Raw genomic sequence first — 288,358 nt, forward strand, 5'->3', positions numbered from 1 at the left:
ACGACTTATCTTAGAAGAAAGATTAAGAAAAGGCAAACCTACGTTTCTAGCATTTGTAGACTTAGAGAAAGCTTTTGACAATGTTGACTGGAATACTCTCTTTCAAATTCTAAAGGTGGCAGGGGTAAAATACAGGGAGCGAAAGGCTATTTACAATTTGCACAGAAACCAGATGGCAGTTATAAGAGTCGAGGGACATGAAAGGGAAGCAGTGGTTGGGAAGGGAGTAAGACAGGGTTGTAGCCACTCCCCGATGTTATTCAATCTGTATATTGAGCAAGCAGTAAAGGAAACAAAAGAAAAATTCGGAGTAGGTATTAAAATCCATGGAGAAGAAATAAAAACTTTGAGGTTCGCCGATGACATTGTAATTCTGTCAGAGACAGCAAAGGACTTGGAAGAGCAGTTGAACGGAATGGATGGTGTCTTGAAGGGAGGATATAAGATGAACATCAACAAAAGCAAAACGAGGATAATGGAATGTAGTCGAATTAAGTCGGGTGATGTTGAGGGTATTAGATTAGGAAATGAGACACTTAAAGTAGAAAAGGAGTTTTGCTATTTGGGGAGCAAAATAACTGATGATGGTCGAAGTAGAGAGGATATAAAATGTAGACTGGCAATAGCAAGGAAAGCGTTTCCGAAGAAGAGAAATTTGTTAACATCGAGTATAGATTTAAGTGTCAGGAAGTCTTTTCTGAAAGTATTTGTATGGAGTGTAGCCATGTATGGAAGTGAAACATGGACGATAAATAGTTTGGACAAGAAGAGAATAGAAGCTTTCGAAATGTGGTGGTACAGAAGAATGCTGAAGATTAGATGGGTAGATCACATAACTAATGAGGAGGTACTGAACAGGATTTGGGAGAAGAGGAGTTTGTGGCACAACTTAACCAGAAGAAGGGATCGGTTGGTAGGACATGTTCTGAGGCATCAAGGGATCACCAATTTAGTATTGGAGGGCAGCGTGGAGGGTAAAAATCGTAGGGGGAGACCAAGAGATGCATACACTAAGCAGATTCAGAAGGATGTAGGTTGCAGTAGGTACTGGGAGATGAAGAAGCTTGCACAGGATAGAGTAGCATGGAGAGCTGCATCAAACCAGTCTCAGGACTGAAGACCACAACAACAACAACAGATGTGACTAATGTAAGACGGTTGTTCTTTGGATCGGACCTACTTCATTTCTGTAAATGTGTGTAACCTGTGATACTGTCCGCCCAAGGAGAACAGTCACAGCTTAAGGGATCTGCAATAAATTATGAACATGCGTGTGTTGATAAGTCGCTGGAAAGCGTAAAAAAATGGATATTCCGATGCATGTTATTTCGTATGTCAGTGCATTTACTTTTTTGCATGACACACAGCATCTTCATACGAACAGATTGTGCACATTATTCTTGGGTCTCCTTTATGTTCCCTCGTTTACGATAAGCCAATCATCAATGTGTTCTAGAAAAATGTTTCCGCACAAGGCTTTTAAATAATAGCTCTATTAATATACGTAATACAAATGGATCACAAATCGATCCGCTAAGGCAATGTTTCGAAAAACAAGCACGAATGGATGACCGGAATAGCTGTCTGCCGAAAGTAAGTCACAAGATTAACATATTAACCCTTGGGACCCTTAATTATATTAACACTAGTAATACACGTCATCAATCAAATTCCCGAGACGTAAAATCAAACTAGTCCAGTTTTTGGTTCAGAGTAATTAATATTGTTGTCGAAATCCTTTTAGCCGCGCAGCATTAGCCGAGCGATCTAATGCGCTGCAGTCATGGACTGTGCGGCTGGTCCCGGCGGAGGTTCGAGACCTCCCTCGGGCATGGGTGTGTGTGTTTGTCCTTAGGATAATTTAGGTTAAGTAGTGTGTAAGCTTAGGGACTGATGACCTTAGCAGTTAAGTCCCATTAGATTTCACACATTTGAACATTTTTTGAAATCCTTTTACCATCTTAGTTGCTATTGTCAAGGCTGGATACAAGTGATCCTTCGTAACTTTTATACTAAGTATTGAAAATCCTCTAAGTCAACATTGCAAATAGATATTATTTTATTTTAATTACAGTTTCAACTACACATGAGTCATTTTAAGATCTAAGATTTAAAACTCCGCATAAAAATATAGGAACGTACAACAGCTTTTAGAACTCAAATCACAGATCCAAAATATAAAACCTGCACATAAAATTATAGCAAAGTTATGAAGTATATAAAAAGTAATTACAGATTATATACCATAAAACCAGTCTTGATTAACGTAATTGCCATGACGGGTCGATACGTCTTTACTTTTTGTTTTTTTTAAATTGACAACATCCATACAGAACGCATAAGTAAAATAACTTTACATCTTTCATAGCCAATCGAATAGACTTTAACAATTACACTTCCACAACCCCAGTGTGTGTGTGTGTGTGTGTGTGTGTGTGTGTGTGTGTGGTGTACTGCCAGCGGTCCTCTCCATTCGTAAATAATGGAATTTGTCGATCGTTTTCACAATTAGTTCTTCATGAGATACAGCTCTAACCGCCCCACTGTCAAAACTTTCAGCAGAAGCCTGCAATGTTACGGCTATTTGCAGAGTATTTTGCCATTAATGCTAAAAGCATCTGCAGCAGAGATGGAGAGAGAGAGATAATACCTGACAAAACCAAACAGTACTTCATAAACAAATTTCCTTTCTGGAATATCTCACAAAGTATTAAGTATGCTGACTTTAAAGATATTTCTGAACGCTGTACGCAATGCTTTCTGAAAACAGACGGATGCCAGCCTCGTGACCAACAATGAAATACATGTCCGCTAACCATCCTTGCCTAAATGTATATCTAGCCCCGTATTAGTAATGACTGAGGAAACTGGAGCAAACACATGTTTTCACGTCGTTAAAGTATCATGAAATTCCTATACATCAGTGTGTCATACATTTCCTGTAAGCATTGTCTCACCCAGTAAAAGAAATCTGTTCTTATCTGTTATGTCCTGCAATGAAAAACGCCTGATTACTGCTCCAACTCGCAAATAATATCCGTGGCTGCTGCCATCCTCCGTCACAGCGTATAGCCGTCTCCCACAATGCTAGCACCACCAGGCAGCAGACCTGTCTTATTCCCCTAAGTTAAAGTTTAAAGCATACACTGTATTATAGGAACACCTGCATACTTATTTCAACTAATACCTTGCAGGGGGAGAGCTCCCTATTCTGTGGTCACAAAGTTCATAATCACCAGACAGGCCGAGAAGTCCACCATCACCCTGTCCATGGAACCTCCACTCCACTAAGAGCAAAGTTAGGATAGGAACAACTGCACCTCAAGGATCACTCCAGGGAGGGCCTCTTCCTGTAAGTTCACAATCTGCAGACTGTCCACAAACCCTCATGGAACTGCTACTGCTGTGCACTGCCAAAAACAGCAAACAGGACCAGGCACATTGCTGCCATAACCACATCCCCAGTGTTGTAACAGGCTCCTTGTCATCAGGAGACAAAAAAAAAAGAACTATGAGTGGTCTCTGCTGCCGGACCTTACCTCGAACCCACCGTCGATGTATCCATCTTCAGACACTGTCCCAAAAGTATCGTGGTTGTATTCACATTTGAATTCTATCCCAACCATAACGTGTGATGGATGTGTGTCCAAACTCTATCCCAGATGTAACACGTGGTGGATCCACCTACGAGCTATATCCCGTTCCTGTGCCAGACCTACTCTGTACTGTGGAGGTCCCCCGTGAGAACTGATACACACACATACAGAAAAATAGTGCAGTTGTGCTAAATGCTTACAATGGCTCTACATGTACAAGAAAATGTAGAATATGTGGCCTGAAGTGACGTCATGATAACATGAGCATAAGTGTTGGCATCGTGGACAATTAGAATAGGCTATATATAAAGGGAGCTTTGAAAGTAGGTTGCTCTGTGCCATAGTGGATGTCTGAGGGTATTGGGCATGTATACTGGTGGGTCGAACTGTTTGTTTTGTACTATACTTGTTACCTGTAGAGAATAGAGGTACTTCCACATTCCTCTCCTTAATCATCATTGTTATGCAGTTCAAGCTGTGATGTACAGCAGATTAGATTAGCTCGCCCTAAATGTAGAACATGTGATGCAATCCTGGCATCTTTCAAAGATCGATCTGTAGCTGTTAACGAGCGTCTTGACATACTAAATGAAGCTGGATTCTTTCATGCCGGTGACAGAGATGAAACCATTGTTTCCAGTGTGGTGGAAGGTTGAAACATTGGGGTAAGTGAATAACTCATGGGCTGAACATGCTGTGTGGTTTTCCAGGAGCCTGTTTGTGCTTCTTGCGGGGGGTAAGCATTTTGTCGACAACATTTGTCAGAAGAGAGACGCAAAAGTTACTGCAAAGGTTGCAGCTAATATTAAAACTCCACCAAATCTTCTACCAGAACATTGTGTGACTGTGTCGCATATTCTTCCCTCCACCATTGCAGGAATATGATAGGAAGATACCTGGTAATGGTCATATGTTGAAAGATACTGCGAGGAGCTGCAGCTGAAAATCTAACTCTTAGACTTTTCATGTCATGACAATTAATACACCGTGGCGGTTTCGGGTATTATTTATCGAAATACTTAAAGATTTGTCCTACCACATTACAAAACGCACATGCGAGTACTACTGATCTAACTTACAAAATAAAGTGCTCTTGTCGAGGACTGACTTGTGCTGTCATTGCTGTGGGAAGTGCCTAAGACACTTCGATGAAGCAGGTCCGCTGCAGGTTAGTACCTGTAGGGCAATGTCACAGTAATACCATTACCTTTCTACGTGGATTACTGTTTTACATTCCAGGTGAGCGAAAAACGTGTTTGTAAACTTGAAATAGTGTTGGTGTGGGAGCAAGACAGCCACAAATAGCACATGGAATGCGACTCTTGTTAGACGTACACATGCAGGTCTCTAACTGTAATGTAACAATGTAGTTGAGTGCGGACTAGAAAGCAAAATCTGGAAACAGTTCTGCTTGTTCTGTTCCCGTGCATCACAGAGTTTGTCAGGACTCGGTTCTGCGTCCTGCTGACGCTGCATCTGTTTTGTTGATTTAAGATTTGTAGTTATTCTTCTTAAGTTATGAGCTCCAGGAACTATGCGTGTTGCCATAACATTAGATAACGATACCTCTATACCCTTCTAGCAGATTTGTGACGTTTGGCTCCTGTCTTGCCTCCTTCAAGTACAGACGAACTGACAGTTGCATGATAAAGTGTGTGCGAAATTGTTGATGTGAAATTACATTTCATCCAACCGGTTGGCTATATTCAGCTGTAATAACGCACTGAATTTTATTAGTTAAATGTTACTCGAATAAAGACTCAGAGAGTTTCGAATAAGATGGGCAGATCACAACCGAAGATTTGTTTCAACCTCGTGTAAGGTTTAGCCGCTTAAGGTTTAGTTCTACTGGTGTGCATGACAGCCTTTCTCAGGTCTGTAATGTGAGTACGTCCTAAAGAGACAGAAGTCTCGTTCCTCATAAGCGACTATTAATCAAATTGCGTGCATTTGGAGTATCGTCTCAGTTGTGTGACTGGATTCGTGATATGCTCTCAGAGAGGTCACGGTTCGTAGTGATGGACGGTAAATCATCGAGTAGAACAGAAGTGATATCTGGAGTTCCGCAAGGTAGTGTCATAGACCCTCTGTTGTTCCTCATTTACATAAATGATCAAGGTGATAATCTGAGCAGCCCCCTTAGATTGTTTGCAGATGACTCTGTAATTTATCATCTAGTAAATTCATCAGACGATCAATTCCAATTACAAAATGATCTAGAGAGAATTTCTGTATGGTGCGAAAAGTGGTAATTGGCACTGAACAAATAAAAGTACGAGGTTATCCACATGGATACTAAAAGAAATCTGATAAATTATGGGTATACCATAAATTGCACAAATCTAAGGGCTCTCAATTCGACCAAATACCTAGGAATTACAATTACGAGAAACTTAAATTGGAAAGACCACATAGATAATATCGTGGGGAAGGCGAAACAAAGACTGCGCTTTGTTGGCAGAACACTTTGAAGATGCGGCAAACCCACTAAAGTGACAGCCTACATAACACTTGTCCGTCCTCTGCTGGAATATTGCTGCTTGGTGTAGGATCCTTACCAGGTAGGACATCGAACAAGTGAAAAGAAGGGCAGCTCGTTTCGTGTTATCGCGCAATAGGGATGAGAGTGTCACTGATATGATACGCGAGTTGGGGTGGCAGTCACTGTAACAAAGGCGGTTTTCTTTGCGGCGAGATCTATTTACGAAATTTCAATCACTAACTTTCTCTTCCGAATGCGAAAATATTTTGTTGACGCCCACCTTCGAAGGGAGAAATGATCATCATAATAAAATAATAGAAATCAGATCTCGAACGGAAAGATTTAGGTGTTCCTTTTTCCCACGTGCCATTCGAGAGTGGAATGGTAGAGAAGTAGTATGAAAATAATTTGATGAACCCTCTGCCAGGCACTTAAGTGTGAACTGCAGAGTAACCATGTAGATATAGATGTAGATCCAGCCGCTTTCACTAACATGTGATCACTTTGCCTTTTGCTATCATACATCGCTGCTCGCTCTGACGTTTCCATGAAACATACACATTTCGATGTATATGTGTGCCTCCGATGTCGTCTCCGATCACAAAGCCACGGCACTTAGTTCATCTGGCAGGCAGCAAGGCGAGGCTTTCACAAAAAAAAAAAAGATTGTTCTGTCACGACTAGAGGTATTTGAGGCACCTCAGTATGAGACATCTGTGGTGTCACCGCCAGACACCACACTTGCTAGGTGGTAGCTTTAAATCGGCCGCGGTCCATTAGTACATGTCGGACTCGCGTGTCGCCACTGGCAGTGATCGCAGACCGAGCGCCACCACACGGCAGGTCTCGAGAGACTTACTAGCACTCGCCCCAGTTGTATGGACGACATTGCTAGCGACTACACGTACGAAGCCTTTCTCTCAATTGCCGAGAGACAGTTAGAATAGCCTTCAGCTAAGTCCATGGCTACGACCTAGCAAGGCCATTAACCATATCTGGAGAGAGTCTCACTTGTATTATCAAGAGCGATGTACCACAATGAATTAAAGTTAAGTATACGAGAAGCTCCGTTCTTTTATTTATAGCTTTCATCACGTATTCTGTTTCACACTTAACGCCAGTCGGCGTGTGTGTACGCGTGCCCTTCGGTTACCCGACACTGTGGACTGGCTGCCTTGTCAGTCCACTACCACATCCACGCTTCTTCTGCTAAGCTACAACCTATGGTCTCATAAAAGCGGGTATATTGACTGTGATCGTATCTCACCAAAAGCAAAAAACTGGAAAACTTTATTTCAGCTCAAATTCCATGATTTTCTACACAAAATTGAAAAATCAAATTTCATTCCCTATTGAAGTTAGAGTCTGCCAAACGAAGACACAAATGAGGGTGTGTGAACTATATCGTTTCTCTGTCATATCTGGCATTCTTGCATAGTACTGAGTAGTTTCTCCAAGTCCACATGTGTGATCGTTTTACATTACATTGGGAACTGGAATGAATATTCTGGCATGCATTCATCTCCCCAAGTAAGCATATCACGAATCCAGTCACACAACTCTTACGTCACTGAAGGCGTCATGAATTCTACACATAGAACCATGCAGGTTAGTACCTTCATGATGATGTCATGGAAATAACATTACCCTGCTCGGCGGCGTACTGTTTTGAAATGTCAGGTGCGGCTAACATGTTAGAAATTTGTAGCGGAGACTTCATTCTTGATGGGTAGTGCTCCTGGACGCTACAGATGTGTAGTGGATAGAAATCTGTTGGAAATCTTCATGTTCAGTGTAAAACGTAAAACACCTAAAATTTGTGTGAGGGACCACTTACAAACACAGTGTCAGCCCTGACACTGGATCACGTTCTGTTTATAGGAAGCATGCTTGGAGTTTAACATTTCGACTGCATCGATAGCAAATTCTCATCAGACCAAGGCAAGTATACAGCGAGAAGCGGAATTAGTTAAAAAGTTATTCTGCTATCCATGAAAAGAGTATGTGGATCGCTATGGTACAGCAGGATGAGAATTCTACGGTTAGTTGGGAACCTATTGCAATCTTAATTAACCACGAGACTTGCTGTTTGAATCTACTACTACAGCTACTGCTACTACAAATGCTAGTATGGCACCATATCCACTGAGGCGAAGGGACCACAAGTCTGTATGAACTACTATCACACATTTTCCTGTATCAGCATCTTTGCAAACCATCAGAAACGAGGTGTTAAAGGCTTTGATGCTGCTTCTGCTAAGTCTCTAACCTTACAAATAGGACTGAAATGCGTACTCGGCGCGTCCGCATACAACACATTGTGGAGCATACCTTATGTCACTGCTAGTAAATCCGTTTTGTTATTCCTCATGCATATGGATCAGTGGATGGATGAATATATGTATGTCAAGTAACTTTAGGCGTTCAGCTGGGATGAGCCCTTGTCACTTGTACTCTGCTACATGGATCGCTATGGAGAATCTCAATCTGTGGTGGGCATATTTTAAAACTACTATTAGATTATGTTGTAAAGTACTTGTTGGAACACAAAGCGTTCCTGGCTTATGGTTGGTGTTAGGTGCTTAGTGTGCTGTGGCTTGTCCATAGTTTTTCCTGTTGAAATGTCATGGATAGGAAGGGAACAGACTATTACTCTCGTAAGACGTCGCTGTTTGATCACATGCGTTTACCATCGTTGACGATGTGAACGTACCATAATTTCCGAACGGTGATCAGAGGTGAATTTCGTAAATAATTGTCCTTATACACCTCTTGAATGCATACAAGCAAAGGTCTATATTGCCAGTGCTAGTCGGCTTGGTACAATATCCATTTCAAAAGCATCTGGATAGGGTGGTTTACACATCTGTATATGCACTCAAGGCGGTCGCAATCGCGAAGCGAAATTGGATTTCGTGCAGTTCTTAGGTGGGAAATGTTGCATGCAAACTATTTTGCCTGCATCGGCAATATGAGACTGCTAAGAATCAATCTGTATTCATAACACAATGACACGACGTCGCGCACAGGAGAATGTGGCGCTCCACAACTTTTGGTTGACGGAGTTTTTGTAAGTGGGCGGATGGCACGTGGTATTGATTCACGCACAGTGTTGCCTGACTCAGATATCGACTGATCAGAAGTACAGCACCAGTTTCAGTCGCGTTTGTTTAAATAAAGGTGTAAATGTTCCTATCCTATTTTAATGTTCGCCCTAGGGTTGTAAGAAATGTTACGTGACAGATACAAGTCCCACGAGCGGTAAAAAACTGACCCATAGAGTGACACTTTCTATCCCAGCTGTATAGAAAGGATGACATATGTGCGGGTTCCATGATGTTTCTCATCATTTTCACTCGAATCATGTGGTATGGCGCCATCACTATTGCTCCATCTATGTGATGTCAGAACAGTTAGGTTGCCTTCCTTTTCTGCAATTTAGTTACCGCAGCCTTCTGGCGATCAGGAACTGTACCACCACGGAAACGTGGCTACCTCAGTGTCACTTCAGTCCTGTCGGTGCCCAAGTCATTCATTTTCTTGGGCACAGACATCATCACTGCACGTGTCCCTTCTACCAGAGTGGGTGCATTCAGTTTAAGCTGACAGCCAGTGTTGGACGAAGATATTCCCATTTTTGAAGAACTGTCATCGAATTGATACGCACAACTACAGGTTGCTAGCGCTAATAGGTGTCCAGTTTTGGAATACACCTTCTATTCTTTCTGTGGGTCAGAATATAGATTTCATGCGGACATTCTCTGAGTTATGTGGAAAATTAATTATTCGTTGATTTCAAAGTGTTAAATATAGTTCCGACACGAAGAGAAACGTGTAAGATTACATCTGTTTTACGTGGAAATTTCATGTTATTCGTTGATTTTACTACGAGAAGTCAATGACTTTCTGTATGTATGTCACCTGATGTCATTTAGAAATTCCATGGAGGAGTCTGATGTTAAGTTTAAATCATAAAACACTGGTGGATTCCACGTTTTGCTTGATAACTTCGAAATGTATCAGTGCTGTCAGCAAGTTGTTTTCTTGTGTAACACAGAATCGACGCTGTATTGTATACCGATATGCTGTTCAATAGCCGTTCCCACTTTTCAAGAACTGACTTCTGTAGAAACGATACCGTTTTGCTCTAATATTTAGGCGTTAGAAATCCAGTGGAAATATCTGATGTCGTATACTGCGCATGTCTTTATGCAGCACATGTGGAGTATGTCATACACTGCTGTTGCCATTACAGCTGAGAGGGCCACGTTCCAGATAGAACCACGTCACGGAGCATGATTCACGTAACAGTATTGTGTATTTATAGCACCGTAAGGCTTTTTTGCATACTGAAAGAGTGAACAGGAGAGCAGCCATCTCGAGCGTGCCGTTTGTGGTGGGGCGCACAGCTTCTATCAGGCGAAGGTGATCACAATCATTCTAATAGGTGAAACTGACCAGCGCTGAGACTCGCGGCACCCGGCCGGTGTGGTGTGTCGCCCCCGGGCTGGCACTGGTGGATGACGCTGTGCGCAGCGCTAGCCAGTTAATACAGGCAGGGGACTAAAGATGGGGCATGTCCAGAAGATTCTTACCCTCCCGGTGTTTGAAATTGTGGTTTGGGCTTTAACTTAGGGTGTGGTGTAACGGAAGTGTGTATGGTTCTAGTAGTTGGTTATGTTACAGTCATCCATTCCACTCATAACTTTGTAGATGAAAGCAGAATACAGTAGCAGTGACAAGGAGCATGCTACAACACTGGAGTGGTGTTTATGGCAGCAGTGTGCCTGGCCCTGCTTGTTGTTTAGAGTGACCTGCAGCCATGGCAGTCCCGTGAGTGTTTGCAGATGGTCAAAAATGGCTCTGAGCACTATGGGACTCAACTGCTGAGGTCATTAGTCCCCTAGAACTTAGAACTAGTTAAACCTAACTAACCTAAGGACATCACACACATCCATGCCCGAGGCAGGATTCGAACCTGCGACCGTAGCGTTTGCAGATGGTCCACCGGTTGTGAACTTACCAGAAGATGCCCTACTCAGAGTGGTGTTTGAGACCCAGTTGTTCCTATCCTAACTTTGCTCTTGGCGGGTGTACCATGGACAGGGTGGTGGTGGACTTCTCGACCTCTGTGTTGAATATGAACTTTGCTATTAAAGGACAGGGAGATCTACTCCTGCAAGGCATTTGTTGAAATAAAGATGCGAGTGTTTCTACTACACACAGTACACTTTGGACTTTAACTTAGAGGAATAAGACAGGGCTGCTGCGTGCTGGTGCCAGCATATCCTGGGAGGGGCTATAAGCTGTGACAGAAGATGGCAGCGGTCAGGGATATGACTTGCGAGTTGGAGTGGTAATCAGGCTGCGGGACATAACAGATAAGAAGAGGTTTTACCAATTGAGACAATAGTGAGACCAAAAATCGCCTCTGACATACTGATGTATAGGATTTTCACTATATTTAAGTGATCTGAAGAAATGTGTTTGCTCCAGTATCCTCAATCGCTATGTATATGGGGCCAGATATACATTTAGGAAAGGGTGGTCAGCAGATAGGTATTTTGCTGTTGTTGACAAGGTCGGCATGTGTCGGTTTGCAGGAGAACTGTCAGAACTGTCTTTGAAGCCAGAATGCTTAATGGTTCATGAGATATTATAGACAGGAATTATTTTTACGAAAAACTGTTTGGTTTTGACAGGTATTACCTCTTTCTCTCTCAGCTGCAGGTGCTTTTAGCATTAATGGGAGATTGCTCTGAAAATAGCCGCAACATTGCAGGCTGCTGTTGAAACTTTTGACAATGGAGAGGTTAGAGGTACATCGCAGGAAAGGACTTTGTCTATGAAAATGATCGACAGAGTCCATTATTTATGAACAGAGAGTACCGCTGGCCACACACACACACACAAACACACACACACACACACACACACACACACACACACATACACACACACACACACACACACTTCCCCCTGACCCAGCAGTGCAGGACCTCTCGCCGCACCACACTGTTCGTTAAATATGTGATTACTAGCGTCAAGTGTAGTAGATTTAACCTCTGCTGCACTAGCACCTTGTAATTTACAAATTTTTTGTGTGGTTTTTATATCCTGCAGCATACAGCTGTAAATTTACGGATGAAGTGGTATTATTCTCTGTGCAGTCTTCTTTAGCATGGTGTTATTATTTAAATGGTTCAAATGGCTTTAAGCACTATGGGACTTAACATCTGAGGTCATCAGTCCCCTAGACTTAGAACTACTTAAACCTAACTAACCTAAGGACATCACACACATCCATGCCTGAGGCAGGATTCAAACCTGCGACCATAGCAGCAGCGCGGTTCCGGACTGAAGCGCCTAGAACCACTCGGTCACATCGGCCGGCGGTGTTATTATTAGTAGCAGGTATCAGTAGTCCAGTTTTATAATATGACTGCAGTTCTCATTTTTTAACACTCCACACTTTCAGTGCAATTTTGCCACATCTTGGATAAATTTGGCAACAATACAAGCTGTGCCAGATATGACCGAGCCCCACTACTCATTTGTTCTAGAGGTTTTGTTGTTGAAAATTAATGGGTAGGCAGTAGGCAGCACACGTGATAAGTAGATCCTATTAGTTCAGTGAAATATCGTTGTCCCAGGGGTGGTGAATTCAATAGAAAGACATCTAGCACTGCTGAGAAGCGTCATCAAACTTTTTTTTTTCGAGTCATGAGCATTCCGACTGGTTTGACGCAGCCTACCATAGATTCCTCTCCTGTGTCAACCTCTTCATCTCAGAGAATAGCACTTGCAACCTACATCCCTCATTATCTATTGGATGTATTCCTGTCTCTGACTTCCTCTACAGTTTTCACCCCCTACAGTTCCCTTTAGTACCATCGAAGCTATACCCCAATTCCTCAGTAGATGTCCTACCAAGTTCCCCTACCCTCCCCCCACCCCCCACCCCCGATTCTGCATACAACCTCCTCATTCCTTACCTTATCAGTCCACCTAATTTTCAACATTCTGTAACACTACATCTCAACGTTTCGATTCTCTCCTGTTCCTGTTTTCCTACAGCCACTGTCTTACTACCATACAATGCTGTGCTCCAAACGTACAGTCTCAGAAATTTCCTCCTCAAATTACGATGTTTGTTTGATACTAGCATACTTCTCTTCGCCAGTGCTAGTTTGCTCCATCCATCATGAATTCTTTCGATGCTTAGGTGGCGCGTAACTTCGTCTACTTCATAATACCCAATTGTGATGTCAAGTTTCTCGCTATTCTCATTTCTGCCACTTTCGTCTTTCTTCGATTTACTTTCAATACATATTCTTTAACCGTTGGACAGTTCATTCCATTCAACAGGTCCTGTAATTCTTCTTCACTTTCGCTGAGAATAGAAATGTCATTAGCGAGTCTTATCATTGACATCTTTTCACCTTGAATTTTAATCGCATTCTTGAACCTTTCTTTTATTCGTCTCATTGCTTCTTCGATATATAGATTGGACAGTAGGGATGAAAGACACATCCCTGCCTTGCACCCTTCTTAAGGTGAGCATTTTGTTCTTGGTCTTCCAGCATTACTGTTTCCTCTTTGTTCTTGTACATACTGGGTATCACCCGTTTTCCCTATAGCTTGCCCCTACATTTAGTCTGAAATAAAAATTGTTCTCCATGGCGTGAGGTAGCAGCCCTAGACGTTTGATACAAAGAGCTTGAAACAGACTGCTTATCGTGAGTAGTAATGGTAATATAACACCCCACTGTGATGTACCAAAAGTTTTTTGTACGCCTGAATATATATATTCTTTTCAATTCTGTTACCTCTAATTAATCAGATGTATTAGGTTGAAGTTTCAGTGTCCGTGTACTGGTAATTTATCACTGGTAATGATCATTTTATACAACAATTATGAGAGGAGCTGATTTTCGCAAAATAATGTTTACACGAGCCATTTTGGACCTCGTGTCTCTAATCGGCCTTAGTCGGGTCACTGACATCTTGCGTCTCGCTAAGCACACCTTGCGCGTAGCTAGTTAAATACGCAAACTGCTACGGCACCCTACATGGAGCAACATAATTTATGTCGGGACGCGTTGATACTGACCAGCTATCTCGAAGCATCAGGATCGGTGAATGCAGTATCTGGAAACACGGTGCTGGCGCCAGTAACTGCAGCATTGCTGGCCAACACAGCGACTGGTGCGATGCATCGCTCCCGCTGGACACGTGAAATCGCATGTGATGTGATGGCGCGCAATAGGGGCCAGTTTATGGCGTACCGGACGGGCGGCGTTCATCAACACGCAGCCAGTGATAGGGGTGGAGGGATGGGGTGGGGGGATGAGACTGAAGTGCTGCGCTACACATCGATTGTCCTCCAGGGGTCCGTAGTACATTGCAGCAACAGCGTGGAACTGGGACACTCTAAAGTGTACGAGCGCTAACGTTCGACAACAATCACAAGAGGGCACCGTTTGCGATCTAACCCTGTGTTCCTGTGTACCGTGAAACAGTATTTGACGTGTCGGGACACACGCGATTGCAACCAGCAGGTAAGTGCTTGTTCCATTGGCGTTGTCCGCATTTTTGAGTGCAATATGGGACGAATGGGATATTGATGTTCTTAATTACGTTAAAGAAACAGGCGGCACTTGCAATGTGGTGCCATCTAAGAATTTTGAAAATATGTTGGACAGGTAAAGCACGAAATGATGATGTACTAAAAACAATACGTGAGGAAAGTCTTCAATACGAAGATGGAGTGTAGTACGACATTAATCGCCGTATCCAGCACGAGTTAACTTTGTTGTTGGAGGAGCGGTAGATGGGGGAAACAGTAGTGGTAGAAAGGAGCTAGAATAAGCATAACAGATTAAAGAGGATGTGTAGTGTAGTAGTTAAGCAGGAATGGAAAAAGTAGTGCGAAATGGAAAAAGGTAGGGCACAGCATCAAACACAAGAATGGATGATAACTTGAAAAAAGAACATCGTAAATAAAAATCTTTTGTACACACAGAGATAATATTAATGCAAACAAACTGTAAATTTAATTATTGAGTCATTTCATAAGACTATGTAAAATATAATAGGAGAAATTAAGTATAATTGGAGAACACCGAAAATGAAAGGACTTCAGCGTTACGTAGCATGATACAGAAATAGACATAAGTGCTCTATATTTTGAAATACACTAAGATATGTGGATACCCCAATTATAGCAATTGATCTGATCCATTACAAATTATTAGTGAAAGTATGTGACTCTAGAAACAATAGATTTGTTTCGGAAATAAATTTTTGTGCTATCAGTCACAATTTTATTTTGGCTTATATTTTACACGACGTGATTCGGGAAACGCTTCCTATTTTCAAGTGAGTTTTGTCTGTGCTATGCCATTTACTAGTGATGATTTCGATGCTTGAGGTAATTCATGGTTCTGTTGTCTTTAGTGTAACATACAGAGTACCACAGGAGAAATGGTTATTATCCAGGGGTATGACAATAACTATCAGTCGAAGCAAATGTCCAGTAGACATGGGCTCTGAATGCCTACCGTAACAGTTACGAACACTTCTTCATTCTCGATACTGTGAAAATAATCTGTTCTACTCCAAGCTCTTTGCTTTCCATACTTTGGGAGAGGTAGTATTGATCAAAAGAAGAAAAAAATGTCGAATTAAACGGGCTCTAAAATGTATCCGTTATAAGCTATGAGCACTTTTACAGTGAATAGATGTGTTTCACACTAGCGAAAATGAACAAGAGCTCATAGATCTTAAGGTATGCACTTTATAGACCGTGTTTACGTTGCATTTTCTCTTGTTTTGGTCCATACCATCACCTATCAAAATATGGAAAGCAAAGAGCTTGCAGTAGAAGAGATTAGTTTCACAGCATCGGAAATGAAGAACAGCTCATAACTCTCAGGTCATCCATTTTAGATCCCATGTTCACTAGAATTTTTTTCTTCGAATGATCGTTTCTGTCATATCCAGGGATATTGACCATTCCTTCTGGGACTCCCCGCATAAAAACAGGCGCAAGTTTTAATTAATGGTCGATGTTTATATAGAGTTAATGGTGGCTTGGGAAAGAACTTGTGTTTATTGTATTTACTGTTTTCTTGTGACCCATTTGTGCAGAAATTACCACTTATTAAATATCAGCCACAATTTTCCAAGAACAGTAAAACAAAAAGTATTTTTATATATACCTAACGGAGATAACGCGGCAGGTCGTCCACAGAGTGTTATATACTATACTCTCTTTAGCCTTGATCATTATTTGGTAACGCATATTTACAAATGTCTTTATTTCTGTGTATCACCACTTTTATTTAAGACTACTATCGGAGCAAGCAAGTGCTGACAGATGTGAAAATTACCGAACTATCAGTTTAATGAACCACGGCTGCAAAATACTAACACGAATTCTTTAAAGACGAATGGAAAAACTGGTAGAAGCCGACCTCGGGGAAGATCAGTTTGGATTCCGTAGAAATGTTGGAACACGTGAAGCAATATTGGCCCCACGACTTATCTTAGAAGATAGGTTAAGGAAAGGCAAACCTACGTTTCTAGCATTTGTAGACTTAGAGGAAGCTTTTGACAATGTTGATTGGAATACTCTCTTTCGAATTCTGAAGGTGGCAGGGGTAAAATATAGGGAGCGAAAGGCTATTTGCAATTTGTACAGAAACCAGATGGCAGTTATAAGAGTCGAGGTGCAGGAAAGGGAAGCAGTGGTTGGGAAGGGAATGGGATAGTGTTGTAGCCTATCCCCGATGTTATTCAATCTGTATAGTGAGCAAGCAGTAAAGGAAACAAAAGAAAAATCCATGGAGAAGAAATACAAAACTTTGAGGTTCGCCGATGGCATTATAATTTTGTCAGAGACAGCAAAGGACCTGGAAGAGCAGTTGAACGGAATGGACAGTGTCTTGAAAGGAGGATATAAGATGAACATCAACAAAAGCAAAACGAGGATAATGGAATGTAGTCGAATTAAGTCGGGTGATGCTGGGGGAATTAGATTAGGAAATGAGACAAAGTAGTAAAGGAGTTTTGCTATTTGGGGAGCAAAATAACTGATGATGGTCGAAGTAGAAAGGATATAAAATGTAGACCGGCAATGGCAAGGAAAGCGTTTCTGAAGAAGAGAAATTTGTTAACATCGAGTATAGTTTTAAGTGTCAGGAAGTCGTTTCTGTAAGTATTTGTATGGAGTGTAGCCATGTATGGAAGTGAAACGTGGACGATAAATAGTTTAGACAAGAGGAGAATAGAAGCTTTCAAAATGTGATGCTACAGAATAATGCTGAAGATTAGATGGGTAGATCACATTACTAATGAGGAGGTATTGAATAGAATTGGAGAGAAGAGAAGTTTGTGGCACAACTTGACCAGAAGAAGGGATTGTTTGGTAGGACATATTCTGAGGCATGAAGGGATCACCAATTTAGTATTAGAGGGCAGCGTGGAGGGTAAAAATCATAAAGGCAGACCAAGAGATGAACACACTAAACAGATTCAGAAGGATGTAGCTTGCAGTAGGTACTGGGAGATGAAGAAGCTTGCTCAGGATAGATTAGCATTGAGAGCTGCATCAAACCACTCTCTGGACTGAAGACCACAACAACAACAACAACAACAACATCGGAGCCTGAAGAAAATCACTGATCCTCTTTCCAGTTTTTCATTTAATACCTTTTGTTCAAATTTTCTGTGATAAGAATATATCTCCAATTCTTCCAACTGGTCCAGTGAAGTATTTTTAAATTTTGATCTGATTTGCTAAGTGGGTAGCTTGCACTGCGTATTTGTGTGGCTACTGCTGATGTTACGTCTCTATAATGTGTATAGGTTTCAGTGTGCTGTGCGTACCAGCCTGTTTGTTCTATGTAGAACATAGAACATTTCTGGCATATTGCTTTCTTCAATACAGGTTAAGATTACACTCCATGATATGCATTAGTACCTGTTGGAGTGTATTAGATATACAGAATCCTGTTTCTATCCTGTGGTTCTTGAAGATGTTTGCGATCTTTTACGTCACATTGTCAATTTATGGGGTGCTAAGTATACATCTGTTTTTATCTTTATCTTCCGTCGTGTCGGTTTGTGTCTGGGATTTTCTTTACTTTGTCTTGTACTGAGTGAACCACGGAAGCAGTGTAGTCATTGGCTCCAGCAATCTGTTTCCTACGGGACTGCTCCGGTCGCAGGTTCGAATCCTGCCTCGGGCATGGGTGTGTGTGATGTCCTTAGGTTAGTTAGGCTTAAGTAGTTCTAAGTTCTAGGGGACTTATGACCTAAGATGTTGAGTCCCATAGTGCTCAGAGCCATTTTTGAATCTGTTTCCTATGTTTACTTGCTGTTGCATGTTTTCTTGTTTCAAAGGTGTTTTGATTGCCCCGTGCTGCGCTGACATACACGCTGCTTGTTTGAGTGACATCACGAATAAATAGAATAGCACACGAAGAACACACATGGAATCTGGATCATTTCCCTAAACGTATTGTGCGAAATACAAATAAAAAGAAAATTAAGAATGATTGCTGAAAACGTTATCTTATAAATCCTTGTAGTAACTACGAGTAACGTATTTGTTTCAGTGCGAGTGCCATAAAATATTTAAGAAACGTTTCGAAATTATATCTCACCGTTAACAAATATTAGACGAAGAAGCCGGCCGGAGTGGCTGAGCGGTTCTAGGCGCATCAGTCTGGAACCGCGCGACCGCTACAGTCGCAAGTTCGAACCCTGCCTCGGGCATGGATGTGTGTGATGTCCTTAGGTTAGTTAGGTTTAAGTAGTAATAAGTTCTAGGGGACTGATGACCTCCGCTGTTAAGTCCCATAGTGCTCAGAGCCATTTGAACCATTTAGACGAAGATTAGGATAATGCCCACATCCAAGGCCCGAGAAAATGCGCGTGACCTAGGTGTATGTCAACGAGAGTTGGTTACTTCACTTATATATACATCCAAACAACTAGTGTAACAATATGATCAACACGATTCGGTGTATCAGGGAAGGAGTTCATGTAGTAAACACTGATAGCTTTGCAACGCAGCAAGGCGATACGGTTCGATGTCTGGTCAGTGCTAGTGATTTCATGTGCCACCTAGGTCAAAATTTGTCATTGTTAAACTGTAAGTCGTCGTCGTATCCACCCCTCACCCCCCCCCCCCCATCTCCGCCCTCCCCTTACAACTGACTGTCTTGGTAAGTCAGTTCAGAGACTGGAATCGCACATGCAATCGGACAATGCCATGTAATGCCCTTTGCTGTTCAACTTTCATGTTGATGAAAACTTTGCTTTTTCCTTTACAGGGTGTTAAAAAGAAGGCGCCCCAAATTCTTACAGTAAATAGCAACAGGAAAAGCTGCCTTAATCGTATGTCCGGGAGCGAACCCTTGCTGAGATGTGGGCTTTTTACTCGTGTCGAGAACGACCAGCGATCACTGATGTGGGCTGCCTCAGTTCTGAAGTTCACTGCTAATTTCTAATTGGTTGTGTTCTTCTCTTAGTCCTTTCCCTGTGATGCTGTTGTCAGACATAGTACTTACATGACATCAAGATGGCTTTAGCATCAACCAGTAACCGTACCCCCAACCACCGATTCCTAACAATCGCAATCCCATGTATAAAACAGCTTTAAACGTCTAATTACTTTAATTTGAAAGCCACCAGGTACTCTCATTATAAAACAATGGAACAGTGTAGTCCGGGAGATTTGCGCTCCTTCTTAAGAAAAGCTAGTTTTCCACGTATGACGTTTATTATGCATTATTTCCTGAACTACGAGGATTGGAACTTAAATAGTGGCAACTATTTATTCACAACCTATACAAAAGAGTTACTCGTTTGTACCTATGACTGTCATTCAGAGTAGTCACCAGCGTTGTGTAGAACCCATTGGCAGCGATGTGGAAGGCGTAGTATACCATTAGCAGAGCTTGTTCTGCTGATGGTGCGAGTGGAGCGGTCTACTGCCTGTCAAATGGTTCAATGGCTCTGAGCGCTATGGGACTTAACATCTGAGGTCATCAGTCCCTCGAACTTGGATCTACTTAAGCCTACCTAACCTAAGGACATCACACACATCCATGCCCGAGGCGGGATTCGAACCTGCGACCGTAGCAGCAGCGCGGTTCCGGACTGAAGCGCCTAGAACCTCTCGGTCACAACGGCCGGCCATACTGCCTGTCGAATCCCTGGAACAGTTCTAAAGCGAATGCCACGAAGTGGTTCCTTCATCTTCGGAATCAAATCAAATTCCGGGGAGTATGGTGGATGGTACAGTACTTCCCAGTCCCATCGACCGAACAGACCAGCCACAGATTGCGCTGTATGCGCCCTCGCATTGTCGTGCAAAATGATGGGTGGGTTGCGCAGAAAGTGTCACCGCTTCTTTCGCAAAGCTGGTTGCAGGTGATGCTCCATCTACATCTACATCTAAATGATTACTCTGCAATTCACATTTAAGTGCTTGGCAGAGGGTTCATCGAACCACAATCACACTATCTCTCTACCATTCCACCCCCGAACAGCGCGCGGGAAAAACGAACAACTAAACCTCTCTTCGAGCTCTGATTTCTCTTATTTTATTTTGATGATCATTCCTACCTATGTAGGTTGCGCTTAACAAAATATTTTCGCATTCGGAAGAGAAAGTTGGTGACTGAAATTTCGTAAATAGATCTCGCCGCGACGAAAAACGTCTTTGCTTTAATGACTTCCATCCCAACTCGCGTATCATATCTGCCACACTCTCTTCCCTATTACGCGATAATACAAAACGAGCTGCCCTTTTTTGCACCCTTTCGATGTCCTCCATCAATCCCACCTGGTACGGATCCCACATCGCGCAGCAATATTCTAACAGAGGACGAACGAGTGTAGTGTAAGCTGTCTCTTTAGTGGACTTGTTGCATCTTCTAAGTGTCCTGCCAATGAAACACAACCTTTGGCTCGCCTTCCCCACAATATTATCTATGTGGTCTTTCCAACTGAAGTTGTTCGTAATTTTAACACCCAGGTACTTAGTTGAATTGACAGCCTTTAGAATTGTACTATTTATCGAGTAATCGAATTCCAACGGATTTCTTTTGGAACTCATGTGGATCACCTCACACTTTTCGTTATTTAGCGTCAACTTCCACCTGCCACACCATACAGCAATCTTTTCTAAATCGCTTTGCTACTGACACTGGTCTTCGGATGACCTTACTAGACGGTAAATTACAGCATCATCTGCGAAAATATACACCCCAACGCTTCAAGGGCCTGACGGACCTGCATACTCAGCGGAAGAGAAAGCAGAACTAATGGCCCGAACACTCGCAGCGTCATTCACACCGAACCTGGTACCATCAGATCCAGTGTTCACACTTGCTACTGACCAGGAGGTTACACGCATTCTAGCCCAACCATCGCGCGACGACATTCGACATGCTAGCACAGCCGAAGTCTCCTGGGCTATAATGCATTCCGCTGCTAGGAAAGCCCCTGGTCATGATGGCATTCAAAACCGTGTCCTCCAGGAGTTCCCGGATAAAGCAACTGAGTATCTAACACACATAACGAATGCCATACTAAAACACCAACACTTCCCCACCTTTTGGAAGACGGCGAAGGTCCTGATGTTCAGGAATGCGGGGAAAGACCACAGCCTCCCACAAAATTACCTACCCATCAGCCTTCTGAGCTCGCTAAGTAAGATTGTTGACAAGGTGATTCTCAAACGCATCAGTAGGCACTGCATAACAAATGACATCCTGAGACCGGAGCAATTCGGCTTCAGGAATCACCACTCCACAACACAACAACTCCTACGGGTCGTTGAACATATAACACATGGCTTCAACATAAACAAAGCTACAGGGGCAGTGTTCCTGGACATCGAAAAGGCTTTCGACCGTCTATGGCACAACGGCCTCATCCGCAAACACAGCGAGGTAATCCACAAACTCACCACAAGACTATACAGAAACTCCAGACATTCGCAGAACCCGTTTATTCTGAATCTGGGGAACTACGACCACAACCATAGATGGAAACATAAAAGACCAAAAGACATACTTGTAAGGACATAACATCTATGGCCAAGCATACGCAAACATAACGGCACAGGCGAGCCCCTGTTAATCAGACGCCATTACTGGATATCCAGCTGAGATACACTGCCGAATAACTGGCACCACACAGGGAAGCCGTACCGTACACTGCATGCAGACAAGCTCCACACATCCCCCACACAGTGAGATGATCTATGGCCGATCTCCCGCTACTGTATAACGATCTTCATTGTTCCAGGAATGTAGCAGCTGCAGCAACTGGGACACGTCGCCATCGCTTGTCACGGTAATGATGCAAGATACCTATACTAACAAATCCAACCTTGCATGAGCTATCGCAGCTAGTAAGCCACTACTGCTCTTACTACCCATCCCACTGTCGCAGAGGTTTTTTTCCCACGGCACGAGCCATGGCACTTTTTTCCCTCTGCTCTTCAAATCGCTACCCTCACTCGCGTTTCGTCCACTATCTATCACCTGATGGACCGTGTTAATGCGTAGTCCTACCCAGACGCACGGACAACATCACAGCCCAGCATCCTGTGATCCACTTACTAGATAACTAACATGTTTTACGGAGGTGACAGTAGAACTTTTGGTTTGGTCACCACGTTGGTGCGGGCGTGGAGGGGCCCCATCTCTATACAGCATCATCTGCGAACAACCTAAGAGAACTGCTCAGATTGTCACCCAGGTCATTTATATAGATCAGGAACAGCAGAGGTCCCAGGACGCTTCCCTGGGGAACACCTGATATCACTTCAGTTTTACTCGATGATTTGCCGTCTGTTACTACGAACTGCGACCTTCCTGACAGGAAATCACGAATCCAGTCGCACAACTGAGACGATACCCCATAGGCCCGCAGCTTGATTAGAAGTCGCTTGTGAGGAACGTTGTCAAAAGCTTTCCGGAAATCTAGAAATACGGAATCAACTTGAGATCCCCTGTCGATAGCGGCCATTACTTCGTGTGAATAAAGAGCTTGCACAAGAACGATGTTTTCTTAAACCATGCTGATTACGTATCAATAGATCGTTCCCTTCGACGCGATTCATAATGTTTGAATACAGTATATGCTCCAAGACCCTACTGCAAACCGACGTCAATGATATAGGTCTGTAGTTCGATGGATTACTCCTACTACCCTTCTTAAACACTGGTGCGACCTGCGCAATTTTCCAATCTGTAGGTACAGATCTATCGGTGAGCGAGCGGTTGTATATTATTGCTAAGTAGGGAGCTATTGTATCAGCGTAATCTGAAAGGAACCTAATCGGTATACAATCTGGACCTGAAGACTTGCCCGTATCAAGCAATTTGAGTTGCTTCGCAACCCCTAAGGTATCTACTTCTAAGAAACTCATGCTAGCAGCGGTTCGTGTTTCAAATTCTGGAATATTCCATACGTCTTTCCTGGTGAAGGAATTTCGGAAAACTGCGTTCAATAACTCTGCTTTAGCGGCAAAGTCGTCGTTTTTTGAACTTTTTCGACATCCTCCGTCAGTCCTGTCTGTTATGGATCCCGGTGTGTTTAGCAGATCTGTTGCATCTTCTAAGTGTTCTGTCAGTAAAACGCAGTCTTTGGTTCGCTTTCCCCAAATCATTTTCTGTGCGATGCTTCCAGTTAAAGTTGTTCTTAATTGCAATCCACAGGTATTCGACTGTATCGACAATCTTTAAACTTGCGTGATTTTCCGTGCAGCTGATCCTTAACGGATGCTCTTTATCACTGATATTGAGGATCTCACAATTTTTACTGTCCGGGGTCAGTTATCACTTTTTTCGCAATACAGATGCTAAATGATTTTGTTAACTTGCATTGATGTTCTCTTGACTTTACTAAACGGTAAACGACTACATTAAAAAAAACAATCTAAGACGGCTGTTCATATTGTCTCCTAAATCTTTCCTATAGATCATAATCAGCAGAGGGTCTGCAATACACGCTTGGCCAACGACAGATATCACTTTTGTTTCACTCGTGAACTTCCTGTCAATTTCTACGAACTGTGTGCTTTCTAATAACGAAGATCCTAACAGGATAAATCCTGTGAAGATTGCTGCTGAAATGAATATTTTGTTCGTGCTGAGTTAACTGGCAGAGAAAGTATCGTTTTCACAGCTATTGAAATATCGCGTTTCATAGTCTGCACTGAATCTATACCCCGGCGAATGTCACCACGCAATTAGAGCAGAACAGAAGCAAAGTGAGGTGATCACGCAGTGAAATACGAGGATGCATAACGTCACTGATACGCGGAGAGATAGTCCACATCATGGCAACGTGACGTTAGTATGATTTCACTCTGATCTAATGACGGCGTCTGTTCTACAGGATTGTTCACGCTGTTCTCGACAAAAGGAAGGGCTAGTAGTGATTTGCTTCATGCATACGTGATCGGAAATTTTTGTTTTATCGTATTTCTGTTCTATCGTATGTAAAATCACTCTGCTTATTTCCACTCATTGCTGTAGGATGAAACTGGAAGCCGTGTGTTAGCTTATGTCCTTATCGTACTTTCGATTAACATGGAGGAGTTTTGTGATCATTTACACTTCTGTACCCTAGTTGTAGTGTGTTCTTTGTTTTCATGGATTTGGTTCCTTAACACTAGCGGTATCATTTCCTTATCTAAGGCGTTGTTTGACATTCCCATGCCTTTTCTGCGGCTATCTATTGGTTTTGTGGGTGTTTTATTCTTAGATTTTTATGTCACTCTGTTTAAATCGACAGTTTTTGTACTTGAATTTTTATAATTTAGTGAATTACCATTCAAATAACTTACCCATATGGGTTCTTGTGCATTCATGTTTATTAACCTCTCGACTACACTAATTTTTTATCGTTTTCTTTATTGGTAACTGATTAACTGAAAAACTTTTTTTTACAGGTTTCTAAAATTGTCACTAGTGAGTTTCTTTTGTTATCCATTTATAAAAGTAGTTAATTATCATGTTTCGTAAGTGACTTACCTGATTTTCTAATTCATTATTGTTTTAGTCTTAAATAGTTACTTGATTGTTTGCTTTAAATGATAGACATACGATGACAACAACGCAATGTAGTGAATAAATTAATTCACAGTGAACTTTCCTCTGATCTCTAGTTGTTTTGGAAGATAATCCATTAGTTTTGGTGTGAGACTGGAGAAGTCTGTAACTTAGTTGATATTGTGGCTCAGGTTATTTAGTAGTAGAGTATCTGAAAGTCAAGACTTCGTATGAAAACTTCTTACATGAGAGCAATTTAGAATTTAAGGGCCTTTTGCGTTTATGAAAGTTGTTGGTGCAGGAATGTTGTATTGACGAATTGAGATTTGACCTCTTGATTATGAAAGACTCGATAAGACGCACATGGTGTGCTGAAATGACCCCTTCGGAGTTTTCTCTCTAGAAAACAGACATTTAAAAATTATCAATGGTTGCAATCTAGATCATCAATGTTGAAATATCGATTCTTAATTCGAGGAAACTTCGCAAAATCTGTGTTAGAATAGCGACTTTCGGTTATGTCAGTTGTTCCAGACTATTTGATACGATTGTCAACAGTTTATATCATTTAAAGAAATCTTTCTCTGCACTTAATTTATAACGGCTACACAAACGATTCCATGAGCTAGGGCGGTAAATGCAGAGAAACATCCGACATGCAGCAAAAACAGCCGGATGGGCCAAATATGAGCAATATCATAACTCATATTGAGAGGCACTTACTGCCAGTTGGAACAAGTTAACATTTTGGCCATATCAACTTTGGCCGATAGAAGATTCATGAACACACACCTTCAAGATACTGTTGCATGGCGGCATATTCGAAGGCTACGACGTGCTTGAGGATACGACTTGGCAAATTGTTATTGCGGACAGTAGGGAAACAGTGAAAGTAAGTATGATTTGTTGAACGACCATTACAAAATACTACAAGAGAAATAGTTTACTAGCTGTAACAGAAACAGACGTGCCATCGTGGTGAAGTATTACCAGGAAGACCGTCTTTTAGGACTTTCACAATATCTATCACAAAAGTGGAATTTCGTCGTTGATATAACCTATGCGAAGTTAACAAGAGACACTTAAATAGTGAGCTGTATAGGCACATCGTCCGTTACCGAAAGACGAATTTTAAAAAGCAAGAAATGGTCTGAAGGCGAAACGTCTCCCAAAAATATTATCACACTCAGTATACAAGGGATTGTGCGATGCATAATGCCTATCAGTTTGAAATTTTAATAAATACGATATTTACGGTGCATTTGTATGTCCCTTGTTTACTCCATTTTACAGTTCATAATTTGATTTCAATCTTAAGCAACACGCTTGATTTCACGTGCTACGCCTATCTGAATTCGTTTCTTAGTATTGCCTCTAAATATGTAAATGATATGACACGCTGCAGACCCTCCCCAATAATCCTCCAAACTGATACTATGAGGTTACTTTTCTTATAGACGTCATTTTACACCTATCCATGATGAATGAGGGATGTTATTCATTAAACCAAGTAGAAATATTGAGCAGTTCTTTCTGCATCTCCGTAATGTTCTGGCTTGCCAGTGTATTACCGGACTGGATGCCTTCTGCGGACTATATTGATCGTATAACGAAACAATGGTAGCAATCGTAAATGGACGTAATACCCTTAAGCCGGTCGTAATAATGGGGAAACCATTGTTTGGTACTTGTTACGTTAAGAGTCTTCAACTGAACAGCAGTCATGGACTACAACAAGATCTAGCCCGGATTATATACCGCTGCAACACGATTACCGGAAACGGTCGTTTTTTTCCCATAAATTTACGCGCAAACTGAGAGATAGCCGCATAACGTCACAGCGTGAGAGCGGAGCGCCAGAAGTGAGCAGCCGCCACAGTGCGGTGAAGCGCCGGCAGTTGAGGCAGACGTGCGGCGCAGCGGTGTGCGCCGGGTTGCGGCTGCGGCCGGGGCGGCGCCTCTCGTGGCAGCAGCCGGCGCCAGCGGCTGCCATGTCGGCCCACCTGGCGCCGCCCCCGCCACCCCCACTGCCCCCGCCGCTGTAGTGGCAGCTGCCACCACCTCCACCGCACCACTCCACGCTCTGTCTGGCTCGGCACACTCTCTCAACACCCCATCATGTCGCCCCACCCTACAGTGAAATCTCTGCAGGGCACACCGCTCTTCGACGTACTCGGGCACTGCTGCAATATCGATTTTGTACATGCCCGTGACCCCACTTGCTTAGAGATGGTTTTTCTCCTTAGCAATGATACTTTCAGAAACATACAAGCACTGGTACCAACAACAAAAGCACTTTGCAAACAATAGTTTTGGAGTGAAAAAACAGTTATGGAAGATATTTTTTATTTCTTATTATATAATATCTTGTCACAGTCTATTTTGCGTCAAACGTATTAAGTCTCTACGAAATCGCGACCTGTTGCACACTGTACACTCTCTACCAAATTCGTTCTCATTGGCTACCATGGATATGTGCATGATGGCTGAAAAACTTGCCTGTGCTTCAAATGGAACGCAAATTATCCAGACTATACTCGCCCACGGAATTTCGATTCTTTGAACATTCGGGGTGTGTGTGTGAGAGAGTGTTATCGGTACGTACTGAAGAAGTATCTCTCTTAGTCTGTTAGAGACTCTTCTTAGTTTCATCTGTGCCACGGTATGTTCCACTTTCCAACCTAATGGCGCTGATGGAGCGTCATCATTTTTATTCTGGGCATCGCTGGTCCTCGTTTAGTTGCTGCAGTCCAACTTTACAGGCCGTACAGAGCCACATGGTGGGTGATGGTCGTGAGGAGACTGGCGGATACGTAACTGCCGCGCAGCACTGCAGTGTCTTGGCGCCATTTCTGCCAAGCGGGTCTGACTCGTGCTCGAGCATCTGGGAACGCCTCGACATCCAGAGTCACAAGGAAAGCAGCGTAGGGTTTAATGTAACATCGATAAGAAGGTCATTAGCGATGCTTTGGGGAAAGACGAGGGACGGAAATCGGCCACGTTCTTTGCAAAGCCACAATCCCAAGATTAGTCTTGAGGTATTTGTAGGTACCGTGGGAAACCTAAACGTGGATGGCAGTACGGGATCTGAACAGGAATCATCCCGAATACGAGTCTAGTGTCATAGCAGTGTCTCAGCCACGTCGAACTGTAAGTTATAAGAAAGATGAGGTGTTGAAAGTGCGTCGTTTTAGTGAGTGGTTCGTTCTCTAAGACGATGGTGCCGCGTGTTTGAGATTCACATTGCATGTACTTCATTTTCTGTATATTTAACCCGTATTTGTTACTACATGAAAGAATTTAAGTGTACGGTTTTTCATATGTGTAGGGTGTTTCCGTAAGAGGGTGCAAAAATGTAACAGAACATAGAGAATTCTTCACTGAACAATTTGAGGTAGGAAACCTGGGGTCGAAAAGGCCAGCTTAAGGAGATATGGAAGTAAACTTGTCTACCGCTTTATCTAGCATTACTATTTCCAGCCTATTTATAACTAACATGGGTACAAGTTTACACGTACTGTGCTGTTTATTTACATGTACATTCTTTATTTCCTGCAAGGAGACAAGGAATTGCCAGAACTGTAGCTGCCTGTGATGTGGCCCGAAACATTGGCGATATTTGTCAGGGTGCGTCAGAATCTTGTTCGTCGATGTCAGGCTTGAATTGATGTTGATGGCCGTCAGTTTCAGCACATTTTGTAAGACACGGTGCAAATGGTAGGTTCATACTGTCGTTGGTGGTATTTGCAGTTAACTGTAACTAATGTAAATAAAAGAGTACACAGTGATGTGATTTTGTTCCTATTATGTCCTTAAGCTGGCTTCTTTGACCCCAGGTTCTCCTCCTCAAATTGTTCAGTGGACATCCTCCATTTCCTGTTAAATTTTTACACGCTCTTACAGGTAACACCCTGTATATATCAGCAGCACAAAACATTGTCCACGGTTAGCGTGTATCAATATATGCTGTCACAGAGACCACACACATACACGAAAGGAGCATGTTCAGAAACTGGTACAACTATGTTTAAGCAGTGAACCTAGACAGGAGAAATATTCTTTTCCTGGTTTGTTTATTCATCTAGGGATTATCTCACAGTGATATAGGATGTCAATGCAATGAAATGAAAATAAAAACTCGAAAACATACGTACCCATTTTGTACGTATAAGTAGACCCCTATGAAGGTAGGACAGGCCATCGGTAGGGGTCTTGATGAAGGAACCATCCAACATTGCGCTTGAAGAGACTTAGGACAACCACGGAAAATCTAAAACAGGATGGCGGAAGAGAGCAAGCTCCATCCCCCCAAATAAGACTTCAATGTCTTAGCAACTGCACCGTCCACTTCGGTTGGTCCCTACTGCACACTAGTCTTTGATTTTCACACAATTTGTTCCAACCATAATATGAAACATTGTTTTTTTCTACATCGCAGCGCTCTAGGAACACCCGCCGGTGACTGCTGGACTCCTAGACCACGAACATGCTCTTTGCTCTAACTCATGCCGGCTCGGAAAGTTGACTCCAGGCCTGTAGACATGTGACTGTGCCCCATACACGTCTTCACGTCCTACACGGCTGAACAATACAACGTGTCCACTACTTGCGTGGGGGCTAGTTGTTCGGAAATCAAATAACGTAGCTGGAACGGTATAGAAATACAGAAGATCGAGCGGAAACACCTCCGCGTGAAGTCACGACTGCTGTTGGGAATTTGTGAAGCTTCACAACGCCAGTAAAATATTATTAGAATTGAGTTATTTATTCACAATGTTTACAAGTCTCCCGTCCTCTGTATCTGCCTCGGCTGTTCGCAATTCAGCTACCTGTTGGATTCTAGCTGACGTCCGTCCAGTCGGCCGAGGAGGTGATGTCAGCAAACGTAGCGCCGCGCCGCGGCGGCTGCCCAAAGGCGAAGTGGTTCTCGCACCGTCTGCAGGAGTGTACTCGGTCCCACACCGAATGTTACGACAACCCTTGATGACCCTTCCGCGATATACCTGCTGTCGGTAGTGATGTGGTCGGTTGATCTCATCCCTACCCCTGGTAGGTTTCATCACCCGAAGGCGCTTGAGTGTTGAACAGGAACGTGGACCCAAAGAGATCCTGTTGCTGGATTCCGCATTGAAGCCCGGTTCCGGCAGCACTCTGCGATGTGGTGTTTCGGAAGACGGTAAGTTTCTTCATCAGTACATGGTAGGCGCCGAGCAGATGAAGTTCACCAGGTGACGATCATAATCTTGAGTACGTCTTCGGCTATTTCATAGACAGTGTTGGAGCATCTAGGATATAGATTCACTACAGCATCTCAGTCATGGATGCCATCGATCCGAATGACCAATTCATGACAAGTTACTAGCTAACGAATATGCTTGCCTCCCCTCCTTCAGTTTTCTGACACCTTTCCTGCTGAATACTTAATCCTTAGCTGGCAGACAGTATCTTCAGTTGACCCACTTACGACATAATGGCTCGTTTCCTGGTGGCTGCTTCCGCCTCTGGCTGAGGCAATGTGAATGAGTTTTAAGATTTTTTTTCTAATTTCTGTGCCGTAACAGAAACAAGTGTCAATGTTGGTCACAGAAGCGGCCTAGCGTCCGGCGTATTCCTTCCTCTCTATTACTACAGATTACGCACGGCTTCGAAATTTGTTTTTTTAAATCCAGAGCGTGCGAGGGGCCATAACTGTACTCTGTCGTATCGAAGCAGGACACAGAAGTTGTTATTTCGCCAACCGACTGCTTTCTATGGATGCCTCTGTTCACAAGCGGCTCATAGGTTACGGAGTTCGTCTTTCTTGAATTTTAGGCTGAAAGGAAGTTAGTAGCGAGTGGGCTGGGGCTCTCAACGCTACTAATTGAAGAGTCAAATTTAGTTCTGAGATGGCAACGGCTTTAATTAAACGGAACTAAGAAGCGGACAAAGCCGACATAATAAAAGTTCGACTACGATGTCACACGTAATACAGTTTAAAAAGTAACACTGCTAATACTTGTTCACTTGTTACATTAACCGCTTAGCAAAAATTACTTCCTATACACACCTTCCGCTCTGCATTGTCACTGTACATTAATAATTTATATAATCGGCGAGAAAATAAGGTGTTAGAAGTGCAGCATTGCCTATACGGAACGGTGCAGCCGCCGCTATGGCAACCCCGCGTTCACTCGCCTCCAAGCACCTCTGGACCCTTATGGCGACTCCGAAGCGCTTCACTCGGTTCGGATGACTGGACCCACCGAAGGAGCACGAAATGCTTCGTCTGCGTTACATCATACTAACATTATCACACAGTCTACATAATGAAAATAGCCTGAATATATTGTACGATAGCTTACTGTTGAGGATCACCTCTACAACCATACATCTGAATTAGATGTGAAGTGATGTTAATAAATAAAAAAATCTCTGCACCTGACTCCACTCCTTACGCCATACAAGAGCTAACATTATGCTTCCCAACTAATATGTGTTCTCTGGGAGTAAATTCAGTAGCTCGCCACAGCCCGAAGTGCTACGCCTAGCCTTCATCCTCATAAAAACTCAGTCACTATCGCCCTCCCCCAGATGATTGAGATACAGAAATCAGAAGAATGATATTTTCTAGTTATTGTTATCATGCACTACAGATCTCAGCGCGCCATTTTCTCGTAAAAGCATTGCATTGTGATCAAGTACTGTAATGTGACAGTTTTAGTTTCCCCCTTTCATTATTATCCACTATTCTCAGTCCTCTACGTATACTTATGTATTATACATCACTGTTTTTTTAAATAGTTGCATTTTGCTAACTTTTTCATCTCCTTAGACACATTATTATACAACTTTATTTCCTGAGGGGAAATGCTGTTTTGAATTTTTTGTTTATTTTTTCTTTGTAAATGCCCAAACTAACTCTTCTTTCACAGTTCTTCTACAGAACTGTTAGTGAATTACATCGTAACGTTTTCCCTGATATGAACAACAAGCTGGTGTGTATACTGACTTGGTGCAATAATGATACTCAGTTTTTTTAAACTGTTATTTATAAACGGTTCGACTGCTGCTCCTAGTTATTATTCTCAAAGTCCTTTCCTGCATTTTAAAATTATGTCCATGTTAGTACCTTCGGTTTCCGGAAAACAATCCCATAGCTGTGAAGTGAGTGTACATAGGAACAGAATGTTACCACAAGGCATTGGCTGTCATAAACTGACGATAGAGCCCTAAGAGCAAAACCCGCTAGTGACATTCTTTTTGCTAGGATCTTTACGCATTCATTCCTCGTTAAATGACAATTAATATTTGCAAGTGTTATACACTATCGTGATAAACGTCCACCACCTAGACTGCAAACAGGTCAGTACGGTTTCGTAATAATGACCCGTCTAGCTTCATGAGTTACGGACGCTGTTCGTACGCCGTTAGACGTCAAAGCGAGTTAATGTCACTCTGAACTTGTTCCAACTGTATCGTAGTATGGTCTGGCTACGTTGGAGAGCCAACAGGTAATACGCGGCGGTGCTGCCTGTCCTTAATTAAGGAGAGACGAGAAATGTGCGACTAGAGTCACACTTCCCTTGCTAACCCGGAGTCTCCATTTGTCTTTCTTAATGAGGACCAACAGAGGACACACGATTAAAATAGTTCCCAACTGTCCTTCTGTCTCCGACGATGCTCTGTCGCAATGTCGAGTGTGACGTCATTAAGCACACAGCTGCTCACGGTTTGCAGTGTAAAGCGGATGTAATAACGTTAGGAGCTCGGGTCGGTTTTCTTTGCACTACTGAACTTCGCAGGCAAACAATTAGTAACTCGGTGTGGCGAAATTTTTATTTTCTGCACGCTCTAGTAAATCGCGTCGAACGTGTTGGACGGCGAGAGCTCTACGAAGCTAAACTATTGATCAACTGGTTATTTACTTATTTAATCATCCTCATCGGGAGATGGTTTAATAAATAAGTAAAGAATACTTTGCAGCTGCTGTTCAGTTGCTCTTTGCGGTTTTTTTTTTTTTTTGTGCATTGTGGCGCCAATTTCGATTGTCTGCAGCGACTCTGTGTGGCGAAAGACGAGTGTGGTAACACATTTTTTTAAAAAAATTTGTTTTGCGTATGACAACTTGCGATATTAGGCGAGACTGAAGTGAAAAAATGTGTGTAAGTGCATATGTATACAATCCACAAAACAGTCCTAGGATACGTGTTATAACGAAAAACATAAGCATACAACATGCCTTATGCGGCTTTACGGTCCCTGGTTCCGAGGAATAAGTGTAGCAGAAGTTCATTTTCAGTTAACCAGCCTTGCAGTCAATTAAATATTCCATTTAATCGTTCTTGACGGTGTTCGGATTTCGGTTATCAGTCTCCATTAAATGCATGAAGTTTTCTGATAAACAATTAGCGGAGCAAAAGTACTTTCAGCACTCGTGATACATTGCTGTACTCTTCCTAACGATATGAATCAAACGGAAACAAACATTTACGTACAAAAATTATCGAAACAACATATTTAACAAATTCGGAATCCAATGAGTTAATAGCTATCATACAATTATCTTGTCTTGTTAAACATGGGGGTAAGAAACCTGGTGTAACTACCACTGATTTCAGTTGCACTACAAGTATCGTTATTCTCGAGAAAAGCATGCAGGAAAAGAGTGATATTTATAGCGAAAAATATTTTTCCCACCTAGTTTGTAGATGACGGGAGGTCAAACCATAAAATTCATAAATGCAGGCCTCAATACACTCTAAACTAAAAAAAACTTCCCGATCAGGTCCACAAAACTGGTCTATGCCCACCGGTCGCCGTGTCATCCTATGTCAGATGGTGATACTCGCGCGCGGTATGGATGGGCGTGTTATCAGCAAACAGCTCTCACGGACGTTCTCGGCTCTCCACAGCTCAGAGGCGCTACTTAGCTCATCGATTTGCATCACGAGTTTGATTGGATCCTGCTCCAGTCCTCCCAACAACCGGGAACTGAACCCACGTCCTTCATATAGCAACTACTTCATATAGCTGCTACAAAAACGGTCACTTTGTGCAATCCAGCTTATAAAATTAATGCAGTTTAAGATACGCGATGCACTAAAATAAAATCCACGTTACAGCTTTTAGTTCGAAAATACAAGGGCAGTTCAATAAGTAATGCAACACATTTTTTTCTGAAACAGGGGTTGTTTTATTCAGCATTGAAATACACCAGGTTATTCCCCAATCTTTTAGCTACACAACACTATTTTTCAACGTAATCTCCATTCAATGCTACGGCCTTACGCCACCTTGAAATGAGGGCCTGTATGCCTGCACGGTACCATTCCACTGGTCGATGTCGGAGCCAACGTCGTACTGCATCAATAACTTCTTCATCATCCGCGTAGTGCCTCCCACGGATTGCGTCCTTCATTGGGCCAAACATATGGAAATCCGACGGTGCGAGATCGGGGCTGTAGGGTGCATGAGGAAGAACAGTCCACTGAAGTTTTGTGAGCTCCTCTCGGGTGCGAAGACTTGTGTGAGGTCTTGCGTTGTCATGAAGAAGGAGAAGTTCGTTCTGATTTTTGTGCCCACGAACACGCTGAAGTCGTTTCTTCAATTTCTGAAGAGTAGCACAATACACTTCAGAGTTGATCGTTTGACCATGGGGAAGGACATCGAACAGAATAACCCCTTCAGCGTCCCAGAAGACTGTAACCATGACTTTACCGGCTGAGGGTATGGCTTTAAACTTTTTCTTGGTAGGGGAGTGGGTGTGGCGCCACTCCATTGATTGCCGTTTTGTTTCAGGTTCGAATTGATGAACCCATGTTTCATCGCCTGTAACAATCTTTGACAAGAAATTGTCACCCTCAGCCACATGACGAGCAAGCAATTCCGCACAAATGGTTCTCCTTTGCTCTTTATGGTGTTCGGTTAGACAACGAGGGACCCAGCGGGAACAAACCTTTGAATATCCCAACTGGTGAACAATTGTGACAGCACTACCAACAGAGATGTCAAGTTGAGCACTGAGTTGTTTGATGGTGATCCGTCGATCATCTCGAACGAGTGTGTTCGCACGCTCCGCCATTGCAGGAGTCACAGCTGTGCACGGCCGGCCCGCACGCGGGAGATCAGACAGTCTTGCTTGACCTTGCGGCGATGATGACACACGCTTTGCCCAACGACTCACCGTGCTTTTGTCCACTGCCAGATCACCGTAGACATTCTGCAAGCGCCTATGAATATCTGAGATGCCCTGGTTTTCCGCCAAAAGAAACTCGATCACTGCCCGTTGTTTGCAACGCACATCCGTTACAGACGCCATTTTAACAGCTCCGTGCAGCGCTGCCACCTGTCGGAAGTCAGTGAAACTATACGAGACGAAGTGGTAATGTTTGAAAATATTCCACAAGAAATTTCCGGTTTTTTCAACCAAAATTGGCCGAGAAAAAAAAATGTGTTGCATTACTTATTGAACTGCCCTCGTATACAAGCTACCACATGTTTGCTTAGTGTACCACAGATATAAAATGAGACATGCTGAAGATGTTACACAGGTGTCGAAACATGTATGCTCTATCTGATCAAAAGTATCCGAACACTGAAATATGATGCGCAGTGGACCACCAGATATCACAGGATGTCACGGACTCGCCAGTATAAGAGGAAGCGTCCAGTAGCGTCGTCTTGTCAGTGACGAAGCGGTAACAACAGAATGTGTGTTTTGGTCGGGAGACTTCAGTGACTTTGAATGTGGTTCACCTGAAGATGGCTGGCAGGTGGCCAGTCGAAATATTGTGCTATGAATTAAACGACGACCGGCTGCAAACCCGACATTTGAGTAGTCATTGGATGTCAGCTGAGTAACCAATCCATCAGAAACATTTCAACTCTTGTGACTGTGAAATGGGAACGCGAAGGAACAGCAACAGCAACTAAACCAACACTACGCACACCGCACCGGCTGATCTCATGCACTGATGGACAGCGATCGTCAAGCACTACGGAGAGTGGTGCAAACAATCGTATCAGATCAGTGGAGAGAGGCACTCGCCACTCGCGAGTTGCAAACTCTAACAGGCACAAGAACTGCACGTTACGAATTTTTTTTTAAAAAAAAGCGTAGAATGGTCGAGCAGCTTCTCATGAGCCACAAGTGTCTCCAGTCAGTGTTAAACGACGCTTGAGGTTTGTCTAAATACACTGCTGGCCACCGTAAATGCAACACCCTGAAGGAAGCATCCGAATCGAGTGAAATTTACACCATGAGTTTGCAGCGATGAGATATGCAACTGATTAGAATTTCAGCGCAGACGCACATCACGCGCGCCTGTGGCGCCACCTCGTAGCTCCATTTAAGGCTTGGCGATTTCGACGAGTGTACGTTCGGCACGTGTGTTTACCTTGTGGTTGTTTCACAAGACGATCAGTTATGCCTCGTAGACAACAGCGAACATCTTTTGATCAAGTATCCGAGTTCGACAGAGGAAGGATAGTGGCTTACCGAGATTGTGGATTATCATACAGAGAAATCGCTAGTCGTGTTGGACGCAACCAAACAACTGTAATGCGGATATGTGACCGTTGGATGCAGGAGGGTACGACGGACCGACGTGGTCGATCGCATTCACCTCGGTGCACCACTGCACGTGCTGATAGGCAAATTGTGCGCATGGCAGTGACGGATCGCTCAGTGACATCCCGAACCATAGCACAGCACATTGCGTCTGTAACGCATCATCCAGTGTCTGCGCGTACCATTCGACGCCGTTTACAGCAGAGTGGTCTGTCCGCAAGACGTCCATTGCTTCGTCTACCATTGACGCAGAACCACAGACGTCTCCGTCGCCAATGGTGTGATGACAGACGGATGTGGACGGCAGAATGGAATGACGTTGTCTTTACTGACGAGGCACGCTTCTGTCTGCAGCACCACGATGGTCGGATTCGAGTGTGGAGACACCGTGGAGAGAGGATGCTGGACAGCTGCATTATGCACCGCCACACTGGTCTTGCACCGGGTATTATGGTATGGGGCGGTATTGGATATTACTCTCGCACGCCTCTAGTACGCATTGCCGGTACTTTAAATAGCCGGCGCTACATATCCGAGGTGCTGGAGCCAGTTGCCCTTCCTTACCTTCAGGGCTCGGCCACAGCCATATTTCAACAGGATAATGCGCGACCACACGTGGCACGCATTGTCCAAAGGTTCTTCGTCAATAACCAGATTGAATTGCTTCCCTCGCCGGCTCGCTCTCCGGATCTTTCGCCGATAGAAAACATGTGGTCCATGGTTGCTCAACGAGTGACCCAGATTACATCCCCAGCTGCCACACCAGATGATCTTTGGCAACGTGTGGAAGCTGCTTGGGCTGCTGTATCCCAGGAACACATCCAACGTCTCTTTGACTCAATGCCGAGACGTGTGGCAGCGGTGATCTCCAACAATGGCGGCTACTCTGGCTACTGATTCTGGCAGGAACCACATGTCACAGACGTCTGTAAACGTAATCATTTGATACTTGGTCAACATGTTATCTACAAAATAAATTTTGTTGTGCTACCTCTTGTCTTTCTTGGTGTTGCATTTACGGTGGCCAGTAGTGTAGTTACGACATTGTATTGTGGATGGCTGGAAACAAGTGATTTGGATTGATGGATCCCGTTACACGCTGACGCAATCCGATGGCAGGGTTTGGGTTTGTCGAATGAATGGAGAACGTTACCTGCCACCACGTGTAGTGCCACAACACTGAAGTACAGAGGAGTTGGTGTTACGAGAGTGTATTTCGCGGTCATGCTAGGTTCCCGTTATTGCGCTTAATAAAACGCTGGATGCGGAAGGAAGTGACACATTCACAGCATTGTGTACCCTGTGCAGTAGACGATCAGTTCGGAGACGGTGACTGGCAAAGCGGCCTGTTACAAAGTAGCATCTGTGGCGCAATGATCTGTAGACAAAAACATTCCTACACTGGATGGCCTGTCAAGAGATAATCCAATTGAATACCCATGTGATGAGTTACAACGTCGACTTCTTTTCAGACGCTAGCGTCCAACATCACTACCTTCTTTGATTTCGAGTCCTGAGGAAGAATGGGCTTCCATTGCTCCACAGATATTCAGACACCTGAGTGAAACTGCCCCCAACAAATTCAAGGCGTCATAAAGGCGAAGGGTGTACCCATCGTCTGTTAAAGCCCAGTGCTAACGTCCAGTTTCCAATGTACACACACTTCTGACCATATAGTGGGTGCCGCACGGTCACCGGACTGCATCAACTTTGTTCTGGCGACTTGTGGCCCTGTTTAGGCCCCCGTTTAACTCTGTGAGCTGTCGACAAGCGGGCACGAACCATACCGTGTGAATGGAAGGAATCGAGGATACGAAATGGGTGTGGGGAAGAAAACATGCGAGTAACGAAGCGTTTCACGCAGTAATGAAATAACTCTGCCTGTAGTCTCGTGAAATACACGTTACTCAGTAACGAATGCATATGATTTTAACAGCCCAAACTTTGATATATGCACAGTTTGTTAATCCTTGAAATAACTAAATAGCGTCTGGTCTATCTAATAAGTCTCACACCACTTACTGTCTAGCCACAACGAAGAGATTCACCTTGTAAATAACATGTAGGTAGATTTAACTGTCTCTGTAGGTCATTCAATAAACAATATAGCTTCTGACACACTGAAGTGCCAAAGAAACTGGTACAGGGCTGCGTATTCAAGCACAGAGATATGTAAACAGGAGGAATACGGCGCTGCGGTTGGCAACGCCTATATAAGTCAACAAGTGTCTGGCACCGTTGTTAGAGCAGTTACTGTTGCTACAATGGCAGGTTATCAAGATTTAAGTGAGTTTGAACGTGGTGTTATAGTCTTCACACGAGTGATAGGACCCAGCATCTCAGAGGTAGCCATAAACTGGGGACTTTCACGTACGACCATTTCACGAGTGTACCGTGAATATCAGGAATCCGATAAAGCATCAACAAGTGTCAGCGTAAGAACCATTCAACGAAATGTCATCGATGCGAGCTTTCGGAGCCAAAGACCCACTCGTGTACCCTTGATGACTCCACAACACAAAGCTCTACGCCTCGCCTGGGCCCATCAACAACGACATTGGACTGTTGATGACCGGAAATATGTTGCCTGATCAGATGAGTCTCGTTTCAGATTGTATCGAGCGGATGGATGTGTACGGGTATGGAGACATCCTCATGAATCCGTGGACCCTGCATGTAAACAGAGGACTGTTTAAGCTGGTGGAGGCTCTGTAATGGTGTGGGATGTGTGCAGTTGGAGTGATATGGGACCCCTGATACGTCTAGATACAACGCTGACGTCTGACACGTGCGTAAGAATCCTGCCTGATCACCTGCATCCATTCATGTCTATTGTGCGTTGCGACGGACTTGGGCAATTCCAGCAGGACAATGCAACACCCCACACGTGCAGAATTGCTACACACTGGCTCCAGGAACACTCTTCTGAGTTTAAGCACTTCCGCTGGCCACCATCATACTCCACAGACATGAACATCATTAAGCATATCTGGGATGCCTAGCAGCGTACTGCTCAGAAGAGATCTCCATCCCCTCGTGCTCTTACGGATTTATGGACAGCCGTGCAGGATTCATGGTGTTAGTTCCTTCCAGCACTAAGTCAGACATTAGTCGTATTGCGGAACTTCTGCGTGCTCGCGGGGCCCTACACGATATTAGGCAGGTGTACCAGTTATGTCGATGGTCACAATAAATTGCCGCAATCCTCATCTCCACTTATAACTTTCGATACTTCACTTATAAGTTCAGTCGGCCGGTGTGGCCGTGCGGTTCTAGAGGCTTCAGTCTGGAGCCGCGTGACCGCTACGGTCGCAGGTTCGAATCATGCCTCGGGCATGGATGTGTGTGATGTCCTTAGGTTAGTTAGGTTTAAGTACTTCTAGGGGACTGATGACCTCAGATGTTAAGTCCCATAGTGCTCAGAGCCATTTGAACCATTTGAACTTATAAGTTCATAAAACGTCTTCCACGTTTACAGATACACTTCCTCTATTCATTGTACGTCCCATAATCATAATCAAATAAATATTTTTTTCCAATATGTAAACTTTCTCCAACACTGGCGCCGTATCCCGGACTGTCAACTTCGGCCGCTTCCCCATCCAAAACACGCGCGAAACCATTCCTTCTGGAACCACTTGAACGCCAACGATATAGCAGTCACCGGAATTAGGTGGCTGTGGTCGATTATTAGTAAAGGTATCGATAATGGTGCCCTTAAAAAGTGCGTTTAGATGTAACACCGATTGAGGCGCTGCTGGTGATACTAGCCTTACTATCACTGGACCTAGCCGAGGCGCACAATATTGGCTTAAAAAAAGGGAACATGAGAAGGTAAGAGCCACATCGAAAAGATAACAAAGGCTGAATGTCAGGAAATGTGGGACAGCACAGTAACAGGGAAGAGAACCTACCACTTCCTTCCTAACATAATGGAAAGATCAAATGGCTCAAATGGCTCTGAGCACTATGCGACTCAACTGCTGAGGTCATCAGTCGCCTCGAACTTAGAACTAATTAAACCTAACTAACCTAAGGACATCACAGACCTCCATGCCCGAGGCAGGATTCGAACCTGCGACCGTAGCGGTCACGCGGTTCCAGACTGAAGCGCCTTTAACCGCACGGCCACACCGGCCGGCAAAAGATCAAAAACATCATACTTCTCCCCGGCCTAGGAGGCAAATCACTGCATCTCGCGATGTGTACCATACACCAGTTACTTACTGAAAATACGCCAACGCACCATATATACTTGTGAATGTGCAGCAGCCGGCACCCCTAACTACACCGTCGGGGAGTGTGCCATCAGACCATGTGCTACGGACCGGGACAGGAACATGTTTGTTAATACACCAGTCTATAGCCTTATAAGGAATGACGTGCCGTGGAACAAGCTAAACCTGTTGACAGCCAAAATATTGGTTTGCGAGCTGTAAGCTTACATGGCCGAAACACAGTCAAAAAGACAACGCAACGTTCCATGTCTGAACATTCAGCCATAACGACCATCCGTAAACAACGAGGAGATGAGCACTGCGAATGATTTTCTGCCACCCTCAAATCAGCCTCTACAGCAGCACAGCTCCTCTGACTACTGATATCTGCCTCAAAGCACCAGGGGATAACAATCCAGACAAAATGAGTAAATGATGTTTCCCTGCTGACACCAAGTACGGGAGTGTAGTACTTTATCGTTAAGTGTTACACAGTATAGTCTACTCTAGAATTATACATTACAATATCTCCGTTGTAGGAATGAGGTAGAGTAGAATGGAGCCTGTGCCTTCTATAGCCCGGATGAGCATACACAGTCACTCCAAAAGAAGTTTCGAGACTGGATTAATAATAGTAGATAAAAGTCTACGGTGATCGTTTTAAGGCTTCACGTGTTTTACATAATCTCCCCCCACTAGAGTTCAAAGCAGAGAGCGTTCATACATCCATGATAAGAAGTCCTTCTGTGGGACGTTGTCCATCTCGTGCTTCACATTTTCTTGGATGTCGGTTACGTCGTAAAAGTGTTCACTCTTCACGTGAATTTCTGCTCTTCGTCGTTTTCTCGCAGGTTCGTAATTAACAACACCAAGTCTCGTCACCCGTGGTAATTTTTTCCAGAAAGAAACTGTCCTAGTTTTGCATTTCAGTCAAGTTTCAGCAGACGTCCATGGCGTGCCGGGCCAACTTTATACACAAAATGGTTCAAATGGCTCTGAGCACTATGGGACTTAACATCTGAGGTCACGAGTCCCCTAGAACTTAGAACTACCTAAACCTAACTAACCTAATGACATCACACACATCCATGCCCGAGGCAGGATTCGAACCTGCGACCGTAGCAGTGGCGCGGTTCCGGACTGAAGCGCCTAGAACCGCTCGGCTACTGCGGCCGGCATGATAATGACACATTGCAGTTGAACACCATTTTTGCGCAACCTTTCTTGCAGTCTGGTAGATCAGTGGGTAGTACGAGGTAACATTTCCACAGGAGTTTCGGCAATTTCTTCTCGGATCTTAGCTCTCAAGTTTTCTACTGTAGCAGGTGGACTACGGTACACTTTACTTTTATGGTGGTTCCACAGGAAAAATCGCTCGCTGACTGTTCAGGGGATCTGGGAGACCATCAAATATGACAGTCTCGAGGAGCTACACGGTTGCCATACAACTGGCTTACAAGAACAATCGATATTCGCGCTGTGTGTGATTTTGACCTGTCTTGCCGAAGCCTGCTGTTGTGCAATGACCTGTATAAACGTCAGTAATTATTTACGACAAAAGTTTCGAGCATGGCGACGTACCGATCGGATTTGACTGTAGTCGAATTCCATTTTCGCTCTCATAAAATAACGGTCTGTTATGCCACATGCTGGGAGAGCACACAACACGCTAAGTTTTTTGCTGTGCAATGGACGTTGGTGAAACTGAGTAGGAGTTTATTGTACCCAGTAATGAAAACTAAGATGAAAATAGGCTTCGTCCGACAGCCACGAGTTGTTATAAAACTCATTGTCGCCGTGTATCTTTTCAAGCATTATTTCACGGAAATGTCGTCGCATTAGGTGGTCATTGGGGTTGAGATTGTAAGGCAGCTGGTTTTGCCTCACTTCGTTGATAAGTAACCTTCTGCTTGTGGATAATGTTTTGTTCCATCAGTTGTATTATTTTATGATCTGTTGGATGAAGTTCATTAAGCAAAGTGAACTGAGATATCACTATTTGCTCATTAAATCCCGTATGGAAAGGTATTATTAACTTATAGCAAAGAAATCATGCCATGGGATTCGAGTAAAGGCAAAAATTTCATAGTCACGTCTTGGTTGACATGCCCTACTTGCAAACTACTGTCGAATCCACCTCCGACATGCGACCGTGAAATTCATTGCATTACTTAACTTTCTCCGGCTACTAATTCGCGGCCGACGACGTGCGAAGTCTCCACATAAAACGGATGTCGATCTGGGGGCGAGCTAAAAATCCCAGCGCACTAACACTGACTGTTCAGCGTAGAGATGGTTAACCTCGGATTATCTCATATCGCAGAGCTTGTATTTGTACCTGTGTCGGTCGAGACGCAGCAACGATGACATCCCAAGTTGCTGGTATGCAACTTGCAACTTGCAGGTATGCAGCTTGTATGGATGCTACTGTAAGTCTTCCAGCAGTTTTCTTCGACCATTGAAGTAAAGTACTGTAAAAGCGATCCATGGCGACAGATTGAATGTTACGGGCTTCTTATGACAGTAGTTCGAACAACTTTGATATTGTCCAGTTTACGAACGTTTCGCTCACGGCCTAAAGGTTTCTTTTTCATTGCCGAACCTGTTTCCTCAAAATTACGTATCCATAGGTTCGCTGCATGCGCTGACGTGACGTGAACGTGTTATTTTAAACTGAAGTGTTGGCGAAATTTTCTACGCGCAACCTCCAAATTGCCAGTGTTTCTGTAAAAAGATTTTACGCCAGGAAAACGTCGTGGATCACCACTGGTATCCACGTCAAGTACAGGCGTAGGTTGGTCTCTGTACTGGACTCATCGTTAACAATCGCCCAGGACTACCAACACAAATTACAACATTTCCTGTTTCTCTGAATCACCCTGTACTAACACATTTGAAACAAATTCTATGTTAAATACTATCTGTTACCCGCGAGTGATGTTGAGTAAGCTAGATAACTAATGGATGATTAACTCAGTCAGTTAATATATCATAATCAGATGCAGTCTCACTAAAAGCCTCTCACGTCCTACAAGGTGTCCATAATTAAGTTCCAGTTTGAAAACACTGTATAATGAGAACCACTGCTCACAACGACTTCAAATTTGGGCAGCATATTATTGACGTAAGGGAAACGTCATGGAGAAAATGCAACTTAACGAAAGTTGTGCCAATGGATGGTGATATAAGCGTCTTAATGTAAATGGGGTTGGCTACAGATCACACAACTTCGGCATTCAACAGTTGTGGCGTTGTCAGTGAGCTGAAATGAAATGTCGTGTGATTAGGGCCTACCGGCCGAAGTGGCCGAGCGGTTCTAGGCGCTACAGTCTGGAACCGCGCGACCGCTACGGTCGCAGGTTCGAATCCTGCCTCGGGCATGGATGTGTGTGATGTCCTTAGGTTAGTTAGGTTTAAGTAGTTCTAAGTTCTAGGGGACTTATAACCTCAGCAGTTGAGTCCCATAGTGCTCAGAGCCATTTGAACCATTTTTGACTAGGGCCTCCCGTCGGGTAGACCGTTCGCCGGGTGCAAGTCTTCCGATTTGACGCCACTTCGGCGACTTGCGCGTCGATGGGGATGAAATGATGATGATTAGGACAACACAACACCCAGTCCCTGAGCGAAGAAAATTTCCGATCCACCCGGGAATCGAACCCGGGCCCTTAGGATTGACAGTCTGTCACGCTGACCACTCAGCTACCTCAGTGAGGTAAGCCCATTCACCACGGCAAGGTCATACCATACCGGGTCGGAAAAATCGGTTATTGACTGTCCTGAAGCCAAAAACCGCAAACAAAGCAAACTGACATTGGCTTCTAATCGTCGTGAGACAGCCGCAAAAAATTTTCAAAATGCTGTGCACCGTTTCGTGTTACAATTGAAATCGAAGAATAGCGTGTTCCACAAGAGACCGGAATGCCTCGCGATTCACGTTCAGAAAGCGTTACGTGATGCGTGCCTTCAATTCAGCTACGTTCCTAATTTACGCAGTGAATACAACATCTTCCAGATAACTCCACAGCCAGAAGTCACACGGATTAAATGAGGTGATCTGGACGGCCAGGCTGTAGGGAAATGGCGGCTGAAAGTTCTAGAAATGCCTCTGCAGCAGCCGCTTAACTGACTGTGCAATGTGCGGAGGAGCGCCATCTTGCATAAAAATGACCCTACCCACACATCCACCTTGCTTACGGGTTGGAATGACATTAGTTCACAAAAGGCTCTCATAGAGTTTTGCAGTGACAGAAAAGGTAACAGGGCGCGCAGGACTCGTCTCCTCGAAAAAATACGGCCCTACAATAAACGATGCCGTCAACCTGCACAACACAGTCACCTTTGCAGAATGAAGTGGTGCCGACTGACGTGCGTGCTTGCCCATATTCTACAATTCTGCGTATTGACATGTCCTTGCAGATGAAAATGGGCTTCGTCTCTCCACAGCACGTTTCATGGTCATTTATTGTCCACTTCCATCTGAGCTAGAAACAGAAGAGCAAATATTTCTCTTGCTGGCAGGTCAGCAGGATGCAACTCTGAACATGGGTGATTTTGTATGGATAGCAATGCAGGCTGTTACGAACGATTTTATGCACCGTTCTCGCAAGCATGTCCAATATTCAGGCAATTCCCCATGCACTGCGTGTTTGCACACCACCACTCGAACGCTCGTGCAATGCTGTGGCCACATTTTCGACAGATGTCGGATCAGCTGCTTTCCTCTCTGTGTCACACTGCATTTCAAAAGAACCTGTCTTTTCGAATTTTGTAATCATATTGTCTGGACCCTTATCGGACATCGGGCCAATACATTTTTTCATATCCTTAAGTGCCCAGAACTTCTGTAGGGCTACTGGCGCACAGTCAGGGTTCTTGTAAAAGAGCTTTAGCAGCAGCGCGCGATCCTTCATTGAGACAGTAACGCTGGGCGTCTCGAACGCAAACTGAGGAACAGCTGTGTGCCGCGTGTCTATTGATATGCATATTCTGCCTCTTACAGCACCATCTATTGGTTAAATTTTCGTTGATTTTTTTTTTCCATAACGATCCTCCCTGCGTCAATAATAAGCTGTTCAATTTTAACGTCATTCTGAGCTGTGGTTCTCTTTCTACAGCGTTTTGAGACTGGAATCTTAGTTACAGACCCTCTGTACATGTAAAGGCACGACTTCTCTCTGTTTGTCGTACAGCATGAAACATTAACTGCTCGGTTCCTTCGTGCGTGACCTTGACGTGCTGGCACTCAGCAGTGGAGTGTGCAAACGGCCTACCACACTTACGTACTCAAGACAGAAACGTTACACAAGAGACTGCACACCTTGTGTAACATTAAACCGACAAACTGCTAATTACAGTAACTGAAATTCTCTGTGATCTCAGTACTGTAGTAAATACGAGGGTAAGTCAATTATTATCCGCAAAGTAGTTATAAAATTTTATTGTAATCAACTAGGAAACTTACAAGAACATTATTTTCCGACATAGCCTCATTGCATTTCAACACTCTTGGTCCATCGTTGTACTAGCTTCCTGAAGCCCTCATAAAAGAAGGTTCGCGGTTGAGCTGCGGGCCAGGAATGCACCGCTTCTTTCACTGCTTCGTCCAAGGCAAATCGACGGCCCCTAATGCCTCTCTGAGTGGACCAAACAAGTGATAGTCAGAAGAGGCAAGATCGGGACTATATGGAGAATGATCCAGTACTTTAAATTTGAGTTTTTGGAGCGTTTCAGCAGTGTGGGCAACACTATGCGGACGGGCATTGTCGTGCAACAACACAGCACCTTTTTACAGCAATCCTCGGCGTTTGCTTCGAATTGCAGGCTTTACCATGGCAGTAAGCATCTCACTGTAACGTACACTGTCTATTGTTGTGCCCCTGTCCCCATAGTGTTCCATTACTGGACAATATGCGTCACAAAAACCCGGAAGCATCAGTTTTCCTGCATTCGGTTGGGTCTTGAACTTCTTCTTGTGCGACGAATTTGGATGTTTCCATTCCATACTCAGCCGTTTACTCTCCGGCTCGTAATGATGGATCCATGTTTCGTCACTAGTAATGATCCTAAGAAGTTGTCCCCTTCGCTACCAAAGCTATCCAAATGGGTTTTGCAGATGTCCAAGTGCGTTTGTTTATGCAAGTGTTCAAATGGTTCAAATGGCTCTGAGCACTATGGGACTTAACATCTATGGTCATCAGTCCCATAGAACTTAGAACTACTTAAACCTAACTAACCTAAGGACAGCACACAACACCCAGCCATCACGAGGCAGAGAAAATCCCTGACCCCGCCGGGAATCGAACCCGGGAACCCGGGCGTGGGAAGCGAGAACGCTACCGCACGATCACGAGATGCGGGCTTTATGCAAGTGTGTGAGTTGTTTTGGGACCCATCTTGCACAAACTTTATGAAACCCAAGTCTGCTGTGGATGATTTCGTAGGCAGAACCGTGACTAATTTTCAGACGATGTGCCACTTTGTTAATAGTTAATCGTCTGTCTAACAGAATCATTTCACGTGAATGCTCAATAGTTTCTTCATTTGTGGCCGTAAACGGTCGTCCGGCTCCTTCATCGTGTGCAACACTTGTGCGACTACTTCGGAATTTTTCAATCCATTCGTAGACACTCCGTTGTGACAAAACACTGTACCGAAAGTCTTAGATGAATTTTGGCCGCTGATACGCCTTCCAACCACAAAAAACGTATCACTGAACGTTGCTCTTCTTTGGTGCAAGCAGACAGCGGAGCAGTCATGATTCACAGCATGGCAGCGATAACGAAACTTACCTAGCAGCTTGAAAATTGCAGAGATATAACAACAAATAAACAAAGCATGCGTCATCCACGTAAAACGACAGTACTACCAAAATAAACAAAAATATAACTAAATTGCAGATAATAACTGACTTACCCTGGTACAAATGAGAGAAACTCTCACTAATCACTAATAAAGCAAATGAAGTACATTTCCTGCCGCACTTCCAATTATGGTGCCACAGTGACATCACTTCGATTACGCAAAAGGAATGGATCGTATTTATATGTTTATTGGGGGCGCCTGATCTGAACCGTTGTAGGAAAAGAAGGACTTTAATCTTAGTTCAGTCCTTACTTAATTTTCTCAAATTAGTGTCACAAATGGATGATGTGCAGTTAAATATTTGTACCAAAATTGAACGTTAATGCACATGTTTATATCGCAAATGACTGTTTATTTGGAGCACAAAGGAAATTGTATGCTTTGATAAAATGTGTTTGAGAATTTAAAGTCCACTACAAAATGTACGTTGATGTGCGTAAAAGTGCAATAAATTATTATTTGAGTCAAGTTCATGGAGAATGTGCTGTTAATAACTGGTCAATGCCTCAAGCGATATGAAAGATCGCTAAGGAACAACGATTGTCTTTCCAAATCTGTGCAGTTCACAAATGCAAGATAACAACGAATCGAAGACCCAAATAAAGAAAATAACTGAAGAAGCAACACAGGTTTCGGGTAGAGATCTCGCAAATAGTGAGTTGGTCAGAGCGAAGGCAGTGCTAACTCTAAAAAGCGATCTTTACTCAAAGTACTCATAAAAATCGCGCCAGGATGCAGCCAGGTGCCCTCGCCTCCCCTTTATGACCCCACGGTCACACGTTGCCACCACGTGTCTTCTCTACATTCATGTCCGCTCCCAGATGCCGTCGGCTTGTAGGGGACGATTCACAACTGTCGCCGCAATGACGAACAAGAATTTCTCTGAATAAGCCAAAATGCAGGGGAAACATGCCAAAATTTCTCCATCATCGCTTAGTGTATGTCAATAAACTGAGCAGAGGATGGTAGCACTGTATTTGCTGTTTCGCCACTCGCTGGTTCAGACATTCACGGCACAGCGCCTACCTATCTGATTGTCCGGCTACATCCGGTATGAAAGAGTGTGGTGGTATTGCGTGTTTGCATCAACTCACAATATGTGTTGATTAGTCACGCCAGAAATACTAACGCGGACATACGGTCGCTGTGCTGTAACTTCTAAGACTAGTGTTAACTTTCGCGGAACGGAACCTGGCTGGTATGTGGCCGAGTAGTGGTGTGAACCAGCAGCTGAACGAGGGATTCTAAGCTGGCCAGTATTCAAAGGGCCAATCGCACCCAGGCTTTTGCCAACACATCAGCTCGCCTGCCTCAGGGAAAGAAAATTAAAGACTCTTACGTATTTCCACTCCAGCAAAGTTAAAAAAAAATACAGATGCGAAATGTGCTTACTATTGCAAAGCGGTATGTGACTGTAGTGTCCAAGGATTTTAAATGCCGTCGTCGTTCTGCGTCTTCGAGCGTATCAGAAGCTACACTACTGGCCATCACAATTGCTACACCAAGAAGAAATGCAGATGACAAACGGGTATTCATTGGACAAATATATTATACTAGAACTGACATGTGATTACATTTTCACGCAATTTGGGTGCATAGATCCTGAGAAATCAGTACACAGAACAACCACCTCTGGCCGAAATAACGGCCTTGATACGCCTGGGCATTGAGTCAAACAGAGCTTGGATGGAGTGTACAGGTACAGCTGGCCATGCAGCTTCGACACGATACCACAGTTCATCAAGAGTAATGACTGGCGTATTGTGACGAGCCAGTTGCTCGGTCACTATTGACCAGACGTTTTCAGTTGGTGAGACATCTGGAGAATGTGCTGTCCAGGGCAGCAGTCGAACATTTTCTGTATCCAGAAGAGCCCGTACAGGACCTGCAACATGCGGTCGTGCATTATCCAGCTGACATGTAGGGTTTCACAGGGATCGAATGAAGGGTAGAGTCACGGGTCGTAACACATCTGAAATGTAACGTCCACTGTTCAAAGGCCGTCAATGCGAACAAGAGGCGACCGAGACGTGTAACCAACGGCACCCCATACCATCACGCCGGGTGACACGCCAGTATGGCGATGACGAATACACGCTTCCAATGTACGTTCACCGCGATGTCGCCAAACACCGATGCGACCATCATGATGCTGTAAACAGAACCTGGATTCATCCGAAAAATTACGTTTTGCCATTCGTGCACCCAGGTTCGTCGTTGAGTACACCATCGCAGGCGCTCCTGTCTCTGATGCAGCGTCAAGGGTAACCACAGCCATGGTCTCCGAGCTGATAGTCCATGCTGCTGTAAACGTCATCGAACTGTTCGTGCAGATGGTTGTTGTCTTGCAAACGTCGCCATCTGTTGACTCAGGGATCGAGACGTGGCTGCACAATCCGTTACTGCCATGCGGATAAGATGCCTGTCATCTCGACTGCTAGTGATACGAGCCCGGTGGGATCCAGCACGGCGTTCCGTATTAGCCTCCTGAACCCACCGATTCCATATTCTGCTAACAGTCATTGGATCTCGACCAACGCGGGCAGCAATGTCGCGATACGATAAACCGCAACAATAAACCGCTACAATCCGACCTTTATCAAAGTCGGAGACGTGATGGTACGCATTTCTCCTCCTTACAAGAGGCATCACAACAACGTTTCACCAGGCAACGCCGGTCAACTGCTGTTTGTGTATGAGAAATCGGTTGGAAACTTTCGTCATGTCAGCACGTTGAAGGTTTCCCCACCGCTGCCAACCTTGTGTGAATGCTCTCAAAAGCCAATCATTTGCACATCACAGCATCTTCTTCCTGTCGGTTAAATTTCGCGTCTGTAGCACGTCATCTGCGTGGTGTAGCAATTTTAATGGCCAGTAGTGTATAAGAAACGCGTGGCGCACAGCATCTAAAATGCGACGGGCTTGTACCTGTTCCAGTTTCTCTGTAGCTCAGGCCACGTGACGTTCTGCTTCTAACTCCCTCCGGATCTGAAATTGCTCCAGGGTTTGTTGGGTTCGAGCTCTGTCAGAGCTATGCGCTGAATCAGACTTACATTTACGAGACATATTGTAAAATAGCAATACCCCGACTTGCGCTCCCCCGTTTTATGCTAATCCGGAGTTATGCGAGTTTTCTGTTTGAGCGCTGCGCACCTCTCTATTCCCCAAGCCACCCACGCTGTGTTCGGCTTTCGACAGGTTCTGACGAGTTTCGTGCGGAATGGTTTCATCGATGGAGCAGGCTGATTGATAGATTCTGTGCCATCCGAACGAAGCAGAACTGATTGAACTGATTCGTCAAATAGGAAAATAAATCATTATCATAGGAATGTAAACTTAATACTATCAAAAACTTCGACAAAAAGAATGTTTGAATTCGCGAAGAAGTTTCATCTACCGTAATCAACAGTCCCCAGCTCGTGGTCGTGCGGTAGCGTTCTCGCTTCCCACGCCCGGGTTCCCGTGTTCGATTCCCGGCGGGGTCGGGGATTTTCTCTGCCTCGTGATGACTGGGTGTTGTGTGATATCCTTAGGTTAGTTAGGTTTAAGTAGTTCTAAGTTCTGGGGGACTGATGACCATAGATGTTAAGTCCCATAGTGCTCAGAGCCATTTGAACCATTTTTTGAACCGTAATCAACAGTCAGAGTAATTATAACAGATAAATAAAAAATTCTCGAAGCTATGAAAAGTGCTCGATATTTGAATTCGAGTATCATTCGTAAACGTCACACTATTATGATTCAGATGGAATCAATATTAAAATTATGGTGTGGTAATTAAGTAAGAGTGAAAAATTACGCTCGAACAACTTACGGGTTTGCTGCCGGTTGACGTCGTGGTAGTGAGAATTTAAATCGGTTTTTGGAACACCTGAATTCAATCCACACTAATATTCAGTTCACTATTGGAGGTGGAAAAGAATGGATGCCTGCCCTTCCTTGATGTGTTGGTCAAAAGAAAGACTGATGGTACGTTGGGACATTCTGTTTATAGGAAGCCTACTCACACTGACTTGTATCTGCGAGCTGACAGTTGTCACCATCCAGTTCAGCGTGAAGGAGTACTTCGTGCCTTGGTTCACAGGGTCCACGTTATCTCAGACCCTGAAACCAGAATGAGATTTTCACTCTGCAGCGGAGTGTGCGCTGATATGAAACTTCCTGGCAGATTAAAACTGTGTGCCCGACCGAGACTCGAACTCGGGACCATTGCCTTTCGCGGGCAAGCGCTCTACCAACTGAGCTACCGAAGCACGACTCACGCCCGGTACTCACAGCTTTACTTCTGCCAGTACCTCGTCTCCTACCTTCCAAACTTTACAGAAGCTCTCCTGCGCAGGAGAGCTTCTGTAAAGTTTGGAAGGTAGGAGACGAGGTACTGGCAGAAGTAAAGCTGTGAGTACCGGGCGTGAGTCGTGCTTCGGTAGCTCAGTTGGTAGAGCGCTTGCCCGCGAAAGGCAAAGGTCCCGACTTCGAGTCTCGGTCGGGCACACAGTTTTAATCTGCCAGGAAGTTTCAGACCCTGAAAGTTTGGCAGCTGAGCTATCGCATTTCGAAGTCACCTTTCGTGAGAATGGTTATAGTGAGAGGCAGTTCAAACGTGCGTTTCGCTATCAGCCTTCTGTGCAACGGGTGAGTGACGATAGCAAAGAAGTGGCACCTAAGTCTACGGCCTTTTTGCCTTACGCAGGGTGCATTTCCAACAGGAGTGGCCGTATTTTGTGGAAATATGATTTGAAATGTGTTTTTCGACCGCCTTCTAAGATTAAGGCCCTGTTGGCGTCCGTAAAAGATGATCTTGGTTTGCGTAAGGCTGGGGTCTATCGTATTTCTTGCAGTTGTGGCATGTCATATATTGGTCAGACAATCAGGACTGTGGAAGACTGGTGTAATGAACATAAGCGTCACACACGCTTACAACAGGCGAGCAAATCCGCTATTGCAGAACACTGCCTTGACACCAGTCATCGTATGGAATACAACAACACGGAGATTCTGGCTTGCACGTCCAGCTATTGGGACAGTGTTATTAAGGAAGCTGTTGAAATTAAACTATCAAGCAACCTTATTAACAGAGATGGTAAATTTTGTTTAAATGCTGCTTGGAATCCGGCTCTGTCTCTCATCAAAAAACAGAGGGACAGAATTAGTGCCACCTCACCTGTTGATTAGTCACTATCGATATTTCTGGTGTTGGTCATCTTTGTTTGTGTTGACACTTGTTTTGTGTGTGGTATCTTCCTTGTTTCTCCTCTGTGAACCGAGGTATTAAATTTCCTTGCACATTTCTTCCTCCTTGCATTTGTGTCTTGAGAATGGTAGGGTGTGGTCCTGTCGAAATATCGGCGGTGGCCGACGACGTCACCCGGCAGCAAACCCGTGAGTTGTTCGAACATTCAATTCGCCGGGAAAAGTTAAGGTCTCACAAAAATTACGCTGTTCATCAGAATGTACTGTGGTCACAACTTGAGCTGATTTTTAAGAGACTGAACAATGAAATTGGGGAGGCGGTCAAAGACGAACTGTTCAAAAGTAGCAATGGTTGGTTTAACGGATTGAAAAGTCGTTGAAATTGGCTAATCATGCCAGAACGTGGAGGGGCAGCAAGTGCTGGCGAATAGACTGCGTTGCTCCATGCAGAGAAATTCAAAGCAATGATAGAAGAAGGTGGCTATACCAGTCAAACTACATTCAACGTAGATGAAACTGGTTTGTTCTAAAAGAACTGCCTAAAAGAAGTTTTATCGCGCGTGAAGTGAAAACATTTACAGGCGCCAAAGATCGATTGGCAGTGATACTGGCGCGAATGCAGCTGGTGATTGTAAATTAAAATCTCTCTTAGTTTATCGCTCAGGAAATCCAAGAGCATTAAAAAATTCAACTAAAGCTGTGTTGCCGTGCTTTGGAATTCGAATGCTGAAGCTTGGGTGAGAGCTTCCATTTTTGAGGACTGGTTTGGGCATCTTTTCACACCTGAAGTCGAACGTTATTGCAAATTGAAAGAAATCCCACTTAAAGTGACGCTATTAATCGAGAACGCACCATATCATCCTCCTGTTCTAATTAATCTCGACCGACATGTAAATGTTGTATTTTTGGCACCGAACACAACCAGCTTGCTTCAACCGATGGGGCAGGAAGACTTTTAAACATTTAAAGCTTACTACAAGAGACGATTGTTTGCACATCTACATCAAGCTATGAGACAAAACAACGAGCTCTCCGTTAAAGACATTTGGAAGCAATTCATTGTTTTAGATGCCATGAAGACATTGGATAATCTTGAAATGAAGTTTCACAAAAACCTTTAAATGGCGTTTGGAAAAAGCTTTGTCCATTTTTTCACAAACGAATTAGTACCAGGCGAATTAGTACCACATCTTTGTCAAATTGATAATGTGAGTGGTGAAGTGGTCGATCATGCCACACAACAAAATGTAGAAGTGGATGGGGATGACGTTGAAGAAGCGCTTGATTCATACATTCAGGATGAGCTTATAGAAATGCGTGAGCAAGAGCAATCTCATTGTCTAGACCGAGTTCAGTCAGATGAGTTGGCAGTCATAAACTTGACAGAAGGTCTCAGTGCAATTGAAAAGCAGTTACAGATCTTAGAAAAAGTAGACTCAATAGAAATGTGCATTCCTCCAACGAAACAGGGAATAAAAAAATTACCAGCCTCCTACGACGAATTTATGCGTGACAAGACAAAAATTGATTCGTCAGAGAACATTGTTAGATTTAATGTAGCCTTATACATTACCGTAACTTTGGCAGTGCATAGTACTGTACTGTAATATAATTTTTTTCGTTGCTGAACATTTTATTTTCTTCTAAATTTCATTGTTTTCTTTAGACTCTGTTCCCAAATGAATATAATTTGTATGTATGTACATCCAATATTGGACCTCGAAGTACGTGAATTCAGCGTACTCGGTTACCACTCGGTCCCACCTAGCATGTAATCCGGCATATACTGTAATAGTTATAAATGTGGTTCACTGGTTTAATGTCGGATTTTATTATTATTGTATCTCAACGATGTTTTGGTGTAACACCTGTTCAGTTTCGCCAGGTGGTGTACCAATTCTTTTTAAAATTTCAGAAACTGCGCGAACGAACAAGTTATTATTGGATTCGCACTGTCACGGAATAATGTATAACCAATCCCAGTCGCTGACCTCTGCGCAAGCGTCACGTGCATCCCAGCTTCATCGTCTTAGGAGCCGACATTTTTGCTTTACGTTCTAAAGTAGCCCATGTTCTCCCCCTGGTTTCAAGCTACCCAGGGTCCACGCTACATCCATACCAAGTTTCATAAAAATCGGCTCAATGGTTTACTCGTGAAACGTAAGAGATGAAGTTACTTTCGCATTTGTAATGTTGCTAAGGAGTATGTGTCCACTGATAAACAGGGTAGCTCTGGAAGAATGGTCAGTATTCAGGGGAATGACAGAAATTCGAGGTAAAAAAGTCTAGTAAACGCGCCCTCTAAAACGCATAACTTAAGAGCTATGAGCACTTGCTCATGTTCGGCATTGTGAAACAAATCTCTTCTAGTGGAAGCTCTCTGCTTTCCGTACTATGGGAGGAGGTAGCATGGTCCAAAAAAAGCAAAGAAATCCAGTAAACACGAGCTTTAAACTGAATATTTTCAGAGATACGAGCACCTGTTCTGCAGAAGAGATGTATTGGACAATAGCGAGGATGAAGTGCTCCTAACTGTCCAGGTATGCAATTTAGAGTCCATGTTTAATGGACAATTTTGCTTCGAAGCATCGTTCCTGTCGTATCCCTGAATATTGATCATTAATCCTAGGACAACTGCACAATTATTTCTCTACAATATTCGGTCTGCTGTCGTGCCTACACTGAGGAAAAAAATCCTAACACCAGGAAGGAGCTGTGCGAGATACACGGAAGTCGGTAGGCGTTTTTCTACACCTGAAAGATAATGTCTATTCAAATTTCGCGCCATTCTCATAAAAGTAGCGCTAGTAGAGCCATTATGAGGTTGTAAATCAGGTTTGCCTTACATACGAGCTGTAATGGTCGTTCTTGTTAGTTACCTTTGACACTGGACGTAGTGAGTTGATGTTAGTCAAAACTGCCTTTAAGGAGACAAAGGTTGCTTTATCAACAGCTCACCGAGTTTGAAGGAGGTCATGCAATGGGGTTACGAGAAGCTGGGTGTTCCCCCTGCGCTATTGCAGGAAGACTTGGCAGGAATATAGCCACTGTACATGACTGCTGGTCGCGGTGGTCTCGAGATTGTACGGTAGCAAGAAGACCAGACTCCTGATGGGCATGTGACACACTGGAGAAGGAAGAACATCGTGTTCGGAGTATGGCTCTGTCGTATCGTACTGTATATCTACAGCAGCAATGTGAGCAGCAGCTGGCACCACTTTGCCACAACATACTATTACACATCGATTACTTCAAAGACACCGAGCGAGGTGGCCCAGTGGTTAGACACTGGACTCGCATTCGGGAGGACAACGGTTCAATCCCGCGTCGGGCCATCCTGATTTAGGTTTTCCGTGATTTCCCTAAATCGATCCAGGCAAATGCCGGGATGGTTCCCTTGAAAAGGCACGGCCGACTTCCTTCCCCATCCTCCTCTAATCCGATGAGACCGATGACCTCGCTGTCAGGTCTCCTTCCCCAAAAACAACCCAACAACAACCGCAACTTCAAAGACAGCTCCTAACCACAGGCTCTGTAGCGCGCATTCCACTGACCCCTATTGCTACCGTTTACGACTTCAGTGGTGTCAAGCGATGGCGCATTGGTGGGCAGGCTGGAGGTGTATTGTGTTTTCCGGTGAAACCTCTTTCTGCGTCAGTCTTGATTAGCTGTTGGTTAGGAGGTGGCCAGTTGAGGGCCTGCAACCAACCTGTCTGCAACCAACCAACCAGACACACGGGCCCAGGAGTTCTGGTCTGGTATGTGACTTTAACGACAGGAGGAACACTCTCGTGGCTAATCCAAGCACCATAACTGCAAATTTGTACGTCAATCTGGTGATTCGACCTGTTGTGCTGCCATTCAGGAACGGCATTCCAGGGGCTGTTTTCCAGCTGGATGACGCTCGCCCACATACAGATGTTGTATCCCAACATGCTGTACAGAGTGTCGACATGTTGCTTTGGCATGTGCAACTACCAGATCTTTCTGCAGTCGGCCACATATTGGAGGTCCTCGGGCAACAATTCCAGCGTCATCTAAAACCAGCATTAACTGTCACTATACTGACTGGCTAAATGCAACAGGCTTGGAACTTCATCCCGCAAACTGGCATCTGGTACCTGTAAAACACAATGCATACACATCTGCATCGTTGCATCCAGAATTCTGGGGATTGCACTGGTTATTAATGTACCAGAACTTCACATTTGTAATGGCTTATCTCGCGCTTACATTAACCGGTGCACTCGCAATGTTAATCACTCAAATAAACTACCTAGTCAAATGTATTTCCGAAATTTCATTACTCTACATTATATTTTGTATTGAAATATTTTTCTGTCAGTGCACTTCTGGCATATATATGACGTAGTTGTCCGCGGGCGAAACCTCAGTTAAAAAACTACTAGTAAGTACACTGAAGAGCCAAAGAAAGTGGTACACCTGCCTAATATTGTTTAGGGCCCCCTCGAGCACGCAGAAGTGCCGCAACACGACTTCGAATGGACTCGACTAATGTCTGAAATAGTGCTGGAGGGAACTGACACCATGAAGCCTGCAGGGCTGTCCATAAATCCGTAAGAGTACGAGAGGGTGGAGATCTCTCCTGAACAACACGTTGCAAGGCATCCCAGAGACAATATGCTCAATAATGTTCATGTCTGTGGAGCTTGGTGGCCAGCGAAAGTGTTTAAACTCAGAAGAGTGTTCCTAGAGCCACTCCGTAGCAATTTTGGACGTGTGGGGTGTCGCATTGTCGTGCTGGAATTGCCCAAGTCCGTCGGAATGCACAATGGATATGAATGGATGCAGTTGATCAGACAGGATGCTTACGTATGTGTGACGTAGACGTATTAGTGGTCCCATATTACTGTAACTGCACACGCCCCACACCATTAGAGAGCCTCTACCACCTTGAACAGTCCCCTGCTGACATGCAGGGCCCACGGATTCGTGAGGCTGTCTCCATACCCGTACACGTTCATCCGCTCGATACGATTACAAACGTGACTCAGCCGACCAGACGACGTGTTTCCAGCCATCAACAGTCCGATGTTGATGTTGATGGACCCAGGGGAGGCATAAAGCTTTCTGTTGTGAAGTCATCAAGGGTACACGAGTGGACATTCAGCTCCGAAAGCTCATGTTGATGATGTTTCGTTGAATGGTCCACACGCTGAGACTTATTGGTGGTGCAGCATTGAAATCTGCAGCAATTTGCGGAAGGGTTGCACTTGTGTCACGTTGTACGATCCTTTTCATGTTTTAGTGGATTCCTGATAATAATGGTGTTGTTGATGTTGTTGTTGTTGTTGTGGTCTTCAGTCCTGAGACTGATTTGATGCAGCTCTCCATGCTACTCTATCTTGTGCAAGCTTCTTCATCTCCCAGTACCTACTCCAATCTACATCCTTCTGAATCTGTTTAGTGTATTCATCTCTACGATTTTTAGCCTCCACGCTGCCCTCCAATACTAAATTGGTGATTCCTTGATGCCTCAGAACATGTCCTACCAACCGATCCCTTCTTCTAGTCAAGTTGTGCCACAAGCTCCTCTTCTCCCCAATTCTATTCAATAACTTCTCATTAGTTATGTGATCTACCCATCTAATCTTCAGCATTCTTCTGTAGCATCACATTTCGAAAGCTTCTATTCTCTTCTTGTCCAAACTATTTATCGTCCATGTTTCACTTCCATACATGGCTACACTCCATACAAATACTTTCAGAAACGACTTGCTGACATTTAAATCCATACTCGATGTCAACAAATTTCTCTTCTTAGAAAAGCTTTCCTTGCCATTGCCAGTCTGCATTTTGTATCCTCTCTACTTCGACCATCATCAGTTATTTTGCTCCCCAAATAGCAAAACTCCTTTACTACTTTAAGTGTCTCATTTCCTAATCTAATTCCCTCAGCATCACCCGAGTTAACTCGAATATATTCCATTATCCTCGTTTTGCTTTTGTTGATGTTCATCTTATATCGTCCTTCCAAGACACTTTCCACTGCGTTCAACTGCTCTTCCAAGTCCTTTGCTGTCTCTGACAGAATTAAAATGTCAGCAGCGAACCTTAAAGTATTTATTTCTTCTCCATGGATTTTAATACCTACTCCGAATTTTTCTTTTGTTTGCTTTACTGCTTGCTCAATATACAGATTGAATAAGATTGGGGATAGGCTAAAACCCTGTCTCACACCCTTCCCAACTACTACTTCCTTTTCATGCCTCTCGACTCCTATAACTGCCTTCTGGTTTCTGCATAAATTGTAGATAGCCACTCGTTCCCTCTGTTTTACCCCTGCCACCTTTTGAATTTGAAAGAGAGTATTCTAGTCAATATTGTCGTAAGCTTTCTCTAAGTCTACAAATGCTAGAAACGTAGGTTTGCCTTTTCTTAATCTGGCTTTTAAGATATGTCGTAGGGTCAGTATCGCCTCACGTGTTCCAATATTTCTACGGAACCCAAACTGATCTGCCCCGAGGTCGGCTTCTACCAGTTTTTCCATTCGTCTGTAAAGAATTCGCGTTAGTATTTTGCAGCTGTGACTTATTAAACTGATAGTTCAGTAATTTTCACATCTGTCAACACTTGCTTTCTTCGGGATTGGAATTATTATTTTCTTCTTGAATTCTGAGGGTATTTCGCCTGTCTTATACATTTTGCCCACCAGATGGTAGAGCATATATAGATATTCATGGTACCCTCTTGAAATGGTCGTACGAGAAAATCCCCTCTTCATTGCTATCTCTGAGATGCTGTGTCCCATCGCATGTGAGCCGACTATAACACCACGTTCATACTCACATAAATCTTGATAATCTGCCATTGTAACAGCATTAAGCGATTTAACAACTGTGTAATTTTTTTCCTTTATCGTTATTTTGCACCTCATACAAGGTGGGCTGGCAGCGGAAAATGTTACTCCGCTCTTCAGCCACAAGCAGTACAATAAAAGAGAAAATCAATTAAGATAGAAAAGTAACACAATGTCGGTTAAGAAAAAGTAGATTCAATAATTAAAAAACATGAAGCCGCTCACACTCGACGAAAAGCATGAAAAACTGTCGGCACTGTGCACATATACTGATGATTTAGTCGATACACGTGAAGGCAGGAGTGTGGGCGGCGAAAAACACTGAATCACAAACACGACGGCACACACACGAAAAACTGACGGTGATGATCTCCGGCGCAACAGTTGACGCAGCTGTTATCGGAATATACCATGGTATTTACCGACCGACCAGGAATAGTCAAAGGGTACCACTATCACATAGAGGTGATGCCCCACAAAACATACTGTCTCGCAACTTACTCCATCCCTTGGTCGAGGAGGGAAGTAGTGGCTAGAGAGATTTGAAAGATGTTAGAATGGAATAGTAAAACTATTTATTCAGTGACATGTCAGATGTAAATAGTAGTTATAAGAAGATTTCAGTTGTGTTTTAGAGTATAAGTATGTTAGTTTTAAGAAAGAATTTGTGTGTAGTTAAAATTTTGATGAAGCAAGACATAAATAAGTAAGCATAGCATGAAAGTAGAATCAGTAAACTGAGCAATAGCATGCAAATGGAAGACTTTGTTTACAGACAATTAGTGTCATTAAAATACTATATGCTCATCAAGCAATGAATAATCTTTTTGTTGATAAAATAATGATTAGTTTCTTGAATCATTTTTCATTTGTAGTAAGTAAGTACAATTAATGATGCAATCTCATATAGTAATGTAACAGAGGTAATTGTGTTAGAATTAAGGAACCCTGAGAGAGAGTCTTTACTGGCCAAAAATTGACTTTGTAGTACGAAACGATTATGTGATGTAACGCTTACTGCCAATTGTGATCTGAGAACGACACTGGAGTAGAATTCAATCAAAAACAAACCCGTTCCATGTAACCTACGCCTTGTATGTATCGATGCTTCAATTGAAGACCGTGTACTTGGTACATGTCCTTGAGTATTAATTACGCGATACGCGAGTCAAGTCAATCAACGCGGAAACTACACTGTAGTCATGTAGGACAGATCATTAAAAATAATACTAATACTAAATGAAGTATTTATTGAGCAATATGCCCAAGTCCAGCTGTCATGCACATGGTAAAATCTGTTGGCTAGATGGGTGATAACCGGGCAAGCTACACTGAAAATGGAAAAGAAAGCGATGTACCAAAAATCATTACAAAATTAATGATCTAAAGAAAGGCATAGCACAGCATCACTAAAAGGTATTTCGGGTCTCTTTTCGTAGTAACATATTTCATTTAATATATGAGTTGTTACGCGAATAATAATAATAATAATAAAATAAAACAAAATAAAAAAGAAAAAAGAGACGCAAAGTGAATCTGGCGCCCAACGTGGGGCTCGAACCCACGACCCTAGTTTCACTTCTCGTCTCTTTTATGCCTTTCTTTAGATCATTAATTTTCAACAAAACAAAATGTATTATGTTCCAATTGTTCTGTATCTGGCTTTCTATTAAGCAGTTATAGTACGCAATGATTGTTCAACATCATAATTCTGCAGTGGATTTTTGTTAATAGTAAAACAACAATAAGTACCACGGTTAACACGAGAACATGAGACTATTATCGAAGAAAAATGATGTTTTTACTATAAGGTTGCCAGACCAGAACTACGCACAGCAAGATTTCTTTTATATGATGAAAATTAAATTATCTTTTTGCACTATTATTAATATATTATCAGCAGCCCGCGTCAACCTGTAAAACACATCATAAAATCTGCTGCTCTGCTCTGCAACTTCGAAAGCTGAAAGAAATAATTTTTTACTTCACTATTACCTGACCGCTTCTTTGCGGTATGATAGATTTCATTTACTGCAATTTAAATGAACCGCGGCAGCGGCTGCCTCCTTCGTAGCGCCGCTCTGCACCACGAATAATATTTAAACAACTGAAAATGTCTTAAAGGGATGGGATAAAACACCAGGCAAGCTTGACAGAAATTATAATGCAAGGTTTCACTAAATAACTCTATTCAAAACATTTAAATATCTTAATTATTACACACCTTTTTAACATCTCGCTTAATGGCGTCCCTGTTACAAACTTGACAAAAGAATGCTACGCTAGCATACAATATCACGTCACAGGCTATCCTTCTCACGTAACTCCAAGAAGAAGACAGAGAAATTAATGTTCGTTCTGTATTATTTATACTAGTCACAAATTCTCATCTTTGTTTGATATTTATCGTCTGTGGCGGTTTCAGTACTCGCCGACACAGATATTATCTCAAATAAATAATTAAAAAAATTACATAATTTTATACAATAACAAAACATGATACACAATGTTTTCTCTTTATTACATAATATGTCTTTTGCTAAGAGACGTTACAATGCCCCCTGGCAGCATTTGACTAACATTAAGACTGTTCAGCAATATGCTGCCACTAACGTTCGTTTTGTCATTGTCTGTCAGCTTATTTGGAATGTTCACTATTCACTTGTTTGCTATTTTGCATTATAGTTTTAATCACACTCTTTATGGTTTTCTCACACTTTGCGAGGTGACCGTAAACCTAGTCCCAGGGTCATTACAGTTTTTTGGCTCCCCCATTCGGGCTACGTGCGGTCAGAAAACCTGGGAAAACTGCGCCGGAGCCATGGTCATCTCGCCTGGTTTGTCTTAAAACACAGTTAACAAAAGTTATTTATAACAAAATGTTAAACTTTTAGTCTCCTTGTAAAAAATGTACCTACTACACTCTTTCACGTTTGTGTTCTGTGTCACACTGAAAGTCATTCGTTAAATAGTTTTACAGTAGTGTAATGGATTGTCTCTGCACTTACTCACGACAAATGTTCTACCATGGTATGGCATTCGTGTCATTTTGCTTCACTAATATGACGAAAACATATAACATATAACATATATCATCGAACAAGTGAATGTTTTGAGTTTATACACAGTAAACTAAAGAAAAAAATGTTTTTCACGAAATTTCGTGTCCTATAAATCATTTTCATATTAGTACATTCACAGCGTAGTTGGTAAAGTTCGGTTGAATGTCAACAATGTTATGCGGAGCGGGCGGCGCGAAGCAATTGTTGCGTAGCGTCGTCTGGAACGCGGCGTGCCAACGACCGCTGGGGTCGACGGCCTGCTCGCCGTAACAGCGACGGCGTGCTGGGGTGACGCCCGCGCAGTCGCGAACCGCGCCGAACCATTCACCAATGTCGGCGTGTTGCAGTGGTTTCCCGCGACCGGCTGGCTGGCGGCACGGCACTCGTCTCTGCTTCTCCGCATGGCTCCCCGTCACAATGCATGAAACAAATATTCCACAACGGTGTACTGTCTTTAGGGATACAGATTATTAGCTGTGGAGGAAAATGCAACTTGGTTAAAAGCGTTTATTGTTCAGTAAGCCGTCGTTTCACTGGTATGCACAGGATGTTTTGGCGAGATAACAGGTTTCTTGTGGCTTCACAAGTCAATCGCATTGTGACACTGGTATTCAGGGTTCGTCACACATACGTTGTACTACACACTTTTATTTGTTCTCACGGTCGATACGCTGCCAGAGCGTCTCTCAACACGCGAAAATGTTTCGGTTCACACACTGTAAACGTTTCCGTCGAGCGACGTTTGTCTGAATCGACTCCGAACGGATCACTCACTACCATTTTTACTCACAGTAAATTTATTGTTCGTTGAGCACAGCACTATGACAGTTAGTCACTCAACACTTGACTTATACCGACGTATATATTGGTGCAGGTACAACAGTCATTTTCTGTCCCTGCTACACACAATATTCCGTCCTTTCCTAGATTGTTTATGCATACAGTTTATTTTTAATGCATATCAACTGTTCTTAGCATAATCACTCTCATCTACATTGAGTCCATTGTGTTTACCTTGTCATTACACACTTTTAATACCATTACTAGGCATATATAGCTTTTTTGTAATTATTTAAAGGTGTGTGATTTTTGGTACATAGCTTTCTTTTCCTTTTTCAGTGTAGCTTGCCAGGTTATCACCCATCTAGCAAACAGATTTTACCATGTGCATGACAGCTGGACTTGGGCATATTGCTCAATAAATACTTCATTTAGTACTAGTATTATTTTTAATGATCTGTCCTACAGGACTACAGTGTAGTTTCCGCGTTGATCGACTTGATTCGCATACCGCGTAATTAATATTCAAGGACGTGTATTAAGTACACGGTCTTCAATTGAAGCATCTATACATACAAGGCGTAGGTTACATGGAACGGGTTTGTTTTTAATTGAATTCTACTCCAGTGTCGTTCTCAGATCACTATTGGCAGTAAACGTTACATCACATAATTGTTTCGTACTATAAAGTCAATTTTTGGCCAGTAAAGACTCTCTCTCAGGGTTCCTTAATTCTAACACAATTACATCTGTTACATTACTATATGAAATTTCATTATTAATTGTACTTACTTACTACAAATGAAAAATGATTCAAGAAATTAATCATTATTTTATCAACAAAAGGATTATTCATTGCTTGATGAGCATATAGTATTTTAATGACACTAATTGTCTGTAAACAAAGTCTTCCATTTGCCTGCTATTGCTCAGTTTACTGATTCTACTTTCATGCTATGCTTACTTATTTATGTCTTGCTTCATCAAAATTTTAACTACACACAAATTCTTTCTTAAAACTAACATACTTATACTCTGAAACACAATTGAAATCTTCTTATAACTACTATTTACATCTGACATGTCACTGAATAAATAGTTTTATTATTCCATTCTAACATCTTTCAAATCTCTCTAGCCACTACTTCCCTCCTCGACCAAGGGATGGAGTAAGTTGCGCGACAGTATGTTTTGTGGGGCATCACCTCTACGTGATAGTGGTACCCCTTGACTATTCCTGGTCGGTCGGTAAATACCATGGTATATTCCGATAGCAGCTGCGTCAACTGTTGCTTTTGTATGTTGTTTAAACTTTCAGATTCCTGTACTTTGGTCTGAAATGCATGAACATTTGTTTCAAAATTTTGTATCTTCTATACTCGGATAATAGAGATTCGTCACAGGTGAATAATCATCGAGGTGTAGTACCCAGGGGTTCCTACATTTGATATTAATTCGGTTGCAACATGGCACAAGTACCTCCTTCGATTTCATCATAGACAACTCAATCCTCCTACCTTTATTAACTATGCTTAGTTTTCCCGAGGAGAGGTCGATCACTGCGTCCCTCTCACGGAGAAAATCTACTCCCAGAATGCAGGCCACCTTTAACCCTTTAACAACGAGGAACGGGCTCACTATGGCTTCGCCCTCCTTATAAATCTCCACCTGCACCTGGTACTTAACTGATTGGCTCTGTGCACTTATAGCTCCAGACACCTTGCAATTATTAACCGGGAAAGTCGGTATGCTACGTCCCTTCCCCAGCGCTTTAAACAATTCTGTACTAATTACACTGACTGAGGCACCTGTGTCGATGATTATATTCACGGCAACATCATTGATTTTCGCTTCTATTATGGCTTGCACATTCTCGTTGCTATCTTTCTTACATTCGTGCGGTTCGGTCAGTAGATCTTTATCCATACTGATACCGTCGTTGTATCGCAGCATATGTATTCCAGGGATATTATTGTCATTCGTGTTGCTCTCACTCCACCCCTCGGCCAGCGATGGAGAGCATATCGAGGCCGATTCTAGTTTGTTGGATGGCTTGCTTGCGAGGTACTTGGACGGCTATTGTCCGCGACCTCTACTATGTTAACGTTTTGATTTGTAGGCCGCCACGGCAGCGCAATAGGCGCGTTTTGCAGTGGTGGTCTGTTGTTTTCGTATCGGTCATTGCCCATCCGTTCTGGGCTTGGTCGCTGATTCTGATTCCAATTGCGATTACTGTCACTGTAATTGCTATGCCACTGACCTCGCGCATTTTTCCAGCGGTTGGTCCCTGGCAGTCTGGAATCGTACCGGTCGTCAAATCGACGCTTTTTATTATGGGACGGCTGCCCATACCCGTTCTGACTTCTCCCATTATTACAATTTTGCGAGTGCTCTTGCCGCTTGTTACCACCCCCACCATTTCCATGGTTGTGGTTTTGTGCACTATTATTTCTGTCATGTTTACACCCTGATCCATTATTCCGCGAGTGATCACAAGCTGCTTTTGCGTCTTCCTGGATTAAATCTATTTAATCTAGAACAGACAGGAAATGTTCCATGTCGCTCTCTGGTACGTGTATTAATTTCTCTTTGATATGAATGGGTAAATGTGATTTTAGGAGTCTTATTATGTCTCTTGGTGAGATAGGCTCATCCCAGTAGCGCGTTTTGTTTATATACTTCTCGAAATACCGTCTCAGATTCCCAAGACGGGGTGAGTACGGTTCGGGATTGTATACTTCTTTTCTTAGCCGCTCTTGTATACAAGGCGACCAGTATTTCGACAAAAACGTGCCGGCCGAAGTGGCCGCGCGGTTCTGGCGCTGCAGTCTGGAACCGCGAGACCGCTACGGTCGCAGGTTCGAATCCTGCCTCGGGCATGGATGTGTGTGATGTCCTTAGGTTAGTTAGGTTTAACTAGTTCTAAGTTCTAGGGGACTAATGACCTCAGCAGTTGAGTCCCATAGTGCTCAGAGCCATTTGAACCATTTGAACAAAAACGCCCTCTCGAGCTGTTCGTATGTCATGCAGCTGTCTGCTACTTCCGTAGCCCACAACGCTGCATCACCCTGAATGTATGACATTACTTATTGAATTTTCTGTGCTTCGTTCCACAACCTAGGCAAGATATTTTTAAAGCTTTTTATGAATACTACTGGGTGTACTGACTTCCGTTCAGTAGTAAACGTTTGAAACTGCCTATTTTTTATCAAACTTTCTTCAACCAATATTTTTGGACTATACTGGTTTGCTCCTGGGACATAGGCTGTGTGCTCCGAACAGAAGCTACAGCTCTTCGCATTATCGCCTAAAGATTCACCATTGTTGCGTCGCGTATAAGTTTGTGCGTTGCCAAAAACATTGGCTGTTGGCGACATAGTTTCATGTTCAAGATGTTTGCTGCTCTGGGCTAAACCCTTTTCCAAGTCGGATATCCGTTTGTTAATATTCACTTGCCACTGCGGAATATCCTCACTGAGTATTTGTTTGATAGCTTGCACGTCGTTCTGTACCTGACTATTTACTGCGGTACTGAACGATTCGGAATCTCTATCTGCCATGGCTGCTTGTACCTTAGAATTAATATTTTTGTCGATCTCACTCTCCTTCGCTTCTAGCCATGAGTTGAATTCGGTTTCAATTTTAGTCGCTTGTTCGTTCCACTTCTGCTCTACAAGCTGTGTGGAATCTATTTCTAGCTTTTCTAATCGGTTGGCTAAGACACCTATCTCGTCTACAATGTTAGTGTTTGCTACTTGCAGGTTGTTGACCTGTACAGTCAACTCCTGCACGGCCTTAGGTATCGACTCATAATTCTGTTTCAGACAGGCAATTTCTTTTTTCATAATTTCTAACGATTGCACAAGTTGCTGGTCCCGCTCAGCTTGCTGGCGATCCCGCTCAGCCTGCTGGGCAAGGAAATTTTCTGTTAACTGTCGATCTCGCTCAGCTTGCTGGCGATCTCGCTCAGCTTGCTGTGCGAGAAAGATCTCAATTTTTTCGTCCTTTTCAGCTTGTTGTTGCGCAAATTTTGACTGGTAATCCAGCACGCGCTCTAATATCGCCTGAAGTGAATACCCACCAGGCAGATTACCACTCTCTGGTTCCTGCTTTTCTGGGGTTGGTGCAATTTCTTTAACTACATCTCCTTGAGCACTGGTGGGCGGTGGCATCACTTCCTGTGCCCCTGCGCCCATATTTTCGCATGGTATATCCTCAAAGAGAGTACTTGTACTGCTTAATGCACCCGTTTCTACATTTCCTGCACTAACTAATGGCTGTTCCTCAGTATCCATATTGCTCGGACGTTGACTACGCAATTTAACCATATTCATAAATTACCTACTCGAACACAAGATCTGACAGTTTTGCCACTTGCACACAAAATATGTTAATTTATTTACAATACACTGCACCCTAAAAATTACTATCTACACTCAACTTTGCCCTGTTATAAACACTAACATCAAACTGCGCACACCACTAGCGATATGAGATCACTTCACTGGAGTTAAGCTTCTACAAACAGGACAACTACACTGTAGTCTTACCTTTAGTTTATCTGATTTCGGGGTTCGGCTGCCCCCGGATTATGTAGTCGTTACAGTTTCTCAGTACTATCAGGATCGTTTCCTCTGACTCGCTTGCAGTGGTGCGTTTTTCATGAAAGAATTTTTGTACATTCATTAATACATGGCATTAATCATGATACACATACATACATTTATCACTAAATACATACATATATATAACAATAGACACTGAAAGAAAATACATAAAACATTCTTATTTCCGTGGCCACTGCAAATTCGGGCCCCGCGTTTTTGGGCGACAGTTTCACTTCTCGTCTCTTTTATTATTTGTTTGATTTTATTCGCGTAACAACTCATATATTAAATGAAATATGTTACTACGAAAAGAGACCCGAAATACCTTTTAGTGATGCTGTGCTATGCCTTTCTTTAGATCATTAATTTTCAACAAAACAAAATGTATTATGTTCCAATTGTTCTGTATCTGGCTTTCTATTAAGCAGTTATAGTACGCAATGATTGTTCAACATCATAATTCTGCAGTGGATTTTTGTTAATAGTAAAACAACAATAAGTACCACGGTTAACACGAGAACATGAGACTATTATCGAAGAAAAATGATGTTTTTACTATAAGGTTGCCAGACCAGAACTACGCACAGCAAGATTTCTTTTATATGATGAAAATTAAATTATCTTTTTGCACTATTATTAATATATTATCAGCAGCCCGCGTCAACCTGTAAAACACATCATAAAATCTGCTGCTCTGCTCTGCAACTTCGAAAGCTGAAAGAAATAATTTTTTACTTCACTATTACCTGACCGCTTCTTTGCGGTATGATAGATTTCATTTACTGCAATTTAAATGAACCGCGGCAGCGGCTGCCTCCTTCGTAGCGCCGCTCTGCACCACGAATAATATTTAAACAACTGAAAATGTCTTAAAGGGATGGGATAAAACACCAGGCAAGCTTGACAGAAATTATAATGCAAGGTTTCACTAAATAACTCTATTCAAAACATTTAAATATCTTAATTATTACACACCTTTTTAACATCTCGCTTAATGGCGTCCCTGTTACAAACTTGACAAAAGAATGCTACGCTAGCATACAATATCACGTCACAGGCTATCCTTCTCACGTAACTCCAAGAAGAAGACAGAGAAATTAATGTTCGTTCTGTATTATTTATACTAGTCACAAATTCTCATCTTTGTTTGATATTTATCGTCTGTGGCGGTTTCAGTACTCGCCGACACAGATATTATCTCAAATAAATAATAAAAAAAATTACATAATTTTATACAATAACAAAATATGATACACAATGTTTTCTCTTTATCACATAATATGTCTTTTGCTAAGAGACGTTACACTGTCTTATACATTTTGCCCACCAGATGGTAGAGCATATATAGATATTCATGGTACCCTCTTGAAATGGTCGTACGAGAAAATCCCCTCTTCATTGCTACCCCTGAGATGCTGTGTCCCATCGCATGTGAGCCGACTATAACACCACGTTCATACTCACATAAATCTTGATAATCTGCCATTGTAACAGCATTAAGCGATTTAACAACTGTGTAATTTTTTTCCTTTATCGTTATTTTGCACCTCATACAAGGTGGGCTGGCAGCGGAAAATGTTACTCCGCTCTTCAGCCACAAGCAGTACAATATTAGAGAAAATCATTTAGGATAGAAAAGTAACACAATGGCGGTTAAGAAAAAGTAGATTCAATAATTAAAAAACATGAAGCCGTTCACACTCGACGAAAAGCATGAAAAACTGTCGGCACTGTGCACATATACTGATGATTTAGTCGATACACGTGAAGGAAGGAGTGTGGGCGGCGAAAAACACTGAATCACAAACACGACGGCACACACACGAAAAACTGAAGGCGATGATCTCCGGCGCGCGAATGTCCACAACGTGTGCGTGTCCGGGGACCTGCCAAGAAGGGAAGAAGGTGGTGGGGGAGGGATAGAGGAGAGCAGAGATGCCAATGGCAGAGGAGATGGTGGGAGGAATGTAGGTATGGGGGTAGGGGAAGCCTGGGGGAGGAGGGGGCAGGAAGGGAGGAGGGAGGCAAGGAAGAGACTGCCCATAGGAAAGAACACAGGAAGTGGGAGGGTAGTATCAAAGTTGATAGGATGGGTAAATGGAGAGGAGGAGGACATCATCAGGGGGGGGGGGGGGAGCTGGCGGAAGCCACCTTGAGAGAGGGTAAGGAGAGTGGAGAGATGGAGAGCAGGTGGGACGTGGAAATACAGGCGCGGCAGTGGACGGGGTTGGGATAGGATGTGAGGGACGAGCGGGTGAGGGGGATCTAGTTTACGGGAGGTGTAGAGGATCCGTATCCGTTCGAGGAAAAGGAGGAGGTTGGGGAACAGGATAACGTTGTACAGGATCTGCATGGGGAAGGGGAGACAGATATGGTAGGCGAGGCGAAGAGCATGGCGTTCGAGGATTTGAAGGGATTTGTAAAAGGTAGGAGGGACGGAGATCCAGGCAGGGTGGGAGTAGCAGAACATAGGGCAGATGAGGGATTTGTAGGTGTGGAGGATGGTGGAGGGGTCCAGACCTCACGTACGTCCAGAAAGGAGCTCGAGGAGACGGAGTCGGGAGTGAGCCTCGGCTCGGATTGTCCAGAGATGGGGGGTCCACGAGAGGCGACGGTTAGGGTGACGCCAAGGTACTTAAGGGTGGGGGTGAGGCGATAGGACGGCCATAGATGTTGACATAGAAGTCGAGGAGGCGGAAGGAAGGGGTCGTTTTGCCTACAATGATCGCCTGGGTTTTGGAAGGATTGACCTTAAGCAACCACTGGTTGCATTAAGTGGTGAACCAGTCAGGATGGGATTGCAACTGCGTCAAAAACTTGTTGTCTTATACAGGGTGTTACAAAAAGGTACGGCCAAACTTTCAGGAAACATTCCTCACACACAAATAAAGAAAAGATGTTACGTGGACATGTGTCCGGAAACGCTTAATTTCGATGTTAGAGCTCATTTTAGTTTCGTCAGTATGTACCGCCAGTTGGCCCAATTGAAGGAAGGTAATGTTGACTTCGGTGCTTGTGTTGACATGCGACTCATTGCTCTACAGTACTAGCATCAAGCACATCATTACGTAGCATCAACAGGTTAGTGGTCATCACAAACGTGGTTTTGCAGACAGTCCAATGTTTACAAATGCGGAGTTGGCAGATGCCCATTTGATGTATGGATTAGCACGTGGCGCGGTACGTTTGTATCGAGACAGATTTCCAGAACGCAGGTGTCCCGACAGGAAGACGTTCGAAGCAATTGATCGGCGTCTTAGGGAGCACGGAACATTCCAGCCTATGACTCGCGACTGGGGAAGACCTAGAATGACGAGGACACCTGCAATGGACAAGGCAATTCTTCGTGCAGTTGACGATAACCATAATGTCATCGTCAGAGAAGTTGCTGCTGTACAAGGTAACGTTGACCACGTCACTGTATGGAGAGTGCTACGGGAGAACCAGTTGTTGCCGTACCATGTACAGCGTGTGCAGGCACTATCAGCAGCTAATTGGCCTCCACGGGTACACTTCTGTGAATGGTTCATCCAACAATGTATCAGTCCTCATTGCAGTGCAAATGTTCTCTTTACGGATGAGGCTTCATTCCAACGTGATCAAATTGTAAATTTTCACAATCAACATGTGTGGGCTGACGAGAATCCGCACGCAATTGTGCAATCACGTCATCAACATAGATTTTCTGTGAACGTTTGGGTAGGCATTGTTGGTGATGTCGCGATTGGGCCCCATGTTCTTCCACCTACGCTCAATGGAGCACGTTATCATGATTCCATACGGGATACTCTACCTGTGCTGCTAGAACATGTGCCTTTACAAGTACGACACAACATGTGGTTTATGCACGATGGAGCTCCTGCACATTTCAGTCGAAGTGTTCGTACGCTTCTCAACAACAGATTCGGTGACCGATGGATTGGTAGAGGCGGACCAATTCCATGGCCTCCACGCTCTCCTGACCTCAACCCTCTTGACTTTCATTTATGGGGACATTTGAAAGCTCTTGTCTACACAACCTCGGTACCAAATGTAGAGACGCTTCGTGCTCGTATTGTGGACGGCTGTGATACAATACGCCATTCTCCAGGGCTATATCAGCGCATCAGGGATTCCATGCGACGGAGGGTGGATGCATGTATCCTCGCTGACGGAAGACATTTTGAACATTTCCTGTAACAAAGTGTTTGAAGTCACGCTGGTACGTTCTGTTACTGTGTGTTTCCATTCCATGATTAATGTGATTTGAAGAGAAGTAATAAAATGAGCTCTAACATGGAAAGTAAGCGTTTCCGGACACATATCCACATAACATATGTCCACATAATATATTTTCTTTCTTTGTGTGTGAGGAATGTTTCCTGAAAGTTTGGCCTACCTTTTTGTAACACCCTGTATAGGCGTTGCCAACCACAGGGCTGTATCCCGCCTGTTTGCATATCTCTGTGTTTGAATACGCATGTCTATACGAGTTTCCTCGGCGCTTCAGTGTGAATGAGACGCGGTGCTGGTGTGGTGTCGGCAGTGGTGCGGCCGGCGGGCGCTGGCCTCGCTGGCGGCTGTCTCCGTGTGCCTGTGCTGCCTGGTGGCGGCGCGGCTCGCCGTGGCCGGCAGCGCGGGCCGCGCAGCCTTCTCCAGGGCGGACAACCCGGCGCGCGGCGCGCCGCGGCTGCTCACGCGCTGCCTCACGCTGGGCTACGCGCCCGCCTTCTGCTGGCTGCGGCTGCTGCTGGCGCCGCACGCGCTCTGCTTCGACTGGGGCATGTCGGCGCTGCCGCTGCTCCACTCGCCGCTGGAGCCGCGGGCCGCCGCAGCAGCCGCCTTCTACGCGGCGCTCGCCTGCGCTCTGCGCGCCGCCCTCTGCCGGCCGCCCGCACAGCAGGTGAGTCACTGCATCATTGAAACTTCCTGGCAGATTAAAACTGTGTGCCGGACCGAGACTCGAACTCGGGACCTTTGCCTTTCGCGGGCAAGTGCCCTACCAACTGAGCTACCCGAGCAGAACTAGTTATGCGAGGTTCGCAGGAGAGCTTCTGTAAAGTTTGGAAGGTAGGAGATGAGGTACTGGCAGATGTAAACCTGTGAGGACGGGGCGTGAGTCGTGCTTGGGTAGCTCAGTTGACCCCGTTAGCGCATGTGCGCACGTTCATCGTGGAACACAGTTACGTTCGAGAGCGTTTACCGACAACCCGACAGTCGACATCGAAGGACGTGTATCGTCTGCTTCTTCGACAGATCGCCCGGAATAGGGTGGAATGGAAACATCCAGCCTTTAATTGACACGTGGTGTGGCGCACAGTACACCACCCCCACCTCCCTACAACAGCCAGATCAACATGGTACATTGTAGTGAACCGAAAATATCCTACAAATGATAAAAAGTACGCAATACATTTGGCGGATCGTCCATGTGTCAGCAATGCGGTGTGCTGGATATGGATGACCATCGGCTGGTCTGCGGCGAGGAATTGGCTGTCTGGACTCTCACAAGGAAGATAATAACGTTCATGTGGCGCACTATCTATACAGCAGTCTCTTCTCACATAGTATTTTTTCCAGAGGAATCGTATTTTCCGTGTCATAAGACGAACGCAGTGGCGTGGATTGTATTGGAACAAGGCCGATACCATTCCATTGCCGGTACCGTTCCAAAGTACTGTTATCCATGATGGCGGCCATGACGTCAGAGACACCCCCCGCCTACATATACGCACTAGGCACAGCCTTTCATAAATGTTTTCATAACACCGCCACCATTCCAAAGCACCGTTATTCAACAACAACAAGGTCGCACCCAGTGTATCCACCTCGTGGTGCGTGTCTAGTCCGTACTGCAGCCACCAGAGTGCTCTGTCATCACGTCAGCTGATGACGTTTTGGGGTGGTGGAAATGGCTGCAACCATTACGCTTCCTTAATTGAGTCACATGTTCGACTTCTACCAAAAGGATTCAACTATCCTATGACGTCATTGTAGGAGATATATAGGTTAAGTTCCGGGACCTCAGCATTGGTCACTCAGTCAGCAGGAGACTAAGAAGAACAATCATGAAGCGCCAGTCGACCTCCAGCACAGTCACTCAGAACAGGATCAAACGGAAAAGTAAGTATCATATTTCACATTATTCTATCTCGTTCATTATCCTTATTATTCTTCAATGTTTTCACTTATTCGCTAATATCTAATCCTTCCTCGTCTTTTTTCAACAGAGTCAAGCGCCACCATGCTTAGCTCCGAAGACGTGTACCGACCTGCATCATCATTAGCTTCATCAACCATCTCATCCGGACCTACACCAGCGGCAGCCGGCTCACCTGATCCAGTAGCGACCACGTGGGATCCTGTAGACCACCTAGTTCACATGTTGGAGCAGGACAAGGAGTTGCTGCTCTCCGTCCCACTCAGCAACTTGTGTGATGAAGACGCTCGATCTGCTCACCACACAACGACTTCAACCACTGGTGGTGTTAAAGGTCAACTAAATGGAGGTCAGTACTGGATGTCGACATATAACTCATCCAAGTCGAACACTCCCGAGATAGTTCAACCACCGAGTTTAGATACTGTAGATAAAAAGAATACGTATAGTGCGGCTATGCTATTCACCACGACATATAATTTAATCCCCAGTGGCTCCAAACGTGTGAACATTGCTATAGACGTCCATTATGTCTGGGGGATCCAAGCTATAATGGAGACTGAAAATATTTCCAAAAGTGTTAAAGTTTCCGAGTTCGACTGGGCCGGGATGTGCCATGCAGAGCGCTACATCAATCAACAAATGACCACTGAATATGATCCAACTCATTCCCCACCAGACATTCGTCTTGCAGATGTTACACTTTCTATTACTACTGTATATGATGACTGCGCCTTATGCGTTAAATCAGGTGTCGACAGCATCTATCTAAGACATCCGTCAGTTATCAAGTTATTCAACCTAGACTCCTCCATACGGTTTGCTCTCGAGAGTCTGAATCGTTGGGTCCCTAGCATAGAGGCAGCATATAGTGATGTTCGAAACTCTCTACGTGTTAATATTGACGATTTTGAGCAGCATCTTCGTTCGCATATGGCCATTAAAACTACAGACTTCCAATTGAAATGCGTGTGTCAAAAACCAGAGTACTCAGAGTCACCTATTGGACTGCGTGAGATACGTGCAGAATTTATTGCCAACCAAAAAGAATTATTTGGTATATATTGTACAGGTTCTAAGAAGAAAAGTACAGATTATGATGATACTCCAGAAATAGTACATCCAATGTACGATTTTTAAATAAATAATTTATATCTAATCTTAATTCCTGTTTGTCTTTTATTTCATACCACCACTCCCATTATAATCAAATTATTCCAATAATTTCTTTTTAATTCTACTCAAATTATGATCATCTTACTCTTCATACTTGTTTTCTTCGTGTAGACAGCATAGCTCAATCTGCTAAGTGATCGAACTATACTGGCTACACTCAAATATTATTATTATTATCCTCCCAGTTACATTTTCTATATATGTGAAGTACTTGTTTGTACATGGCTCATTTACTATCATGGCTGGCTGGGTGAAGCACCCTCGCCACAAGGACTTTGTTGTCGGTGATTGGTCATGTGAAGTTTCAAGTGAAGAGCAGAAGAAGAAGAAGAACAAGAAAAACGGAATTCTCCTTCCCGATAATATAAGAGTAATTATTGTAGGCCCATCCAACTGCGGCAAGACTAATGTCCTCATGACGCTGCTAACGCATGTACACGGTGTCCGATTTGAACATGTCTGTCTATTCTCAAAAACACTCTTTCAACCCAAGTATCAGCTATTGCATGAGATGTTTCGAAGTGTAGATGGTGTTACATACACGACATTCAGTGAAAGCTGTGATATCCCCCCACCTGAAGAAGCAAAACCAAACAAAGTATTCATATTTGACGATGTTGCAGTAGAAAACCAAGACCAAATTCGAAAATATTTCTCTTTCGGTCGCCATATGGGTGCTGACGTATTTTATGTAAGTCAAACATATTCCTGAATCCCCAAACAACTTGTTAGGGATAACGCAAACCTCATTATAGCCTTCAAGCAAGACAATCTTAATTTAAGACACATTTACCAAGCACATGTGGGAACGGATATGTCGTTCAATGATTTCTTAAAGATATGTGCAGACTGCTGGAACCATTCACAGTATGGGTTTCTCGTTATTGATAAAACAAGAAAACTGAATGAAGGTAGGTACAGACGAAACTTTCAAGAATTTTTGCATATATAACAAGGTAATAGACGTTAGCACATCAGTCTACGCCATACCATGGACAAATTCGCGCGTATGACCACCTCTCAACCTGAGATGATCGGTGTACACAGACAGAACATTTGCTTGTACTTGGATGCGAAAAATTCAGGCTATGGCTCATAAAGTTGCAAGTATGCGCAGGGAACTAGAGACCTATTACCAAACCCTTCTGAGAATGGTGAATGCGTTAAATGAGCTAGTTAATCAAGTCAGTAAGAAAGTAACCAACTTAACTGAAAAGGTCGATGGTATTCAGGGAAAAATAGATGTAGACCTGCTTGTTGTTGATAAGAACGATCACGATCATACTAAGAAGCGGGAGAAAATGAATGCATATATAAAGCCCCACGTCGCAGAGATGTCTGATTAGTATACGCTGAGATGTCGACGACCAAGCAGAAAGTCATTCAAGCGCGTAAAGCAGTCCGAGAGAAATTACGGCTGCTGAGGTTAGGGCACATTGATCGTCAGCAAACACTAAGAGAGACCTTTAAGCCTGTTACTGAGTCTCTCCGACAGCTCTCACCAAAAACAAAAACGCGCCAAAACGACAGTCTTGCCATTGATGAATTCATTATTAGTCACGCTCCAGGTCAGTTAGACAGAACATTCGGCGTTAGCCTGGGAAGACCGTACATGTTGGGTGCGCATCCCATAACTGTAACAGAAAACAAAATACAAATAGGTGATAGACAGTTTGACCGAACACCAGGCTTAATGAACCTTATTTTCCTAAGACCAACCAAAAAACTTATAAATTATTCAGTTAATGATAAGGACACGTACCTTCAAATACTACACATGACTGGTGTATACAAGATCACCAAAAGCCTAACCAACAGGAAGCATAAAACCATTATAAAACCAATACTTGAAGACCAAAACAGCAACAACGGTGTCAACAGCAGAGATGGTATTGACATTGGTCTTAAAGCAGTGAACAACCGAATCCCTCAGTATATATATTATGACGACCCAACGAACTAATAGATCGACTACGTCTGCTCATGGCATCAGCTGCTGCAGGTAATACAGCTCATTCGAATGAAGTTGTCTCCATAATCTCTGAGCTTCGAGAGAGAGGTATCATCGAATAAGTATGGAGACCGTAGTTCGTGAACTACACAAACCAGCACGCAAAACATACCCGCGCAGGCATGTCATGATTAAAGGGTTGGATGACTTGTGGTAAGCTGATCTTGTAGATATGCGACAATATTCACATGAGAATAATGGCTTCAAATACATTTTAATTGTTATTGATACATACTCCAAATTTGCATGGGCATTACCAATCAAGACAAAAACCGGTCCAAATGTTGCTGATGCTTTTGAACGCTTGCTACAGACAGGAACCAATCGCTGCCCGGACAATCTCCAAACCGATCATGGTGGTGAGTTCTACAATAGGTACTTCAAGACAGTGATGCAGCGGTATGGAATACATCACTACTCGACATTCACTCACCTGAAGGCGAGTATCGTAGAGCGCTTGAACAGAACAATAAAAGGCCGAATGTGGATGCGGTTTAACCTTCGCGGCTCATACAAATGGACAGATATCCTCCCAGAAATAATTGCTCAATGTAATAGAACCGAACATAGCACAATAAAAATGCGGCCAATTGATGTACGTGATAACACACTCATGGATACGGTATACTTTCACATTAAGATACTGGATCCACGCAAACAGAAATTTAATGTAGGTGATTTGGTGCGTATCTCAAAACACAAGATCGCATTTGAGAAATCATACCTACCGAACTGGTCAACTGAGATATAAACAGTTTCAAATGTGCAGCGAACGAATCCTAGAACTTATTTATAGAAAGACAGTAAAGGTGAAGAAATTGCATGCTCCTTCTACACTGAGGAGATGCAGAAGAGCTCACAACCAGATCTTTTTCTCATGGAGAGAGTCATAAGACGACTTGGAAATAAGGCCCTAGTCCAATGGCTTGGTTTTCCTGCTACACAAAACAGTGGGATTGATGCCAGGGATTTGCTATATAATGAGCATTCATCGCCCACAACCACCACAGTAGCCTGACATGCGCGATCGAAGGCACATTAGAGGAGGCGGTGGTGTTCTGGACAAACTACCTGTGGAATTACACATCCCGGGATATAACTACTGCGGACCTGGTACAAAGCTTCAGAAACGCTTGGCGCGAGGAGATTAGGGAGTGAATCTGCTTGACGAAGCGTGCATGGAACACGACATTGCATACGAAGCAAATAAAGATCTATCAGGTCGTCACATTGCAAATAGGATTTTAGCTGATAAGGCTAAGGCGATACGGAAAAGAAAAGATATTGGTATAGGTCAACGCATCGCGGCATTCGCAGTTGATAAAACCATGCACGGAAAAATCAAGTTAGGATTAGGAGTGATGAATTTCAAGCGAGTTATGAACGCTGCACGTCGCGCACTAAACATGAAGAACAAGATGTTTGAAGAACTGTATCCTGACAGCGATGTATGCAGCTAAAAACGCAATGAAGGACAAAGAATCACCAACGAGAAGAACAAGAAGATCGGTTGAAGCACCTCGCGTTCTACCAGTACCCAAGACATCCGGCGGTTTTATTCCTTTTCTCATCCCGGCCCTCTCCGCGCTCTCAGCGGTAGGTTCTCTCGCCGGTGGGGCTGCAGCTATCGCTCGAACAGTCGAGAATGCGCAAAACTCGCAAGCCCAGTTAGAAGAGGCGAGAAGACGTAACCGCATGATGGAAGCAGCAGCCATTGGCCTATACTTGAAGCCGTACAGGAAGGGTCTTGGTCTATTCATAAATAAAAAAAGCCCATTAGCGGTCCTACCAGATCGACCACTCACAAATACAGACCTTCGTAAGTTTGTTAGGCATAAATTATGAGGGATACATTACCTAAGGCTATGTGGAAAACTGGTGAATGCGGTATTGTGAATTTAGATGTTGCCGGAGATCCTGGCACCCACTGGGTGGCGTACGTTATGAAAGACGCTGGGGCAGTCTACTATTTCGACTCCTTTGGTGACCTGCAGCCACCCGAAGAATTACAGCAATACTTCACTCACAGAAGACATGTACTATACAATTATCAACGGTATCAGGACTTTAATACATACCTCTGCGGACATCTTTGCATCATCTTTCTCTTGACGTTCACAAAGACGAATAAGAACAAGAACTAACGTATATTAGCAGGATGTTTAAACATTCATTCATCAGTTGACGTTCAGATGCAATGTCGTACACTTTGACGTTGAAAGGACGGTCATCTATATTGCGTGCAAATTACTTCCCACCAATTGATTTGAGTGCAGGTCAATGGAGTGTTGCATTGATTGGACTGGAGACGTACAACAGCATCCCGAATATCACCAACACTAACAATAAACTGCATCTCGATATTAATGGTGAAAAAGATATTCTTGAAATAGAAGCTGGTGCATACGATATTGACGATTTAAACGAACTCTTAAAACAGTCTGGAAAAGGTATTGAACTACGTGCAAACATCAGTACACTTACATCTGAAATAAGAACTCTAAATGCAACGATTGACTTTAATCAGAAACATTCAATAGGACCCCTGCTTGGATTCACAAAAGGGCAGATTTTGAAGAAAGATCCAAATAAATTTTACAAGTCGAATCAGTCAGTGGATATACTCCCAGTCAGCTCAATACGTGTCGAGTGTAACATTGCTACGAACTCCTATCTCAACGATACTCTCATTCACACTATTTACGGATTCTTCCCCTCAGTTGCAACGGGGTATAAGATTGTTGAGACACCTGCCAATGCAATATACCTTCCAGTGACTGCTCAGACATTGGGCTATTTGGAGCTGCGTATTGTGGATCAGAATAATAAACTTGTCGACTTTCGCGGTGAGGAAATCATTGTACGATTACATCTAAGACAGGATGGGCGTGCAGTATAAAACAAGTGCACGCAATCCACAGCGCGCCACTTCGCTACTGAACAGCAAACTGATAACACCTGCGAACTACGAATTTCTTAAATCAGTTGGTCTCAAACCCCGCAATGACGTCATCACTCAATATAATCAATCCAGTAGAGTATGATGACAGAATTATACGTCAGGAATACTTCTCTCATAAATCTTACGCTTCAACCACGTTTAACAAGAATGATGAAATCAGGATTGTCATACAGCACCAGGACGCACTCACTCTTCCGTGCAAGAGTTTCATATATCTCGAGGAGTCATTCAAGAAAACTGATGGCACCGATACAGTGGGTCCAAGCTGACACGCAACGCATTGGCATTCCTCTTCCAAGAGATTCGCTATGAACTGGTTCTGAGATTGATCGTACACGCAATGTTGGCCTAACATCGACTCTTAAAACATACGTCTCGGCATCACCAGCAGATCTGCACAGTTTAGAAAATGCTGGATGGTTCATAGACGAGGCGGAGGATAGAACACCCCAGGAGTACAAGCGATTTACTGCATGCATACCTCTAAAAATACTTATGGGATATTTTGAGGATATGAGACAGATTATTATGAACGCTAAACAGGAATTCATTCTCGTGCGGAGTGCGACAGACAATAACTCGCACATTCAAGGAGCTCAAGAAGAGAATAGGATCACAAACAACAAATTAATATGGAAAATGCCTCACATCTGTGTATCCGACGAGGAACGTTTGAAGCTTTTAAAAGTGCTGAATTCAGGTACATTTCTGTCACTGACATTCCGCTCAAAAATGGTTCAAATGGTTCTGAGCACTATGGGACTTAACATCTGTGGTCATCAGTCCCCTAGAACTTAGAACTACTTAAACCTAACTAACCTAAGGACATCACACACATCCATGCCCGAGGCAGGATTCGAACCTGCGACCGTAGCAGTCGCGCGGTTCCGGACTGCGCGTCTAGAACCGCTAGACCACCGCGGCCGGCGACTTTCCGCTCATGAGAGATCTTCGAGTATCCAGTGTTACCGACCGCGAGCAGACAAACATGGACTATTAAGACCTCCAGTCATATCGAGACACCCAGATTCATTATACTTGCGTTTCAGACTGATAGAAGAGCAAATACAGCAAATGATTCCACCGTGTTCGATAACTGCAAGTTAACTAACGCCAAAGTCTACCTCAATTCAGAATTCTACCCATATGGCAATCTACATCTGCAATGGAATGAAAATGAATACAGCCTCGCGTATGACATGTATGCAAGGTTTCGTCCTTCTTACTATGAAATTGCTGAAGGAGAGGGAGGGGGGTGTCTACTGAGTCCTCGTAAGTTCAAAGAGCTTTCACCGTTCATTGTAATAGACTGCTCTAAACGGAATGAGATAATTAAGTCTGGACCTATAGACGTTCTAATTGAATTTGAATCATCGACAAATTTCCCAGTACACACTGCTGCATATGCCTTAGTCCTACACGACAGAATAATCAATTACTGTCCGATCACAGGTGTTGTGCAACGAGCTGTATAAATGAATATGTGCTGTCCTGTGCATTGATCATTTGACGATGGCATCTCAGCCGGTGAAGATCATTGCAGATGTTCAAGGATTCCATGATGGAGAGCGAAGACAGTTCGTATTTAAAGGAGTTGCTTTTGTAGCCTACACACAAGACGCAGGAATAATTGAATAATTGAAACCTTCTCTGCAAATATTCGATCACCAAGACCGTTCACGCAAGTGAAATCTTGTAAAACACGGACCAGTGCACTGTGGTTAACTAATTTTTATCATGGAATTCACTGGGATGATCCCGGCATACCCTATAAAGATGTGGTGACCGCACTTAAATTATTCGATCACAACGACACCATCGTTTACGTGAAGGGAAAGGACAAAACCTCCTGGATGCGTCGAATATTTAAATTTGCATCTATTCAAGACCTTGAATGGTACGGATGTCCATCCATCCATCGACTGAAGAAAATTTACCAAAAAAGTGCTTTTGTATCTGCATATGAGAATGTAAAATTACTTTTCACTTTTATTAGAAATAAATAATAATTTATAAGATTGAGTGGTTTTTTTTTTTCTGACACCCAGCGTCCGTAGCATTGTAAGTTTATTCTTTTATATTGTATATGAAGGGAACTCCACTGGAACTGTCCGAGAAACACCTACTGTCTTAGGCGCGGATGCGTTAGATGCCGATCTCGCGGCCGCCGGCGAAAGCGACAGACACGAGCAGTCGCTGACGTTTGGTAGGGGGTTACGCCAGTTGCCGGCCTCGGGGCCGCTGTGGAAAGCGGCGCGCTGCACTTACCTGCTGTCACAGTTAGTTGCCGCTGCGTCAGATTACGGTCTCGAAAGTAGCTGCTGACGTAGGGCTGTAAGAGATAGCGCTGCAGAGTGCTGTGTGTGTTCGTGACAACTAGCCCAAGTCCGGCACTTGTCATTAAAAGCAGGAAGCCTTATAACTTCATGCAGTACGATGTGGCTGTATCTACGAATTCTACATACACACATAAATAAATTTATAATATTTTAATAAAAAGAATAATCATTATTAGGGCATAAAATAATAATAACATTTTTTTAGAATGAAATAACTGAGTTTATTATTGAATTCAGAATTTAACATTTTTCACATTATATATATATATATATATATATATATATATATATATATATATATATATAATGTGATATGAGTTTACAGATACAAGATTGGTTTTTGACGAAAAATATGAACGTCCGCATCTTTCTAGATAATTTTTTACAACAATTTTACATAATTAAGAAATATATATAAGCATTCCCTTCAGATAAATTACATATATAATTTTAAAGCTAATGAAGAGGTACCACTCTATCTTACAAAGTAAATAATATCGCTAGTGAAGTTCCACCAGAAAAAAGAAAACACTTTTAATTAAAGGCAAGCCTATTTGTTTCAAGTCAATGGCTCCAAACATTTTTCCAAAAGAACAACAAATTGAATATATATATTTTTTCCAAGTAAGTCGATATAAAGATTTTCAACTACAAGAACAAGGTGAACATATATATATATATATATATATATATATATATATATATATATATATATATATATATATATATATATATATATATATGCCTGGAAACATTTCCCACTAGAACAAGCAAGTGAACATATAGAAAGAATTTAATTAGTGGAACTCATACACTTAAAGACTAGTTCTGACTGGATGGCTAGCGGTAGGTGAAACTTACAAACTAAAATCTAAGCTCTATAATGACTAGAAGTGATGCACATATTACGTGAGAAAATTTTATTATTATTTTTTTTTGTTCATACAGAAGTTAATTAGCAAAATTTATAGCCTTTTCATATATGTATTAATAATGGCCAACAATATGTAGATGTTGTTGTTGTTGTGGTCTTCAGTCCTGAGACTGGTTTGATGCAGGTCTCCATGCTACCCTATCCTGTGCAAGCTTCTTCATCTCCCAGTACCTACTGCAACCTACATCCTTCTGAATCTGATTAGTGTATTCGTCTCTTGGTCTCCCTCTACGATTTTTACCCTCCACGCTGCCCTCCAGTACTAAATTGGTGATCCCTCGATGTCTCAGAACATGTCCTACCAACAGATCCCTTCTTCTAGTCAACTTGTTCCACAAACTTCTCTTCTCCCCAATTCTATTCAATACCTCCTCATTAGTTATGTGATCTACCCATCTAATCTTCAGCATTCTCCTGTAGCACCACATTTCGAAAGCTTCTATTCTCTTCTTGTCCAAACTAGTTATCGTCCATGTTTCACTTCCATTCATGGCTACACTCCATACAAATACTTTCAGAAACGACTTCCTGACACTTACATCTATAGTCGATGTTAACAAATTTCTCTTCTTCAGAAACGCTTTCCTTGTCATTGCCAGTCTACATTTTATATCCTCTCTACTTCGACCATCATCAGTTATTTTCCTCCCCAAATAGCAAAACTCCTTTACTACTTCAAGTGTCATTTCCTGATCTAATTCCCTCAGCATCACCCGACTTAATTCGACTACATTCCATTATCCTCGTTTTGCTTTTGTTGATGTTCATCTTATATCCTCCTTTCAAGACACTGTCCACTCCGTTCAACTGCTCTTCCAAGTCCTTTGCTGTCTCTGACAGAATTACAATGTCATAGCGAACCTCAAAGTTTTTATTTCTTCTCCATGGATTCTAATACCTACTCCGAATTTTTCTTTTGTTTCCTTTACTGCTTGCTCAATATACAGATTGAATAACATCGGGGAGAGGCTACAACCCTGTCTCACACCCTTCCCAACCACTGCTTGCCTTTCATACCCCTCGACTCTCATAACTGCCATCTGGTTTCTGTACAAATTGTAAATAGCCTTTCGCTCCCTGTATTTTACCCCTGCCACCTTTAGAATTTGAAAGAGAGTATTCCAGTTAACATTGTCAAAAGCTTTCTCTAAGTCTACGAATGCTAGAAACGTAGGTTTGCCTTTCCTTAATCTTTCTTCTAAGATAAGTCGTAAGGTCAGTATTGCCCCACGTATTCCAATATTTCTACGGAATCCAAACTGATTTTCCCCGAGGTCAGCTTCTACCAGTTCTTCCATTCGCCTGTAAAGAATTCGCGTTAGTATTTTGCAGCTGTGACTTATTAAACTGATATTTCGGTAATTTTCACATCTGTCAACACCTGCTTTCTTTGGGATTGGGATTATTATATTCTTCTTGAAGTCTGTGGGTATTTCGCCTGTCTCATACGTCTTGCTCACCAGTTGGTAGAGTTTTGTCAGGACTGGCTCTCCCAAGGCCATCAGTAGTTCTAATGGAATGTTGTCTACTCCCGGGGCCTTGTTTCGACTCAAAGACTTTTTAAATAAGTTTTTTAATTTTATTTATTATCATTTTCTTTGAAAAAATAATGATTATATTTACATACACACACACTTAACACAAGTTCGCGCTCATTCGCACACTCAGACATACATGGAAGCACGCAAACTGATACACACAACAAAACACTCTCATCCAGTATGATAAAAGAGCCATACTATTTCCACGCATAACCCACATTCATAACATTCACACGCTCATTCCCCCTCTATCACTCAACCAGAGTCCCCCGCCCCTACTTTCGTTTCAAGTAAATAGTGTGAGTATGGGAGGGTTCCCACCCCATCCTCACAAATGACTCTTTTATCGTCATGAGGAGACAGTCCGACTTTAGACTGTAGCATAGTGCACATCTCGTAAGCTCGTGATCGAATACTAGTTTGTTTAACCATGTGTGGTCGAGCGCCTTCAACGCTACGACCGTACAGGCACTGCAAATAGTCGTCGACCGTAAGCGCACGAGACGCGATCCGTGTAACGCCCTTTGCCCGTCTCAGAGTGCTCCCGTCTACTGTGCGATATGCATACATTTTCGACCTCAGTCCCACAAACTCTACAATTGGTAAGCCATTCGACTCGTCTTTCATGAGACCGATAATCTTCTTGTTCTGTGGAACAATACCATGAGGATTATTGACCTCATAAGAAGAGGTGTCGAATTCTTTACCATTGCACCTAATTACTTCGTATGGATCACAGTTCTTGATACAGTAGATTAAGCTGTCTGTATCCATATAAAGTAATTTTGGATCTACGAAATGAGGTTTCGCAAACTCATAGTGGAATCGGTACGTGTAGAATTTGGAGATATCGAGTATACACATCCCCAAATAGATGGGCTTCATAAACTCTACTGCAGTCTCCACAGCAACAAAGTTTTCATTCAAGATGGTGGCACGCTTATAATTTGGCCTGGCTATACATTTTCTCACGCCATAACGCCCTTCCTATGCGGTTCTAATAACAATATCGCGTTCATTTCGTACATTCTGCATAGTTTTCCCGAAAATGGAATTATTCATTAATTTATAAAAGTCTTTTTCAAAATCATTACTCGCGATCGCCCTCTTTTCGGTATTTAGTTCAATATAGTCCTTCAACCAGGGGGATTGCTTGAAGCAGATTGCCCGGTTCACTCTAACAAGCTCCATTCCTAATCTGAGGCACTGCTGGGGGTTACTATAATGAATAATGTACCTCTGCTCATCCCCAACAGTGGCCAGCAGTATAGGGATGGTGCTTCCTCGTGGAATTTGTTGCTCTGGACATAACGGCAAGTCGCTTGTCTCTCCAAGCAAATTATTAGGGTACGCGATGTCTGCCTCAAGCACGTACCCTACATCAGAATCAGCCGCAAGACCCATTATCTGTCCACCTAATCCCTTCAATTCGTCTTCGGGCACCCATTGGAAACCGGCAACCGGCAGCGGTTGCTTCATAGCATGCCCGTATAAATTGTTAACATCTATGTACAAAATGTAACTACAATCAAGGGATGCGTTTTACTCGACACCCATCCGCGGGTTATTTGCCTTGGCATGCCTGTGAACACATTGACAAAGTCCGCCGCGGATCCCTCGCTCAAAAAATAGAAGCATCGAAGCATCAGTCAAAAGTTCAATGCTGCAGTCCGTTTTTTTAAGCATAGCGTCCCAGGACAACCCAGGTGCCGTGTAATATAGGGCGGGGTCCAGAGAGTACGTGGTCATACATACACTCCGGAACTTTTCGAAAACATCTGCAAGCAAACGAACGTCCGTGTCCATGTATAACCTTGCATATTCTCTCAAATTGGGGATGTTGAATTCCCGCCAGACAGTAACGGCATGCTCATAATCTGTGATAGTTATGGTATCGCCTGTGAGAGTACTGGTAAAAGAAGTTATGTCGGGAAGCCTGGTTTCATTGAGTTTTGCCATACTATCAAGATACTCGTACGGGAAAACTCCTTTCCTAATCGCAAGTTGAAACTTTTCCTCATCGGGAAATGCAGATCGAGTGACATGCAAATCATTCCGAGGCAAAGTCTCAACCAGTTTCTGGAGTGAAGTCTGCATAAATCAAGGAAGCGGAGCGTAATTTTCGGCGTCATTCGTTTTGAAAAAGAAATGTACTTTTCAACACTTTCAGGCAGGACACTGACCTGATCATTCTTCATACCGAACTTAGCCAAGTGCTCAACGAGAAAATGAGCGTCATACCAGCTCATATTATGAAAAAAGACGGGTATGTGTGTAGGTAACTGATACTTCAAGTTGCATGCTTTGTGGGCTGCACCGTGGAACTTACCCGTAAGATAACAATGGTCTCTACGAGGAGTCTCCGCTTTTCTGTCTATAGCCAGCCCGCAAATATGACAATTAACAGCCTTTTCATACAATTCATCATTTTCCTTTGATTTGGTCATGGGAATATTGATGCTGTAGAGCTTGTCAACTTGCCATGAAAGTTTTTCAAGCTCAGTGAGAAGCCAAACCGCCGGATCGTTCCCTACATAAGACTGATAGCGGTTAAGTTGAGAATCATATGCACATACAACTTGGAACGCCGCCGCATAAGGTACGTGTTTTTGTGTGAAGGTTGTGTGTGAGGCTAAGGGGTTCCCTTCACAACGAGTAATAGGAGCCAGCAAGCATTCAAAATCGGCGTACACAACAAAAGGACAACGCTGCTGGTGGTGAGCATTTTTAAATTTAATGAAGTTATTTTCCTCAGTGGACATAACAACACGTACCGGGTCCTTGGAAGCACAATCTAATAGATGTGTCGCTAATAACTCTTGAGATGAAAAATAATTCAAACACTTTACACAAATATGTTGTTTATGATCATTTTTACTTAACTGGGAGGAAATGAGTCGGGACATGTCTTTGATCCAGACGTAGTGATAATTGTCACGTTCGGAGAAGAGCAGCATGTTGACATGCAACTCTCGCTCACCTGCAAATTTTGAGAAATGGAGGGGGCCTACTACTGTATGCTTGTTCTGCTCATCTGACTTGCTTTTATTCTCCAGGCCATGAACGTGGACCGATATTCCGGTATTCTGAGACTCAAACTTAGGTATGTCCTGGATTCTTACAGGGAACTCTATTCCGTCAAAGTTATACTGTCTCTTAATATCTTTGACTTTGTAACTACCGGGACGCTCGGGATGATGTTTGTAATTGTAATTTCTCTCGCAAGCCAGGACTGACCATGCATAACACGCATTATCATAGTTATTTTGAACATTATTGCACGCCTGCTTTTTCTCAATATCTATAGGGAGTTTAATATAACTGGACCCTCCATTCACTGGATCATAGACATGTATATGGATGTCGAGGTGTGGTATACTGCTGAGCGCTTTAGCGGACCCACGTACTTCCATCTCGGAAAATCGGGCCATAATAATGCTCAAGGTGGATTTTCGGTACCACTCAGCAATCGATGTGCTCCGAGAAATAACGCCATTGTCACCCCATATATAGTGAAGAGTAGTCGTCTCCGCGTCACCTTGATGTTTAGGGGGGTGACTCAATTCACAGCATAATACCGCACTGCATTTAATGGCGTTAAATTTCGTATCTTCTAAGACTTTGAGGAGCTCAGTCTCCAAGACGGGGAGGCACGCCTCCAAAAACCTTACAGGATCGCGATACCTCCCGCCCGGATTCTCAGTTCTGGTGAAAGAGACTCGCCCCTCAAACGCCCTAGCAACTGCTGAGTATTCTAAGGGGGTCATTACGCCGTTATTCTGAGTCAATTCATTATCGATAGGACGGGGGAGAGAACTACCGCTAGTCATAGTAAAATTACTATTATTACTATTACTACAACTAGGAGTCCACCCGGTAGATGAAGGGGCTGGTGATGGGGCATCGTGATCATCATCTGCGGGGAGAGGTATACGTCTCCGAACGCATACCTTGCGTGGGCGGCGGCGGCGAGCTGCTGCTTGCGGATGAGGAGGAGAGGGGGGGGGGGGTGACAGCCGGCTTGAAGGGCCTGGCTGTGGCGACGGCGGACGGGCTGCGCTGCTGCTGCTGCTGCTGCTGCTGCCGCTGCCTCTACCTGCCGGTGGCGCGGGGGCCCGGTGTTGTTGTTGTTCGCGGCCAAACGGTTGAGTTGCGCCAGGAAGCCAGAGCGGTTGCGGCAGCGCGGAGGGAGGAGCTTGCGCGTGTTCTGCATCCGCCTCCCGCGAAGCCTTTACAGGGGCTACGCAAGGCGCTGCGTGTCTTTGCGGTTCGGTGCGCCCGAGTCCCGCCCTCGCAACCACCGCTCTAGGAACACGGCCTACGCCGTGTGATATACCTGTAAGATAAATAAGAAAAAAAATTAATTTAATGATTTATATTTAAAAGAGCGACAAATAATAACAATAAGAGTAAATAATGGTAGTTATTTCAAGGAATGTTAATGTTCAAAATTATTCACCTTCTCCGCTCTGATTCCATGGTTTGAGCAACTCATTTCCAAAATCAAGTAGATCCTCAAACCAGTCAGGCAGGTTGACCTCCTCCTCCTCCTCCTCCTCTAAAGACTGAGTGTCCTGCGTGGCGGGCGCCGTTTGAACGCCACCGCCGCCTCCTTGAACGCTTTGGGTGGTAGAACCCTCCCTATCTGCTGAATTAGGAGCATCTACAAAGAAAAGACAAGATTATGAAGACTAAATGTATACAATCAGAACACGAGAATATACACTCCTGGAAATTGAAATAAGAACACCGTGAATTCATTGTCCCAGGAAGGGGAAACTTTATTGACACATTCCTGGGGTCAGATACATCACATGATCACACTGACAGAACCACAGGCACATAGACACAGGCAACAGAGCATGCACAATGTCGGCACTAGTACAGTGTATATCCACCTTTCGCAGCAATTCAGGCTGCTATTCTCCCATGGAGACGATCGTAGAGATGCTGGATGTAGTCCTGTGGAACGGCTTGCCATGCCATTTCCACCTGGCGCCTCAGTTGCACCTGCGTTCGTGCTGGACGTGCAGACCGCGTGAGACGACGCTTCATCCAGTCCCAAACATGCTCAATGGGGGACAGATCCGGAGATCTTGCTGGCCAGGGTAGTTGACTTACACCTTCTAGAGCACGTTGGGTGGCACGGGATACATGCGGACGTGCATTGTCCTGTTGGAACAGCAAGTTCCCTTGCTGGTCTAGGAATGGTAGAACGATGGGTTCGATGACGGTTTGGATGTACCGTGCACTATTCAGTGTCCCCTCGACGATCACCAGTGGTGTACGGCCAGTGTAGGAGATCGCTCCCCACACCATGATGCCGGGTGTTGGCCCTGTGTGCCTCGGTCGTATGCAGTCCTGATTGTGGCGCTCACCTGCACGGCGCCAAACACGCATACGACCATCATTGGCACCAAGGCAGAAGCGACTCTCATCGCTGAAGACGACACGTCTCCATTCGTCCCTCCATTCACGCCTGTCGTGACACCACTGGAGGCGGGCTGCACGATGTTGGGGCGTGAGCGGAAGACGGCCTAACGGTGTGCGGGACCGTAGCCCAGCTTCATGGAGACGGTTGCGAATGGTCCTCGCCGATACCCCAGGAGCAACAGTGTCCCTAATTTGCTGGGAAGTGGCGGTGCGGTCCCCTACGGCACTGCGTAGGATCCTACGGTCTTGGCGTGCATCCGTGCGTCGCTGCGGTCCGGTCCCAGGTCGACGGGCACGTGCACCTTCCGCCGACCACTGGCGACAACATCGATGTACTGTGGAGACCTCACGCCCCACGTGTTGAGCAATTCGGCGGTACGTCCACCCGGCCTCCCGCATGCCCACTATACGCCCTCGCTCAAAGTCCGTCAACTGCACATACGGTTCACGTCCACGCTGTCGCGGCATGCTACCAGTGTTAAAGACTGCGATGGAGCTCCGTATGCCACGGCAAACTGGCTGACACTGACGGCGGCGGTGCACAAATGCTGCGCAGCTAGCGCCATTCGACGGCCAACACCGCGGTTCCTGGTGTGTCCGCTGTGCCGTGCGTGTGATCATTGCTTGTACAGCCCTCTCGCAGTGTCCGGAGCAAGTATGGTGGGTCTGACACACCGGTGTCAATGTGTTCTTTTTTCCATTTCCAGGAGTGTATTACATGAAATTATTTAAGTTTAAGAAGTATGTTTGTATTAGAAATGTACTTACATTCGAGCTGCGTTTGAGCCTTCACCATCTCGAGCTGCTTGTCTAGATCAGACAAGATTTGATGGAAGAAATCTAGAAAGATGGAGAAGACTGAACATAATATCGCGCATGGAAAGGAAAGTGTGCATTCACTTAAATGATAGAGAAATAAGCAGACCAGCAAATATAGACAAAAAGGAAAGAAATGAAATATTTACAAAGAGCACTGTACAACAAATATAACAGACACACAACACGTGGAAGCTCTATCTTTATAGCGGGCACTATAAATTAATTATAACACATACAACACGTGGGAAGTCATTCATTACAGAGAGATGTCCAAAACGGATATAAGACGTAACACACAGAACACTCAACATTGAGAGAAATAACACTGAGACATACACACAAACATAGAATCCGTTAAAATACCTAGTAAACTTTACAGAGAGAGATCGAAAACGGATATAACACGTAACACACAACACGTGGACGAACAATATTTATAGAGAGCAGTACAAAACAAATATAACACGTAAAATAAAAGATTCAGACACCCAAGATAGAGGTAAAAAGGGCGTGGATAAGCATTTTTTATAGAGAGAGAGGTCCAAAAGGGGTAAAAGACGTAAGCCGGAACACACACAGAACACGTGGAGGAGCGATCTTTATAGAGAGCATTATAAAAGATATGTAGCACTCATACACAGAGCTAAAGGGTACAGATATCAGAATACTGAAAATGTACTTACCAGGGAATGGAACTTCGTCCACATGAGCACGTCTGCTGCTGCTGCTGCCACTGGCGGATCGTGAACGCTTCATTTTTGCACGTTTAATTACGAAGACGTGACAAGTACTGGACGAACGAAGTATACGAGCAGTGTGAGAGTGAGGTGGACCGTGCACTGATTTATATAGGTCCTGCCCAGCGCGTGTATGTAGGCGCGGGGGTTTGACAGAGAGATGACGCTATCTCTCTCTTTCACACCGCGCCACGGCAATAAGGACTAGACATGCACCACGTGGTGGATACACTGGGTGCGACCTTCTTGTTGAATAACGGTGCTTTGGAATAGTGGCGGTGTTATGAAAACATTTACGAAAGGCTATGCCTAGCGCGTATATGTAGGCGTCATGGCCGCCATCATGGATAACGGTACTTTGGAATGGTACCGGCAATGGAATGGTACCGGCCTTGTTCCAGTACTGTGGATCACAGGTATGACGGTCCATTACATCTATAGAGACACACGTCTGAACGTACTGGATTACTGGCAATACTTGCAAGATGGACACACAAAACTGTTACGGCTACAAAAGTACAAGGATTGGTATGCCGATTTCCTAGTAACGGTTTTTGCGGACCCGCCATATACTTGGAGTGTGCCGGGTGCGCAAAGATGGGCGGCGGTGCTGTCGTTGTGAAACCGACCAAGTAAAGTGATCAGCTAAGAACCACTATGCGAGAATGCGACCTAGGAAAAACTAACGCTTGCGCAGTTAGCAATGGTATGTGCATCAAATTTTTGTTTTCTTGTCTATAAATACTTTTCTTTCGGGTGCCGGAGGTGGCCCCACTCTGACTTTGTTGTGATTTCACGCTGCAGGGTAGGACGGCAGTGAGGTTCCTTCCAGGACAGTTATAATGTATAAGGAGGTACTATGATTATTTTGTGAGTAATAAAGGTTTCTGTTTCTCCCACCTTCCTTAAAAAAATAAAAAAAAGTTGGTAGAACACTTGCCTGCGAAAGGCAAAGGTCCCGAGTTCGAGTCTCGGTCCGGCACATAGTTTTAATCTGCCAGGAAGTTTCACATCAGCGCACACTCCGCTGCAAAGTGAAAATCACGTTCTCGCTGCGTCATTGACCGACTGTGGAAGGCCGTTTCTAACACGTTTCTATTGGGCCACTTTCTTGTCAAAAATGGTTCAAATGGCTCTGAGCACTATGGGACTTAACAGGTGAGGTCATCAGTCCCCTAGAACTTAGAACTACTTAAACCTAACTAACCGAAGGACATCACACACATCCTTGCCCGAGGCAGGATTCGAACCTGCGACCGTAGCGGCCGCGCGGTTCCAAGCTGTAGCGCCTTTAACCGCTTGGCCACCACGGCTGGCACTTTCTTGTCTGTCTGTCTCTTCAGCAGAAATTTTGCAAATCATTTTAGACTTCCCTATGAGCTCAACACCGGAAATTTTAAATGTACCTCAGGACTACAGAGAAACACAATATTAACTCGCTTTCTTCTCGGCTTGTTCGTTAGCGGTGAGGTAGAGAGTGAAAAAGTTTGGTAATGCCCTGCAGGACACATGTGCTGTGCAGGTGGTATCAGAATATATTGCAGGTGGTAAGCAACCGAATGGACAGGACTGAACAAAGAAGGGGCGGAAGAGGAGATGGTATTGATTCCTTGTCTGTCTCTTTGTTCTGACTGGACAGCACAGCTGAACAAAGCAAGTGCAGAAGAGGTGACGGATATTGCTTCCCTGTCTGCCTCTTTGTTCAGACTGGATGGGACAGCTGAACAGAGAAAGGAGCCGGCCGGTGTGGCCGTGCGGTTCTAAGCTCTTCAGTTTGGAACCGCGTGACCGCTACGGTCGCAGGTTCGAATCCTGCCTCGGGCATGGATGTGTGTGATGTCCTTCGGTTAGTTAGGTTTAAGTAGTTCTAAGTTGTAGGGGACTGATGACCTCAGAAGTTACGTCCCATAGTGCTCAGAGCCATTTGAACCATTTTTGAACAGAGAGAGGAGGAAGAGGAGATGGGTATTGCCTCACTGTCTGCCTCTTTGTTCGAACCGCATGGAACGGCGGAACGAAGAAAGAGAGAATAGGACATGGATATTACTTCCCTGTCTGCCTCTTTGTTCTAAACACACAGCACACCTGAACAAAGAAAGGGGAACAGGGGATGCATATTGCTTTCCTCTTCATTCAGACCAGATGGCACATCTGAACAAAAAACGAGAGGAAGAGGCGATGGATATTGCTTCCCTGTCTGCCTCTTTGTTTAGTACAACATGTACCATTGATTTTAAACTAACATTTCCAAGAGCTGGAAACTTGAAATTTCAAACGTAGCTATAAACTGGATGACAATGCAAAATTAACTCGCTTTCTTGTCTGATGTGTGGCTGAGGGTACTATGTGCACCACTGCCCTTTCCCCCTTTTGCTGATTCAGTCGCAGTACAGTAAGTGACAGTCATCTGGATCCCTACCCCGCACTAGTGGAGATTCCAACTTTCGCGGTGGGTGGCAGGTCGTTTGGGGTTGTTGATTTGTTCATTAGGTTTTCATAAAATATAGACATAAAGTAACTGATAAGTAATTATTATCACATGCTTCAACTTGCTGCAACTCTGCTTTACAAATTTTATAATGTAAACTTACTTCTCTACTTTTTAAATTACCATTACTGTGGAACTAGTACATGGTTGTAAAATTTTACTACTAACAGAGATACAGAAGTGGGTTGTAGGTAAAAAAAAAGTTGACTACTCTTGCTTTAGCGGATACTCATACTAGCGATTGCAACCTAAAATGTTACCTCTTTACCGGAATTTTAAACAATTGCAGTGGTGTACACTAATGGAAGGTACTCGGACATTATTCTATGTTGTTGTTGTTGTGGTCTTCAGTCCTGAGACTGGTTTGATGCAGCTCTCCATGCTACTCTATCCTGTGCAAGCTTCTTCATCTCCCAGTACCTACTGCAACCTACATCCTTCTGAATCTGCTTAGTGTATGCATCTCTTGGTCTCCCCCTACGATTTTTACCCTCCACGCTGCCCTCCAATACTAAATTGGTGATCCCTTGATGCCTCAGAACATGTCCTACCAACCGATCCCTTCTTCTGGTCAAGTTGTGCCACAAACTCCTCTTCTCCCCAATCCTATTCAGTACCTCCTCATTAGTTATGTGATCTACCCATCTAATCTTCAGCATTCTTCTGTAGCACCACATTTCGAAAGCTTCTATTCTCTTCTTGTCCAAACTAGTTATCGTCCATGTTTCACTTCCATACATGGCTACACTCCATACAAATACTTTCAGAAAAGACTTCCTGACACTTAAATCTATACTCGATGTTAACAAATTTCTCTTCTTCAGAAACGCTTTCCTTGCCATTGCCAGTCTACATTTTATATCCTCTCTACTTCGACCATCATCAGTTATTTTGCTCCCCAAATAGCAAAACTCCTTTACTACTTTAAGTGTCTCATTTCCTAATCTAATACCCTCAACATCACCCGACTTAATTCGACTACATTCCATTATCCTTGTTTTGCTTTTGTTGATGTTCATCTTATATCCTCCCTTCAAGACACCATCCATTCCGTCCAACTGCTCTTCCAAGTCCTTTGCTGTCTCTGACAGAATTACAATGTCATCGGCGAACCTCAAAGTTTTTATTTCTTCTCCATGGATTTTAATACCTACTCCGAATTTTTCTTTTGTTTCCTTTACTGCTTGCTCAATATACAGATTGAATAACATCGGGGAGAGGCTACAACCCTGTCTTACTCCCTTCCCAACCACTGCTTCCCTTTCATGTCCCTCGACTCTTATAACTGCCATCTGGTTTCTGTACAAATTGTAAATAGCCTTTCGCTCCCTGTATTTTACCCCTGCCACCTTTAGAATTTGAAAGAGAGTATTCCAGTCAACATTGTCAAAAGCTTTCTCTAAGTCTACAAATGCTAGAAACGTAGGTTTGCCTTTCCTTAATCTTTCTTCCAAGATAAGTCGTAAGGTCAGTATTGCCTCACGTGTTCCAGTATTTCTACGGAATCCAAACTGATCTTCCCCGAGGTCGGCTTCTACTAGTTTTTCCATTCGTCTGTAAAGAATTCGTGTTAGTATTTTGCAGCTGTGGCTTATTAAACTGATTGTTCGGTAATTCTCACATCTGTCAACACCTGCTTTCTTTGGGATTGGAATTATTATATTCTTCTTGAAGTCTAAGGGTATTTCGCCTGTTTCATACATCTTGCTCACCAGATGGTAGAGTTTTGTCAGGACTGGCTCTCCCAAGGCCGTCAGTAATTCCAATGGAATGTTGTCTACTCCAGGGGCCTTGTTTCGACTCAGGTCTTTCAGTGCTCTGTCAAACTCTTCACGCAGTATCGTATCTCCCATTTCATCTTCATCTACATCCTCTTCCATTTCCATAATATTGTCCTCAAGTACATCGCCCTTGTATAGACCCTCTATATACTCCTTCCACCTTTCTGCTTTCCCTTCTTTGCTTAGAACTGGGTTTCCATCTGAGCTCTTGATGTTCATACAAGTGGTTCTCTTATCTCCAAAGGTCTCTTTAATTTTCCTGTAGGCAGTATCTATCTTACCCCTAGTGAGATAAGCCTCTACATCCTTACATTTGTCCTCTAGCCATCCCTGCTTAGCCATTTTGCACTTCCTGTCGATCTCATTTTTGAGACGTTTGTATTCCTTTTTGCCTGCTTCATTTACTGCATTTTTATATTTTCTCCTTTCATCAATTAAATTCAATATTTCTTCTGTTACCCAAGGATTTCTACTAGCCCTCGTCTTTTTACCTACTTGATCCTCTGCTGCCTTCACTAGTTCATCCCTCAAAGCTACCCATTCTTCTTCTACTGTATTTCTTTCCCCCATTCCTGTCAATTGTTCCCTTATGCTCTCCCTGAAACTCTGTACAACCTCTGGTTCTTTCAGTTTATCCAGGTCCCATCTCCTTAAATTCCCACCTTTTTGCAGTTTCTTCAGTTTTAATCTACAGGTCATAACCAATAGATTGTGGTCAGAGTCCACATCTGCCCCTGGAAATGTCTTACAATTTAAAACCTGGTTCCTAAATCTCTGTCTTACCATTATATAATCTATCTGATACCTTTTAGTATCTCCAGGGTTCTTCCATGTATACAACCTTCTATCTTGATTCTTAAACCAAGTGTTAGCTATGATTAGGTTGTGCTCTGTGCAAAATTCTACCAGGCGGCTTCCTCTTTCATTTCTTAGCCCCAATCCATATTCACCTACTACGTTTCCTTCTCTCCCTTTTCCTACACTCGAATTCCAGTCACCCATGACTATTAAATTTTCGTCTCCCTTCACTATCTGAATAATTTCTTTTATTTCATCATACATTTCTTCAATTTCTTCGTCATCAGCAGAGCTAGTTGGCATATAAACTTGTACTACTGTAGTAGGTGTGGGCTTCGTATCTATCTTGGCCACAATAATGCGTTCACTAAGCTGTTTGTAGTAGCTTACCCGCGTTCCTATTTTCCTATTCATTATTAAACCTACTCCTGCATTACCCCTATTTGACTTTGTGTTTATAACCCTGTAGTCACCTGACCAGAAGTCTTGTTCCTCCTGCCACCGAACTTCACTAATTCCCACTATATCTAACTTTAACCTATCCATTTCCCTTTTCAAATTTTCTAACACACCTGCCCGATTAAGGGACCTGACATTCCACGCTCCGATCCGTAGAACGCCAGTTTTCTTTCTCCTGATAACGACATCCTCTTGGGTAGTCCCCGCCCGGAGATCCGAATGGGGGACTATTTTACCTCCGGAATATTTTACCCAAGAGGACGCCATCATCATTTAATCATACAGTAAAGCTGCATGCCCTCGGGAAAAATTACGGCCGTAGTTTCCCCTTGCTTTCAGCCGTTCGCAGTACCAGCACAGCAAGGCCGTTTTGGTTAATGTTACAAGGCCAGATCAGTCAATCATCGAGACTGTTGCCCCTGCAACTACTGAAAAGGCTGCTGCCCCTCTTCAGGAACCACACGTTTGTCTGGCCTCTCAACAGATACCCCTCCGTTGTGGTTGTACCTACGGTACGGCTATCTGTATCGCTGAGGCACGCAAGCCTCCCCACCAACGGCAAGGTCCATGGTTCATGGGGGGGACATTATTCTAGTGGGAACCAAACTGACAGTCTGTTATCACGGATTTCAAGTGTGTGGTAATGCAAAGTAAATATGGTTGTCAGCCTAAATGTGGCAAAAGTAATCTCAGCCAAATGAACAGCAAAAGTAAAACAACAACTGAATCAAGCCTTACCTCAGTACGAAATCTGTTTAGCAGTGTGATCCAGAAAACATTAGCATGCACCAGTAAATTGCCTGGACACGAATTAAGTTGCTTTCTACTTAAGCATTTGTGGCAGCAAACATCACATCAACGAATACTAAGAGTTTTAATGTACAGGGCGATTATAATTAAACTTTCAAACCGGTGTAGAAATAACCCCACTGGGCAGAATGATGTCAAATTGCAATGGAATATTATCGGAGAAGGGAGGAAAACGTATGGCAGAAGAAAAGTAAATAGTTACAAAATGTAGCAATAAATGGCGCTGTAAGCATCATAATTTAATAGTGGTTGACTACAAATGACAAATTAATCCTACAACAATGCCTAAGGTGTACGTCTGACTTTAAACTATTGTACTAGACAGCATGCGTGGGTGTACAAGTGTGATGCTGTTAGTTACGTAAGCCCATCACAACGGATGGGAAAAATCGGTTTTTAATTGTCTGAGGCCGAAAACCGCATAAAAAGCATCAATCACATCGGTTTTTAATTGTCCTGATGCCAAAAACCGTATAAAAGGCATCAATCACATCGGTTTTTAGCTGCCCTGACGCCAAAAAGGCATAAAAAGCATCAATAAAAATCAAATCGGATTATTAATTTCCGCGTGACTGGCTCAAAACATGTTCAATATGCTGTCCATCGTTTGCTGCAACAAGCTGAAATCAAGAAACAGCACGTTCGAGTACTGATAGAAGTGTTTTCGGGATCACGTTCAGAATGTGTTGCACAATGCGAGCCTTCAATGCAGCTAAGTTTACAATCAGAACACTGAACACAACATCTTTCAGATAGCCCCACAGCCAGAAGCCACACGGATGGCCAGGCTGTAGGGAAATGGCCGCTGATAATTCTAGCATTTTCGAAATGGAGCTTCAGCAGCTGCTTAACTGGATTTTCAATGTGCGGAGGTGTGCCATCTTGCATAAAAATGATCCCATCCACACACCCACGCTGTTGGATAGCTGGAATGACGTGGTTGTGCAGAAGACATTTTTAGTGCTTAGCACTGACGGTACAGGTAACAGGACCAGAATCACCTTTCTCTTCGAAAAAATATAGCTCTATGATAAATGATGCCATAAACCCGCACCAGACAGTGACCTTTTCAGGATGTAGTGTATTTTCCGTTGCCCATAATCAACACATCTTTGTATTGACATACCATGTCAGACGGAAGTGGACTTCGTCTGCTCACAAAATCTTCTATGGCCAATCACTGTCCACTTTCATGCTAGAAAGAAATTCTAAAGCAAGGGTCTCTCTTGCCAGCAGGTCAACAGGAAGCTACTCGTTCACATGGGTCATTCTGAATGGACGACAAAGAAGGATGCTTCGTAGGATTTTACGCGCCGTGCTCAAGGTATGTCCAATGTTCGGGCAATTCTCCGTGCACAACACGTTTGCACACCACCACTCGTCTCCTCCTGCATTGCTGTGGCCACTGCTTCCACTGACATTGAATCGATTCGTTTCCTCCCTCAACCAGGTTGCACACCAAAAGAACCTTTCTTTTGGAATTTCCGAATCATTTTCTTCAGGCCCACGGCATTCATCGGACCAACGCCTTTTTTCAAACCTTTCAGTGTCTGGAACTTCTGCAGAGCGACGTGTGCACAGTCGTCTTTCTTGTAATACAGCTTTACAAGCAGAGCGCGATACTGCATTGAGAGAGTCATGGCGAACATCGCAGATGCGAAAGAAGCAAAAGCCGTGTACGCGGAGTGTTTATACCAACTTCAATGGTTCGTGCTCATAACAGGTGTTTTCATTTACGTTTTCTGACACAAACAGCGCCACCTATTGATTAATTTTCACACTATTTTTTTCTCCTTCCATGCGTTTTCCCCCTTCTGCGATAATACCTCGTTGCAATTTGACGTCATTCTGACCAGTGGTGTTATTTCTACAGTGTTTTGAAATTTTAACTTTAATTGTAATCACCCTGTATAACAAGAGTATGATGCTTGCACTATGGCACTTAACAAGCAAACTGCACTATTGAATCTGATATAGGGTGGCCCTGAAACTTCACTACTGATAAACAGTAATTCTAGACCAACCTGTCATTCTAACATGAACACTAGTTATTTCATTCGCTGTTTGAAAGCTTTTGTTTTACAGAGATCACGAATTATATAGGAGGTCCCTGAATCGGTTATAGCTTAAATCAGAAACTGCAACTCATTTTTTACGAGCACAAATATTTTAAGAACAATTGCCTGAGCTTTACACAATCTTTCAATGTAACGTTTCTAACAGATTGACTACAGAATGGCGGTGAAGAGAAGGGGGGGCCCCTAAAACTGTTCCTTCTTACAGGAAGCGCTCAGACTAACATCTTCAACACAAAATAATAGCAACAAACCCCCAAACCAATAAATACACATATTGACTATTACAAATCTGTTATACAACTATACATACTGTAGGCCTTTAATATGTTATGGTCTAGGATAAATTTCATAATCACCACTTTTACAAGTAAATTTTATATTTTGTGAAATGATTCTAGAAATTCCCAAATGTTACTTCTCTAAATGGGAATTTCAAATAAATAACCCGTTATTACGATTTCAACTTACGGCCTGTAAGTACCACGTGGAGAACTTTATACAAAAGACTGTTTCTCCAGGAATCCAACATTTCTTACAGTTGAAACTTCCTGGCAGATTAAAACTGTGTGCCAGGCCGAGACTCAAACTCCGCACCTTTGCCCTTCGCAGGCAAGTGCTCTACCATCTGAGCTACCCAAGCATGACTCACAACCCGTCCCCCCAGCTTTACTTCCGCCAGTACCCGTCTTCTTCTTCCACTTATCTCATTTACAAAGTTTGATGCTTTTTGTACTTGAAATATTCTTCGAAGTTGAGTAAGATCCTGACAAGGTGACTGAGTTAGGATGAATCAAGGTCTGCGACACACAGTTAAGATCAAGCACACATAATGTGAAAACTTCAACCACACACTACTCCATGCGAAGAATGTTGTTGTTGTTGTGGTCTTCTGTCCTGAGACTGGTTTGATGCAGCTCTCCATGCTACTCTATCCTGTGCAAGCTTCTTCATCTCCCAGTACCTACTGCAGCCCACATCCTTCTGAATCTGCTTAGTGTATTGATCTCTTGGTCTCCCTCTACGATTTTTACCCTCCACGCTGCCCTCCAATGCTAAATTTGTGATCCCTTGATGCCTCAGAACATGTCCTACCAACCGATCCCTTCTTCTAGTCAAGTTGTGCCACAAACTTCTCTTCTCCCCAATACTATTCAATACCTCCTCATTAGTTACGTGATCTACCCACCTTATCTTCAGCATTCTTCTGTAGCACCACATTTCGAAAGCTTCTATTCTCTTCTTGTCCAAAATTGTTTAATGTCCATGTTTCACTTCCATACATGGCTACACTCCATACAAATACTTTCAGAAACGACTTGCTGACACTTAAATCCATACTCGATGTCAACAAATTTCTCTTCTTAGAAAAGCTTTCCTTGCCATTGCCAGTCTGCATTTTGTATCCTCTCTACTTCGACCATCATCAGTTATTTTGCTCCCCAAATAGCAAAACTCCTTTACTACTTTAAGTGTCTCATTTGCTAATGTAATTCCCTCAGCATCACCCGAGTTAACTGGAATATATTCCATTATCCTCGTTTTCCTTTTGTTGATGTTCATCTTATATCGTCCTTCCAAGACACTTTCCACTGCGTTCAACTGCTCTTCCAAGTCCTTTGCTGTCTCTGACAGAATTAAAATGTCATCAGCGAACCTTAAAGTATTTATTTCTTCTCCATGGATTTTAATACCTACTCCGAATTTTTCTTTTGTTTCCTTTACTGCTTGCTCAATATACAGATTGAATAACATCGGGGAGAGGCTACAACCCTGTCTCACTCCTTTTCCTTTCCCAACCACTGCTTCCCTTTCATGTCCCTCGACTCTTATAACTGCCATCTGGTTTCTGTACAAATTGTAATTAGCCTTTCGCTCCTTGTATTTTACCCCTGCCACCTTCGGAATTTGAAAGAGAGTATTTCAGTTAACGTTGTCAAAAGCTTTCTCTAAGTCTACAAATGCTAGAAACGTAGGTTTGCCTTTTCTTAATCTTTCTTCCAAGATAAGTCGTAAGGTTAGTATTGCCTCACGTGTTCCAACATTTCTACGGAATCCAAACTGATCTTCCCCGAGGTCCGCTTCTACCAGTTTTTCCATTCGTCTGCAAAGAATTCGCGTCAGTATTTTGCAGCTGTGACTTATTAAACTGATAGTTCGGTAATTTTCACCTCCTTTCTTTGGGATTGGAATTATTATATTCTTCTTGAAGTCTGAGGGTATTTCGCCTGTCTCATACATCTTGCTCACCAGATGGTACAGTTTTGTCATGACTGGCTCTCCCAAGGTCATCACTAGTTCTAATGGAATGTTGTCTACTCCCGGGGCCTTGTTTCGACTCAGGTCTTTCAGTGCTCTGTCAAACTCTTCACGCAGTATCGTATCTCCCATTTCATCTTCATCTACATCCTCTTCCATTTCCATAATATTGTCCTCAAGTACATCGCCCTTGTATAAACCATCTATATACTCCTTCCACCTTTCTGCCTTCCCTTCTTTGCTTAGAACTGGGTTGCCATCTGAGCTCTTGATATTCATACAAGTGGTTCTCTTCTCTCCAAAGGTCTCTTTAATTTTCCTGTAGGCAGTATCTATCTTACCCCTAGTGAGACAAGCCTCTACATCCTTAAATTTGTCCTCTAGCCATCCCTGCTTGGCCATTTTGCACTTCCTGTCGATCTCATTTTTGAGACGTTTGTATTCCTTTTTGCCTGCTTCATTTACTGCGTTTTTATATTTTCTCCTTTCATCAATTAAATTCAATATTTCTTCTGTTGCCCAAGGATTTCTATTATCCCTCGTCTTTTTACCTACTTGATCCTCTGCTGCCTTCACTACTTCATCCCTCAAAGCTACCCATTCTTCTTCTACTGTATTTCTTTCCCCCATTCCTGTCAATTGTTCCCTTATGCTCTACCTGGATCTCTGTACAACCTCTGGTTCTTTCAGTTTATCCAGGTCCCATCACCTTAAATTCCCACCTTTTTGCAGTTTCTTCAGTTTCAATCTGCAGTTCATAACCAATAGATTGTGGTCAGAATCCACATCTGCCCCTGGAAATGTCTTACAATTTAAAACCTGGTTCCTAAATCTCTGTCTTACCATTATATAATCTATCTGATACCTTTTAGTATCTCCAAGATTCTTCCAGGTATACAACCTTCTTTTATGATTCTTGAACCAAGTGTTAGCTATGATTAAGTTATGCTCTGTGCAAAATTCTACAAGGCGGCTTCCTCTTTCATTTCTTCCCCCCAATCCATATTCACCTACTATGTTTCCTTCTCTCCCTTTTCCTACTGACTAATTCCAGTCACCCATGACTATTAAATTTTCGTCTCCCTTCACTACCTGAATAATTTCTTTTATCTCGTCATACATTTCATCAATTTCTTCATCATCTGCAGAGCTAGTTGGCATATAAACTTGTACTACTGTAGTAGGCATGGGCTTTGTGTCTATCGTGGCCACAATAATGCGTTCACTATGCTGTTTGTAGTAGCTAACCCGCACTCCTATTTTTTTATTCATTATTAAACCTACTCCTGCATTACCCCTATTTGATTTTGTATTTATAACCCTGTAATCACCTGACCAAAAGTCTTGTTCCTCCTGCCACCGAACTTCACTAATTCCCACTATATCTAACTTTAACCCATCCATTTCCCTTTTTAAATTTTCTAACCTACCTGCCCGATTAAGGGGTCTGACATTCCACGCTCCGATCCGTAGAATGCCAGTTTTCTTTCTCCTGATAACGACGTCCTCTTGAGTAGTCCCCGCCCGGAGATCCGAATGGGGGACTATTTTACCTCCGGAATATTTTACCCAAGAGGACGCCATCATCATTTAATCATACAGTAAAGCTGCATGTCCTCGGGAAAAATTACGGCTGTAGTTTCCCCTTGCTTTCAGCCGTTCGCAGTACCAGCACAGCAAGACCGTTTTGGTTAATGTTACAAGGCCTGATCAGTCAATCATCCAGACTGTTGCCCTTGCAACTACTGAAAAGGCTGCTGCCCCTCTTCAGGAACCACATGTTTGTCTGGCCTCTCAACAGATACCCCTCCGTTGTGGTTGCACCTACGGTACGGCCATCTGTATCGCTGAGGCACGCAAGCCTCCCCACCAACGGCAAGGTCCATGGTTTATGGGGGAAGATGCGAAGAATATACAAAACTAAATATTAGTTTGTCCGAACGTGTATGTGGAGGTGATTTGCTGTGGCGATAAAACAATACTGTGTGGAGCAGTCATGGCTCTTAAAGTAATGTGTCCTGAATATTTCTGCTTGGCGTAGGAAATCAAAATGTCAGATCAGTCCAATAAATTCCATTACGCAACGGCCAATAGCAGTTCACATTTAGGCATATTTAATCCAATTTTCCAGATATCCTTGCCTCACAGAGCTCTCCACATGTGTGCTCTTCGAAGGCCAACCGCTGACTCCTTGCCACACAAAGACTAGGCATGCAAATTCACACGTATCCAACATTTAAATTACCGCCCAAACCTTTTTGTTATGGGAAGACTTGCCTCCACGTTTTGTACCCTATACAATAATACAGTCCCTAAGCATGGACCAGTTACACACTCGTACATTACAACTTAGTACAAATGTAACATAACATGTCACAACTTTGAAAAGATATTTATGAATAACTGAAATTATATAACGTCACAGAATTAGAAAAAAACATATTTTATATGTCTCGACTCAAAGAAGAAACAATACAGCCGCGCGGGATTAGCCGAGCGGTCTGGAGCGCTGCAGTCATGGACTGTGCGGCTGGTCCCGGCGGAGGTTCGAGTCCTCCCTCGGGCATGGGTGTGTGTGTTTGTCCTTAGGATAATTTAGGTTAAGTAGTGTGTAAGCTTAGGGACTGACGACCTTAGCAATTAAGTCCCATAAGATTTCACACACACACCCAAACAATACAGATAGCACACAATCGATAACAGACGCAAGTATTACAGCAGGAGAAACTATTGCTGGTAAGCCTTCGTGTGAATTCAGATATCTCTAATTTTTACCTTCACGTTCTTTTAGGAAATACAGAGAAGGCAGCAATATACTGGTTGCGTCATGTGAAGAGAAACTGAAATAAACCGAAAATTTACATATGACTGTTGTAATATCATCAAAATGTTGGAATCAGTTGAAAAAATACACACGCACAAGACTAAAAAGCTCAAAATAATTACTTATATAAAAATGAATTTTTAATATACAATGTTTTTAATAAGACTAAAAATTATACAATTATTTCCCCTAGAGTTCACATTGGTTCCTAAGCCCACACATGCAGTCCTGAAAATTTGTGACTGTTTTTGATAGCTATGCTTTAAAACGAAAAACGTAGGGTGCATGCAATGCATAACTTACACGTGAACAGTTCACCTCCTATAATTGCTATACATGTTGTCTTCTTTTTGGCCTCTTTTTTCCTCAGTTGCAGATATAAAAGTTGTATAGGTTAAACACCATCTTTTGCAACCGTCTTTTAGAACTGTAGTGAGTCTTATTAAGACCAAATGCGTCTTCAGTAGTCACTGTAACTACATCGTTTCTTCTCTTACAATTTTGTTTGCTAGTATCATGAACAGTTATCATGTTTTAATTCACTGCCCTAAACAGCATTAATTTTTGTTGGTATTTATGGCTTATTGTTGTTTACACAATTTCTCCTGTTCTTCCACATACATGTGATAGATTTTAGCATACACCACTATCACTAACACTAAACATACTCACACTTTTGTCTTGTGAAGCTCTGTCAATTCGTGTGTTTTGTTTCGCTATTGCGGGATGTGTTCTTCGTTTGTTTGTTATGGTAGTGGTGCGAGTGTCTGCCATTGCTCTGGATGTATGAGTGCTTATATTTTCGGATTATTGCTGAATTCGGCCGTGTCATCATTTTTCTGGATGGTCGCATCGAACACCGCAGGTGGAGGGGCTCTTGGAATGAGGGAATGGACTGGCCCGCCCGTTCCCCCGACTTAAATGTCGCCGGGCACCAGTGACATGAGTTGGGTAGACGTATTTCATCACGTCCACATGTACCAACGACCATCCAGCGGTTGAAGAGCGCCCTCGTCGAGGAATGGAGCGTCCTACCACAAGAATGCCTTACCAGCCTTGTGGCCAGCATGGTAGCGCATTGTAGGGTAGGCATTGCCGTTCCTGATGAACTAAATGAACCAAATCATAAACTATGTCGCGCGTTTTTAGATGTCCAGGGGACCATTATTAAGCGCGGTGAATTCAGTGTGAGTATTGTCTTTGAATAAAAGTGCGATCTCTCCTTCTCTCACTGCGTACTCGTATTTCTTTTAATTACCTTCTGTACTATGCTGTAGTAGTTGTTTCTATGTATAGCATAATTTTCACCGATCTATGTTGCTTGGAGGTGAGACATGATGTACTTTCGTCCTTTGGTTGCTTACCAGAGTACTTATACCATGTGACGTACTCCATACGTTCGACCATCATCTTGTCGGGTACCATCGGCTTCCTTGTCTTTGTAACATGCATTATTTCGCGTTTATTCACATTTAAAGACAGGCGCTGTACAAGTGGAATTATTTTTGAAGTCCTTCCACATTTCCTTACTACCGTCCAAGGACGAGATGTTGTTGCGGAGCCGGCCGGGGTGGCCGAGCGGTTCTAGGCGCTACATTCTGCAACCGGGCAACAGCTACGGTCGCAGGTTCGAATCCTGCCTCGGGCATGGATGTGTGTGATGTCCTTAGGTTAGTTAGGTTTAAGTAGTTCTAAGTTCTAGAGGACTGATGACCTAAAAAGTTAAGTCCCATAGTGCTCAGAGCCATTTGAACCATTTTTTGTTGTTGTTGATGCGGACAACAGAATCGTCAGTGAACAACCTGACGGTGCTTCTGACTCTGTCTGGTAAGTGGCTGATGTATTCTGAGAGCATTAGAGGCCCTGTTGCGCTTACTTGGAGAGCATCCGATTTATTTTTTTTTTTTTTAATTTCTTTCGAAGGTTCGACGTCCAGTATGATGTAACGTGTTCTGTTAGACAGTCAGCGATCCATTTGGATGTACGCAGGGAGACTCCACATGAACTTACCTCTTTTCCCGTGCCTTTCCGTCTACCATCTTCATTTCAACACAACTACTGCGTACTACATCATCAACTTGTATACACGCCTCTCCCTCTAGTTCTTTCCTTCCATCAACCTTTCAGCTATGGTTTCCAGCAACGCCTCTTGTAATGTGTGATCAACTATTCTCTCTCTTCCTTTGATTATGTTCTTTATTACCCATTTTCACGGGTTGACTCCTTGCGGACGATTTAAATTCCATGCCGCAATAAACCACTTGAAGTTAATCGGTCTCTCGTAACGCCACATATCGAAGGCTTCTGATGGCTCCATTTCAGTGTTCCCTACTGGCCGCGTTTCACACCCATATACTACTGGAGTCCAAACAAAGTTTGTCAAGAATCTTCTTCTCGTGAAAGAACTTATATTTTTCGATCTTAGCAGGTGTTTTGTTTTTACAGAAAGTATTTTTATCTTGTGCAATACTGGCTACTGCGTTTTCATTGTGTCTATTTACTCTACTTCCTAGTAAAGAGAATTTCTTCACCTCTTCAGGAATCTCTTCATCATGTTTAACATTCATTCACCGTGCTTGTCCATCTGCTGCACATACTACTAACACTGTTTTCTTATTCTTTTTGCAAGACAAAACATTGCGACCACCTGGTCAATAGCGTGTTGGCTCTCCGTTGAAGACCAATACAGTAGCAGTTCAACGTGACATGGCTTCATCAACTCTTTGGTAGGTTCCAGAGGTATGTGGCACCAAATGTCTACACACAGGTTAGGCAATAAACGCAAATTGGGCCCACAGTGTGTGTGCGCGGAGCTAGCACACGATAGCTTCCGAGGTGTGTCCTCTCTGGATCAGAAGGAACCACTGTAGCACTATACTGGCCTCATGGCACGGACATCAGTGTTGCTGGAAAATGCCGTCACCGACAAGGAAGACATCAAGTATGAAGGGACGTACGTGGTCAGTAGTAATGTTCACGTAGTCCACAGGTGTCATGGTGTCGTTGGTTGGTGCCACTTGTCACGTGAAACCATCGGTGACTCTCGCCCATAGCATACTACCGCCCCCACCGGCCAGTGAGCGCGGCGAGGTGAATGTTTCGAGCAGCCGGTCACTCCATGACGGCATATGCTGATACGATCCTCAACCTAGTGTAACAATAAAAATATTTCATCAGACCAGTTGTCATGTTTTCACTAACGGACGCTCAAGCCTCGGTACTTCCATGTCCATTGCTATCGTAAATGGCAACGTTATTTGGCCAACCTGAGAACACTTAGGAGTTGTCTGCCGCGAAGACTCATGTCCAGCGACGTGCGCTGAGCGGTGTGTATTGAAACCCTCCTGTCTGCACCAGCACTGTACTCTCTCGTCAGATTTGCCACTGATCGTCGCCTTGATATATGGAGAGGGCAAGCCTCCGACTTCCACAACAACTCTCGCCTACTACTGGCCCAGCCACTTTCCACGGATGCTCACGACAGTGGCATGCGAGCAGCTGAACAGCTTCGCGATTTCCGAGCTGCGTTCCATGAAGCCGGGTCGTGACAATCTGCCCTTTGTCACATTTGCTTATGTCGGTGGATTTCGCTTTTGCAGCCCGTTCTGTCACTACAACGATTCGCTGTTCGTCTCTTCAGCGCTCATAAACAGTGCCATCCATATGATCCTGAACTACTTTGATGGATCGTAACATTTGAACCAATAGTGGGACACATTTGCAATTTTGGGGAATGATAGTACACAATTGGGAGATCACATACGTACACACAAAGTCATCATAGAAAATTTGGAAGTGCTCTCCACCAAATACCGTAGCCCGACTGTACTCGTTTCACCATATTCCGCAACGTTGGGTGAGGTGTGTCCTCGCCAGTGTTGCTACTGGTAATTTTGTGTTTAATGACCTCAGGAGCTCTGTAGCTGTCCACGGTCTATTCTTGTACACTCAGCTTTTAAGATGCCATCACAAGGCAAAATCCGTGTTCGGTTAGGTCAAGTGACAAGGGAGCGGGGGTGGGGAAGGGGGGGGGGCACACAATTCTATTTACATTATTCGATCACCGAAGAAACTGGCTGGAAATTCCATGGAAGCGTTAAGCGAATGACACGTTGCTCCATCTTGTTGAAAATATTCTTCGGTAAGTCAAACGTCATCCAACTGTTCCACAAATTTGTTGAATATGTCCGTAGAAACAGCAATGCGTACCGTCCTGAACAAAGAAAATGCGACCAACAATCCTGGAAGCTCGCACCGCGCACTACAATCCAACCTTTTCATCATGGGGTGGTGTTTCAGGCATGAGATGGGGGTTTAGACCAGCCCAGTATCTGCTATTTCGTGTGTTGACGTGACCTGACAGACGGAACAACGCCTCATGTGTAAACCAAGTTATGGGGAGAATGTAGAATGTCTGGACGGTGAATAAGAAACACCTGAAACAATCGACAGTAACACAGTTTCTCTCATTATCCGTTTCTTGCAATGCTTGCATCTTGTGCACTCTGTACGGTCGTTATATCGATTTCTTCGCAGCACTCTGACAAGTCCCGTATGAAATGCCAGTCTCCTGACTCAATCGAAGCAACAATTCTCTTCGAGAGTTCTCCAGGCGTCTTCGGATATCATCAACAACTGCTGCACTCAGTGATGCTCTGTTCTTACCATTGTCACTGTTTAGTACTCTAGTTGACTCTTGTTGTCTCTAGCTTCCTTGCAATCGATAAAATTGCTTCATTTGTTGGAACATCGAGCACACTGAATTCTCTCCAGAATGTCCATTGTGTTGTGACCAATGAGTCTGTCTCTCAGTATGTTTTCACAATAAAAACCTGCTCTCGCAGTGTGTACCTGCTGCGTGTTTCTGCCAACAAAAGACTGCGAACGAATCACTAATTTCTTGTTATTGTCACGCGGCCCGAAGTACGCACTCAGAGGCTTAAACCACGACAGACGAGGCTACGAAGGAACTAACAAGAGCCGAGCGATGGCGGTATTTTACCGGAGAAAGGACCTCATGCGCAGAAACAACAATCAACTTGCCAACAACAGGCAGTACTTCTGATTCTCCCAGAGCTACTGAGGTCGTTAAAACAACTTTCTCGTTTGTACGAGCTTTCGGAGGTAAGTTATGATCATTGAAGCAGTTCAGGTTTATGTGGATCGCCCCGTATTTTCCTTACTGTGTCAAGTGCCATCAACGCCAGCAGGAGGTATTTAATCTCGTGGCAGTCAGCGGCCATAAAGTTCGTCTCATCGGTGTACAGCCCGCGTAATGACCACACGACGCAATGATTAGAGAAATATGGACTCATACTGAATGTTATTGATAGTCTCTTTTCTCGCGTGCTCGCTGTGAATGTAGGTAAGGGGAGGAAAATAATACTGGCCACTGGTATCCTGGCTTGCGAAGTACGGGTGCTAACGTGTAGGAAGAGCCCAAAAGGATAGTGTACAATACCACACGTCTATCGACTCCGTACAGAATAATCACGAAGTAACTGCCGTCCAACACTGACCATACTGTACCAGAAAAAGAGTAACTACACCGTAAAGGAGACTATTTCCACAGAAAAATCTCTCTGAGTATATCTCAAAGAGTATTTGTGTTGGTCAGTTAAGGGTTTTACGTCTCAGTTTACACCACTCTTTAATCTGAAATAAACGTGAAAACTTCGAGTAATGCTGACTGGAGTTTCTAAAATGAATTTTTTAAACGGTTCCTCCGTACTCCTTTTCATTCCCTTTCTTGCAAAATCAAATATTGTTTCGGAGCTTTAGCGGCAAACAATATTTGGCGGCGCTTTATTGGAAATTCCTGCGTTCGCGTGGTGTGCCTGGTATGCAGAATTATCGCTGTTTGAAGCTAACGCCTTTTTCCTAGTAGTAAAAACACAAAATTTTCCCCGCAAACTGTTTAACTAATTTTAACCGTTAACGGAATTAATTCACCTTTCCAGGTATTGCGTTAACGGGAAAATGCCATTTTTGGAATGCGTGGACATACTGCGGTATACAAAGCCACGCCTAAATTGTTTCTAGAAACCGTTATTTGAGGATGTGAAACATCCCTGGCTTGTTCGTTGAGAACCATCAGACTTAAATTCTATAACAGTGACAGTGCTAGTTTCCACTGTGGTATTGTTAATACTAGTCCTCAAATTCGACAGCAAAAGTGATCATCTCTTCCTTCCCTAGCACAAATATGACTAGTTTTTAAACGGAATATGTGAAGTGAAGATGATCAGCGCTGTCAGCTGCAGGATAATATTGCGTGGAAATAGCGGAAACGAGCGAAAAAAAAGAAACAAACAAAAAACCAAAAATTAATTATTGCAAGGAGGCAATGATTTAGACCTTCTAAATGTTTAAAAAAGTCTTTTATTGGGACAAACAGTAGCTATTGTGCTTTTATTTATTGAACAGGAGGACGTCTCACAAAGAAACTTTAGATTCAATATTTTCTTTCGACCTGTCATTGTTGGGAAAAAGAATAAAAGATACTTCATTCTGCACTGAACATCTTCCTCACCCACTAGCAGCAGTGTGGCCAGAAATGAAGGTAAACATCAGGATTACGTCAGGGGATTATGTGACCCAGACCTCACACGGGTCAACACTGGTCCTCGCACTAAATGTAGGCAACACAAATCGTGTGACTAGCAGTTACTTGGAGAGCCATGAGATTTCTTTGTACGCAGAATTACTTACATTTAGAAAACTTCAGGAACAACTAGAAGGCATCAACAACGAATTATATATATATATATATATATATATATATATATATATATATATATATATATATATATTATTTGGCTGTGGGTGGTGCGAGAGAATGGGTGCGGGAAATCTTCTGACTGGTTTGATGCAGTCTGACACTATTTCGTCTCTTTTAAAATCTCTTCATCTCAACGCACCATTTACATCTACATATACACTCTACAAACCACGGTGAGGTACAAGGTAGAAGGCACGTCCCACTGCCCCAGTTATTAGGGATTCTTCCTGTTCCATTCACGTATGGAGCGCGGGAAGAATTGTTGTTTGAATGCCTCTGTGTGTGCAGTAATTATTCTACTCTTATCTTCACGATCCGTATGCAAGCGATACTTAGGGGGTTGTAGTATATCCCTAGACTAATCATTTAAAGCCGGTTCTTGTAACTTTATTAATAGGCTTTCTGGTGATGGCTCACGTTTGTCTTCATAAGTCTGCCAGTTGAATTCCTTCAGTATCTCTGAGACACTCTCCTACGGATTAAACAAACCTGCGACCATTCGTGCTGCCATTGTCTGCATACGTTCAGTGTCACCCGTTAAACCTATCTGGTATGGGCCCCACACACTTGAGTAATATTCTAGAAACGGTCGCACTAGTGATTTCTAAGCAATCTCTTTTGTAGACTAATTGCGCTTCTCTTCTCCGTGTCTCTTAAATACTAGAAAGTTATTCCCCGATGTCTTAACACTCATTCCACCGTCTCGCCCTTACTTCTATTCGGTGTTTTTGCATCTATCTCTTCCCTCGCCGATTCGGCTTCCCTCTGTAACGCCACATCTCCAGCGCTTCCATTCCCTACTTTTTCATTTTTTCCCAGAGCCCAGATTCCGTTTAACATAGTTCTGTGCTATTTACGTGCATTCTTAGGAATGTCTTTCTCAAAGTAAGCCCCTCGTCTGATGCTAGTAGACGTACTTTGGCAAAGATTTCTTGATTTGTCCATCACTTGTTACATTGCTGGAAAAAGCTGGAAAAATTCTTGCACTTCGTCTGCTACCAGATCATCAATTTTGTTTTGTTTGTCGCTGTTCTCACTGCTGCAGCAACTCAGTCGTTTCGTCTTTCTTTGGGTTACTCTCAGTCAGTATTTTGTGCTCAATGAACAGTTCATTCCACCCAATAGATCCTGTAATTTTTCACTATGTTCGCAGACGTTAACAATATCACCAGCTAATATTATCACTGATATCTTTTCACCCTGAATTTAATACCTTGTCCGTATAAACTGCAGTGCGTACGGTCCTATCAAAGAACTAAGAAAATGCGGTCAACAATCCTGGAAGCTCGCACCGCTCACTACGTCCCTGAAGTAATCATGATGTTTATTTTCATTTCTCGCCACACTGCTGCTAGTGGCGGAGGAAAATGTTCAGTGCATAATGAAGCAGAATGAAGTATCTTTTAATCTTTTGCCCAACAACATACGAGTACAATCAATGACAGGTCGAAAGAAAATGTCGAATCTAAAGTTTCTTTGTGAGACGTCCTTCGATTCAATAAATAAAATCACAATAGCTGCTGTTTGTATCAATAAAAATCTTTTTTGAACATTTAGAAGGTGTAAATGACCAAAATACCCATGGAACGTATTAAACCTTTAATTTTTACTAATGAGAATTATTTCTCCTGCTCTAACCTGCGTACAATAACACTGAAGATCCTCAAGAACGTACTGTGAGGAAAACTTTTCGAAAAGTTTATATTCCCACCCTTTTGTTTGCAGCTAAATGCTTGGTAGCAATCTTGCCCATCTACATGTCATTTAAAAACATTTTTCCATTCACATTATACTAAAAAAGAAGCATTTAAAGCATATTTTCGTAATATGCATATCTCCAGAGAGTCTGGGGGAGGGTACTTCAGACTAATGGTACAGAGTCTTTATCGTACTCCGAGCAAGCGAACTGTCTATACTTGCATTTGCGTGGTGCCTGTACTTTCGGACATGTCTGAAAGAACGGATACCACAAATACAATCAATGCGAGACTGGCCAATGATCCCTTCAGTGTAGGTGCACACTTTTACGGAATTCGGCGAAATGCCGCGAATAATGAGGGTAATGGGCAAGGGGCACTACGTCAGTAGTGTGTGGATAGGTTGAGAATTTGGGTCTGACGGGAGGCGCGTTAGGGTGGTCCGTGCAGTTAGGCTGACCACTGTGCCCGGTTGGCTTAGTGGTAAGAGCAACGGCCTAGTAAACTGGAGACCCGTGTGCGAATCCCAGTTCAACACAAATTTTCTACTTCCCCATCGATGTAAATAAATGTCCACCAGCAACTAAATGTCATTAATTCCTTGCAGTATTCATCCCTTTGGTACAGTAGAATCTAACAAGAGGACAGTGCAACGCGCCACATAGCTCGCAGTATACGTGCGTCGTTCGAAGAGCAGCAGGATTTGTTTACCGTTCTCCCCTGATTATGGTAGAAGCTGAAATGACATAAAATTCCTACGACAGCTAGGACCTGAACCCAGGTTTCCTTACCTGCTAGGCAGGCGTGCTAGCTATTACACCACTGTAGTAGCATTATAGCTAACGCTCCTGCTTGGACTGCCCTAATCCAGTGCCCTCCCTTACACAAACTTCAGTTCACGTATTTACCTTATTTTCCCCTCATTAGATCGTCACTACTGCCGAAGCTCTCCGGTACTGGAATAGCATTCCAGCGTTGGATTGAATGGGGAAATCTTGCCTGTACCTCAGGCGTATGTGATCTGTAGATCTGATATAATTACGTTTTCCTTGAGACATTTGAGTCTCAAATTTATCTACGATATAGGGCAGTGGGCTGTGGTAGTCCGTGCAGCTGTGTTAGCTATACTGGTACGATGATGAAGTGGCTAGTACACCTGCCTAGTAACCAAGCAGACCTGGGGTCAAATCCCATCCTTGGCACAAATTTTAATTCGTTTCTTCGGCTTCTATCATTATCGTAGATAAAGTTCAGATTCAAATGTCTCAAGGAAAATTTAGTTATACCTCCAGATTTAATCCAGTCGAGAATCTCATCCTCAGCCGAGAAACCTAGCACAGCTGGCGACAGCCCTGAAATCGGCATTGTTCCACATCTCTGTCTGTATCTTCCAGACAATGATTGTCTCTCTTCCTGCACGTATCGCAGCATCCCGTGCCACAAAAGTTGGTTATTCACGCTTGTGCCAGGTGGTCACATTAATTTGTCTGGACAGTGTATATAAAGTATCTAGTGCGTAACGTCAGAAACTGCGTGGGAAGCTTTTGGCTGTATGAGGGTTGCAACGCCACAAGACTGTAGCAAAATGAAGGTAGAACTACGGGGGGATCGACTTTTCGTGCAGAGACTGGCAACTGATCCTGAACGCAAATGCCGGCCGAAGTGGCCGAACGGTTCTAGGCGCTACAGTCTGGAACCGCGCGACCGCTACGGTCGCAGGATCGAATCCTGCCTCAGGCATGGATGTGTGTCATGTCCTTATGTTAGTAGGTTAGTTAGGTTTCAGTAGTTCTAAGTTCTAGGGGACTGACGACCTCAGAAGCTAAGTCCCGTAGAGCTCAGAGCCATTTGAACCTGAACGCAAATAAATGTAATGCATTGCTCGTAAAATGGCGAAGACATTAGATTATCAGACTGTTAATGAAAAATCGCTGGGAACAGTGACGAACGCAAATTATCTGTGAGTAACCAACTGTACGAACATAAATTGGAATGACCACATAAAACACAGCAGGGAAACCAGATGCCTGACTGAGGTACATTGAAACAGTCTTAAAGAAATGCAATTCAGCCGCGAAAGAGGTGTCTTGTTGCCATCTTGTTCAGTCAGTTCTTGAGTATTGCTCATCAGTCTGAGATTGAAAACCAAAGACTGATTTTTGTTGGTGCAGCAAATGCTGCAACAAACATACTGAGAAAACTCCTTGTACTATACTTGTACGCCCTTCTCTACCCTGTCACTGCACACTGAAATGGAAGACAGAGAGTAGTTGTAGAGGTAAGCGACTATGATGAAGTACTTGTATATAACTAACTGTCTATTCGCCACTTTATTTATACAAATAGATAACAATTATTGGATACTTAGCAGAAAGGGTTTGTAGAAAGACACTGAGAAGTTCAAAGACAGGCGCCTCGTTCTGTATTATCATGAAATAGGATAGAAAATTTCATGGATACGATTAGCGACTTGGGATGGCATGAAGCAAAGGTGTTTCTCATTGCAATTAAGCCTTTTCACCCTATTTTAATGCCAAAATAATTTTTTGCCTCCCAATACATTTCGTCATATGCTATTTGAGAACAGAACAAGACATATTCATGAAATGTATTCGCAGTTGCGAATATAGACAACCATCAGCTGACTAATGGAGTGACGACAGTGAAAATCTGTGCCGGGTAGGGACCCGAACGCTGATTTCTCGTCATCGCGAGCGGCTGACGACATACGAAAGTTTGTGTCTGGCCGTGCGTCGTGCAACATGTGGAACATTGCGTCGTAATTAGCACAGGTTCTGCAATCACGTAAGAAGCGATATTGTTTAGGTGTCACGAGTCCTTTGTCAAGGAAGGAAGCTAAGGGTTAACGTTCCGTCGACATCAATGTCAGTGGAGACGGGGTACAGGCTCTCACTGATTCAAGAATTGAGAAGGGAATCGGTCGTGCCTTTTAAAAGGAACCAACGTGGCATTTGGCTGGAGCAGTTTAGGGAAGTCACGGTAAATCTAAATTTGGATGGCCGCATGCAAATTTGAACCATCGTCCTCCCAATTTTGAGTCCTGTACCAAGCAACTGTGAATTGCAGGATAATAGTGTAGATGTAGAAGTGGCTAGCCTTCAGTCTTCAAGCCTGCAACGGCACCAAAGGAAGTCTCTCTCTGCTGCTGCTGGTGATGACGTGTCGCGCAGTTACAACGCCTCCATCACTTTGAAAGACGCACCCTGGTAGCTGGTTGTAACAGACTGACCGTTCACCTGCGAGCCGTAGTGGAAAATGTGCATTAGACACACCTCGCAATGTTTCTAGTTAGAACTCACGTCACATTTTCTAAAGATGTCTCTCTCGCTGCAGAAGGCAAGCAGACGGTAACGCTCGGTCGTGGCTTCGAAGTAGTGCTGCAGCTGTGGTGATCAAATGAAAACACCGAACTACCTTTCAATATACAAGCCACACATTTTGTTTTTCCAAGCGATACCTTTTTATTGAGTGCTGTACTTCTTGACACAGCACTGTTAACGTCACACACAAGGTGTTACACAACATGTCTTTCGTATAAATCAGCAATGGATGCTTCTAAATAATAACCGTGTTGAATAAAAAATGGTTCAAATGGCTCTGAGCACTATGGGACTCAACTGCTGTGGTCATAAGTCCCCTAGAACTTAGAACTACTTAAACCTAACTAACCTAAGGACAGCACACAACACCCAGCCATCACGAGGCAGAGAAAATCCCTGACCCCGCCGGGAATCGAACGCGGGAACCCGGGCGTGGGAAGCGAGAACGCTACCGCACGACCACGAGATGCGGGCTCGTGTTGAATAAATCTTAAAATCAGGAATCCATTACCAACCTTTAAGATGAGTTTTAATGTAATATAAGATTATGGCTGATCCTCTGACGTAATCCTGTGGCTGTCAGAATGATCGACATCGACTGGATTGGCCGATATTTCGACCGTTCCCCATAGATCCGGGTGCACTTAATGAAACAGAAAACCATCAGGACAGGAGTGCCCTAGCGAACGTGACACAAGGGTGCTGTAATTCACACAACATATTTTTTTCTTTTGAATCATCTGTCTTCTCATTGAACTGATGCGGCCCACCACTGATTTCTGCTATGCAAATGTCTTCATCTCAGAGAAGTAACTGCCCCCTACCTCATCAGTTACTTGTTGGATGTATTCCAGTCTTCGTATTGCACTACAGCTTTTACTCTCTACTGCTCCCTACTGTTCCATGGGAGTTATTCCTTGATGTATTAACACATATCCTACCATCCTGTCCCTTCTCGTCAGTGTTTTCAATGAATTCCCTTCTTTGTGGATTCTGCAGAGAACCTCCTCATTTTTTATGTTACCAGTAAACCTGATTTTCAACATCTTCTGAAGCACCACATCTCAAATACTTCGATTCCCTTCTCTTTAGGTTTTCCCATACTCCATGGCTCACTGCCATAGAGTACTGTGCTCCAAATGTACATTCTCAGAAATCTCTTCCTCAAACTAAGGCCTATGTTTGATACCTCATTAAGCTCTATTTATTACAAATTTCAATGCTGAATTACGTGAATAACAATGCTGGGGTGCTATTCCAATGTCGGAGACCCTTGGTAATGGTGACAATATAAGGGGAGGTGTGAATTGGAGTTTGTGTTGGTGAGGGTACTTGACTTGGGTAGTTCGTGCAGCTCTGTTCACCATAATGCTGCAGTGGTGCAATGGTCAGCATATCTACCTAGTAAGCAAAAAGACCAGCTTTCGAATCCCGGCCGGACCACAACTTTTAATTCACTTCTTCAGCTTACAACGTTATCGTAGATAAATTATTACAGGATCAGCTCAGTTACGAGCACTCCTGATAATACGAGAATTATCAATTGTTAACGTGCGTCAATACAAATATAATGTGTGAATACCTCAGCAAAGATTGAATGATTCGAGTGAACAGGACACGGCTGTAATCCATACTTGAATTACGGAAAGGTAATTCTGCGGTTGTCGTCAAGTGAGAGCTTGAATTTGCCAGAAGAGTGAAAGAACTGTGCGTGCAACTCCACTGGTAAAAGAAGGATTTTATATAGTGGTAGACAGTTTCTTCTGGTAGTCACTGACACTATTCTTTACAATAGTTAAGTATTTTGCTAAGTGACAAGAATAACGTTCGGATAGTAATGTTTATAAATCATATTATGATTGGTACATGAGATGCACCAGTCCAGCACTAGACTGCAATGTATCAGAAAACGATCAGGAATATTAACACATTTTCACACTATAATAATTATACAGTAACTTGCGCCTTGCAATAAAAACGCATTTTCCATAATGTGCATTACCACTGAGGGGGTAGGGGGATTCCTTCATACCCATCCTAAAATATTGACAAAATGTGAAATTCGGTGTTTGTTATTGACTCATAACAACAGCATGCTTTTTAAAAGACATACTGATGTGTAAGTAGGGTCCAGAACCTGAAGACGTCTTTTAGCACACTCTTAACAATAATGTACATGGTGGCAGCCAGTCATGGAATATTTTAGGGAATTGGCTTAAAAAATTTATTTCAAAGGCCCAGTGAAATCTTTACATGTTTTGTCCCAGGGTAGCTTACGCTGTATCTACGTGACACAAGTCGCCTGTCTTTCAAAACCGAGGCAGTTCCGTCCAGTTAAAGCTGCTGACAAGGGACTCCCTGATACCTCTGCTGAAACTGCTAGTGAATTCACTCCATTGGTTTTAGCCAATAGCGTGCGTGAGATACAGGTCACGTGTGTGGACGCTGGAGTGTTCTGCGGTGCGGAACACGGTTGCCTCTCTCTCTTGTAATCCAGACCTTGAGCAGAACAGACGTCTTTTCGGAAGGCAGAGCCTCTGGCTCTGCGTTTCACGACCGGCCACCAACATGAATTAACATGAACCGCTTCCCCCTCCGTTGCCCATTTCAATTAATTGTTCGATCTCCTAGACTGGCATAAACCTGTTAACTTCCGACCCTAGGCGCGCCTCTTGTACACCGTACATTGAAATATATTCTCTTTATTGTACCTAACTTCCTGTATTGTCTTTTAACGTCAGCCCTGGATGCCCGCTCTAATCCTGACCGCTCGACCTCCTGCACACTGTCGTCAACAGGCATATGTAACAACCTTCTCCCCGCTTCCCTGCCCGTATACATTAACACTGGTGACCAGAAGTGGGATCCTATACATTAACAATACCAACACACTTTCAGTAATGTGGACTACTAACAGGGCATACTTTATGCACACCATAAAAATTGTTGTGGACTTTTACTCACAACATTGTATTTAAAGAGGTATTCATGTGTAAATGAGGCCCTGAACCTGAAAATACTGAATATGACATTCATTAGGGAAGTAACATATATTCATAAGACTTAAATTTTTTAGTTTAACTGGAAAGTAAAATAAAATTATGGAATCTACCAGAACAATTAATTAAAAAACAATGAATATTTTTTCAAAGTTTTAAAATATAATTTAATTGAGTAGATTACAATATTTTCAAAAACTGGACATAAAGTACAGCTCTACCTCTCTGTCCCCCTTGGTATTGTGCGAGTTAACATGTGTGAGCACACTCAGCTATGGATGTTATCTGACTCCCTCTGACAAATCGTCAGAACTACTAACATATTGGTTCATACATGCACTGATTTCCAGTCCATGCCTGAGTCTCTTTCCAATAAGATATGAAAACTGTTAACCCAAGGGCAACTGCCCTTGTCTACAGCCTGTGCTCAACTCTGTCTGCCACCACAAGAGAGCTTCTGTCTTGAGCGTTTCAACCAATCACAGGCCAGGAAATCTGTGCTGTCTTATACGGTCGTACTTTCATCTGTCAGAAGCAAATAACGACGCTGTTTCCAGGTGGGTTATGACACCATCCTTTAGACACACAATAGGTCTTGTGACATGTTGCGACATATTACAATCCGCTGGGTATCAGTGTTCCACAGTTTGTGTTGTTTCTACTTCTCCTTCATCTCTCTCTCTCTCTGCTGCTGGTGATGACCTGTGGCGCCCCACTGTTCAACAGGTGGGGTCATCCGCGCCGCCCCCTCCCCGCCACGGCAGGGCGCCGGCGAACACCCTCCCCCTCTCCGTCAGCAAGAGGGCCAGAACTGCCAGGCAGCCAGTCACCGCTGCTGTCACCAGCGACGTCACCACTCCTGCCAACAGCAACAGCAACAGCAACAGCATCAGCAGTCGTGGCTCACCACTCTGCACCTGCTCCAGGTGAGCTGCCACTGCAGGCCAGGCACCTAGCCTAACTAACCTGGAAATAAGTACACACAGATGCATGCCAGCTCACATTAGGATACATAAATATACAAATCAAAAAACATAGCAATGTAATGTTACACAGACTGGGCATACTGCCTAAGGGAAACTCAGTGACTATCATGTGAACGCAATTTTCAGCCTCAAGTCACTGAAATAGTGTCATGTTTCAGCTTCTTACGAGGTTCAGGGAGAGCATAAGGGGACAATTGACAGGAATGGGGGAAAGAAATACAGTAGAAGAAGAATGGGTAGCTCTGAGGGATGAAGTGGTGAAGGCAGCAGACGATCAAGTAGGTAAAAAGACGAGGGCTAATAGAAATCTTTGGGTAACAGAAGAAATATTGAATTTAATTGATGAAAGGAGAAAATATAAAAATGCAGTAAATGAAGCAGGCAAAAAGGAATACAAACGTCTCAAAAATGAAATTGACAGGAAGTGCAAAATGGCTAAGCAGGGATGGCTAGAGGACAAATTTAAGGATGTAGAGGCTTGTCTCACTAGGGGTAAGATAGATACTGCCTACAGGAAAATTAAAGATACCTTTGGAGAGAAGAGAACCACTTGTATGAATATCAAGAGCTCAGATGGAAACCCAGTTCTAAGCAAAGAAGGGAAGGCAGAAAGGTGGAAGGAGTATATAGAGGGTTTATACAAGGGTGATGTACTTGAGGACAATATTATGGAAATGGAAGAGGATGTAGATGAAGACGAAATGGGAGATAAGATACTGCGTGAAGAGTTTGACAGAGCACTGAAAGACCTGAGTCGAAACAAGGCCCCGGGAGTAGACAACATTCCACTAGAACTACTGATGGCCTCGGGAGAGCCAGTCATGACAAAACTCTACCATCTAGTGAGCACGATGTATGAGACAGGTGAAATACCCTCAGACTTCAAGAAGAATATAATAATTCCAATCCCAAAGAAAGCAGGTGTTGACAGATGTGAAAATTACCGAACTATCAGTTTAATAAGTCACAGCTGCAAAATACTAACGCGAATTCTTTACAGACGAATGGAAAAACTGGTAGAAGCCGACCTCGGGGAAGATCAGTTTGGATTCCATAGAATTGTTGGAACACGTGAGGCAATACTGACCTTACGACTTATCTTGGAAGAAAGATTAAGAAAAGGCAAACCTACGTTTCTAGCATTTGTAGACTTAGAGAAAGCTTTTGACAATGTTGACTGGAATACTCTCTTTCAAATTCTGAAGGTGGCAGGGGTAAAATACAGGGAGCGAAAGGCTATTTACAATTTGTACAGAAACCAGATAGCAGTTATAAGAGTCGAGGGGCATGAAAGGGAAGCAGTGGTTGGGAAAGGAGTGAGACAGGGTTGTAGCCTCTCCCTAATGTTATTCAATCTGTATATTGAGCAAGCAGTAAAGGAAACAAAAGAAAAGTTCGGAGTAGGTATTAAAATTCATGGAGAAGAAGTAAAAACTTTGAGGTTCGCCGATGACATTGTAATTCTGTCAGAGACAGCAAAGGACTTGGAAGATCAGTTGAACGGAATGGACAGTGTCTTGAAAGGAGGATATAAGATGAACATCAACAAAAGCAAAACGAGGATAATGGAATGTAGTCAAATTAAGTCGGGTGATGCTGAGGGAATTAGATTAGGAAATGAGACACTTAAAGTAGTAAAGGAGTTTCGCTATTTAGGGAGTAAAATAACCGATGATGGTCGAAGTAGAGAGGATATAAAATGTAGACTGGCAATGGCAAGGAAAGCGTTTCTGAAGAAGAGAAATTTGTTAACATCGAGTATAGATTTAAGTGTCAGGAAGTCGTTTCTGAAAGTATTTGTGTGGAGTGTGGCCATGTATGGAAGTGAGACATGGACGATAACTAGTTTGGACAAGAAGAGAATAGAAGCTTTCGAAATGTGGTGCTATAGAAGAATGCTGAAGATAAGGTGGGTAGATCACGTAACTAATGAGGAGGTATTGAATAGGATTGGGGAGAAGAGAAGTTTGTGGCACAACTTGACTAAAAGAAGGGATCGGTTGGTAGGACATGTTTTGAGGCATCAAGGGATCACAAATTTAGCATTGGAGGGCAGCGTGGAGGGTAAAAATCGTAGAGGGAGACCAAGAGATCAATACACTAAGCAGATTCAGAAGGATGTAGGTTGCAGTAGGTACTGGGAGATGAAGAAGCTTGCACAGGATAGAATAGCATGGAGAGCTGCATCAAACCAGTCTCAGGACTGAAGACCACAACAACAACAACGAGGTCATCGCCAGATACATTTACTAAGTAGTCAACTGAACAACCCTGTTCATATTGTGAACACCTCTCCCATCCTCTTCAGTGGTGGTAGGTAGTTTATAGTCTTACACAGCTGTTCAGTGTACCACCCCTTACTGTGATCATGAGTCAGGAATCTGGTCTGATATTGGTTATTACTCATATAACGGAATTTCATTAGCCTTCAGTGGAATAAAAATAAATTGCGATTTTGACAGTTATTTTTAATTTTTAATTAATGCAATGGTGCAGTTTGAATTGCCTCAGTATTAGAATAGACTTATTTCTTGCACAGAAATGCTGGTTTAGCTCTGCAATGAACTCTGTTATGCAGAACAGCCACTTTACAAAACATCGATTCTGGAACTGAGGAATAGCTGAAAGGTTTACTGTCATCTACATTTATGTTATCGAATAGCATATAATACCTCCATGGACTAGGGTAACATATGAAGGATACTTTACCATTACCCTAACCTCCAGTATTTTCTTTTGAATGAAAGTGTAAAGATAAAACTTTCGTTATGGGATGCCCTTCTCTCAAACGAGTATGCTGATGAGATGAAACATTATGATTATTCAAAAGTGAATATATGCCCTGTGGCAGAATACATGCTGATATCGAACTTCTTAGGAGATGAAAACAGTGTGCCAGACAAGGTCTCGAACATGGAACCTTTCCTTTCATCCAGGAGTGCTACAAGTTTCACAAGAGAACTTCTGCAAAGTTTGAAACTAAAGGTCCGAGGTTGGGTCGTGAGTCGTGCTTGGTTATTTCAGTTGGTACAGCATGTTATCTGTGAAAGGAAAGGTCCTATGTTCAAGTACCAATGTGCAAACAGTTCTAATCTGACAGGGACTTTCATTATGAACCGTCTCCCACAGTGAGACAATGCTACCTGATGGTGTTGCCGGTATGTACCCATTAAGGATGTATATAAACAGAGCAGAGTCGAACGGAGAGTCAGTCTAGCTATGCTACAAACCGTAAATGGGCAAATCCACTGCCGCAATCTCCTTTGCAAAGGGCAGATGGTTATGATTACGCACTCGGTACGAGCATATCAGAAACGCCAAAGCAGGTCAGGTACTATGTTGAACACTGGTATAGAGCGGTTTAAGAACAGTGAAACAACAAGTAGGTGACAACGTGTTATATGTGGATGACTTGTTACAGAACTTAGTGCTTTGAGGCTTACTTGGTCTTTAAAGCAGGACAGTCTACTACCCATGGCACACCAGATGACAGACTCTAAATGCTAGTGCATGTACATCTGCTTTGGAACACACTAATCATTGTATACTGTTGATCATGGGCCTCCACAGCAGACAACCCTTACATTTTCCTATGGTGGCCCAACGACATAGTTAAATACAACTGCAGTGTGCATTGGGTCATCGGGATTGGACCTTCAATCACTGAATACACGTTTGCCTGGTCAACTGAACCACGTTTGTTGCTATACCAAAATGGTGGTTGTGTCTTGATACGCTGTTATCGAGGGTAAATGTCGCTTGCATATGCATCGTCTGACAGACAAAAGCTGGTGGTGGCAGTCTAATGTTATGAAGGAGAGTTACCTGGGCTGCCATTGGATCTGTGGTAATAATCAGAGGTAGTATGACACCTATATACTGCATGAACATTATTGTGCACCACCTGCATCAGTTAGTGCCTAATGTCTTCTCTGACAAGGATGGCATATTCCATCAGGATAACTATCTGTGTCACAAGGCCATAATTGTGCTACTATAGTCTGAGAAGCATGGTAATGAACTCACTTAAATGTCTTGACCACCACATTCACCTGATCTGAGTCGATGGAATACAGTTGTAAGGTAGCTGAGCCACAATGGAAATGGGTGGAGCAATTTATTAAGTAGGGACAACTTCACCACATGAAACATTTATTTTAAAATTGGAGAGTCATATAAGACTTGTTCAGTGATAATCCAACAACAGTAGTCAATACAATTATCCAACAAAGCATAAACAATTCTAATTAAATTATTTCGTTAAGAAAACCGTTATTTTAAAAAAATATTACAACCACACCAATGGTACTGATAACAAAATTTGCAATTTAACATCTTATAAACTGAAAGTTTTATGCAAGTTTTTCAACTGTTGTTCTTCCTTAGAAATTTCAATTACGTTAGTCTTACTTAAGCCATAATCAACTCCATCTTTTCCACACTTACTCATGAGGCAGAATAAGGATAACCATATCAATTACCAAATATCTAAACTTATAAGAATATACAAGTGAATATGCAAATTTTGTTTAGAAATTGTAGAAGACTCACTGGTAATTAAATTATCTTACCATGAACTAAAATTTGTTTTGATACAATAACAAATGGAACACAGCTTCTCTTTTAGTAATGTAGCATCAGGACCACTACTACATCACACACCTTGTCCAACTATATGCTCCATCCATGAATGTCACTTAGTACCAGAAACCAGAAATAACAGTTTTTTATTGGCAAATAGTTTTGACTGCAGCCAGTTGATACCACAGTCCCTGCAAGCAGTCTTTACCAACATGATCAACAAACAGCTACACAAAAAGTGAGCAACAACTAATTCAGTAATGAGTGATAGTCCTAACTCCATGAACGTCTGTACCACAACACACTCAAGCAATCAGTTAGTTTCTAACTCAAAGTTTGCACAACCTACAGAAGAGAAGTCTTTAACCACAAGAATGAGTAATATGATACTGATGCATCATACGTTAATGTTCAACCAAGTCGATTATCCTATACTATTGACAAATGACAGTACCTTTTGCAGACTTTCCATTAACACTTCACATATCTGGCCTCTTGAGACATGCTACATGCTGCACTGTCTGCTTTGAATCACTGTGCCTCTTACATCCTGTGTGTAGAGAGCCAGTGTAGCTTTCTTCAAGTACATACCGGTTGCTGCCACAGTTCCAACTCTATGTGTCCACGCTCTCTCCTTACTGATCTGCCCACTTTCAAGCCTCCTCATTCCACAGATAAATCTCTTTCCTCCTCTGAGGAGATCCACATGCATGAGCAGTGCAATCTGAGCGACCCAGACCGGTTAGTGCGAACCTAAATCATCATTCCATCATGGCACAGGGCCCACAAACCACCACCCAGTAATTTCTGGGAAGTGCAAGACCTGTGTTTATATATCTGGTACCATATACACCTGGGAACCTTCTAAGGACTTGTCGAATCCATGACATGCAGATTCACAGATACATTGCATTCTACAGGTGGATCAGCACGACATGAGGCAGGTGGTCATAGTGTCTTCATTCACCAGTGTATTTCCTCATGACAAGTGAGTTATCATCCAATACTTGCACCACCAGTTGATCATTTGACCGACCATCTGGCAGCTTGTGACGCCACTAGTGGCACGCCCACTGCTGGTGGGGTGGCAGCCTAATGGTGCTCCCCACTGCCAGTGGTATATAGCCAGCTGCCTGCAGTCGCACTGTGCTACAGTACGTGTCCCCTGCTGGTGGCGGCCTAACAGTGCCTTCCCCCCCCCCCCCCCCTTCAGTGCCAGTGGAATATCGCCAGCTGCCCACAGTGCCACAGTATGTGCCCCCTTTTGGTGGCAGCCCAACAGCGCTCCCACTGCCAGTGGTATATCACCAGCTACCCCCAACGCCACAGTACGTGCCCCGCTGCTGGTGTGGCAGGTGCTCGGTGCCAGGCCGCGCGGCGCTGCTGGTGTCCCTGTCGCTGCTGGTGCTGCCGTACGTGCCGGCGAGCAACGCGCTCTTCTACGTGGGCTTCGTGGTGGCGGAGCGCGTGCTCTACCTGCCCAGCGCCGGCCACTGCCTGCTGCTCGGGCTCGGCTGGGCGCGCCTCAGGTCTGCCACCTCTGCCGGCGGCGGCCGCCTGCACAAACTGCTGCTCGTCGCGCTCGCCGTCACGTTGGCCAGCCTGGGCGCCCGCACCGTCGTGCGGAACCGCGACTGGCGCGACGAGGAGAGCCTCTTCCGGTCCGCGCTACACATCAACCCGCCCAAGGGTAAGTAACGCTCTGACCCGTTTCTTCTGTACTAACACACCCAAATGTCACTCAACAACGAGGTAACAAAAGTCATGGGATAGCAACATGCACATATACAGATGGGTTTAAAATCGCATACGCAAGATACAAAAGGACAATGTGTTGGCGGAGCTGTCATTTGCACTCAGGTGATTCATGTGAGAAGGTTTCCGACGTGTTTATGACCGCACAATGGGAATTAAGAGACTTTGAATGCGGAGTGGCACATGGAGCTAGATGCATGGGATATTCCATTTCGGAAATTGTTAGGGAATTCAATATTCCGAGATACACAGTGTCAAGAGTGTGCTGAGGATATCAAATTTCAGGCATTACCTCTCATCACGGATAACGCAGTGGCTAACTGGCTTCACTTAACGATCGGGAGCAGCAGCGTCAGCGTATAAGTGTCAAAGCTAAAACCACAGAAATTAATATGGGATGTACGATGAATGTATTCATTAGGACAGTGCGACGAAATTCGGCGTTAACGGGCTATGTCAGCTTACGACCGATGCGAGTGCCTTTGCCCACAGCACGATCTCGCCTCTCATGGGCTCGTGACCATATCGATTGGACACTAATTAAATTGGCCACGACATCTTGGTAGATGATCGTTGCAGTGTCTGTGTGTTTCATATGACTTGTCAAGCCAATGTCAGCACGGCATCTCTTGCCGCAATTGCCACAAGTGTATCTGGCTGCTGAGGCAGGAGCAGTGGTAGCATTGCGAAGCTTTTTCTGCCTTAATCTGTCTAACAAGCCTTCATCATGCTTCGACATTCCAAATGATATATCATCACGCCACTCTGGTCTCATGCTAGCTCGTGCCTCCCATCTGTTTGTGTCGATTCCAAAGCTCTCCATACCTCGTTTACAGGAGTCCTTGAACCTCAATACAGGACGTCCTACGGGTCTTTTGGCTACAGAGATCTCTCCAAGCATGACCTCACGTGTAAATTTGTCAGGATCCATACGGTGGACGTGTCCCAGCCAGCGGAGTCGTCTCTGCTTCAAGATAGCTGAAATACTGTTGCAGTTAGTTTTAGATAGCACTGCTTCGTTGGTCACTCGGTCCTTCCACGTTACTCCGAGGATGGATCTCAGGCACCGCATGACACTAGACGACTGCAAAACCGTGGCCTGATCAGATGAGTCCCAAGGGCAGCTGGTTAGAGCTGGTGGTAAGGTTCGAGTGTGGCGCAGCTCCCACGAAGCCATGGACCCAAGCCGTCAAGGCACTCTGCAAGCTGGTGTAGGCTCCATAAATGTGTGGGCTTTGTTTGCATGGAATGGAGGGAGGCCTCTGGTCTAACTGGGCCGATCATTGACCATTCCGCGTTGAAAGTTCATTTATAGCCGTCATGCGGACATAGTCGCTTTGGAACCTTTTCACATGAGTGAACAGAGTACAAAAGACAGCTCCGCCAATGCACTGCCCTTTTATACCTTTTATTCTCGATACTACAGCCGTCTGTATACCCCCTGACTTTTATCACATCAGTGTAGTTTATACCGGCAAGCTGTCCACTACATTTATATTTCAGAGTACGCACTATGCACCGAAAACAGTCCACATGGTAAGCACGTTACTGCACTGTCCGAACATCGTAGCTCTCAGATTATTATTTTCGGGGGTCACAGCTTACAGAAGCTGGCAGTCCACGCTACATATCGAAAACGCTCCAATAGGCAAACTTGTTGCTACTCTGCCCGCATCCCGTAATTTTAAAGTTTACTTTGTGAGATGGCTGTCCACGACAGGAGACACTAATTTATGTATATTTCAAATTCACAGTCCGAGATATGTATCGAAAACAGTCCGCGTTATACACCGAAAACAGGGTCTAAAACCGTTGCTACGAACACGCTAGCACCTCGCTCACGCACTGCAGTATTAATCAGCCGCTGCTCTGCTGCCCAGACTCGTTTGACACCGTTTTCTCATGGCGCCCTCCCGATACACTTCAAAGATAATTTCTCGCAGAATATTACGTAGATTTCAATATTTTAAACTTTTAATCGAAATTACGATTTTACATTAATGTATAATGTTACACACGTCGAAATATTTTACGTACGCAAAAGCCGAGAATTATATGAATTGCAGTTACAGAACGTGCATGCTGTTGTTGTCTTCAGTCCTGAGACTGGTTTGATGCAGCTGTCCGTGCTACTCTGTCCTGTGCAAGCTTCTTCATCTCCCAGTACCTACTGCAGCCTACATCCTTCTGAATCTGCTTAGTGTATTCATCTCTTGGTCTCCCTGTTTGATTTTTACCCTCCACGCTGCCCTCCAATACTAAATTGGTGACCCCTCGATGTCTCAGAATATGTCCTACCAACCGATCCCTTCTTATAGTCCAGTTGTGCCACAAGCTCCTCCCCAATTCTATTCAATACCTCCTCATTAGTTATGTGATCTACCCATCTAATCTTCAGCATTCTTCTGTAGCACCACATTTCGAAAGCTTCTATTATCTTCTTGTCTAAACTATTTATCGTCCACGTTTCGCTTCCATACATAGCTACACTCCATACAAACACTTTCAGAAACGGCTTCCTAACATTTAAATCTATACTCGAGGTTAACAAATTTTTCTTCTTCAGAAACGCTTTCCTCGCCATTGCCAGTCTACACTTTATATCCTTTCTACGTACTTCGACCATCATCAGTTATTTTGCTCCCAAATAGCAAAACTCCTTTACTACTTTAAGTGTCTCATTTCCTAACCTAATTCAATCAGCATCACCCGACTTGATTCGACTACATTCCATTATCCTCGTTTTGCTTTTGTTAATGTTCACGTTATATCCTCCTTTCAAGACGCTGTCCATTCCGTTTAGCTGCTCTTCCAGGTCCTTTGCTGTCTCTGACAAAATTATAATGTCATCGGCGAACCTCAAAGTTGTGTATTTCTTCTCCATGGATTTTAATTCCTACTCCGAATTTTTCTTTTGTTTCCTTTACTGCTTGCTCAATATACAGATTGAATAACATTAGGGAGAGGCTACAAGCCTGTCTCTACTCTTATAACTGCCGTCTGGTTTCTGTACAAATTGTAATTAGCCTTTCGCTCCCTGTATTTTACGCCTGTCACCTTTATAATTTGAAAGAGAGTCTTCCAGTCAACATTGTCAACAGCTTTCTCTAAGTCTACAAATGCTAGACACGTAGGTTTACCTTTCCTTAATATTTCTTCTAAGATAAGTCGTAAGGTCAGTATTGCCTCACGTGTTCCAACATTTCTACGGAATCCCAACTGATCTTCCTCGAGGTCGGCTTCTATCAGTTTTTCCATTCGTCTGCAAAGAATTCGCGTCAGTATTTTGCAGCTGTGACTTATTAAACTGATAGTTCGGTAATTTTCACCTCCTTTCTTTGGGATTGGAATTATTATATTCTTCTTGAAGTCTGAGGGTATTTCGCCTGTCTCATACATCTTGCTCACCAGATGGTAGAGTTTGGCAGGACTGGCTCTCCCAAGGCCTTCAGTAGTTCTAATGGAATGTTGTCTACTCCGGCGGCCTTGTTTCGACTCAGGTCTTTCAGTGCTCTGTCAAACTCTTCACGCAGTATCATATCTCCCATTTCATCTTCATCTACATCCTCTTCCATTTCCATAATATTGTCATCAAGTACATCGCCCTTGTATAAACCCTCTACATACTGCTTCCACCATTCTGCTTTCCCTTCTTTGCTTACAAGGGAACCTCCCCATCGCACCCCCCTCAGATTTAGTTATAAGTTGGCACAGTGGATAGACCTTGAAAAACTGAACACAGATAAATCGAGAAAACAGGAAGAAGTTGTCTGGAACTATGAAAAAAATAAGCAAAATATACAAACTGAATAGCCCATGCGCAAGATATGCAACATCAAGGCTATTAAGTGCTAATGAGCGCCGTAGTCCCGTGGTTAGCGTTAGCAACTGTGGAATGAAAGGTCCTTGGTTCAAGTCTTCCCTCGAGTGAAAATTTTAATTTTTTATTTTCAGAAAATTATCAAAGTTCAGGCACTCACACACAATCAACTTCGTTCTCCAAAATTCCAGGACATGTTCAGATTTGCTTGGACATATGCAGGATTCGACGGTCTACACACGGAAAAATTTGAAAACGTTAAAAACATATGTTTTGACAGAGCACAGGGAAAACTGTGTGACTGTGAAACTTTTGCATTCATTCATTGCAGTTTATGTGACAAACTCTTATGTTTTCATCTCTTTTTTGGGAGTGATTATCACATCCACAAGAAAACCTAAATCGGGCAAGGTAGAAGAGTATTTTTACCCATTCGCCAAGAGTACAAGTTATGTGGTTCGACAACATATTCCTGTAATGTGACGCACATGCCGTCAACAGTGTCGTATAGAATATATCAGACGCGTTTTCCTGTGGAGGAATCGGTTGACCTATGACCCTGCGATCAAATGTTTTCGGTTCCCATTGGAGAGGCATGTCCTTTCGTCTACTAATCGCATGGTTTTGCGGTGCTGTGGAAAAACACACACACGAAACTTGTTACAGTGAACAGAGACGTCAATGAACGAACGGACAGATCATAACTTTGCGAAAATAAAGAACGCAAACTTTTCACTCGAGGGAAGACTAGAACCAAGGACCTCTCGTTCCGCAGCTGCTCACGCTAACCACAGGACCACGGCGCTCATGAGCTCATACTATCCTTGATGTTGCCTATCTTGCGTATGGGCTACTCAGTTTGTATATTTTGCTTATTTTTTTCATAGTTCCATACAACTTCTTCCTGTTTTCTCGATTGATCTGTGTTCAGTTTTTCAAGGCCTATCCACTGTGCCAACTTATAACTAAATCTGAGGGGGGTGCGATGGGGAGGTTCCCTTGTTAGTACTGGGTTTCCATCAAAGCTCTTGATATTCATGCAAGTGGTTCTCCTTTCTCCAAAGGTCTCTTTAGTTTTTCTGTAGGCAGTATCTATCTTACCCCTAGTGAGATAAGCCTCTAGATCCTTACATTTGTCCTCTAGCCATCCCTGCTTAGCCATTTTGAACTTCCTGTCGATCTCATTTTTGAGACGTTTGTATTCCTTTTGCCTACTTCATTTACTGTATTTTTGTATTTTCTCCTTTCATCAATTAAATTCAGTATCTCTTCTGTTACCCAAGGATTTCTACTAGCCCTCGTCTTTTACCTACTTGACCTCTGCTGCCTTCACTATTTCATTCCTCAAAGCTAGCCATTCTTCTTCTACTGTATTTCTTTCCCCCATTCCTGTCAATTGTTCCCTTATGCTCTCTCTGAAACCCTGTACAATCTCTGGTTCTTTCAGTTTATCCCGGTCCCATCTCCTTAAATTCCCACCGTTTTGCAGTTTCTTCAGTTTTAATCCACAGTTCATAACCAATAGATTGTGGCCAGAGTCCACATCTGCCCCTGGAAATGTCTTACAATTTAAAACCTGGTTCCTAAATCTCTGTCTTACCATTATATAATCTATCTGATATCTTCTGACGGGAGAAAAATCGCAGCACCAAGGATGAGTTGTGCGACATAAATGAAAGTCGGTAGAATGAGGTCTATTCATATTTCGTGCCATTCGCGTAAGATTGAAGCCAGCACCGCTGCTATGAGGATGCAGATCAGGTTTGCTTTAAGTACACGCTGTAACGGTAGTGAGCTTTAGTTTCCTTTGAGATTGGTCGTGGTGAGTTGATGTTAGTCAGGACGATAATGACGTCATTATGAACACCCTAGTAAGTTCTAACGAGGTCGTGTAATGGAGGTACGAGAAGCTGGATGTTCCTTCTTCGATACAGCCGAAAGTCTTGATAGTAATGTAGCTACAGTACATGACTGCTGGCAGCGGTGGTCACGAGAATGGATGGTCACAAGAGACCGAGCTCTGGAGGGCCATGTGGCACTACCGAGAGGGAAGACCATCGTCTACATCTACATCTACATTTATACTCCGCAAGCCACCCAACGGTGTGTGGCGGAGGGCACTTTACGTGCCACTGTCATTACCTCCCTTTCCTGTTCCAGTCGCGTATGGTTCGCGGGAAGAACGACTGTCTGAAAGCCTCCGTGCGCGCTCTAATCTCTCTAATTTTACATTCGTGATATCCTCGGGAGGTATAAGTAGGGGGAAGCAATATATTCGATACCTCATCCAGATACGCACCCTCTCGAAACCTGGCGAGCAAGCTACACCGCGATGCAGAGCGCCTCTCTTGCAGAGTCTGCCACTTGAGTTTATCAAACATCTCCGTAACGCTATCACGGTTACCAAATAACCCTGTGACGAAACGCGCCGCTCTTCTTTGGATCTTCTCTATCTCCTCCGTCAACCCGATCTGGTACGGATCCCACACTTATGAGCAATACTCAAGTATAGGTCGAACGAGTGTTTTGTAAGCCACCTCCTTTGTTGATGGACTACATTTTCTAAGCACTCTCCCAATGAATCTGAACCTGGTACCCGCCTTACCAACAATTAATTTTATATGATCATTCCACTTCAAATATATTTTACAGAAGTAACTTCTACCAGTATTTGCTCCGCTATCATAAAATCGTACAATAAAGGATCCTTCTTTCTATGTATTCGCAATACATTACATTTGTCTATGTTAAGGGACAGTTGCCACTCCCTGCACCAAGTGCCTATCCGCTGCAGATCTTCCTGGATTTCGCTACAATTTTCTAATGCTGCAACTTCTCTGTATACTACAGCATCATCCGCGAATAGACACATGGAACTTCCGACACTATCTACTAGGTCATTTATATATATTGTGAAAAGCAATGGTCCCATAACACTCCCCTGTGGCACGCCAGAGATTACTTTAACGTCTGTAGACGTCTCTCCATTGATAACAACATGCTGTGTTCTGTTTGCTAAAAAATCTTCAATCCAGCCACACAGCTGGTCTCATATTCCGTAGGCTCGTACTTTGTTTATCAGGCGACAGTGCGGGAACTGTATCGAACGCCTTCCGGAAGTCAAGAAAAATAGCATCTACCTGGGAGCCTGTATCTAATATTTTCTGGGTCTCATGAACAAATAAAGCGAGTTGGGTCTCACACGATCGCTGTTTCCGGAATCCATGTTGATTCCTACATAGTAGATTCTGAGTTTCCAAAAACCACATGATACTCGAGCAAAAAACATGATCTAAAATTCTACAACAGATCGACGTCAGAGATATAGGTCTATAGTTTTGCGCATCTGCTCGACGACCCTTCTTGAAGACTGGGACTACCTGTGCTCTTTTCCAATCATTTGGAACCCTCCGTTCCTCTAGATACTTGCGGTACACGGCTGTTAGAAGGGGGGCAAGTTCTTTCGCGTACTCTGTGTAGAATCGAATTGGTATCCCGTCAGGTCCAGTGGACTTTCCTCTGTTGAGTGATTCCAGTTGCTTTTCTATTCCTTGGACACTTATTTTCGTTTGTGCGAGGATTTAGAGAAGGCGGATGGTTCTGGTACATCGTACTGTATCTGCAGCAGCAATTCGAGCAGCAGTTGGCACCACAGTCAGACAACGAACTGTTACAATCGGTTATTTCAAGGACAGATCCGAATCATAAGCTCTGTAGCCTGCATTCTACTTATCCCAAACCACCACCATCTACGCCTTCAGTGATGTCAAGCGAGAGCTCATTGGAGGGCAGGATGGAGGTCTGTTATGTTCGCCATGAAAGCTGGTTCTGTCTCGGTACCAGTGATGGCCGCGTGTTGGTTAGGAGAAGGACAGTTGAGGGCCTGCAAGCAACCTGTCTGCGAGCTACACACACTGGGCCTACACCTGGAGTTTTGGTTTGGGGTGTGATCTCTTATGACAGCAAGAACACTATCCTTCTTATCCCACACAGCCTTATTGTAAATCTGTACGTCAGGCTGGTGATTCGACCTACTGTGCTGCCATTTATGAATAGCATTCCAGGTGGCGTTTTCCAACAGGATAACGCTCGCCAACATACCGCTGTTCAAACCCAACATGCTCTACAGAGTGTAGACGTTTTGCTTTGGCCTGGTCTATCGCCAGATTTGTCTCCAGTTGAGCACATATGGGACATCATAGGACTACAACTCCAGCATCATCCATAAAACAGCATTAACCGACCCTTTACTGACTGATAACAGCAACAGGCACGGAATTGCATCCCACAAACAGACAAATGCCAACTGTGCAACACAATGCATGCACGTTTGCATGTTTGCATTCAATGTTTTGGAGACTACGCCGGTTATTAGTGTATCAGCATTTCACATCTGCAACTGCTTAATTTGGCTAGTATTAAGGGGATCACACCGTGGTTCAGGTCGAAAAAAAAATCGATTTTCGGTTTTCATCATACACTCCTGGAAATTGAAATAAGAACACCGTGAATTCATTGTCCCAGGAAGGGGAAACTTTATTGACACATTCCTGGGGTCAGATACATCACATGATCACACTGACAGAACCACAGGCACATAAACACAGGCAACAGAGCATGCACAATGTCGGCACTAGTACAGTGTATATCCACCTTTCGCAGCAATGCAGGCTGCTATTCTCCCGTGGAGACGATCGTAGAGATGCTGGATGTAGTCCTGTGGAACGGCTTGCCATGCCATTTCCACCTGGCGCCTCAGTTGGACCAGCGTTCGTGCTGGACGTGCAGACCGCGTGAGACGACGCTTCATCCAGTCCCAAACATGCTCAATGGGGGACAGATCCGGAGATCTTGCTGGCCAGGGTAGTTGACTTACACCTTCTAGAGCACGTTGGGTGGCACGCGATACATGCGGACGTGCATTGTCCTGTTGGAACAGCAAGTTCCCTTGCCGGTCTAGGAATGGTAGAACGATGGGTTCGATGACGGTTTGGATGTACCGTGCACTATTCAGTGTCCCCTCGACGATCACCAGTGGTGTACGGCCAGTGTAGGAGATCGCTCCCCACACCATGATGCCGGGTGTTGGCCCTGTGTGCCTCGATCGTATGCAGTCCTGATTGTGGCGCTCACCTGCACGGCGCCAAACACGCATACGACCATCATTGGCACCAAGGCAGAAGCGACTCTCATCGCTGAAGACGACACGTCTCCATTCGTCCCTCCATTCACGCCTGTCGCGACACCACTGGAGGCGGGCTGCACGATGTTGGGGCGTGAGCGGAAGACGGCCTAACGGTGTGCGGGACCGTAGCCCAGCTTCATGGAGACGGTTGCGAATGGTTCAAATGGTTCAAATGGCTCTGAGCACTATGGGACTCAACTGCTGAGGTCATTAGTCCCCTAGAACTTAGAACTAGTTAAACCTAACTAACCTAAGGACATCACAAACATCCATGCCCGAGGCAGGATTCGAACCTGCGACCGTAGCGGTCTTGCGGTTCCAGACTGCAGCGCCTTTAACCGCACGGCCACTTCGGCCGGCTGGTTGCGAATGGTCCTCGCCGATACCCCAGGAGCAACAGTGTCCCTAATTTGCTGGGAAGTGGCGGTGCGGTCCCCTACGGCACTGCGTAGGATCCTACGGTCTTGGCGTGCATCCGTGCGTCGCTGCGGTCCGGTCCCAGGTCGACGGGCACGTGCACCTTCCGCCGACCACTGGCGACAACATCGATGTACTGTGGAGACCTCACGCCCCACGTGTTGAGCAATTCGGCGGTACGTCCACCCGGCCTCCCGCATGCCCACTATACGCCCTCGCTCAAAGTCCGTCAACTGCACATACGGTTCACGTCCACGCTGTCGCGGCATGCTACCAGTGTTAAAGACTGCGATGGAGCTCCGTATGCCACGGCAAACTGGCTGACACTGACGGCGGCGGTGCACAAATGCTGCGCAGCTAGCGCCACTCGACGACCAACACCGCGGTTCCTGGTGTGTCCGCTGTGCCGTGCGTGTGATCATTGCTTGTACAGCCCTCTCGCAGTGTCCGGAGCAAGTATGGTGGGTCTGACACACCGGTGTCAATGTGTTCTTTTTTCCATTTCCAGGAGTGTAGTTCGATAGATTAAGGTTTTATTGTCTTTATTGAAGATGACGAAATGTAAAGGCATTTTCAAGAAATGACAGTTTAGAGGAAACAAGTTTAGAAAGCTTTCTGTACAAGAGGTTATGTCGCCTGGCAACGATGTTTCTAATTGTAATTCTTCAACAAGGGCATCATCAAAGAAGCTCTCACCATTTCAAGAGAGTTACAACGAATTTACCGTAAGCGACAAGGGGTGCAGTAACATTATTATAAATTTGAGAATATTATCACATGTAATTTCTAAATTTGTACAATGTAGACAGTTTGGTGAGTCATAGAGTGTGAAAATTTGTGAGAGCGTCAGTGGGAGAAAACACCTAGCAATTGTTTTGGATTTAATTTGCACTAATGCTCAGCTGTGATTTCATTTATGAGTTCTTCAAAACCAGATGCAAGTGTACCTTATGAAATCAATACTAGATTAGTTTGCACCTTACGATCCATTGGCAAGGACATGGCTGCAGGGAAACATTTTGTTCAGTGATGAAATTACATCAACCACCAAATAAATTTGAAAAACTGACTGCAATATTAGAGAAAGCTGTATGTGACGTCAGTGAGGAAAACATGAAACTGGCTGCTAGGGAAGCAGTGGAAGAAAATGATGGATGTTCGGATATTGCAGTTGCACTTGATGGAAGTTGGCAGAAAAGAGGACATACTTCTCTGAATGGAGTAGTGACTGCAACGAGTGTAGACACCAGTAAAGTGTTAGATGTGGAGATAATGTCTAAATATTACAAATGTTGTAAAGTCAATGAACATAAAGAACACAACTGTGTGGCTAATGTTAGAGGCACAAGTGGTGGTATGGAAGTTCATGGAGTACAACAAATATTTCATAGCTCTGTAGAAACAAGAGGCGTACGGTACACCAAATATTTGGGCGATGGTGGTAGTAAGGCATACAACAATGTGGTGAACTCTAAGCCATATGGAGATGCCATTATTAGCAAAATAGAATGTGTAAGCCATGTTCAAAAACGTTTGGGAACAAGGCTGAGAAAACTAACTGTTGATATGAGAGGGAAAAAATTAGAAAATGGAAAATTGTTGACCGGACAGGGTTAGCGTGAGACAATCAAAAAGTAGGTCGTGAGTGGGCTGTGGGATTTACGAATGCAGAAAAAGCCGACACACTTAGGTTGTAAGGCGAGTTTAGGAAGAATGCAGTTCGGTCTTGTACGGTGTTTGCAGCAAGGTAAACCGTCTTGGCAGGTATTTATCAGTCTCTTCAACCAGTTACATGAATGTGGTACTGGAACACCTAGACAACGTAACAGAAGTAAACAAGTGATGATAGAAGAGGTGAAATGAATTTTCTTGCTGCTGTTGCAGTTGATCCGCACGTTAGCTCCAGCGCAATTGCACGAGGAAGCGGCATGAGTCAGGTCACTGTCCTACGCATTCTCCATAGACATAGGTTCCATCACTATCACATCTCTCTCCATCAAGAGCTGCATGGAAACGATTATGAGAAGGTGTTAACTTCTGTATATGGCTAATATGACAGGATACCATGTATCTTGTTTAGTGATGCAGTCACATTTACCAGTCATGTCTAGATAAATACCCGACACATTCACTGTTTGTCTGTCGACAATCCGATTGGCTTCATCAGGTGTTTCATAAACGGGAACACTGAACACACACAAGTATAGCAGCTTCCAAGGATGTTAGATGACGTTCATACTAACATGATGGCTGTCCAGCCCATAGTGCACGAAGTATTACAGCATATCCTCACGAACTGCTTCCGAATCGTTGGAATGGACACCGAGGAGCTGTATCTTAGCCGGTCCGTTCCCCAGATTTGACGCCTATAGACTTTTATCACTGCACCCGTGGTCTAGGGATAGCGTCTTTTATTCATAATCAAAACGTCTTCGGTCCCGGGTTCGATCCCCGCCACTGCCTAAATTTTGATAAATAATCAGCATTGGCGGCCGAAGACTTCCGGCATAAGAAGTCAGCCTCATTCTGCCAACGGCCTTGTCAAAGAGGGCGGAGGAGCGGATAGAGGTTCAGGGCACTGTCTTGTCCTAGGGGTGGGAAATTGCCCCTAAAGGCGAAAGAATCAGCAATGATCAACGACATGAGGATGCAGAAGGCAATGGAAACCACTGCATTAAAGACACGTAACGTGTATCCACAGGACATGTGGCCTGTAACTGTGTCATGATGATCTCTCCATTGGCAAAAGATTCCGGAATAGTCCCCCATTCGGATCTCCGGGAGGGGACTGCCAAGGGGGAGGTTACCATGAGAAAAAGATTGAATAATCAACGAAAGGATAACGTTCTACGAGTCGGGGCGTGGAATGTCAGAAGCTTGAACGTGGTAGGGAAACTAGAAAATCTGAAAAGGGAAATGCAAAGGCTCAATCTAGATATAGTAGGGGTCAGTGAAGTGAAGTGGAAGGAAGACAAGGATTTCTGGTCAGATGAGTATCGGGTAATATCAACAGCAGCAGAAAATGGTATAACAGGTGTAGGATTCGTTATGAATAGGAAGGTAGGGCAGAGGGTGTGTTACTGTGAACAGTTCAGTGACCGGGTTGTTCTAATCAGAATCGACAGCAGACCAACAACGACAACGATAGTTCAGGTATACATGCCGACGTCGCAAGCTGAAGATGAACAGATAGAGAAAGTGTATGAGGGTATTGAAAGGGTAATGCAGTATGTAAAGGGGGACGAAAATCTAATAGTCATGGGCGACTGGAATGCAGTTGTAGGGGAAGGAGTAGAAGAAAAGGTTACAGGAGAATATGGGCTTGGGACGAGGAATGAAAGAGGAGAAAGACTAACTGAGTTCTGTAACAAGTTTCAGCTAGTAATAGCGAATACCCTGTTCAAGAATCACAAGAGGAAGAGGTATACTTGGAAAAGGCCGGGAGATACGGGAAGATTTCAATTAGATTACATCATGGTCAGACAGAGATTCCGAAATCAGATACTGGATTGTAAGGCATACCCAGGAGCAGATATAGACTCAGATCACAATATAGTAGTGATCAAGAATAGGCTGAAGTTCAAGACATTAGTCAGGAAGAATCAATACGCAAAGAAGTGGGATACGGAAGTACTAAGGAATGACGAGATACGTTTGAAGTTCTCTAACGCTATAGATACAGCAATAAGGAATGGCGCAGTAGGCAGTACAGTTGAAGAGGAATGGACATCTCTAAAAAGGGCCATCACAGAAGTTGGGAAGGAAAACAAAGGTACACAGAAGGTAGCTGCGAAGAAACCATGGGTAACAGAAGAAATACTTCAGTTGATTGATGAAAGGAGGAAGTACATACATGTTCCGGGAAAATCAGGAATACAGAAATACAAGTCGCTGAGGAATGAAATAAATAGGAAGTACAGGGAAGCTAAGACGAAATGGCTGCAGGAAAAATGTGAAGACATCGAAAAAGATATGATTGTCGGAAGGACAGACTCAGCATACAGGAGTCAAAACAACCTTTGGTGACATTAAAAGCAACGGTGGTAACATTAAGAGTGCAACGGGAATTCCACTGTTAAATGCAGAGGAGAGAGCAGATAGGTGGAAAGAATACATTGAAAGCCTCTATGAGGGTGAAGATTTGTCTGATGTGATAGAAGAAGAAACAGGAGTCGATTTAGAAGAGATAGGGGATCCAGTATTAGAATCGGAATTTAAAAGAGCTTTGGCGGACTTACGGTCAAATAAGGCAGAAGGGATAGATAACATTCCATCAGAATTTCTAAAATCATTGGGGGAAGTGGCAACAAAACGACTATTCACGTTGGTGTGTAGAATATATGAGTCTGGCGACATACCATCTGACTTTCGAAAAAGCATCATCCACACAATTCCGAAGACGGCAAGAGCTGACAAGTGCGAGAATTATCGCACAATCAGCTTAACAGCTCATGCATCGAAGCTGCTTACAAGAATAATATACAGAAGAATGGAAAAGAAAATTGAGAATGCGCTAGGTGACGATCAGTTTGCCTTTAGGATAAGTAAAGGGACGAGAGAGGCAATTCTGACGTTACGGCTAATAATGGAAGCAAGGCTAAAGAAAAATCAAGACACTTTCATAGGATTTGTCGACCTGGAAAAAGCGTTCGACAATATAAAATGGTGCAAGCTGTTCGAGATTCTGAAAAAAGTAGGGGTAAGCTATAGGGAGAGACGGGTCATATACAATATGTACAACAGCCAAGAGGGAATAATAAGAGTGGACGATCAAGAACGAAGTGCTCGTATTAAGAAGGGTGTAAGACAAGGCTGTAGCCTTTCACCCCTACTCTTCAATCTGTACATCGAGGAAGCAATGATGGAAATGAAAGAAAGGTTCAGGAGTGGAATTAAAATACAAGGTGAAAGGATATCAATGATACGATTCGCTGATGACATTGCTATCCTGAGTGAAAGTGAAGAAGAATTAAATGATCTGCTGAACGGAATGAACAGTCTAATGAGTACACAGTATGATTTGAGATTAAATCGGAGAAAGACGAAGGTAATGAGAAGTAGTAGAAATGAGAACAGCGAGAAACTTAACATCAGGATTGATGGTCACGAAGTCAATGAAGTTAAGGAATTCTGCTACCTAGGCAGTAAAATAACCAATGACGGCCGGAGCAAGGAGGACATCAAAAGCAGACTCGCTATGGCAAAAAAGGCATTTCTGGCCAAGAGAAGTCTACTAATATCAAATACCGGCCTTAATTTGAGGGAGAAATTTCTGAGGATGTACGTCTGGAGTACAGCACTGTATGGTAGTGAAACATGGACTGTGGGTAAACCGGAACAGAAGAGAATCGAAGCATTTGAGATGTGGTGCTATAGACGAATGTTGAAAATTAGGTGGACTGATAAGGTAAGGTATGAGGAGGTTCTACGCAGAATCGGAGAGGAAAGGAATATGTGGAAAACACTGATAAGGAGAAGGGACAGGATGATAGGACATATGGTAAGACATGAGGGAATGACTTCCATGGTACTAGAAGGAGCTGTAGAGGGCAAAAACTGTAGAGGAAGACAGAGATTGGAATACGTCAATCTGTGGGGAAAGCTGAAAGACGCTGTCTGCAAAGAGGTAACAACTACACCAGATGATACGCAACGACGCATTACTACCGCCTGCACGGACATCTTCACTCTGAAATACTAGCACGTATGCAGCAGTCGTTCCTTTCCAGACTAGAAGGGTGTACTGCCGCTGCCGGTGGTCATTTCGAACACAAGCTGTGATGGTCAGTTGTCTAGTTACTGGTAACAGTCCACATACTTAGTGTTCTTTAGTGTGTGCTACCACGGATACTGTACAACTGTCAGTATGGGAAGTTTCCAAAATACGAAACCTCGTAAACGACTCGCACTAGAATCCTGCAAGAAACACTACTAACATTACAATTTATCCTACTTTTAGTTTCTTACCGTGTATAGGCACTGTTCCATTTAAAAAGTATGTTTCCACAAAAAGTACACTTGGTAAATATTATTACAATATGTTGATTGCCTAACAACACTAGCTCCTTACTAACAATTCATTCTGTGGAAACTACACGCCAACAGCATTTCTGAAATATTTGCCGTGCCGCTTTTAAACGATTCACCCTACATATCAAATATTACAATAAATTTACACCACTATTCGAAAAAGTTTTATCTACACAAATGTGTGTGTAAATAGAACAATATTAATTGCTAACCGATCAGTCATCACAACATTAGTGAGTGCTAAGCGCAGTTTATTGGTATTTAATCCAGTCAGGTTGCTTTAGTTTTCTGGCAAGAGCGGATATATACTGTAATTTTGTCGTGCTATTGCCATATGCAATCGCTGGTGTGGTCTGCAGCTGGCTTAGTGATAGCTACATCAATGAAGTTATAATTACAGAAGTTACAATCGCAGTGCCCATCCCTCGTCAAACAACGTAACCAATGTAACAAACCTTGTTGACACCTGCTTGCGGACAGCGCCGCTTTATTGTGAATACAGAGTTAAAGCTATCAGCATTTATAGAAGTAACCGTAATTAACCATTTTGAACCTGAATCTGATGAACATAAAAAGGAGGTTAAAGTAAACTGTAAGTATAGCACGACACTGTTAAAGGATTAAAAATTGTGTTCATGTTAGATAAATGAATAAATCGGTATTGGAAAACAACGATCACGTACAGGTCAGAGTCTGTGAGACAGCAAATAGCAGCTTACGGTCAATGAACAGCTGTGTGCAGATCTGAAACTTCGAGGGAAGGGGGCTGATCACGGGAGTCTAAGATGGGACGAAAGGACGGCTGTAGTGTACTGAAGACTGATGTGGGAAGCAAGGCTCCGAGAGTTGGTTCCAGTGGGTGGGCCAGCAATTCTGAATGTGTAGAAGCATGAGGTGTGGTGTGTGGTTTGTGTGTGTTGAAGAGGGCGTACACAATGAACATAGTTAAGCTTAAAACACAGTAAAGTATATCATGAAAATGGTCTGGACGTTGCTATAATTATCCACCCCGAGGATATATCATCATTGTAAAACAGACTTGTTTCATACCACAGTAAGACGTCACGGTTAAGAACCACAGAACATGCAGATAATTGCCTAACCAGCTGGCTATCCAAAACGCTTTGCATTGAGAGATATGTGAAGACTCGATGGAAACACACCATATCCAGGTATGCGTAATAAGCTGTAATAACCTGACATACTGGATGTGTTTCCTGAGAGTCGGCAGGTGCATTTTTCCTGCTGTTTCGGCAAGTACATGTAATTTAGTTTTCGCAGTGTGTAGCTGGAGACAACCCAAAAAAATGCTGCTCATCACGTCCTCTATGCGATGCCCTGCTTACGCATAGCGATATTGGTTTTTTTTATCGATACGTTTTAACAGGAACCGCAAAACGCGAAGAACACCCGGTACTCCAGCAACGACTCCCGTACCGACCTGGCCAGCACTGACCACTTTCGACATGCAGCAGCGCTGCTCACTCGCTGCTGGAGTACTGGGTATTCTTGGCGTTTTGCGGTTCCTGTTAATAGGTATCGATAAAAAACTAATATCGATCTGCATAAGCAGGGCATCGCATAAAAGACATGATGAGCAGCATTTGTTTGGGCTAGCACCAGCTACACATTACAAAAACGAAATTACAAATGTCTGCCGAAACATCAAAATCGCCTGACGACTCTTAGGAGGGACATCCTTTTCCTTTTTCTTTTTTTTCCTTTCATTTTCACATTAAACAGAATTGCAATAGTGCAGGCTTTTTATTTTTTGTTTTTCTATGCTGATGGAAAAAATTTGCAACACCGAAAAATAATGAATGTAGAGTAATGAAGTTTCTGGACTACATTAACATTGCAAGTTCACAGGTTAAGGGGACCACACTCTGCCTATATAACCCATGTTAATTTAGGCAAGTATTTGACCCATTTCTGAAAAAACTATTTGATGCAGGACCTTAATATTTTTACCGTATATTACATGACGCTAATAGAGTCAACTATACTAAAATCTACTTTATCCATTTTATAGTTTTTAAGAAATACTTTTTTAAATTTATTAACAAAAAATATTAGTTTTTTTCTGCAGAAAATATTTTTTGTGAACTTCCTAATGGGGGAATACTAATGAATGTAGTAGCAGAGGTGGCTTTTTATGAGTCACTGAAAATTTAATTCATTTATCTACGATAGTTTCTGATATAATGGGGAATATGTACTGAAAATTTTAGTTTGTGGGAAACTGACTTTAAAGAAAAAACTTTTGAAATTTGTTACTTACAGTTAATTAAAACTGTCCTGCTGCATATGATGGCCCTTCTTTGGCCTCTAGCAGGTCTTCCAGCTTCTTTTTCACCTTCCTGGATGTTTGTTTTGCTTTCTTAGCCATATTAGATGCAGACCTGTCTGCATCGGCTATCCTCATTTTATCGCATTGTTGCAGCCCAGTGATCATATTTTCACCAAGATTAATTCCCAGCTTTTTCAGTACTCAACACTTTCCAATATTAGCACAATTGAATGTAATAACAGCATGATGAACTCCTAGTTTCATTGTATGCATGCCTACAAATGCAGTTTTAGGAAGGCAGTTCCAAATTATGCTGTTGAAATATTCATTTGGGTTCTGTGTTTGCAGTGCACTCAAGGAACACAGAAGCACACTGTAAGCAAACATAACAACATCGCACCTAGCAACTACTCAGTCTGATTGGCACAAACAAGTGTCACTGTGGAAACTTTTCAAAATACGATGTCTCGAAAAAGGCCTGCACTAGAAACAAACAAGCCAGACATTCTAATATACGCTACTTTCAGTTAGTTAATGTCAATAGGCATTGTTCCATTAAGTAAAGCGTATGTTTGCTGAAAAAGTACACTTTCTAAATATTATTGCGATTTGTTGATTGGCTAACAATACAAGCCCCTGATACCGATCCATTCTGCGCAAACTGCACGTTAATAGAACTTTCAATTTCCGCGGTATTAGTCGTGCAAGTCTTCAGTTATCCACCCTGTATATTCGCAGGATGTCTAACAATTTAGTTGACATACACACAAATTCGAGGCGTTTCCGAATTTGTAACAACAGTACCAGAAAAACATGAAATGAGGATGAACTGCAATCTCTAAATGGTTATTAATTATTAAAATAAATTACAGAGATAAATTATAAGCTACACAACTTGCTCTTAGCCCATAAACGCAAGTTTCCACGACCAAATGCATACTGATATAGAGCGCTTTTTTTGTCCAAGGAATATAACACTGACTTTGCTTTGTGCCCACTTTTCGTTTGACGCAGCACGTATGTTTTCTCATGGTTGATGTGGAATAAAAAAATAATACAATCATTTTGTTTGTATTCGACGAAATTTGTATGTTTCACGTCATGATTGTATAACATGAAACTTATTCACGATATAACTCCTCCTCTAATGGAAAACATCCGCGGTTGTGGACTTTAAATCAATTAATTTTCGTCTTACACCCTCCAGATCCCACATAACACAGCTTCAATAAAAGTCATCTGATTCCGTGAATCGGTCATTCCGCTTTGTCACGCTACTTTACACCAGCAAAGTCGTGTACTCATCTGTATTATAATTAAGTCACGACTTGTCTTATACTCCTGCACGCTTCAGTAAGAGAGAACGAGTCGACAAGTATGAAGCGACCGAAGCGCCACAGTTCTGGGACTCGTCATTCCCGCGGAACTGCAGCAAGAACAAAGGAAGACTGTCAGCATTAGTGTAAGAGCAACGCCTTGATTTGTGCAGTACGCTACCCGCAACACTCGACTCGTACCCTCTCCGTTTCTGATCTCTAGTGCGGGATTTTGGATGCACACACACACACACACACACACACACACACACACAGGACAGGTACATATGTCGAATCATACATGCTAAAATTTATATTTTATATTTATATACAGGGTGTTTCAGAAGGACATTTTAAATTTTTGGGGACAGTTTCCTTACACCAAAATAAGAAAACAAATCCAGTAAACATGGGCTTTCATATACATATCTTAAGAGTTATGAGCACTTGTTCATCCTCGTTACTGTGAAATACGTCTCTTCTACTACAGCTCTATGCTTTTCATTTTTTGTGAGACAGTAGCATGGATAAAAACAAAACAAATACACTCCTGGAAATGGAAAAAAGAACACATTGACACCGGTGTGTCAGACCCACCATACTTGCTCCGGACACTGCGAGAGGGCTGTACAAGCAATGATCACACGCACGGCACAGCGGACACACCAGGAACCGCGGTGTTGGCCGTCGAATGGCGCTAGCTGCGCAGCATTTGTGCACCGCCGCCGTCAGTGTCAGCCAGTTTGCCGTGGCATACGGAGCTCCATCGCAGTCTTTAACACTGGTAGCATGCCGCAACAGCGTGGACGTGAACCGTATGTGCAGTTGACGGACTTTGAGCGAGGGCGTATAGTGGGCATGCGGGAGGCCGGGTGGACGTACCGCCGAATTGCTCAACACGTGGGGCGTGAGGTCTCCACAGTACATCGATGTTGTCGCCAGTGGTCGGCGGAAGGTGCACGTGCCCGTCGACCTGGGACCGGACCGCAGCGACGCACGGATGCACGCCAAGACCGTAGGATCCTACGCAGTGCCGTAGGGGACCGCACCGCCACTTCCCAGCAAATTAGGGACACTGTTGCTCCTGGGGTATCGGCGAGGACCATTCGCAACCGTCTCCATGAAGCTGGGCTACGGTCCCGCACACCGTTAGGCCGTCTTCCGCTCACGACCCAACATCGTGCAGCCCGCCTCCAGTGGTGTCGCGACAGGCGTGAATGGAGGGACGAATGGAGACGTGTCGTCTTCAGCGATGAGAGTCGCTTCTGCCTTGGTGCCAATGATGGTCGTATGCGTGTTTGGCGCCGTGCAGGTGAGCGCCACAATCAGGACTGCATACGACCGAGGCACACAGGGCCAACACCCGGCATCATGGTGTGGGGAGCGATCTCCTACACTGGCCGTACACCACTGGTGATCGTCGAGGGGACACTGAATAGTGCACAGTACATCCAAACCGTCATCGAACCCATCGTTCTACCATTCCTAAACCGGCAAGGGAACTTGCTGTTCCAACAGGACAATGCACGTCCGCATGTATCCCGTGCCACCCAACGTGCTCTAGAAGGTGTAAGTCAACTACCCTGGCCAGCAAGATCTCCGGATCTGTCCCCCATTGAGCATGTTTGGGACTGGATGAAGCGTCGTCTCACGCGGTCTGCACGTCCAGCACGAACGCTGGTCCAACTGAGGCGCCAGGTGGAAATGGCATGGCAAGCCGATCCACAGGACTACATCCAGCATCTCTACGATCGTCTCCATGGGAGAATAGCAGCCTGCATTGCTGCGAAAGGTGGATATACACTGTACTAGTGCCGACATTGTGCATGCTCTGTTGCCTGTGTCTATGTGCCTGTGGTTCTGTCAGTGTGATCATGTGATGTATCTGACCCCAGGAATGTGTCAATAAAGTTTCCCCTTCCTGGGACAATGAATTCACGGTGTTCTTATTTCAATTTCCAGGAGTGTATGTCCGCTAAGCACTGGTTCAAATGGCTCTGAGCACTATGGGACTCAACTGCTGAGGTCATTAGTCCCCTAGAACTTAGAACTAGTTAAACCTAACTAACCTAAGGACATCACAAACATCCATGCCCGAGGCAGGATTCGAACCTGCGACCGTAGCGGTCTTGCGGTTCCAGACTGCAGCGCCTTTAACCGCACGGCCACTTCGGCCGGCTGCTAAGCACTGGTTCTAAAGTTCGTATCGTAAGAGCTATACAGTAGAGAAGATGAACAAGTGTTCATAGTTCTTAAGGTATGCTGTATAGAGCCCATGTTTACTGGACTTTTTTTTTCCTTGGACTTGTTCTTTTTCGTATTACCTCCTCCCAAAATATGGAAAGGAAAGAGCTTGTAGTAGAAGAGATGTGTTTCACAGTATGGAGGACGAACAACTGTGCTCATAGTTCTTAAGGTGTGCATTTTACAGCCGATGCTTTCAGCATAAGTTTTTCTTGTTTTAATGTTAGCTATCTTATAATAATTTTTTAAAATGTCATTCTGAAACACCTTGCACACTTTTTGTTTAGCTCCCGTATTTCAGCGCCATATGAGCTGATACTCTCTGCAACTGACTTTTACGGAAAGACCTTCGTATTTTTTTTTTTTTTTTTTTGTAATTTTGTCACTCCATACCAAAGAGTTGAGTTGGACACTTACTCATTTTACTTGCCAGTTTCATTTGTGATCTCTCGTGCACTTCTTCCATTTGTTGTAAAAGTGTCGCCCAAGTATTACAAGGTAAAGATATTTTTATTTTTGGACAACCCTACGTTCAAATCTTCTCATTGACCTTCGCTGTAACATTCTGCAAATTAAAAATGTCTGTACATTCAAATACTTAGGCATCACTGTTCCAAGAAACGGACGAAGCGCACAAGTCATGACAAATAAAATTGGCAAGCAAAAGAATAAATGGCCAATTTACGTTCCTCCTATGAAGTGACAAAATTACAAACAAAACGGAGGTCTTGCTGCACAGGCTACTCGTAGCGAGTATCACCACGTACGGTGCTGAAATATATTAGCTAACCGAAAAGGACAAAAATAAATTTATTACGCTTGAGATTGATTTTTGGCGAATAAGTTGTAGCATTTACAGATTGGAACGTAACAGAAACCAAAAAATACCGGAAACTGTATGAGAAAAAGACACTCGATGCCATGGATAGCTAAATGTTAACTTGGTGCAGCCACCTCCAGCGAATGAATGTTAACCGATGGCTAAAAAATATAAATGAATGTACACCAGATGAACGGAAGAGCGACTAGAAGATGGATGCAAGATCTACATCTGCATCTACATGGATACTCTGCAAATCACATTTAAGTGCCTGGCAGAGGTTTCATCGAACCACGTTCACAATTCTCTATTATTCCAATCTAGTATAGCGCGCGGGAAGAATGAACACCTATATCTTTCCGTACGAGCTCTGATTTCCCTTATTTTATCGTGGTGATCGTTCCTCCCTATGTAAGTCGGTGTCGACAAAATATTTTCGGATTCAGTGGAGAAAGTTGGTGATTGGAATTTCGTGAGAAGATTCCGTCGCAACGAAAAACGCCTTTCTTTTAATGATGTCCATCCCAAATCCTGTATCATTTCTGTGACACTCTCTCCCATATTTCGCGATAATACAAAACTTGCTGCCTTTCTTTGAACTTTTTCGATGTACTCAGTCAGTCCTATCTGGTAAGGACCCCACACCGCGCAACAGTATTCTAAAAGAGGACGGACAAGCGTAGTGTAGGCAGTCTCCTTAGTAGGTCTGTTACATTTTCTAAGTGTCCTGCCAATGTAACGCAGTCTTTGGTTACCCTTCCCCACAACATTTTCTATGCGTTCCGTCCAATTCAAATTGTTCGTAATTGTAATTCCTAGGTATTTAGTTGAATTTAGGGCTTTTAGATTAGACTGATTTATCGTGTAACCGAAGTTTAACGCGTTCTTTTTAGCACTCATGTGGATGACCTCACGTCTTTCGTTATTTAAGGTCAACTGGCACTTTTCGCACTATTTCGATATTTCTTCTAAATCGTTTTGCAGTTTGTTTTGAGCTTCTGATGACTTTATTAGGCGATAAACGACAGCGTCATCTGCAACCAACCGAAGACGGCTGCTCAGATTGTCTCCAAAATCGTTTATATACAAAAGGAACAGCAAAGGGCCCATAACACTACCTTGGGGAACGCCAAAAATCACTTCCGTTTTACTCGATGACTCTCCGTCAGTTACTGTGAACTGTGACCTCTCTGACGGGAAACCACCAATCCAGTCACATAACTGAGACGATATTCCATAATCACGCAATTTCACTACAAGCCGCTTTTGTGGTATAGTGTCAAAAGCCTTCCGGTAATTCAGAAATACGGAATCGATCTGAAATTCCTTGTCAATAACACTCAGCCGGAAAAGGTGGCCGAACGGTTCTAGGCGCTACAGTCTGGAACCGCGCGACCGCTACGGTCGCAGGTTCGAATCCTGCCTCGGGCATGGATGTATGTGATGTCCTTAGGTTAGATAGGTTTAAGTAGTTCTAAGTTCTAGGGGACTGATGACCTCAGCTGTTAAGTCCCTAGTGCTCAGAGCCATTTGAACCATTTGAACCAATAACACTCAACAATGTTTCAGAGGAACGATGTTTTCTAAACCCATGTTGACTGTGTGTCAATAGACCGTTTTCTTCGAGGCAATGCATTACGTTCGAACACAATATATATTCTAAAATCCTGCAGCGTATCGACGTTAACGATATGGGCCTGTAATTTAGTGGCTTACTCCTACTACCTTTCTTGAATATTGGTGCGACCTGTGCAACTTTGCACTCTTCGGGTACGGATCTTTCGTCGAGCGAACGGTTGTATATTATCGTTAAGTATGGAGCTAATGCATCAACATACTCCGAAAGGAACCTAATAGGTATACAGTCTGGACAAGAAGACTTGGTTTTATTAAGTGATTTAAGTTGCTTCACTACTCTGAGGATATTTACTTCTACGTTACTCATGTTGGCAGCTGTTTTCAATTCGAATTCTGGAATATTTTCTTCGTCTTTTTCTGTAAAGGCATTTCGGAAGGCTGTGTTAACCCGTTTTGTGTACCAAGGAGTATCAGCTCCGTCGTTTGTTAATTTATTTGGTGTAAATCTCTCAATTGCTACCGATACTATTTCTTTGACTTTAAGCCACATCTGGTCTACACTTACATTATTAATTTGGAATGAGTGGAGATTGTCTCTCAGGAAGGCGTCAAGTGAATTTTTATCTGTTGTTAAGAGATGCGATGAATTCAAGGCTGGACACATGGAATCTGAGAGCGAGAAATGACGACTGTCGTAAAAAAGCCGCATATATATGCAAGTCTATTATATAATCTATGTAATGCTTTAATCAGTTATAAGGACGACAAAGCGATAGCGCAGACGGAAGCAAATGCAGTTGTAAAGTTTTTGAACTATGAAAAGTCACACAATCGAGAGCTGTTACGGGTAGTACGAGGAATGGGTCGTAACATTCAACGATCGATTTCGTCAAGGCTACGAGGTGACACTGTCATTGGGGGCAGGCGTGCATTGGTAAGCATGATACAACGGCTACAGGACGCCTGATAAATTGCGCCTTGTCACGCGACCAGTTCCTTCAACACGGCAGCGGCTGCCCACGGCAGGGAAGTAATTCGCCAGGGTTTCCCCATCCCCTCAGTAGCCTTGGAGCTCGACACTCCGCATATCTGGTACAATCAGCCGTGGCAGCTAGTTGTGAAAATAACTTAAGCTGTCGCAAACCAGTGGTGGTATTACTGCTCTCCGTATCAGAGCAGGAGCATGTTGTATACCCGTTCGTGAATCAGATTTGCTTTTGTTTACCCCGTGCTCGAAACAGAAGTACTCTGAGGTCTAGGCTGAAGCCCACGCTTACGTTCATCTTGGTTGCTGCTGTGTGTGTAAGCTGCCCTACTCACAGGCGACGTCTAGCAGCGTCCGTGTTACAGCTTCGGCAAGACGACAGTTTACCAGTTTCTTTACATCTGTTCATTGTGGAATAATGAAACACGTTTGATAAATTTTCTTGGTGAACATAATCTCCTCTACAGACAACAACACACATCTAGTGCAACTCCAATCGGTCTGTTTGTATTGCGCTCCTCCCAGATCTGCGGGTCTAAGTATTTGTTATTCACTGCTTGTTGTGTGTGAAATGTTATGGAACTTAACTGCTAAGGTCATCAGTCCCTACGCTTACACACTACTTAACCTAAATTATCCTAAGGACAAACACACACACCCATGCCCGAGGGAGGACTCAAACTTTCGCCGGGATTAGCAGCAGAGTCCATGACTGCAGCGCCCTAGACCGCTCGGCTAATCCCGCGTGGCTTCACTGCTTGCAACCTCGTGAATTGCTCTCTTAACATGCTGTTTGTTGTACACAACATCGCTGTACGCTAGAACTAATGTGGTGATTCAAACAAAGCTTTGTATGACTTCAGTACGTATGTATCAATGTTACACTGCCAGCGGACAACAATTTATAATGAACCAAACCAAGAAAACGATCTCTGATTTGTGTTAAACTTCTCTTTCTTCATGGGCAATCCACAGCACCCGTCAAGAATAAAAAATATTTAAGTCTACGTGTGTTCTTGTGTTGTATTGGTATCGTTATTGTAACTCAAAAATGTGCAAACCATTACCGTATCGGTTTGGTGACTTCTGAGTTGTTTTCGTGAGTTATGTCATTACTTTTATTCTTATTACTTAAAATTTACAATTCCAGTCCCATATTACGATAGCAACTGCAAATTATACCATATTTGTAGTGAAATGAATTTCAAAACAACCAACTGGTTACAAGGAGGAAACAACAATGTAACGTAATCAGCTGGTCAACCTGAATATGTGGTCATACCTCGAACCCCATTACTGAAATTAAATACAGGGTTATTATAAATGATGGACCCATTTTGAAAAATTCGTATGCATTCAAGTACAAATCCAAATTGAACAAGCTTTATACCAATGAAAAGAGGAAGTTTCAAAGCTTTTGGCGGGCGGCAGCGGGCGGGTGGTGACGGTTTCGGAAGCGGCCGGTAGAGGTCGCGCGGCAATAGGGTCGTCGTTTCGTTTTACTGTCCATTGTGAGTAAGATATCGACTGTAGAGCACAAGGTTTCCTGAGTTCTTTAGTTCGCGAAAAGTGAGTTGCAAATTGCAGTGCAACGGGCATTTGGTACCAAATTCGGTATTCAACCACCAACTCGCAAAAGCTTTATCCGTTGCTTTAAGCAATTTAAACAGACTGGGATTGTGTGCAAAGGAAAAAACACAGGCCGACTGCGTGTGTTAGGGAATGATGTCCGAAGGATCCGAGAAAGTTTTGTGCACAGTCCCAGTAATTCTACCAATAGAGTCAATCGAGAACTTGGAATACCTTAACCAACTGTACGGAAAGTTCTGAGACGGTGTATGTTGCAGAAGCCCTACCGATTACAACTTGTGCAGGCTCTCAACCCCAGTGACAAAGAGAAGCGTCTTATCCATATTCACGATTGCAACAGGAAAGAGACTACCCGAAGATCAACGTGCTCTGTGCCGTATCTCGTACAAAGGTTTATGGACCATTATTCTTTGCAGAAAGAACTTTAATGGGTATCACGAACCTGGACATGTTGGAACAATGGCTGTTCCCTCACATTTATGAAAGATTACCTGGACTTCATTTTCGAACAGGATGGAGCTCCTCCCCATTACCACCGTGAAGTACGAGGCTTTTTGAATGAGTCTCTTCCTCAGCACTGGATCGGTCGCAGGGGACTTGAGGATCTGGCTCTGCACTCCTGGCCACCGAGATCTCCTGATCTCACACCCTGCGACTATTTCTTATGGGGTTATGTGAAGGAAGCTGTTTACGTCCCGCTTCTACCAACCACTCTGAACGATTTGCGGAACAGCAGTAACAGCAGATGCGCTTTCGCGTGTGTTGCACGAGTTTGGCTAACGCGTCGATGTTTGTGGTGCAGCCAGCGGTGGCCACATTGAACATTTATAACATTTATCACATTTCTCATTATTAAATAATTATTAGAAACTAATTAATTACAAATTATTACAAATTATTAAATTTATATCAAACGTTAAAAAAACATTTGAAACTTCCTCTTTTCAATGGTATAAAGCTTGTTCATTTTGGATTTGTACGTGAATAATTACGAAGTTTTGAAAACGGGTCCATCACTTAGAATAACCCTGTATTTTAAGCGGGAAAGCTAAGAATCGTGAGGCTTAGCGGTCTATATAATACTTATTTATACACACATCGAAAAAGTCGTGCATCAACCACGGTTCCCAGAACTCCTGAAGATAGATGTTGACTGTTCAGAGATGTCACTAAACCCATCCAAAGATGTGAACAACCATGCATGAGTAGCGCCTATCAGATGGAGGAGGTCCGACAGCCGATCAGTTCCAGTCATTCCACCAAGAAGGAGGTACACGGCTCGTGTTGTCTGTAGTTCAACCATGCCTAGACGGTCAATAGCGCGGTTCGATCGCGTCCGCATTGTCACTTTGTGCCAGGAAGGGCTCTCAACCAGGGGAGTGAACCAAAATGACGTTATTCGGACATATAGAGAGACAGAAGCTGTCGATGACATGCCTCGCTCAGGCCCTCCAAGGGCTACTACTGCAGTGGATGACCGCTACCTACGGATTATGGCTTGGAGGAACCCTGACAGCAACGCCTCCATGTTGAATAATGCTTTTCGTGCAGCCGCAGGACGTCGTGTTACGACACAAACTCTGCGCAATAGACTGCATGGTGCGCAACTTCATTCCCGACGCCATGGCGAGGTCTATCTGCAATCACGACACCATGCAGCGCGGTGCAGATGGGCCCAACAACATGCCGAAAGGGTCGCTCAGGATTGGTATCACGTTCTCTTGACCGATGAGTGTCGCAAATATCTTCACCCAGACAATCGTCGGAGAGGTGTTTGGCGGCAACCCGGTCAGGCTGAATGCCTTAGACACACTGCCCAGCGAGTGCAGCAAGGTGGAGGTTCCCTGCTGTTTTGGGGTGGCATTATGTGGGGTTGACGTACGCCGCTAGTGGTCATGGAAGGTGCCGTGACGGCTGTACGATACGTGTATGGCATGCTCCGACCGCTAGTGCAACCATATCGGCGGCATATTAGCGAGGCATTCGTCTTCATGCACATCTTGTGAATCACTTCCTTCAGGATAACGACATCGTTCGACTAGAGTGGCCAGCATGTTCTCCAGACATGAACCCTATCGAACATGCCTGGGATATATTGAAAAGGGCTGTTTATGGACGACGTGACCTGCTAACCGCTCTGAGGGATCTACACCGATTGAGGAATGGGAGAATCTGAACCAACAGTGCCTTGATGAATCTGTGGATAGTATGCCACGATGAATACAGACATGTATCAAGCCAAGAGGATGTGCTACTGGGTATTAGAAGTACATCAATCCTGACCACCGCCTCTGAAGGTCTCGGTGTATGGTGGTACAACATGCAATGTGGGGTTTTCATGGGCAATAAAAAGGGCGGAAATGATGTTTATGTTGATCTCTATTCCCATTTTCTGTACAGGTTCCGGAACTCTCGGGACAGGGATGATGCAAAACTGTTGTTGATTTGAGTATAAATTTTAACGAAAAGTTATCGCTGATTAACAGCAAGTTTGGTTACAAATCGTAAGGGCGGTAGCAGCCAAATACAATTACAGTAAGGAGTGGCAAGACCGGCGTAGTACATGGGTCTATGGACCCTTCTGTAGGAACCACATGGAGTTGTAGTACGAGGAGACTTCAAAAAGAAAATCTTATTATGGCGGTCCAAGCAGTTTTTACTGAATACTGCACTACACTTCAAAGTGACACAGGTGCATGACGGTATTTTGCAACACACTCACCAAGTTTGTGTAAAAAGCTGTCGGAACCTTCTGTCCATCGGTCTTCAGTTCCTCGACGAACAGAAATCCTCTCCTTGGCCATAGAACCATTCGAGATCAGCAGTTTGGGCATCCTCATCACATCCTGGACAATGGCTTCTGTAGTAGACGTGGATGGCCTTCTAGCAACAGCCACGTCTGCGCACCATAATACATTTGGTCTAAATACCACCTGAATTCACAGTGAATCTGTGTGTAGTTTAGGCATTCTGCGCACAAGATTTGTACAGTCTTGCTTACTTCCACTTAGTAGTACTTATTAAGTAACTATGCCACTTTACTCCGATATTTTGTCATGCCTTTTATCCGCACCATGGCAAATCTACGTCTGCGGGAAACCTACAACATGTAGGTCTCTCCTTACAATTCACCATTATTGGTGCGTAATGGTGTTAGCGTCGAACGACCAATGTAAATTATCATTTTGAAGTCGCCCTGTGTTAGTAGTAGTAGCAACAGTGTTATTCATCTGCAGATCACTTTTGTAAGGTTATTGAACATGACCTGGTATTGCAATTTAAGAATTAAGAAAACATAATTCACTCGTGCAGATGTTTACATACTTGCAAGTCTAATTTGACAAGTATGAGACACCTAGCCGGCCTTGTGGCAGGAACCATCTCGGGATTCGCTTGAAGTAATTTAGGGAAACGAAGGAAAACCTAAATCAGAATGACCAGAGGAAGAGTGGAGAGTCCATGCTCCCGAATACAAGACCACTATGTTTCAGACAGAGCGATCTCATTGTTTATACCTAAGCATACAATACTGTTATGCAGAGAGGGGCGTCCAATAAGTAATTCAACAATTTTTTTCTGAAAGCGGGTTTATCTTATTCACGATTCCAACACCTCACATTATCCCCAACTCTTTTGGCTACAAAACCCTATTTTTCAACATAATCCTCGATGAATGCGGGGACCTTACGCCACCTCACTGGCAGGAGACGTATTCCTGTATTGTCCTACCGGTCGACGTTGGAGCCAGCGTCGCAGTGCATCAGTAACCTCACCATCATCCACATACTTCTTCTCGTGGAATGCATCCTTCATTCGGCCAAACAGATGGTGTGGGATCCGGGCTGTAGGGTGGAAGAAGAGCAACAGTTCAGTGAAGTTTTGTGAACACTACCACCAAAGACGTCCAGCTGTAGAGCGAGGTATTTGATTGCGATCCGTCGATCACCCCGAATGAGAGACACCGCACGTTCCTGACTTGCAGGAGTCTCAGCGGTGTGCAGCCAGCACGCGGGGCATCGCAAAAGTTTGCAATGATGATAGACGCCTCGCCCAACGGCTCACCGTGCTTTTGTCCGCTGCCAGGTCCTCGCAGACATTCTTTAAGCGCCTATGAATATCTGCGATGCGTTGCTTTTCAGCCAAAAGAAACTCAGTGACATATCTCTACTCGGAACGCATCTCCGTTACAGACGCCGTTTCGAAGGCTACGTATAATGCCGCCACCAATTGGACCTCCGTGAACGACAGGGGTTGAAGCCGGAACATTTCACAATGTTCCACAGTAAGTTCCCCATTTTTTCAATCCAAACTGTAAGGAAGCATTTATTGAACGCTCATCGTAATAACGTAAGAGGCTAGTCCTACATTATTCATTCTATGCTCTCTCCTAGTCATTGCACCCACTATACACACACATTGTTTCATAATGAAACACTATACACATTCTATCCGCTGACATCACAAAGATGGTGGCAATACATTATTTTCATTTTGTGTACCGCCACTTTCCATTTGCTAGCGTAAAAAGCTAATTCAGCGTTCCTCTACAACGACGTTGAGCTGAAAAAGAGATGCGTTATTAGTATATGCCTCATAGTTGTGGCAGTAAGAAAACAAAAAAGTAATAAAACAAAAAAGATAAAAAACATAGCATGAAAGTGTTACGTGAAATGATACGTCTTATTGTTATTGTTATTTATTTGTTTCACATTTTTTGCCAAACTTTTACTCTGTGTTATGTAATAAATTCTTCACTACAGATAATGTACTTTTTAACCCCCTTTTAATAAGTTCATTTTGATCTCTCTGGGCAATTTATTGTACAGTATTATTTCTTGGTAGAGAATGCTGTTTTGCGATTTATGCTCACCCCTCCTTGGTAAATATAAGTTCACTCAAAATTTTGTTACATGGTCATGACCAGAGCTGTTTGTTACTAATTATCAAAGTTACTTTTGATGTGCACAACAGATCGATAAATGAATTATTATGGTGTAGTTAAGAATCCCAGTATTTTGAACGGATCCAGCTCCACTTCTATTTTTGGTTATTGTTCTTATTAATCTCCCGACGCCTGTGGAAGGTTGCTATGCCAGAGGAAACGACATTGCCAGGTGGTTGCGCTTTTTCACAGTCCTGTCCACCATCTCCTTAGCAAATTCGTGGCGATGTTGCGTGTCGTTTTTTTGTCAATGCTAGCACAGTTTGAACTTTGGAAGCGTGCAAGCGAAGTCGTTTACGCTGCAACTTCTTAACTGTTGATCGAGGGATGATCGACTCTTGTGATGCTCGACGAACTGACTGCTCTGTATACGTTTAGAATTCGGATGTTTGCTTTTAAAGTACTGTCTTATATATTTACATTCATGGCGTGCACTACACATTTTAAGTAATGAGTAATGCAATACGGTGGTTTAATCCATTTTAACCCATCATCCGTGAAGATGGTCCAAGACCGAAACCGGTAGAATTTGGGTTTAAAATAAAAATAGCTGATGATTCAAATACGCATTTTATACCAAAATAACTTCGCCTGCCGTAATAATGTGTGACTTACTTTTTAAAGTAACCTCGAATTAATATTGTCTATAAGGTCTCTAATATACGACATGTCCAGGAAACGTCACTGCACTCTTCTCTGCGACACAGTTGTAATTTGCACCTCTCCATTAAAAAAAAAAATGGGCTGCATCTTCCCTATCATAAATTTATAGTCCAATCAGAAATTCCACATCTTACGCCACATGAGCATACTTTAGTTAATATGCGTTGTTGTGGCACTGGGTCAGATGTTTCTATTGGTCTCCCTTGTTGCCGTTGTTCGCTGACACATTTTCGATCAGGACATCAGAGAGTGAATTTTATAACGGTTATACACAACAGCAGCCTCAATTTTGTAGGAGATATCACACATCTGTGCTCTGATGTAACGATTTTGAACATTGACCATGTGGATCACGAGATGGACACATCTTTAACTGAACATATGTACCATCTATCTACTGCAGGAATACCTGCGTCTACGCCAGCGTTTCTCTCAGCAACAGCACGAAAATGCATTTCTCTGTTATATTAAAGACAGCAGATACCAGTGACCTAAATGGGCTCACACTAACGAGGTGACTGCATTAGTTTAGGTGGAAGAAGGGAAGTTACTGTGCCACAGAGTCATTTCTCAATACGGTACCGGCTGTTGTCGCCAGAGCTGCCGCGGCCTTTGATCAGACATAGGGAAAGAAATAATATGGAAGACAGCTGAGGAATATAAATGGAAAAGTTGCCGCGACCCTTCCTCGGCCAAACGTAACGGATAACAAATTTAACTTGAAAAGTTTCAGTTCTGGGAACAAAGGAGGTGAGGGAGAATGCTGAGGCACGCAGAGGGATGTTTCTCATTAAAATTCGCCTTTGATCCTGAGACTCGTTAAATCTTCTGCGGGCGCCCAGAGGGCGTCGGTGTTGGAAATGAGAGAGCAGTGAGGGAGGAGTAGGAGGGGTTCTGTGGTGCCAAACAGACGCCCTCACCCCCAACCCAGTCCCAACCGCTGCCGGCACTGACCGCCGCTGTCTCTGGATGACTTCCTTCCGCCTGGTGTGGTCGCCACATTCTCAATGCTCTGCTGCTTGTCAAGCAGACTACATCGCAGTCTCTACAAGCGACAGAAAACCAGAAGCTACATCCACAATTTGCGTACTACTGTAAATTAATTTCTCTCCTGCTGTAGCTCGTAGTTCCTTCCCCTGGCAGGGTCGCGACATTCTCACTCTGCTGCTGTCTGTCACTATCGTACATACTGCAATCTTTATAGCTGTCAAAAAAAACATGGTCTGCAAGAACACTATGCAAGCCATTCTTATGTGTATGGCAGAGGGTACATTCTATTCTACAATGTATTATGGTTCCTTTGTGAAGTAATAGCAGGTAATACATGACAGAACCTCCTGAAGTTTTTTTTTTTCTTTGTGGTTCTATGGATCTACTTGACACACGATGCAGATGCTATCACCAGCATATGAACAGCAACGTGTAAGCCTTGTAAGCAGGCTGTGATCATCACATGACGCCTTGCCTTGTTGCTTGGTCAATACATCAGGTACCATATCGGTTTTCAGTTCAAAATAAACTAGATGAGTTAGGAGAGGCATTAAAAAGAAGTCTGTGAAAATCATGGTGCCGTTTAATACCTAAGATATGTGTGTGAGTAGCAACTGCTCAGAGATCTGTGCACAGCCTCCAATCGAAGTCTTACAAATTTAGTGTACTCAACCATCAGCCTGTTGGATATATTTCGAGAACATATACTGGGAGAAAATTGTGTGAGTTATGCTACCACTATAAAATATCTCACGCAGGAATTCTGGGAGTAAGGTAAGAGACATTAGGAGGAGTACAGACGAATGGAAAAATAAATGAGTATCCGTTAGATGCTGATCAGTTTCCGTTTAGGAAAGGTAAAGGCACTAAGGAACTAGTTGTGGCGTTGCACTTGATAAAAGAAGCAAGACTTTAGAAAAATCAAGACACGTTATAGGGATTGAAATGGAGAAATGGTGAAATTGTGCAAGATGTTCAAAATTGTCAGAAGAAGTAAGATAAAAAGAAAGGCAGGTAATGCAGAATATGTACAAACACCAAGAGAGAAGAATAAGAAAAGGAGAGCAAGAACGAAATGTTCAGATTCGAAAGAATGTAAGATATGTAATGTTTCGCCTCTACAGTTCAATCTAAACATCGAAGAAGCAGTGATGAAAATAAAATAAAAGCTCAGGAGTGGGATTAAAATTCAGGGTAAAAGAATATCAATCTTGAGACTGGCTATCCTCAGTGACAGTGAAGAATAGTAATGGTACCTGTTGAATGAAATGATCAGTATAATGAGGGTACACAATGAATGAAGTACAAAGCGATTAGGAGCAGCAGAAAAGATCTTAAGATAATGACCACAAAGTAGGCAAAGTGAAGGAATTCTGTTGCCTTGAAGGAAAAATCACACAACAGACAGAACAAGGAAGACAGAAAAAGCAGACTAGCACTGGAAAAAAAGGGATGCGTGGCCTAGAGAAGTTTACTAGTAACGATCAAGGGCCTTAATTCGAGGAAAATTTCTCTGAGCATGTTCGTTTGGAGCACAGCACTGAACGGAAGTGAATCATGGACGGTAAGAAAACTGGAAAAGTTGAGAATATAAGTGTTTGAGATTTGGTGTTGTAAAATGTAGTTGAAAACTAAGTGGACTGATATTATAGAGAATGATGGGGTTCTCCAGAGAATTAGCGAGGGAAGGAACATGTGGTAAACACTGACAAGAGGAACAGGATGATAGGAAATATGTTGAGACGTTAGGAAAGAATTTCCATGACACTAGAGGGAACTGCAGAGGGGGAAAATCTGTAGGTGCAGACAGGTCGGAATACATCCAACAAATAACTGAGGACGTTGGGTGTAACTGCAACTCTGAGATGGACAGTTGGGCACAGTAGAGAAAGTCACGGTGGGCCGCATCAAGTCAGTCAGAAGATTGTGGACCCAAAATAAATAACAGCGTATACTGGAACTAACTACGCAGCGAAATGCACTGTGTAGTGTATACAATCAAATTATATGCAAACTGTGGGGACCAAGTGTTCTGACATGAGCTCTGCAAAACGTGCTTGCATGTAGTCACGTTGGACCACCATGTTTTCATGAATGTTGCTCCCTTCAGTAACTCCAGTCATAACTCTTCAGGGAGGTCAGTTGGCGGTGAGGAAGACACCAATTATAACATCTTTGATGACACCTGCTCATACCTTGATATAGATACACTAGAATCTACAGGATCGTGTTGCAAGTGTATTTACCTCATTCAAAGTGACATCTTTTTAAGCGATTTTGTTGGCACGAAAATTGAAAGCATGTATCCATTTACTAACGACCTGTAGAGATGTGTTGTACACAGAACACGTTTATAGGAAGCACACAACAAAAATGCAATAGTTAAGTCTGGAGGTATATGACACCCCAAGTCTAGGGACAGGTTATGAAAATTCGGTAAAAATAGGATTATGCCATAGAACCCTCTGTTTAGTGACATGTTCCCATTCTCCCAGCACTATCCAACGCCTTGGAATATAGCTATAGTCCACGACCAGCTAAAAAACTGCCTAACTACAAACAACCTTCTAGGAGAATGCCAATCCGGTTTTCATAAACATCACAGCACGAGATCTACCTTGATATAGGCGACAGATGACCCGAGGCTTGCTGTGGATGCACAAGAGACAACTATCATGTTCTTCTTAGACTTCATCAAAGCATTTGACACTGTCGACAGCGACATTTTACTTTCAAACTTCGCAACCTCCATTTTTCGCCAAGTGCAGTGCAATGGTTACACTCATATCGGACGTCTCGCCAGCAGTGTGTCATGCCCTTCTCAGTAGCAGGGAACCGACTTTGGCATAATCTCCCGCATTATATTAGAAAACTGAATAACATCTGCAACATCAGAAGACAGTTAATGACATATCTAGCAACGTAGGCAGGGAGTATCAGTTGCCCCCTGGGTTCGGTGTTAGGCCATATACTCCTTTCATTGTATGTACATGATGTGTCATCAATCTTGTCCTACTGCACATACCACATGTACACTGATGCCCTCCAGTTGTATCTAAATTCAAAACAAATAAATCTGAACATAGCTACTTAGAATGTCAACACAATTGTGTATGCACTTTGCAAATGGGCACAGGATGTAGAATTAAAGCTCCACCCAGCCAAAATCCACACAGTACTGGTTGGTCATCCTAGGCTCATTAGCCTGAAATATCGGGAATACCTACCATCTTTAACCATAAATGGGGCAAATATCAACTACATCTAAATTCGACCGAGCAATATGGAAGTAGGCTTCAGCATCTCTCCATATCCTACAAAAATATAAAAAGCTCTTCCCTCTTGACCTGAAAAAGAAACTCATACAAACATTTATGCATTCAGTTATTGATAACAGCGATGTTGTACAGCAAGGCCTTTCCCATGGAAGCTCGCGGTGCCTGGAACTGGTTGTGAATGTCACTGTTCGTTATGATTGTGATGTTCGACTCTTTGATCATATTTTACCGTGATATGCACAGCCATCCTGGCTGCATACTGACAAGTACAGAGATTCCCATTCGGTCTTTCTTCTCTGCTGTCTTGTCATTGAACACAGTCCCTCCCATCTCTGGTCGATCCTAACGTTCTTGTCTGAACATGGCAGAAACACACTTTCCCATCAGAGCAAAATCCTTTCTGTCCCACTCCATCGTTAAGTCCTTCTCAGAAGCAGGGAACCGACTTTGGAATAATCTCCTGCATTATATTAGAAAACTGAATAACATCTCCAACTTCAGAAGACAGTTAATGACATATCTACTAAAGTAACAGTAAGGATTACCAGTGTCCTGGTACAGACTCCTTATACTTGTGCATCCTTCTTTCCAATCATATCTTCCTCACTTCCCAGTATTCTCAGCTGGTGCAGTCTGCTTAAATTTTCTTTCCCCATAAATCACTATATCATAAAACATCTATCTTTTACTCCTGTAAATTCTTTTTAGATGTGCCACTATCATTACTGTTACTGTTGTCATTATTATTATTATTATAACTATTGTCGCTATTCGTTGCAGGAGCAGCAGTAGTACAAGTACTGCAAGTATTAACTTTATTGGTTCCCAGTCAGTATTATTTACTCACGTTGTCACTATACGAGCGCGTACACACTCAAATCATTTTAATACTATTTGTCACATTAAAATTGTTATTTCTTATTAAGTAACTATGTCGTAATAAAGGATCACGCGAATTTGGTCACCAACAAATCACAGTTATGCTCCTCAAACCACTGTAGCACGATTCTGGCCCAGTGACCCTGGATGGTTATTGTGCTGGAAGATGTCATAGCCATAGGAGAAGACACAAAGCATGAAGATATGCAGGTGGTCCGCAATTATGTGTACAGCTCACATGGTGCCTCCACTTAACTCGAGAGGTCCCACGGAAATCAATGTCATCTCCCCCCCTCCCCCCCCCCCCCCATAGTATAACACAGGCCCCATTGGCCTGCGTCCTTGGTGCAGTGGATGTTTCGAACTGCTGTTCGCCTGGATGAAGGCGTTTCTGGACATGACTATCGACGTGGTGCAACAAGAAGCGAGGTTCATCAGCCAGACACCATATTTCCATGGATCCACGGTCCAATACCGAAGATCCCATGGTGGATGTCGCTGGGCCAGCGATGGGGCATTCTAGAAACTGTCTGCTGCAGAGCCCCATTTTCAGCAATGTGCACTTGAGTGGTGTGCTCCGAAACATTGCAGCAGCGCTGCACCGTGTCGTCAGATCGCCGCCTATCATGCGTCACAGAGCCTCCGACCTCCACGTTCTGTGATGAGCCGTGGGAGTCTGACACCTCGTCACCTGCTTGTGGTTTCATAGTCAAACACTTGCCATAAGTACTTCCGACAGCAGCGGCATGCGAACGGCGGACCAGCTTCGCCGTCTCAGAAATCTTCAGTCCCAGGCGCCGGACCGCAGCCGTCTGCCCTCTGTAAGTGTGATTCCCCATTTGTGGACCATATCCTTGCTACAGTGATACCCCATTCGTCTCCGCTCCTCCTGTGTACTTTCCTTACGGCGTCACGCGTCCACTACGCAACCAGTCGGCACTGAACTTTGCAAGGGACAGCCGGCGTAATGTTTTGCTTCATCAGTGTGTGTGTGTGTGTGTGTGTGTGTGCGTGTGTGTGTGTGCGTGTTTGTGCATTTATGTCAAGGAATATTCGAAAAGTGAGTTCCAGTCGGTCACGACATGGAAACTATTGTAAAAATCCGATGAAGCTTTGCGCAGATGTGTTGGACAGTGTCTCCAGTATGCCCGTAGATAGCGTCACGTCACTCTTTTCAGTTCTGAGTGCACGGTGAACGCGTAAAGATGTCTACAATGATAGTGTCTCCCGCCAAGGATGGGGGCCTGTTGAGGGATTTCGCCTGATGTCATGCATCCAACAAAACGTAACTGTCATGTGGTTCCTTGTTCTTGACAATTAAAAAATGATTCAAATGGCTCTGAGCACTATGGGCCTTAACATCTGAGGTCATCAGTCCCCTAGAACATAGAACTACTTAAACCTAACCGACCTAAGGACATCACAAACATCCACGCCCGAGGCAGGATTCGAATCTGCGACCGTAGCGGTCGCGCGGTTCCAGACTGAAGCGCATAGAACCACTCGGCCACACCGGCCGGCCTCTTGACAATTCACGTCCGCACTCTGGAGGGACAGTGAACATACTCCCGCAGTGTTTTGATTGGAATTGTTTAAACAACAACAATACAGCCCGTAACTAGATGCCCCTGAGTTTCATCTTTCCTCACTTGAACCTCTGGCTTTGAGGACAACATTTTGGCACAGTCCCAACGAGCTGCAGACCAGCGTAGAGTATTGGTCGAAAGCACAGTTGGTGTCTTCTACCGTGAAAGTATTGGAAAGTTGGCACAACACGACGACAAAATCCTCAGTGGGTGAAGTGACTATGTAGAGTAGTAGCTGGAAGGTGTAGCTGACTTTTGCAAATAAAACATTTTCGATTTTCGCAGTGCTTTCCATTTCGTGACCGATCGGAAATTACTTTCCAAACGGGCCTCGTATATATATATATGTCCCAGCATAGCTCTGGAACAATCATGGCCAAGTGTGATACATCGTGACTTCTTATCCAGAACGAGACTTACGTGTAAGACTCACTTTCAAGGGAACCTCCCCATCCTACCCCCCTCAGATTTAGTTATAAGTTGGCACAGTGGTATAGGCCTTGAAAAACTGAATACAGATCAATCGAGAAAAACGAAGAAGTTGTGTGGAACTATGAAAAAAAAATAATCAAAATATACAAACTGAGTAGTCCATGCGCAAGACACGCAACATAAAGGAGCGCCGTGGTCCCGTGGTTAGCGTGAGCAGCTGCGGAACGGGAGGTTCTTGGTTCAAGTCTTCCCTCGAGTGAAAAGTTTACTTTTTTATTTTCGCAAAGTTATGATCTGTCCGCTCATTGACGTCTCTGTTCACTGTAATAAGTTTAGTGCCTGTGTTTTGCGACCGCGCCGCAAATCCATGCGCTTAGTAGACGAAAGGACGTGCCTCTCCAATGGGAAACGAAAACATTTGATCGCAAGGTCATAGGTCAATCGATTCCTCCACAGGTAAACACGTCTGATATATTCTATACGACACTGGTGACGGCATGTGCGTCACATGACAGGAATACGTTGTCGACCCACCTAACTTGTACACTTGGCGAAAGGGTAAAAAGATTCTTCTACCTTCCCCGATTTAGGTTTTCTTGTGGATGTGATAATCACTCCCAAAAAAGTGATGAAAACATAAGAGTTTGTCAGATAATAATTGTCTGAAAATAAAAAATTAAACTTTTCACTCGAGGGAAGACTTGAACCAAGTACCTCTCGTTCCACAGCTCCTCACGCTAACCACGGGACCACGGCGCTCCGGAGCTCAGACAATCCTTTATGTTGCCTATCTTATGCATGGACTCTTCAGTTTGTATATTTTGCTTATTTTTTTCGTAGTTCCAAACAACATCTTCCTGTTTTCCCGATTGATCTGTGTTCAGTTTTTCAAGGCCTATCCACTGTGCCAACTTATAACTAAATCTGAGGGGGGGTGCGATGGGGCGGTTGTTTGTGTGAGAGAGGGGTGACGAAGTAACAATAATCCAAACCATTATTAGTGTCCTGCAGACATTGCTGTTGATTTGTTGCTGACATTTAACCCTTAGAGATTTGGATAGCGGTTGTAAGGAAACACATGGATTAGATGCATAATTCTTGAATGTTCTAGAGAGATTTCAACCAAGCTTGCTACATGGTTTATTTACTAACGGGAAAGAGAGATATTGGGACAAAGACATCGACAGCATTTATGAGTTTCTGAGCTGCAACTGTCATGTGTAACACTGAACGAATGTGAATGATGTCAGTCCGTCTATTAAAAAAAAATTAAACCATGTGTCTTTCATTTAAATGTAATAACCGTTTTTGGCCGAATTAAACAATCTTGCTGTGACACAATGTCACTATTCTATAAATCTGTGTCTTATCTCTTACACGGAGACTCTGATAAGTGCCTTACCGAACTTGGCCTAGGTTGGTGGAAACGACCATCAGACTTAAATACAGAAAACGTGATCCATAGTATTTTGGTCGTAACATTATAAAATAAGATCACTTGCCAACTCCATGAAAGTGTGCTCGCCGCGCGATATTAGCCGAGCGGTCTAGGGCACTGCTGTTGTGGACTGTGCCGCTGTTCTCGACGGAGGTTCGAGTCCTCCCTCGGGCATGTGTGTGTGTGTTTGTCCTTAGGATAATTTAGGTTAAGTAGTGTGTAAGCTTAGGGACTGATGACCTTAGCAGTTAAGTCCCATAATATTTCACACACATTTGAACATTTTTTTGAAAGTGTGCGCCAGTGCTAGAGTGAAGGAGCCAAGTAGGAGCGATTCGAGTTGCGTGGAGGACGAGTAGGAGGTGGAGGAGGGTGGAGGGGGAAGAAGGGGCTGGCAGAAGCGGCCGACTTGCAGAGAGCTCCTGGAAGCGTGGCGCCGGCCGCAGCGTCATCAATACAACAACTAGGGTGGGGGTGTGGGGGAGGGGGGAGCAGTGGCGCCAGAGCGATCGAAAAGGAATTCGATTTTGGCCGCTTGCCGGGCGGAAAGAACGCCTGGTATTTAATAGCATCTGCCACAGTGGAAATACGGCGCACCGCCGCCCAATACATTCAGAAGAGGCCGTCTCCTGCTGTGCCGGAGTCACTCGCCTTGCGGCACGGAATGGCGAACGTCGGGCGGAGACAGAACGGGGGGGGGGGGGGGATGGGGGGTAGATTAAATTTCTTTGTTCTGAAAGCGTGGAGGTGCATCTTGGCGGAATACGCAATGAGGGCGGCCGAAAACACTGGCTGGCACCCCAGCGGGGGAGGGGGCCCAGTGATGTTATTGGAGGGAGGGCAGTCCCACCCTCACCCCAAGACGTGTGCGCAGGCAGAAGGGGTGTAGGACCTTCTGCCGCCCTTACTGGAATCCAGAGCGCTCATCTGCGGGGTCGAAACGTCGGCGTCCTCAGGTCTCGGAAGCGAATCGCAGGCCCGGGGTCGGCTGCGGTCTCTATGCGCCGGTAATCCCTCTCCTGTGCTCTCAGGTCCTGCTCAACTGCGAATACGCCAGCCTCACAGCTTGCCTGTCAGGGCCGTGACCTGGGCACCAATTTTCATTGCCCGCTAGCATGTGAGATTAACCAGAATTATGCTTCATTGCAGTTGACATGATCGAAGCTACTATTAGCAAGTAACCATGTTTCTCAAACGAGATTCGTACTCAGACTCAAATAAACATATGGACAGGTTGTAACTTCTACAATCTCAGAGCTCCATCGGAGAACCACTTTGCATGGAACATATTGGAGACAGGTGAAGTACCCTTAGGCTCCAATAAAAATGTGGTACTTCTAATTCCACAGACAGCAGTTTCTAACAGGTGTGAATATTTCTGCAAACTTTAGTTTCATCAGTCATGGTTGCGAAATACTCTCACGGTTTGTATAAGAACTGAAAACCTGGAAGGAGATGTTCGGCTTCGGTTGTGGACTCGAGACTTCAAAGGTTCTATGACTTCCTAGACTTGGCCATAAGGCTGACAGTTGTTTGGTACACATAAATGTGGCAGGTGTGCACTATACATCAAAGGCAGCTGCCCAGGTAGATGACTGTACGTGGGGTGCACACAAAAGTTTTGTAGATTACGTGCCTCTCCATCCAATTCAGATAACGACAGCTGTAGGAAACCCAGAAGATGTAACCGAAAACTATAGAGAAAACCTCAGATGTCTTTACGTGAGTTCCATAATCATACTGAAATGATTTTAGGAGACTTTAACCCTCCAACAGTCAGCTGGAATAATTATAGCTGTAGTGGTGGTGGACGTGACAAGAAATCCTGTGAAACGTTGCTAAATGCCATCTCTGTAAACCACCTGGAAAAGATTGTTCAGAAACCCACTCAACTTATGGTGAAAATATATTAAATCTAACAGCAACAAACAGACTTGACCTCTTTGAGGATTTCCACATCAAAACTGGTGTCAGAAATCATGATATATTTACAGCAGCAATAAATAACAAATTTCAATGAGCACCTGAAACAAGCAGAAAGATACGTTCAGCAAACTCGACATATAATTAGAATAGTGTCATATCTCAATGAGGAACTTGATAGTCTTTGTTCATAACAGGAGCATGTAGAGGAACTATGGCTCAAATTCAGAGTAATAGTTGACCGTGCATCATATATGCACGCAGCCGAACAGTTCATGATGGAGAGATCCTCCATGGTATACGCGCACTGGAAAGAAACTTCTAAAGAGACAGAGCCTACTGTATAATAGGTATAAAATGAAGCGAAGGGCTATAGATAGAGAGATGCTGAATGAAACGCTTTTTGCAGTCAATGGAGCAATGTGTGAAGTCTTCACAGTGATTGTCTAAAGATCTTTCACAAAACAAAACAAAATTCTGTTCATACGTAAAGGCACCAAAGATAGCGTCCAATTACTCACGCATAAGGGAGGAACTGAAACTGAAGGTAGCAAAGAAGAAGCAGAAATGTTTATCTCTGTTTTCATATGTTCATTTAGAAAGGAAAACCAAGAAGTATTGCGCCAGTTTAATTCTTGTAGTACTGAAGAGATGAGTGAAAGAGATATTACTGTCAGTGGCATTGAGAAAAAGCTGAAACTGTTAAAATTGAGCGAGACACCAGGCCTCGATGGGGCCCCTATCAGGTTATATATCCAATTTGCGGCTGAGGTAAGCCCTCTGTCAACTACAATTTATAGTGGATCCGTCGAACAAAAGACTGTGCCCAGTAGCTGGAAGAAAGCACAGGTCACGTGTTTCGGCAAGACGTAGAACTGATCCACAGAACTTGGGTCCAATATCCTTGACATTTATTACAGAATCTTAGAACATATTCTGAGCTCAAACATAATGCGAAACCTCGAACAGAGAGACCTGCTTCATGACAACTAGAATGGATTTCTTACACAAAGATCATGTGAAATCCAACTCTCACTTTTCTCACATGACATCCTGAAAGTCAAGGATCAAGGCACTCATGTAGATGTGATTTGTCGATTTCCGAAAGCGTTTGACTCAATATTACACCTACGCTTATTATCAAAAATAAGATAGTGTGGGGTATCAGACGAAATTAATGAATGGATTAAGTATCATGTAATCATGAATGGACAGTCATCAACAGATGGGGAACTAACTTCGAGTGTACCCCGACAAGCCTGTTGGGACCCTTGCAGCTCGTGTTGTATATTAATGATCTTGCGGATTATATTAATAGCAACATCAGGCTTTCCGCGAATGACGTAGTTACTCACAACGAAGCAAAGTCTGGACGAAGCTGTACAATTATTCAGTCAGGTCTTGATAAGATTTCAGAGTGGTTAAAAGATTGGCAACTTTCTTTAAATGTTCAGAAATGTAAAATTGTGCACTTCACGAAACGAAAAAAAGCTTAGTATTCTGTGAATATAATAACAGTGAGTCACATTTGGAATTGGTTAACTCATACAAGTACGTGAGTGTAACACTTGGCAGGGACATGAAACGGAACGATCACATAGGCTCAGTCTTGGGTAAAGCAGATGGTGGACTTTGGTTTATTGGCAAAACAGTGGGAAAGAGCAATCAGTCTACAAAAGAGATTCCTTACAAATCACTCATACAACCGATTCTATAATATTGCTCATGTTGTGGATGCCATACCAAATAAGACTACCAGGGGATATTTAACACGTACAGAGAAGGGCAACACGAATGGTCACGGATTTATTTCACCCTTGGGAGAGCGTCACAGTGATGCTGAAAGAACTGAACTAACAGACTCTTGAAGATAGATGGAAACCCTTCCGAGAATTTGCTTGTTAGTAGTAACAAAGATTCAAGAACAGGCTTTCATTGATGACTCTAGGAACAACTAGAAGTCCCTACACATCGCCTTCATAGGAATCGTGAAGACAAGATTAGATTAACTGCAACACGCACAGAGGCATTTAAACAATCATTCTTCCTGCACAATCATTGTTCCCACACCCAAAATGGTACAGTGGGATTCCCAATGTACTCTACACTAGATTCCTGAGTATAGACATAGATGTAGATGGTCGTGAAATTGAAACCACAGTGAAAACCAAAAATATTTTATTTGAAATATTTAGCTACACCTTCCAGCTACTTCTCTACATAGTCGCTGCTCAGTATTAGACATTTTGTCGTAATGTGCTAACAACTTTCCAACACACTCGTCATAGAACACAGCCACATGTCTCTTTTGCTATTTTTCTACGCTGCTCAGCAGCTCGCTGTCTTTGCCAAAATGCTGTCCTCATAGCCAGTGACTCATGTGAGCGAAGAGATGAAACCCAGACGGAACCAAGTTCTTGCTGTGTGGTGGATGATCAAATACTTCCCATAGAAAACCCTGCAGAAGGGTCGTTGCATCTGCAGCGTGCAGCCGAACACTGTCATGAAGAGGGAAACGCATAACAGTCATGTTACGTGGGTTGCATGAATCAGGCGGAACCTGACAGCAGCAGGCACTTTACACTTGGTGGCAGACTCTGTTATAAGCATATTTACGTGCTCATTGTGCTCTTAGAACTGGAAAGTACTAGGTAGTGCGATCAGCTAGCATACTAGAGATACTGCTCCATCGGATTTTCATTGTGGTTTTCATTTCGTGCCCGATCGGGGATTGAAGAAAAAATAGCATTCGTATAATCCAGTCATCTGCTTCATATGAAAGGGGACAGGCTCATCAAAGTTAGAAAGGAGATAGGCTCGGCAAAGTTTGTGTTTCTGTTTTGCGTCCAAAATATCTTTCGCCACGTAAAAACACTCACTCTTAAGATTTTGCTGTTGAAAATCACCCAATCAGTTTACTGGGGTACGTAACACGCAGCATACTGGACTAGTGGAGCCAGCCAGTTCGGTGAATTCTCGTCAACCCAGGGTTGGCGAATAGTACAGGACTCCTAGCTTCGACGGGGCACATCATTGAACATTCTGTTGTTCCCCATCAAATGACGTAATCCATACAGTCCCGATGACTCACCATGCGTTTTCCATATTTTTCGAGCCCTCAAGAAAGACATTCGTCACTGTCGATTTCCTTCTGACGAAGATGTGAACGCTTGGGTACAATCATTGTTCCACAGGGAACCCCAAACATTTTTCCATGCAGGCACTGACCATCTTATGTCACAGTGGGATAAACGTATTAACAGTTATGGCGTTTACTTTTGAAATAATAATAAGTTAACTTTTTCTGTCTGTCTCGTTTTCATTTTACTGTCCGTTATATTCTGCTGGTTTCCGTCGACGGTTAAAAATTCATTCCTTTTTCTCTATTGTTACCTGTGACCTAAATCATTTTTACAAACCAAAAACGTATCTGTCACCTCGTCTCCATTTCAAAACTTGTGGAACAGTGTTTGTTAACCATATGTGTGCACATGTACACACAGATCAAAGTGTCAAGCTATCTTCACGGTATGTTATTGTCTCTGTTGCAATAAAACTTTTTCTTATGAAAATGTGACTCATGTCATGAAGCTAATTAAATACTCCATCGCCGGGTTGATCCTATCTGCAAAGAAAACATGGGTTCTGTTAAGTGCATGGAGTTCCCGCTTGTTCACTACATTGTGGCATTATTCGTAATACTTTTTTTAAATACTTTATCTTGCCTCACTAATGTCTTCCATATCGCTAACACTATACTATTCTTACCAGGTGTACATGTGTACTTCCTTACTCTTTAGTAATCATTGGCAGAAACCACAACCCCTTAAATCTCCTAATACCTCAGTCTTTAGCAAATAAGTAATTGGCCGACTTACACATCACCATAAATAATCTCCACAAACACAACTCATTTTGGGCAGCTTACTTGTTGGCTGTTCCCTGGTACACCATAAACCTCATTGGCAGGAGCATCCTTTCGCTACTAAACTTCAACATAAATCGTATTGGAAGAAATAACACGTCGCCTAACAAACTGTTGCTACAAATACAAAACATTGTTCAAAGTTGACACCTTATTATGACCACGAGAGAGTGTACTAGCTGTGTGTAATAACGCCTACTTCATAGCTTCGTTATTTCGGCAGACGACTTACCTAGTTTTATCTAATCCACTTCTTCTGTTGCGGCGAACGTATAAAATACTATACAATACAGTGTTTCTCGGTGTCATTTGTTTCTTAAGAGCTTTGATGACCTTTGTTTTATATTTTAAGAAACTGTGATCAATGACAAACTGTGCACATTAATGAGTCTCATGCTACTATAGACTTTGTGTACATTAGGAAATAATTTATTATTTCACTGTATAGTTTGGGTCATAAATGTTTCAGTCTTGCTTCTGTCAACCGTAAGTGTGCTTACTGCTAACGCAAAGATAAAGTTGTTCTCTAAATCAAGACATGCTATTGCTTGTTGCTTTTCTAAATACCCAGAGTGCTTCACAATGTCTTAGTTTCATTTGTTCTTTACATATCATCGTCACATATTGGTATAATACTGTCATGTCTCCATACTCTCTTGTCATACTTACATAATGTATACATATGCAGAAGATTTTCTGTCTACATCTATTTTTACTTAGTCAATACACTTTTCTCACTACTCCTAAATTACGTTGCTTCCTTCTCTAAAACTTAACTCTAATAGTAAAGAATAATGAATACGATAGTTGTAGATCTGAATTACAGAACAGGGAAGAATTTAAAAAATTAGATATATTGTCAAATAACTCGGGCTGCTGGTAGTCTTCAGTTAAATGGCATAGCAAAGATTGCTTGGCCCCTGAGATATTTACTCAAACTTCATTTGCACCAACAAAACAACATCGTATTTACTTGTGCCGTTATTGCTTTCACATGCCAACCAACAACATAGTATGTACCTTTGGTAATCACTGTTCATATCTGATCTACTTTAAATATGCATGCAGCCCACTGGAATACTTCTTGTTGTGCCCATTGCATTGGACTCTGACTCATGACTGTCAATGACCACACATTTCTTTCTCTTTGACAAAGTGCGAACCTTGCATGGAGTAACCTAATATGATGCGTAATTTTTAATAATGCTATTTTCTCTTTTTTCCCGATGATAGCGTTATTACGCTTCGGATTTAGCCTTCCTTGTAAGTTTCTCTTTATCCGCGAATTCTCTCAAAATGACTTAAATCACATTAGAGTTGTCTTTACAGACGTTGAATTAGTCAATGCACCCTGAAGTAGATGGCCTGTACCGCCGAGTTCACAAACCTCATCCTCTGTTTTGACATCACTAACTTTAGTGTCTAATGTTTCAATACCAGTTTCACTCATATTCGCTTGGTCTTCACCAAATGATTATACACAGTGATCGGTTTGAGATGTAGGAGAGAATGGAGTTTGTGTCTGAAGTCTCTATCACATCACAGTAGCACTCAGTATGTCCGCCATTGCGAATGCATCACATGTAATGCCTCGCAGTCATCTTGCACCACGTGGTGTGCTGCATTTCTGGAGTGATATGCTGAAAGGCCGCTGTGGTCTGCCTCAATGGGTCGACTTGCTCTGTGCCCTTTGTGCGTACACTGTTGACATTTGACGAAGCCCCCCCCCCTCCCCCGCACCAAACACAAAACAGTCTGCAGGAGTTAGATATGGGATATTAGGAGACTAAGGGATAGGTTCACCACGGCCACATCAGCGATCGTTGAATATCTGGTTTAGTTGTTCCCGCGCTATGAGAGCTAGTGCGGCGGGGCGCTGTCATGTTGATAGATAATCTCGTCTAGTATCCCATTCCCCCCCCCCTCCCCAAAGAACCATGGGGAGGCTTGCATGCCTCAGCGATACAGATAACCGTACCGTAGGCACAAACACAACGGAGGTGTGTCTGTTGAGAGACCAGACAAACGTGTGGTTCCCGAATAGGGGCTCCACCCTTTTCAATTCTTTTAGGGGCAACAGTCTCGATGATTTACTGATTGATCCTCGCAACATCAACCAAAACGGCCTTGCTCACGTTGCGAACGGCTGAAAGCAAAGAGAAATTACAACCGCAAATTTTTTCCCACGGAATGCAGCTCCACTGTAAGGCTAAATGATAATGACATCCACTAGACTAAAATATTCCGGAGGTAAAAGATCCCCCTTCCGGATTTCGATTGGGGGCTACACTGGAGGACGTCGTCATCAGAAGAAACGCTACGGATTGGAGCGCGGAATGTTGGACCCCTTAGTTGAGCAAATAGATTAGAAAATTTAAAAAGGGAAGGGGATAGGTTGAAGTTAGATGTGATGGGAATGAGTGAAGTTCGGTGCCAGGAGGAACAGGACTACTGGACCGAGAAATACAGGGGTCAAAATACAGAGTCAAATAGGTGTAATACAGGAGTGTGTTTAATAATGAATAACTAAATAGGAATGCCGGTGAGCTACTATGAGCAGCATAACGAAGGCATTATCATAACCGAAATGGGCACGAAGTCGACACCCACTAGAGCAGCAGATGATGAAAAGATTGAAGAAATGTATGATGAGATAAAAGAAATTATTCAGATAGTGGGGACTGGAATTCGTTAGTAGGAAAAGGAAGAGAAGGAAAAAAGTAGGTGAATGTGGAATGGGGGAAAGGAATGATAGAGGAAGCCGGCTGGTAGAATTTTGCACAGAGCAAAATGTAACAGTCGCTGGCGGTTTAACCATGGCTAACACTTCAAGTATCGTGAAAGAAGGCTGTATACGTGGAAGAGACCTGGAAACGTCGGAAGGTTTCAGACTGATTACGTAATGGAAACACAAAGATTTCGGAGGCAGACCTTAAATTCTAAGAGATTTCCAGGCGCAGTTGTGGACTCTGAGCACAATGTAGCGCTTATGCAATTTGCGTGAAAATACATTGAAACGGAGCAGCCATTGGATGCACATTAATAACTATTCTGATGCCTTGACCACACATTTCATTATTTCTAAGATCATCTTACACGTTTCGACATTCTGTCATTCCCAAAGACTATAAAATACAACACAAAACTGATATCAGAAGATATGGAAGTATGTTGCAATTCACCATTGATTAGAGACATAGTATAAGGAGCAGAATATGGCTTTCTAGCTTACCGGTGTTGTGTCTCTCATACAAAATTGTTCATTAGATATGTGGTGTCACCGGCAGACACCACACTTGCTAGGTGGTAGCCTTTAAATCGGCCGCGGTCCGTTAGTATACGTCGGACCCGCGTGTCGCCACTATCAGTGATTGCAGACCGAGCGCCGCCACACGGCAGGTCTAGAGAGACTTCCTAGCACTCGCCCCAGTTGTACAACCGACTTTGCTAGCGATGGTTCACTGACAAAATACGTCCTCATTTGCCGAGACGATAGTTAGCATAGCCTTCAGCTACGTCATTTGCTACGACCTAGCAAGGCGCCATTATCAGTTGCTATTGATCTTGTTAATCATGTACCGTCAGACCGACGTTCACCTTTAACGGATTAAAGTTAAGTATTCCACCAGCTACGTCCGTTTTTCTAAATTCTAATTTCATTGTCCTGTTCCAGACCTCACGCCAGCCTGCGTGAGCTAAAACGCGTGCCTTTCGGCTTCCTCTTGTAACCCGGTGTTGGCTCTCCTGCCAACCCACAACAAGATACATTGTATCTCATCAACATTGCACGAGACAAGTGCAAACTACTTCCGAGGGGCAAGTTAGAAGCCAGGTGGACTAAATCGCCAGGCGGCGCTGGATACGTGGTACACGCTGCGTTTGTTTGCTTAGAGCAGCGTTTTCATCGTTACATTGCATAAACAATTTTATCGGGTTAGAAAACTGTTGCAGAAACAACGAAACAAATGTGCCAAATTTAAGAAGACGCAATATCCCCAAGATTGGCGATCTTTTACAAAAGCTCGAAATTTATCGCGGACTTCAATGCGAGATGATTATAATAGTTTCCACAACGAAACTTTGTCTCGAAACCTGGCAGAAAATCCGAAGATATTCTGGGCGTATGTGAAGTATGTTAGCGGCAAGAAACAATCAATGCCTTCTCAGCGCGATAGCGATGGAGATACTATGGAAGGCAGTGCTGTCAAAGCAGAGTTACTAAACACGGCCTTCCGAAATGTCTTCAAAAAAGAAGACGAAGTAAATATTCCAGAATTCGAATTGAAAACAGCTGCCAACATGAGTAATGTAGCAGTAAATATCCTCGGAGTAGTGAAGGAACTTACAACACTTAATAAAAGCAAGTCTTCTGGTCCAGACCGTATACCAATTAGGTTCCTTTCGGAGTATACTGATGCATTAGCTCCATACTTAACAATCATATACAACCGTTCGCTTGACAAAAGATCCGACCTAAAGACTGGAAAGTTGCACAGTTTACACCCATATTCAAGAAAGGTAGTAGGAGTAATGCACTAAATTACAGGCCCATACCGTTAACGTCGATATGCAACAGGATTTTGGAATATAAATTGTGTTCAAACATTATGAATTACCTAGAAGAAAACGGTCTATTGACACACAGTCAACAGGGATTTAAAAAACATCGTTCCTCTGAAACACAACTAGCTCTTTATTCACATGAAGTGTTGAGTATTATTGACAAGGGATTTCAGATCGATTCCGTATTTCTCAATTACCGGAAGGCTTTTGACACTGTACCACAAAAGCGGCTTGTAGTAAAATTGCGTGATTATGGAATATCGTCTCCGTTATGTGACTGGATTGATGGTTTCCCGTCAGAGAGGTCACAGTTCACAGTAACTGACAGAAAGTCATCGAGTAAAACAGAAGTGATTTCTGGCGTTTCCCAAGGTAGCTTTACAGGCCCTTTGCTGTTCCGTATCTATATAAACGACTTAGGAGACAATCTGAGCAGCCGTCTTCGGTTGGTTGCAGATGACGCTGTCGTTCATCGCCTAATAAAGTCATCAGAAGATCAAAACAAATTGCAAAACGATTTAGAAAAGATATCTGAATGGTGCGAAAAGTGGCAGTTGACCGTAAATAACGAAAAGTCTGAGGTCATCCACATGAGTGCTAAAAGGAATTCGTTAAACTCTGGTTACACGATAAATCAGTCAAATATAAAAGACGCAAATACCTAGGAATTACAATTACGAACAACTTAAATTGGAAGGAACACACAGAAAATGTTGTGGGGAAGGCCAACCGAAGACTGTGTTTTATTGAGAGGACACTTAGAAAACGTAACAGACCTACTAAGGAGACTGCCTACACTACGCTTGTCCGCCCTCTTTTAGAATACTGTTGCGCGGTTTGGGATCCTTACCAAATAGGACTGACTGAGTACATCGCAAAAGTTCAAAGAAAGGCATCACGTTTTGTATTATCACGAAATATGGGAGAGAGTGTCACAGAAGTGATACAGGATTTGGGATGGACATCATTCAAAGAAATGCGTTTTTCGTTGCGACGGAATCTTCTCACGAAATTTCAATCACCAACTCTCCTCAGAATTCGAAAATATTTTGTTGACACGTACCTACATAGGGAAAAACGATCACCACGATAAAATAAGGGAAATCAGAGCTCTTACGGAAAGATATAGGTGTTCGTTCTTTCTGCGCGCTATACGAGATTAGAATAATAGAGAATTGTGAAGGTGGTTCGATGAACCCTCTGCCAGGCACTTAAATATGATTTGGAGAGTATCCATGTACATGTAGATGTAGATACAACTAAACCATTCATGGAAAACGCAATTACAATGTTTTACAACAGGTATTTCCTTACAAGACTACGTGTAACATGTCCACATAACATATTTTCTTTCTTTGTGTGTGAGGAATGTTTCCTGAAAGTTTGGCCGTAACTTTTTGTAACACCCTGTATAAAGGGTCTATACAGGATGCGAGCTAACATCGCAAAGATGTTCGGGCTCACATGCGGTTCCTCTTCGTCGAAATGTCTTGGCTCAAACACGTCTAGGGGTTGAACCGCACGTGTCGCATTACACGCCCTAAATTAGACACTTGTGACCCTTTCGTTAAATTGGCTGGCTGATGGCAAGTTTGTGAAATTCGATGAAAGAAAAGTTAATGTAACATATAATAACAGTAATAATAATATGGGAATTAAAATAACGACCCATAACTGATGTAGGCCACACAGTTGCGATTTGGTTAGAATAATGTTTATTCAGAAAGAAAACTAATAGCGTAAGTGGTCGAATTTAGAATTACTATTACACTTGAGCGCATATCCATTTGACACAGCTCGATCATTCACAGTCTCACCGCGAAACGTAAGTCCGATACTCCAGCTCGATATTTACAGGAAAAGTTAGAGTTCACACCAGGCGCGCGGCTGTTCACCGCTCAGAGACTAACTCCCGCGATACCACACAACGCGAAATTTTCTAAGTCGATTCACGTCCTAGCTGCCTAAGGACCGACTGCCCGTTTTCGTGAATCAATCCGAACTGTACCCTTTGATGTCTCCAGCAAAACTGTCCTCTTTCGCACCGGCCGGTGTAGCCGAGCGGTTCTAAGCGCTTCAGTCTGGAACCGTGAGACCGCTACGGTCGCAGGTTCAAATCCTGACTGGGGAATGGATGTGTGTGATGTCCTTAGGTTAATTAGGTTTAAGTAGTTCTAAGTTCTAGGGCACTAATGACCTCCGATGTTAAGTCCCATAGTGCTCAGAGACATTTTGTCCGCTTTCGCGTCTGCACCAGCACTATCCCTCTGCCCGTCCACAGCCGCGTTTCCGGCGCATCGAATATCCTCGCTCAACTGACTAGGGCAGTTCTCTTTCCTGAAGCCGTCCATCTGATTGGCTACAGCTTATTCCACATTATTTTACATTTTAAGATATTTAAATAATCAAAGCTTGACCACTTTCACCTTCTAAATAAAGTAACAATAATATCCATGACATAATAAACGCTACATTCTCTTACATAAAACCTATACAATTTCTTTCTTAGTTTTGAATGCCACGGCCAGTAGCCTTGCACCAGTGTGCTTTCTGATAAATAAATAACAAAAGTAACTATTAGGCACTAAACTTTACAACAAATATTCTATTACCTAATGATTCAATAAGGTGTCATGCTGTCATCTTTCAATGTGTTTTGTGTGGAGGAAATGATGATCTGGTGTTTAACTGAAAATACTGATAGTTTAAATTTACTATATCTTTTAAACAAATAAAGTTACAGAGTTGATATTTACAACGTTTGTCATTTTAATGATGTGCTTCTATATGAAATGTCGATCGTTAATATCGACCAAAGCGTTCAGATATTAGCATTCAGGTCTTTGTTAGAAAACTTTTTAATTTCACTTTAACAGCAAATCCTAAACAATTATAGATATGATCAATATTGAAGTTTTGTTGGGATCACCATGAAAATTTATGGAGGATGGTAAATTAAAATTACTGTTACTTCATTCCCTGAATTACTACAGAATTAAATACTTTCCATAAATGTTTCCCTTTATGGCTGATTTTAGGTCCACCATATTTAACACTGCTACGTCTCCTTGGCCACAAACTGCTCCTACTGGGTTTCCCTATGAGGTAGGTTCTCATCTATCTCACTCGCACACTACAGCACTTAGGCCTCAATAGACAATAGACGCCTGTGAGTCTCCACATCTCATGGTGAATCTGCACTCTTTGTGGCAAACGGTCCTGAACGACAGGGTTCGTATCAAAGTTCCTGAAGGCTGACTCTTTCGGCCATATATTTCGATGAGTGCGAAATGCTTGTTAATTCACAAGGAGAGATATACTTGAGGGAAATATGATGGAAATGGAAGAGGAGGTAGATGAAGATGAGATGGGAGATATAACACTGCAAGAACAATTTGATAGAAAATGAAAGACCTAAGTCGAAGCAAGAACCCGGAAGTAGACGACAAAATGGTTCAAATGGCTCTGAGCACTATGGGACTTAACATCTGAGGTCATAAGTCCCCTAGAACTTAGAACTACTTAAACCTAACTAACCTAAGGACATCACACACATCCATGCCCGAGGCAGGATTCGAACCTGCGACCGGAGCGGTCTCGCGGTTCCGGACTGACGCGCCTAGAGCCGCTCGGCCACACCGGCCGGCCAAGTAGACGACATTCCGTCAGAACTACTGACAGTCTCAGGAGAGCCAGCCATGACAAAACTGTTCCGTCTGATGTGCAACATGTATGTGACACGTGATTACTCTGATTTCGAGAAGAATACAATAATTCCGATTCCAAGGAGTTCATTTTCTGATGTGTGTGAATATTACCTAACTATCAACTTAATGAGTCACAGTTGCAAAATACTAACACGAGTTCTTTGCAGAAGATTGGAAAAGCTGAAGAAGACGACGTCTGGGAAGATCAGTTTTGATTGCAGAGAGGCAATACTGACCTTATGACTTCTCTCCTAACTAGAAGGTTAAGAAAAGTCAAACCTACGTTTAAAGCATTGCAGACTTAGAGAAAGCTTTTGAATATGTTTACTGGCGTGCTCTTTGAAATTCTGCTGATAGCAGTGGTAAAATACAGGGAGCGAAAGGCTATCTACAACTTGCATAGAAACCAGATGTTGGTTATAAGAGTCGAGGGGCATGAAAGGAATGCAGTAGTAGAGAAGGGAGTGAGACAGGATTGTACCCTATCCCAAATGTTATTCAATCTGTACATTGAGCAAGCAGTACAGGAAACCAAAGAAAAATTTGGAGTTGGCATTTAAGTCTAGGAAGAAGACATAAAATCTCTGAGATTTGCCGATGACTTCGTAATTCTGTCAGAGACAGCAAAGGACTTGGAAGGGCAGTCGAACGGCATGGATAGTGTCGTGAAAGAAAGATGTAAGATGAACATCAACAAAAGCAAAACAAGGGTAACAGAACGTATTCGAATTAAATCAGGTGATGCTGAAGGAATTATATTAGGAAATGCATACTAAAAGTAGTAGATGATGTTTTCTATTTCAGAAATAGAAGAACTTATGATGGCTGAAGTAGAGAAGATATAAAATGTACACTGGCAATGGCAAGAACAGCGTTTCTGAAGAAGAGAAATTTTTTAACACGGAGCATAGATTTAAATGTTAGTAACTCTTTACTGAAGTTTTGTGTGGCCGGTAGCCTTGTGTGGAAGTGAAATGTGCGCGATAAACTGTTCAAACAAGAAGAGAACACAAGCTTTTAAAATGTAGTGCTACGGAGGAATGCTGAAGATCAGATGTGTAGATCATGATACCAATGAGTAGGTACTGAATAGCATTGGGAAGAAAAGATATTTATGGCATAACCTTACTAAAGGAAGGGATCTGTGGATATGACTCATTCTGACACATCAAGGTATCACATTAGAGAAAAGTGGGGGGGGGGGGGGGGGGGTTAGTAAAAACCGTAGAGGGAGACCAAGAGATGAATATAGTAAGCCGGCAGCATTATTAGGATATGAAGTGGCTTGCACGGGATAGAGTGGTATGGAGAGCTGCATCGAACCTGTCTTCGGACTGACAGGACCACAACAACAACAAACTACATTCACATAAAGGCAGCCAATGTCGAAAAATATGTGAACTACTTTGTGAATAAAACTCATTGACTACCAGGCAAGGGACATTTCGCTTTGACCTCATTGCGTCTCACTTAAGCAAATATTTTTACTATTTTGCCTGTTGCCCAAGGTTCGATTTGAATGTTATTCACGAAGTCTAGAACAAGAGGTGAGAGAAAAAACGTATTACTTTGCAGCGATTGGCAACTAACTTTGCTCTGTGCGTTAAAAGGCGATCCAAGACTTTTGTCCTACTCTGCTTGTAAGGGGCTATTTATTTTGGAGAGGCCTGTACCGCACTTTCCCCAGTTACTCGGGAGAACCGCAGGCGAAAAACACACCTCTAGGAAAGGCCGATCGGTTAGAGAATTTTCACTGCGCGCCGTCAGCTCTTCAGCGCGTCTCCGGCGCGTCAGATTAATCCGACAGCTGAAATCCTATTAGGGACAACGTAATTGAAGGAGTCAATTTGCATCCGAAATAGAATAGGACGACGACGACAAGGGAAATCAAGCGCGCGCGGTTGGTACTAATGAAATTATCTCCCCATTCAGCGCGGATCCGACCGCAAAATATGGAAGAGTCGGAGCCCTCAAGACAAGGCCGCCGGCGTGGGTATTCGCGAGACGTATTTTATTAACTCCATCTCGGGAGGTAATCAGATTTCCTGCGCTTCTTATACCGCTAGTTCAGGCTTTATGGACCGCGTGCGACTGCTGAATTCGTGAAAGCGAAAGCTCTTCGAGCTGTTGCCTTTCTCGCAGAGGAAGGAGAAAAAGTCATTCGCAACTTTAAATGGGCGATACTTATACATCTGTTCCCCGCTCTGCTTTTTATAGCCTCTATTTTGCGAAATAGGCAGCAATATAACCGCAGTTGCCGGAGGTCTTCTAAGTAAGATAAAATGTGCAATGTATTCTCGTAATTTGTTTTTGTTGTTGGACGCCCATGATTCAAGAGGAAGTATGCTGTCGTAATCGAAAAAAAATGAAAAGAAGCTACCATTACATGGTCTGAACTGTATTTTTAAGAACCAGCGCCCATTTTTATTTCTTTCCGATGTGGTCAAATGGGGACAAGTGTCAATTTATGTTGTGTCTCATTAGAAGTTTTCTTTTGCACCAGAACTTCCTTTTATTCACTGTATCTGTTTCCTTTCTTCAGATCGCTTTATACTTGAAATTAATCACAAAACAGTGTAGAACGCAGAGGCGCGCTTATTACAATGTGACCGGTGTCGGTCACTACATGATCATCTTCAGAAGTGTAATATGGTTCAGGATTTAAACTAGAGGGACACATAAAAAGTACTTATTATTAGCTATAAAGTTACAAAGTACTGACATACCCTCACTCATGGACAATGGCTGTACAAGGAGCAGGAATGACAACTCCAACTGTTGTAGAGAGCAGCGCGGCTATTTCTTACATAATGGAGGCTCCGCCTACAGATGACAGCACGCTGTCAGCGTTAGCCAACCAGGTATAAATCGAAAGAATTATGCACAAAAAGATGTTGTTGTTGTCGTTGTTGTTGTTGTTTTGGTCTTCACTCCGAACAGTGGTTCCATGCAGCTCTCCATGTTACTCTATCCCGTCTAAGTTTCTTCGTCTCCAAATAACTGCTGCAACTTACAGTCTTCTGAATCTGCTTACTGTATTCATCGCTGGGTCCTCCACTACGATTCCCCTCCCCTCCCCCCCCCCATACTTCCCTCCAGTATTCAATTGGTGATCCCTTGACGTCTCAGAATGTGTCCTATCAACCGGCCCCTTCTAGTCAAGTTGTGCCACCAATTCCTCTTCTCCCCAATTCTGTTCAGTACCTTCTCATTAGTTGCATGATCTATCTACCTAATTTTCAGCATTCTTCCGTAGTACCACATTTCGAAAGCTCTATTTTCTTTTTATCTAAATTGTTTATGGTTCATGTTTCTCTCCCATATATGGCTACACTCCACACACATACTTTCAGAATACAGAATAGACTTCCAGACTCTTAAATCTGTATTCGATGTTAACGTTTTTCTCTTTTTCAGAAACGCTTTTCTTTCTGGTGCCAGTTTATGTCTTATATCCTCGTTACTTCGACCATCATCAGCTATTTTACTGCCCAAATAGCAAAATTCATCTACTACCTTAAGTGTTTCATTTCCTAATCTAATTCCTTCAACATCACCTGTTTTAATTCGACTACATTCCATTATCCTTGTTTTGCTTTTGTTGATGTTCATATTATATCCTAGTTTCAAGACAGTGTCCATTCCATTCAACTGCTCTTCCAAGTCCTTTGCTGTCTCTGACAGGGTTACAATGTCATCAGCACACAGGTGCCGATTCCATGGGGCCTGAGGTGGCCCGAGCCCCTTCAAAAATTCGTATGTGAGGTTCAGACCCACTAGTAATTTAAGAAAATTATTAGTTATATTAAGCTTTGTAAAATCACAAAATTATGTTGGATTTTTTTATTTTCCATGTTTGACGAAAGTTACCTCTTAAAATACACTCAATAATTTGTTAAAACAAATAATTATTATGATAGTAAGTAGGTTAACTGAAAACGACTCGTGTGAATCAAGATAGTGTTACGGTGCTGCAGGCACACTTATAATTTGTCCTGGTGAGCAAACCTTTGGGTAACGTCTGGCGCCGACGGGCCAGCGCTGCGGCTGCGGCGACATCAAAAGGACTGGAGCAGAAGCGCCTGGAACCAACGCCCCCTTCTCTCTAGGTGGCGTTGCTGGAAGCCTCTGCCTCGCGTCGCCTTGACGCTTCGAGACATTATGACGCCGCAGTTATATAAAGCCCACCCTGCTGTCGCAGTCATTCAGTGTGGATAGTTTCGTTCAGTGCACGCTGCAGACGTGTTTAGTGTTCCAACTTTAGTGTATAGTGAGCTATTTTATATGACTATATTTTATTCGTTTACTTTAGTCTCTTAGTGTACTGTGAATTAAGTTTGCAATGGATAAATTTGTTACCAAAAAGGCGCGCTTGGAAGTTGATGATACTGCAAGGCAACCTCCAACAATTACTGTGTCGTCAATTGCTTTGTCGTCTTCAGGTGAGAACCCTTCACAGGCAAAACTTGGACAATCCGGTAAGGGAAGATCATTTCAGAAGTCTTGGTTGATCAAATATACGTGGCTAGAATATGAAGCATCTAACGAAAAAGTTTTTTGCAAAACCTGCAAAGAGGCAGATGCTAAAAATCCATTACAATTTTCTTCAAAAAAAGAAGATGCATTTACTTCTGTAGGGTTTTGTAACTGGAAAAAGGCTTTGGAAAAAGTCTGTCTTCATGAAAATACGTTTACACATAACGAAGGTGTTCTGAAACTAAATTCTAACACTAACGAAGTGTAGCCTCCCAAATGAATGAGTAGCTAGATAGTGATATGAAGAAAGGCCGTTTAGCTCTCGAGATAATTTTTACTACCGTGAAATTTCTATGCCGACAAGGACTAGCAATTAGAGGACACGAAGATGAAAACTCAATTTTTTTCAATTGTTGGAACTCCGAAAGAATGACATACCTGAGTTTAAAGATTGGTTAGGGTGTTCGGGGTATAAGTGGACGTCCCACGATATTCAAAACGAGATCATTGATCTACTAGGAAAGTCTGTGTTGAGAAAGGTATTAGCTTCAATCAAGAAGACTGTACATTTTTCTATTATGGTTGACGAAACAAGTGATTCTTCAATTCACGAACGAGTGCCATTTTGTATTCGTACTGCCGATGATTCCTTAATCATCAATGAAGACTTTATTGGCTTATACGAGACCCCCAACACTGAATCACAAACTCTGTTTAGTATTTTAAAAGACATTTTTGCTCGTCTTGATTTGTCAATGGATAACTTAAGAGGACAGTGCTATGATGGTGCCTCGAAAATGAGAGGTAAGTTCTAAGGACTAAAAAAGTTAGCTATGGATATACAAACAAAAGCACGTAATGTGCACTGCACTGCTCACGGTTTAGACTTGGCAGTTGTAGACAGCCTCCACCATCTTACGTCTATGAGGGATATTATGCCTTTAGCCAAGGACTTAATAAACGCCGTAAGGGAATCTAAAAAATGGATGGGACTTTTCAGAAGCATAAGCTGTGAATGTGCCAACGACCAAGCTGTTCTACGACCCCTTTGCCCGACTCGATGGACTATGCGAGCTTGAATAGGTCAGGAGTTCACTACACTCAGCTGGCTTCTACACGGGTAGCGGAGGCTGTGTGGCGTGGACTGGGCGGTTTTTTTAGGTTAGAAGGCCTCGGGAAAGTACGGGGTGGGCTGCAATCTCAAAGGGTGCATGGCAAATACAGGACGTGCTTGAATCAAGGAACAGTCGGAATTGTGGTTGTAAATTGTTGTAGTTGTGCTGGGAAGGTCCCTGAGCTTCAAATGCTAATAGAAAGCACAGAAGCTGAAATCGTTATAGGTACAGAAATCTGGCTAAAGCCTGAAATAAGTTCTGCAGAAATTTTTACGAAGTCTCACATGGTGTTCAGGAAAGATAGATTAGGCAGAATTGGTGGTGGAGTGTTTGTGTCTGTCAGTAGTGGTTTATCTTGTAGTGAAGTCGAAGTAGATACTCCGTGCGAATTGGTATGGGTGGAGGTTATACTTAACAGCCGAACTAAGTTAATAATTGGCTCCCTCTACCGACCCCCAGACCCCGATGATATAGTTGCTGAACAGTTCAGAGAAAATTTGTGTCTCGTAACAAATAAATATCCCACTCATACGGTTATACACTCCTGGAAATGGAAAAAAGAACACATTGACACCGGTGTGTCAGACCCACCATACTTGCTCCGGACACTGCGAGAGGGCTGTACAAGCAATGATCACACGCACGGCACAGCGGACACACCAGGAACCGCGGTGTTGGCCGTCGAATGGCGCTAGCTGCGCAGCATTTGTGCACCGCCGCCGTCAGTGTCAGCCAGTTTGCCGTGGCATACGGAGCTCCATCGCAGTCTTTAACACTGGTAGCATGCCGCGACAGCGTGGACGTGAACCGTATGTGCAGTTGACGGACTTTGAGCGAGGGCGTATAGTGGGCATGCGGGAGGCCGGGTGGACGTACCGCCGAATTGCTCAACACGTGGGGCGTGAGGTCTCCACAGTACATCGATGTTGTCGCCAGTGGTCGGCGGAAGGTGCACGTGCCCGTCGACCTGGCACCGGACCGCAGCGACGCACGGATGCACGCCAAGACCGTAGGATCCTACGCAGTGCCGTAGCGGACCGCACCGCCACTTCCCAGCAAATTAGGGACACTGTTGCTCCTGGGGTATCGGCGAGGACCATTCGCAACCGTCTCCATGAAGCTGGGCTACGGTCCCGCACACCGTTAGGCCGTCTTCCGCTCACGCCCCAACATCGTGCAGCCCGTCTCCAGTGGTGTCGCGACAGGCGTGAATGGAGGGACGAATGGAGACGTGTCGTCTTCAGCGATGAGAGTCGCTTCTGCCTTGGTGCCAATGATGGTCGTATGCGTGTTTGGCGCCGTGCAGGTGAGCGCCACAATCAGGACTGCATACGACCGAGGCACACAGGGCCAACAACACCCGGCATCATGGTGTGGGGAGCGATCTCCTACACTGGCCGTACACCACTGGTGATCGTCGAGGGGACACTGAATAGTGCACGGTACATCGAAACCGTCATCGAACCCATCGTTCTACCATTCCTAGACCGGCAAGGGAACTTGCTGTTCCAACAGGACAATGCACGTCCGCATGTATCCCGTGCCACCCAACGTGCTCTAGAAGGTGTAAGTCAACTACCCTGGCCAGCAAGATCTCCGGATCTGTCCCCCATTGAGCATGTTTGGGACTGGATGAAGCGTCGTCTCACGCGGTCTGCACGTCCAGCACGAACGCTGGTCCAACTGAGGCGCCAGGTGGAAATGGCATGGCAAGCCGTTCCACAGGACTACATCCAGCATCTCTACGATCGTCTCCATGGGAGAACAGCAGCCTGCATTGCTGCGAAAGGTGGATATACACTGTACTAGTGCCGACATTGTGCATGCTCTGTTGCCTGTGTCTATGTGCCTGTGGTTCTGTCAGTGTGATCATGTGATGTATCTGACCCCAGGAATGTGTCAATAAAGTTTCCCCTTCCTGGGACAATGAATTCACGGTGTTCTTATTTCAATTTCCAGGAGTGTAGTTGATGGGGACTTCAACATTCCCTCAATATGTTGACAAAAATACTTGTTCAAAACCGGTGGTAGGCAGAAAACATCTTCCGAGATTGTCCTAAATGCTTTCTCCGAAAATTATTTCGAGCAGTTAGTCCACGAACCCACGCGAATTGTAAATGGTTGCGAAAACACACTTGACCTCTTAGCCACAAACAATCCAGAGCTGATAGAGAGCATCATGTCTGATACAGGGATTAGTGATCACAAGGTCGTTGTAGCTAGGCTCAATACCGTTTCTTCCAAATCCACCAGAAACAAACGAAAAATAATTTTATTTAAAAAAGCGGATAAAGTGTCACTAGAAGCCTTTCTAAGAGACAATCTCCATTCCTTCCGAACTGACTATGCAAATGTAGGCGAGATGTGGCTCAAATTCAAAGATATAGTAGCAACAGCAATTGAGAGATTCATACCTCATAAATTGGTAAGAGATGGAACTGATCCCCCATGGTACACAAAACAGGTCCGAACGCTGTTGCAGAGGCAACGGAAAAAGCATGCGAAGTTCAGAAGAACGCGAAATCCCGAAGATTGGCTAAAATTTACAGACGCGCGAAATTTGGCACGGACTTCAATGCGAGATACCTTTAATAGGCTCCACAACGAAACATTGTCTCGAAATTTGGTAGAAAATTCGAAGAAATTCTGGTCGTATGTAAAGTACACAAGCGGCAAGACGCAGTCAATACCTTCGCTGCGCAGTGCCGATGGTATTGTTACCGTCGACTGTGCCGCTAAAGCGGAGTTATTGAACGCAGTTTTCGGAAATTCCTTCAATAGGGAAGACGAATGGAATATTCCAGAATTTGAAACACGAACAGCTGCTAGCATGAGTTTCTTAGAAGTAGATACCTTTAGGGGTTGCGAAGCAACTCAAATCGCTTGATACGAGCAAGTCTTCAGGTACAGATTGTATACCTATTAGGTTCCTTTCAGTTTACGATGATTCAATAGCTCCCTACTTAGCAATCATATACAACCGCTCGCTCACTGATAGATCTGTACCTACAGATTGGAAAATTGCGCAGGTCGCACCAGTGTTTAAGAAGGGTAGTAGGAGTAATCCATCGAACTACAGACCTATATCATTGACGTCAGTTTGCAGTAGGGTTTTGGAGCATATACTGTATTCAAACATTATGAATCACCTCGAAGGGAACGATCTACTGATACGTAATCAGCATGGTTTCAGAAAACATCGTTCTTGTGCAACGCAGCTAGCTCTTTATTCGCACGAAGTAATGGCCGCTATCGACAGGGGATCTCGATTCTGTATTTCTAGATTTCCGGAAAGCTTTTGACACCGTTCCTCACAAGCGACTTCTAATCAAGCTGCGGGCCTATGGGGTAAAGGTCTCAGTTGTGCGACTGTATTCGTGATTTCCTGTCAGGAAGGTCACAGTTCGTAGTAATAGACGGCAAATCATCGAGTAAAACTTAAGTGATATCAGGTGTTCCCCAGCGAATCGACCTGGGACCTATGCTGTTCCTGATCTATATAAATGACCTGGGTGACAATCTGAGCAGTTCTCTTAGCTTGTTCGCAGATTATGCTGTAATTTACCGTCTAGTAAGGTCATCCGAAGACCAGTATCAGTTGCAAAGCGATTTAGAAAAGATTGCTGTATGGTGTGGCAGGTGGAAGTTGACGCTAAATAACGAAAAGTGTGAGGTGATCCACATGAGTTCCAAAAGAAATCCGTTGGAATTCGATTACTCGATAAATAGTAAAATTCTCAAGTCTGTCAATTCAACTAAGTACCTGGGTGTTAAAATTACGAACAACTTCAGTTGGAAAGACCACATAGATAATAGTGTGGGAAGGCGAGCCAAAGGTTGCGTTTCATTGGCAGGACACTTAGAAGGTGCAACACGTCCACTAAAGAGACAGCTTACACTACACTCGTTCGTCCTCTGTTAGAATATTGCTGCGCGGCGTGGGATCGTTACCGGGTGGGATTGCCGGGGACATTGAAAGGATGCAAAAAAGGGCAGCTCTTTTTGTATTATCACGTAATAGGAGAGAGTGTGGCAGATATGATACGCGAGTTGGGATGGAAGTCATTAAAGCAAAGATGTTTTTCGTCGCAGCGAGATCTATTTACGAAATTTCAGTCACCAACTTTCTCTTCCGAATGCGAAAATATTTTTTTGAGCCCAACCTACATAGGTAGGAATGATCATCAGAATAAAATAAGAGAAATCAGAGCTCGAACAGAAAGGTTTAGGTGTTCGTTTTTCCCGCGCGCTGTTCGGGAGTGTAATGGTCGAGAGAGAGTATGATTGTGGTTCGATGAACCCTCTGCCAAGCACTTAAATGTGAATTGCAGAGTAGACATGTAGATGTAGATGTAGTATCTTGAGAATATTGAAAAACTTTCAAGAACTTTTAGAGTTTTTTGAAACATTTTCTGCGGAGGACAAATCAGAGGCAGGTTACAAATGTGCAGGCTACATTGAGTCAGTGTTACAGTTCAAGACGTATTTCTTCTTACGTCTTTATCGCCATGCAATGAACCCAGTAGATTATGTCAATGAAAAAATTCAATGCACTCATCTAAGTGTTGCTGATCTAGAAAAAAATATTTGAGGACTTGATTTGTACATTGAATGGAAGGCGTGATAGTTTTGAATACTTTTGGGAATTGTGTTCGAAAGAAAAACCTTCACAAGTTAATGATCCTTCGCTTCCACGGAATTGAAGTATACCAAAGAAGCAACCCAATGAAGCCAGCTCACCGCACACTTTCAAAACCCCAAAGGAATACTGCAAAGCTATTTACACTGAAGTTTGTGAAACGGTTCAATCTTGCATTACTGAGCGGTTTGCTTCAACTGGACTCACACAGGTCATTGCAATTGAACAAGAGTGATTGCTTTTAGTAAACAGAGTTGTAACAAATTTCGAAAAATCAACTGAGTTTTTCAAAAATGACCTAGACATTAAGAGACTGCGCTTACACTTGAATATGTTAGCCGATATCGTTAATAAAAAACAGCTGGTCTTAAAAAACATGTGTTGTGTAAGAAAGTACATTACACAAGAGCCTGCAGTTGAAGAAATGTTATCTGAAGTAGTGAAGTGCATTAAGCTTCCCCAGGTAGTTCCAATCACTACAGCAATAGCAGAACGGTCATTTAGCGCCCTTAGACGTCTGAAGTCATATCTCCGATTAGCAATGGGACAGAAGCGATTGAACAACTTGGCTGTTCTTCATGCCCACCGAGACGTTTTGGATGAATTGAATATCTGACCAGTCATCAATGACTTCATATTCAGTAATCCAGTCAGACAGTCGACATTTGCACCTTTCTAAAGACACTCTAGACCTAATAATGGCGTTGGAGGAATATTAAAAATCTTTATAAAATAGACAATTAAATACATAAATAATGTTAAATTTTCAGTTTAGAAGTATTAGTACTAGTTTAGCACTGTATTACTATAGTGCTGTATTAGTTATTTTCAAATACTTAAATATTTTTAGGGTGTAAAACCCAATTAAAACCCGTTCTTAACATATTTTTTGACTGAAAGTATTTGGCATACTGTATTACCTTTATTAACTGTATAAAGCATTAACTTTGTGATATTGTTTTTATTTAATGAACCCTGAGCCTTATTCAAAGTAAACTTAAATTACCTGTTTCACTTATTAATCAAAGTGCCATTACTGTGCAACAGCAATATTTTATGTTTTATTCTTTTAAGGATTGTTTAGGATTTATTTAAATGTAATTTAAGTCTTTTCCGAGCTATATATTCACTGCTCTATAATAGCCTATGAGCATGATTTTTACTGTAAATTAAATTACCTTTTTACGAAAATACCATGCGTGTTTATGTTTCGTTTCTTTTTTCAAAGCCAAAAAATGTGTCAGGCTAATCGAGTTTCGTAGAGTGTCAAGTTATTGAGAGTCCAGTTTTCGTGGTTCTAATATTGATCATATGACTCGAAAATGCTTAAAAAACTTTAAAACTCACTATTTTTCATCTAAAATTTAGGAAAATTTCTCGGGGCATGAACCCCAGTATGGGCCCCCCAGATATTTTTTTATAAGTCGGCGCCCCTGCAGCGGCAAATCACAAAGTTTTCATTTCTTCTCCCTGGATTTTAATTCCTACTCCCAATTTTTCATTTGTTTCCTTTTTGATTGCTCAATAAACAGTTTGAATAAGACTGGGGATAGACTACAACTCTGTCTCACTCCCTTCTCAACCACTGCTTCCCTTTCCTGCCCTTCGACTCTAATAAATGACATTTGGTTTCCTTACAAACTGTAAATAGCCTTTCGCTCCCTTTATTTTACCCGTGCCACGTTTAGAATTTGAAAGAGAATATTTCAGTCGGCATTGTCCAAAACTTTCTCTAAGTCTACAGTTGCTATAAGTTGTAGGGTCAGTATTGCCTAGCGTGTTCCCGCATTTCTGAGGATGCCAAACTGATTTTCTCCGGGGTCGGTAGTTTTTCCATTTTCCTATAAATAATTCGTGATAGTATTTTGCAAACACGATTTATTAAACTGATAGTTCGGTAATATACATACTTGTCAGCATCTTCTTTCTTGGGAGTAGGAATTATTACATTCTTGTTGAAGTCTGAGGGTATTTCGCCTGTCTTGTACATCTTGCACATCAGACTGACTAGTTCTGTGATGGCTGACTCTCGTAACGCTATCAGTAATTCTGAGTGTCATCTACTCCTGCGGCCTTGTTTTGACATAGGCCTTCCAGTGCTCTGTCAGATTCATATAGCAGTATCATATCACCCATCTCATCTTCATCTACGCCCTCTTCCATTTCTATCATATTGTCGTCAAGTACATCTCCCTTGTAGAGACCCGCTATATATTCCTTCCAACTTTCAACTTTCCCTACATTACTTAGTTTGCTTGGTTTTTCATCTGATCTTTTCATATTCATACACCTGCTTCTTTTTTCTCCAAAGGTCTTTTTAATTTTTTAGCAGGCAGTATCTAGTTTCCGACTAGTGATATATGCTTTTACATCCTTGCATTTATCGTTTAGCCATTCCTGCTTAGCCATTTTGCACTTCCCGTCAATCTTATTTTTAGACGTTTGTATTCCCTTTCGCCAGCTTCATTAACTGTATTTTTATGTTTTTCTCCTTTCGTGAATTGAATTCAATATCTCCTGGGTTATACTAGGATTTCTATTAGGCCTTGTGTTTTGGTGTCTCAAAGCTACACGTTCATCTTCTACTGTATTCATTTCCCCCTTCTTTGTCAGTAGTTGCCTAATGCTCCATCTGAAGTTCTCAACAACCATGGGCTCTTTCAACGTATCCAGGCTCCATCTCTTTAATTTCTTATCTTTTTGCAATTCCTTTAGTTTTAATCTACAATTCATTACCAATTGTGACGTGAGTCCACATCTGCACCTGTAAGTATAACCTTCTTTCATGATTCTTAAATCAAGTGTTCGTGATGATTAAATTATGCTTTGTGCAAAATTCTACTAGGCGCTTCCTCTCTCATTCCTTTCCCCCAGGTCCATATTCACCTACTATTTTTCTTTCTCTTCCTTTTCCTGCAGTCGAATTCCATTCCCACATAGCAGTTAAATTTTCGTCTCCCTTAACTATCTGAATAATTTCTTTTATCACATGATACAGCATATATTTCTTCAATCTCTTCAACATTTGCGGAGCTAGTTGGCATATAAACTTTTTCTGGGTCTGGGCTTCGTTTCTACCTTGGTCTCGATAATGCATACAGTATGCTGATCACACTGCCTCACCCTCATTCCTATTTTCTTACTCTTTACTCAACCAATTCCTGGATTTTCCCCACTGGATTTTGTATTTATAACCCTGTATTCACCTGACCAGAAGTCCGGTTGCTCCTGTCCTGCCACGGAACTTCACTAACTTCCACTATAATTTTAATCTATCCATTTCCCTTTTTTAATTGTCTAACCCACCTAAGCGATTAAGGGATCTAACATTCAACTCTCCGATGCATGGAACGTCAGTTACTTTCTCCTGATAACGACGTCGTCCTGAGCGGTCCCCGCCAAGAGATCCGAATGGAATATTTTACCCAAGAGGAATCCATCATCATTTAACTACACAGTAAAACTTCATGCCCTGAGGTTTCGGCTTGCTCTGAGATGTTCGCAGTACCAGTACAGCAGAGCCCTTTTGGCTGATGTACCTATAGTAAATAGAACGTCGAAATTACGTAGAATAATTTTATAATAAGAGAGCTTGTTACTGCCACTCTTGTCAAATGAAGATACTAAGAGCTCTAAAAAGTAAACAAATAAATATCGCATTCGTTGTATATAGGTTGCCCTCTAGGAGCATGTTCGAAAAATAATTACTATGTTGTTGGTTTCTATGGAGGTGATGGACGCCGTTCCAAAGATGTATCAGCAGGGCGATTTCCAAGGAGATGGCGGTGAATATCGATAGGTGATGCTCAGCAGGCTATATTCCGTAGACGAACGAAGTTGTTGGTTACTATGGAGATGGTACACGCTGATGTAGGGTGGTTTCTATTGTAGCTGCCACAACCATCGACATATGGATCGTAGTAGAGAATGTCGTCTATTGGACGCCACCTATCGATACTATCTCTTTGAAAATCGCCCTGCTGGTGCATCTTTGGGATGGCGTCGACTCTTTCCACATAAATTAACAACATCGTAATAATTTTTCCAGCATACCAATAGAGGGCAACGAATACACAATGAACGCGATGCTTATTTGTTTCCATTTAAAATTCTTATTATGTGTATCTGACAATAACTGCACTAACAAGCTTGGCTGGAAAATTACTCCACAAAATTTTGACGTTCTGTTTACTAATAAGTATTTGTATACATCTTTTTGTATACAATTCTTTCGACTTATACCTGATTGCCTAACGCTGCCATCATGCTGTCAGCTGTATGCGGAGTCTGCGGCATTTAAAAAGTGCTGCGCTGTTCTCTCCAGCGACTGACTAGCGTCACTGAACGGACTCTGCTCCATGTACAGCCATTGTCCATCAACTTGGATGTATCTGTGTTCCGTAATTTTAAAACTAATTTAAAGTTCTTTCTATGCACCCCTCTAATTTAAATCCTGTATCATATTACAGTTTCGAAGGTCTGAAGATGATCATGTCATAATCGAAAGCGATCACCTTGAAATAAAAATGCCTTTGCGGTCTAGACTGTTTTATAATCAATTTCAAATATTCTATTTCGATCGCTGACTTCCAATAGCTATATTTTAAAAAATCATAGTTTTACACTGGCTCTGTTTCCAGTTCTGCCTTCGGCTCCTTCACTTCTGCCAACATTTCTTTTTTTTTAATTTACATTTCTAAATCGTTTTCAACTTCTCGAATCCAACTTCTTATTAATTTCTTCCAGAGATACTTCAACACATCTTTTGTTAACCTGTTGTTCATCCTCTGTAAATGACCAAAAACTATCGGTTTCTATTCCCCATTGTTTGTGCTATTTTCTGTCGCTCGATATTTATGGTATCACTGCTTTTTAAATCGAAGTCTTCTGTGTTTCTTATTGAACCCAAAATTTTCGCAAAAGGCAGAACCCCCTCTTGTGGCATCTGTAACTGGAAGTTGATGTACGTCTCTGCCTCAACTCATATTGATCTGTTTGGCACAGGCATCATACGTTGGTACTGCAGGAAGTAAGTCACAAACGTCGCCCCACGGTAAGACCACTGCGCAACAGCAGTGGCGGATTGTCAGAAGGCAGGGCACGATTTTGTTTCTGGTTTCCTGCAGACACAGTTATAGCAGGTGCAGTCACAGAGTGGAAGAGCAGTGGCGCTGCAGTGTACTCCGTAGTTGAACCACGCCAGACAATACGATTCTTGTGAGCAAAACGTCTAAATTGCTCACATATTGGCCGTGAAGTTCCGGCGGTATGTGGAACAAATACGTGGTCGCAACCAGCCGTAGTGACACGGTGCCAACAGAGGTGACACGGTGCAGCACGGACTTGGGTGACGTCGATCGACAAGTCCAGATGTGGCACCGTGGGATTTACAACCTTTATGAAGGCTGACAGGACGTTTACGACAAGGGCGGTCACATAGCTGTTCTCGAACGGTCAACGGGCGGATTTGTATCGCCCAGGAACGGAACAACTGGAAGATAGTTGTAACTGTTGTTTACAGAGGCTCAATGACTACGCTGAAAAATTTTGTCACGTATCTACATCTACGTCATACTCCTCAAGCCACCTAATGACGTGTGGTGAAGGGTACTTTTGGAATTAGTAACTGAACCTTCCAACCTTGTTCCACTTGTGAATAGAGCGTGGGGAGAACGATTGTCAGTAGCCCTCTATATTGGCTCTAACTTATCGAATTTTCTCCTCGTGGTCTTTACGCGAGACGTACGTAGGGGGAAGTAATATGTTGTCCGACTCTTCCTAGAAAGTGCTCTCTCGAAATTTCAATAGCAAATATCTCCGTGATGCACAAAGCCTCTCTTGTAACGACTGCCAAATAAGTTTGTTGAGCATCTCCGTAACGCTCTCTCGCCAGCTAAACGATCCCGTGAAGAAACGTGCCGCTCTTCGCCGAATCTTCTCTACCTCTTCAGTCCTATGTGGTCAGGATCCCAGACAGATGAACAATACTCAAGAATGAGTCGAACAAGCACCTTATAAGCCACTTCCTTCGTGGATGAGCTATATTCCCTCAAGATTCTTCCTGTCAATCTGAGTCTGGCATCTGCTTATCCCACTATTTGTTTTATATGCTAATTGCACTTAAGGTCACACCGGATAGTTACTCCTAGATATTCTACGGCAGATACTGTTTTCTGCGGTTTGTCATAAATAGTGTAGCTGTACGGGAGTGTCACATTGAAGTGTACTGCAACGTTCCACAAAAATTACTGTCATAGATATGTGTGAAGTCCCTTTGAAGAGTCACTTCCAGACAATTTCCCTACTGAAACTTCCTGGCAGATTAAAACATTGTGCAGGACGGATACTCGAAATCAGAATCTTTGCCTTTCGCAGTCAGGTACTGGCGGAAGTAGAGCTAGGAGCGGATGGGAAGCTCAGTCGGTAGAGCACTTGGCCGCGAAGGATAAAGGTCCCGAGTTCGAGTCTCGGTCCGGCACACACCTTTAATCTGCCACAAAGTTTCATATTAGTGCACACATCGATGCAAAGTGGAATTTTCATTATGTCGTTACTGTTCCACTCCGTAATAGTACATGGGAAAATGAACACCTAAATCTTTCCATGCTAGCAATGATTTCTCTCATATTAACACAGCAAAAATCAATTCCTCTTAAGTAGGAGGGAGGCCACAAAACGTTTCGGCATTCAGAGGAGAGTGTTTCTGAATGAAATTCCGTGAAAAGATCTCACCGCTGGTGAAAAGCCTAATTATTGGCATTTCAATATGCTTGTCACATATGACACCTTCACCATTATTTCCTGATGATACAAAACGAGCTGCCACACTTTTAATGTTTTTTTTTTCCTTCCATCAGCCCTGTCCGGTGAGCATCCCACATCGCGCAGCAGTGCTACAAGAAAACGGGCTAGTCTAGTGCAGGCAGTCCCTTTAGTGGACTTGTTCCACTTCCTAATTCTTCTGCCAATGAAAAGCAGTCTTTGATTTGCCTTCCTCACTACGTTTGCTGTGTGATGCTTCCAATTTAAACTGTTCGTAATTGTTATACCCGTTTATTTACTTGGATCGATAATCCTTAAATCAGTTTGGTTTGTCGTGTAACCGAAATGTAACGGAATTTTTTTAAGCACTCATGTGGAGGACCTCACGTTTTCTGTTGTTCAGAGTCAACTGCAACTTTTTGCCACAAGAAAACATTTTGTTAAGTGATTTTGTAATTTGATGTGATTACGTAGACTTTCTCGGCATAATAACTAATGCTATTCTTGGCGGGACTCCAGAGCATTTAGACACAAAGTTTCTACGATCCTTCTGGCCGCCATCTTGACATGAGAACACTGTTTTCTGATCTCCCCAGAAGTGATTGATACCTCGACCGACGGTGCTTTTATTCACCGTGGTAGACGCACAGAGCATGTGACAGAAAATGTCACTGCTGCTTTGTACCGTACGTGAAAGCAGATAGTCCCAGTGGTGAAAGGTAACAGAAACGATGATTCGCTGTGAGTACCTGCTGAGTGAAAGACCATTGTTTTATAGTCTCAGATAAAACAGGAGTTCGCGTTTTGCTTAGTGCTCAGCCCTTATGTCGATTGATAATATTGTTTCGCACTCTACTAACTCATGATTTCTTTAAGACAGAGAGCAAATAACGAGATGCATTGGCAACTATTTGCATCTCATCATGCATCATTCTGTGACACTAAGTTAGAGATTGGTCTGTGAATGCACATTTCTCAGTGTGTAGTACTCTCAGTTCATAGTAGTGGTATATAGTATATGAAAATGGTGCTCAACACATCTGTCGCGAATGGTGCGAATGGTATGGCCAGTACACATTTTCCCACAATGGTAAGGGTTTGTGTAAAAGCCGGGCTTTCTCAACCCTACATCATCTTTTACCGAGGCAAGGAGCACTCTAATGTGGCCTGGTGGACGAAATAATACCATATATCTTCAAAATCCCTCCCATCTTTGAAGATACATCACCAGCTTTGGTAAGAAAACAACCGATCGATATACATGTTCTACTGTTTCCGGCAAAGTTCCATTTGTCGAAGGCACAAAGTATCTGTTTATTAGTGTAGCCATTCTGCTTGAAGACCAGCGTAAGGTATTCTAGGTCTTGTGTCTAGCTTTCCGCGTCCTGGATGGCGTGAGCCCTCCTTGACAACGTCCGCAGGAACCAGCAACTCGTCACCTGTAGATACCGCCCTTGGTGCTGTGTAAACAGTGTGTGGCAGAGTCCCAGTGTCCTTTCCGGAGACCAGTATTTCCAGAAGCGGAAGCTTTCCTTAATCTCTAAGCAAAATCTAATTTTAAACCCATACACTGAAGAGCAGAAATATTATGACAATCAGTTTAACAGTGCTGCTGCGTCCATTTTCAATAAGCTACCAGAAGAATTCAAAAATCCTAGCAGTAATCCGCGCGCTTTCAAATTGAAACTGAAGAGTTCCCTCATGGGTCATTCTTTCTATTCTGTCCATGAAAAATTAAGCTGATTTCTGTGTTGTATTGCTGACTGCGTTTACATAAACTTATGGCTTGTCTTTTTTCTGGTTAATAAATATTTTATTTTATCTATTATTACTTTTATGTTGTAATGTCATGTACTGACATGTTCCATGGCCTTGGAGATCTACTCCTCAATTTCGTCCTACTGGAGTAGACGTGTAAATTTTAAAAAAAGGAAGTGTGTGGTCTACCTCTAGAACCCAGTCGGAAGAGATTCTACCTCTGATGGTTTCGACAAGTCCTCGTCAGCTCTCCCGAGTTACGTCGCACCTGACGTCTACGCAACGGTCTCGCAGTTCTCGTAAGTTACAGGACGATGGTTTGTGGGCTCGGAGCTGGCGCACGACGGCGCCTCGGTTCTGTTCCTCCGGGTTCAGAACAGGCGAATTTGATGGCCAACGCGTCAACGTCAGCTCCCAACAACGCTTTTCAACCCAGTGTAGCACGATCCTTGCCTTGTGACACGGAGAGATATCTTGCTGGAAGATTCCATGCCGCCGGGGAAGACACCGAGCATGAAGTGATGCAGATGGTCCCCAATAATGTTCACGCAGACCACAGCTGCCTTGGAGCCTTCTGTTACTACCAGCAGGTCCCATAAAAGTCCCCCCATAGGACGACACTGCCCCCACCGGCCCGTGTCCACGGCGCGGTGCGTGTTCCGAGCAGTCGATCACCTGGATGTCAGGGTATCGGGACACGAAGACCCACCTGGTGTAACAAGAAGCGTGACTCCTCCGACCAGGCGGCACGTTTCCACTGCGCCAAGGTCCAGTCTCGATGACTCCGTGCCCACTGCAGTCGTTATTGCCGATGTCGTTGAGTCAACAGATGAACCCGTAGGGGTAGTCTCGTGCAGAGCCTCACATTCCACAGTCTGCGCTGAGCTGTGGTGCGCCGCACCAGCACTGTAGTTTGTCTTCAGTTCCGCCGCGGATCGCCGCCTATCGTTCTTTACAATGCAGGTGAGCCTCCGACCTTCACGCTCGTTGATCAGCCGTCGGCGTTCACCATCAGTCGCCTGCTCGTGCTTTCACAGTCCTCCACCTACACTCATGCTCATAAATTAAGGATAATTACAAAATGTGGTGCCACAGGACGTGGCACTACACAAAACTGGCGCTAATAGCATAAGCACGTAGGGAGCACACACGACACAGATCTGTAAGTCCACGGTATTGGTGATAAGTTGAGAAAACCGTCCCGAAAGACATGTGATACAAAACGCCACTGTTTCCTGAGCATGTACCCCGACATCAATATGAGATATGATCACCATGCACACGTACACAGGCCGCAAAACGGGTTGGCATACTCTGGATCAGATGGTCGAGCAGCTGCTGGGGTATAGCCTCCCATTCTTGCACCAGTGCCTGTCGGAGCTCCTGAAGTGTTCTAGGGGTTTGAATACGTGCTAGCGATACGTCGACCGAGAACATTCCAGACGTGCTCGATGGGGTTTAGGTCTGGAGAAAAGGCAGGCCACTCCATTCGCCTGATATCTTCTGTTTCAAGGTACTCTTCCACGATGGCAGCTCGGTTTGACCGTGCGTTATCATCCATCAGGAGGAAGGTGGGACCCACTGCACCCCTGAAAAGGCAAACTGGTGCAAAGTGACGTCGCGATACACCTGACCTGTTACAGTTCCTCTGTCAAAGACATGCAGGGCTGTACGTGCACCAATCATACTCCTACTTCACACCATCAAACCACGACCTCCACACAGGTCCCTTTCAAGGACATTAAGGGGTTGGTATCTGGTTCCTGGTTCACGTCAGATGAAAACCCCGCGAGAATCACTGTTCAGACTATACCTGGACTCGTCTGGGAACATAACCTGCGACCACTGTTCCATTGACCATCTACTGTGTTCTTGACACCAGGCTTTACGGGCTCTCCTGTGACCAGTGGTCAGTGGAATGCACCTTGCAGGTCTCCGAGCGAATAAACCATGTCTGTTCACTCGTCTGTAGACTGTGTGTCTGGAAACTTTCCAGTGGCTGTGGTAAGGTGCCGAGCAAGGCTACCTGCAGTACTCCGTGGCCGTCTGCGGGCACTCATGGTGAGATATCGATCTTCTTGTGGTGTTGTACACTGTGGACGTCCCGTACTGTAACGCCTGGACACGTTTCCTGTCTGCTGGAATCGTTGCCATGATCTTGAGAACACACTTGGTGGCACACCGAGGACCCGTGCTACGACCTGCTGTGTTTGACCAGCCTCCAGTCGCCGTAGTATTCTATCCCTCATAACGTCATCAATATGTGTTCTTTGAGCCATTTTCGACAAACAGTCACCATTAGCACGCCTGAAAATGTCTGCACACTTACTCGCTGCACCGTCCTCTGACACGCAGCAACACACCTCTGCGTATATGGACTGCTGCCAGCTCCACCGTGCGGCGATGCACCGCATGGTCATACCCCGAGGTGGTTTAAACCCGCAAACCGCCCACCATGTATCAGCATTATCCTTGATTTATGAGCAGGAGTGCAGTTTGTACAGACAGGCACCACAGCAGCTCGCGAACACCCGACCAGCTTCACCGTTTCCGAGATCCCAGTTCACAGCACCGGTACACGACACTTTGCCGTTTGTCTCAGTCCCATACGTCACTAAATTTCTCCATTTGCGGCGCGTATCGTCGTCAAAATGACTTCCCTTTCATCTCTTTTCCGCTTACAGACTTTCCTCACCACTTCACGTGTCAGCAACGCCATCAGGCGGTGTTCAGTATTGGTAATAACGTTTAGGCTCATTAGTCTATAAATTTATTATATTAAGAAGGGAAAACAGAAAGGTGGAGGGAGTATATAAATGGCCTATACAAGGGAAATGTACTTGAGGGCAATATTATGGAAATTAAAGAGGACGTAGATGAAGATGTGATGAGAGATATGATACTGCGAGAAAAATTTGACAGAGCATTTAAACATCTACGTCGAAACGAGGCCCCTGGAGTAGACAACGTTCCATTAGAGCTACTTATAGCCTTTCGAGAGCCAGCAAGATTTATGAGACAGATGAAATACCGTCAGACTCATAGAAGGGACCTCTGGGAAGATCAGTTCGGATTCCGGAGAAATGTGGGAGCAAGCGAGGCAATACTGACCCTACGACCTCTCATAGAAGACAGGTTAAGGAAAGGCAAATCTACGTTTATACCATTAAGAGAAAGCTTTTGACATGTTGACTGGAATATTGACTTTCAAATTCTAAAGGTGTCGTCTCAAAATACAGGGAGCGAAAGGCTATTTACGACTTGTACAGAAATGAGGCGGCGTTTACAAGAGTCGACGGGGATGAAAGGGAAGTAGTGGTTGAGAAGTGAGTGATACAGGATTGTAACATATCCACGATCTTATTCAGTCTGTATATTAAGCAAACAGTAAAGGAAATATAAAAAAAACTGGAGTAGAAATTAAAGTGCAGGGAGAAGCAATAATAGCTTTGAGGTTTCCCAATGACATTGTAATTAGGTCACAAACAGCAAAGGACTTGCAAGGGCAGCTGAACGGAATGAACAGTGTCTTAAAAGGAGGGTATAAGATAAAAATCATCAACAACAAAGCCATGCTAATGGAATGTACTCGAATTAAATGCGATGTTACTGGGGAAATTAGATTAGGAAACGAGACAGTAAAAGAAGCAGATGCGCTTTGGTATTTGGGTGGTAAAATAACTGATGATGGTCAAAGTAGAGAGGATATAAAATGTAAACTGCCCATGGTAAGAAAAGCGTTTCTGAAGAAGAGAAATTTGTTCACGTTGCGTCAAGAAGGCTTCCCTGAAAATATTTCTATGGAGTATAGCCATGTATGGAAGTGAAACATGGACGATAAACAGTTTACACAGGAATAGAATAGAAACTTATGAAATGTGGTACTACAGAAGATTTCTGGATATTAGATGGGTAGATTACGTAACTAATGAGGAGGTACTGAACAGAATTGAGGAGAAGAGGAATTAGTGGCACGAACTGACTAGAAGAAGGGATCGGTTGGTAGGACACATTTTAGATATCAAGAAATCACCACCTTAGGACTGAAGGAAAGATCGGGGGGGTGAAATCGTATTGGTAGACGAAGACATGACTTTGGTAAGCAGATTCAGGCTGCAGATTCCCGTACTTACTTGAAGATGAAGATTCTTGCACAGGATAGAGTAGCATGGAGAGCTGCATCAAACCAGTTTTTGGACTGAAGGTCACAGCAACAAAATTTCAGCTTGTAAAGGTAAATGCAACCAAGAACGAGTCTACGTTCGTAAAATAAATAAATAAATAAATAAATTTGTTATGTTCTTCACTCACTTTCTCTGTGCAATTCACGTAAGTTTTATTGTGAAAGACGTTGAACGAAACACACTTGATGTAGCTAACAGGGAATTCGGTGGCGCCAGCACATGCCTTTCATAGAATAGATTAACAGTTAATTGCACCTAACCGAAATTTCATATGTTTTCTTACACATACTATTGCAAAAGCGAAGTTTTAGTGTTCCGTGTTGGTCAAACAAACAATTAATATTTATGGGTACTTTTGTGATCTCACCGAGAATATTCTCAGCCCAGAGCCGGGCGGTCACACTGGTCTGCACTGTCAGTTGGCAAACTCGTCGTTCAGGTAACTCGGAACTCTAACTCTGTCGCACCTGTATGTCGTGTTCCAACACGGGATTTGTTGTTGGGAATAGTGGCTCATTCAGAGCAAACAGCAACTTTCATTCATTATACGCCAGACGTATAAACGCTGTACACGTACATAGCACTTCCTTAAGCACTATTCAGAAAGTGTGGAATATTCGGCAGGTTTAATTTTCAGTAGGTTTCAACAGAGCTGAAAAAATTGAGTGATAAACCCCAACTGTTCATATGCAAGCTCAGTGGTTTCCTTGTGACACATTCCTGTAGAGCAGTTCCTTGCAGTAGTTCACAAGTTTTCTCTGTAATTCGTTATTTATTCCTATGTTGCCTCACAGGTATCAGTACCTTAATTCTTTTGTTTATAATTTCCTAATTAGTATTGTATGTACTGACGCATCACATAAACAAGATGCTTTGGTTCACATGGTCCCAAGAATCCTGCTAACGTGTCATACCTTGCCGTGTATGGATGAGCTGGCTGTTTTCGATACTAACGTGGGGTATCTCCTGCGTGAATGCTTGTTCCGACATCCGGGAGCCGCTTTTTGTTTTGGCTATGGGTGGTTTCCAAAGGCGGCTCATTTAAATAAATAAATTCTCCGTTACTTATTGACTACACCGCTAATCAAAGAAAGAAATGGATGTCGGGTGTACTTCCAACAGGCAACATTTCCGTACACGTCGAAAAGTCACCCTGTATATAGATAGTATCGAAACATAAGGTGAGAACTGTTGTAAAAGTACTCGTAAGCAGCACTTCAAGTAAGATTTGTGGGTGGTTAGACCGTATCATTGCAGATCGACAGTACAGACTACGACAAAATACCACTGGTTGTCATTTTCTGTGAACTATCTCCGCGATTTGACTGTTTGACTCAGCAAACGGTCTGCCTCAACTTCCACTTATCCTCGTAAATAAACTGAGGCTTTATGGAACTGACGGTACAGCCAGTGAATGAATAATGTCATTCTCCAATAAAAAGAATACAGAAGGTTCTAAATAATAATTCAATGAACGTAACCAGGATGGATTCTTCTGACTTAAGGGAAATCACTTGTGAGGTTCCACATGGTTCAATCGTAGGTCCTCTGTTCTTTTTCACATATGTAAACGAGCTACTGTCTGATAGACAACAAGCAGAATTATGTCTTTTTTTTTAAGGCGATGCTGATATTTTTTGCAATCCAAACAAACATTCATCAACGGTGTAGTCAATAATCAACGGAAAATTTATGTATTTAAATGAACCACCTTTGGAAATGACCCACCTTTGGAAATGACCCACAGCCAAAAAAAAAAGCTGCTACCGGATGTCGGAACAAGCGTTGACACAGGAGATACCCCACGTTAGTATCGAAAGCAGCCGGCTCATGCATACATGGCAAGGTATCCCACGTTAGCAGGATTCTTGGGACTGTGTGAACCAAAGCGTCCTGATTATGGGATGCATCAGTACATACAATACTAATTAGGAAATTTATAAACAAAAGAATTAAGAAGGAATTGATAACTGTGAGGCAACATAAGAATAAATAACGAATTGCAGAGAAGACTTATGAATTACTGCAAGGAACTGCTCCACGGAGTAGGAGTAATATGTCACAAGGAAACCACTAAACTTGGATTTGAATAGTTGGGGTTCATCATTCAATTTTTCAGCTCTGTTCGAAACCTACTGAAAATTAAACCTGCCGTATATTGCATGTTCTCTAAAGTATTCTGCAAACGGCCTGTCTCAACTTCAAAAACACAACACATTCGATTCTGGATATGTAGAGGCACTATACCAATGATGAATGTAACACATGGTAAGGAAGTGGTAAGTAAGGTGGTAATTTCAAAACATTTAGATGCCCGTATTGATGGGAATTTAAATTGGAAAGAAACACTTTTGTGGACTCGTCAGCCGTATTTTTACTTGGGGAGACACAAATCAGTAAGTTAACATATTTTGCATATTTTCCTTCAGTGGTGTCATATGGAATTATGTTCTGGGGTTACTCATGTATACAAAAAAAAGTTTGCATTGCACGAAAACATACTATGAGAATAATATGAGGTGCTCACCCACAATCATCTTGTAGATCTCTCTTTCAGGAGTTAGACATTTTGACTACTGCATCACTGTATGTTTAATTCCTCATGAGGTTCGTTGTAAACAACCCGCTGCAGTTCAAAAGGGACGATAACGTACTTAAATAAATACAACACCAGAAGAAAAATTTACATTCATTATTCCACATTTAAGTTTTCGTTGGCACAAAGAACTACCGAGTAATGTGAATGTGAAATGACTCAGTCAATATCATTACTATTTGTTGTATAAATGATCCATGCAACATAAAACTTACTAACTGAAGAAGAGTAGAATGTAGTTTGGGAGTGACGCACTAACCTTAGAAATGACTCATTACAATTGTTGTGGTTGTTGTTATTGTTGACAGCTTATGGCAACCTGGGTTCAGTGCTGAGCTCCGCCGGCCGCCTGCAGGAGGCGGAGTGGGCGCTGAGGCAGGCGCTCAGGCACAGGCCCAACATGGCCGACGTCCACTACAATCTGTGAGTACCCCAGCAGCGCCCCAGCAGCGCTGCCGCCGCCGCCGCCACTGGCACTGCTGCCACGACTGCTCTGCCCCACCAGCCGGCAGCGTGCGAGGGTGCAAGTGGAGCCTGCCAATACTGGACATCGGCTTAGGCCTGTGATGCAACAGTGTTGTAGCATCGTCGCGCACGAACTCAGACAGAAGTAGAACACTGACATATTGACTTTGTTTCTGTGCCTTTCCTGCAGTGTAGACTGTGGCGGCCGATTGATCTTCAGCACAGTCTGACGTCTAGTTTACACAGCAACGTGGCACTTCGGTTGTGAACTGATAAAACAAATTTTGTGGTGTTGTCAGTATAACTGTAATTCTTGTCTTTTTGTTAGTGAGTGTTCACTTTTCTGACTGGTCTGGTGCAGCCAGCCACGAATTCCTCACGTGGCAGCCTCTTCATCTCGAAGTAGTGTTTACACCCTACTTCCTCAGTTATTTCGTGGATCTATTCCATTCTGTGTCTTCTGCTACAATTTTTGCCCCCTACAGTTCCCTCTAGCACCATGGAAATTATTAAGTCTCAATACATGCCCTATCATCCCGTCCCCTTTTCTTGTCAGTCTTCTCCATAAATTCCTTTATTCACTGATTCTTATCTTATCAGTCAACCTAATTTTCAACATCCTTCTATAGTACCACTTTTCAAACGCTTAGATTCTCTTCTATTCCCATTCACCGAGTATATGATTCACTGCCATACATTTCTGTGCTCCAAATGTACATTCTGAAAGGTTTTGTCATATGTTTGATACCAGCAGACTTCTTTTGCCCAGGAATACCCTCTTTGCTTGCTCTAGTCTGCTTTTTTATGTTCTCCTTGTTTCGTCTGTTGTGGGTTATTTGGCCTCCAAGGTAGGAATACTAATTTTGATAGTAAGTTTATAGTTAATTTCATTTCTCCTACTCCTCATTATTTTCGTCTTTCTTCGGCTTCCCCTTAATCCATACACTGTGCTCATTAAATTGTTGATTCTGTTCAACAGATCCTGTAATTCTTCCCTGCTTTCAGTTAACAATGTCGTCAGCGAAATCAATTTTAATCGCACTTCTGAAACTGTCTGTTATTTCTGTCGTTGCTTCTTCGACGCACAGAGTGAATAGCAAGGGCGATAGTCTACATCGCTGTCTTACACCATTTTTGATTAGACAATTTCATTGTTGGTCTTCCATTCTTACTGTTCTCTCTTACTACCTTCCCACGTCCAATTTTTGTATCGATGTCTTGTTCGATTTTAGGAAAACAAAAGAGGACACCGTTGGTGACAGCGTCTGTGGCGGAGCAGCCTGCTTGGTTAACTTCGACGCAAATTAACTCGGAAATGACACAACATTTGGAATTTTTTTCTTAACAGTTATTTCTCAGCAGAACCGACCCTTCAACACCTCTACAAGCTTTTCAGACTGTATTGATTATTCTCTGTATTACTCATCCTTACCCATACCTTGTTCCTATTTTTGTAAGAATTCCGATCCTCTTGCACCATTTTAAACTGTCGAACGCCTTTTCTAGATCGACAGCTCTTATGAATGTCTCTCAGTTTTTCTTAAGTCTTGTTTCAATTATAAAATCATAACGTCAGAACTGCCTCTCTTTTCTCTTTACCTCTCCTAATGCCAAACTAAACCTCGTCGCCTATTTTCTTTTCCATCTTTCAGTAGAATATCCTTGACAGTAACTTGAGTGTATGGGTTGTTAAGCTGACTGTGCTGTGATTCTCGTACTTATCTGTCCTTGCTGTCTTTGGGATGGTGTCGACAATACTTTGCAGAAAATCTGATGGATCTAACCGTATATCTCCAGTCTCATAGACTCCATGCTCCAACTTCAAAACTCGCTTTGTTGCCTTTCTGCAAGATGCCCCGGGGGTATGGTAATGTGGGAATTATCCGATATTAATTTCTGTACTGGCTCTGAACAATACTTGAAACATACCACTGTAATCTGTCCATATAGATGGATATTAATATTATGTGGCCCTCGTCGTGACCCTCAAGTTGGCAACTTGTGATAGGAAAATCAATAACATGAAATATCCCACAAACAGAAACAGAATTATTACATAAACGAAAAATCTTCTCTACTGAAATGAGAAAGGTTATTCATTGAAACAGTTGCGTGGAATGTGACCACCAAGACAATTATTAATCAATATTGTATCAGTAGTAATGTTTGACTGGCGATGTTGGCGTGTAGGGTTGGAATTCTCTATGTGACGCCTTCCTCTGCGAATATGAACATTAACGCTACCTGACACTCTATCTTACGTGTTAGTGATTGTGAGGCTGTGCTGCGTGCATTAAGTGAACAACTGCAGATGGTGTGAGGGAACACAGAAACTTCCCTGTGTGCCGGAGCTGGAAATATGCTCACCACAAAGATCTGCCGTCCTGAATGAACCTCGTGCTCAGCACTGCAAAAATCTCTTAAGTCCACGACCAGGGTACCCTCCCTCAGTCTCAAACGTTGGACTCTCCACTCCCAGGTGAACTCTGTGTTGCGTACACGACGCTGCAGCCAAATGAACTCTCCCTAGAGTGGCATCCCCGCACGAGCTCCCAAAAAACACTCCACGTGGAACATCTCAAAAAACTCAAACTACCAACTACATGTAGCAGGATTTTCTCCTCGTAAATCGCGTAATCAAAACTCCGCGCACTGTCTCCCATCAGCAGCGGGTAAAAGTCCCTTCCATAACTGAGTGGCTTGTTACCAAAATTTACTGACGCCAACGGTGCTTCTTCTAATGACACCGCATGATGTCCAAACGTGCCGCTTATTTTCAGCTTTCGTAGGAAATCACTTGGCGTGGGAAACGAAACGTCTCAAAAAATTACCGGCTGCAATGGCAATAAACTGTCGGACACCCAACAGTGAGGGACTACCTTCGACTCTGAGGAGAAATGTTTCACAATGCTAAGAGATATGGCACTCTGGAAGGGTCCTCTGCCATCATCCCGCAGATAACTGCAGATTCCAAAAACGTTTTCTCTCCCAATATGGAACAATTTCGAGGGTGCCGGGCCGTCATTAGAGAGGGCTGAAATTTGTAGTTAAGCACTCTGGCTGTTAAGACTGCGAGCAGTGCGTCTGTCCCCGCATAGCGGCAGCACAAACAGATCACAATATCTTATTCATCAGAAGGAAAGAGCCGTCACCAATAATTACCCAATGCAACTAGATGCTGAGGCATGCAGTATTCAGTCACTGTCAACCCATTTCATTAAACGTCATAACAGTAATAAAAATGGAAAGTAAGTAAGCATTCAGGATTAATCATCTTTCAACTATTAGCACTGATTTTAGAAATTCCGAAGGAATGTTACCTATCCCTTCTGCCTTACTTAGTATAGTCTTTCCACTTATCCACTCTACGCCTCTGCGTCTAACAGTGGAATTCCCATTGCAATCGCTGCTTTTAATTTTCAATACACGGTTGAAGGACCATAAAAGTCTTTGCCGACTGGGGAAGACAGACAAATCAGCCGTGGCGGAACATGCTCTTCAGTCAGGTGATCACGCAGAGAAATTTTCGGAAACTGAAGTTTGATGTACTATGATGAACTATTATTCACGGTTATATAGAGAAGCCATCGAAATATATAAAAATGAGGATAATTTTAACAGAAAAGAAGAAGGCATGAAACTCAGTGATATATGGACTGTGGCGCTACAGAATCGATGAGAAGTTTTTATCTTTGACGTATTATGATCGATAGTTAAAGAATTTTATCTTTGACAAGGTTTATCTCTGCTATCACGTGAAATCCAGACCACGCCCACTTTCCACGGTATTTAGGCCGCTCTTCGACGTCCGACTCGTCAGTCGGCAAGACTCAGCACAACCAGGAGCACCTCCGAACATGTCCGACGTAGCTTTGGACGAAACGTCAGGGATAGAAGAGTTCCATGGACCACGGCCATACAGCCCGGAAGAATTCTCGGCAGCTGAATTTTACAGAAGGTTGACTTGACTTGTCTACATGTTCATTCAGTCCTTCCGATGACCATTTCCTTCCGGATTTTTTCGATTTTTTCCTACAGCCAAGGGGCTTCCTTGCACTTCCTCTTCATTTCATTCCTAAGTGATTTATATCGTCATATTCCCGTCTTTGTAGTTACAGCCTTCGTCAGTCAATTGAATTATTTCCTCAGTCACCCTTTGGTTCCTTCACAGTTACCTTCCTTTAGTGATTTCCATTATCACAAGTTTCCATTCTTCTTCACCTCAACTGCTTACTCCAACATTCATGACCACTCTATCTACAGCCTTAGAGAACTTCAGATGCATCTTAATATTTCTCAGTACTTCAGTATCCAGTTTCTTTCTGTACTGATTTTTACGAACAGTTCTCTTTAGCTTCAGTCTGCTATTCATCATTACCAAAATGTCATCCGACTTTATACACTATATGATCAAAAGTATCCGGCCACCTGGCTGAAAATGACTTACAAGTTCGTGGCGCCCTCCATCGGTAATGCTGGAATTCAATATAGTGTTGACCCACCCTTAGCTTGGATGACACGTTCCACTCTCGCAGGCATAAGTTCAATCAGCTGCTGAAAGGTTTCTTGGGGAATGGCAACCCATTCTTCACGGAGTGCTACACTGAGGAGAGGTATCGATGTCGGTCGGCGAGGCCTGTCACGAATTCGGCATTCCAAAACATCCCAAAGGTGTTCTATAGGATTCAGGCTAGGACGGTGTGCAGGCCAATCCATTACAGGGATATTATTGTCGTGTAACCACTCCGCCACAGGCCGTGGATTATGAAAAGGTGCTCGATCGTGTTGAAACACACAGTCATCATCCCCGAATTGCTCTTCAACAGTGGGAAGTAAGAAGGTGCTTAAAACATCAATCTAGGCCTGTGCTGTGATAGTGCCACTCAAAGCAACAACGAGTGCAAGCCCCCTCCACAAGAAACACGACCACACCATAACACCACAGCCTCCGAATTTTACTGTTAGCACTGCACACGCTGGCAGAAGACGTTCACTGGACATTCGTCCTACCAACACCCTGCCATCGGTTCGCCACATTGTGTACCGTAATTCTTCACACCACACAAAGTTTTTCCATTGTTTAGTCGTCCAATTTTTACGCTCCTTACACCAAGTGAGACGTCGTTTGGCATTTCCCGGCGTAATGTGTGGCTTATGAGCATCCACTCGACCATGAAATCCAAGTTTTCTCAACTCGCACCTAACTGTCATTGTATTTGTAGTGGATTCTGATGCAGTTTGGAATTCCTGTGTGATGGTCTGGATAGATGTCTGCCTATTACACATTACGCCCCTCTTCAACTGTCGGCGGTCTCTGTCAGTCAACAGACGAGGTCGGCCTGTACGCCTTTGTGTTGTACGTATCCCTTCATTTTTCCACTTCACTATCACATCGGAAACAGTGGACTTAGGGATGTTTTGGAGTGAGTAAATCTCGCGCACAGACGTATGACGCAAGTGCCACGTAATCATCTGATGACGTTCGAAGTCTGAGTTGCGCGAAGTGCCCCATTCTGCTCTCTTACGATTTCTACTGAATAATGAGGTCGCTGATATGGAGTAGCTGGCAGTAGGTGGCAGCACAATGCACCTAATACGAAAAACGTATGTTTTTGGCGGTGTCTGGACACTTTTGATCACATAGTGTATTTGCTCCTTGGTACACCTTACAGTCCAATTTCTGACTTCGTAATCTCTGTCTGACCATGGAATCCCGCTTCACTCTTCTCGTACCTCGAAGCCATATTATACCTCCCCCCCTTCTGATTCATGAACAGAGCATTCGCTATTACTAACTAAAATTTGTTGCAAAACTCAGTTAGTCTTTCTCCTATCTCATTGCTACTAAGCCCATATTCTCCTGTCTTCTATTCCTTCTTCTAGTGACGCATTCCAGTTCCTCATGTTTATTAGTTTATCTTCTCCATTCACTTGCAGAATTACCTTCACATGGTTTCTGTACCTCTTCATCTTCTCTTTGTAACGTCGACATGTATGGCTGCACTGTTGTTACTGGCGTTAGTTTGCTGTCGGTTCCAATGAGAAGAATCTTATCATCGAACTGTTAACAGTAGCTCACTCCCTCCACTACCTTCCTATTCATAACAAATCTTACTCCCGTTGTATCATTTTCTGCTGATGTTGATCTTTCCTATATTCCTCTGACCAGAAATCCATATCTTCTTTTCATTTCCTTTCACTGGCCCTATGTGTGTATAGATTTAGCCTTTCCATTTCTCTTTTCAGATTTTTTATCTTCCCAACCATATTAATACATCCGACATTCCACACCACAACTCGTAGAATGTTACCCTTTAGTTGGTTATCCGATATTTCTGTGATGGTCATCTCCTCTTTGGAGAGAACCAATCTGGAATCTTTTGCCAGTGAAATTATCATTTCGACAGTTTTTGAACCACACGCTACATGCCCTACGGTCATTTTGCAATGCTTATTTTACGCATATTGGATTTCAGTGAGTAGTTCATGTTCTCCATTTCGGTGACGTCCCAGATCAAAACAGACCAAAGATATCGGCCAATTAAACATTTCGTGTGCGTCCATATTTTGGTTTCGTTCAGATAAGAAAAATAAATTTTTATCATTTGTATTTACAGCTACTTGCAACCAGTCACATAGAAAGTGATCATTGATCTTCATCTTGGAGGTATTTCAGGCTTATCTGCAGAGGAGATGTACAGCAGTTGAGATACACATCCGAGCACAGCATCTTACCTCACTGCCCTGCTCCACATCGTGTCTGCCTCTCTTCCCCCCCCCCCCCCCAAGACACACAGACCCAAGTCCTCTACATTTCCACCTCCTCCTACCATCACCGCCTCGCCGCCTCGCTGCCTCGCCGCCTCGCCGCCTCGCCGCCTCACACCCCCTCATCTACCCTCATCCGCTCACTACAACCCACCCGATCCCTATGATTATAAACACACCCTACAACTCTGCAGAACCACTATCCTCCTCTCTGATAATTATCTCTTCCAACGCAGACCTTACCAATTCAGTGAACGTGACATGCTTCTTTTTAACTCAGCCTCTCATTCTGAGCTATCTTTCACGTTTTATTTCTGCTTCCTTTTAGCGCAATATTTAAGTTTAATAACGACAAACTATTATTTAATTTTTTGAAAAAAAAGGACAATTAGACTTTAACGTCCCGCCGATAACGGGGTCATTGGAGACGGACCACAAGCTCAGATTATGGAAGGATGGAGAAGGAAATCAGCCACGCCCTTTTCAGTTGGAGCGATTTAGGGAAATCATGGGAAACCTAAATCTGTTGTCTTTCCGAATGTGAGTCCAGTGTGCTGACAACTGCGCCACCTCGCGCTTTTTTTTCTTTGTTTTTTTTTTAAAAAAGTTAAAAATGTTCTGCTGTCGTCCTCTCTATTAAAATTACATTCGTTCTTGGAAACCTCATCCCCTTCTCGGACTTCCTTCTATAAGTGTTGATTTTCCTTGGCCGCATGCATACGTTGTTGAAATGAATGTCCTGGCTGCAGTGATCCTGATGTTCCGCTACCTCAGATTTCGCACTTCAATACAGAAGACTGATATAGGCTTACAGTTTCGTGGTTTCCTGCCATCAAGGAAGTAAATAGACAGCCACAGTACGCGAGGTATACAAACAACGACATCTCTGGTATGGCAATAATATTTCGATAAGCAAACTCCCTCTTGTACTCTGCCTATTTCGCTTTCTATCAGATAACGATGGTCCACCAACAGTAACTGGACGAATTTTATCCAGTAATCCTACTTTTTCAGAATAAACACAGGAAAACTCCCCTTTCATAAGTGAACATGACAATGGTCGTTGACAGTGTCCGGCTGACTATGAACACCGTAAGATTCTGACGAAGACCCCAGCAATGGGGACGAAACGTCGATTGCATGGACGATATTGAAGAACGTTTTTTGGGACTGCCACAGTGTTGTGCTTACAGATTGTGCCTGTAAGTGACAAACCGTCACATTAGCGTACTACCGAAGTCTCCTGACAAGGCTCTGTGAGGTCGGAGTGTCGTGGGAAGCCGTTTGAGTGGGTGGTTTTGTCCCACGACAACGCACCATCTCATTCTGCACAGTGCAGAGTCACACATGCTGCTTCTCTGGGCTATCAAATTTTGTTTTTTCCTCTCTGTACTGACCTGACATAGCACACAGTAACTACTTTCTACTTCCTCGAATGGAGAAACCATGCAGTGGCGGCCATCCTTAGAATTACGACGAGATGATTTTTAAGGTGGGACACTTCTTGAACAGCCAAAATGCAGACTTCCTCAACGAAGGTCTTGGCCAAATTATTCAACATTGGAAAAAACGTGGTATATTACAGAATGTGTATGTAGAGAAGAAGCTTGAATTTTTCGCAGGTGATAATTGTAAATTTATGACTCCACCTGGTAACGTGGGGATTGGGACTGCTGTGTAGCGCCTGGCTGCGGGTGTCGCAGGAGCTAGCTGCGGAAGTAAGTTGCATTGCGTGGCTGCTGTGGAGTGCCTGGTTGCGTATGTTGCAGGGGCAACTACAGACCTGGCTGCGCCGCGTGTGGACGTGGATGTAACGGCCCCTGTAAACGATGAAACAGTTTGTCAAACTTTACTATCTCTGCCAAATATTTTACCGTGTACCGTGCTGCCTGACGTGTTTGTCAAACATAGAGCGTGTTTGACGTGTTTGGGAGAAATTCTGACAGATGGAAAATTTGGCAAGACGGTAGACGTTGTTTGTGTTGATGTTTCACCGCATATGTTCAATGAAAAAGAGTTCTATTACAAGTTATCTTAATGTTTCCACGACTATGGAAATTAGGATCAAGGATAAAAACATAATAGCACTGGCAATTGGCAAAACAGTGGAGGTGTCACGTCTTTCCCAGCGATATATTAAGAGAAAAGTCGATGTCGTACACACAACATAGAAGTGGAAGTGCAATAAAATAAAAATGGTCGAAGCTCTCCAGTTCTTCAGTAGTTATGTAGGCCACCACGTTGTGGTATTTTAATGAACTGTCATTATAGGACCAAGCAGAAAATAAATTTTCTCTTGCTTTTTCCTTCTTTTTCAATGTGAAGATGAGGTAACTCTAAAGAAGCCATTAAAAGTTGCACTGTCCAATCAGAGAAAGTTGATATAATCATCATGTTCGAAGTGTCACGTTTTAACAGATTTTCATGTGTCTATTTCTGTCTCAGTTTAAACCAATCCCTGGACCAGCGTCATGTTCTCTTTTTCTTCTTCTTCTTTAAATACAATACCAGAGTCAATGCATGCTTTATCTGCATTTGTGGTGGTTCCCGCTAGTGTCAAAATGCAGCATACACGAACAGCGTCTGCTTTAAAAGTGAGGTTGAATTGACAAACATTGCTGGTAGGTTTACGGGCATTTCTGGCAAACCCTTGGCAAGATAAGATCGGATTTGACAAACAAGTTTGATTGTTCACAAGGGCCCTGAACGTGGTGAGTGCGCCTGCGTGTAGCGCCTGGTTGCGTGTGTTGCAGGGGCAACTTACTGGCGCGGCTGGGGCGCGTCGAAGAGGCGGAGCGCAGCTACCGGACGGCCATCCAATACCGACCCTCCCTGGCGGGTGAGTTGCAACCATTGCCAGTAGGCAGTTGCCAGTTCTGTGAGGTAGACCGTGTGGAGGAACCCTCAACTGCTATGAAAACCTTTACTATCGCTACCAGATCCGATTGATACTAATCATCATCAAGCACAAAACGTTCTTCAATAACATTATATCATATGTGTTGCCCCATACACAACGTTCCACCTCACGTCACGTAAAGTGAAAAACACATACTGCGCATCCTAAGACAATGTAAGGAATTTAAACGTTATTCAGAAGATCTACTGTGCAAATAGTATAATAGTACATCGCATCTAAGACTAGATTAGATATATTTTTCTCAATAATGAAGAGATCGGCAAATATATTGTAAATATTAACTGTTTGGCTTTCTCTAACTTCCCTGCTCCCAGATAAGCAATTTCTAACCTCCAGATAATTAACGTGGCAGCGCCGGACTTGTCTTTTTGGACGTGTTCCTGTCGAACTTACTGTACAGATAAACTGGGGCAGCTAGAATGCTTACGGAAAAGAGACAGCTAGTATAATTTTAATGTTATATATATCTGTTTTTCAACGCAAGTGAATGTTGAGGCAGACCTTCCATTACGTGAGCTACTAATCTACGATACCATGTTACTAATGAAAATAAGCCTTTTACACATATAAAATTATTTGAATTGAAGAAAGTAGTGACGAGACCCTAGGCGTGCGTGGCCTGTACACCAGCGTTTTTCGGTGTCACATTCTCATGACGCGACGGCTTTAATAGCAAGCCTGGATTCTGCAAGTCTGACTCCAAGGTACTGGAGGTCGGAGCATGGTGGCAGACTGCTACATCAGTGTTCACGTTAACAAAGAACGAATAAGCCACGGCCAGCGAATCAAAAATGAATCACACGAATGAGATGATTCAGGTGATGAGGAACGGGGTGTCTCCGTTGGGTTTATACCCTGAGTAGTGTGCTTCCATGGCTAAAAACATAGTCCGCCTTGCCAGCCCTACAAGGTGGCTGGGCTTATCTACCCATGCTACGTCTTTAAGGCAAGACCGAGGACTTTTTCAGCTCTATGGTTGTCCTCTCCACGGAGGCAAACGTTTCCCTCCACGACTGCTTACTTCACGAACATAATTTGAACGGAATTAGCTTTTCTTAACGGCCAACACCATTCTGAGATTTTTAATAAAATTATAGTAAACATATAGTTGTCCTGTCCTCACTGCCTGATTTTTGTTCCATTTAATGTAATAATGTAGTTTCCCTGACATAACTGTAGTGTAATAACTGATATAATTTGTTTCCACATTGTAAGTTCCGAACGTTTATTGTGACTTACATTAATCTTATCTGTTCTTTGTAAAATGTATCTGGCAGATCGAACGAGAAATATATAAATATGCCTGGTGGTCCAGTGCTTACACAATCAATTGATTGTTTCAGCATCTCGCGCATAATTGTTTTACCGGAAGATATTTGCATATGACGTTTCTGTACTTGCTTAATATACTGGGGCAGGGTAAAAAGTAGTAGCAACATTGTTATATTTCATTCCAGACTTTATTGACAGACGTTCACTACATTATATGCGCTCAATATAATCGCCCCACATCTCTATCACACCCCCTCACATGGGTGGAAGGTGTCGTACATCGTCAGCACATCCATCTCTACCGACGTCTCACAACGACCGCCCTATGGTACGGATGATATCTTCTCCTGTGTTACAGCACGTGCCACGAAGAGGTTTCTCCATTTTGCGGAACACGTCGCAATTACACGGACTCATATCGGGTGAATACGATGAATATTCCTGTATCTCCAACCCCCACGTACGCACAGCTTTGTAGTGTGGCACTGTGCATTGTCACGAAGGACGATGGGATGAAGTCCAGAAGGTGCCGCCGCTTCTTTCCCAGTGTGGGACGAAGTTGATGTCGCTAGAAATTGCAGTAGTAGGCTGCAGTGCAAGTGGTATCCTAAGCCAAACTAACCATCACTCTGGTATCAGCTGATCGAGGCGCACGTTCTGTGGGTGGCGAGAACGAGGGAGTTTCCATTCATAGGATTCCCGCTTTAATTTGTGGTTCGCACGACCGAGCACAGGTTTCATCCATAGTGACGATCCTTCCAAGAGAGTCTTCACCCTCCCTGTGGCAGCGACTGAGCAGTTCCTCTACAACTGCTTAACGATGTCAGTGTTGCGAGACATCGACAGAGACGGATGCGGTCACCGTGTACGACGCCTTGCAGCTGTGTGGGAAAAGGTGTTGCGAGACATCGACAGAGACGGATGCGGTCACCGTGTACGACGCCTTGCAGCTGTGTGGGAAAAGGTGTTGCGAGACATCGACAGAGACGGATGCGGTCACCGTGTACGACGCCTTGCAGCTGTGTGGGAAAAGGTGTTGCGAGACATCGACAGAGACGGATGCGGTCACCGTGTACGACGCCTTGCAGCTGTGTGGGAAAAGGTGTTGCGAGACATCGACAGAGACGGATGCGGTCACCGTGTACGACGCCTTGCCGCTGTGTGGGAAAAGGTGTTGCGAGACATCGACAGAGACGGATGCGGTCACCGTGTACGACGCCTTGCAGCTGTGTGGGAAAAGGTGTTGCGAGACATCGACAGAGACGGATGCGGTCACCGTGTACGACGCCTTGCAGCTGTGTGGGAAAAGGTGTTGCGAGACATCGACAGAGACGGATGCGGTCACCGTGTACGACGCCTTGCCGCTGTGTGGGAAAAGGTGTTGCGAGACATCGACAGAGACGGATGCGGTCACCGTGTACGACGCCTTGCAGCTGTGTGGGAAAAGGTGTTGCGAGACATCGACAGAGACGGATGCGGTCACCGTGTACGACGCCTTGCAGCTGTGTGGGAAAAGGTGTTGCGAGACATCGACAGAGACGGATGCGGTCACCGTGTACGACGCCTTGCAGCTGTGTGGGAAAAGGTGTTGCGAGACATCGACAGAGACGGATGCGGTCACCGTGTACGACGCCTTGCAGCTGTGTGGGAAAAGGTGTTGCGAGACATCGACAGAGACGGATGCGGTCACCGTGTACGACGCCTTGCAGCTGTGTGGGAAAAGGTGTTGCGAGACATCGACAGAGACGGATGCGGTCACCGTGTACGACGCCTTGCAGCTGTGTGGGAAAAGGTGTTGCGAGACATCGACAGAGACGGATGCGGTCACCGTGTACGACGCCTTGCAGCTGTGTGGGAAAAGGTGTTGCGAGACATCGACAGAGACGGATGCGGTCACCGTGTACGACGCCTTGCCGCTGTGTGGGAAAAGGTGTTGCGAGACATCGACAGAGACGGATGCGGTCACCGTGTACAACGCCTTGCAGCTGTGTGGGAAAAGGTGTTGCGAGACATCGACAGAGACGGATGCGGTCACCGTGTACGACGCCTTGCAGCTGTGTGGGAAAAGGTGTTGCGAGACATCGACAGAGACGGATGCGGTCACCGTGTACGACGCCTTGCCGCTGTGTGGGAAAAGGTGTTGCGAGACATCGACAGAGACGGATGCGGTCACCGTGTACGACGCCTTGCAGCTGTGTGGGAAAAGGTGTTGCGAGACATCGACAGAGACGGATGCGGTCACCGTGTACGACGCCTTGCAGCTGTGTGGGAAAAGGTGTTGCGAGACATCGACAGAGACGGATGCGGTCACCGTGTACGACGCCTTGCAGCTGTGTGGGAAAAGGTGTTGCGAGACATCGACAGAGACGGATGCGGTCACCGTGTACGACGCCTTGCAGCTGTGTGGGAAAAGGTGTTGCGAGACATCGACAGAGACGGATGCGGTCACCGTGTACGACGCCTTGCCGCTGTGTGGGAAAAGGTGTTGCGAGACATCGACAGAGACGGATGCGGTCACCGTGTACGACGCCTTGCAGCTGTGTGGGAAAAGGTGTTGCGAGACATCGACAGAGACGGATGCGGTCACCGTGTACGACGCCTTGCAGCTGTGTGGGAAAAGGTGTTGCGAGACATCGACAGAGACGGATGGGGTCACCGTGTACGACGCCTTGCAGCTGTGTGGGAAAAGGTGTTGCGAGACATCGACAGAGACGGATGCGGTCACCGTGTACGACGCCTTGCAGCTGTGTGGGAAAAGGTGTTGCGAGACATCGACAGAGACGGATGCGGTCACCGTGTACGACGCCTTGCAGCTGTGTGGGAAAAGGTGTTGCGAGACATCGACAGAGACGGATGCGGTCACCGTGTACGACGCCTTGCAGCTGTGTGGGAAAAGGTGTTGCGAGACATCGACAGAGACGGATGCGGTCACCGTGTACGACGCCTTGCCGCTGTGTGGGAAAAGGTGTTGCGAGACATCGACAGAGACGGATGCGGTCACCGTGTACGACGCCTTGCAGCTGTGTGGGAAAAGGTGTTGCGAGACATCGACAGAGACGGATGCGGTCACCGTGTACGACGCCTTGCAGCTGTGTGGGAAAAGGTGTTGCGAGACATCGACAGAGACGGATGCGGTCACCGTGTACGACGCCTTGCAGCTGTGTGGGAAAAGGTGTTGCGAGACATCGACAGAGACGGATGCGGTCACCGTGTACGACGCCTTGCCGCTGTGTGGGAAAAGGTGTTGCGAGACATCGACAGAGACGGATGCGGTCACCGTGTACGACGCCTTGCAGCTGTGTGGGAAAAGGTGTTGCGAGACATCGACAGAGACGGATGCGGTCACCGTGTATGACGCCTTGCAGCTGTGTGGGAAAAGGTGTTGTGAGACATCGACAGAGACGGATGCGGTCACCGTGTACGACGCCTTGCAGCTGTGTGGGAAAAGGTGTTGCGAGACATCGACAGAGACGGATGCGGTCACCGTGTACGACGCCTTGCAGCTGTGTGGGAAAAGGTGTTGCGAGACATCGACAGAGACGGATGCGGTCACCGTGTACGACGCCTTGCAGCTGTGTGGGAAAAGGTGTTGCGAGACATCGACAGAGACGGATGCGGTCACCGTGTACGACGCCTTGCAGCTGTGTGGGAAAAGGTGTTGCGAGACATCGACAGAGACGGATGCGGTCACCGTGTACGACGCCTTGCAGCTGTGTGGGAAAAGGTGTTGCGAGACATCGACAGAGAAGGATGCGGTCACCGTGTACGACGCCTTGCAGCTGTGTGGGAAAAGGTGTTGCGAGACATCGACAGAGACGGATGGGGTCACCGTGTACGACGCCTTGCAGCTGTGTGGGAAAAGGTGTTGCGAGACATCGACAGAGACGGATGCGGTCACCGTGTACGACGCCTTGCAGCTGTGTGGGAAAAGGTGTTGCGAGACATCGACAGAGACGGATGCGGTCACCGTGTACGACGCCTTGCAGCTGTGTGGGAAAAGGTGTTGCGAGACATCGACAGAGACGGATGCGGTCACCGTGTACGACGCCTTGCAGCTGTGTGGGAAAAGGTGTTGCGAGACATCGACAGAGACGGATGCGGTCACCGTGTACGACGCCTTGCAGCTGTGTGGGAAAAGGTGTTGCGAGACATCGACAGAGACGGATGCGGTCACCGTGTACGACGCCTTGCAGCTGTGTGGGAAAAGGTGTTGCGAGACATCGACAGAGACGGATGCGGTCACCGTGTACGACGCCATGCAGCTGTGTGGGAAAAGGTGATAGAGATGAGGACGACAGCACTGAGCGCATGTAAAACAGTGACCGTCTGCCAATAAAGTCTGTTATGAATTATTACAGAGTTGCCACTACGTTTGTTCCAGCCTATGTACAGGCGTGGACAAAACGAGCGAGACCCCTCGCCCGCATCTCGTGGTCGTGCGGTAGCGAACTCGCTTCCCACGCCCGGGTTCCCGGGTTCGATTCCCGGCGGGGTCAGGGATTTTCTCTGCCTCGTGATGGCTGGGTGTTGTGTGCTGTCCTTAGGTTAGTTAGGTTTAAGTAGTTCTAAGTTCTAGGGGACTTATGACCACAGCAGTTGAGTCCCATAGTGCTGAGAGCCATTTGAACCATTTGAGACCCCTCGCCTTTTCGTTATGCTGATCCGCACAACTTTAAAGTCTGCTACACAGCATAATAGTCAAGGCGACGAAGTGCTACCAACATACAATGCACAGACGTGAAATTGAAAAACTATCCGAACTTTGTCAGACTGTTTTCCGTCATGTAAATAACAAGAGGAATAACAAAACTCTCAGTATCAATATCGAGAACTCAAGTGTCCGGTGGATTCAAAAGTTTGTTATAATAGCGAAAATTTGCTTTCACTGACTCCTTCATGACTACGTTTTCTCACTCAGACAATGTTTGAAATTAGGACTAGCAACGTAAAACATTTTTTCACAAATTGTCAAATTGGAAGTCGAAGAGCAAGTTACATAAATGGCGTGACAACAAACGTTTTTCAAGTAGACTGATCACTGTAGGCATCCAACGCCTTTATTGTGTGTTACATGTGCAGTACGTAAACTGGCAACGCCACCGACACACAGTACCACTAAGCTATAAACAACTGTAGAAAAACAGAGCATCCTCGTTGTCCATGTGATTGATAAGACGACTAATTCGCTACATAAATGTCAATGTAAGCAGCAATTTCTGTTGGAACGAGCTTCCTGGACCAAATAACATACATTTCCTACGTCTTCAGTGCGAATCATGTAGGAAACGTAATTTAAAGGACATAAAAAATCGAGTGGATTTATTAACATAATTATGAACCACTCAAGAACGTAAATCGACGGTCCCACAGATTGCGTTGGCATAGAAGCTCACTTTTTTACGCCACCAAGGGACCGTATACCGCAGGAAGTGCGATACATTTCTGTTTATTATGTCTACCCGTAGTCGAGGTAAATGGGTTTTAAGGGTTGGGTAGACAGATAGACGGTCAATAAACTGAGAGTAGTAGGGTTCCATTTTTACCTATTTAGGTAACGAAATCCTAACAAAGAAAATAGCTACGACAGTTACTGAAGATGAGGGCTACATAAATAATTCCCCCTACTCTTTATTCGAAATGTTCTAGTTGCATTCGATACATCAGCATATTAATCGTAGCTACGCTTTCTATCCAAATCACGTGTACAGGAATGCAAATAAAATCCATTTGCCTATACACGTGGTAATTCAGATCCCAGTATTAATGACACCGCGTTTTAGAAGTTCGAGCATTCCTATTGCTAGCTAGCTTAAGAAACACTTCGGCTAATGAACGTTTTCTGTCTGTGTCGAGTCTAATGGAGAATTCTAAACAGTTTGGAATACGTTTGGAAGCTATATAGCCGTTTATTTCCTGGGGTGGTGCAGAATTATCGTACTAAATTTACTCGCTAATAACTGTATTTTGTTATTTCGATAAACATCCCGAATGATTGTCACATAAGCGGTGACATGAAGGTAGAAAATTCATGTTTTTGAGTCCAGAAAGCTCTATGCAACAGAAACTGCAGATCATTTTGCCGTTTTCATTGCGAAATTGTCGACTTATTCATGTCTGGGATGATAATAGAGAGCTGTTTGCCTGGGTTGACTGCTAGCGTAGGGAAAGGTGTTTACTACTGCAAGGGAGGTCTTGTTTGTTTTCGGTTCTAATCTCGATGGAGGCAGATAGACTATCGGTAAAGCAATTTTAAGAAATTCTCGCGCCCCCGATACGTTTTATTGCTACCTTCATTCTGTACTTGCGCCCTGTGGATGTCAATATGAAACTCTTGTAGAATTTCATGCTTGTTACTGCCTACTTTTTCCTCTTCAGTCAATAAATGAATTGACTTAAATGTGGCACTGAATGATTTTTAACTGATTTTCGTTATGAATCTTCACGCATTGCTAAATTTGCAAACTTTCATAGTAGGTCAGCAACGGTAATCCAGTATGACTGGTCTGAACGTTGATACAGACCGTTTCGCGACCGAGTGCGCGTAATATTTTGCTAATTCGTTACGATCTGGGGTACTTCATCTTACTAAAACAGTTATGTTATTTCGATAAGCTTAAATTCATTTTTATTAGTACAGTTAATAATAATTAGCGTTTCTTCTTTCATTTAATATCTTGTATCTACGTGTTGTATTTAACACACCAATCAGCATTAATATAGTCTTACACATGATTGAAAACAGTCTGACGAAGTTCGGATAGTTTTTCAGTTTCACGCCTGTGCATAGTATGTTGGTAGCACTTCGTCGCCTTGCCTGTTATACTGTGTAGCTGACCTTAAAGCTGTGCGGGTCAGCATAAGGAAAAGGCGAGGGGTTTCGTTCGTTTTGTCCACGGCTGTACGTGTAATTGGCCCGTGAATACGATCATTCAAGATGTAATTTCACCAGTTGCCAATATCTATTTTCTCGGCTTATAAAAGGCTCTTTCTTTGTATGGGCTAGTTGTAACGGCTGCCTTCGCCTCGACAACGTGAGTGTTAAACGCTCTGAGGAAAAGTCTGAGGTCTATAGCAGCACGTATCATCTAACAAGAATACTTATGCTCATTTTCTTCTGCACTTCAAGTATTGGGTACCCATCTCTTCCTTGACTTTCCCAGGCACCTTCGGCCTACCACATTATAATTTCTGACTGTGTTAAGCGATATGCCGCAGGTCGACAGTCGAGATGTTCATTCAGTTTTCTTCTCTTGTCTTCAGTTTTGTTTCTCGGGTTAAATATGTTTATTTCCTTTCTAATGTCACTGTTTAATAATCTGTATACGATAATAGCATTTCAGAGCCCTAATACATCTTATTTCAGCTGCTTCGATCTTACTTTCTTGTCATTTGTAAGTGTACGACGCACGACTCACTTCCTTAGAGAAGTGTGGGGAAGGCAACAACTTAATAAAACCTCAACTGTGATGCCTTTTATGTCCTTTATCAAATTAACATGTGTATTGTTCCACATACCTTTTCAAATTTTGCTAATTTCTTGTCTATATCTTCCTCATACTCCTATACGATAGCACATCCCAGATAATTAAAATGACTGTCCTGTTCTACTACTGTATTCTCCATTCCGCAAATCCTATCTGAAACGAGCTTCCTTGAATGTACAATAAGACAGAAAAATCCTGAACATATTTGCATTTAACAAGCAATAACAAACTTGTGACAAAACATGTTCAAAAAGGTTCAAATGGCTCTGAGCACTACGGGACTAAATTTCTGAGGTCATCAGTCCCCTAGAACTTAGAACTACTTAAACCTAACTAACCTAAGGACATCACACACATCCATGCCCGAGGTAGGATTCGAACCTGCGACCGTAGCGGTCACGCGGTTCCAGACTGTAGCGCCTAGAACCGCTCTACCACCCCGGCCGGATAACAAAACATGTAAATATACAAAACACTGGGGTGCTTATGTTAGTCATTATGCTGTTGAATTCATGCAAACTCCAACACAAAATCAGTTTATGACACACTCACAATGATCACTCTGATTCACTGAAAATCTGCAGAAGTTACATTTTACGTTTCACCCGCGTTACTTGTTTTGTTGATAAATACAGGGCGTCTCAAAACCTTTTGGGTGAAAGTCGATGATATTGAGACAGGGAACCGAGGGTCGGGAATGCGTATTTATTGTGTTGTGGATATGCACGTCGTATACCGCATAACTACAAGGTAGCTCATAGTAACTGTTCAAAGCGACTGCCGCGAGTGATCCCATGTGTGTGTTGTACAGTGGAACAGGGTACAGGTGATAAACAGCGTACACCCCCGACCACCAAACAGAAATACTGTACACAACTTAGCTCATAACAAGTTTATCTTGTGACGACCACATGCATCACACCGGTGTATTAACCTGTCCCACAGGCACATTATCCTTGGTGTCAGTAATCCATTGCATAAGACAGCTTTTGATGCGTCCATGGTGCGGTATGTTACTGTATACAGTACATAACGCGTAGTCAGAGATGGAACGCTACTCGCCACGAGAGCTGGCAGACATGCAGTTCGTGTAAAGCAGCACGAATATACAGACAACACTTTCCCAACAGCCATCGTCCTAACTGGAAGAAGTCTATCTCCGTGGGTACCAACTTATGAGAGATGAGGTCGCTCAAGCCAGAGAGAGCCAGCCAAGGTTCGCACCAAAGACATATCTGATCATCAGACTTTGATCAGATATTGCGGGAAGGTGTGGCCGCGACCACTCATCAACAAGCACCCTTCAACCCAGTGAAAGGGGTGCTTCGAAGCGTACAGTGTGGAGAGTACTGGTGGAACAGGTACTGCACCCCTATCATAAATAACTTGTGCAAGCACTGAGACTAACGGATTTTAAGTACCGCATTCATATCTGTCAATAGATTGTCCACCGCAGTGTTAAGTGTCGAACTTCGTACAGTTTGTATTGTTCATGAATGAGGCCTCATTCACCTGTGATGGTAGTTTCAACAGCCGCAACTGCCATATTTGGTGTGACCACATCACATCGACACCCACATTAGTAGCCACCGGCAACGATTCTCTGCCATCGTAGGGGCGGGAATTGTCCAATATCACCTATTAGGACTATATTTGCTGCCGCCTCAGTTGACACATCCACGTTACTTGCTGTTCTGGGGAGAGTTCTTGGAGACTGCAGCCCGTGTCCGCGAAATGATGTGGTTTCAACACGACAGTGGACCAGCCGACTTCGATGTTACTAACCGAGAACACCTGAACAATGCGTACTCTCAGCTTTGGACTGGAAGAGGAAGTCCTGTCCCATGGCCAACACGATCGCCGGATATCACACCTCTGGCTTTTTCTTCTGGGGTGACGTCAAGACGTTGGTGTAAGAAACCCCCGTAGCAAGAGATGAAGACCTGCCTGATAGGGTCGAAGCTGCGTGTCTCCTGGTAGAACAGACACCAGGGAGCTTTGAGAGAGTGCGGAAGAACTTCATGGTCTTTGCCATGCATGCACTGAAACTGTTTGTCGTCACTTTGAACAGTTACCACGAGGTACATTGTTGCTATATATTGTACGGTTTTTATGTCCATAACACAATAAAGATGCATTTACAGTCATTGGTTGTGGACCCACTGTCACCCATTAGGGTTGAGACACACTGTATACAAGTCAGTTGGTTCTTCTAAGAAATTCGCTAATGAAGTGGTGGGAACTGGCCAGCAGTAAATCGTTTAGTCTCCTCGCAAACTGAACTTCATTAGCAGCTAAACGTAGTATGGCTGATGGCAGGTTTTTGAAGATGTGTGTTCCTAAATGATGGACACTTTTGTGGATCAAAATAAGTGACTAAATCTTTGTGAAGATTATTCTTATTTCTATTATCTATTCTACGAACAGAGCTGTCCATTTGAAAAAAAAAAGATAAATCATTTATTATAAATTTCATCAACGAATAAATTTATTGCGAATCTGTAGTTACTATACACAGTTCCTTCAACAGGCATCTGCAGGACGTTTTGCAGCTCGCATCGCAAATAATTGTATTACACGCTTTTGGACTTGGAAAACTTTTGCTTGGCTTGATGAGGTACCACATAAAATGATCCTTGAAGAGTTGAGACTGGTAAGTTGTTAGGAGAATATCACTGTTGTACGTCTGGACCAGTAAAGGACCAGACTTGACAATGGTTAAATTCTTTATGAAGAGTTTCGTTGCTCGGATTGTGTTGTTGACATCATGTCTGGTGAAATGGAACTTCTTGTACGTATCCAAACAGATATTGTGATTGAAAATTTGTTGCATCTGATGATAATTAGACTAGTAACAATGGAAACTGGCAGCAAATATGTAAGTTTTCAGAGCAACTAATGGTAGTACAATATGATTTTGGATAATTATGATTACTTTATTGATGTGTGTTTACTAGAAGAAGGCAATAGGGTTACAATTTGACAGTCAAAATATCCACCTATTGCACCAATATATATATATATATATATATATATATATATATATATATATATATATATATATATATATATATATATATATATATATTACTTAGCTGATACAAGTATATATATATATATATATTACTTAGCTGATACAAGTGACCCGTTTCTGTTGCTAAAATGTTCACCTGGGATAGGCTTCTGCTGTTTGCTGATGTCGCTATGATAAGTAATTCACTGTTTTGCATTCGATTGCCTTTAACGATCCACTTTGACACACCGTGTCGTCTCCAACAGAACAGTGTCACGTTATCAAATTGCTGGAATACGAGCTCTTGAATTCATCACAAAACAGGAATGACAGATCAGTGACACAGAGGAATCTCCTACAAAGTCTGTTATGTCACTATGTTCTCTGTGTCTTCAGTCTTTCGACAGATAATAGTGTTAAATGACTTGCACACAAAATAGAATACGGGACGTGTGTATCGAAGTCCCTCACAGATGTATCCTCCGAAGTAAATATATTTCATATGCCTAATATCATAAATATCTTAGAATTATGACCAAAACTAAGATGTTGTAACTATCTTGCGGAAAATATAAATATAAGTCAAGTATTTCGCAAATCGACGCTATAACAACAGACAGTTTAGTATGCAGAGGTCTGTAATTTCCCAATCTTACACATGCATTCGACCTAGCAAGTATGGCACTAGATAACCGGAGTTATGTGACAAACGAACAGGTAGATTCCGTTTTCCTAGATCTATATGCAGCATTCGACAGCGTATGACGACGTCGACTAATAACCAGAACACGATCGTAGGAGTGTCTTCGCACCTACACGATTAGTTCGATGAATTTTTGAGTAGTAGAACATAGCACACTAACCCCCTACGGAAAATGTTTAACAGAAATGAAAGTATCATGCGCTCTCCCCCCCAAGAAAGATTCGGGGAAATGTTCCAAAAAGTGTAGTGACTGACATATCGCGATTAATGTGCATAAATGCGAGATAATTCCTCTAAGAAAAGCAAAGAATCCGGTAGTATCCGATTATTAAATTAGTGACAAACATCATGTGAATGTCGTATTGTATGGGTAATTATGTGTAATTTTAAGGAATATCAAATACGATTATCCCGTGAAATCAATATACGCAGAGTGAGAACTTCCATCTGTTGGAATAATTTTGGGAAAGTAAAATACGTGTGTAAGGCAAATTATATACAATAAGCTAGAGCGAAAAATTCTAGAGCATTGTTTCTGTGTGCTGTTTGAGGCTTTTCCCAGTGTGGTAACTGCTTGAAAGGATCTCAAGTGTAGCGTCGGATTGTGATGTCTGAGCTGCACAGTATTTCCGTGAGGCAGCTGGTCGTCACCTTCAGTTGCGACGGAGGCATAGCTGTTGTGGTTAGAAAATTTATACGCTGGTTCGCCTCGCGTGCTTTGTCCACGACTCATTCTCAGACACGGGGTACCGCAAGTCAACGTCCTATGCGATGACGTTGTAGTCTCTGCTCTTGTCGTCTGCCACTCTTTAGCGTACGAGTGTATAAATTGGCGAGTCACAACAGCCAGCCACAGTGGCACCTGAAGCTAATGAGCGGCTGCCCCGTGGAAATATTATCGTCTGGTAAAGTGAAGAGCGTTTCTTGTTACATTATGCCAGTCTTCGTGTTCCGATAGGCCATCATCATGCAGGTAAATGGCTGCTCGAAACATGCACCGCGCCACGGGTTCAGGCCGGAAGTTAATTACTACGGTTCATGCTCTATAGATCATTTGAACGACTACAACTGAAATTACCTGGAACGAGTCAGTTTACAGGATATGAATACACAGTTAGTCTTAACATTAATGAACACATTATCATTTTTAGCCCTACTCATGCAACACACTTAATAGTTGTTTACAGGCTACCAGTTTGTAAGAAGAAATTCGTCGATGGAATAAAAGGAATTCACTAGGAGTAACGATTTTAAATTAGATTTAAAACTTTCTTTGCTACCTGTCATTCTCTGCCTCGTGATGACTGGGTGTTGTGTGATGTCCTTAGGTTAGTTAGGTTTAAGTAGTTCTAAGTTCTAGGGGACTGATGACCATAGATGTTAAGTCCCATAGTGCTCAGAGCCAACCAGCTACCTGTCACACATTATACGTTATTGATAAAATGATCAAAGATTTTTGTTGCTGTATATTTTGCTCCTTTCTGAGCCACTAATACCTTTAACAATTGGTAATGTAGGTAATTTTTCCTTCCAATACTAAAGGTTTAGACATCACTATTCTACTCAAATTGTGATGGATTATTTATGGCGAATTTCTTTAGCGAATGTGTGTATTGTAACGGCGGCACAGTTAAAATTCCTAGCTCTTTGAAGAGGTACCTACAAGACGTCTGTGAATGAACCACATACACTCCTGGAAATGGAAAAAAGAACACATTGATACCGGTGTGTCAGACCCACCATACTTGCTCCGGACACTGCGAGAGGGCTGTACAAGCAATGATCACACGCACGGCACAGCGGACACACCAGGACCGCGGTGTTGGCCGTCGAATGGCACTAGCTGCGCAGCATTTGTGCACCGCCGCCGTCAGTGTCAGCCAGTTTGCCGTGGCATACGGAGCTCCATCGCAGTCTTTAACACTGGTAGCATGCCGCGACAGCGTGGACGTGAACCGTATGTGCAGTTGACGGACTTTGAGCGAGGGCGTATAGTGGGCATGCGGGAGGCCGGGTGGACGTACCGCCGAATTGCTCAACACGTGGGGCGTGAGGTCTCCACAGTACATCGATGTTGTCGCCAGTGGTCGGCGGAAGGTGCACGTGCCCGTCGACCTGGGACCGGACCGCAGCGACGCACGGATGCACGCCAAGACCGTAGGATCCCACGCAGTGCCGTAGGGGACCGCACCGCCACTTCCCAGCAAATTAGGGACACTGTTGCTCCTGGGGTATCGGCGAGGACCATTCGCAACCGTCTCCATGAAGCTGGGCTACGGTCCCGCACACCGTTAGGCCGTCTTCCGCTCACGCCCCAACATCGTGCAGCCCGCCTCCAGTGGTGTCGCGACAGGCGTGAATGGAGGGACGAATGGAGACGTGTCGTCTTCAGCGATGAGAGTCGCTTCTGCCTTGGTGCCAATGATGGTCGTATGCGTGTTTGGCGCCGTGCAGGTGAGCGCCACAATCAGGACTGCATACGACCGAGGCACACAGGGCCAACACCCGGCATCATGGTGTGGGGAGCGATCTCCTACACTGGCCGTACACCACTGGTGATCGTCGAGGGGACACTGAATAGTGCACGGTACATCCAAACCGTCATCGAACCCATCGTTCTACCATTCCTAGACCGGCAAGGGAACTTGCTGTTCCAACAGGACAATGCACGTCCGCATGTATCCCGTGCCACCCAACGTGCTCTAGAAGGTGTAAGTCAACTACCCTGGCCAGCAAGATCTCCGGATCTGTCCCCCATTGAGCATGTTTGGGACTGGATGAAGCGTCGTCTCACGCGGTCTGCACGTCCAGCACGAACGCTGGTCCAACTGAGGCGCCAGGTGGAAATGGCATGGCAAGCCGTTCCACAGGACTACATCCAGCATCTCTACGATCGCCTCCATGGGAGAATAGCAGCCTGCATTGCTGCGAAAGGTGGATATACACTGTACTAGTGCCGACATTGTGCATGCTCTGTTGCCTGTGTCTATGTGCCTGTGGTTCTGTCAGTGTGATCATGTGATGTATCTGACCCCAGGAATGTGTCAATAAAGTTTCCCCTTCCTGGGACAATGAATTCACGGTGTTCTTATTTCAATTTCCAGGAGTGTATTATTCTTACTGCTCTCATTTGTGCAATCAGTACTGTTTTTCTAAGTGATGTGTTACCACAGAAAATTATTCCATAAGGCATTATTGAGTGCAAATATGCAAAATATATCATGAGGCTGAAACTTCCTTGCACATTAAAACTGTGTGCCGAACCGAGACTCGAATTCGGGACCTTTGCCTTTCGCGGGCAAGTGCTCTACCAAGGAGAGCTTCTGTGAAGTTTGGAAAGTAGGAGACGAGGTATTGGCGGAAGTAAAGCTGTGAGGAGAGGGCGTGAGTCGGGCTTGGGTAGCACAGTTGGTAGATCACTTGCCCGTGAAAGGCAAAGGTCCCGAGTTCGAGGCTCGGTCCGGCACACAGTTTTAATCTGCCAGGAAGTTTCATATCAGCGCACACTCCGCTGCAGAGTGAAAATCTCATTTTGGATATCATGAGGTTGATACGTTTGTTTCCAAGATTAGCAATTATACGACGCGCAAAAGTAGCTGAACTGAATTGTTTCAAAAGCGCAGTAATACCCTCCTTCAAGTTTACATCAATATGTAAATCCAAAACTTTGGAGCATTCTACCCTATATTAACTGACTCGTGATCATGTGCTACATCAGCAGTTGGTATGCCGCTGACTGCAGTATGCTTTTTCAAAATTTAAGGGAGTCAATTTTCAGAGAACCACTTAATAATACTTTGGAAAATGTCATTTACCAATTCAGCTGTTGCTCTCTCTCTCTAGGAGGCTCTAGTATGACACTGGTATCGTCTGCGAAAAGTACCATTTTTTCTTGTTGAATTTTAAGAGGGAGGTCATTCACATACATAATGAATAGGGGTGCAGTATTGTGCTAAGGGAGACATTCACCTCGGCTACCGTGGATTCCGTCCTGGTAATCAAAGGCACTATGACAGCTGGGGCCTATATGGACATTATCGCGGACCACCTGTCGCCTGGACGTCTTCCTAGACAGCGATATCATCTACCAGCAGGATAACTGTCCGTGTCATAATTCCAGTATTGTACTACGTTTGTTTCAGGCATATGTTACTGACTCAAATTTGTGTTTGTGCCTTGGCCACCGCATTCGACTGATCTGAAACCAATGAAGCACATCTGGGACCCTACCGGGCGGCCGCTCCGCGCGCATAAGACACTGGACCGTAACTAACAGGAATTGCCCGACCTGACCGTAGACATCTGGTGCCAAATATCTCAGGGAACCGAACAAAGGCTTTTGGAATTCATGTTTCGCAGAACCGCTGCTGTATTCTGCTCCAAAGATAGACCAACGCGCTATTAAAGAGGCGGTCGTAATAGTTTTGCTCTTCCGTGTACGCAGATTAGGTATACTGCGTTAGGAGGACCACAGTGACCTTCTGCGTCGATGCATTTTTCTGACCGTGAGAGAGGCTGAGTGAGGAAGATGCCTGCCGCCACTATTCTACTGGCGCCCAGCTAGCGTGCAAGTGAAGCCCGTTGTATACATCGCCCAGCTGACGACGGGTGGAGCTCTTCAACACCTAACTGCTTATCGATCTTTGGAAATGTCAGCAAGTGGCGCATTCTCCCCATTACACATGTGAATAAGGGTCGATTGGCCAATCAGAACAGAATTGCCATTAAAAAAGCCCAGAGACTTTCTGGACTTGCAAATAAAAGACAAAGCACTTCCCCAACTACACTTGTGTTCTAGCACCAAAGAGGAGATAGCAAAATCGTTCTAGATGACGCCGAACACGTACGTTCTCAGACAGGTTTCCTATTGGCCAATCAGAACAGAATTACCATTAAAAAAGCCCAGAGACTTTCTGGACTTGCAAATAAAAGACAAAGCACTTCCCCAACTGCACTTGTGTTCTAGCACCAAAGAGGAGATAGCAAAATCGTTCTAGATGACGCCGAACCCGTACGTTCTCAGACAGGTTTCCTTTAGCACTGTCCAGCTGGCGTAAGTTTTTCTACTTCTCGGGAGGCAGTGATAAATTAACCGTCTGTTCCCTTTAATCTTGGTTTTGTCATGGGGGTCCTACATATAAAATCAACACTCAGAGACTCTCACAAAAAAGGGGACCACATACAGCGGAACGATACTAATCGCGACCCAGTGGCCATCAGCGGTTTATCTAGTATCGCTAAGAAGACGCAGGCAGGAAGCGCTAGCGCTTGCGAGACTCATTTCACAGAAGAGGCAAGTTGCAGAACTGCGGATTCGTCTCTAACACTAGCGGATGGTTTTAAATCAACTGCTGGAGTTCTACGAGGACGCTAGAGGTGCCCTCAGCATAATTCATAGTGATCAAATGACGGAATAGTAAAGCAGATTCCCTGAATCTCTTGGAAGTATAAGATCCAGAAGTCAAGACTACGAGTCACAAAGATCTTCTGTCAAGCATTCTGACATGGAAACTTATATACAGGGACCTTCTGCAACGTCTTCTCCTTAAAAACCAAATGCAAGAAAGAACTTATAGCCATTTTGAGTAAATCTTTCTTCTGAAAATACCTTGGGAACTCAATGAAGTTGATTTATACACCTTTCCCTGCCTCCTCCTCCCCAACTCTTAGGACAGTGCTTGAACAACATAAAGAAGCGCTGATGTGCTAGAAGCTTCGAGACTTGCAACCCAAATTGTATCCATTGCCTCCACCTTACATCACCCAGAGATCCAACCATCTACACCTCTGCTATGAGATGTGCCATAATGTCGGCCGTATTGGCTCTCTCTGCTTTAATTCCTTTTCTGTATGTTTCTAGCAGACAGTGTATTGCAAAATCAATTACGTATCAAAATCTGTTATGTAGGCCTATATAAATCAAAGTGTACAAGTATGTATATACATCTAGGATTTCCTCCAAAATTCCTGGATCGATTTCAAGCAAATTTGGCACAGAAACAGCGGGTCTCTGAGTATCAGCAATGTGAACCTCCTAGCTCCAGTAGGATCGGAGATAGGCCAAAAATGTGTTTTTCCAGCTCCTAGAGTATAGGGTGTCCTGCACGTCAGGTATTGGAACAGTATTGGGCTCCCAAATCAACTTGCTTTGCAGGGCAAGCTACTTTGAAAGAAACGTATGTAGGCTACCTTGCACGACAGGTATATTGTTTTGGAGTAGTATCAGCCTGCTTTATCGACCTGCTTTGTATGGCAGCCTGTACCTCAGGGGAAAATAAATTATTTTCAGGCCTCTGATGCGTAGCCCACCCTCCATGACAAGCATATTATGGGAGTATCAGCCTCCTTTATTGAAATGTATCGCAGGGGTTGCAAATGCCACTGAACATGGCTGGGGACAAGTTAAGATGGGAAGAGGAGGGGATGGACCGAGTGAGAAGAGGAACAGGGATAGGGGGGGGGGAGGAGATGTATGAAGTAGGTGGAAGGTGTAGAGTCATAGTGAGCAAGTGGAAAAGGAAGAGGGAGAGTGGGAGATGGAAAGAGAGAGGAGGAGTCGGAGGAAGAGTAGGACATGACCAGAGAGAAATGGAGGAAAATATAGCCAGAGAGACGGGGTAGAGGAAATGGACAAAAAGGTGGAGGAAGAGCTGAAGGGACAGAGAGAGAGGAAATGAGGAGATAGATAGATGAGAGGATGATGTGAACAGAGGGAGGAAGAGGTGAACACAGAGAAGCAGGAGGAGGTACGTTCAATATAAGTGTCGAAAACATATGGAGGCAAAGCTATGTGGAAAATGTTAGTTATTCAATAAAAAATTTGTCCGATCTCATTATTTATTTCCTTTATTTGTATCTGTATGCAAAGTAATTATGTAATAATTATCTTTATGATGAAAATATGTGCAATGAAGCATTGAGTGGACTGGAGACACAGGCCAGTGCCACATCCCACGAGTTACAAATTTTCTTAAGCTTATTTTGGTCTCAAATACTAGAGATAACTGGACAGAGCACACTATTCAGAAACTCAGGCTCATGCACTGGCCAGTTCTAGCATGTAAATCTGAACTGTATAGTGTGTCACAACAGCTGATTAATATTTTCTGAATTTAGGATAGTGTGTGGGACCAAAGGCCTGTGAACTGTGGCAACCACAAAGTCTGTATCATTCATGAATCTGCTGCTCGCTGCCATATTAGGATTTCATACCGGCTGCGGTCAGGCACAAGTGAAAACTACATGAACCACGTTGCATTATTCAGCAATGTGAATGGTGGTTCCAAAGGATTTATTGTTTCCACCACCGAAACATAGACATGGATATTTAACGAAATATGGAAGCGTCGACATTTTGCTGTTTCACACTTAATGGGAGATGTCTGAAGACAACTTCAATAATGTTGTTGTCCTTCTTGTTGTTACTGTTGTCTTCAGTCCGAAGACTGGCTTTATGCAGCAAACTACATCCATTAGCACCTGTTCAGTGTAGTCAAGTCTTTGTCTCCCTCCACAGTGTTTTTCTCCTCACATTTCCCCCGTTACCAATTCGATGATGCCTTCACGCTTTTGAATGTGTTTTTCTTTTAGTTGGGTTGTGCCATACCTTTATTTTCTCACCAACTCGATTCATTACCTCCACATTAGTTATTCGGTATACCCATGGAACCTTCAACATTTTTCTGTAGCACCGCATTTTGAAAGCTGCTATTAATGTCTTGTCTGAACTGTTTATCGTCCACGTTTCATTTCCATGTGAGGCAACAAGCTATACTAATACCTTGAGGAAAAACTGTCTGACACTTAAATTTATAATCTATTATAACAATTTTATCTTTTTCCGTAAAGCTTTTCTTGTTATTGTCTGTCTGCATTTTATATCGTCTCTTCTTCAGCGATCATCACCTACTACTTTCAGCTTTTCATTTCCTAATCTGATTCCCTCAGCATCGTGTGGTTTAATTCGAATACATTGCAATACCTCTGCTTCCCTTTGGTTAATTTTTATCTAGCATTATCTTTCCAAGATGCTATGCATAACGGTCACCTGATCTTCTAAGTAGTTCACCTTCTCTGACAGGATTCCAATAACATCAAAAACCTGAAAGTTTAATTCCCTTTCCAAATTTCCCCCTGATTTCCTTTACTACTTGCTCAATGTACAGACTGAATAACGTCTCTGTCTCATTCCCCTCTCGACCACTGCTTCCCTTTAATTCCCTTCGATTCTTACGGTTTGATTTCTGCACAAGTTGAGAGTAACGTTCAGTTTTCTGTATTTTATCCCTACTACCATAAGAATTTCACAGAGTGTATTCCACTCAACATTGTCAAATGCTTTCTCCAAATCTAAAAATGCTATAAACCTACATTTGCCTTTCTTGTAAGGTATGTCACAGTGTTATGATTCTTTTCCACGCTCCTACATTTTTATAGAACGCAAACTGGTACTCCCTGAGGTCTACATCTATTAGTTTTTCCAATTACTACGTAAATAATACTGATACAGGTACTTTGCGGCCATGACGTATTAAGTAGATGTTTCGGTAATATTCACATTTATGACCACTTGCCTTTCTTGGTAACAGAACTATTACGTTCTTCTTGAAGTTTGAGGGCATTTCGGCTCTCTCATATGACTTGCAAGGATTACAATAATACCAAAGGAATTCCATCTACTCTACGGGCCTTGGTTCGACTTAGTACTCTGTCAAATTCTTCTAGCAATATCTCAATTTTACCTCCTTGTCCATTTTGCACAACATTTTTCATCAATTTCGTCTCACTTGCATAAAATATTGTAAATGTTTCATGCAAAATTTAAATATATTAAATGAAAACGAACTTTTACGTGTCACAACAAGATCGTTCCATTGTGTTATTTTATATTTTTATATTAAAGCTCATTTTTGGGGGTTTATATGAAGCATTGTAAGTAATATCCGATTCTCTGTTATCTTAACCCCTTTCTCGTATCATTTGGAAGGTGTGGCGCTTCCTTGCATACATTACTGCTCTCGACTTTGCACTTAGAAACTAAAATACCAACTAATACACACTTCAAAAAATTTTTTGTATAACCTCGGTTTCGAGAGTTCCGGAACCTATAGAGAAAACTGGAATAGAGATCAACATAAACATCATTTCCGCCCTTTTTATTGCTTATGAAAATCACACATTGCGTGTCGTACCACCATACAGCGAGACCTTCAGAGTGGTGGTCCAGATTGCTGTACACACCGGTACCTCTAATACCCAGAAGCACGTCCTCTTGCATTGATGCATGCCTGTTTTCGTCGTGGCATACTATCCGCAAGTTCATCAAGACACTGTTGGTCCAGATTGTCCCACTCCTCAACGACGATTCGGCTTCGATTCCTCAGAGTGGTTGGTGGGTCGCGTCGTCCATAAACAGTCCTTTTCAGTATATCGCAGGCATTTTCGATAGGATTCATGTCTGAAGAACATGCTGGCATTGTAGTCGAGCGGGAAGGAAGTCATTCACAAGATGTGCATGATGGGGGTGCGTATTGTCGTCCATGAAGACGAATGCCTCGCCAACATGCTGCCGATAGGGTTGCACTATCGGTTGGAGGATGGCATTCACGTATCGTACAGCCGTTACGGTGCCTTCCATGACCACCAGCGGCGTACGTCGGTCCCACATAATGCCACCCCAAAACAGCAGGGAACCTCCACCTTGCTGCACTCGCTGGAAAATGTGTCTAAGGCGTTCAGCCTGACCGGGTTGGCTCCAGACACGTCTCCGACGATTGTCTGGTTGAAGGCATATGCGACACTCATTGGTGAAGAGAACGTGATGCAAATCCTGAGCGGTCCATTCGGCGTGTTGTTGGGCTCATTTGTACCGCGCTGCATGGTGTCGAGGTTGCAAAGATGGATCTCGCCATTGAAGTCGGGAGTAAAGTTGCGCATCATGCAGCGTATCGCGCACAATTTGAGTCGTAACACGACGTCGTGTGGCTGCACGAAAAGCATTATTCAACATGGTAGCATTGCCGTCAGGGATCCTCCGAGCCATAATCGATAGGTAGCGGTCATCCACTGCAGTAGTAGCCTTTGGGAGGCCTGAGTGAGGCATGTAATGAACAGTTACTCTCTCTCTTTATCTCCTCCATGTCCGAACAACATCGCTTTGGTTCACTCCGACATGCCTAGACACTTCCCTTGTTGAGAGCCAAATGGTTCAAATGGCTCTGAGCACTATGGGACTTCATCTGAGGTCATCAGTCCTCTAGAACTTAGAACTACTTAAACCTAACTAACCTAAGGACATAACACACTAGGATTCTAACCTGCGACAGTAGTGGTCGCGCTGTTCCAGACTGAAGCGCCTAGACCCACTCGGCCACTGCGGTCGGCTGTTGAGAGCCCTTCCTGGCACAAATGCGGACGCAGTCGAACCGCGGTATTGACCGTCTAGGTATGGTTGAACTACAGACAACACGAGCTGTGTACCTCCTTCCTGGTGGAATGACTGGAACTGATCGGCGATCGGACCCCCTCCGTCTAACAGGCGCTGCTCATGCATGGTTGTTCACATCTTTAGTGACATTTCTGAACAGTCAAAGGGACTGTGTCTGTGATACAATATCCACAGTGAACGTCTATATTCAGGAGTTCTGGGAACCGGGGTTAGGCAAAACTTTTCTTTTATGTGTGTATTTGGGAGGCGAAAAGGTTTAAACCTTTGCACGTCATATTTTTGGTGTTGGATAGGGCATCTAGTGTACCAGTGTAACACGCCTGACGTGTTGCAGTGGCTTACGTGTCGCTGGGCCGCCTGCTTGAGGCGATGGGTCGGCGCCCGGAGGCGGCGCAGCTGTACGCCCAGTGCGCACGGCTCAGCAGCGAGGGCCTGCGGGACCCCGCCGCGCACGAAGCGGCCACTGTGGCGGCAGGACGCCGACTGGCGCAGTTGCTGCATGCCGCGCCAGAGCTCGACACCGGCGCCACCAAGGCCGCCGACAGAGACCTCTACCGACACGCTGCGGCGGCGCCGCACGGGCCCGCTCAACAGGTGGGTGCACCGGAAGCCATTCTCGCCCTACCTGTAAGAAGCATTTCCGTGTCCGCTCCAAGTGTCCGAGGCTCATTCTGATCGACGCTCAACGTCTCCATGTATCCTGTCAACTTTGTTTTGGTAGTCAACTATCAGATCCCTACATCTGCCTAGTCAGTGGAAAAATCCGATACTTCAGACTTTTGTCTACCTTCCAAATACATCAAGTGGCAAATTTTCTGTATTTAAGTGCTCTCTGCAAGTGTACACAAGTGACACATAAAATTATTACAAAATATGTTAATGTCTTTTTGTGATACAATGGAGACTGGACATAGTTCTTCCGATTGAATTACTTGATTCTTCCACTCTCCAAGATGGCCCAAGAACGACTTGTTTTACTCTGTTTCAGCTACTTCCAGAGTTGTGAAAACTGAACAGAACTTACCAGATTTCTCTGAATGTGCATATTGGCAACATAAATACTCTGTGTAACCATGTCGGTAAGCGAGTGCAATGCCTGGCGTTATAAAAGACCGGATGCAAATTGCCTGCCTACTGGAGGCAGGAGTGAGGGCATCTGTCTACAGGCGTAGTGTGCAAGTCACTGTATTGTCCATGGTGGAGGGTTCCTTCTACCACTGATAGTCATTTCCTTTTCTGTTCCATTCGCACTTGGAGTGAAGGAAAAACGACTGTCTGTATGCTTTCGAACGAACCGTGATGTCTGGTGTATTCGTGCCACTTGCGTGAGGTATATCTTGATGGTGGTAGGATCTTTCTGCAGTTTGTGTTAAATACTTGTCCCTGAAACTTTCTCACCAGTATTTTACGAAAAGATCCAATTCTTTCCTCCAGAGATTCCCATCCGAATCCTTCAAGCATCTCAAGTGTTGATCGAACCTACAGGTAACTACTCTCATAGCACACCCCTGAATTGTTTCAATATCTTCCCATGATAAGACCTAGTGGTGATTCAAAACATTTGAGCAGTACTCAAGAATGGATTGCACAAGTGTTCTGTACGTGGCCTGATTTCTAGATGAGGTACACTTTTCTACAATTCTCAAACCGAAGTCAACCATTCGCCTACCTTCTACCATCCTTATGTGCTCGTTCCATTTCATGTCGCTTTTCATCGTTACACCTAGGTATTTAATCGACATGAATGCTTCAAGCAACATACTACTAACACTTTATTTCAAAATTGGAGAATTGTTTTGCTACTCATCTGCGTTACTTACATTTTCCCGTAAAGTCTGTGAGACAGAGGGCCTGGTAGCAAAGTAGCGTACTGACTCTTTATCAGAGTGTAACTGCTCCAGTAGCTCAGCATCGCAGCCCTGTCACTACTTTCACTTGAGGATTATCTACAGCTGGCGCCACCTCTCTGCCTCCAGTCGCCATCTTCTTCTGTCTTGACTTTCCTCATCATTTATATTCCTTGTTTCCATTGGCTCCTCCACATCATTTGGCCAGTTGTTTCTTGAGCAACCCCTTTTCTTCGGCTGGGATGGTATCCATCGTACTATCCTGTCTTAATACAGCCTACTCACATGACCATACCACATTAGCTGTTTTTGTTGGTTGTCGTCACAGATATCCTTATCCATTTTGATCGGATCATTTCCAAGTATACCTGCTTCTCTTGTGATTCTTGAACAGAGTATTCAGTGTTACCAACTGAAATTTATTGTAGAACTCAATTAGTCTTCCTCCTCGCTCATTTCTAGTACCAAGCCCATACTCTCCCATAACCCTTTCTTCTACTCCTTCCCCTGCAGCCACATTCCATTCCCCCAGGACCATTACATTTTTGTCTCTACATCTACATCTACATTTATACTCGGCAAGCCACCCAACGGTGTGTAGCAGAGGACACTTTACGTGCCACTGCATTACCTCCCTTTCCTGCTCCAGTCGCATATGGTTCGCAGGAAGAACGACTGCCGGAACGCCTCCTTGCGCGCTCGAATCTCTCTGATTTTACATTCGTGATCTCCTCGGGAGCTATAAGTAGGGGGAAGCAATATATTCGATACCTCATCCAGAAACTCACCCTCTCGAAACCTGCACCGCGATGCAGAGCACCTCTCTTTCAGAGTCTGCCACTTGAATTTGCTAAATATCTCCGTAACGCTATCACGCTTACCAAATAACCCTGTGACGAAACGCGCCGCTCTTCTTTGGATCTCCCTTTAAGTACTGAGATTTCCATTCGCTACCCTAATATACAGGGTGAGTCACCTAACGTTACCGCTGGATATATTTCGTAAACCACATCAAATACTGACGAACCGATTCCACAGACCGAACGTGAGGAGAGGGGCTAGTGTAATTGTTTAATACAAACCATAAAAAAATTCACGGAAGTATGTTTTTAACACAAACCTACGTTTTTTTAAATGGAACCACGTTAGGTTTGTTAGCACATCTGAACATATAAACAAATACGTAATCAGAGCCGTTTATTGCATTGTAAAATGTTAATTACATCCGGAGATATTGTAACCTAAAGTCGACGCTTGAAACCTCCGACGTTCAGTTGCGTGTTGTAACAAACACGGGCCACGGTCGGCGAGCAGCATCTGCAGGAACATGCATTGCTGGTCCGTGGACAATCCTCGCTGGCTCAGACAGGTAGAGCGACAACAACCGTGGACTGTAAATGTATGTTGCGGAATTATTGGCGACCACCTCATTGGTCCTCACTTCATTGCAGGGGCCCAAACAGCTGCAACATACATCGCGTTTCTACAGAATGATCTGCCAACTTTGCTCGAAAATGTCCCACTGGAAACGCGTCGACGTATGTGGTATCAGCATGATGGTGCACCTGCACATTCCGCAATTAACGCTAGGCTGACCCTTGACAGGATGTTCGACGGTCGTTTCATAGGACGTGGAGGACGCATAAATTGGCCAGCCCGTTTTCCTGATCTTACACCTCTGGACTTCTTTCTGTGGGGTACGTTAAAGGAGAATGTGTACCGTGATGTGCCTACAACCCCAGAGGATATGAAACAATGTATTGTGGCAGCCTGCGGCGACATTACACCAGATATACTGCGGTGTGTACGACATTCATTACACCAGAGATTGCAATTGTGTGCAGCAAATGATGGCCACCACATTGAACATCTATTGGCCTGACATGTCGGGACACACTCTATTCCACTCCGTAGTTGAAAACGGAAACCACGTGTGTACGTGTACCTCACCCCTCGTGGAAATGTACATGTGCGTCAGTGAAAAGACCAATAAAAAGGTGTTAGCATGTGGACGTAATGTGCTGTTCCAGTCTCTTCTGTACCTAAGGTCCATCACCGTTCCCTTTGGATCCCTACGTAATTCGGTGCTCTCCGATACTCACGATCGAACAGCGGAGGAGTGGTACTCAAGCGTCAACTTTAGGTTACAATATCTCCGGATGTAATTAACATTTTACAATGCAACAAACGGCACTGATTACGTATTTGTTTATATGTTCAGATGTGCTAACAAAACTAACGGGGTTCCATTTAAAAAAACGTAGGTTTGTGTTAAAAAACGTACTTCCGTGAATTTTTTTATGGTTTGTATTAAACAATTACACTAGCCCCTCTCCTCACGTTCGGTCTGTGGAATCGATTGGTCAGTATTTGATGTGGTTTACGAAATATATCCAGCGGTAATGTTAGGTGACTCACCCTGCATATTCTCTATATCTCCATCTTCTAATTGCTACGTTAATATGTGCACCAGAACTATTGTTGGCGGTGTTGGTTTGCTGTCAATTCTGATGATAACAGTCCTATCACTAAACTGTTAACGACAGTTCAGTCTGCTCTACCTTCCTATTCATATCGAATCCTACTCCAGTTATACCATTTTCTGCTGCTGTTAATTTTTCCCTTTACTCATTTAGCCAGAGATCCTTGTCTTCTTTCCATTTAACTTCACTGACTCTCACCATATCTAGATTGAGTTTTAGCATTACCCTTTTCAGATTTTCTAGCTTTTCTACCACATTGAAGCGTCTTACATTCCACGCCCCGACTCGTAGAACGTTATCCTTTCATTGATTATTCAATCTTTTTCTCATGGTCACCTCCACTCTTGGCAGTTCTGTCCCAGAGATGCGAATAGGGGACTATTCTGGAATCTTTTGTCAATGGAGACGTCATCATGACACTTTTTCAATTACAGGCCACATGTTCTGTGTATACACGTTATGTGTCTTTAATGTAGTGGGTTCCATTGCCTTCTGCATCCGTATGCCGTTGACCACTGCTGATTCTTCTCCCATAGGGGTATTTTCCTACCCAAAGTGCAAGAGAATGCGCTTAACCTCTGTCCGCTCCTCTGTCCTCTTACACAAGGCCGTTGCTAGAACGATGGTGACATTTTATATAGAAAATTTCGACGCCATTGCTCGTGATTTTTATTCTAAATTTAACGGATAGTGAGTTTCGAACCCGGGATCCATGATATTTTGAGTATTAGTGAATGACGCTATCCTGTAGACCAAGGGTACGCTGTATGAATTAAGAGCAGAAAATAATTCTTTGATTATAAAGACGTACTTTAATTTATATCGTACAAGCAGACAAGACGGCTGAAATCAATTACTGATTATCCAGTCTCGAAGCAAAAGGACAATTTAAAAATTCAGTATCTTAGAATTTAAGGGAGGGAGGTTGTGGACTTGACCATTATGTAGGGGAATGTACAATTAAATCCCCTACAGTCTCTGGAGTAGTAGTGATCAGAAGAGATCGCAACGTGCCGGTCAACCTGAGGTAATAATGTGTAAGTTTGACAGTCTAAGGGAAGATAGTATTAAGTATTTATACTAACAGCAATTGACAAAGAAATTAGAGAGTGCAGAGAGAACAGTAGAACAGCATTATGAGCATATAAAGAAGGTCTTACCTGCAGAAGAAGCTCTTGAAGAACATGAAAAGAAGAAGAAATCAGTTTGGTGGAATTTAAAACTAGCAGAGACGACTGAAAGGCAAACGAAATTTCTTTGACGTTCTTCAGTGTGGATGACAAAGTAGAGATAGATACAGGTCTCTAAATAGGGCATTAAATAGGGATAAATGGCGGGGCTGGTAGTGCTGAGGCATGGAGAACAGTCAAGTCAATGCTAGTGTTAACTAGGGACACGTCATAATAATATTACTCATGGTCAGCGGGCAAACTATTTTGAGGATTTATTCCGGGAATTTCGGCATGAATTTCCACGTAGATGTGACGTGAAGATGGAACAGGAGTTACGGCCTTTAGATATAAAAAGTCTTGAACATGCTGTGAGCAGCTGTAACATGAAGGCACGAGGATAGAGATCAACACATCCAGAGCTGGTGAAGATTGGAGCAATGAAGATGCTAAAGGTGCTATTTGAAAGAGTACTGACAGAGAAGGTGTTCCATCGGAATAGGAAACGTGTCACGTTAGACCGGTACATAAGAAAGGGTCACGTAATAACACAAATAATTATAGGTGATTGGCAGTGATCCCTTTCGTCGGAAGACTGTACTCGCAGGTACTGAAAGATCTGGTACAGAAAGAAACGGGTCACATGTAGCAAGAAGAGAAAGCAGGATTCCGAGCTGGAAGGTCCGTAATGAACAGCATCTTTACAATGAAATGAATGGGTGAAAAACGTACAGAGTTTGGACTGGAGACGCGTGTTGCATTGATTGACCCAGAAACAGCCTATTATAATGTATCAAACAACAATCTGCGGGAAAAGTTGAAGAAGACACAATTTGGTCAAAGATTGTTAAGGGTTGTTGTGAAATTATATGAAAATAATGCAACGAGAGTAAGTATTGAGAATAGCTGGAGAGAAGAATTCGGGGTGAATGAGAGTCTTTGGCAGCGATGTACACTCCTGGAAATTGAAATAAGAACACCGTGAATTCATTGTCCCAGGAAGGGGAAACTTTATTGGCACATTCCTGGGGTCAGATACGTCACATGATCACACTGACAGAACCACAGGCACATAGACACAGGCAACAGAGCATGCACAATGTCGGCACTAGTACAGTGTATATCCACCTTTCGCAGCAATGCAGGCTGCTATTCTCCCATGGAGACGATCGTAGAGATGCTGGATGTAGTCCTGTGGAACGGCTTGCCATGCCATTTCCACCTGGCGCCTCAGTTGGACCAGCGTTCGTGCTGGACGTGCAGACCCGTGAGACGACGCTTCATCCAGTCCCAAACATACTCAATGGGGGACAGATCCGGAGATCTTGCTGGCCAGGGTAGTTGACTTACACCTTCTAGAGCACGTTGGGTGGCACGGGATACATGCGGACGTGCATTGTCCTGTTGGAACAGCAAGTTCCCTTGCCGGTCTAGGAATGGTAGAACGATGGGTTCGATGACGGTTTGGATGTACCGTGCACTATTCAGTGTCCCCTCGACGATCACCAGTGGTGTACGGCCAGTGTAGGAGATCGCTCCCCACACCATGATGCCGGGTGTTGGCCCTGTGTGCCTCGGTCGTATGCAGTCCTGATTGTGGCGCTCACCTGCACGGCGCCAAACACGCATACGACCATCATTGGCACCAAGGCAGAAGCGACTCTCATCGCTGAAGACGACACGTCTCCATTCGTCCCTCCATTCACGCCTGTCGCGACACCACTGGAGGCGGGCTGCACGATGTTCGGGCGTGAGCGGAAGACGGCCTAACGGTGTGCGGGACCGTAGCCCAGCTTCATGGAGACGGTTGCGAATGGTCCTCGCTGATACCCCAGGAGCAACAGTGTCCCTAATTTGCTGGGAAGTGGCGGTGCGGTCCCCTACGGCACTGCGTAGGATCCTACGGTCTTGGCGTGCATCCGTGCGTCGCTGCGGTCCCGTCCCAGGTCGACGGGCACGTGCACCTTCCGCCGACCACTGGCGACAACATCGATGTACTGTGGAGACCTCACGCCCCACGTGTTGAGCAATTCGGCGGTACGTCCACCCGGCCTCCCGCATGCCCACTATACGCCCTCGCTCAAAGTCCGTCAACTGCGCATACGGTTCACGTCCACGCTGTCGCGGCATGCTACCAGTGTTAAAGACTGCGATGGAGCTCCGTATGCCACGGCAAACTGGCTGACACTGACGGCGGCGGTGCACAAACGCTGCGCAGCTAGCGCCATTCGACGGCCAACACCGCGGTTCCTGGTGTGTCCGCTGTGCCGTGCGTGTGATCATTGCTTGTACAGCCCTCTCGCAGTGTCCGGAGCAAGTATGGTGGGTCTGACACACCGGTGTCAATGTGTTCTTTTTTTCCATTTCCAGGAGTGTAGGTTGTCACCTACCCGCTTTAAACAATATCTAGATGCTGTCTCGCAAACTTGGCATACAAAATGCCTGGTTATGGGGATGGCAGTAGAGGACAACAAGATATGTAGCCCATGTTTTCCAGATGATCAGATTGTACAAGATGAAGATGATCTGAGCTATATGATAAGTTTATGGATAAATATAATAGAGGAATATAATAAGGTTGTCCTGTAGTTGAACATGAAGAAGTGTGCGTCCTTCGCCGTTGGAACGGGAAAAATAAGTAATTTGGAGGTAGATGGAGAAGTACGTGTAGGTGTAGGAAAGAGAAAATATCTTGGGGTATAACGCTGTTTAATAAACAGAGCACAAGTAATGATGAAATCACTCGTTGGATCAATAAAGGAGGAGTTGTAAAAAGGGCAATGGACTCTGTTTTGTGGAACAAAAAGATAAGAAGAGCAACGAAGAAGAGAATGTATAGTATTCCAGCGCAGAATGTAGTTTTGTACAGCGTGGAAGCTTGGGACGTCATCTGGGGAAAAATTGTTTGTAACTTAGATGGATTACTTAAGACGAATCTCAGGCTGCAGTAGGATGGATAGGAAAAAATTATATGAGGGAAGATTTCAGTTAGACTACATAATGGTCAGGCAGAGACACACTGAACTTTAAGGCGTACCCAGGAACAGATGTAGACTGAGATCACAATTTAGTAATGGTGAATTGTAGACTGAAATTCAAGAGATTACTAAGGAAGAATCAATGCGGGAGCAAGTGGGACACAGAATTATTAAGGAATGAAGAAATTCGCTTGAAGTTCTGAGGCTGTAGATAAGGCGATATTTTGTAGCTAGTAAGCAGTTCCGTTGAAGAGGAATGGGCATCTGTGCAAAGGCCTGTCGCAGAAACTGGAAAGAAAAACATAGGTAAAACTAAGTTAACTGCCAAGAAACAATGGGTAACAGAAAAAGTACTTCAGATGACCGACAAAAGAGGGAAGTACATAAACGTTCAGTTAACTTCCGGAACACGGAAATAAAAGTACAAAAACAAGGTAACATTAAAACAAGGTAACATTAACAGTGCAGTGAGAATTCCATTGTTAAATGAGGAGGAGAGAGAAGATAGATGAAAAGAGTATATTGAAAGCCTCTGTGAGGCGAAGAACTTGTCTGATGACCTGACAGAAGAAGAAACAAGAGTTGACAGGGAACAGATGAGAGATCCAGTACTAGAATCAGAATTTAATAGAGCTTTTGAAGACTTACGATCAAATAAGGAGGAAGGCATACATCTGCATGTAGAATGTATGAGCCTGGCGATATACCGTCTATCTTTCGGGAAAACGTCATCCACGTAATTACGAAGATAGGAAGAACCGACAAGTGCGAGAATTATCACACAACTATCTTAACAGCTCATGCATCCAATTTGCTGACCGAATAAGACACACACGAATGGAAAATGAAACTGATGATTTGTTAGTTGGCGATCATTTGGGCTTTAGGAAAGGTAGAGGCATCAGATAGGCAGTTCTGACGTTGCGATTGATAATAAAAACAAGACTGAAGAAAATTCGAGACAACTTCATTAGATCTGTCAACCTGATAAAAGCGTTCGACAATGTAAATTGGTACAAGATGTTCGAAATTCTGAGAAAATTAGAGGTACAGCCACGAGTCGTAACGCATCTGAAATGTAACGTCCACTGTTCAAAGTGCAGTCAATGCTAACAGAGGTGACCGAGACGTGTAACCAATGGCACCCCATACCATCACGCCGGGTGTTACGCCAGTATGGCGATGACGAATACACGCTTCCAATGCGCGTTCACCGCGATGTCGCCAAACGCGGATGCGACCATCATGATGCTGTAAACAGAACCTGGATTCATCCGAAAAAATGACGTTTTGCCATACGTGCACCTAGATTCGTCGTTGAGTACACCATCGCAGGCACTCCTGTCTGTGATGGAGCGTCAAGGGTAACCGCAGCCATGGTCTCCGAGGTGATAGTCCATGCTGCTGCAAACGTCGTCGAACTGTTCGTGCAGATGGTTGTTGTCTTGCAAACGTCCCCATCTGTTGACTCAGGGATCGAGACGTGGCTGCACGATCCGTTACAGCCATGCGGATAAGTTGCCTGTCATCTCGACTGCTAGTGATACGAGGCCGTTGGGATCCAGCACGGCGTTCCATATTACCCTCCTGAACCCACTGATTCCATATTCTGCTAACAGTCATTGGATCTCCAACAACGCGAGAAGCCATGTCACGCTACGGTAAACCGCAATCGCGATAGGCTACAATCCGACCTTTATCAAAGTCGGAAACGTGATGGTACGCATTTCTCCTCCTTACACGAGGCATCACAACAACGTTTCACCAGGCAACGCCCGTCAACTGCTGTTTGTATATGAGAAATCAGTTGGAAACTTTCGTCATGTCAGCACGTTGTAGGTGTCGCCACCGGCGCCAACCTTGTGTGAACGCTCTGAAAAGCTAATCATTTGCATATCACAGAATCTTCTTCCTGTCGGTTAAATATCGTGTCTGTACCACGTCATCATCGTGGTGTAGCAATTTTAATGGCCAGTAGTGTACTAATTTGAGACAAAAATGTTGGCAGGTATCACCAATCCAGTCAGAAGACTGATAAATAAAATAAATGGTAAGGCTCCTATAAATCCACGAACGTTTTGCCGTTCTCATTCGTAACAACCTACTCATACATCCCATTCGGTTTGCGGTCCCTGTCCTTGCCTACTCTGCTATTAAAATCTGCTGCCAGTATCACCCACTTAACTGATTAATGTGCTTTCTCTCATCACATTTCAAAAGCTTTTCTCATTGTCTATATCAGTCTTGGCTCACGTCCTCAAATGAAAAATCCTAAATTCCCACTGACTGCCTCGCGGTTAGGAGCCTGGTCCCGGTACGTTTGGTAAGCTCACAACCTGAGAACTACATCTCACTACGCTGTTCTACTTCCAAATCGGTGTGTGCAAACTACACACGACGCGCTCAGGCGAGCTGTGCCCAAGACCTCTCATAGGGGGGCGTCACATGTGTTATGTGTTTCACAGTTAAGCCCTGCATGTGTGCCCATGGTGTAGTATTCTGAATCTCTCTATATGACGCCTTCGTTACCCATCTGTCTGTATCTGCTGCATTGCTGTACCATGGAAATAAGAATAGACTAGATACCGGCAGTCGGGATCGTATTGCGTAGTAGCACCTGTTTGCTTGTCGCTTTGTGCAGACAAGCAGTGTGGATCACGAGGCCTCCTCCCGTGCGTCGCGGGCAGCGGACACGCAGCTGGAACGGGCGACCATTAGGACGCACCCGGAGACTGCTCCAGGCACTGCCCAGCCGCGCCGCAGCCAGCTGAGGCAGACTCGCGAGAGACCGGCAGCTGTCAACCTGCTAACGGTACTTTCAAGCACCCCAAGGCTCCCGCCAAGTACAAAACGATACTGACATAGTACTACACTACTGGCTATTAAAATTGCTACACCAAGAAGAAATGCAGATGATAAACGGGTATTCATTGGACAAATATATTATACTAGATCTGACATGTGACTACATTTTCACGTAGTTTTGGTGCATAGATCCTGAGAAATCAGTACCCAAAACAACCACCTCTGGCCGTAATAACGGCCTTGTTTCGCCTAGGCATTGAGTTAAACAGAGCTTGGATGGAGTGTACAGGTACAGCTGCCCATGCAGCTTCAACACGATACCACAGTTCATCAAGAGTAGTGACTGGCGTATTGTGACGAGCCGGTTGCTCGGCCACCATTGACCAGACGTTTTCGTTTGGTGAGAGATCAGAAGAATGTGCTGGCCAGGGCAGCAGTCGAACATTTTCTGTATCCAGAATGGCCCGTACAGGACCTGCAACATGCGGTCGTGCATTTTCCTGCTGAAATGTAGTGTTTCGCATGGATCGAATGAGGGGTAGAGCCACGGGTCGTAACACATTTGAAATGTAACGTCCACGGTTCAAAGTGCCGTCAATGCGAACAAGGAGTGACCGAGACGTGTAACCAATGGCACCCCTTACCATCACGCCGAGTGATATGCCAGTATGGTGATGACGAATACACGCTTCCAATGTGCGTTCACCGCGATGTGGCCAAACACAAATGCTACCATCATGATGCTGTAAACAGAACCTGGATTCATCCGCAAAAATGACGTTTTGCCATTCGTGCACCCAGGTTCGTCGTTGAGTACACCATCGGAGGCGCTCCCGTCTGTGATACAGCGTCAAGGGTAACCGCACCCATGGTCACCGAGCTGATAGTCGATGCTGCTGCAAACGTCGTCGAACTGTTCGTGCAGATGGTTGTTGTCTTGCAAACGTCCCCATCTGTTGACTCAGGGATCGAGACGGGGCTGCGCGATCCGTTACCGTCATGCGGATAAGATGGCCGTCATCTCGACTGCTAGTGATACGAGGCCGTTGGGATCCAGCACGGCGTTCCGTATTATTCTCCTGAATCCACCGATTCCATATTCTGCTAACAGTTATTGGATCTCGACCAACGCGAGCGCAATGTCGCGATACGATAAACCTCAATCGCGATAGGCTACAATCCAACCTTTATCAAAGTTGGAAACGTGATGGTACGCATTTCTCCTCCTTACACGAGGCATCACAACAATGTTTCACATAGATAACGCCGGTTAACTGCTGTTTGTGTATGAGAAATCGGTTGGAAACTTTCCTCATGTCAGCACGTTGTAGGTGTCGCCACCTGAGCCTACCTTGTGTGAATGCTCTGAAAAGCTATTCATTTGCATATCACAGCCTCTTCTTCCTGTCGGTTAAATTTCGAGTCTGTAGCACGTCATCTTCGTGGTGTGGCAATTTTAATGGCCAGTAGTGTATGTTGTGATTTCGTACGGACCTGTCACCTCATCATAGTCGACCCACAAGGCCTCACTCACCTAGCACCCTTGTACCCTTACTGTGTGCAGCCACAAAACATACATATTTGTACACTCCTTCTCTGTTGATACCGTACGCTTCTGAAACAACCTATCCTGCTGGCTGCTCAGAATTAAACCCACTGTTGCTTTTAAGAACATGCTGGAACACTTCCTTCCATCACCCTCGTAGAGTTTCACCGAGTATTCACAATATATATAAATGATCTAGTAGATAGTGTCGGAAGTTCCATGCGGCGTTTCGCGGAGGGCTCTGTAGTATACAGAGAAGTTGCAGCATTAAAAAATTGCAGAGAAATGCAGTAAGATCTGCAGCGGATAGGCACTTGGTGCATGGCGTGGCAACTGACCCTTATCATAGACAAATGTAATGTATTGCGAAAACATAGAAAGGAGGATCCTTTATTGTATGATTATATGATAGCTGAACAAACATGATAGCAGTTACTTCTGTAAAATATCTGTGAGTATGCGTACGGAACGATTTTAAGTGGAATGATCATATAAAATTAATTGTTGGTAAGGCGGGTGCCAGGTTGAGATACATTGGGAGTCCTTAGAAAATGTAGTCCATCAACAAAGGAGATGGCTTATAAAACACTCGTTCGGCCTATACTTGAGTATTGCTCATCAGTGTGGGATCCGTACCAGATCTGGTTGACGGAGGAGATAGAAGAAGAGCTGCGAGTTTCGTCAAAGGGTTAGTTGGTAAGCGTGATAGCGTTACGGAGATGTTTAGCAAACTCAAGTGACAGACTCTGCAAGAGAGGCGCTCTGCATCGCGGAGTAGCTTGCTGTCCAGGTTTCGAGAGGGTGCGTTTCTGGATGAGGTATCGAATATATACTTCCCCCTACTTATACCTCCCGAGGAGATCACGAATGTAAAATTAGAGAGATTCGAGTGCGCACGGAGGCTTTCCGGCAGTCGTTCTTCCTGCGCACCATCATCATCATCAGTTATCTGCTATATTAGCAGGTCCTTTGCCTCTCCATTTTCTGCGATCCATTGCTTCCTTCTTAAGGCTGCTGTATGTTGTACCGTCCATCATGTCATCCAGTATCTGGAATCTCTTCCTTCCTCGCTTCCTTATCCCTTCTACATAACCTCCTAAAACTGTTTTTATCAGTCCGTCATTCTTTCTTAATATATGCCCAATCCAATTTCTTTTTCTTCTGTTTATTACATCTAGTAACTGTCTTTTCTCCCCCACTCTTCTCAGTACCTCTTCATTTTTTACTCCGTCCATCCAACTTATTCTTTCCATCTTCCGCCATGTCCAGATCTCAAAAGCCTCCAGACTTTCCTTGTCTTTTTTTCCTCATAGTCCATGTTTCAGCGCCATATAGAAGAACATTCCATACAAGACATTTTATGAGTCTCTTTCTGAGTTCTCTGTCCAGACCGCTGCAGAAGATTCTCCTTTTCTTATAAAACGCCTCTTTTGCCATTGCTATCCTTGTTTTAATTTCTGCGGTGCACTTCCAGTCGGTGTCTATACTGCTTCCAAGATACTTAAAATTTTGCACCTGTTCTAGTGTTTCTCCATTCGGCACAATTTTTATTTCCTTATTTCCTCCTATTGCCAATACTTTTGTTTTGTGTTAATTTTCATTCCATATTTTTTTTCCGTTAGTTGCAATGGTGTCCACCAAATCCTGTAATTCTTTTTCCCCTGTGGCTACAAGGACCATGTCATCAGCAAATCTCAAGCATCCTACTCTTCTTCCTCCAATTTCTATTCCTTTGTCATCTATTGAGCATTGGACAATCATATTTTCCAAGTACAGGTTGAAAAGAGTAGGTGATAAACAGCATCCTTGTCTTACTCCTTTCCCTAGTCTGATACAGTTTGTACTTTCTCCTCTCACTTTAACTGAAACTTTTTGATTAAGGTATAGCGATCAAAATATCCACGGGTGTGCTGCCGGTCTATAGTGTCCAACGGGCACAATATTTCGGCGATCATACATGTCGCCATCATCAGGTGAACTGACGGACTGAGCCACGGTCGCGCGGTGCAACAGATTGCGACGGCGTCTGAGATGACGTCGGTGTGATGGCTCTGTCCGCCGTGGTCGTCACAACTATACGTTTGCTCGATTTACTCTTGATTAACCCAATCGCTGGTTCCCAAGCCTTGCTAAGATTGTAGCCACAGACACGGTTTATGAGGTCGTCATTGGTGCTAGTGATACGAGGCCGTTCGGATCCAGCTCGGCGTTCCGTTTTACCCTCCTGAACCGACCGATTCCATATTCTGCTAACAGTCATTGGATCTCGACCAACGCGAGCAGCAATGTCGCGATACGATAAACCGCATTGCGATGGACTACAATCCGACCTTTAACAAAGTCGGAAACGTGATGGTACGCATTTCTCCTCCTTACAAGAGGCATCACAACAACGTTTCGCCAGGCAACGCTGGTCAACTGCTGTTTGTGTATGAGAAATCGGTTGTAAACTTTCCTCATGTGAGCACGTTGTGGGTGTCGCCACCGGCGCCAACCTTCTGTGAACGCTCTGAAAAGCTAATCATTTGCATATCACAGCATCTTCTTCCTGTCGGCTAAATTTCGCGTCTGTAGCACGTGATCTTCGTGGTGTAGCAATTTTAACGGCCAGTAGTGTACATCCATTACGTGTTAACTATATTTTCTGTAATGAAGCTTACAGATTCAGAATCAGAAGTACAGTACAATTTATCAACGGATATTAAATGGCGAAAAATATTGAATGGTGCACAAGATATTTCGTGTGCATTTTCGGGGCTACCACCAGACATCTCAGGCGAGTGGATGCCGCATCATGACAACGCCCCATGTCGCACGGCCCCCTCCATAAGGAATTTTTGAGCTCAAAAGGCATTCCCGTTCTTCCACTGTCCACTGTCCCCACCCCTATTCACCTGATCTGAGGTCCTGTGACTTCTTTCTTTTCTTAAAACAACGTCGTTTGCCCCGCGGGATTAGTCGAGTGGTCTAAGACGCTGCATTCATTGACTGTGCGGCTGGTAGCAGCGGAGGTTCGTGTCCTCCCTCGGGCATGGATATGTGTGTTTGTCCTTAGGATAATTTAGGTTAAGTACTGGGTAATCTTAGGGACTGATGACCTTAGCAGTTAAGTCCCATAAGGGTCTACACACATTTAAAAAATTTTAAAAAACGACGTCATTTTAGGACTCTGGAGTACATTCAAAAGAATGTGACTGACATATTAAAGGCACTACCAATTAAAGCCCTTCAGCGCTGCTACCGAGACTGCGAACGACGACTCTCCAAGTGTCTAGCTGCCTAAGGGAACTACTTCGACCGAAACAATACTGCTGTTGTTTGAAAAAAAAATTTGTAGATAAAAAAATCACTGCCAGTACTTTTCTCACACACCTCATACATAGCACATCAGCTCCGCGACTTAGACAGCGATGGAGGGTCAGTTGTGGACTGTCTGCAGCGATCCGAAGCGAACAGTGTGCAAAATTTGAGGGGTGGCTAATGTTGTGTACGGTTCTCTGACACCCCGGCAACCTTATGTCCGTGAGTGATACATCTACATCTACATCTACATTTATACTCCGCAAGCCACCCAACGGTGTGTGGCGGAGGGCACTTTACGTGCCACTATCATTACCTCCCTTTCCTGTTCCAGTCGCGTATGGTTCGCGGGAAGAACGACTGCCGGAAAGCCTCCGCGCGCGCTCGAATCTCTCTAATATTACATTCGTGATCTCTTCGGGAGGTATAAGTAGGGGGAACCAATACATTCGATATCTCATCCAAAAACGCACCCTCTCGAAACCTGGACAGCAAGCTACACCGCGATGCAGAGAGCCTCTCTTGCAGAGTCTGCCACTTGAGTTTCCTAAACATCTCCGTTACGCTATCACGTTTACCAAATAACCCTGTGATGAAACGCGCCGCTCTTCTTTGGATCTTCTCTATCTCCTCCGTCAACCCGATGTGCTACGGATCCCACACTGATGAGCAACACTCAAGTATAGGTCGAACGAGTGTTTTGTAAGCCACCTCCTTTGTTGATGGACTACATTTTCTAAGGACTCTCCCAATGAATCTCAACCTGGTACCCGCCTTACCAACAATTAATTTTATATGATCATTCCACTTCAAATCATTCCGTACGCATACTCTCAGATTTTTACAGAAGTAACTGCTACCAGTGTTTGTTCCGCTATCATATGATCATACAATAAAGGATTCTTCTTTCTATGTATTCGCAATACATTACATTTGTCTATGTTAAGGGTCAGTTGCCACTCCCTGCACCAAGTGCCTATCTGCTGCAGATCTTCCTGCATTTCGCTGCAATTTTCTAATGCTGCAACTTCTCTGTATACTACAGCATCATCCGCGAAAAGCCGCATGGAACTTCCGACACTATCTACTAGGTCATTTATATATATTGTGAAAAGCAATGGTCCCATAACACTCCCCTGTGGCACGCGAGAGGTTACTTTAACGTCTGTAGACGTCTCTCCATTGAGAACAACTTGCTGTGTTCTGTTTGCTAAAAACTCTTCAATCCAGCCACACAGCTGGTCTGATATTCCGTAGGCTCTTACTCTGTTTATCAGGCGAGAGTGCGGAACTGTATCGAACGCCTTCCGGAAGTCAAGGAAAATGGCATCTACCTGGGAGCCTGTATCTAATATTTCCTGGGTCTCATGAACAAATAAAGCTAGAGATGTTGTTGTTAGGATGGTTCAAAATGGTTCAAATGGCTCTGAGCACTATGGGACTCAACTGCTGAGGTCATTAGTCCCCTAGAACTTAGAACTAGTTAAACCTAACTAACCTAAGGACATCACAAACATCCATGCCCGAGGCAGGATTCGAACCTGCGACCGTAGCGGTCTTGCGGTTCCAGACTGCAGCGCCTTTAACCGCACGGCCACTTCGACCGGCTGTTGTTAGGAGTCAGCAAATGTATGTAACGTATTTCGAATGAATCCGGCGGACGGGGCCTGCGTCAGTATACTCGGCGGCGGTCCTCGCGTGGCCTAACCTCTCTCTGGAAGACTGCAGTCTCATCCAGCCACCTGTTGGGCGCCGACAGGTCGATGCGTCGCGACGCGCGCCCTTCACCTGACCTGACCCACTGCCTCCTCCTCGCAGCGCGCCGCTACCAAAACAACAGAGCGTTCCCAGAAGCCCACCGGCCCAGCACAGTTGGCGTCGCCCATCTGTACTGCAATGTATCGCGAACGTGGTGCAACATGCGCGGGGAGTAACCATTTCTCTCTTTCGTATACACGTGGTCGCTAAACGAAACGCAGTCTGTTGAAATACTTCAGAGCTTTGGGTCTGAATCTCTCTACACGCCACGGAGTGTGCACTGTTGTAAAACTCCCTGGTAGATCAAAGCTGTACGCTGGACTGGACTGAAGTCCGAATCTGGGACCTTTGCCTGTTCTACCGACTGAGCTACCCAAGTGCGACTAACGAACCGCCGTCGCAGGCTTCCGGACAGGAGCAAAAACTTGATATCCAGACACTCTGGGATGATAATGGCATTGAAACAGAGGATGACACGCCTACAGCTGGAATACTAAACCCCTTTTTCCAAAGCTGTTTCACAGAGGAAGACTGCACTGCAGTTATTTCTCTAAATCCTCGCACGAACGAAAAAATGGCTGACATCGAAATAAGTGTCCAAGAAATAGAAAAGCAACTGAAATCACTCAACAGAGGAAAGTCCACTGAATCTGACGGGATACCAATTCGATTCTACACAGAGTACGCGAAGGAACTTGCCCCCCTTCTAACAGCCAAGTACCGCAAGTCTCTAGAGGAACAGAAGGGGGTTGGGGGTTGGGTTGTTGGGGGAAGGTGACCAGACAGCGAGGTCATAGGTCTCATCGGATTAGGGAAGGATGGGGAAGGAAGCCGACCGTGCCCGTTCAAAGGAACCACCCCGGCATTTGCCTGGAGCGATTTAGGGAAATCACGGAAAACCTAAATCAGGTGGCCGGACGCGGGATTGAACCGTCGTCCTCCCGAATGCGAGTCCAGTGTCTAACCACTGCGCCACCTCGCTCGGTGGAACGGAAGGTTCCAAATGATTGGAAAAGAGCACAGGTAGTTCCAGTTTTCAAGAAGGGTCGTCGAGCAGATGCCCAAAACTGTACGCCTAGATCTCTGACATCGATCTGTTGTAGAATTTTAGAACATGTTGCTTGCTCGCGTATCATATCATCTCAGGAAACCCAGAATATACTCTGTAGGAATCAACATGGATTCCGGAAACAACGATCGTGTGACACCCAACTTTCTTTTTTTGTTCATGAGACCCAGAAAATATTAGATACAAGCTCCCAGGTAGATGCCATTTTCCTTGACTTCCGGAAGTTCCGCACTGTCGCCTGATAAACAAAGTAAGGGCCTGCGGAATATCAGACCAGCTGTGTGGCCGGATTGAAGAGTTTTTAGCAAACAGAACACAGCATGTTGTTCTCAATGGAGAGACGTCTACAGACGTTAAAGTAACCTCTCGCGTGCCACAGGGGAGTGTTATGGGACCATTGCTTTTCACAATATATATAAATGACCTAGTAGATAGTGTCGGAAGTTCCATGCGGCTTTTCGCGGATGATGCTGTAGTATACAGAGAAGTTGCAGCATTACAAAATTGCAGCGAAATGCAGGAAGATCTGCAGCGGATAGGCGCTTGGTGCAGGGAGTGGCAACTGACACTTAACATAGACAAATGTAATGTATTGCGAATACATAGAAAGAAGGATCCTTTATTGTATGATTATATGATAGCGGAACAAACATTGGTAGCAGTTATTTCTGTAAAATATCTGTGAGTATGCGTACGGAACGATTTTAAGTGGAATGATCATATAAAATTGATTGTTGGTAAGGCGGGTGCCAGGTTGAGATTCATTGGGATAGTCCTTAGAAAATGTAGTTCATCAACAAAGGAGGTGGCTTACAAAACACTCGTTCGACCTATACTTGAGTATTGATCATCTGTGTGGGATCCGTACCAGGTCGGGTTGACAGAGGAGATAGAAAAGATCCAAAGAAGAGCGGCGCGTTTCGTCACAGGGTTATATAGTAAACGTGATAGCGTTACGGAGATGTTTAGCAAACTCAAGTGGCAGACTCTGCAAGAGAGGCGCTCTGCATCGCAGTGTAGCTTGCTGTCCAGGTTTCGAGAGGGTGCGTTTCTGGATGAGGTATCGAATATATTGCTTCCCCCTACTTATACCTCCCGAGGAGATCACGAATGTAAAATTAGAGAGATTCGAGCGCGTACGGAGGCTTTCCGGCAGTCGTTCTTCCCGCGAACCATACGCGACTGGAACAGGAAAGGGAGGTAATGACAGTGGCACGTAAAGTTCCCTCCGCCACACACCGTTGGGTGGCTTGCGAAGTATAAATGTTGGTTTAGATGCAGACACCCCCCCCCCCTTTCGAGTGCTTGAAATAGGACGTAAAAAATTTTAAAATATCGATTTTTCAAAAATATGTTCATTTTGTAGAGCACATCTTGCTGAAGAGTTTGATAAATAAAACATGTATGTTCGACGAAATGTAAGACGTGTTATTCGGTCTTTAAGTGTGCCAAACTGCAGTGCCACGCCTCTTCACACAGCATTCTACTATCGAACGTCACTGTATTTTGCTCTGTGGAATTCGAACGTGTGTATTTTGTAAAGGAAGTCATTAAACGTACATTCAGGACACTGGAAAGTGAAGTGTCCTCTGGTGCTTCTCCTGCTCCCCGTCGGCCGCTTTGATCCTACAATTATTTGTAACTGGTAGAACTAAAACTCTTCAGAAAATTTGCACTCTTTATTGCCTATTACGTAATTACTTCCTCTTTTGTGTGACATAAAATTAAATGTAGGAAACATAAAACCAGTCAAGACAAGTGACAAGCAAGACAGTACACATATCTTCAGTTCTTGGGTCCCAGAATTTTTTCGTCTCTAATCTTTCTACAGCTTTACACGTCGTGCTTTCCTTTCTCCGAAAGAATCTATTACCTCATCAACGTTCGTCCAACGTTCGCTACATGAAAAATCAAAAAATCATTTGTCTAATACTGAAAAAGCTGTTAATCCGAATAGTACCGGAGACTGGTGTGGTTTCTCGATCTGATTACGTCTATTTTGTCACTGTCTGCTAGACAAAACGAAGTGGGCCTTTCTAATATTGGAGCAATTGTAACACATGCCAAATAAACGAGACTGTTTTGGTACAAATGGCCTTTCTGTAACATAACAGCATGGAATTTGATTCAAATGGCTCTGAGCATTATGGGACTTAACATCTATGGTCATCAGTCCCCTAGAACTTAGAACTACTTAAACCTAACTAACGTAAGGACATCACACAACACCCAGTCATCACGAGGCAGAGAAAATCCCTGACTCCGTCGGGAATCGAACCCGGGAACCCGGGCGCGGGAAGCGAGAACGCTACCGCACGACCACGAGCTGCGGACAGTATGGAATTCACGAAGTACCAACATCATATGCCCACTAGGCATTACAACCGAAAAGTTTTATTTTAGAAAATAGTTTCACATTTCATTCATATGCTCCAGTTTCTCAAGCATGAGATCGAAAAGTAGCAGTACGAAATTTTAATACGAGTTAGGAATCGTCATATTCCTTTGTATAATGTCCCTTTTCTTCTCCTCCCTCGTTCTGACAGACAATCTTCTCATCACTATTTCTGTAACTATTCCTGCCATTGTCAAAACTCATCCTTCGGTTAACTTCACTAACCCGGCCGGGATCGCCGGTTCAATTATCACGCGTTTATTCTCATGTTAGGCGTTATTACCTGTTCGTACAACGCATTTCCCGCACTATTCCGAGAATAGAACTTTATCGGCTGCTAACCGGGGTTGTACAACTGGTCCTTACTGTAGCAATCTGGCTAAAATTTTCTGTCAAAATTTCGTTTTCTTGCACACACCGAAAAGATAATATGTAATCTTTCTTACCTGTTATTCCTATTAGTCGTTTATTTAGACTCTGGTAGTCGCTAACTGTAACAGCGCTGATCATTCACACAGCTAATCAACCAGACAAACAAGCAGCGACTGGTATTCACGCGTTCGGGTTTATTCCTCTCAGCTCGTACAGCGCCATCCCCTTTTATCTGCGGGAAAGTTTTTTACTTCTAGATACGACACCGGGATTCCTCTGGAAGAGACATCACGTACACCATACACGCATCCAAAAATCAGCTTATGATTCGTTCAGAAATATACTTAGAATGTGTTCAAAAATGTCCAAAAACCTACAGGGGTGCGATTCAAAATCAAATGAATAATACATGAACCAACGTGTGCTGGATGCTAGGCACTTTGCGAAACGAGGTTTTTTTTCTTCAACAACATGAATTAAGCGCCCACTGAAATTGCACCCCTGGGCAGATACTCATGTTTGCCCCCCCTCCCCCCCACTTAGATCTGGACTTGCCTACTTTGCCAAGATCACAGAAGCTACACTCTGCTGTATACCTTCCTGGATCAGCACTCCTGGAAGAAAGGATATTGTAGAGAAATTCCTTGTCCATGGCAAGGGTACTTTCCATAATGGATTTGTCACTCTGCAGCGGAGTATATGCTGTTTTGCTATTTCCTGCCAGAGCTTCGAAATGAGTACGTTGAGATAAGAAACTAGTGCTCAGAAGTTAATTTTTTTGTTGGCGTAAACATGCACTTTATAACCAGCGAACCTGACAATGCTTTACAATTGATAAATTTGTATGGGAATTGGATATACATCCCCGTATCGTTCTAGGGACGATACGAGGATCAGATAATGGAGTTCACTGACACACGCTACTTTGACAAAAGTACAGATTACTGTGGTGCGGTGGGGAACGGAAGCGAGGATCTGAGAAACGGCGAAGATGGTTGGTTTTTCGCGTGATACTGTCGTGAACAAGTGTCGAGAGAGGTTGGAGGACAGTGAAACCACCAGTAGGCAATACGGTGTTGGAATTCCACGCCTCATCATAGGTCGTGGAGGTTAGAGGCTTGTTCAGTCTGTGAAGCAGGATAGGCGGTGATGTGTCGTAGAACTGACTACAGGTCACAATGCTGGTGCAGGCGAAAGTGTTCTCACAGCGCATCGTTAAATACACATTGTTGGAGATGGGGGATCTGTAGCATACGATCCTTACATCTTCCCTGCCGATCATACGACATCGTCAGCGGCGTTTGCAGTTCGTACGGGATCATCGTGTGTGGACTGTGGATCAATGGAGACGTGTCACCTGGTCGGATCAACCACATTCTGGCTACACGAGCTTGTGGTTGTCTCGGATAAGCCGTTACCCGGGCGAACTCCTGAATGAAACACGCACGGCGCCACAGACAAAGGCGTAGGGGGTGGGAGCAAAGGGCTATGGGAGACACTGACCAGGTCTTCCATGGTATCTGTGGTACTAATCGAAGACACAGTGACAGCAGACGACCAGCGTCCCTCCATGCTCGATGTCTTCCCCGATGGCGATGGCATTTTCCTGCAAGACAACTGTCCGTGTCAGAAGGTAAGAATATTGTTACATTGATTTGAGGAGCGTGAGAGTGAAGTCACATCGATGTCTTCGCCATCAAATTCGCCTGAGCTGGGTCCTATGGAACATCTGCAACGCTGTCGTGCTCTGTGCCCGCGAACCACCGGTCCATAATTTATGGCAACTCGTGACCTGTGCGTAAATATGTATAGTGACATGCATTCAGGATCCTACCAGGATATTTTCGAATGCTCGCCATGCAGAATCCCAGCAGCATTGTGTTCCTAGGTGGACCGAAACACTGTTAAGTACACATTTATGGTAAACAAGTCCGTCACATTTCAGATACGCCTAATAAACGGTTTAAGACCCTGAATCCTTGGAAATGTAGAGCGACTTCTACGGTGCAAGGCTTCGGTCAATAACGTATTTACAACTGTGGCCGATTTGATTGGTTGGTTGGTTGAATTGGGGGAAAGTATCAAACAACGAGGTCATCGGATTAGTGAAGGATGGGGAAGGAAGTCGGCCTTGTCCTATCAAAGGAACCATCCCTGCATTTGCCTGAAGCGATTTAGGGTAATCATGGAAATCCTAAACCTGGATGGCCGGATGCGAATTTGAACCGTCGTTCTCCCAAATGTGAGTCCAATGTGCTAACCACTGCGCCACCTCGATCGGTGTGGCGGATTTGTTAACCACGAACATGTTGCAGAACAGTTGTGAATGTCCCACAAGTAAATATATATATTGTTAAGTAGCTGGTCATAACGTTTTGGTTAATTAGTGCATCAAAGTAATAAAGTGTCTCTGATGTGGTTGACCGCTCTGAGGTAACTCCAGATCTTATCCCTTACCTCCATATTTGTTGTTTTACACTACTGGCCATTAAAATTGCTACACCACGAAGATGACGTGCTACAGACGCGAAATTTAACCGACGGGAAGAAGATGCTGTGATATGCAAATGATTAGCTTTTCAGAGCATTCACACAAGGTTGGCGCCGGTGGCGACACCTACAACGTGCTGACATGCGGAAAGTTTCCAACCGATTTCTCATACACAAACGGCAGTTGACCGGCGTTGCCTGGTGAAACGTTGTTGCGATGCCTCGTTTAAGGAGGAGAAATACGTACCATCACGTTTCCGACTTGTCGGATTGTAGCCTATCGCGATTGCGGTTTATCGTATCGTGACACTGCTGCTCGCATTGGTCGAGATCCAATGACTGTTAGCAGAATATGAAATCGGTGGGTTCATGAGGATAAGACGGAACGCCGTGCTGGATCCGAACGGCCTCGTATCACTAGCAGTCGAGATGACAGGCATCTTATCTGCATGGCTGTAACGGATCGTGCAACCACGTCTCGATCACTGAGTCAACACAACAACCATCTGCACGAACAGTTCGACGACGTTTGCAGCAGCATCGACTATCAGCTCGGAGACCATGGCTGCGGCTACCCTTGACGCTGCATCACACACAGGAGCGCCTGCGATGGTGTACTCAACGACGAACCTGGGTGCACGAATGGCAAAACGTCATTTTTTCGGATGAATCCAGGTTCTGTTTACAGCATCATGATGATCGCATCCGTGTTTGGCGACATCGCGGTGAACGCACATTGGAAGCGTGTATTCGTCATCGCCGTACTGGCGTATCACTTGGCTTCATGCTATGGGGTGCCATTGGTTACTCGTCCCGGTCACCTCTTGTTCGCATTGACGGCACTTTGAACAGTGGACATTACATTTCAGATGTGTTACGACCCGTGGCTCTACCCTTCATTCGATCCCTGCGAAACCCTACATTTCAGCAGGATAATACACGACCGCATGTCGCAGGTCCTGTACGGGCCTTTCTGGATACAGAAAATGTTCGACTGCTGCCCTGGCCAGCACATTCTCCAGATCTCTCACCAATTGAAAACGTCTGGTCAATGGGGGCCGAGCAACTGTCTCGTCACAACACGCCAGTCACTACTCTTGATGAACTGTGGTATCGTTTTGAAGCTACATGGGCAGCTGTATTTGTACACGCCATCCAAGCTCTGTTTCACTCAATGCCCAGGCGTATCAAGGCCGTTATTACGGCCAGAGGTGGTTATTCTGGGTACTGATTTGTCAGGATCTATGCACCCAAATTGCGTGAAAATGTAATCACATGTCAGTTCTAGTATAATATATTTGTCCAATTGAATACCCGTTTATCATCTGCATTTCTTCTTGGTGTAGCAATTTTAATGGCCAGTAGTGTACTTTCTCTCTTGCTGAAAAGTCCAGATCGCGAAGCAACTGCCTATTTCCTCAGCGCTTATTTCGTTTCTCCGTGTGTGTGCAGGGCAGGTGTAGTCCGGACAGGAGCCCGGGTTCCTCCTGAGGCCATGGGCAGCTCGACGCGCCCAGCAGTCGGCGTACCACTCTGCCAGGGAGGAGACGACTAAAGGGCGCCACTGCTCTGAGAACCACCTGCTGCTCCGATGGGAAGACTGCGGCGCCTTCGTGAAGACCAGCGTGGCTGAGACTGCTGCAGTCTACGAGACATCCTGGGACAACCATCTCAGCCACCTAGATTCTCGTCAGCAAAATCTGCTCCCTGAAACACTACACAATACACCTAGTGAAGTAACTAGAGAGTAAATAAGCGAGGTCTGTTTAAAAAATCTCCGGAAATTTGTCAACAAAATTTTTCTACGCAAACCTTTTACTTACTGTGCAATGGCTCTCTCCAAATACTCTCCTCCACAATTGATACATCACCCTAAACGCCTTTACCACTTCCGGAAGCAGTCTCGGTACGTCTCTTGCTGGATCGCGCGAAGCGCTGTCTGCAGGTTTTCTTTTGTCTCGTCTATCGTTGCAAATCTTCGTCCTTTCAACGGGGTTTTCAACTTTGGAAATAAAAAGAGTCTGCTGGAGCCAGGTCTGGAGACTACGGAGGATGAGGCAGCACAATATTTCCTTTATTGTTCAATACTCACATAGCAACAGGGATGAATGTGCGAGACCGTTATCGTGATGCTAGCGATATGAATTCTCTCGCCACATTGCAGGCCACTTCCTCATTACATTTTCTCGCAGGCGTCGCAACACGTCCCAATGGTACCTTTGACTAACAGTTTGTCTCTGTGGTACAAATTCGAGATGAATTAATCCTTGAACACCAAAGAAAACTATTACATCACTTTGACATTAAACCTGACCCTACGAGCTTTTTTTGGTCTTGGAGAACCTTCCCCGACTCATTGTGAAGGTCGAACATTGGTCTCAACACCATAACATAGGTTTCCTGCAACATTTGGTCTGTCTCTGTAACGATGTTCTTGACTTTCACGCAAAATTTAATGCAGACGCGTTGCTCCTCTAACTCTGCCATCTCGAAATTCGCAAACTCTGCGACACACCTTTCCACTCAATGAAGCACAATAACGAACGGACATACAACAATGAAACTTTCGGCAGTTACACGTGAAGCACAGGCGTGTGCAGGGATGTCAAATGCATATCGTTCCAGCACACCACTGGCACGAAATTACGAATGTTCCGGAATTTTTTTTAACAGACGTTGTAATGTTACAGATTTACACCAGTTGTCCAACACAATGTAGGCCGACGAGAGCCTATCTCTCTGCCGAATACCTGTCCTAAATTTGGAGGGCTCAGAAACTTCCCCTAGGAATTTAACTTTTAAAGTTGTTTGAGTATTCTACTAATTGTCTGGTTGTATATATATAATTTACACACACACACACACACACACACACACACACACACACATATATATATATATATATATATATATATATATATATATATGGGGGGGAGGGGGAGCGGGAGGACATGGGGTTAGTACACCAATCGTCCGACGTTGTCAGTTTCCTAAACCTCGAAGCCGCTACTTATGATCTAAGTGGGTCGCCACTTTGCTTCACGAGACAGACTCTATGACGTTCCAGTCCTTTCACTAAGGAAAAATTCTTGGCGGTACCAATAACTGAGCCGCGGTGGTCTCGCGGTTCTAGGCGCTCAGTCCGGAGCCGCGCGACCGCTACGGTCGCAGGTTCGAATCCTGCCTCGGGCATGGATGTGTGTGATGTCCTTAGGTTAGTTAGGTTTAAGTAGTTCTAAGTTCCAGGGGACTGATGACGAAAGATGTTAAGTCCCATAGTGCTCAGAGCCATTTGAATCAATAACTGAACTTGGGTCCCATGAATGGCAGTCAGCCAAATACCAGGCGAGTTGGTGGTGACGCACAGATACTCATGTTTGTGAATTTTTGGGAGAGCATATCCAGCTTCGACATTTATCTCACACCCGAGGGAACCGAAGGAATCCAACAAAATATGACGGAATAAGCAAGATGTCCCAAAAAACACCGAAAAACTGTAGAGATAGGGTCCTTATACCAAAAAAAGGAAAGAAGTCTAGCGATCATGAGCACTTGCTCAGTAGAAGAGATGTGTTTGACACTAGCGAAGATGAATACGTGCCCAAAGCTCTTACCTCCTCACAAAATATGGAAAGCAAAATCCTTCCATTAGAAGAGATCTATTTCACAGGATCGAACATGAACAAGTTGTCATAGCTCTTAAAGTATGCATTGTACAGCCCATGTTTACTGGACTTTTTTCCTTATTGTGGTGTAAGCTTTCTGGTGTTTTTTGGCACACCCTGCATACTGAATAACATTAACAACAAAGCTTTAACGAAGGAACGTCAGTTGTCAGAGCAGGCATATGGGAACTTTCTTAAATTCAGTAGTCGAACAGTACCTTGCAGACAAAAAATGAAGTCCTAGTGTATGGGCCAGTGTGCTTGTTCAAGTGCGTACAGAGTAAAGACGATGGCCTGGTGGAAATGTGCACTTACACTACCTGATCAGAAGATACGGACGCCTATTACTGAACATGTGCGCCCTTCACCTTTATGTTGGCTTGGACTGTACTGGAGACACTGCCAACGATGCGTCTGGATGTATGTAGAGGAATGGCTGACCAAGCTTCCTGAAGAGCCTTAACCAGAGAAAGTATTGGTGTTGGACGCTTGCGTCTCCAGCAAAGTCGGCGTTCTAAGTGATCGCCAAGGCGTTCCATCGGATTCTCGAGAGGCCAGTCCAGCTGGGGAATGTTGTTGTCCACAGACCATTGCCTCGCAGGTGCTGCTTTATGACAGGGTGCATTGTCATGCTGAAACAATCATCGTCTCCGAACTGTTCCTCTAATGTACACAGTACACAATGCCGTGGAAAATGTTCATTTTCTTTCCGCATTTATCGTTTTCATATGCGCAATAACAAGACAACACCCTAACCACAAAAAGCACTCCAACACTGTAACACAACCACTACATCTACATCCAACTCCGCAAGCCACCTGACGGTGTGTGGCGGAGGGTACTTTTAGTACCTCTATCGGTTCTCCCTTCTATTCCAGTCTCGTATTGTTCGTGGAAAGAACGATTGTCGGTATGCCTCTGTGTGGGCTCTAATCTCTCTGATTTTTTCCTCATGGTTTGCTCGCGAGATATACGTAGGAGGGAGCAATATAGTGGTTCAAATGGCTCTGAGCACTATGGGACTCAACATCTTAGGTCATAAGTCCCCTAGAACTTAGAACTACTTAAACCTAACTAACCTAAGGACATCACACACATCCATGCCCGAGGCAGGATTCGAACCTGAGACCGAAGCAGTCCCGCGGTTCCGGACTGCAGCGCCAGAACCGCTAGACCACCGCGGCCGGCCGAGCAATATAGTGCTTGACTCCTCGGTGAAGGTATGTTCTCGAAACTTCAACAAAAGCCCGTACCGAGCTACTGAGCGTCTCTCCTGTAGAGTCTTCCACTGGAGTTTATCTATCATTTCCGTAAAGCTATCGCGATTATTAAATGATCCTGTAACGAAGCGCGCTGCTCTCCGTTGGATCTTCTCTATCTCTTCTATCAACCCTATCTGGTACAGATACCACACCGGTGAGCAGTATTCAAGCAGTGGGCGAACAAGTGTACTGTAACCTACTTCCTTTGTTTTCGGACTGCATTTCCTTCGGATTCTTCCAATGAATCTCAGCCTGGCATCTTCTTTACCGACGATTAATTTTATATGGTCATTCCATTTTAAATCTCTCCTAATGCCTACTCCCAGATAATTTATGGAATTAACTGCTTCCAGTTGCTGACCTGCTATATTGCAGCTAAAAGATAATGGATCTTTCTTTCTGTGTATTCTCAGCACATTACACTTGTCGACATTGAGATTCAATTGCCGTTCCCTGCACCATGCGTCAAATAGTTGCAGATCCTCCTGCATTTCAGCACAATTTTCCATTGTTACAACCTCTCGATATACTACAGCATCATCCGCAAAAAGCCTCAGTGAACTTCCGACGTTATCCACAAGGTCATTTATGTCTGTTGTGAATAGCAACGGTCCTACGACACTCCCCTGCGGCACACTTGAAATCACTCTTATTTCAGAAGACTTCTCTCCATTGAGAATGACATGCTGCGTTCTGTTATCAACCTCCCACGTATTTCACTGTTGCCACTACTCATAATGGCAGGTAGCGTTCTGGAGATCTTTGCCACACGTAAAACCTTCCATTTAATACCCACATCGCTTAGCGTAATTCATGATTGGAAAACAGTCGTTTCCCATCACACACTGTCCGGTTGTGCCACTCTTTACACCACCTCTATCGTCACTTAGCACTGACAACAGAAATTTTTAGCTTACGATTAGCTGCTCGACCAGTGTACCCCATTTTTCTTTTACCTCCTACGCACTGTCATTGTGCTAGCTGGGCTGTTGATAGCACTCTGGAACTCACAAGCGACCCCTTCCAATGACATCATGCAATTTTTTACAACCATCCTCCGCAGTATTCGACGGTCCCTGTCCGTCAGTATACATCTGCCTAGTCCTGGTTTAGCTGCGGTCGTTGCTTCGCGCTTTCACTTCACAATCTCATCACACGAGATTTAGAAAGGTTAAAATGTCGCTGACGGATTTGTTACTTGGGTGACATCCAGTGACTACGCCACGTTCCCAGTCACTCAGCTCTCCTGATCGAACCTTTCGGCTGTTGCTGCTTCCCCATTGACAACACACTACTCCCCATCTGCTTTTATACTGGCGGATCAGCCTCGCGTGACGCCTGGCGGGCAATTCCGCACTACACTGGGGCGTCCGGGTACTTTTGTTCAGACACTGTACACCGCCAGTAGTTGCAGGCGAGGCGACCAACACTGACTCTTGTCACCCAGCTGGAAACCCTACATCTCAATATTATTAGTTCGTCTCACTGGGAAAGGTCGTCATTTCCGATACGTTAGCAACGCAAGTTCAAAAATGTTCAAATTTGTGTGAAATCTTATGGGACTTAACTGCTAAGGTCATCAGTCTCTAAGCTTACACACTACTTAACCTAAATTATCCTAAGGATGGAGACACGCACCCATGCCCGAGGGAGGACTCGAACCTCCGCCGGGATCAGCCGCTCGGTTCATGACTGCAGCGCCTAAGACCGCTCGGCTAATGCCGGGCGGCAGCAACGCAAGTATTTTGCTGACTGCAATAAAGAAAATTCCGTCTCTCCCAAGACGTCCTTCATTAAAAGCCAACCGTTAATCCTCCATCTTCAGTATTTCGAAAAGAGAACAAGGCTAGGCAGAAAGCAAGATGCCAGTCTCTTATTCTTTGGACTATGGTGCACGGAAGCTGAGCACCATTGCGCAACACCACAACTGAATTAGATTCAGTGTTATGAAATGCATGTAATCGGCGAGGAAGAACTGAACGGAGATGCAGAGGTTCCGAGTTGTATCATTGAAATTCGTTGAGGAATGCAAAACTGCAGCGTGAAATGGAAAACGGTTTCAGACCGTGCGTTGCAATTGGAGCTTTTGCTTCTCGCGAGCTGTTACCTAGATTATTCTCTTCTCCGAATTTAATTTATATATATATGCCACGTTCTTCCATCGACTCCATTCTCCCAGTGATGTTATTGGCATGTTTCCCCATTGGAGAATCTGATCAATGTCCGGAACTTATAGGTGAAAAAGTCGGTGGCACTGAAAGTTTGATTTAAGCCTAAAGGCATAATCATATAACCTAAAGAAATCCAGCAAAACGTGAGATAACATTACCAACAAAGTTTCAACAACAGAAATAACGTCTATTTTAAAAATTAAATTATATCTTCAAATTATAACTTGCAAGCCATAAATTCAGCCATGTGCAATAGTGGACACGTTAAAACAACTATTAACAAGCAAGAGTTACCCAGCTATATGGAACAGGATATAGGAATAGTAGCGTTTGTGGGGAAAAAAAGCTAGGATGTTAATCACTGAGAAGCAACTGACAGCCCTAGATGCGATGTTTTTCCCAAAAGAAAATAGCAATGCTGTTATGTGACTCTACGGCAGCTTCGCTCAGTATGATATTTACACTTAACACATAAACGTAAATCTTATATCGAAACTGAAATATACAAAGAATTACAAGACGATGAACGCCACGTGTTCATTTACTCGCATTTTATATATAAAATGTTCTCTGTGGTGTCAACGCTAGACACCACGCTAGAGTTCGCGATAATCGATAGCAGTCCAGCACTTGCAACCTCTCTGGACTCGCTGGCACTAGCAGCGCCGCCGTATGGCACGGACAGAATTGCAGACCGCACCGGCCGAGACAGCTACAGGTCATGAGCGAAGTCAGATTAAAATAGCCTTCAGCTTGCTAGGTTCGCGGCCTCTACTTCACGCATGTATTACGCACGTAATACCAGAATTGTTATCTTGCTTGTTGTATAATCCAGTTAATGTTTGTTGATGAGTCATTTGTATTCAAGAAAGATAGTTGTTATTAGTTATGTTACTGGAGTGCAGTAGCAGGACAAAGCTAAGTGAAAGTTATTTACTAAAGTATTCCAGTACTAATTATTATAGAATGTTCCAGATTGCTACAACCACCCCACTCGTGCTAGCCTCTATCATCCCACTACAAATCCCAGGGGTACCGATCGAAAAGCATCCTGCATTTGTGTGAGGTCACGATATACTGCGATCGACCTTCACTTCATTCTCGGTTCACTTACTGCGTAAAATCTTGTTCGTTGGTTGTGAGGAACAACTGACTATTGTCGCTTCTTTTGTGGTGACCATTTATAGCCCACAGACGGCTTTTGATTGGTCAGCATACGCCATCATTACGTTATGCTACTAGAGATTCTGCACTGACTGAGAAGGCGCTCTCATAGTCACGCCATAAATTCAGCTCATTGCCCTGTTTCTTCTCAACGTCGAAATGGAAACACAAAGTCGCTACCATTTAAGACTGACAATGAAGATGCTTCCCATTCCTTAGTGCAAAAACATTGTAATCGGCATCTGTAATTAGGATCTTACTTATGCATGCCTTCCCACTTTCAGCTACACATTTGGTGTTTTATTACGTAAAGAGTTTATTCGTTAATCAAATTGTAATATTGTTTAAACAGTTACTCATAAAAATACCAGAGGGTAGAAAATCATATTTCTCCTACGAAGGCAAAAATTAATAATTATATTTTTGAGATGCGTGCTCATAATAACCAGATAGTCTGTTTTTGAGACCCCGTGTGCCTGACATTTTCATATGTCACGAGATATTCAAGTTTCTAATTCGGGAGGACGACGGATCAATCCCGCGTCCGGCCATCCTGATTTAGGTTTTCCGTGATTTCCCTAGATCACTTCAGGCAAATGCCGGGATGGTTCCTTTCAAAGGGCACGGCCGATTTCCTTCCCCGTCCTTCCCTAACCCGAGCTTGTGCTCCGTCTCTAATGACCTCGTTGTCGACGGGACGTTAAACACTAATCTCCTCCTCTCCTCCTATTCAGGTTTCTAATGTTTTGCCAAAATAAGCGAGGCGCACTATCACTTGTCATCCGGAATAACTGCCAGCACAGCACAGTCTCACTCCTTTTGCTACGTAAAAAAAAAAAGAAAAAAATGAAATGTGCATATGGCATTTGTGGTCGGAGTTCGGCCGCCAAGTAGAAGCCTTGTATTCGATGCCACTTCGAGGACTTGCTTGTCGACGATGTTGAGCACAGCATATACACACACATACACCCAGTCCCTAGCGAAGAAAATCCCCGACCCACCCTCCTGCTGACTTCGCTTCGTAAGCTCTGAATAACGAGACACAAGGAATGGGAGGTGAACGTATACGTCTACAGGAGTTGCAAAACTTTTCATTGCTTTCCTCACAAAATCATATTGTATTGTATTGTCTCGACAAGATGAGCACGCATTTTACGTCGTCTTTACGTGGCAGTAACTTGTGTCAGCCAAAGTGCGCACGGCAGTGAACAGCGAAAGTGTACTCCGGTAGGGGGTCTGCAACTCCCCACCACTGCACAAACAGGAAACCTCGACGTTTGCTTTGGGCCACCGGGTGAAACTTCGCATTGGTAAGGACAGCACTGGACTCGTACTGGTGAAGACGGAGCGTCAAATCCCCGTCGAACCATCCATATAAGGTCTGCGGGATTTACGAGGCCTGTTCAGAAAGTAAGCTCCGATTGATTGCCAAATTGAAACCACAGTGAACATCAGAAATGTTTTACTTGTAACAATTAGCTACACCTTTCAGCTACTTCTCTACGTAGTCGCCGTTCTGACTTAGACTTTTGTCATAGCGTTGTACCAACTTTTCAATTGCCTCATCATAGAAGGCAGCCGCCAGTGCTTTCCGCCAATTCTCCACGCTGGCCTACACCTCGTTGTCTGTGTCAAAATGTTGTCTTCAAAGACAGCGGTTCATGTGACCAGAGATGAAACTCAGGGGGAGACAATTGCGGACTGTATTGTGGGTAATCTCACATTTCCATTTGAAAACGATGCAGGAGCATCTTCATTGCCCCTGCAGAATGCGGCTGAGAATTGTCTTGAAGAAGAAACAGCACGACAGTTATGTAATGTTAGCTGCATAGCTTCAGGCGCAATTTCTCACCAGGCCCTCGTACTTGGCGGCAGACACTATTTTCTAGACATCTTTACGCACTCACTGCGAGCTCAGAAATGAGAAGAGCGACGTGATGCTAACTGGGGTTATACTAGAGACACTACCCAACACATCTGTGCAAAGCTTTATCGGATTTTCATAGTCGTTTCCATTTCGCGACCGATCGGAGCTTACTTTCTGAACGCCCCTCGTAGCTTTTCATGTTTTCCCTAAACCGCTCAAGGAAAACAACTGGTCGTTTGAAAAGCTTGTGGCCGCTTTTCTTCCTCAACCTCACAGCAATGCTACCTGTTGCCGCCGGCCCTAAGGGCAGTTAACGAGACCTTAGACAGTAATTTCCATTCTTCATTATTCATACTCGCAAGTAGCAGGATTCATACCAATGCCCACTTATCCTGATTTACATTGTCGTGCTCTTGAGAGGTACAGTCAAGATTCTACCCAGATACTGTCACGAAAGGAATCGTCTTTTGTCTCACCATATCTTCACTGACCCGACCACACGAAGAATGATTCTAATTTTCGACTAGGTGACAGAATATTTTTGTCTTTCTTGATGAATCCTCCGTGATGCTGTCACTCTCATAAACAGACTTGGAATTAATTCATTTGTATCCAAGACATTACTACTATGACTTGATTTTAAAACTGTTATACAGAAATGTAACGCATCATGTATTTTCTTCGAATAATTTCTTAATATAATTCTTCATCTTAGCAAATCGGCCCAGCTTCAACTACGAAGCTGTCTGAGTTACGTTAAACGTTCTGGTAGATATTATTTTCTAGATATTATTTTCTCTTGGATGTGTTGTGCTACGTGATAATGCACGGTGTTGAAGAATAATGGGGATTAGTTGTACATAAAGTGGTTGTGTCGATACAGGTTAAGAGAAAAATTGTATTTTACATGCTCATTCAGACTGCAGCCCTGCATCTCTAGAGCACAGTGCTCACACATATGCAGCCACTGTCAGCAAAGCGACATCGAGGTGAAGTGTTCAGATAAACAGATAGATTTTTGCAAAAGCTCGGTTTTAAAGGCGCTAGGGGTCATATGCTTCCGATGTGGTTCTGCAGTAACTTCGTTGTGTGATGTACAAAACACTACACATTGTTTTAATTTCCTTCCTCCTTAAACTAGTCTGTATGTTTAACTTAAAAGAACTCTTCCATGTTGCTCATTGGTGCTTTATTAGTAATGTGTGTTTGTAAGTGGACGTACATGTAATTGTTGTACAATGACAATGTCTGTGTGTATGTTTTGTACAAATATAGTCTTTTTTTCATGAGACACATTCGTTGGTGTTCCTATTTATTTCTATTTTTACGTACCTCTGAAATTCTAACGGTCCTGATTACTAGCTCTTACTCGCGGACACGTCTGTTACGTGATTCCCACTGAGCCTATAAACGTATTAATATTAAGAATATCAAATCCATTATTTACCTTGTCCTTCATACCAATCTCCAGTTTTGTACTCTGCAATTATTACACACTTTGCACTTCTGATTGTGACTATTTCACTCAAGGCGATATTGAACGCCATCTCCTGCAAATATTACATTATCAAAAGTTACGACCTATTATCTTGGAAAGCTTTCAAGACACCAGTTTCCAGTTTTCCTTAACTCATGAGTGCACGTTTGTAGATATCCTGAATTAGAATTATTGAAAAACTGTATTATGAGGCGTATTATGATTTTTTCACAAAATCTTAATTTTTTGGCAGAATTTTGTAAATAAATGAACATGAAAACCAAGCAACATAGAACATTTTAATTTTTCTATTTTCAAATGTGTTGAGTCTTATTCTTGGCGTGCTGTGAAAATTTTGTGCTTCTACTTTCAGTACTTGTTGAGAGAACAGGTCATTTATAGCAAAAACAGCAATTCTGAAACATTGAGATCCAAAGTTTTTTAACTTACAAACATTTATACACACTCATAGTTCTGCCTTTTTCATGCACTAGAATTATCCTGGTCTATTATCTGAATCCTCTTCAGTGTCACAATCGCCCAATGCTTACCTTCTTCTTTTCTTTCTTGCTTCTTTTGCGATTCAATGAGGAGCAAACTCCGCTTGGCCTATTCTAAGCACATCCACTTCTCGCAGAACTCTAGCTGTGTTCTGCCCTAATCTCAACCCTACCTTCTCCAGAATCCTAAAGCATCAGACAGTGCTAAATTTAGAGTAATAAGGCCATGAAAACACTTTAAGGCACGTCGCACAGTACAAAATTACTTAAGGTTTTATTCACATTCCGTGTCTTACCACAAATATGTCTTTAGCAGCTCTGGATGTACCAAATTTTTGAACAGAAATTTGACTGTCACCATTACTACCAAAGGTTAACAGAAAATTCAGCTTGCCTATACTTACACCGAGTAATAGCGAACGAAGTCACATTACTCTGGTTGTTTATGCTTCCTTCCCTGCTTGCACACGTGTCTTCTACAGCTTCAGACGCAAATTCTGATATGACATACCAGTTACCTGCAAATCTACGTTTCTTAAAGATACTTTTACTCATATTATATACGTATAAAAGAACAATATCTGCAAGTACACTACAGAAATCGCTGGCTAGGACACTATTTTAATACAAACTAAAGCCAGGAACAAAGGATTAATTTGTGTGTTTATACTGCCAACTTCCGTGATGTGACAGGGGCACCAAAACAAGGCAATTCACAGCCTTTCAGACTGTATGGTTCCCAAGATACGACTGTTCAACTTCGGCAGTATATACGAGGTGCCGGTAACTGGCTGTCGCATGTCAAATTCAATAATGTTATTTGAAGGTGTTAAAACTATCTATTTTTAGTGTATGACGTTCGAAATTTTCAACAGAGTCTAAAATACATCAGGGAATACAAATTTCACCTCAATTTGACATACAGCCTCTCCTCTACCCACAGCGAAATTACAGCGGCTACTGAATTTGTAAATACAGCGTCACTGAATTTCACTGAAATGGCCTAACAGAGGAACGTAAGATACTGCTAACTGATACGTCGTCTTGAAAATAGTCTCACCTTTCTATTGTCTCTGAAATTATGGGAACTTGGATACGAAGACATAGCATTTTGATCCCTTCTTTTCAGAGTGCATTATGAAACGACCCCTTAGAAAAATTATTGAATTACTGTGCTGATAAACCTCTACATTATTTGATTTTCAAACAGCTGAGCAAAACTGAACGTACTCAGACATTTCGCTCTTTACCTATTCTGATCAACACTAAACTGACACACAATATTTTTAGCACAACGCAATCTGACTTTCAATAATCCCTACAATACAATGGCCCTGACTAACATTAACCTATACCTTTCACAAATCACTTATATCACAAAAATCTTCGTTACTCGAACTACTGCAATACAGCGAGCGCCACTACTGCCAGCTGAATAAAAGATTCAAACTACTGAAGGCACTAACTACTGATAGGCATAGTTAGCAAATGAAAGATTTTGATAGAGAACAAACAGTGTATTTACCTTAATAGTGTTCAGACGTCATAATATATATAGCAGTTCATGACATCCATTCTTACAAATGTACTGTTTCTGATGGACACACGTCCAGATCATCCGCTCTCAAAAATCCGCCATCTCACTTCCCCACATCCACCACTGCTGGCGGCTCACCTCCAACTGCGCAACGCTACGCGCTGTTAACAGCCAACTGCCCAACACTACAATAGCCAACAACAATGCAAACCAGCCACAGACTGCACACAGCACAGCCAGTGATTTTCATACAGAGCGCTATGTGGCGTTACCAATGAGAAAACCTAAACAGCCTACTTACATAGCCCCCATGCTCCACACAAAAAATTTTACAAATAGTTTTGGGCCATGGCCAATACAGGTTTGAAAAAAAATTCATAATTACAGTAACAAAGATATCAAATGCACACACTTATTGATACAATGTTGGTCAAAAGCTAAAATTTTCTTTCAGTTCATAAAGACAGTCCTGATCATTCATCACATTAAAATTGCAGTGTTTTTCTCAAAGTCTGAGCAGTAAAAGAAAATGCACACAGAAGTAGTGGATTCCCATGCAGTCTTGATCAAGTTGTGTTGTCCTTCCAGCGGAAAGACAGTGCTGACTCTTGACATGCAGACAGGTAATGGGCCACAGCAGAGCAAACCCACAGCAGAGTCAGTCGAAATTTTGAAGAATATTGGTAGGTAGGTCATCACACAGCAGACCCACTGTAGTCCTGTTAGAGATTACGGTATTGATGGACCACCAGAGGTGCAGACCCACTGCAGTCCTTGTAGGAATAATGGTATTGGTGGGTCATCAAAGGTGCAGACCCACTGTAGTCCTTGTAGAAATAATAGTATTGGTGAGTCAGCAAAGGTGCAGACCCACTGTAGTCCTTGTGGAAATAACGGTATTGGTGGGTCATCAAAGATGCAGACCCACGGTAGTCCTTGTAGAGATGGCCAGCAGCCATCTGTTGTGACTGTGCGGGTGCACAATCACCATTGAAGAGTCTTGCGGATAATATAGCAAGTCCATAAACCACCACTTGTGCACTCACAACGTTTTTTGGAATTGTCCTTAGAAGTCTTGCAGACAATATAGCAAGTCCATAAACCACCACTTGTGCACTCACAAAGTTTTTGGAATTGTCCTTAGAACCAGCAATGCTGTTAATCAGTCCCTTGCTGAATTATCAACACACGTGGGAGCACTAACAGTCCTCTTTTTTTTTTACATATTGTACGTATACTATGACCAACAGAAATGTGTGCAGTGAAATGTATGCTTACAAGTTACTTAATTTGATGAACTGGTGTCCATTACAATTTTATAACATTAGAATACAATTACAAAGATATAGAAAACATCATTAAAACATAATAATACAGATAACATTTGTAGTAATACAAGCTTTACAAAACAATAGAAATAAACATATACATCAGTGTTACATGAATTATGACATAAGTAAATATATAAAATAATGAGAATAGTTTTCTAAACATTAATTTGACACATGAGCATTGAAACAGAACAGAATTAATAATGTCTATAAACATCTTTACGAAGAAAACAACATAGCATTTGAAAAATTCTGCCACATAAATCTTATTAGCTACACACATAAAGACAGGAAAAAGACAAATACACAAGGTACATAAACACATAGCAGAATAATACAATAGGAAGGACAGGTTTCGTTTTCAGTGTAACATTTGGTACTACAGTCCAACCCAAAACTTCATTCCATATATCTTTCCTCTTATTTCAACATTTGTTTCCACCAAAAAAACCCTATCTAAACATGCTTTCTGTATTTATATGTACGCATATTTCTTACCTCATTATTTATTTTCCATTATCTTACCTCATCATTTATTTCCAAGAAATCCTACCTAAACCTGTTGTCCCTAAACCCTACTTTTTTGTTCATATCCTCTTTCAAAATACTTTTTTTGGCCAAACCATTTTCTTATAGCTTCTCAATGCATTTCTTCCAATTCATCACAACTCGTTCTCTTATATAGCCTACCCCATCTTAAGCTAACTTAAATCTACTGAGCTCAGATGCTAAACTAAGGGAATAGGCAATGCAGCAGCACAAAACAATTAACACAAACAGCAATGACAAAAAATGTAAATTGGCAAAGTAAGCAGCATTATAGAAATTAGCATGCAAATACAACTAATATGAGGCAATGAGCAGCAACAAGAAAAATAAATCAGTAGTAGAACTAGCTTAATACAATGTAAAATTCAGTAGAACTATGCCTGGCAAACAGCAGCAGAAAATCCAGTAACTTATACCTAAACATGACAAACCCACAAGCAGAAAAAATAGTACAGTAAAGATGGCCATGTCTAATACCTATGTCACATCTTAACACTAGAGTGATGCATCACAAAAATTTACTCTGCAAAAAGTTATCAAATCGTTGACAAAAATTATGTATGCAATTCCTGTGAAGTGGAAATGTCTTTTTGTGCTTCCTCGTTTTTTTGGAAGTAGATCATAAAATTTTTATTTACTAGATCTGTAGGCATAAAATAACTATATTAGTACATCTATTACATTTTATTTTAAACAATGCTGGAGTGCAGCTAGAAACTAGATATTAAACAAAATAAGCAATCTCTCAACTAGAATGACAATAGATGTTTCTCATCATTTCATTAGGCATTTTAGTAAATATCATAAATTAAGAGCTCCACAGTGTAATCATATGTTTTCAAGTTTGAGCATGTCGTATTTGCGATGCTTTCTAAAAAGAAATATCAATAGCAAGCATAATGGCCTCTTTTTTGCTACCTAATGGCTTTCTTTTTTCAGGCAGCTGGGACAGCTGGCCGCTCACAACGCATTACGTCAAGGTCACTTAGCTTTCTTACCGAAATATTTACGACAGCAGTTAGCTACAGTGACAGTCTCATATAAAAATTTTCACATGTCGAAAATTTGAGTTACAAATGAGTAGAAACAAAATCCTATAAATATAACAGTGTCCAAAAGTTTTCGCCGAGATTGTGATACATTCACGCATTTACACACATTTCATCACTCTTAAAGTACGATTCTTGGTTTCCAACATCCTTTTCCACAAATCAGAGACCCTAACCACTTCTCATTATTCCTTACCTTATTACACATACACATATTCGTCGACACTTCTTCAACATTTAATCATAATAAATACGTAGCATAATCAGATTCCTCATATAGCATCAGCTTATTGATCAAAAACATACCTCAACAGCATAATACACATTGTCATCATAATAATATCATAAAAACTCAGCCAAATCTCAGAAATGTCGGAGCTTTCTGCAATAATTTCAAGCCCTAAAAAATATTCTCTCCTCATTTCAATAGTGTCATCTACCTCAAACGTACTTTAAAAATCATGATCTCATACCAAATAAATCATTCAAAGCTCTCATAGTATCACAATGGTTCTGAAAAAATATGAAGAGTTCACAAAGTACATACAAAATACAGTTTCATAAGTGTGAAGTTATCCAACTGTGTAATTGGGTAAACATCTGTCACTGACATAGTAAAATAATGTTTGTTTCTCTGTTAATTAATCAGGTAGCTGTGCAATTCTGTGTTAGAGAAATACGGTACCGATGTGTAAAGTTCTATAAGCAAATGCCATATTAGCTAGGGCTCCTTGTGCTTGCCAAATACATGGTACACAAAGTAAGCGTGTACCGCCTGAGGATTAATGTAATTATACCCTCAGGTGTTACGGATCACTGCAATGGAATGAAATGTATCACAGAAAACTTTCTTTGTAATTCAAAAATCTCTAAAAATAAATGTTTTAAGTACAAAATTAATCACTCAAATTCGTTTCCTGTAGCGCTAAATGTGCGTCTCGCTGTAAGATAATTCTGTGGAAGTATCGTAGTTATCGTCCTCTGTAAGCAAAGTTCTGCTGAAGTCAATGTACTCACCTCATCATAAACAAAAGTGAAATGCTTTGCGTATAGATATCTTAGCTATTACGCTTATTGCTGTGATGAAGAAAGTACTGCACTGTAACATATTGTTGTGCTATGAAAAAGGCTGTCTCATTGTAGCTATACCACAAAAGTTACTACTAAAACATGTTTTACTTTCCAGAATAATACATAAAAACTGTGCAGATATAAAACAGATACACCGCAAAAGCAACAATGTAAATTGTATCACACATTAGTAGCGTCGTGATATAATAGTGTAGCTGTCAAAGAAACCAAATACTAAGTCATCTTTAATCTCACAGAAAGTACTTCAAATAAAGAATGTTTTTTCAAGTAAACCAAAATGTTGCATTAAAGTCTCATTAGCAGTATATGTTCTAAGTATGTAAGCCTTATAGTTGGTACGTAATCGTGCAATTAACAAGCAAGAATGTACACACACAGTAACACCGTGTCCTCTGTTCATTATGATTATATCGTCTGTCGTCATGTCGGTAGTTCCTGTAGTTTCTTTCTTGTCGGTTAAATGGTGGAGAATTCCTCCCTGAATCGTAACTGCAGGCTGAACTGTTGTGCCTGACGTTATTCTGTCTCCCTTGATAATAATTGTTTTGGTTCCCATATTGTCTGTTTCTATGGTTATCTCTGTCATATTCATTACTATGGAAATGCGATCTTTCTCTGTAACTATTATTCTGCCAACGGTTGTCACACGGGTGGTGTCTGTTTTGGTAACGATTTACGTTGTAAGAATAGCCTTTTCGTGTCCAGTTATTGTTTCTGTTGTCACGGAATTGCGACGGATGTGACCTGTAATGATTGTGCTCCTGTTTTCGCGTTCCGCGATTGTCAGTGTCAATTTCCAATTCTTGTAACAGTCCCTGAAAAACTTCAATGTCGTCTTTGCAACGTCCTGCCAAAATAATATGTCGTAAATGTTCAGGCAATTTGATTAAGCAAATGCGGATGAATTCTGAGGGGCTGTAAGGGTTTGACATGTACTGATACTTGTGCAACATGTCTTCAAAATATTTCACAAGACTGGAAAATTCAGATTGTTCGAAATGTTTTAATCGGGCTTGTGTGGCTTGAGACCAATATGCTGAGAGGAAGACATGGTAAAATTCTCCTTCACTGTGGCAATCGTTAATGACCGATCGCATCCTTACAGTTGGTTCATTCTCTATGTAGCCGCACATAAATTCTAATCTGTGCTCTAATGACCAGTTGGGAGGGAAACAATGAGAAAATTGATGAAGCGATGCTTGTGGATGAATGTCGTTGCCGGAATTCTTAAATGTTTTGAATTTACGTGTTGTAATAAACAGCTTATAGTCAAAATCATGTCGGCGAGTCGCACGTCGGTCATTGTTACTTCGTTTCGGCGGTTCCATCTCAAAATTCGGTGTACCTTGCCAATTTCTTTCATAATTTCCCAAGTGCCATGTGTTATTATTTTGTGGCTGTTCCGTATTTCTATGTCCCTCTTCCCGTATTGGGGCGCGAGTGTCCTCTGAAATATGTAATTCTTGTATTACCTGTGTCAACTGATCTTGTACTTCCCGGATTTCTCTTTGGTGTTGCGTATTAATTTGATTCTGATTTTGTTTGAATTTCCTAATTTGTTCGTACTCTTCTGTGTCAGTGAAGGCTACGGGTCTTGTGTCATTCAGATCATCATCTACCTTTGTAGATAGGTTAGTGAACTGGTCCGAAATCTCGGCTACTTTCTCCAATAGTGAACTTATTTCCTCAGTGTGTTTTTCTGAACCAAGTATCAGAATGTCCATTTGTGTTGAAATCGTATCTACTGTGTCCTTTAAATTTTCTTGAGTTTTTGCAAGTTGCGTAACCGAATCGGTAGATGCAACTGAGTCAATCTTAGCTTGCAAGGTCTCATGATTTTCATGAACAATAGTTTGCAGTTCTTTTATGGCTGCTTCATGATTCTGTAATGTATTTACATGCTACGGAGAAATAGGTTTGAAATGCTCACAAATTTGTGTTTTTACGTCATCACAGACTTTTTGACATTTCGATTCGATTTTATGTAACTCAGTAGTTAAACCTTCACGTTTTTGTTCAAGCGTGGGGTCCAACCTTTGAAGATTTTGTTCCATTGTGTCTAACTTTTGACGATTTTGTTCCATTAGACACAAGCTTTTGCTGTATTTGTCCGATTTGTTGTATTCATTGTAATAATAATGCACTGGCGTCTGAAACATGTTGCTCAGTGCTTTTCGGCAGTGAATTTGCACCGGCAACATTCACATTTTGACAAGCAGAAAATGTGTCTTGACTTATTTGAGAAAACGGTGAGCACCCAAAGCCTGAATCTACAGTATTTGCGAGATTGTGTCCTGTCATTTTGGATTCCTGAGGCGAGCTGTTGCCGACCGATCGATCGATAATGCTTACCTGTACATTAATTGTTTCACTGTCTACGCCATTATTTGCCTACCGCTCCATTTCCCTATGCACAATTACCAAATTACCACTTTGAATGTCTGTTAATTCATTACACAGTGGTGCTGATAAGCTACGCTCGTCGTCACTATCATTTCTCAGTTTACTTTGGAGCCTAGTTTTACGTTTTTCACACGCCATTATTGTCACAATATTTCACACGATAACACAGAAAAGCACAATTTGAAGAGCAAAATAAGAAAATACATTAACGTAGCACTGAAAATAATATCTAGTTAATTGCAAGTGCAGCTGCGAAATACTTGGTGCAAATCTACATGCATGCCACAACTGTTTTACTGTACAACAATGAAAAACTACAACTACAAAGGAAATTCTCTCTATGATTACGCGCTACCAATAACCAATAGCTACACTAATTACACAAACTACAAGAAAAAAATCAGAAGATTCCAGTGAGGCATCGTCGGCTAAGGGTCGACATATGAAACGTCCCTTAGAAAAATTATTGAATTACTGTGCTGATAAACCTCTACATTATTTGATTTTCAAACAGCTGAGCAAAACTGAACGCACTCAGACATTTCGCTCTTTACCTATTCTGATCAACACTAAACTGACACACAATATTTTTAGCGCAACGCCATCTGACTTTCAATAATCCCTACAAAACAATGGCCCTGACTAACATTAACCTATACCTTTCACAAACCACTTATCTCACAAAAATCTTCGTTACTCGAACTACTGCAATACAGCGAGCGCCACTACTGCCAGCTAAATAAAAGAGTCAAACTACTGAAGGCACTAACTACTGATAGACATAGTTAGCAAATGAAAGATTTTGATAGAGAACAAACAATTTACCTTAATAGTGTTCAAACGTCATAATATATATAGCAGTTCATGACATCCATTCTTACAAATGTACTGTTTCTAATGGACACACGTCCAGATCATCCGCTCTCAAAAATCCGCCATCTCACTTCCCCACATCCACCACTGCTGGCGGCTCACCTCCAACTGCGCAACGCTACGCGCTGTTAACAGCCTACTGCCCAACACTACAATAGCCAACAACAATGCAAACCAGCCACAGCCTACTTACAATTAGTCTTGATCAATACCATTTAAGACTTAGTGAGTTTATCCGAAAACATAAAAACATTGGGTATTAAAAATTGTATGATTTATCAGTGACAGTTAATTATCAAAAGAATTTGTCTACGAGGTGAATTCTGAATGAACTTTTAGTTTTAAGTAGCATAACCAGTGGCATCATGTGTCTAACGTCACTCAAACTGTGCCAGACTTCAACAACCACGGAATTACGTTAGCCCTTACATCCTATAGTTTGGACATATCTGAGGAAATAACAACGATTTGTTTCAGCTGATCATTATTTTACTCAATAATTACCATCTATTATGATATGTTGCACCCCTTCCCCCCCCCCCAACCCCCCATGAACAATGGACCTTGCCGTTGGTGGGGATGAGGACTCTGACATGAACTGCAGAGAGATCGTAGAGTGCTTCAGAGGGAGCATTGGGGAACGATTGACAAGGACAAGGGAAAGGAATACAGTAGAAGAAGAATGGGTAGTTTTGAGAGATGAAATAGTGAAGGCAGAAGAGGATGAAGTTGGTAAAAAGAAGAGGGCTAGTAGAAATCCCTAGGTAACACAAAAGATATTGAATTTAATGGACGGAAGGAGAAAATACGTAAATGCAATAAATTCAGCAGGTGAAAATGAATACAAAAGTCTAAAAAATCAGATCGACAGGAAGTTCAAAATGGCTACGCAGGGATGGATAGAGGACAAATGTAACCATGTAGAAGCAAATATCACCAAGTGGTAAGATAGGCGGTGCCTACAGGAAAATTAAACAGCCTTTTGTAAAAAAGAGAATCACCTGTATGGATATCAAGAGCTCAGATGGAAATCCAGTCCTAAGCAAAGATGGGAAAGCAGAAAGGTGGAAGTAGTGTATAGAGGGTATACAGTGTGTTACAAAAAGGTACGGCCAAACTTTCAGGAAACATTCCCCACACACAAAGAAAGAAAAGATGTTATGTGGACATGTGCCCGGAAACGCTTACTTTCCATGTTAGAGCTTATTTTATTACTTCTCTTCAAATCACACAGCAACAGAACGTACCAGCGTGACTTCAAACACTTTGTTACAGGAAATGTTCAAAATGTCCTCCGTTAGCGAGGATACATGCATCCACCCTTCGTCACATGGAATCCCTGATGCGCTGATGCAGCCATGGAGAATAGCGTATTGTATCACAGCCGTCCACAATACGAGCACGAAGAGTCTCTACATTTGGTACCGGGGTTGCGTAGACAAGAGCATTCAAATGCCCCCATAAATGAAAGTCAAGAGGGTTGAGGTCAGGAGAGCGTGGAGGCCATGGAATTGGTCCGCCTCTACCAATCCATCGGTCACCGAATCTGTTGTTGAGAAGTGTACGAATACTTCGACTGAAATGTGCAGGAGCTCCATCGTGCATGAACCACATGTTGTGTCGTACTTATAAAGGCACATGTTCTAGCAGCACAGGTAGAGTATCCCGTATGAAATCATGATAGCGTGCTCCATTGAGCGTAGGTGGAAGAACATGGGGGCCAATCAAGACATCACCAACAATGCCTGCCCAAGCGTTCACAGAAAATCTGTGTTGATGACGTGATTGCACAATTGCGTGCGGATTCTCGTCAGCCCACACATGTTGATTGTGAAAATTTACAATTTGATCACGTTGGAATGAAGCCTCATCCGTAAAGAGAACATTTGCACTGAAATGAGGATTGACTCATTGTTGGATGAACCATTCGCAGAAGTGTACCCGTGGAGGCCAATCAGCTGCTGATAGTGCCTGCACACGCTGTACATGGTACGGAAACAACTGGTTCTCCCGTAGCACTCTCCATACAG

At 43.6% G+C, this 288,358-nt stretch overlaps 1 protein-coding gene across 1 annotated transcript; it reads left to right on the plus strand.

The window, feature by feature from the left end:
- Positions 1-43,291: 43,291 nt before the first annotated feature.
- Positions 43,292-242,182, plus strand: LOC126204045 (protein O-mannosyl-transferase TMTC2-like). Its single transcript, XM_049938469.1, has 9 exons — positions 43,292-43,357; positions 72,774-73,008; positions 121,378-121,577; positions 126,877-126,959; positions 127,574-127,908; positions 208,413-208,527; positions 218,091-218,176; positions 241,511-241,770; positions 242,165-242,182. The coding sequence occupies exons 1-9, from the start codon at positions 43,292-43,294 to the stop codon at positions 242,180-242,182; spliced, it is 1,398 nt and encodes a 465-aa protein (XP_049794426.1).
- The last annotated feature ends 46,176 nt before the right edge of the window (positions 242,183-288,358 follow it).

The sequence above is a fragment of the Schistocerca nitens genome, chromosome 9 (assembly GCF_023898315.1).
Source record: "Schistocerca nitens isolate TAMUIC-IGC-003100 chromosome 9, iqSchNite1.1, whole genome shotgun sequence".
NCBI classification, from domain to species: domain Eukaryota; kingdom Metazoa; phylum Arthropoda; class Insecta; order Orthoptera; family Acrididae; genus Schistocerca; species Schistocerca nitens.

Coding starts and splice junctions, on each gene's coding strand:
- LOC126204045 (XM_049938469.1), top strand. CDS start 43,292: ATGACATCCCAAGTTGCTGGTATGCAACTTGCAACTTGCAGGTATGCA. Junction 73,009..121,377: donor CGCGCTCTGCTTCGACTGGG/GCATGTCGGCGC, acceptor ACTGTTCAACAG/GTGGGGTCATCCGCGCCGCC. Junction 127,909..208,412: donor ACACATCAACCCGCCCAAGG/GTAAGTAACGCT, acceptor TATTGTTGACAG/CTTATGGCAACCTGGGTTCA.